General features: G+C 42.8%; 5 protein-coding genes and 1 pseudogene across 6 annotated transcripts; 3 read left to right on the forward strand and 3 right to left on the reverse strand.

Moving 5' to 3' along the window:
- The first annotated feature begins 477 nt into the window (after nt 1-477).
- CLUL1 (clusterin like 1) lies at nt 478-18,486 on the forward strand. The gene is made up of 7 exons (XM_066626410.1): nt 478-580; nt 4,797-4,945; nt 8,030-8,197; nt 9,623-10,067; nt 11,326-11,463; nt 17,084-17,298; nt 18,255-18,486. The coding sequence occupies exons 1-7, from the start codon at nt 478-480 to the stop codon at nt 18,432-18,434; spliced, it is 1,398 nt and encodes a 465-aa protein (XP_066482507.1). The 3' UTR covers nt 18,435-18,486.
- A 5,057-nt stretch (nt 18,487-23,543) lies between these two features.
- Nucleotides 23,544-31,669, forward strand: TYMS (thymidylate synthetase). The gene is made up of 7 exons (XM_066625640.1): nt 23,544-23,736; nt 25,592-25,665; nt 26,991-27,165; nt 28,268-28,369; nt 28,856-29,031; nt 30,148-30,219; nt 31,363-31,669. Exons 1-7 carry the CDS (start codon nt 23,544-23,546, stop codon nt 31,498-31,500), a joined length of 930 nt encoding a protein of 309 aa, XP_066481737.1. The 3' UTR covers nt 31,501-31,669.
- A 5,230-nt stretch (nt 31,670-36,899) lies between these two features.
- ENOSF1 (enolase superfamily member 1) lies at nt 36,900-72,819 on the reverse strand. Of its 2 annotated transcripts, XM_066625064.1 has the most exons (16): nt 72,669-72,819; nt 70,701-70,809; nt 67,600-67,715; nt 65,753-65,839; nt 64,036-64,062; nt 62,113-62,185; nt 61,175-61,213; nt 60,100-60,182; nt 59,518-59,552; nt 57,819-57,906; nt 47,131-47,265; nt 46,391-46,432; nt 40,460-40,589; nt 39,406-39,505; nt 38,673-38,754; nt 36,900-37,361 (listed from the first exon to the last, which is right to left on the reverse strand). In XM_066625064.1, the coding sequence occupies exons 1-16, from the start codon at nt 72,750-72,752 to the stop codon at nt 37,251-37,253; spliced, it is 1,341 nt and encodes a 446-aa protein (XP_066481161.1). In that variant the 5' UTR covers nt 72,753-72,819; the 3' UTR covers nt 36,900-37,250. The 2 variants fall into 2 exon arrangements, with proteins under 2 accessions (XP_066481161.1, XP_066481162.1); XM_066625065.1 differs by lacking the exons at nt 36,900-37,361; nt 40,460-40,589 and having other exon boundaries at nt 38,674-38,754.
- A 2,337-nt stretch (nt 72,820-75,156) lies between these two features.
- YES1 (YES proto-oncogene 1, Src family tyrosine kinase) lies at nt 75,157-121,976 on the reverse strand. The gene is made up of 12 exons (XM_066626693.1): nt 121,592-121,976; nt 99,916-100,188; nt 91,797-91,896; nt 90,969-91,067; nt 88,548-88,651; nt 88,303-88,452; nt 87,885-88,040; nt 87,089-87,268; nt 85,384-85,460; nt 83,921-84,074; nt 82,349-82,480; nt 75,157-79,048 (listed from the first exon to the last, which is right to left on the reverse strand). The coding sequence occupies exons 2-12, from the start codon at nt 100,178-100,180 to the stop codon at nt 78,840-78,842; spliced, it is 1,626 nt and encodes a 541-aa protein (XP_066482790.1). The 5' UTR covers nt 100,181-100,188; nt 121,592-121,976; the 3' UTR covers nt 75,157-78,839.
- A 39,992-nt stretch (nt 121,977-161,968) lies between these two features.
- Nucleotides 161,969-169,712, forward strand: ADCYAP1 (adenylate cyclase activating polypeptide 1). Its single transcript, XM_066625683.1, has 4 exons — nt 161,969-162,069; nt 166,366-166,500; nt 167,104-167,199; nt 169,529-169,712. The coding sequence occupies exons 1-4, from the start codon at nt 161,969-161,971 to the stop codon at nt 169,710-169,712; spliced, it is 516 nt and encodes a 171-aa protein (XP_066481780.1).
- Nucleotides 169,713-217,108: 47,396 nt separating this feature from the next.
- LOC136650222 (5S ribosomal RNA) lies at nt 217,109-217,228 on the reverse strand (annotated as a pseudogene).
- Nucleotides 217,229-288,358: the final 71,130 nt, after the last annotated feature.

Below are 288,358 nucleotides of genomic sequence, written 5' to 3' on the forward strand. Positions count from 1 at the left end.
ATGGTTTTAATATGGTTTCAATTTTTACACTTATTAACTAGACATCGGAAAAGATCTTTATTCAAATTTAATATACATTATGGAAAAAAACTGATATGGCATTCTACATTGAGAATTGTTTGTAAATCCTGAATATTTCACACCAGAATATCAGCCTATAACACTTGCAACACTCCTGTAATACTGTTGAGGTCATGTTTTTTTGCGTGTGGTACTGTACTGTTACTGATGTTGTTACAAATTGTCTAAAGTATTTTATGTATTGACACAACAAGTCTTGAAGTTGGGTGAGTGCTCTTTTAAAGAGAAAAACAGATTGGGAAAACTGTGTATTAATCTGGGAGAAAAGGTATAGCCTTAGTAAGATAATATAAAATGCTTGCTATTTCCTTATTAACTATGCATAGTATGTATCTAAAATACTACATGTAGCTCAGAAGTAACTCAGAACTTATTGTAATTCTTAATACAGCAAACATGAATCCTTTACTGCTCTTCATAACATCCTTATTATGGCTAAGGGGACATCAATGTGCACCTACTAAAGAGGATGACACACATTTTGTGGACAACCTGAAAGGTACGTACTACTAAATCACTGATGTTTTGTTAAAATTTGCATGAGTGATCGTCACTTTCTTGCCAGATATACAATGAAGTGAATGAGGGAGGCTCACATTTAAATGAGAATTGCTGCACAAACTATGGACACAAACTCAATGTCACTTAACAGAGGTCAGTTATCCCTTAATTGATTTTACTGTTTCACTCACTTTATTCACTCTTTCAATAAGCTTAGGATGTGAGGATTCTAATCCACTTTAGTGCTTTCAAGTATGAAATTGGTATGCTAGTTGTTGTCAATTAATTATTTTGGAATGCAAAGATGTGATCTTTTGTACATCTTCTGATTATAAAACAGTCAATAGAAACCCCATATCAAGCACAGAAAATAAGTTTATTCTGAAGTCATCAGAGATGATGGACCACCATGGCTAGATCATAGTTTTGGTATCCTAGCATTATCAAATGACAGTGCATGGCTTCTATAACTGTTCTTTATTATTATTATTATACTTTATTTTTTACCCCGCCTTTCTCCCCGAAGGGACTCAAGGCGGGTTATTACCAACCCTGATATAAAAAAATCTAAAACAGCAGAAGAGAAATCTGTGCAGGATCTGTAGTGAAACTACTACATATATGGCCCATCCTATCTCCCACCATCTTCTACCATGCAGCTGCTCTGTCAGAGTGCATGCTGTGGTGGGGGCGGTTCCGGAAGGTGATGGTGGTAGAGGAATCAGACAGCCATAAGAAGCAAGTAAAAATCTTTTCATTTTTAAAAAAATATTTTTTACTTACCTCCCAGTAGGCTGCTTGACCTGCTATGGGTCTCCTTGGACCCACACCAGCTATTTTACTGGCATACGTCTGAGGAGAGGAAGGGGACGGGGCATGTTGAAAAATTGGGGTAGGAGCCACCCACTCCAGCCTACTCCCTGCACTTCCCCTCCTTGCCCCCCTTCCCCCAAATTGCCTACAAACCAACCTCTCCACTTACCTTAATTAGGCCAGTGAAGTGTCCAGGCAAGTCTGGTGTGTGCATGGAGCTCCTGGCCATATTTGCAACATTTCCTTCATGTGTGATGGGGGCACAGCTTTCGTGCTGCCATAGGCCCTTGATAGGATTGGACCGACAGAATTGTTACATGAGATTATCAATGATACGGCATGCTATTACCTATAAATGAATGCTTTTCACGTAGAAAACTTATTTCATGGAAATCACTTCCATGTAAGACAGTTAAGTTTGCAGTACATACACTACAACTTGAGATAAACACAGATGATTCTATTTTGTGGTGCAAACTTGCTGCAGGAAGCTGTACTTGGTGGCAAAATTGTCTTGTGCCATAGAGTATGAATTTATGTGATTAGATTGCCAGCCTATCACCCACACCTTAGAGCAGTGGTTCTCAAACTTTTAGTACCTGGATCCACTTTTTAGAATGAGAATCTGTCAGGACCCAGTGGAAGTGATGTCATGACCAGAAGTGACATCATCAAGCAGGGAAAATTTTTAATAATCCTAGGCTGCAGTCCTACCAATACTTACCAAGGAGTAAGTCCCTTTACTATCATTGTTATAAGCATATACATAGTGGCCTGTTAAAAGTACAGGTTTGTAACATTTCCCCAAATGCAGTCACATACCAAGTCTAATATATTAAAATAAAATATTGAAATCAATCGGGACCCACCTGAAATGGGCTCGTGGCCTACCTAGTGGGTCCTGACCCACAGTTTGAGAAACACTGCAGAGTTTTTCCTTGGATCTGTCCCCCCACTCCTTGGAATACATGGTCTATCCTACTGGTCAAAAAGAGTTCTTACAGATTCATCCTGTATGAGATGAGGTTATTTTTTATGTTATATTTTTAACTGTTGGATTTGAATCCAAAGTCAGTACTTAAAATGACAGAAATAAAATATAGGTGTATGAAAGAAAAAATGAAAATACATTTCTGCAGGTAAACAAGTGAAATGGCAGTTTGCATTTTCATATGTTTGCAATCCTACACACCATTTGCAATCCTACACACCATTGCCTGGAAGTAAGTCCCACTGAACACAATGAGAATTACTTCTGAGTAAATATGCATGGAATCGCTCTATTAAAATAGGTCCCTTTGATGCTGATGACATCCCATTAAAAGGCAATAAATGGATGCTATGTTTGAGTTTTATATCTTAATATAGCTATTGTTTGGCCAAAATAGTCAGTGGGCAGCCCAATCCTGAGCTGCCCAGGGTGCCCAGGCTTGGCAGCACCGAGAAGGGTTGCCGCCAGATCCTGCATCTCCCAGGCTACCGTGGGAGGGACCTTGGGAGAAGGGGACGTTTGTCCCCTTCCCCCGAGTAAGGTAAGCAGCCCCGCAGTGGGCAACTCACTTTACCCGTGAGTAAAGTGTACTCCCCTTTAGGTAAACTTTAGGTACTTTAGGTAAAGGCACTCGTGTAGGGCGCGCAGCCCTACACAAGTGCCTTGGATCCTGTGGAGCGGAGATCGGTGGACCCGCCTCCCTCCCTCCCCCCGACATGCCTCCTGCCCACCCCCCTCCCCACATCACACCTCCCCAGCACACCTTCTCCCTGCACTCTCTCCGTCCCCCGCCGGCCTCCCCCCTCCCTGGAACACCTCCTCCCTGTCTCCGCCCCCGCCCCCGCCTACCATTCCACAGCTCGGCAGTCTGGGAGACCACCGAGCCGCAGAAGCTGGGTGACCATCCCGCGCTAGCCCAGCAACAGCCGGAGCTGGGCTAGCATTGGCGGCAGCCCGGCGGTGAGGCTGGCAAACGTGCCTTACACACGAGCTCAGGATTGGGCTCTGAATTGCTACTGAAGTCTATTGGTATTTTGCTACTGGGAACAATACCACGGTGGCTAAATTCTCACAACAGTTTTGTGGGCATGCATAAAATATATTTTACAAGATGATGATTTTGTTGCTTTATTTAAGAATAAACATATCAGTAAGTTAAAACATATGTCCATTGAGCTGCATTAACTGCATATGGGCAATAGCGGAGTTTAATCTAGAATCTCAGTCTGTAAGTTGTTAAGAACATAAGAACAGCCCCACTGGATCAGGCCATAGGCCCATCTAGTCCAGCTTCCTGTATCTCACAGCGGCCCACCAAATGCCCAGGGAGCACACCAGATAACAAGAAACCTCATCTTGGTGCCCTCCCTTGCATCTGGCATTCTGACATAACCCATTTCTAAAATCAGGAGGTTGCACATACACATCATGGCTTGTACCCCATAATGGATTTTTCCTCCAGAAACTTGTCCAATCCCCTTTTAAAGGCGTCTAGGCTAGACGCCAGCACCACATCCTGTGGCAAGGAGTTCCACAGACTGACCACACGCTGAGTAAAGAAATATTTCTTTTGTCTGTCCTAACCCGCCCAACACTCAATTTTAGTGGATGTCCCCTGGTTCTGGTATTATGTGAGAGTGTAAAGAGCATCTCCCTATCCACTCAGTCCATCCCCTGCATAATTTTGTTATGTTGTTGGGGATTTGGGGCCCAATCCAGAACAGTGCATGCCGGTTTATCACTTGCACGTGCTGTTGCAACATTCCATAAGGCATGTTTGCAGGCCCTACCTCCAGGCGAGCGCCAGTGGTAGCCCAGTGCTGGCCAGGCAGCCACCAGAGTTCTGCCACTCGGTGGTTGCCAAGCAGTGGAGAGGTAAGTGGAGGTGTGGCGGGAGGGGGGAGGTGGGCGGAGGGCAGGGAGATGGTGGGGGCATTACGAGGAGGCGGGGAGGAGGTGTGCCAGGTAAGGGATCAGGAAAGGATGTAAGCGGGACCGGTGGAGCTTTGCTCCACTGGATCCAGAGCCTCCGCATCGGGCTCACTGCCCAGCATGAACGCTCTTGATTCACCGCTGACCCTTTTGTTAGCGGTGAATTGAGTAGCCCCATTGTGGGGCTACTTCATTTTCCCAGGGGAAGGGAATGAAAGTCCCCTTCTCCCAAGGAGCTGCCTGCAACTGCCTGGATTGTGCAGAATGCACAGCAGCCATTTTTGGCACCACTGCAGCCCCGTGTCTGGGGCAGCTCAGGATTGGGCTGTCGGTCTTGTTATCTAGGCACCATTATTACAGTATTTCTTTTTCCTAACCAGAGTATGTTAATTATCATTCAACATTTATGCCTCTGCTTAAAAGGCCTATCGCTTAATAAAAAAGAAATCTAATGGCATTTTTCCCTGTCTCCCCCCAGTTTTATCTGAAGTTGGGGAGAAATATGTAGATGAAGAGGTAAAGAAAGCCCTACTCGGCATTAAGCAGATGAAAATTCTGATGGGAAGAAATGAAGTTAAACACACAAATCTGATGAGAACCTTAAAGAAGAGCAGTGAAGAAAAAGAGGTAATTTGTAAATAGTAGTTATATCCTTAGAATTGGTGTTGCTGAGGTATCTGATGATTCTATTGCTGGGTTAAAGGTGTTTGCACAAATGTGTGTCACATATGCATGTTCTTCATATGACAAAGAAAGCAGAATAGAGGCATTTTGAAGTTGCAGTTTGTTTATGGAAGTAAGCCCTGTGAACGCAGTGTAGCTTATTTCTAACAATACAGTAGTCAGATGCTACTGTTAGAGAAGATTATTTTAGTAATAGGCAGAAGACAGCTGAGAATCCTCAGTATCCCATCACAGTTCCCACCATTCTTGGAGGAAGCCATGATAGTTAAGGGATACAAAGAGGCTGAGACAAGCATGTAATGCAGATTTTTCCCTTGACCTTTGTCAAGTTCCCTTAAGCAAAAGTGTTATTCCAGTTAAGTATGTAGGTCTTTGCAGTCCTAACTTGCCATATACGTAGACATTGAACATATAGAGAGCACTCCTGCTTTTAAAAGATATGGTGAAAAATAGAAATACAGGTATACTTGGCTTCTCAAGTACTGTATATTAAGGACCCAATCCTACCTCCCTGCCCACTGCTGATGCAAGAGTGCCAAAAAGACCCCTGCTGAATAGAGCTGGGGGGGATATCGGTAGGCTTCAGAAGAGATAGACGAATTATTCCTGCTCCTCAATGGGTCTCTTCGCACCTGCTCCAGCTCTGTAGCTGGCGCAAGTCTGAGGAGAAGAAAGGTGTGGGAAGGCAGGGAGACTTGGAAAAGAGGGGATAGCATCTACCCCCTCCCACCACCTCCCAGTCCAGTTTCACCCTCTCCCACTACTACCTAACCTGCTCTAGCAGGTGCTGTGGGAAACGATGGCAGTGTTGCAGTGCTACTGCCTTTTGAAGCAGCACATGCAAAATGACTGCCAACAGAGTGCTCTGTGCACTGTCTGTGGCCATTTTGCAATAGCGGAAGTGCCTTCTGCTGTTGAAATGTGCTCCAGCTGGCAGCCCAATCCTGCACTGGATTGGGCTGTAAATCTAGGTCACTAGGTTTCATTGGTCATGACCAGTATGTTGGTTGGAAACAAGTAAGCCCCAAACTCAGTCGGAGTCGGAGTCTGCCCCAGGCAATCTCTCCAATACAGAAGCAGATGTTTGTTTTTGTGCAGGTCGGATGTCGATGTCATGAAAGACAAACTAGCCGAAGCAATCATATGCAAATCTTGCCCAATCCAAACACCTGCTAAATATTTACTAGTTAAATCAGGAGGTTCAAATTAAGAACAGAAATGCCAAGCATTTACCACTGTAACAAGCAGCACGCAGTAACCTTCACTTGATGGACACTGGCAGCTTCTTCAGTCCATCTTAACTCATAATTTGCAAGTATTCACTATTATAGAAATGGTAGTTGATGGTATTTCAATGCCACATTTCTACTTTTATATCATACTTCAATCTTTTTTTGTGGATTAGCAAAAAGTGGGTTGGGATTAGCAAAAGCAGTTTTTGTTTTCTCACACCACCTTAGGTAATGTAAAGGCAGAATTCCACACTTTTGCTTACCATTGAGGCTACTGGCAAGTTGGACACTGTCCTTTGGGGGTGTGATGAGCAAGCCCCAGCCTTGACGATGCAGGGGAGTAAGGACAGTCCTGCACAGTAATTCCTGCCTTCTCCTTTGTTGGGAGAAAGTCTGGGGAATGACTATTGTGTTGCCAAGGCATTGGGAGCACCCGGCAGTGCAAGATGAAACCAAAGGAAGCCCACTGAATTAAATCAGTAATGTATTCTTAGAAGCAGTACTGTTTAAAACACTTAATGCTTTTTAAGCCCTTTACAAAAGTTTACATGAACCCATACATCATTTTTTAGGAAACCACTATCCCACTGCAATAAACCACCCTGGATTGTCTGGTATCTATGTTGGAAAATGGGTCACAGGAAAACAACAGATGGGTACCATATGGTATGAGGCATGCCATACCTGCATGCATCTGATGCAATTTTCATATGGCTGCTATAAAGAAGCAATCACTGACTTTAACATTAAAGCCGCTGGTCTGTCTGTGGACTGGGAAGGTACCCAAATGGGACTAGGAAGCAGGCAGGAGGGTGTTTCTGCATCCCCTGGAGATCCCAGAGCATGCAGGAAAATCATAGCTTTAAAAAAAAATTCCCCAACCTCAGAATCACCCAGAGACTAAGAGCTATGGAAGTGCAATGCCTTCCAGCTGTCATGAAATCCTAGCAGCAGAGAGCAATGTGTAGGAGTAAGCCCTTAGTTGCAGAGGGGTAACTAGGGTGGAGCCTGAGGGAAACCTGCCCTGGGCACTACCTCCCAAGAAAAGGGTGCTTGCTGCTGTGGCTTAATGCCCCTTCGCCTGTGGAGGCTCCCCTTTGAAGGGGGTGCACCTTCGAAGGGGAGCCTCCAGAGGAGAAGGAACAGGAGTGCAAAGCCACTAGCACCTTGTCCTCTGGGGAGAACCTGGAAGTGATGTCACAATAAGAACATAAGAACAGCCTGGCTGAATCAGGCCATAGGCCCATCTTGTCCACCTTCCTGTATCTCACAGTGGCCCACCAAATGCCTCTGAGGGGACAAGAGAGAATGCCTCCTAAAGTGATATTCTTTGTCGTTCTGAGTAGGAACTCAAATCTGTAAAAAGAACAGCATTTGAGTAATTAAGTACAGAAATCACATCAGCAGTTGTTGCACATTTCATGTGACCAGGCCATAGAGTAGATCAGTAAGTAAGTATAGAACATAGTAATAGATTTTTTCACAAACAAAACAACAGAAAGACAAACATGCAAATACAGGAAAAAGGTAATATGAACAGACTCTCTGCCTAAAAAGTCAGATTGTTAAGGGAAATGGCAGAACTGATTCTGCATCTTGTTAAAATATCAAACAAAAAATTTGCCATTTGGATTATAGCCAATGTATCAGATAGTAATAGATAAATACTTTAGGATTGAGCTGTGGCAGATGTTTAAAGCCCTGGATTTTTCAAAGTTATTTTATTAATATATGTACTCTGAAATAATTCTGATGTCAGTGATGATTCAGAAATTATAAATAATTCGTTAATCAGGAAGCTCTAAGACTTATGAATGAAGTAAAAGAAAGATTGGAAGAAGAAGAGGAGATATGCCAGGGGTCTTTGAAGAGTTTGTGGGATGAATGCAAATCTTGCCTAGAAAGTAACTGCATGAGATTTTATACAACCTGTCGGCATGGTCTATCTACATTTACAAGCAAGGTAAGGGGGGGGGAGTACCATGATTGCCAGGCCTGGCCTGCTCAAAGTGCCATCCAAATACTTCTTTCTTTCTTTCTTTCTTTCTTTCTTTCTTTCAAGCCTACTGCCGCTGTTTCTTAAAAGCTGCTTGGGCCAGGAGGATCTTGGGAAAACTCCTCCCAAAATTCTCCCCATCTGGCCAATGGAAATGTGCAGGAAGAGGAGAGGAGGTGGTAATCTTCTTTCCGATCACCAGGGAGAAACTGAAATGAGTTTAGGGCTGAACGAGAAGTGATGTTCGAGATGTATAAATATATCTCCTAATGTTTTAATCTAAAATAGGTGAAATTTGGATTAGGGCTGTGGGGCAGGGAAAGAGTGGGGAGAGTTTAACACTTTTCCTATACACTGATTCTTTGATCCAAACAGCCCCTGCCTCAGAGTTGTCATTTGGTATAGAGAGCAATACAGGAACTGAATTGAAGCTAATAGGAGGTCTTGGATGGTAGTGACAGAGAGCTGCTATTATTATTATTATTATTATTATTATTATTATTATTATTATTATTATTAACAACAGTATTTATATACTGCTTTTCAACAAAAAGTTCACAAAGCAGTTAACAGAAAAAATCAAATAACTAATGGCTTCCTGTCCCAAAAGGGCTCACAATCTAAAAAGATGCATCTAAAAAGATGCAACACTTTTCTAGACAGCCACTAGAAAAGAAACTGCTGGGGTGAGGTGGGCTAGTTACTCTCCCCCTGCTAAAAAGAGGAGCACCTACTTGAAAGACTGCCTCTTACCCAGTTAGTAGGGGTTGCATTCAGGAATCAGCATGGGGGGAAGGATTAACCTCTCCCTCCACAAAAAAAGCCCAAGACAGGCAATGTGTTTGCACATCTCTAATGCCATGTCTGATTTGACTCTGATAATCTGTTTTAACTTCTTACATTTTTAGAAAGAATTTTCTAGCTTTTGAAAATATATTTGGAAGTGTGCAGCAATGCCTAGTAACATCTCCAAGGCAACTGGGGGCACAGAACTTCTGGTAGTCAAGGCTGTGGATTCAGTGTCCTGAATTAACTCTTTTGTTTACAAAGAACACAAGTTGGACCAGACCAGAATTGTTAGTGGTGATTCTAATCACTACTCATGGTCTAAACAGCACACTTGATTGTCTGGTCCTTATTAATTTGCAATAGTACACCAGGGTTTGCATTTTTTGTTTTTGGTAAAATTAACACAGTGCAGAATGTGATGAAACCTAAAATACAGAGTGTGATGAAAGCACAGTATTATTTAGCAAACAGGGTAAGATTTGACTTCAAGGAGTTAAGGGTGTGTTTTTGTATGTGTTCATTTGCATCTGTTCTTTATGGAAATTTCCAATGGATGGCAATCTAATGACTCGCTGACAGCTCATATTTTTTCACCACCCACAGGTTGAAGATTTTTTCAGGAAAATGACTCCATTATCATTTCCTCATTTTGAGGCTCCCGAGCAAGATCTCCAGTTTAATCAAAAGCCTGAGGAAGAGGATACCCAGCTAGTCCAGATGGAAAATGTGTTCAACCAGCTGTTATTAGATACGGGAACAGTGTTTGAAAAAACCCTGGTTTTTTTCAAACAAATGCAAAAGGAATTTGATCAGTCTTTTCAAGCCTATTTTATGTCTGATCCAGACTTAACAGAGCCCTATTTTTTGCCAGCTTCACTCGAGGAGTCTGCGAAGAGCATAGATTCTGCAAAAGATGAAGGGACATCAGATTTCTTCCAGCTAGTTTTTGATTTCAGCAAAACTGTCGTGGAAGGTGTGGCTGAAGTAATAGCTGAGGCATTTGAAGGATACACAGAGAATTTGAGGGAGATTGCAGATCAAATTAAAGGCAAGTTTAAAAACAGTTTCACACAGAATTTGATACTAGTGACATAGAGCCTTAACTCTATTCTTAAAACCTTTTCAGTAGCATATCTGCTTCTTATAGTACCGGTGCAACATTGCTGCAATGCCAGAGTTGTCTCATTCTTTGCAACTTTGTACTGGGCCAGTCACAAGTGGACCCCTATATACTCATATGGCATGTTTTTTGATTAGGGGTATTAGAAAATTACCTAACTGGGTTCTGGCTTGCATGGATCTAAAATACCATATTTATTTTAATAGAAGAAATTGCTTTCTTAGATAGATTGGGGGCAAACAAGGCATATAGGCAGTGCTTCCATGTTTTTCAATATGAAACTTCCTGAAACTGCAGAGAACAAGGAGTGGGAGTCCAGTTTTAAAGACAAAAGGGGCACATGGGTGAAGAGGAAAGAACTTGCACCCACAGCTTACCTCTTCATAGCCCATCTCTCCTGACAGTCTTCTTTCAGCTCCAATTCCAGAAATGAACCTGGCTAAGGTTCACTACACATTACAAGAAGCATGCAATTAGCACTTCTTGGTTTTCTTTAGGGCAAAAAACAGTCACAGGAGCCCTGTTTGTATTGGAATCATGTCATGGGGGGGAGCTATCTCTAAGCCCTCACCATGGTCCTGATCTAGTTCAACTTCCCCATGGCTATTTCCCCACTGGGGGGACGACGTCTATTGGCAACAATGGGAGCTTTTATCTCCGATTCAATTGCAGCCAGTTGGGACCCAATCTTGTTTGAAACTGTGGTTTTTGATCCTGACTGGAGAGCCCCCAACTGCTATTTACACACACACAAGCACAGAAGTATTAATCCTGCACTTCTTACACATCATTCAACCCCGAGAGAAAAGTGCTTGGTGAGAGGAACTGCAGGAAGATAAGCCTCCTTGAGGCATCCCTTCTGCTTTTAACATCATATATCCTCTGCTCCTTCTAAGTGATTGGGGAGTTTTGGTATTTAATCTGCTGCTATCATCTAGTTTGGTCCCTAGAAATATATCTTTTGATTTGAATGAGGTTGTTGTTGTTGTTGTTGTTGTTGTTGTTATTTTATTAATTTGTACCCCGCCTTTTTGCCCAACGGACAAAATTAATTTGTCCACTTTGAGGTTTGTTCCATGTCCACTTTGAGGTTTATACGATCAATACCATAATTTGATTAATATTGTTGAAGCAGTACATTCTGTGTCTCTTAATGACCTCTGTATACATACTGTATTCACTCTAGAGTCAGACAAAAGTGGAATGTTCTCTAAGATGATACCGGGCCGCGAGAGAACTCCGTGCAACAAACTGCGTCAGAATACATCAGGATGTCCCTACTTTCATGTGAGATGCCAGAAGTGTCAGGATAATCTTGTGCGAGGTGAATAATATTCCATTTAGACGCTTCATGGCTGACCATAGCAGACCTCATTTCCATGGTCCCAGTCATTATTTATCATGACTTAGATTTAATTTCAAATGTACGTATGTTTGAGAATTGTAATGATTCTCAATGAATCCAAATGATTCAATAGACCTTTCCTAAGTGCTGTGCTTCAGTGGCATAGCTATGGCATCTGACACCCGGGGGCCCAAAAATCTTTAACACCTCCTCATATGACATCTTAGAGACCTCTGAAAGGCACTTCTGGTTTTCCCTGAAATGACCTTCTGGATGACTCTGAGACACCTCCTCAAATCATGGTACCTGGGGCAATGTAATAATAATAATAAACTTTATTTTTATCCCATTGTTCTCCCCAAAGGGACCCAGGGTGGCTTACAACATAGTAAAAAAACAAGTTAAAACATAATTTAACAGATAAAAACATATTAAAAACAACATTAAGAGAAACCATTAAAACAGTAATCAGATAAAAGTCAGAATAAAAAGAGCATAAAACAGCAGTTCAAGGAGGAATCACGCCTGTAAAAAACTAAAAGATGTATAAAGATGTTAAAAAGGCCATAGAGTCAGAAGGCTTGTGTAAACAACAAGGTCTTCAGGCCTCGTCGAAAGGTCTCGAGGGAGGGAGCCATTCTCAAGTCAAGGGGAAGGGAGTTCCATAACATTGGTGCCACTACTGAGAAGGCCCTATTTCTTGCCGCCGCCCCACGTACCTCTTTAGGCGGCGGCACATGTAAAAAGGCCTTCTCTGATGACTTGAGAGGACGAGCCGGATTGTACAGGAGTAGGCGATCTCTAAGATAGCCTGGCCCAGAGCAGTATAGGGCTTTAAAGGTCAAGACCAGCACCTTGAATTGGGCCCGGAAACAAATGGGCAGCCAATGTAGCCCCTGGAGAAGCGGACTGACAGAGTCAAACCGCCTAGCTCCAGTGACCACACGGGCCACCGCATTCTGCACTAATTGCAGTTTCCGAACCGTCTTCAGGGGCAGCCCCACATAAAGCGCGTTACAATAATCTAACCTCAATGTCACCGTAGCATGGATCACTGTGGCCAGGTCTGCACAATCCAAGTATGGCCGCAGCTGGCGCACCAGCCGAAGCTGCGCAAAGGCCCCTCTAGCCACAGCCGCCACCTGGGAATCCAGGAGCAGCTGCGAATCCAGGTGAACCCCCAAGCTGCGGACCTGCTCCTTCAGAGGGAGTGCAACCCCATTCAGAGCAAGCCGATAATCCAGCACCTGCATCGAGGATTTCCGAACCAGGAGAGCCTCTGTCTTATCCGGATTTAATTTCAGCTTGTTAGCCCTCATCCAGATCCTCACTGCCTCCAGACAGCGCTCCAGGTCCTCAACCGCCACCCTGGAGTCTGGAGGAAAGGAGAGATAGAGCTGGGTGTCATCAGCATATTGATGACACTCCACTCCAAACCCCCGGATGACCTCTCCCAGCGGTTTCATGTAGATATTAAATAGCATGGGGGACAGAATTGAACCCTGTGGCACCCCGCACTTCAAGGGCCAGGGTGTCGAACAGGCATCCCCCAGCACCACCATCTGGGACCGACCCTCCAAGTAGGAGCGGAACCACCGCAAAACAGTGCCTCCAACTCCCAACTCGGCCAATCGGCCCAGAAGGATACCATGGTCGATGGTATCGAAAGCCGCCGAGAGGTCCAGCAGGACCAACAGGGACGCACTCCCCCTGTCCAGTCCCCGGCGTAGGTCATCCACCAAGGCGACCAAGGCAGTTTCCGTCCCAAAGCCCGGCCTGAAACCAGATTGAAAAGGGTCCAGATAATCCGCTTCATCCAAGACCCTCTGGAGTTGGGCCGCCACCACCCGCTTGATTACCTTGCCCAGAAACGGGATTTTGGAGACTGGCCGGTAGTTATTCAGCACCGTAGAATCCAGGGAGGCCTTCTTCAGGAGGGGGCGAACCACCGCTCGCTTCAAAGCGAGCGGCAATGTCCCCTCCACCAAGGAAGAGTTGACCACCCTCCCCGTCCACTCAGCCAGTCCACCCCGGGCCGCTCTTATCAGCCAAGCCGGGCAAGGATCAAACAGGCAGGCAGACGGCCTCACACTCCAAAGGAGTCTGTCCACATCCTCAGGCTGCACAAGCTGAAAAGAATCCCACAACACTGGACAAGCAGTTGCCAAGGGGACATCGTCAGACATTGTCAAAGTGGCATCCAAGTTGTGACGAATACGATCGATTTTATCTGCGAAATGTCGCGCAAACACGTCACAGCGGCTGCCCATGTATTCCTCCTGATCTACTGGAGGGGCCTGATGGAGGAGGCCCCGCACCACACGGAACAGCTCTGCCAGACGGCTATCAGCAGACACAATGGTAGCAGAGAAGAATGACCTCTTCGCTGCTACCACCACCACAGAGTAGGCTCTGTATTGAGCTCTACTCCGTGCCCGATCGGATTCATCACGAGTTTTCTGCCACCGTCGCTCTAGACGTCTGCCCTGCCGCTTCCTCTTTTGCAGCTCCTCAGTAAACCAAGGAGCCGCTCCGAGTTTGCGACATGGCAGAGGTCGATCCGGAGCAATCTCATCCACTGCCCTGGCCATTTCCCCGTTCCAGAGATCAACCAGGGCCTCAGATGAGGCACCAGATGAGGCAGTGGGAAAATCTCTCAGAGCCCTCAGGAAACCTTCAGGATCCATTAGCCTCCGGGGGCGTACCATAGAAAACGGTCCCCCACCTCTGCGGAGGTAGGAAGTTGCAGCCAGCCTAAACCTTACCAGGAAGTGATCTGTCCATGACAACGGAGTGATCTCTACATCCAGATCACCACCCCCATGCCCAGCTGTGAACACCAGGTCCAACACGTGTCCTGCAGTATGTGTCGGGGCCAAGATCTTCTGGGACAGGCCCATGGTTGTCATGGCAGCCATGAAATCCTGAGCTGCACCTGCCACAGGGGCCTCGGCATGAACATTCAAGTCCCCCAGCACTAACAGTTGGGGGCCTTCAATGCCACCCCCGAGATCACCCCGGTCAGCTCAGGCAGGGAGACTGTTGGGCAGCAGGGCGGGCAGTACACCAACAGAATCCCAATCCTGTCCGGCCCTCTCAACACAACATGCAGGCACTCGAACCCAGCAGACTGCTGGACAGGGCACCTGGCAAGGGAGATGGACTCACGATAGACCATTGCAACTGCCCTTCCCCGTCCCTGCAATCTTGGCTGCTGCAACACCTGGAAGCCTGGTGGACAAAGTTCAGAGAGACTAACGCCTCCCTCCATGTCCAGCCAGGTCCGTAATGCATGCCAGGTTGGCTTTCTCATCCAGGATCAAATCCCGGATGATACAGGTCTTATTATTCACCGACCTGGCATTCAAAAGCAGAAGCTTCAGATCCAGGGACTCACCGCCAAGACCACCAGGCATCTGAGAACTAGGGGAGGGACCAGAAGGGGAGATGATCTGCCTACGATAAACTCTCCTTCTCCTGTAACGGCCTGTCCGACCCCCACCACCATATCTCCCCTGGCCCGTCACTCTCTTGATAGTGGCACCCTTCCCTTCCCCTGAGCTCCCTCCCAAGAAAACCAACATGTGGCGAGGCCCACCTTCTGAGATTGGCCTGCAGGCGGATCCTCTGCTGTAAGACATTGTTGCTCCTCTCTCCCCTGCCTCAACAGAAGGGGAGGATATCTGACTGCTGTTGATTGGTTCACGAGGGCACCAGCTCTTCCGGGCACGAGCCCCAGGCTAAGAGCCACGAGCCCTTTGGCTCTTGCCCTTCAGCTCGCGCCTCTGGCAAGCCCAGCAAGATGTAAATTACCTGGGGGAGAGAGGAGAGCAATTAGGCAGGCAGGCTTGCAGACTCCCCCTATCCCTTTGTTATGCCACTGCTGTGCTTGGTTTCTTGTTTTGTTCTAGTATGTGATCAAGCTGCAACTCTCTAAATTCAAAACAAAACAAACCTTTTTCCTTGCATGCCCATTGGAAATGGTGAAAACCTTTTTTCCTGCCTAAGGGTTACAGTCTGATGAAGCCCTGCTTCCTACCACTTCCTATCAGAATACATGTGTGCAGTTGTTTATATGGCATTTTATCCATTTAAGGCTTTCTGAGTGAGAAAAACATAAGGTGTGAAAAGCCCCTAAATGATATTTGACTTACGCCTGCTCTACTCAGCACAACTTCCTGATGCTGCTAGTGTACTAAGAAAAATGTATGAGAAGGCTTACTGAGCTTGCTTTGACCTGTATCTGCTTCTGTTAGCTCAGTGTAACTCACCTTATCTCACCTACAGTTTTTGCAAAGGTCACTTCAGTGCACAAACTGTTGGGCTTTAAGAGACTGAGGGCCCAATCCTATCCAATTTTACAGTGCTGGTGCAGCTGTGCCAATGGGGCATGCACTTCATCTTGTGGTGGGGCAGCAATCACAGAGGCCTCCTTAAGGTATGGGAACATTTGTTCCTTTACCTTAGGGCTGCATTGCGACTGCACCGGTGCTGGAAAATTGGATAGGACTGGGCCCTGAGGCTGCAATCCTAACCACACTTTCCTGAGAGTAAGCTCCATTAAACAAAACAGGACTTACTTCTGAGTAGACCTGGTTAGGATTGTGCCCTTAAAATTTGAATCATGGAAAATCATGTCACAAATCAATTCTGTGCTGTAACTTGGGAATAATGATGACATGTCTCACTGTCTGTTATGATAAGCTCACAATAAAATCCAATTACAGGCACAGTTCTATCACTACCAAACACAAGACTCTGTATAAAGTTTTGGCAACTCCCTCTCTCTGTATGTGCATGTACAAGTACACATACAAGTACACACACACACACACACACACAAGCTTTACCTTGATCCCCTTCTCATTAAAAGATTGTATCTAAAGCAAGTTAATCTTGACTAAGCGTAATTGAAAGCAATGAAAAAAGTCAATCATAAGCTAATGTAAGTCTCAATTTCAATGGAATAAAGTCACATGATATCAAGTATGATAACTTGATTTGGATACAACCCAATGTACTTCCAAATATGTTAAAGATTGTTGCATGTAAAGCTCTTGAATAACTAACCTAACTAGCTGTGACAAATGTGCACCATTGTCAAAAGTATCAGCTACACATGGAGTTCTCATTTTCCCTATGTGTGATTAAGGGCACAGTCCTAATCCTTTATGTCAGTGCTTTCCAGCACTGGCATAATGGGACGTGTGCTGCATCCTGCAGTTGGGTGTCACTCACAGGGGCCTCCTCAAAGTAAGGGGATGCTTGTTTCCTTATCTCAGGCCTGCATTGCCCTTAAGTCAGTGCTGGAAAGCACTGACATAAGGGGTTCGGATTGTGCCCTAATGGTCCAGTCATTATAGTGTATGCATGGGGCTGCTAGTGGTTTGCGCTGGTGGCCCTAGCTCATGTGCCATTGCAGCAGCTGCTGTACTGCACTGATGGAACGCAAGTTCTCTCAGAGCAGGGCCCAGGAAGGATTGGGCTATAAGCCAAATTCCAAAGAAAAGCTACAATGAAACATTCTTTTGAAAGTACATTAGAACATGTGGAAAACTTAAGTACGACATTTTAGACATTTGGTTTGCTTCCTTTTCAGTCTGTCCCAATGTCCCTGAACTACATATAAAGTTTGATGATGCCTTTAAGCTGGTTAACATCTCCAGTGAGCAGTATCAACAGATTCTCCAGATGGTGCAGCATCACACAGAAGACACGTCTTACATGTTGAATAAAATGAAAGAAAGATTCGGATGGGTGTCTGAACTATCCAATATGACCATTGGACCAGAAAACATTTTCAATATAGTAAAGGTAAATGTCACACATTAAAAATGGAAGTAACCATTGCGCAATGATCTCTATGTTTTCTATGTATCGCTGACATTTACTGCCGCAGTGCTACCTGAGGGAATGAGTGTGTGTTATTTTTGTGCTTGAAAATACTAAGCCCTTATTGAGGTGGATTTTAAGTATACTTGATAATCCCTTGATGATCTAAAACTCCAGACCTAAGACACTCTAAATCCTTTTAGTGTGATGAGTAACTGACCTGTATCACCATCTGACAAGAATGAAATGGCACAAACAAGTTTGAATAACTGTAGATTACTTTCCCAGATGAATAGCATTTTGCTAGTGGCTGACATTTAACTCATACATCTTCTTTAGATCAATATAACAAAATCAGAGCTTAAGGTAGAAAAAAAAGTTATGAATCTTATTGCTATATACCTGCATGTCATACTATGTCCTCAACAACTTTCTAGCTAGTGTTTGCAAAAAGTATCTGAGTTCACACTTATACATGAAGTTATAAAGAAAGGACCAGAAGTACCCAGTATGTTTACAATGGTTGAGGGCCCAATCCTATCTAATTTTCCAGTGCTAGTGCAGCTGTGTCAATGGGGCATGCACTGCATCTTGTGGTGGGGGCAGCAGTCACAGAGACCTCCTTAAGGTATGGGAACATTTGTTCCCTTACCTTGGGTCTGCACTGTGGCTGCACCAGTGCTGGAAAATTGGATAGGATTGGGCCCTGAGACTGTTGTTTTGCATGTATGGGGGTTCTTAGTTCTGTGTGGAGAGATTGGTCATTATTTATAAATCAGTATCTTCAGTCAGTCCAATTCACACTCTATAATCATGTAAAAACATATTAATCTAATTAAATAAAGGTGTCCATTACCCCTCATCTTAAAAAGTGAGGAATTGTTTTTAAAAGTTTAAAAATGATACCATATCCTAAACGTCAATCTGTTTTCTTTCAGTTGTCATCCAGTGCTAATGGAGTTGAAGCTTCCAATCTGAATGAAACAGTGGTAGACGTGAATATTTTGACTTCACCTACTTTCACAATTAAGGTTCCTCAAGATCTAGACACTGAAAGTTCTGAATTCATTGAATATATAGTTAGGGAAGCTTTACAGCTTTACAAGAAGAATTTCTAAGTATGGCAAGGTGATTCTTTTTACATAAGAAGTGTAATAGCTAGATAGCAGAGATGGGCACTCAACTTGTGGTGACTTGAGTTGCACCAAAAATGGGTTTTTGGATGACTCATGTCGACACAAGTTGTGGATGTCACTGACCCCAACCCTTGAGACTCATGTCCAGTACCTCTAAAAATGTGTCAGGACTCGAAATTACTCAAGTCCCTATCTTGTGTGTCTGTATTCTTGCTTACATGTTTTTTGCCACTTCCGCATTGCATCAAAAGACTTCATAGGTGATCCAGAAGCCACCATTCAGAAGGATGGCAGTAGCAGGGTAGGTTGGTTCCAGGAGGCAGGAGCTGGGGGGTGGGGGTTGAGGGGAGAAGGAAGGCTTAAGTTTGTTTGGGGTTTTTTTTAGCTGCATGAGATTCATTTCTTGAAATGACTCAAAATTTTCACAAATTGAGTTAAAACGGCTACGTGTTATGACTTGCAAGACATGAGGTTGCTGACTTGGGACTCAACTTGTGACTTGGACTTGAGGATATACATGCTTGCTAGATGGGTTTAATTTTTTCCCCTATACATGTTTACCTGGAGTCAATTTACCACATATTTTACCACACATCTCCACTTAATAGGACAAAATTCTCATCACTCAGTAGCAAGATATTGATGACCAAGCTACTTCCAAAGTTGAGAGCGCATTGGTAATTTGGTTGTCTGTATAGTTTCTATGCCAGGGTTTCTCATAAGCTCAAGCCCAATGCCCACTATATTGCAGCCTGTGCTAGGCTTTGTCAGATTTAGGTGTTCATTCCTCTGCTGAGGTGGGGGATGATTTCAAACTTGCAAAGATAGAGCATAAGTATATCCAGGCTCTAGGAAACTATATTTGTTCTGGCAGAGACAATCTCAAATTTAGTGAAATGTACATGAATATGATAGTGATTAACCAACTGGCAAGAAAGACTGAATGAATTCTGCCTGTGTGACAGGAGATTTGAATGGTTCACATCAAGCCTGAGACTCTCACAGGAAAGAATGACACACAAAGCCAAACATTTGTTATTCTCTAATCCAACATTTTAAAAATGAACATGTTACACAAATCTGATTAGATTTGTGTAAGGCTTAACATGTTTTGCTAAAGGTTCTACATTAACGCTGGGGGTGGGCAAGTTGCATCCTTGTAACATGCTGGAGTTCTGGTTTGTTCTTTTAAACATTTAAAACTTTTAACATTTGATTTTATAACTGTTCTGCAACTTTATTCACCTGGTAAATATATTTTTCTCCTAGATGAAAGGTTTGAAAATACAATTGGCTTTTAATCCAGCATATTCTCTTTTAGCAAAGTATGCCAAAGTTCAACCTACAGGAGAAAACTGCAGACAAGAAAACACTTGATAAATGTTGTATTCAATATTAATAAGAATGTAACTCCTTGACCTCTATTTTATTCTGTTGAAAAGAACAAGTCAAAAGACATATATCTAATTGTACAACTCTTAAATACTTGGCATTTGGGTCTGAAAGGTGGAATAAGAAATGAATGTATAAATAATTTCATTTGTATTCTTCAGATTACTGTAATGTAGAGTTATCACTAATGTTATTCCCAATCATAAACCCTTAGTGGGTTTAGCAGCACTGGCTATGCAGTGTCTAATAATAATTCAGGCTAGTTTTGCATACATGCTCAGATTGTGGGACCTGCTTCATTTTGCATCCTCAGCCCAAGATGGCATATGACATCATGACTTCCTGTTTCCCCATGGCAATAGCAGTGAAAGAAGAGTAGACTGTGGCCTTTATTTTGTTTTATGATGGGCATCACCATGCAATGAGAAAAATTGCAGGTACCAACCCTGGAGCACACGTGTAAAGCCATTCTCAGCTAAGCCAGAAAACACATGCTACTGTCCAAGCCAGAACGCATATTTCTTTGTTAACTTTATTTTATATTTATTTACTTGATTTATATCCTGCCTTTCTTCCGGAAGAGCACCTAACACAACTATTTTATATTATTATTTACACTTTATTCCTCTTGTTAACAAGTTCTTCAAACCTCTTACAAAGTTTGTATAGCTGGAATGACGTTATAGCTAGAATAAATATACTTGTTGGAGAAAAAAGTTCACTTTGTTCAAAATTTTGTTTTCTTGGCCAAGTCTGAGCAATTTCTCACTGTAGGATGGCTTATAAGTGCTGTACATAATACATTAACAGGACAGAAGAAAAATATTTAATGTATAACAGTCTTATATGAGCCTGAGTGTGCAGGGGGGAAAAAAATCCTGAGCTCAGTAGTGTGTCTCATCTGATTATTCACATGTTGCACAATGCAGGTCTGAAGCCAATTTAGGGCCCAATCCTATCCAATTTTCCAGTGCTGGTGCAGCTGTGCCAATGGGGCATGCACTGCATCATGTGGTGGCACAGCAGTCACAGAGGCCTCCTTAAGGTATGGGAACATTTGTTCCCTTACTTTGGGGCTGCATTGCAGCTGCACCGGTGATGGAAAATTGGATAGGATTGGGCCCTACCATTTCCCTACAATTCTTAAGTGGAAAACAGCCACAGTCAGCATTATTCAATGTAATCTAAAAGCACATTCCCAAAATGAGCTAGTTTCAGAATATTCTCTTGACTGAATTCAGTTATAAAACTGATTTAAAGAATCATCCATCACTGTGCGTCTTCACGTGCACTGAAAGAGTGAAATGCATACATATTTTAAAAACTTTTTATTATAGTAATTATTCTGGATTAATGTCAAAAGGGAGTAATTGCTTTTGTAGAGGATGATTTGCCTGTTTGCAAAAAGCTCAGGGTTTGTTGCTCCTTGGGCCAAGTGGCCAGAAAGTCCTTTGAAATTAATAAGAACATAAGAAAAGTCATGTTGGATTGGGCCCAAGGTCCATCTAGTCCAGAATATTTTCTCACAGTGGTCAACCTAATGCCTTGGAGAAGCCCACAAACTAGAAATATCTTCAAATACAATATTGCTCCTCCCTGACTGGTATTCATAGGGTCACTGCCTCCAACTGGGAATATAAACTTATAATCATCATGACTAGCAACTGGAAACAATTTATTCTCCATTAATTTGTGTAATCCATTTTAAAGTAATCTCAACTAGCAGCCAAACCAGATGCTGTAGGCTTATACCATAGTCTTTCAAGACTGAAGGTTGCCAACCATTAGCAGCCAAACCATATTTCATGGTCAAACTCTGTATATTAATTATGCATTGGTTGAAGAAGAGCTTCCTTACATCTGCCCTAAGCCAATCTGATTCTAGTATTGATAGAAAGTTTTGTCCTCTCCATCTACTTTCTTCATGCCAACCATAATTTCACAAATCTTAGTTATATTTTCCCCCCCTTTCCTTTTTCTAAACTGAAAATCCCCAACAGCTTCTGAGACTTTTAGGTAAACAGGTTTAGGACTTGGGGAATACAGCTATTTCTTACCCTCTTACATTTCCTGGGATAATAGCACTGCTAGTCTAGCCATGAGGTCACCCAGTGTGGACTGCATCAGTGGCAGAATGCAAGAGAGCCAAGGGGGCAGTAAACTTGGGATACTAGTTTCCACCCCTGCGGCCACCTCTGTCCAACTTACTGCAGATGCAAGCCACAACAATGTGTTTCTGGCTCGCTCTGATGAGAAGCAAACCACTTCCCTCCTTACTGTGTTCATCACATGTTGTTGTCAACCCCAGAAGTGCTGGACTTCCAGTTTTATTTATAAGGAACATGGTCAGGGTTTTGGGAGTACAGAGGCTGGCAGACCCAAGGCAGCATCAGGTAGACTTCTGGGTCGCATCACACCTGGATAACAGGCACATTTCCTTCTTCACTTCCTTTAACAGTCAAAACTTCAAGGAAAGATTATTCAAAATACTTTGGTGCTTTGGTCAGGAAACCCAAAAGAACATTTCCCCATTGGGTTTCCCCCCCCAATCAATCAATCAATGCCAATCTGCTGTGTTTTCATGCTACCCCAAATTTGCTGTCCCGTCTTTCCTAATGGTAGCACAGACACATAACAGCCTTTAAGAAAAACACGTTGAGAGCCAGTCCTATGCATGTCTATTCAGAAGTAAGTCCCATTAGAGTCAATGGGGCTTACTCCCAGAAAAGTGTGGCTAGGATTGTAGCCTCAGAGCCCAGTCCTAGGCATGTCTACCCAGAAGTAAGTCTCACTGTAGTCAATGGGGCTTACTCCCATGTAAGTGTGGATGGGATGGCAGCCTGAGTAGCCCCAGTTGTCCCCAGGTAAACCAGAAGCACCCATTAATGTCATTGCTGCAACCTCTGGGTTGGCAGGTGCCAGTCTACAGCCCAGCATCCCTCCAGCATACTTGTTGGCATCCTTCAGTCTCAGAAGACTATGGTATCATGTTCTGAATGGTGGTTCTGGAACAGAGTGTCCTCTCCAGTGCGCGAAGCCTGGGTGAAGTAGATATGGAGGATAGGCTGTTACCCATGCAGCAAATCCCCCCTCTCCACGTCGCTGAAATGGTCCAATGGAAAGGCAGAGGCCAATACGGTTGGTTCCAGCGGCGTCACAGGAGTTGCCAGAGTGTAACTGTGTTCAGCCATGAACTGCCTCAGGGACTCCGGCTCCTGATTTTGCCTCGAGGTTGACTCCTGAAGCCTTTTCCATAACTGGATGTATCCACAAGGCAGTGGAGGTTTGGGATCAGAGTTTTCCTTCTCTCAGATGAGCTGCCTTCCCAGGCTGATGAGTTCCATCTACCCGGTGGCTGTTTAGTTGCCTCTTATGACAAGTACAGCCAAACTGAGGGCCTATTCTTATCCCCAGCCCCCAGGGGACCCTCCAGCAATGATTGACACAAGCACCATAAGCACTAAAGGCGCATGCGCATTGAACCACCTGCAGGGGCGCCCAGACGATTAACCGCCCAGTAGAAAGCTGGACCAATAATGCTCCACAGCAGCGTAGGGCGAGACTGTTGCCCTTTCCAGCCAATAGCAGCCCAGAATCGCCCGCAGTGCCCGCCCCCCTGCCTGTCCTATTGGCTGAGCGAAACGGCGCCAATTTCGAGCCTGGGAAGGCGCCCATTTTGTCTCCCTTTCAGTCCTCGCCATGCCCGTACTGCAGAGCCCCGCGCCTGCCGGGGAGGAGTCCCTCGGGGCTGCGCCTCCTCCTCCTCCTCATGGGGAGCTTCAGTACCTGGGGCAGGTCGAGCAGATCCTGCGGTTCGGGCACCGAAAGGAGGACCGGACCGGGACGGGGACGCTGTCGGTGTTCGGGATGCAGGCGCGCTACAGCCTGCGAGGTGCGTGGAGCCTCCCGCTTCTCCTGCGCTGCTCCTCCGCTTCTCTCGCCGGGCTTGGGCGAGCTCGGGACCGGCAGCTTGCCTCGCTCGTCGTGGCGGCTTCGGGTGGGGTGGGCGAAGTGAGGACGAGTGGGGGGCTGGGCTGCAGTCCCCACGCACGCTTTCCTGGGCGCAAGCCCGTGGAAGGCTGTGGGGCTTCTTTCTGAGTAGGCATAGGGGAGGCAGAGCCGCCCCTCCGCAGTCCTTCGAAAAGTGCTGGGTGGGGAGGCAGGTGAGGCAGAGCCTCCCCACGGGAGTCCTTCAAAAGACACCGCTGCCGCGTGAGGCACCCACGACCCGCGCACTCTGCCTGCCTGCTTCTCCGCCCTCCCTGCTCTGCGCGTGGGTTGCGGGTGCTCTGCTCGGGTTCCTCGCACAGCGGCAGCGCTTTCCAAAGGACTCCGGAGGGGAAGCTCTGCCTCACCTGCCTCCCCACCCACCACATGTCCCTGCTAGGCCTGCACTGTTGGTCATGCTCTCTGCTGCTGCTTCAAGCAACACTCTGTTGCAGCAGCAGATCTTGTGTGCTGCAGAGAAGTGCATCAAAACATGTATGTTTTACTGCCCCAGGTAACCACGGCCACCCCCTGAGGAAAATAAATAGCAGCTGTGTCCAGGCAGTCGCTCCCAAGAAACTAGAAATAAACTGAAATGGTTCAGGAGGAAAAGTCCCTCATCATACAATACAGAATTAATGTCATTGGCTCTTGCAAGGTGTGATTATGGCCACTAGCTTAGATGGTTTTTAAAGGGGGTTGGACAAATTAATGAACTGCAATCCTATATATATTTTTCTGGGAGTAAGTCCCACTGAACTTTGTGGAACTCGTTTCTGAGTAGATATGCACTGTAAGTTTTTTAGGAGTCAGTTATGACAGCTTGATGGAACCTCCAGGTTCAGACACAGCATATAGAGCAGTGGTTCCCAACCTTTAGAAGCCCTCAGACCACTAAGGCAAAAATTGGAATTGTCATGGACCATTTGTGGCTGTGGAAAGTCTGGTCTCCCAAGCACTCCCCCATGGACTATTGGAGTGGGCAGAAATGGCCTGCGCGCAGTCACAGCTGACACTTCAGTGGCTGTGGGCAGTCCGTTCTCTGCCCTCTTTGGTGGTCCATGGGAGATTGATCACTTCCAGTGTCTTGTGCAAGGTGATTTGTCCTGATTTATTGTGGACCACTTCTCAGAGTCTTGCAGACCACCTGTGGTCCCTGGACTATAGGTTGGGAACCAGTGATATAGAGAATGCAACTGAATGCCAGTTGCTAAAGAGTGCGGCAAGGAAGGGCTATCACCTTCAAGCCTTGTTTATAGGTTTCTTGGACACATACGATTATTTACTGAACTAGTTGGATCCTTTGACTGATGCAGTTCAGTTCTTATGTGTTGCTATGTAGAAGAATAAACCTTGCAGATGTGATTTCTGAGGTCAGTGTTACAATAGGTCATATAGGGTAGGGGTGACTGAGGGTAAGCAAGATCAGGTCAGGCAGTGACTGAAGGCTTACTCATAAACCCTCAGCACTGGTGGCAGTAGTTCTTCCCAATGCACCATTAGTGGGTGGGAATGCCTTTTAAAAATGGAAACTCTTGAGAAAAATCTGTTTGTCTTGCTGTAAGGAAAAGGTTTTAACAGCAGAAACCAAACCCTGTAGACTGATAAAAGTGCAAATGTATGGCAATTCCTATTGTATATGAATAACAAATTGAATATGTAGCTTGTAGATATTTAATGTTTCATTTTCCTAATTGTTTACTGATGCACTATAGGAGATGTTTTCTTACCTGTTCACAGACACTTATTTTTATTTTCAGATAGCTTTCCATTGTTAACAACAAAAAGGGTATTCTGGAAAGGAGTACTTGAAGAACTACTTTGGTTTATCAAGGTATGATTTATAAAATGAGTGAGATTTTCAATACAAGTTCTTATTAGCCATGTTCCAATATAGTGTAACACAGGATTAGAGAATCCAGATTATTAGAATTTTGCTCTGTGTACTAAGATGGCCTTGTATTCCAACTTTGGCTTCACTAGTCCAAACAAATTTGCTTCCCCTCATTGTTATGTTTTATAATTGTAAAATGTATTTTTGGATTGATTTCCCACATTTCTACACAGCCTTTTAACACAACTGAACTAAATCTGGGGCTTGACAAATTTGCTTTGGTTCTAAGAGTCAGATAAATTCTTCAGCTTTCTGGATTTTATGTTCTAACATTGGCCAAAAAAAAATTGCACATGCTGCCACTGAATATTAATTAGATTTTACATACAAAGAAGCACTTAAATGCACATTTCCAACTCCTGTGGTGGTAGGAAAATATGCCAATGCAACATCAAAAGATCTAAAGGCTTTTATCCAAAATATATAAAGAAGTTGCTTGATGTAGTTAAAACACTACATCACAGTTACACTAGTGATGCAATTCCATACAATACCTGGGAATGTCCCATTGAACTTAATGGGCTTACTTCTGAGTAGGCATCTGAGTAAAATATTATCTCCCTCATCTGTACCCTTTCTTTCTGGTCTGGTGTGGGGGTTGCTGGAGTAAAGATGCAGTTGCACACCTGCATACACAAGACTAGAGAGCCAGCTGAAAAGAGGGGAAGGTTTGTATTCTGTGTGAGACCCTCCTGCATCAAGTGCAAGACAAACCCCTTCTCCGTTCCCCTTGGTATGCTGCTGCTATCTGTGGTGATAGCTCCCTCTGCACTTCTCCCCAACCTAGCAGCTTCTCATTGCTGCTCCCTCCCCACTCCAGGCTACCTGACACCACTGCATGCCCAGCAGCTTTGCAGTCATTTCATAGGCATCATGAAGAATTGTTGAGTTGCTATGGAGACTTGATGCCTGGAATTTGTGGAGCCCTGACTCAAGATCGTAAAACAATTCAAAAGCAAGGCCAGCAGTAAAAGCATGCTAGCAGCTAAATCCCAAATTACTGGTGGAATAAGAATATTTTTGCTTGTGTCTGAAATGAAACCAAGGAAGAATATAGGTGGGCCTCTCAAAGGAGGGTATTCCAAAGAGATGTTTATTTCCTGGGCACCATACTTCCATTATGTTAGAAGGTAGAGCCAGTAATCCTTGTTTCCAAGGAATTCAGGGACTATTTTAGATTGTTAAAGCATATGTTTTGCTCACTAGCACCAAAATCTCCCTTGATGGATCTTGATAGGTATTTTCTCTTTCTTTATCCTACACAGGGTTCTACAAACGCAAAGGAGCTTTCTGCTAAAGGTGTCAAGATCTGGGATGCTAATGGTTCTCGTGAATTCTTAGACAAACAGGGATTCTTTTCTAGAGAGGAAGGAGACTTGGGTCCCGTTTATGGCTTTCAGTGGAGACATTTTGGAGCAGACTACAAAGATATGAATACTGGTGAGAACACAGGATAAATCTTAGTTCATTCTGTCTGGGTATCTTTAGTCCTAAGAATGAATTGTTGCTTAATTAAAAATTCAGTACTCTAGGACAGTGTCTTTAAACTTTTTTCCCCATAACCCAGTGCTATAATATCACATTCTTGTGCTTAGTTTGAAAATGTCTGGACTTGTAATGTAAAACCAGATAACAGATAACCTTATTTAAAGCTTTTAATTTAAAAACTTTAATTTGTATTTAAGGAGATTTGTTGTAACCAAATATATAACAGATAAATAGACTTAAAATTCTCTTTGAGATGCATTTATTGTTAACGATACTTAATACTTTTTCTATAACTACCTAATAAAAATATATATAAATGGCACTAAGTATAGGTATACAGATTAAAAATAATTGTAACTAATGTTCTTGAAGAATGTATTTCTGTCAACTTGACCATTATCTGTATATAAGATAGTAATAACTAACCTTACTTAAAGTAAACAAAATTGCCACTGTGAGGATACTTTGTTCAATATGGAGTGAACCAAATATTCTGTAACTACTAAATGTCAAACTTTTTTCTCCTGACCTGCGATGGATTCACAGAAGTCATCACATCAAAGTGCCTGTCAGCCCTTCCACCTGACTTACAAGCCCTGTTTCTGTCTACAGCTCTCAGTCTTTAATCTCATCCCTTTGAAGGGCCCTGAGTTTCTGTGTCTATCTGTGATGCAGCCTATATGATGGCTCAATCATATGTGCAACTTGAAGTTTCAGTTGTCAAGAAAAATCACACACATGAGATCCAGTCCTTGGCCTCATCAGTCAAAGCTGCAATTTAAAGCATATTTACTTGGGAGTATTGTTCTGAATTTTAGAAAAAATGAATTTGTATTCTCATTTTACAGTTAGCATTTACTGAAGTATCTCAACAATTTGCTCATTTGAACCTTATTTGAAAGAGGAAAATTCTTCTCTTAAGCATTCCTGTTGATTTTAGTGAGATACTACCAGAGCAAGTTATGTGAATTTCCTCAAGAGTTATTCATTGAGGCTGGTATATCAATTTTTTTATATTGTTGCAAGTAAATCTGCACTCTTTGTTTTTATTCAGATTACACAGGACAAGGAGTAGATCAATTGCAGCAGGTAATTGAGACCATCAAAAACAATCCAGATAATAGAAGAATTATCATGTGTGCATGGAATCCCAAAGGTATAGTATTGCATTAATAATGTGATGTTATTTTACTTTATGATTGTGTACATTAAGCCAGCGGTTTCCAAACTCTTGAGTGCCTTATGCTCTGTGGTGGGTCATGACTCAGTGCTCAAATCTGGTCTTTGGAGGCTGTTTCTGGGTCGTGCTGGCCTGCTGAGGGCCTCTAATGGCCTCTGGACCACAGAATGCCTTCTGCATGGAACAGGAAGTTGCAGAAGCAACCCAGAAGTAAACCAGCATAAGTACTCTGCTCAAAATACCAATTCATGAATGTATACTAGCCACTTTCTTTCATTTAACACATTTGTTTGCATATTTACCTATAACTGAGAATGGCACACTGTCATTACATTTGGGAACAGCTAGCTTGGTTATCAATGGAAAGACAAACAAGATTATGCTGTGAATGGAATTTTATTGTTGGATATGTTTAACTTTAGGAGAATATTTACCAAGGTTATGTCTGTTCTTGCTTGTCAGATGTCTCTTCCATGGCACTACCTCCATGTCATGCTCTCTGCCAGTTCTATGTTTTAAATGGGGAACTGTCTTGTCAGTTGTATCAGCGTTCTGGAGACATGGGATTGGGAGTCCCTTTCAACATTGCCAGTTACTCACTTCTAACTTCAATGATTGCCCATGTTACTGGCTTAAAGGTACAAAAGCTCTTAACTATAATTTTCCTTTATGGATTGCAAAAGAAACAGACCACTAGTTACATGGAAAACTGAAACCCAAGCATTGCATAGTCAAAACATGGACTTGCATCTTCTACCAACAGTCATAATTTTAAAATCAGAAATCTTGTTTTGGCAACATAATGAAAGTCTTGGAAGCTAAGGCTGCTAATCAATACTTAAAAAAATTAATCAAGAAGCACTGAGGAAATGTTCTTACCTAATGGTACATATCAAACAGCTGCCATGAGGGAAAAGATTTGAAGCTCCAGTTTTCTGTATCTGCTATGAGAACCTTGTGAAACTTTTCTGTGGGTGCTATGCTCATGGAAGAGCTCCCGGGTTCTGACATTGCTCTGTTCCCCCAACAGCTGCTGCAAAAGCCTGGTGGGACCATTGAATTGGTGACAGCTTTCCTACTAGGACCAGCATCTTACTGGTAGCATCCTGTTGCTGGCACTTTCTCAAGCCCAGCTTGGCTCCTGTTTGAGCTGAGAAGGGCTTATGCACTATGAACCTGTACAGTGGTGCCAAGATGCAAAAGGACTTTGGTGCCATTGATCAACACTGCTGGTTCAAACTTTGCTCAGAAGAGTATGTACAGAACTGGTTCTTGGAGGTGAGAGGTGATTAGAGTCTTATAAGACTTGCTAAGCACCCTTTTCTCTTTCAGTGCAGAGTTGAGCTTCATGTGTTTTGCTTCTGGAGCTAATAAAATAGATTCACCCAAAGAAATCACTGCCACAAAGCTAATATTAACAGGCTTAAATTTTTGTATCTAGCAAATTTCACCAGAAAACTATTTATGGATCATGCATAGACTGGAATAGCTGCAGTGATCACAGTTTCAGGCATGGCTTGTGCCAGTGGTTTTTGCTTATTACCTGCATTCAGACTTGGTTCAGAGTAAGCTATATTTAACTTTAAACTAGTTGGTTTGTGTGTAGACATGCAGATGAAGATGCATGTTTAAGTTTCTTGCTGAGGAATATTCATACAGCAGCCAGCTTCAGGAACCATGAACTTGATGGTAAGAAACAGGCACATTGCTTGCTGTTTTGTCAAGACACCAATGTTGTATTCTCTCTTTTCTAGCCTGGTGAATTCATACATACATTAGGAGATGCTCATATATACTTAAACCATATTGAACCTTTGAAAATCCAGGTAAGTATTTGGACTGACTGCACACTTCCATTTTAATAGAACTAGTAATGCTCCCAGTTCTTTCCGTAGCTGTTGAAAAAGCTGCAAGTTAATGTTTTGATTTTAGAGGATATATTCTCACTAATCTTTCTGCAGGATGCAGTGTAGATCAAATAGACGCTTAAATAGTGAACTGTCTTTTCAAGTTGTGTCAGCATTTTGGAGCTGTGTAATTGGGAGGGAATACTGCTCAGCACCACCAGTAACTTATTTTGATGGCTTATTTTCATGTTGCATCTATTTTCCTACAAAGTATCCTCCACTCAGTAGGGTCAAGAGTTGTGTTTCTTTTTCCCTTAGAAGGCTAACTGGTGTGAAAACTTCCTCTTCATATATGATGGAGAAGATTGCTAGGGTTTTTGCCACTTGTTAAAGGAACATAAGTGTCTGTTTGGTGCCCAGAATACCATAGATCCCACCTCCATGGGTTTTTGGCTAGATTAAATCCCTACAGTTGACAGGAAGGAGGTGTATGTATTTTACTGTGCAGTGAGCATATTATTCAACTTCAGACACGAAATCTGATACATCACCAGCTGTTCTCTAGTGTTGACTACATCAAACTGTAAGACTTATGCATAGATAAGCTTGCAGTTAGGCAATTACTGTAGGAGAGCATGTGGTTTGATTTTTATAGAAAACATGTGCATACAAGTATAACTTTTGGCTGACTGCATGCAGATATTAATGTTTTGTTTTGACATTTCAATCTTTTGCAAGGGCCACTAGAGATTGCAATTTGCTGTGCACAAAAGTGGGCAGCTTGCCTCACAATTGAAGATTTGTTTTGCATCCTCCTTGCCCAAACTGCCTCTTTTGAAGAACCAGGCTCCTTCACAGCTACATCTTGCCTATCATCACCCCAGCAATCTTTCCTTAATGACAGGGTGGGCCTTCCAGAACAGTGACATGTGGGGCATGAACCACCTCCCATACTGTGAAATGCCACTTGTGTGACCAATGGGTGAACTGCCCTGGCTTAGATGAATTGTGTAAAATGAATTACTTAAAGAAGAATCCTTTAAATCAGCAGAGCTATAATAAGTTGACTGCATGTACTTCATCAGCATGGATTAATCCTAATTCATCTGTTCTAAATTTTAGCTTCAGAGGGAACCAAGACCTTTCCCCAAACTCAAAATTCTTCGCAAAATTGAAGACATCAATGATTTCAAAGCAGAAGACTTTGAGATAGAAGGCTATAATCCTCATCCAGCTATTAAAATGGAAATGGCTGTTTAGGTGTCTTGTCTCAAGAGTATTTTGTGCCTAAACATCCATATTGTGTTTAAATATTGCTCTTCAAATCATTTAGATAAAAAATATGGCCCACTTTTAATGCTTGGCTTTCATATGACATTTGAATTTTAGATATTCACTGTGATGTACATTTCCTGAAAGCACTTTTTTTGTGTAGAAGACTAATTCTAAACCATGTATTTCTATTTGTAAATAAAGTATTTCAAATTCTCAACTGTATTGCAAGTACTATCAAATACATTGCACACAATTTTATAATATAGATGTGCTTTAAGAAGGGGAATGCACTGTCAAGATGCATTCTAAGGCATTTAAGAGTTCCTTAATAAGAAATAGTTATTATTTAAAAGATTTTTATCCTACCTTTTCTATACCAGGGCAGATGCCCAATATGAGGAGCAGTTTCTTAATATGATGGGATGGTCAGAGGTTTGCCATATATATTCCCATGTACACATCCAGCCTATTTATACACGGATTTGACTTAACATGAATGGCCCCTGCAAATGAGAAGGAATGTGTTGATCCCTGGAGAAGGGGAAAAATGCATCCCTTTATAATCAGTTTAATAAATAATAATAATAATAAGGTATTTGTATACTGCCTTTCTGGTCATCGGATTACTCCTCTGACTTTATTCAAGACGGTTTACACAGGCAGGCGTTTCTAAATCCCTCAAGGGAATTTTTACAATCATAGAGGTTTTCTCTTTCAAGAACCAACAACATTTCAGAATGGATCTTCCTGGTTTTGGTCTCACTTCTGGCCTCCAGTTCTCCAATGTAGGCTGACAGCAGCTCCATCTCTCACATGGCGGCAGCCAAGAGGCTTCTTGCTCACACCAAGAGCAGGTGGAATCACTCAGCTGGGCTTGTCAGCTGCTTCAAGTTCTGGCCATTCTCAGCTGTTCAGGGGGCTGCTGGTGTCCTCAAACCGGTGACCTTCTGATGTTATCTTCAGGCTAACGAAGGCTCTACCCTCTAGATCAGACCTCCTGCAAAAACCTGACAATAGCCTCCTTAATATGAGAGAGAGAGAGGGCAGCTGGCTGACAATCCATCAGTCCTCTCTCCAGGTGATCCCTCCCCCTGAGCAAGTGAAAGGTGATAACTTTGCATTGGTGAAGGGAAAGGCACTTGGAGAACTACTGGTTGATGGATTGTCTTCTTAATGACTCTTACATCACAAAGATCAGCAAGGCTGTTTTTAAATCACTGTAGCAAAGATACCATAGTCTTCAGCGACTGAAGGATGCCAATGAAGGATGGAGCAAAGAAACTTTTTTTAAAAATTGATTTGCTATAGTGTTTTTTTTTTTTTTTGCCATCCAGGAGTGCTTGGAACCGAACCCACAGGAATGAGTCTCAACCTGTACTTTTAAGTGCTGCATTGTAGGACATTTAGGTGTCTTTTCCCATGGGATTGTCATTATCTAAACATAATAGCACTTTCTCAGGTTTGGAGTTAGCAAACCAGCAATGGGTTATGTGTTTTATTCTAAGGAAGAATATAATCTCCACTTATTGTTTCCTCAGTAGGAAGATACAGCAGATACTTGCCTATAAGCTGACCCCACAGATAAGTCAAGGACAGGTTTTGAGCCAGCAATCATGGAATTTTCTATGACCCTCAGATAAGTCAGGGGTTAAACTTAGAGGGGTGTCTGACTATAGTTTTGTCTGATTTTACCCAAGGCCTGATTTTACCCTGAAAAATAACCTACCACTAATTGTTACCTAAGAACTGTAGTCTAATTTATTAAAAACATAGTAAAAGTTCATAAGATACATTTTTATTCTTTTTAAAATTCTGGTCTTCACCACCTTCTTGTAAACACTTCAGAGTAAGTGCACTGTAAACTACATACCAGTAAAAGAGTGGTTCCCAACCTGGTATTCACATACTCCCAGGGACACTCAACAGGACCTTTAGGGGTAATTGAAAAAGAATGAAATAATGGCAGAAAAAGGCAGGCTGTGCTCCAGACTGCCTTGCAAGGAGCAGGAAGGCAGGAAGGGAGGTAGCTAGTTGGCTGTGAAAGCCCCACCAATAGCCAGTTTTTGGTCATCAATTCATCAATGAACCAGTGATTGAAAACCAGCACAGTAAAAAAGCTGAAACATAATATGAAAAATGATCAATCACCCAGAATTTCTCAGGACACATCTGGTGCAAAACAGTGCAAAGGCAGAGTCTTCTGTTCTTCAAGCAGACGAAAAGGAAATATGTGATGAATACATGAAGTCTGGGCTTTCATATGGAGGAGATGAAGGCTTTTATTATTAATTACAAACATTTTGCTAATATTGTATTGTAACCTTCAGTCTCGAAAGACTATGGTATCGCGCTCTGAAAGGTGGTTCTGGCACAGCGTCTAGTGTGGCTGAAAAGGCCAATCCGGGAGTGACAATCCCTTCCCCACCGGGAGCAAGTGCAGTCTGTCCCTGGTCTGTCTCCCTGGCTATGGGCCTTCCTTCTTTGCCTCAGACTGCTGGCAAAGTGTTTCTTCAAACTGGGAAAGGCCATGCTGCACAGCCTGCCTCCAAGCGGGCCGCTCAGAGGCCAGGGTTTCCCACTTGTTGAGGTCCATCCCTAAGGCCTTCAGATCCCTCTTGCAGATGTCCTTGTATCGCAGCTGTGGTCTACCTGTAGGGCGCTTTCCCTGCACAAGTTCTCCATAGAGGAGATCCTTTGGGATCCGGCCATCATCCATTCTCACAACATGACTGAGCCAACGCAGGTGTCTCTGTTTCAGCAGTGCACACATGCTAGGGATTCCAGCACGTTCCAGGACTGTGTTGTTTGGAACTTTGTCCTGCCAGGTGATGCCTAGAATGTGCCAGAGGCAGCGCATGTGGAAAGCGTTCAGTTTCCTCTCCTGTTGTGAGTGGAGAGTCCATGATTCGCTGCAGTACAGAAGTGTACTCAGGACACAAGCTCTGTAGACCTGGATCTTGGTATGTTCCGTCAGCTTCTTGTTGGACCAGACTCTCTTTGTGAGTCTGGAAAAACGTGGTAGCTGCTTTACCAATGCGTTTGTTTAGCTCAGTATCGAGAGAAAGAGTGTCGGAGAGCGTTGAGCCAAGGTACACAAAGTCATGGACAACCTCCAGTTCATGCGCAGAGATTGTAATGCAGGGAGGTGAGTCCACATCCTGAACCATGACCTGTGTTTTCTTCAGGCTGATTGTCAGTCCAAAATCTTGGCAGGCCTTGCTAAAACGATCCATGAGCTGCTGGAGATCTTTGGCAGAGTGGGTAGTGACAGCTGCATCGTCGGCAAAGAGGAAGTTCTGAACACACACATAAAAACAGCCCAATCCTACAAAAATCACCATGTGGCAATGCAGCGGCACCAGCACAGGATACTTTGCATCCTGTGGGGAATTTTTGGCTCTGGGGGTCTTCTCGGGGTAAGGGCACATTTGTCCCCATGCCCCAGGGTAAACCCAAACAGGTGCAATGGGTCAATCCAGACCTGCATCAGTGATATTGCTGGTGCAAGTCTACATTGATCTGTAAGTCATGGACAACCTCCAGTTCATGCGCAGAGATTGTAATGCAGGGAGGTGAGTCCACATCCTGAACCATGACCTGTGTTTTCTTTAGGCTGATCGTCAGATCAAAATCTTGGCAGGCCTTGCTAAAACGATCCATGAGCTGCTGGAGATCTTTGGCAGAGTGGGTAGTGATAGCTGCATTGTCAGCAAAGAGAAAGTCACGAAGACATTTCAGCTGGACTTTGGACTTTGCTCTCAGTCTGGAGAGGTTGAAGAGCTTTCCATCTGATCTGGTCCGGAGATAGATGCCTTCTGTTGCAGTTCCAAAGGCCTGCTTCAGCAGGACAGCGAAGAAAATCCCAAACAAGGTTGGTGCAAGAACACAGCCCTGCTTCACGCCGCTTCGGATGTCAAAGGGGTCTGATGTGGAGCCATCGAAGACAACAGTGCCCTTCATGTCCTTGTGGAAGGATCTGATGATGCTGAGGAGCCTGGGTGGACATCCGATCTTGGGGAGAATCTTGAAGAGGTCGTCCCTGCTGACCAGGTCGAAAGCCTTTGTGAGATCTATGAAGGCTATAAAGAGTGGCTGTCGTTCCCTGCATTTCTCCTGCAGTTGTCTAAGGGAGAATACCATATCAGTGGTGGACTTGCTGGCTCAGAATCTGCGCTGTGATTCTGGATAAACGCTTTCTGCAAGTACCTGGACCCTCTTTAGTGCAACTCGGGCAAACAACTTTCCTACAACGCTAAGGAGAGAATATGAATTTGCTAATATGAAGGGTACAATTTATGGAAATGGGCTGCCAAGGGATATGCAAGTGAGAAAGGTTGGGAACCACTGCAGGAGATCCATGAATCAAGTCCACCTTTAAGGTGGACATGAGGAGAACCATGAATCAAAGATACCTTTAAGGTGTCTGGTGCATTAAGCCAGAAGCTCTACATACATACAACCCATAACACATAACTGAGTGTGCAATTCAATTCACAGCAGAGATATGAGATATTTGCAACCCTTTTTACTCAGAAGTAGACCCACTGCTTTCCATGGGTGTTATTCTTAAGTGATGGTGCACTGAACTGTAGCCTGGGAAGGAGGGTCCCATCCTGGTGTTTCCAAAAACAGACCTGCTTTGCAAGACTGCAGCAGAAGGAAGGAGAATAAAAGGTTAACTTTGGCTGGAATGTCCCTGGAAAGTAACTATAGCAACTAAGGAAGTGCCTGCCTGAGCTGAGGAACAGCTCAGCTGAGAAAGGAAACTGTTCAGAGTTGAAAGGCTCTGCCCTCTGATTGACCCAGAGATAAGGCCTGCTTGATTACTTGGCAAAAATTTCACTTACTATGAGTATCTACATAGTGATCATATCCATACACTACAAAAGGGGCCTTTTGGAGGTTTATGGGTCTGTAATCAGGGCCTTTATCACCATTGATTAGCATAGTTCGAAAATTCAATCTCTACCCATTCTCAACTTCCCAGTTACTCTTGTGATGAGGCAGTTTCCTTTGCTTGGTCTAACCTTCTTTCTTCAAAGGGCTTCATTATACATAGATAAATAAAGACAGATCAGTACTATGCTTAAAAGTAGTCTAGTTAAAAGTAAGAAAAAAAACAAGTAGATTCCATTGACCAATATATACACAGGTCTCCAGCTGAGTCTCCTTACTTTCCTCTATCTGCTTCCTTGCAGCCAGATAACATCTTAGTCATAGTGATGGACCCATGTAAATTCTAGTCTTAAGTTTCCACAGTAGTAAGTATATTTCTGATTTGATTCCAGAATTTTGAAATCCTAGACAAACCTGAGAATAAACCCCAGCAAAAACAATGGGATTTCTGAGTCACAGCAGGAATACAATGCTCCAGCAGACAGATGTGTAAAACACAGCACGTCTAATATAGCTACTTTATTTAGTTTCTAAATCCAGCAGGTTAAAATAATCAAGAAAGAGATCTTTCATTATATAATCCTGTTTCTGGACTAGCTCCAGGAAAAGTGAATCATGTACTCTTTAAGTTGAAGTATTAAAAGGCTTCTATTTTTCCTCAAACTGATCAAAAGTTCTATAATTGGGACTGAATCTATTTTGGTTTCAGAAAGCTTCCCTTTGCTTACATAAAGTACTCATTTGAATCTGAAATCCTCATGTTGGTCCAGCAAAAACAACTACTTCCAGTTGCAAAAATAGCTTTGGGGAGTTTAATCTTCAGCCTGAGAACTCAAAGCTTATTTCAGCAGTATTTTATGTTCAGATAAGAGCTTCTGCCACACTTCTCCTTGTGGAAACTGGTATCTCCTTGCAGAATCTTCTTTCATTTCAGTGGAATATCCAGCTGCCTTTATGAATGAAGAAACATTTTTCATTTAAATATATTGGTTTGTTGTTGGTTTTTTACCTAAAATGATATAGCAAATCTTGGCTCTTTAGGCAGACCATTTTACTACACAGACTTTTTGAAGAGCTTATAAGTGTGTCCTAATGGCACAGAAATCTAAACAATTACAGAAGTTTACTAAAGGTAGTTTTGCCACGTATTTCTGAAATGTAGAGGTCTGGTATTTTGTAGATGCCTGAACCATCAGACACAGAGAAGCTAAAATCCAAATTGGCAGCTATTGTGTCATGTTCTTTTTTTTGTGGTCTCTACTGGAAAGCAAAGCACAAGCCCCAGGTGTATCAGATGGCATGGAAAAAGTTACTGATTTATAATGCTTTAAAATATGTTTTACCAATCTGCTTTTTTAAAAAATAATGCTAAACAGTACAACATTCTCTCTTGAGAACCATCCTTATGCAATCTAATCCTATCAGTATTTACTCAGGCAGATCTCAGTGTTTTCAACAGGACTTTCAGTTAAGAGCATGGGAGTGCAGCCTCTGTCAAAGGCTTTGACATTCTTTATGACTTCTTGGTCACCATTCTAACATATGTCTGCCTAAAACTACAAGCCAGCTAAGGTGAAAAAAGAAATCCAGTCAAAGGATTCTATTAACTTCTAAAACTGGTTGCAATACTTGTTGCTAAATGCTAAATTTTTTTGCCTAAAATGTGTATTGGTTTAAGCTGCAGGACCCAGAATTTAACACTAAGACAAAAGATAACTAAGGCTGCTATCCACACTTACATGGGAGTAAGCCCCATTGACAATAATGGAACTTATTTCTGAATAGACATGCTTAGGATTGGGTTCTAAAAGAGAACCTCCATTTCAGTACTCAAACCATAAAGACTAAAAGGTCAAACCAAATTTTACAGCCCGATCCTATGCATGTCTACTTAGAAGTAAGTCCTATTATAGCCAATAGCTCTTACTCCCAGGTAGTGTGGATAGGATTGCAGCCTTAGTTGTGTAAAATCAGCAGGATGTGAGCAAAAAAAAGTGAAAGAAGCTATCCTGAATGTTCTTGATGCATGGGCAGAAGTATAATTTTATTTTAAAATGCATATGGAAGACTTGAACATTCTCTGGGTCAGATATATCTTGTCTTTCTTGCACCTCTTAGTGGCTCATTGGTACAAGAGCATCAGAGATATGGTATTTTAGTTAATGATTGTAAGATACCTTGGGTGCCCCATTGCTTAGGGCAAAGGGCGGGCCATAAATCTAAATAAAAATAAATATTCTGACTGTTGGTTCAGCCAGTACCTTGGGTGGCATGTAGGATGCATTCATGATTACTGCAGGATACTTGAAATGCTCATGTAGATGGTCTACATATTCACACATCCTGAAATGAAAACAAAGTAGCACATTCAAGATTCATATGACCTCCCAGGTATTTAAGATTGCCTACACCCCACAAAGTGTACAATCTTTCATGATGGATCTCTTGTCAAAACTGAGCTTCATTGCCATAGGAAGTTGCCTTACATGAAATTAGAGCATTGGTCCACTTAGGTCAGTATTATCAACACAGAGTGGCAGCAGCTCTTCTGAATTTCAGATAAGAATTCTTCTCTGCCCTATCAAGATGCCAGGGATTGAAGCCAGGACCTTGAGCCATAGCACTTTTCCACCGGGAACTGGAAAAAGCCCATCATACAGAGAAAGAAGAGCAAGGCTTTGTCCTAAATGCACAGAACAGCAATTTTAAACCAGTGTGTCGCTGTACATTGGTGTGCCGCTAAAGATCTGCAAGTGCGCCATGGGAGTTTGGAGCACAGCGGTTGAAAATAGCTGAAAAACTCTTACAGGTTCTATAGCTCTGTTTCTAAACTAGGGCAACAATCAATGGTAACTAATTGTTCCTTTCCCTAACTAATAAAAGATAGTTTATTACTACAGACCTGTGCCCTAGAAACAGCCGAGGAACCCGAAAGAGTCTCCCAGAAACCGAAGTGATGCCAAACAGAGGAATTAGAGATATTATATTACTAACCTGTTTTCAAGGCTACCAGACACTGAAATGTAGTCAAATATTATCAAGTGCTGGACCAACTCACAGAGCCCAACCCCTCCAGCATGAGGACAGACAGGAACTGAAAGAAAAGTGATTCCAAGGTTATTGGCACTGATCACGTAAAGCACACAGTATCATCCGCTAGAACAGGGATGTCCAAACTTTTAGGCAGGAGGGCCTAAAACTCATCTCTCTGACACTGTGCTGGCAGCTGGGGGTGGGGGTGGGGAATTAATTTACATTTAAAATTTGAATAAATGTACATAAATGTACATAAATGATAGAGATGGAACATATGAATGAATGATGGTCTTGCAATAGCTCAGGGCCTAAAAAAGGCCTTGTACAAAGCAAGGCTGAGCTTTCCTTTGCTGTCACTGCTGGATCACAAATGTGAAACAGCAAGCAGCGAAGGGAGCCCTTGGCCCGCAGCTCATGTGAGAGGTTGAACAGTCACCCTGATGCTAAGAGTAGTTGCATCAGGCCAGCATGGACTCCAGCAAGTCACTGGAAGGCCAGAAGCTCACTGGAGACTGGGGGCTTCCCGCGGGCCAGATTAGGAATCCCCGTGAATGGCCCTCAGGCCAGGGTTGGGGCACCCCTGCTCTAGAACAGTGGTTCTCCAAGATTTTAGAGGCCCTAAAGGCTGTGGCCTGATTTATAAATGCCAAGGGGTCTGTCAATAATGGTGATTGGACAGCAGTGCTATCCCCTCCCCCAAGTAGCAGCCTGTTTAACCCTTGATGCACATAGCCTAATTTTCCCTGTCAATTTCTCGAACCACTGCAAATTGGTCCCAGACCCACAGTTTGAGAACTGCTGCTCGAATATATAATTACTTGCATGTGCTGATTCATGCCTTCAGCCGCCTTTCTTATTTTAAGCAAGATCCCTGAAAAACGTAAACTCCCAAAATGCTATCTGCTTCAGCTATAAATGGATCACATAAAAATAGGGTAATGTACAGTATGCCACAAATTAACATGACTGCTTTTGAAATGAGCTGTTACAGCAGCATTTTCAAGGGCCTTACTTTGAAATTTCTTGGCCATCAGCAACACAGACAAGTTCTCGTTGACACTTCCAAGCCTGCAGCTATCCACCTGGACATAGCTCAAGGCCTGAGCTTGCAGGAGCTGCTTAAATATCACTCTGTTATGGCACTGTAGACAAAAAAAAAAAAAAAAAACCCACTCAGCCCTGTATCCTATAAGATTGCCATGTTCTTATAAACACAGGAAGAAATTCAAAGCAACTCTGCAGCACTTTATTCTGGAGAATCTATGCTTTTGTAGATGGGGAGGAAAACATTTATTTTATTTACTTAAAAGTGAGAAACAAGGTTGTCTTTCTTGAAGTACATTGCAAGCTTCATGGTGAAGGAGCAGTCTCTTTCTGGTACTTGGGTCTCCTGGAAGATACCAATCACTGTCAATTGCCTGCCTGCTCACTCCAGCAAGGTGACTCAGGTCACGGTCACTGGAATCAAAACCCACCAATAGACCCAGGAGAACCAAAAGGGACATGCTCAGTAAAGGACATCTACTAGGGCAGCATTCTGCACAAAAACCAGGTCAAAGGCAAAACTGAAATGGATCTAGATAAATCACTATCAGCCAAGAATCCCTGAGGATGGTTTTCCAGAACACACACTAACATCATCCTCAAACACAGTTCAAAAGTTATTTAAATCAACAGAGGGCTTCTTTAGTAGCAGTCACACCTTCAGTGTCTTGGGGACCAGCTGTTTCTTCAAGGAGGCATTTACCATCTCCATGTCCAAGCAAACCAGTCTTCCTATTACAAATTTAACTAGTCAGGTTGGACATAAATCAGGAATGCTAGTTGAGGGTCTCACTGTCCAAAGATCTTGAGGTAGTCCAAAATCAAAAGTACATTAAAAAGGACAAAAAGAAACTCTCAATCAACTACAGACCTATATCTGTATCTCCTTAAGGCAGTGGTTCTCGAACTTTTCTGGCTTTTGGCTCCCCTGATCCTTGTAGCCATTGGTCACGGCTCCCCATTACAACATCTCACCTCAGTTACCCCCATAATGGGGATGAAGGTGTTATAATTATGCACTAGAAAAAAGGCTGCCTGCACCCTGAGGCTGCAATCCTAACCACACTTAAGAACATAAGAACAGCCCCACTGGATCAGGCCATAGACCCATCTAGTCCAGCTTCCTGTATCTCACAGCGGCCCACCAAATGCCCCAGGGAGCACACCTGATAACAAGAGACCTCATCCTGGTGCCCTCCCCTACATCTGGCATTCTGACTTAACCCATTTCTAAAATCAGGAGGTTGCGCATACACATCATGGCTTGTACCCCATAATGGATTTTTCCTCCAGAAACTTGTCCAATCCCCTTTTAAAGGCGTCCAGGCCAGATGCCAGCACCACATCCTGTGGCTAGGAGTTCCACAGACCGACCACACGCTGAGTAAAGAAATATTTTCTTTTGTCTGTCCTAACCCGCCCAACACTCAATTTTAGTGGATGTCCCCTGGTTCTGGTGTTATGTGAGAGTGTAAAGAGCATCTCCCTATCCACTCTGTCCATCCCCTGCATAATTTTGTATGTCTCAATCATGTCCCCCCTCAGGCGTCTCTTTTCTAGGCTGAAGAGGCCCAAACGCCGTAGCCTTTCCCCATAAGGAAGGTGCCCCAGCCCCGAAATCATCTTAGTTGCTCTCTTTTGCACCTTTTCCATTTCCACTATGTCTTTTTTGAGATGCGGCGACCAGAACTGGACACAATACTCCAGGTGTGGCCTTACCATAGATTTGTACAATGACATTATAATACTAGTCGTTTTGTTCTCAATACCCTTCCTAATGATCCCAAGCATAGAATTGGCCTTCTTCACTGCCGCCGCACATTGGATCGACACTTTCATCGACCTGTCCACCACCACCCCAAGATCTCTCTCCTGATCTGTCACAGACAGCTCAGAACCTATCAGCCTATGTGTGAAGTTTTGATTTTTTGCCCCAATGTGCATGACCTTACACTTACTGACATTGAAGCGCATCTGCCATTTTGCTGCCCATTCTGCCAGTCTGGAGAGATCCTTCTGGAGCTCCTCACAATCACTTCTGGTCTTCACCACTCGGAAAAGTTTGGCTGCAATCCTAACCTCACTTTCCTGGGAGTAAGTCCCACTGAACACAATAGGACTTACTTCTGAGTAGACCTAGCTAGGATTGTGCCTTTTGTCTTACAATAGCATCCAACATAGTACCCCCCCCCCCAAAAGGAGGATGGCTGAAAAGGAATGGGTATTTTCATTTTTAATCAATTTTTGGAGACAAAGCCATCAAGTGTGGCTTTTTTTTTTTCTTTTTTGAAGGGGGATGAAAAAGAGAAAGGCGAAGATCCTTGGTTAAGCTGACACAGACCTCAAGCCTATGTAGGTCTACTCAGAAGTAAGTCCCATTTGAGTCAAATGGGCTTACTCCCAGGAAAGTGTGGAAAGGATTACAAGATTACAACTTACCCCAAAGTAGATGGGGGCTGCTCACACACATACATCCCAACATGCAGATGCCATCCCTATTCCCCCCAGGCAAGATGAAGCAATGCAGGCTGGGGCATTTGGATACCCCCCCCCACTAAGAGCCGACTGGTTCCTTCCTTCCCAAGCAGAGGAAAGTGCTGAGCTTCTTGTACTTACTCTTCCCTCCCAGTTTGAAGCCTGCCAGGAGGGCGCCCTGAGCTGATGAGATGCAGCAGCCAGCCTTCTCTCCACCCTGCTTCACAGGCCCTCCCCATTGCCCCACCCACCTCATTCACAGCAAGGCAGCACTTGCAGCTGAGCAGAGCAGCTATGGCCACCTGTCCCCCCAGATGCCTCAGGACACCCCTGGAGGCTAGCCACGCTTCACTAGATTGAATACCTCAGCCTTAAGGTTTTATGGGATTAGCACAGCTTGTTTTCTCTCTAGTGGACTGATCAGAACAAAGCCTTTCTGTGTTGTCAAAGAGGGAAATAAAAAGAGAAATAAAAAGAGATTTAACAAAATGGAAAGAATTGCAACTTTCATTGATGGGAAGAGTTGCTGCAGTGAAAATGAATGTTTTGCCTAAGATAAACTTTCTTTTCCAAACAATCCCTGTAATTTTGAAGCAAGATATATTTAAAGAAACTAATCAAATTATCTTGAAATTCATCTGGCAGGGAAAGAAACCAAGAATTAAAATGAAGGCCTTGCAAGATGCGAAACTAAGAGGAGGCATGGGGCTTCCTGATTGGTTTTTATATTATAAGGCTGCAGCGCTACTAAGGATTAAAGAGTGGATTATATTAGAAGATCAAAGAATAAACTGGAGGGACATGATCTTGAATGGGGATGGCATGCATTTGTTTGGTATGGAAAAGCAAACAAATATAAGTGTTTCAATAATCATATATTAAGGAAATCTTTATTATGGATCTGGGATAAAATTCAAAGACAGATGTATACCAAAATCCCCTGATGGGTGGCACCACTAGAAGCATGTACCCGGGCAAATTTACTAGAGAAAACAAAAATGCTTAGATATGAAAGTTTATTGAAGAAAGATGGGCAATTAAAGACAAAAGAAGAACTGTTAAGACAGGGTGTGGAGATGGATTGGTGGATTCGCTTGCAACTTGATTCAAGATTTAGGAAAAATAAACAAGAAAGATTCTATTCAGAACCGGCGCCATTTGATAGAATACTCTTAGAAACAAAAGAAAAATATATCAAAAGAATGTATAAGTTCCTATTGGATTTTGAGATACATGAAGAAACAATAAAAGAATGTATGATAAAATGGGCGCAAAATATAGGCCATAATATTACATCAGAACAATGGGAACAGATTTGGAAATATAAAATTCACTACAGCAACAAATTGAGTCCCTTTAGGGAGAAAGTCGGGGTAAAAATAAAGTTATTATTATTATTATAAATAATATTGAGAGGTTAAACTAGAAGAGGAACAAAATTAGAAGATATGTATTGATTGATTAGATCAGGGGTGCCCAAACCGCGGCCCGCAGGCCACTTGTGGCCCACTGCGGGTCCCCATCTGGCCCCCAGGGGGTCCCCCCACCTCCAACGGGCACCCGGCCCTCATCCCAGCCTGTGCTGGCCTGCTGCACAAGCTCCGCACCTTGCTCTCCCTCGCTGCCACTGAGCTCAGTGGCAGCGAAGGAAAGACGAGCCCAGACGGCGTGCAGGGCCTTTTATAGTGGGAAGGTAACGTGAGACTTGCAGGTCTCGTGTTACTTCCCACTATAAAAAACCCTGCGTGCTTGCCTGCTAGTCTCTTCTTCCTTGCCCGTGGGCTGGGCTGGGCTGGGCGGGGCTGGGAGCAGCTCCGTTTGGCTCTGCTCTGCTCGGCTCTCCTCCCCTCCTGCAGCCTTGGGGGGGGGAGAGAGAGATCATGAGGGAGGGGAGCCAGCCCAGCTCGCAGCAAGTCTCCCTCAGGAGGGAGGGAGGGCTGGTTGGCTGGCAGTACCAGCACATGGGCAGGCAGGTAGGCAGGCAGCTGGGCAAGCAGGCAGGCAACCCAAGTGAGGGAAGGAGGGAGGGCGAGGGGGCAGGTGAGCAGGTGGGTATGTGAAAGTGTGAAAGATCTCCCCCTCCATTTGTGTGTGTGTGTGTGTGAACGGGATCATAAACTGGCATGAAGATCCCCCCTTCTTAGGGTGAATGTGATCATAAACTGGCATGAAGATCCCCCCCCTTCTTAGGGTAAATGTGAGCATAAACTGGCATGAAGATCCCCCCTTCTTAGGGTGAATGTGAGCATAAACTGGCATGAAGATCCCCCCTTCTTAGGGTGAATGTGAGCATAAACTGGCATGAAGATCCCCCCTTCTTAGGGTGAATGTGAGCATAAACTGGCATGAAGATCCCCCCTTCTTAGGGTGAATGTGAGCATAAACTGGCATGAAGATCCCCCCCCTTCTTAGGGTGAATGTGATCATAAACTGGCATGAAGATCCCCCCTTCTTAGGGTGAATGTGAGCATAAACTGGCATGAAGATCCCCCCCCTTCTTAGGGTGAATGTGAGCATAAACTGGCATGAAGATCCCCCCCCCTTCTTAGGGTGAATGTGATCATAAACTGGCATGAAGATCCCCCCCCTTCTTAGGGTGAATGTGAGCATAAACTGGCATGAAGATCCCCCCTTCTTAGGGTGAATGTGAGCATAAACTGGCATGAAGATCCCCCCCCTTCTTAGGGTGAATGTGAGCATAAACTGGCATGAAGATCCCCCCCCCTTCTTAGGGTGAATGTGATCATAAACTGGCATGAAGATCCCCCCCCTTCTTAGGGTGAATGTGAGCATAAACTGGCATGAAGATCCCCCCTTCTTAGGGTGAATGTGAGCATAAACTGGCATGAAGATCCCCCCTTCTTAGGGTGAATGTGAGCATAAACTGGCATGAAGATCCCCCCTTCTTAGGGTGAATGTGAGCATAAACTGGCATGAAGATCCCCCCTTCTTAGGGTGAATGTGAGCATAAACTGGCATGAAGATCCCCCCCCTTCTTAGGGTGAATGTGAGCATAAACTGGCATGAAAATCCCCCCCTTTCTTAGGGTGAATGTGAGCATAAACTGGCATGAAGATCCCCCCCTTCTTAGGGTGAACGTGATCATAAACTGGATTGAATTCATTCATTCATTTTCCATCTCTAATATATTCATTTATGTAAATTTATTCAAATTTGAAATGTAAATTAATTGTTGCTTTTTCTGGCCCCCGCCCTCCTGCCAAAAACTTTGAGCACCCCTGGATTAGATATATTGATATACGATTGCCTGCACCCTTCAACAGTATGTTTTTGTGTTTTTTATGTGTTGTGTACTGAGTTTGTGTTTCTTATGTGTTTGTTTATATTTGTTGTTTTTATTTTGGAAAATAATTAAAAAAATTAATTAATAAAAAGAAAATAAAACATTGGTAAACCTACTTACCTGTTCTCCTGTTGCAACACCAATCCCTAGTGGTGCTAAAGCCTGAAAAAAGAGCAGTTCATGACATATCGTAGGTTTCTTAGTTGTTCCAAAAGCAGTTATTCACATGGGAAAGAAAAAGCTATGGTTCAGTGGTCATTTCTCATTCTACAGTCAGAAGAAAGCTGAAGGAAATTGTCTAGCACACTTAATGCTTTTTTTCCTCTTGCTTAATCAATTAGGTGTGAAGAATTACATAAGAGGGTGTGTGTGACCATAAGGAATATTCTTGGACCATGACTTACTGCAGTTAGGCATGTTGAAATCAGTGGGGCTGAAACATGCTGTGTTGGATTTTGGCCATGGTGTACATGTGAGACCACTGGTGTGCTAATAAGTTTTGATCACACAGCCTAGGCTAGTATAAAATTTCTAATATAATTTGAACTTCAATCAACACATTAAAAAGTGGATGAATCACATGCATTTCAGGACCTTTGCTGGTTGCCTTGTTTAAGCAAGGATATAGCTGTCAGCATTTTATTACAGCCTTCAGAAATATGTTTTTCATTAAAGTTTACTGGAATACATGCCATATGCATGACAGGATCTTGTAGCAAGCACATTTTAATGACTTTTGACAACTGCTGCAGTCTGCATTTTGTGCATGCTAAAGAAATCCCCTTGTCAGTCAATAAATTGCCACGGTTGTGCACTGTCAACTCTGACATCTGACTGAAATAAAAAACAACCTCTCTGACCTTAGCAATGGTCGCGTGCCCAAGAATATCATCAGGGGAAGTTGGTTCCTCAATCCATAGAGGTCTGAATTCAGCCAGCCTAGAGACCCACTCTATGGCTTCTTCCACGTCCCATCGCTGGTTAGCATCCAGCATCTGAGAATAGTTACAGACCAATATGATGCCATTGAAGTCATTGCTATAACAACTGTAATATTGATTTTAGAAAGATGGAGCCAAGCTTTTCTTATGACACAATCTAGTTTTCTCCTGTTGAGATTTTAAACAATCTGGTGATATAGTATATGCTGGCTAGTATGTCTTTAAATTCATTACACAAGGAAAACAATAATGAAACAAATATCAGGAATGAAGCATATAGTTACAGTAAAACTAAGGTTGCAATCATATGCACACTTTCCTGGGTGAAAGTCCATTGAACCCAATGGGACTTTTACTTCAGAGTAAGCATGCACAGGATTGTAATCCAAGTTCCAGTTATCTGTGACCAAAGGATTCTTGTTAGATTATAAAAGCTGGCAAAATACTAACTTCGATTGTGTACTCTTTTTTTTTGGTCTTGTATGTTTTTTTCCCCTTTACAGCTTTTCAGCTACTATTATAAGAACCCAACCCAAAGGTCCAAAATGGCTTCTGTTGTATCTTGTGGGGCATGGACCAGGTGCTGGAACTAGTTGTGGACCTAACATTAGGTCCGGGGCAAAAACCTCTGGCGTGAGGCACCAGGACCCTGCGGAAGCCTCTCTGATGGGGGCATAAACTGTGCTTCCGGTTTTCCAGAAGCACAGTTTAAAGTGCCAGGGAACCCCACAGAGGTTTCTTCAATGCAGGTGGATGTCGCATGAGGCTCTGTGAGCCTCAAGTGAGTGGTAGGGGCAGATTTCTGTGCAGGGGGTGGTGGTAGCCCGCGGGGGGGGGGGGTGCTATCGTGGACCTTTGCCTTGTGTGCAGGGCTGGGGAGGTCTGCTGCTGGCTGGAACCTCCTTGGGATAAGGGAACAAATATTTCTTTGCCCTGTGTTGAGATCTGCTGGCGGCAATGGGTCTCCTCAGATCTGCACCTGCTATTTAGCCTGTATTGTTAGAGCAGCTGTATTGCGGAGCAGCTTGGGAAGGGACATAGGATTCAGCAACAGACTCTGCCACCATCCCTGTCCCCCTCCTGGGTCCAATCCTTCCCTTAGTCCGCCCTCCCTCTGCCTTCCCCATCCCAAAAAGTCTCATCAGTGGCCGGTGGAAGCACTTAACGCTGGCTGCTCCAGCAACATGTCTTCCCAGCACTGAGGCTCAGTGCAGACTGGTGCTGACCTCTCCACCAGCACAGAGTGTCTCCTGCTGGCAGGAAAGTACCTTACAGCATTTCTATGACACCCAGGGCAGGTGGAGCAGAGTTGTATACTGGTATCACCAAGTGTTGAGCTCAATAGGAGTGAGCCTTTAATCTCCAATAAATAATGAGCAAATAAGAGGGTACTATTGAGAGGGTTTGAAGTCCTATATCAGTGTCCCTCAATTAAAATGCTGGGCAGAGCAATCTCCCCTAGTCTGCTGTTCCCTTAGATTAGAACATGGGTCTTGGGAACAGACATGTTTCTCGAGCTCTTGAAAGGCACTCTGATCTTCCCCAAAAACTGCGGATCTGAGGAGAACCGAGGATTGTTTGTCAGGAGAGACGAACTCCTCCATGTGATGGCATGATTCCTGAGGAGATAAAGCCTGGCCAGGGGGCTTTCCCAGGGATTTCGCCGTCTTGGCAGCAATGGTGAAGAATTCATTTTAAACCAAGCTGAAGGCCCCAGCAGGGAAAAGCCTTGAAAGACTTAAGTAAGTGTTATTCCATTTGCGTATGCCTGGCATGGACTGAGTAATTGATTGCCTGATTTGTTTTCTTGATTTGAGATTTGAGAAGGGGGGGGGAAGGTTCCCCCCCAGCTGTATATCGGTGTGAGGTGAAATCGTAGAAGAGATTTAACAAGCTTATTATGGATATATGAAAATATAACTATATTTCATGAACTATAGTTCATAGAAAATATGAACTATAGTTCATATGAAAATTGTTGTTCATATAACTCATATAACAACATAAACAAATCTTGTTCATATAACAACTTTGAATTTCAGTGGATTACAAATTAACTGTCCTTGGAAAGTTTGTGTATTGGAGCGTTATTGCCCTGGTTTGATGCTGTGGTTTGAGACTGCTTGAAAGAGCAGCTGGATTGCCTGAAAGAGCTGGCTGAAAAAGCTGACATTCCTTTGGATTGGGGAATGGTGGTGCCAAGGCTACAACTATAAACAAGATAAGAGAAATGTAAACAAAACTAGAACAGTGCACCAGATCTAGTGACATCTAGTGGATTTAAAAAGACATTGCAAGAATTGGATTTGTGTTTATAATTGAAGCAAGGAAGATAATACACTGAGGACATCTAGTGGTCTTAAAGAACATTGCAAGCAGGTTTTACTTGACTTTATAATTTTTTTCTGTTATTGTTGATGAGTAACTAGAGGACTGATTTGTTGATGTGATGTGATGTATAGATAATTGAAAGAGAAAGTGAAAGTGATTTGTTTCATAACAGATATTTGAGCTTTACAGGAAGGAAGAACGAAGATGGCAGGCAAAACAGTGAAAGTTCGAGGTTCACCAGTGTCTGAGACGAAACTTGGAAAATTAGCACAAGAGGAACCGAAAGGAAAGATTGGAAACAGACTGTGCAAGACAACATAGAAAAACTGTTGGCAATGGTGCAGCAACTAACAAACCAATCTGTACAAATGCAAGTTAGTGTGGATGCTTTAACCAAACAATTAGATGAACTTAGTGGACAACTGATAGAGGTGAAAATTACATCAGAAGAAAATAAACAAAAGATTGAGAGATTGGGAAAAAAGATAAGAAAAGATCAAGCTAAAATATCGGAGATAGAAGAAAATCAGCTTGATGCAGATACATTAATGGAAATTCAGATGGATAGTGCAGCTCGAGTGGTGAGGATACAAAATATATCAGAAGAGAAAGGAGAAGACACAATGCGACAGATTGTCAGTTTAATATCAGAATGAATTGATAAACCGATGGAGGAGATATCTAAAGAATTGGACTCAGTGAGAAGAGTGAGCACTTTTTATCTGAGAAAACATGAATTACCAAGAGAAATCCATGTGAAATTCATCAGAACCTTTTACAGAGATAAATTACTGAAGGCCTCACAAGAAAAGGAATGGACAATGGATGATAACAAAGTCAACATTTTGAGACACGTTCCATGGAGAGTGAGGAAGAAGAGAAAAGAATATGAAAACCTGACAAAAAATTTTAAGAGAAAAGCAAATACAGATGGCTTTCTCCGGAAGGTATGTTTTTTCAGTTTCAGTCACAGAGATATACATTCAATAATGAAAGCAGAAAAATTCTTGTGTACAGTGATGAAAGACGAAATAAGAAAGGAAGAAAAGGAGGAAGAGAAATCGAGAAGAAAAGAATTAGAAGAATATAGACCAGAAATGGAGTTGGATGAAAAGAAATCAGATGACTTAGAAGCAACAGATGAAACAGAGAGGGAAGAGCCTAGAGAAGCGAGTAAGAGGCGCTCACCAATATCAACAAGAAAAAGACAAAAAGAGAGGAAGACGAGTAAAAAGAAACATGATATCTAATGAATAGGGCATTGTTGGTGAATAAAAAATTAGGAGAAGTTTTTGTGGCTTCAGATGAAAAAAAGGAGCTGTTGCCATTTATGTTAAAGAAAGATTGAGATCAAAAGAAATATATGCATTATAAGATGGATTATTGGATTTTGAGATAAGAAATAGTAAAATAATGCATGATAAAATGGGCGCAAAATACAGACCATAATATCACAATAGATCAATGGGAACAGATCTGGAAGCATAATAAGAAATTTACTAGAGTAGCAAATTTTATATTACTTTAGATATTATAAAGAAAACAATGTATATGTAGTTATGATTTTAATTGTAGCGAGAAAACCATATGGAGAACTATGGTATCGCAGGGAGCAGCGGCAGTATCTCCTGCTCAAGGTCAGGATAAATCGAACAGTAAATATGACCAACAAGACCCGAACACCTGGCAAAGGGAGGAAAAGACTGAGGAAAAGCCCGTGCACAGAATGCCTCAACCGCCCAGAAGGGGGAAATTTGAAGAAGAAGAGAAAACAGAAACAACTGAGAATAGAAAACTTCTTCCCCTCCTCCACCCCCACTGGATCCGAGTGTGCTGTGAGTATAAACAACAGTCTCACTGCCCTGGCAACTGAACCTGTGGAATCTATAGATGACTCAGTAATAGGGGTTCCTAATATCAATTTGTGTCCAACTGAAGTGAGGGGGAAAACTGGAAGAGCTGGAAAACAATCTTCCCCCAGACAGAAGCATAAGTCTAATGGCGTCCAGATAAGGCAGCCTGCCTCTGGTTGTACTTTTCAACAATTGGGAGAAATCTGCTTTATATCTGCAGAGACACTGCTAGTGATATTAGGTCGCCTAAACAAAATAGAAGGGCAATTAGAAGCCTTAATTCAGAATCCAGCTCAGCTAACTCTGAATGCTGCCAGGTTCCAATCCCCGGTAATTAACGCTGCCAGGGACGCCATTAAATCATCCTCCCCCATATCAGAGACTACAGGCTGTAGTAGAGCACGACATGAAGAACAAAGAAAAGTGCAGCAAATATTCCAAAATAATCAGATATTAATCCACTTCCCCAGAAGAGATGCCCATCTTTGGAAATCTAAAGAAACAATACTTTTGTCCCTCTCCCAACTTTTGAACCACCAGGTTGTCCCTTCGGACATAAAGCATTTTCATTTTTTACCCTCCCAGTTAACATACAAAAGACTTTTTCTTGTTTTCGGTTCAGCAAGAGTGCCTCTGCGGATATTTCATTCAGCACAGTGGCTCAGAAGATTTGATATCTTCCCTCAGCGTGTCTTTAAAGAGCTAGGCACCAGATCATTAATTAGGAAAAAAGCTAAAAGCGCTGGTGTTAACTTCATATCTGGGAAGTCAGATATGCCAACAACATGTAACCCAGATCTCCATGGTATTTCACCTGCAAGACAAGTTATTGAGAAGATCAGATATCAAGCACATGGGCTTGATGAATTGATGGATCTGAAGATAAGACTTGATAGTCTCTTGGAACAAAGCAGACAACCTAATCGCAGGCATGAAGGAAAAGATCTGGTATCTGAGATAATAAGTGAGGTGAGTGAGCTGATGGAGTCTGATATTACTATAGATCTGAGTCCACCCTCCAAAAAGCTGTCAAACTCTGTTATAGAAGCTGCTAATATGGTCCAAGATCCTATGGCAAATATGCTTTGGAGAGCTGCAGGGGAGCCCCAGTCTCCCTTTAATATCCAAAGTGGGAGAAACAGAGATAACAACTAATCGTCCAGGTCTGCTGATGGCACCAGATCCTCACTTTGATAATATAACAGCTCTCCTTGCCCCAGACTTGCTTCTCTCACCATATAAGCCACAGTCTGCGACTGAGGGGGCAGACAAAGAATACCCTAAGGAACACTCTTTAAGGTCTTTGCCCAGCTCCGAAGAGCCTTCAATCTTTGATAAAGCCTCCCAAGATCTGTCCTATGTCTCCTTACAAACAATGAGGCCATCTGTAAAATCTGGTTCTTGCAGCTGTGATTCAAGCGCTCAGCTTATGGACCTGTTGCCTCAACTGGATGTGGATGAGGACAAGCTGACTAGGGAGGCACTGGAGGCTTTCAGAGCTCTACCTCATCAGGAACAACAAAACACAGTGCAGAAAGTGGGAATGCTCTGGAAGGAGCTATTGATAAATAGTAAGAAGCAAGATTCTAAGCTTACTGAAATAAGTTTGGCTTCTCATATATGTGAGGCTACAGAAAGGAATGATCAGCATTGACTGTCTTCCCCTCCATATTCTTATAGATCCTCCATTAGAGTCATTTCATGGAATATTGCTGGTTGGTGCTCTAAATTGTCAGAGAAAGATTTTAAAGACTTTTGTTCTCACTTTGAAATTATTTTTCTCCAAGAAACCTGGGTTTCCTCATCCGCCTTCCCTTCTCTCCCTGGTTTTGCAGTATGTTTCCACCCTGCTGCAAAATCGGAATCAAGAGGACGACCAAGGGGGGGGGGCTTGGCTACTTTAATTTCAGTTGATGGAAATCCAACTTTTGTAGAGTTGAATATGGGCACTAGTGCCAACATTGTAACTTTACAGGTTTCTTGGCCTGTAGGTTTTAATCTTTTCCTGTTGAATATGTATTGCCCTCCAGAGATCTTAAGGTGCGATGGTAATTTATTATTTTCTGAATTAGATTTGGTCCTCTCCAATTTGTTTGACCAGCATAATGATCCTTTAATTTTGTTGGCAGGAGACTTGAACTCCAGAATAGGGGAAAACAATTATGTTATGGGTGCAAAATTGGGCCTTTCAGCTGAAGATCTAACTTATCTTCCCACTAGGATTTCAAGGGATTCAGGGATAAATAGAGCTGGACACCTTCTTTTTAGTCTTATTTACAAATATCAGCTTTATATTTGTAATGGAACAGATTTAGATCCAGATTTGGGCTTGTATACGTTTTTTGGGCCAAGGGGTAAAAGTGTGATAGATTATATGATAGTTTCTCATTCGATGTTATCCTATTTTAAAAGTTTTAAGGTACTTATTAGACCTGAAAGTGATCATATGCCAATACAGTTATTTCTCTCCCTGTCTATTAGTAAAGTCTCGGAAAAGAAACTACTTGAAGAAAACTTCGTAGCACAGGGAGAGAGAAGGCTGCGTTGGACTGGAAATTTACAAGAAAAAATAACTTCTGTTTTATTGTCCCCTAGATTATTATCTTTAAGAGGTCAGGTTCTTTTTTCTCCAGAGCCCTTGGAAGCTTTTGGAAAAATTGTTCAAGAAATTAAACCTTTTGTAGTCACTTCTAAGCCCGTCCATACAGAAATTCAGTCTTATGGTGGATGGTTTGATGCTCAATGTGCTGCCCAAAAACGTATCTTGGCTGGGGCAATAAGGAGAATGAGACAAGAGGATTCACGGGAAAATTTTTCTTCTTTTGTCCAACTGCGTAGAGAGTATAAAAATTTGATACGGATGAAAAAGGAAGAGTATATAAGGAAAACTTGGCTAGAGCTTGGTTTGGCAGCTCTGGAAAGAGATTCAGCCAGGTTCTGGACAATAGTGTCAAGGGGAATGAAGAGATATTCTGGAGCCCTAGATAATCAAATAACTTCTACACAATAGCGTACCCATTTTACATCGCTCTTCAGTTCCTCTTCCTATGGGAATAGCCCACGTTTGTCTTTGGGTTTAAATTATCACCTTTTTTCATCCTTCCCAGAGTGGGCTCCAGTCACCTTGGACGAAGTAAAAAATCTGATCATTTCCCTGCCAAATAACAAAGCGCCAGGGGAGGATATGCTTCCCGGTGAATTGTTTAAGTCTAACATTAATTGGTGGAGCGCAGTTCTTGCTAAGTTGTTTTCTTATATAAATCAGTCTGGGAAAATACCACAGGGTGGCAAGTTAGTGTTATTGTCCCTATCCATAAAAAAGGCTCTAAGGCTGATCCAAAGAATTTTAGGCCTATTAGTCTTCTTAGTATAATTTCTAAATTGTATTCTAAATATTTATTGAGTAAACTAGAGCATTGGGCCGCTGAGAATTCAATAATTGCAGAAGAACAGGCTGGGTTTCAAAAGGGGAAATCCACTATAGACCAATGCTTTGTACTCCATCATTTGATTCAAAAGTACTCCCAGTTGGGTAAAAAGAAGATTTATGTCACTTTTGTGGATTTTAGCATGGCCTTTGATCTTATTAATAGAGACCATTTGTGGCAAAAATTGGCTGTGACTAATATTGATAGAAGATTGTTGTTTTTAATCCAGATGCTTCATTCAAACACCAGTCTTAGAGTCAGATTAGGGGCGAATGGGTTGCTTTCTGAGGCAATTCCTGTAGACAGAGGAGTTCGGCAGGGATGCCTGTTGGCTCCCTTTCTTTTTAATTTTTATATTAATGATATTGTGAAGGAATTGAGTGGCCCAGATTTTTTTCCACCTTCAATTTGGGATGTTAAGCTATCAACTCTTTTATATGCTGATGATATTGCAATGATTTCTACCACTCTTGTGGGTATGCGGAGGCTTTTGCTCAAATTGAGTCAGTTTTGCACAAGAGAATATTTGGCTATTAATTATGCCAAAACTAAAGTTGTAGTTTTTGGGAGGAACAGAAAAACTCATAGATGGAACCTTGATGGAAAACCTATAGAACAGCTTGGTGTTTTTAGTTATCTTGGTCTCCATTTTAGTGCTCAACTCTCATGGAAGTACCATTTTAATGCAGCTAATTTGAAAGCAACTCATTCTACTCAATCTTTACTTCAATTTACTAGAGTTCATGGGGGAAGTTTAGTTGCTCCAGCTGTTGAGGTGTTTGCCAAAAAAATAATTCCTCAAATAACCTATGGGGCTGAGGTCTGGGGATACACAAAGTCCCCTATTTTGGAATTGGCCCAGAATTTTTTTATACGATCTCTTTTATCTGTTCCCCGTGCAACGCCAATTGTATATTTAAGAGCTGAGGTGGGATTGATTTCAATTGAAGCTAGCTGTCATATTGCACTCATTAGGTACTGGTTAAAATTGAACTCCATGAATGATTCCCGCCTTCCAAAGAAATGTTTTTTAGAACAACTTCAAAATCCTGCACAAGAGTCTTGGGCAAATTTGGTTAGACCTATAATGGATGAATATGGACTTAATGTAGAGTCCCTTCCTTCTCTTATTACTAATGAAATCAAGAAGTTGCTCAAAGAAAAAATTAGCCTTTATTCTAAGAGGATGGATTTATGTATTATTCCCCAAATGTCATCTGCATTTTGGTTTCATGTTTATAAAACATCTTTTGGTTTGGAAAATTATTTTATAAATTTAACTGCTGCTCCGTTACGAAAAGCATTTACGGCTCTTCGCTTTCAATGTATGCCATCGGCCTGGTTGGAGGGGAAATATAATAATACCCCTTTTTATCAAAGAGTTTGTCTATGTGGACTAGGGGTTATTGATGATATCTTTCACTATTTATTTAATTGTCCCTTGTATGAACATCCTAGGAATCAATTTCTTGCTGGTATACTTAGATTATTGCATGATAGACCCTTGCCTGCTCAGCTATGTAGTTTGCTTGCGGGTACAGATGTTACTATCACTCATCAAGTAGCAAAGTTTGCCAAAGCCGCAAAAAAGATCCGTGCGAAACTCCATAAATCTTAAGGATGAGTGTTTTTATTGGTCATTGTTATATATTTTGTGGTTGTTCTTCTTTTAATGTATTGCGACGACCTATGGTTTTAAGCAAATTGAAACTGAAATTGTAGCGAGGATTTTATGTGTTAGATATTGGAAGTATTTTAAAATACCAATGAAAAATGAATTAATAGAGAGTGATGAATGTGGTTGGGATGGACAGACTTTTGGAAATTTTGGATCAATAACGAAGGCTGATACAAATTGAGTAATGGAAAAAAACCCTTTTATGCTTGGTTGAAAATGAAGTTTTAGAAATATATGATAGGGCATTTAGATGATTGTATTACATATAAATTATATTTGATATGATATGATATATGAATTATGGATGAAAAAAGAGGTAAATTTAGAAGGGGAAATTGATTAAGATATGTAATGATTTATTAGTTTTAGTGATACATGATGGTGATGTATGATTCCTTCAACCTTTTTTTTGTGTAGTGATGGTTTTTGTGTTGTGGGTTTTAGTTTGTAGTTGTTTTTGGAAAATAAAAAAAAAGAACATATGTCTCCAAACCCCAGCTTGGGGGCCAGATGTGGCCTTCAGCCAGCCTCTTGACCCCTGAAAGCCTTTGGCCCACTTGGCTGAACATGACTGGAACTGTGCTCTGGTTGCATCTGGAAGGTGTTCTAAGGGCCAGAGAGTTTGAATGAATGAGCCCATTTATTCACTCATCTAAGTTCCATCTCTAATTTATTTATATAAATATTATATTTAAATTTTTTTCCCCGGCTCTCACCACTGTGCCAGATATTTGATGCAGCCCTCTGGCCAAAATGTTTGTAGACCCCTGCCTTAGAACAGTATGCACACACATTCTGGGTAAAAAAAAAGGTGATTGCAATATGTAAGCTTGTGATTTAGAGTACACGTGATGCTCCTGGTCACATTTGAGTCTGCCAAACCCTTCTGACCATTCCATGAAATGTCTGTCTCCTTCTCTTTGACATATTTGTTTCCTCTGTTCTTTTCAGTGACCAGCTCAAATACAATGACTGCATGTCCTTATGATGCATTGCAAATACAATACAGGGTGAGCATCCCTTACTCGGAACTCTGAAATACAGAGTATTCCGAAATACAGAACTTTTTTGAGAGCCAAAATGACTTTTTACTGCTTTTTGCCTAAAGCTACTATTTAAGCTGGGGGGCAGCTCCAAAATGGCCACTGTATGACCATTTGCAACAGCAGAACCTCTGCTAGTCAGGATTGGGCTGTAAGAATAGCATTTCCAATTGTATACAGGTAACGTTCTAATCATCCACATGACCGGCAAAGAGAGACAACATCAGTTTAAGTTAAAATGGCTCTTTAATGTAATTTAAATATGGATACTTACCAGCGTATTTTCAGGACCAATCATTTCTCTAACAAGCCTGCATCTCCGAATGTCATCCTGGAGATCTGCTCCAACTTTTACTTTGAACCTAGAGACATATTTGCAATAAAAGGTCATTTCTCAAAGACTGAGAGAACTGTGACAACATGATATGCTCAGCTTTGTGAGTAAGAAGAGGGAGCTGTAAGACCTTAAGTTTATTTTATCATTAGACCCAGTGGTGTTACGGGGGGGGGGAGAAAGTGTGGCCGCACTGGGTGATGCACTCAGGGGTATATGTGATACCACTAGTGACCAAAATTGTTGGTTTTTCAAATAATACCATCATATTATATATCATTTGATGTGGAATTTCATGCAGAATGAAATATCTCTATTTGCATTTAAAAATATCTATTCTATCAAAAGGTATAGCAAAAAAACAAACAAACCAGAAAAGGAAAACACAACTGCCTTATGCATGAAAAAGTGGATTTTCCTTAACTAAAAACTGGCCAATGAGACTGATTGTTCCAAGAGCCAATGAGATGTTATTATGACACAACAGGGAACCAATAAGGCATTACTATGAGTCATTTCCATGTCTCAGAGCCAATAGCAGAACTCTTATTCAGTGGTGTGAATGTCATCAAGTTGGCCACTGGTTTTTTTGTTGGTTACTGATTTGTTGGGTGGCCTGTACTGTTATATTTTAAAATAAATAAATAGAGACACCCAATCTAGTGATGCCACTGCATTTAGTCTGTGCATATGGTATTGTAATTTATTCTGAATGGACTGGAACAGGAGGAGGTACGATTTTAATGATGTGGGACAAAGTAATGATGTGGTGGTGAGATCATGATGCATGGGGCATTGCCCCACCCACTGCATGGGAGGAGGTAATCATGGAGGTGACATGCTGGTCTCCCTCATTGGGTGATGCAAACCCTAGTGACACCACTGATTACACCCTATTCTCTATTAGCAACAGAAAAAAAGTAACAATTATGATGGGTTTACTCCCTGAGCTCAATTCTGAATGGGCATGCCAAAAACAAGCTGATAATTGGCTTTACATTCTGTTCACATTCTTATGCATGGAGGTCAGAGCATACAGATAAAGTCACATACAGTCAAAACTCCCTTAAAGAAACATATAGGTACTGTCACTTTAAGAACTAAAAGCACAGAACAAAAGACAGGCAGGAACTGAGAAAATAGCAGTTTCACTCTTGCTCCAGAGCACACAAAAGTAAGTGGAATTGAGTCACCTGCACTATTTTTACTGTTGTTTTCCTATATCTTTTTTTGGAAGGGGGAAGGCGGTGAGCACAAATACTTGAATATGTGCTAGTCTATCACATGTAAGATGTGGGCCAACCATATTTGAACTGAACCTGTGACAAATATCCCCGCCTTTCCCCCCTTCCCCCATCCCCAGATGAGCTAGTATACACTAGGAGGACTGATCTCAGCCACTTGTTTGATTTCAAAAAGCCATCACGGCTGTCAACGTCAACAGTGACATCTGTTTAAGTACATTTGCACAACCCACTGAAAAAATAGGTCAGTGGCCTTCAACAAGACAGAGAAGGTCAAATTTTTCCTGATTCTTCTGTTGATTTCTTATTTTAAAAAATACACACCACAGGAATGTGTGTTCAATGCCCCAACAAGGGAAAAAAGGAGTGAAGTATTCAGAATAAAGTTACTATACCTGGTCCAGCCAGCCTTCAAAGCTTCAGTGCATAGCTGCCAAGAAAGCTGAAGCTGTTACATGGTATGCAGACTTCAACAGCTTAACAGATACAGTATAATCTGCTAGATTCATTGTGATCTCTAACAGTAGTGTACTTCATATGTGAATTATATGCTTATGCAGTTTTAAAAAGTATTGTATTTAAAGTTTATTATTAATAATATAGCACCACCTATGTACACCCACAACTCTTGCATGATTCTCTGGATGGATTCTAGAAGAGCCATCCATTGCAAAAAGGGGGCAAATGGATCATGTGAGCCATGTCAAAAGGCACACGTGCTTAGATGCAGAGGCCCTGGTTCACAATGAAGGTTTTGCACCCAGCAGGAGATGGTACAACACTTTTAGGTTTGCTTCTATGTCCCACTGCCAGAGCTAAGGGCAACACTGACCCATATGAACATCAATTCAAACCATACCTGGTGCTATAATTTAACATGAAATTTGTCTTCTCCCTGAAATACTTAAGCTGGATATTTTGGCTAAATAATTTGAGCATCTGAACTCACGGCATAACCTAAATGGAAAGAGCCAAACCTGTTTCAGTTGCTGGTCCGGATAGCCCAGCCAGGCACATGACGTGGTATAAGCTGGGTAGCCAGATTTTAACATTTGTTCTTCTACAAAGATACAGAATGTCACCACCGGTCAAATGAAAGTTTCTTGCAACAGAAGCACTACTTGAGGAACATATGGATTCCCTGCAACAACTGTGCATCAAAGTAACAATCCAGAAAGGCCCTTTGAGCCAATGAAAACGCTTGAATCCAGTGGGAGAACTGAATGCTGATCTACCAGGAGTAGCCTTGAAAGAAAAGAATGTTCCCTAATGCATCCAGTGTCACATGTGCAAAGTCATCAGCCATTTTCCAGTCCTTGGACAACCAAGACTCTTCTGACATCTTAAAGACAAAAACATGTAACATTGCAAAAGTTGTTCATGCCCACAGTCTACATCAGGGGTGCCTAAACCCTGGCCCTGGGGCCACTTGCAGCCCTCGAGGACTCCCAATGTGGCCCTCAGGGAGCCCCCAGTCCCCAATGAGCCTCTGGCCCTCTGAAGATTTGTTGGAGCCTGCACTGGCCTGACACAACTGCTTTCAGTGTGAGGGCGACTGTTTCACCTCTTGCGTGAGCTGTGGGATGAGGGCTCCCTCCACTGCTTGGTGTTTCACATCTGTGATGCAACAGTGGCAGCGAAGGAAAGGCTGGCCTTGCTTCGTGCCAGGCCTTTTATGGGCCTTGAGCTATTGCAAGACCTTCATTCATTCATATAAGTTCATCTTTAATATATTCATTTATGTAAACTTATGTAAATTTATTCAAATTTTAAAAGGAAATTAATTCTTTTTTTCACCGGCCCCTGACACAGTGTCAGGAAAATGATGTGGCCCTCCTGCCAAAAACTTTGGACACCCCTGGTCTACATCATCACATGCAATGCATGTGTTAGTCTTTATGATGTCACAAGACTTAGAGATTCTTGCTGCCACAGACTAACACAGTCTGTCAGTCTCCCCTGGCATGTGGCTTCCAATTTCAGCTTGTGAAAAACCTCTTAGGATACAAACAAATCATTCTGTACTTCAGAAGGAAACGTTCTGTTGCTTACCTCTTTCTTTTTTTCCTATCAGGCCATTCTGAAGTATAGCTAGTGGGATGAAAATAGACAGGAAACCAATTTCATTTCTACCTCTAGTACTAAAGTGCTACTTTTAGAAAGCAGTTGTATAGATCATTTTCTAGGTGAAAGGGGCTGCACTCACCACACAAATAATCATTAAGTCTATAGTCTGGCGCTATCGCAGCACTGAGGTACTATGAACTGCAGTTTCCAGTTCAAGCTTCAGCTGAGGCATTAAATCATTGGGAAGTTGTCGTATTTGAGACCCCTAACCATGAGTAAGTACAGTGATGCCTCGCAAGACGAATGCCTCGCACAATGAAAAACTCGCAAGACGAAAGCGTTTTGTGATTTTTTTGGTGACTCGCAAGACGAATTTTTCTATGGCCGTGCTTCGCAAGATGAATTTTTTTGCATATTTTGTTTGTTTGTCTTGGTTTGTTTTAAATCACACAACCGTTAATACCCAGGATGCATTGTGCATGTTTAAAAACTTGACGTTTTGTGCTTGAAATTTTTGAAATCCTCTGTACAGTATGTATGCCTTTAAAGAGCACTTAATAAACACTTTGCAAACCAAATTTGACTTTGTTCTGACTTTTTTTGCCCATAGGAACGCATTAATTAAATTTCAATGCATTCCTATGGGAAACCGCGCTTCGCAAGATGAAATTTTCGCAATACGAAACGACTCATGGAACGAATTAATTTCATCTTGCGAGGCATCACTGTAACTGCCTGCCCTACAGAGCTGTTGCAAAAATGACTGACCTGATATCGGCACAGCATGCTGTGTGCTTGGTAAAACCACTACTTAAACACAGATTATTCCACTTCCAAAACTGTTTACTCTGGAGAAGCCAACTGGATTAATCTGAAGTGCAGCAAGTAAAAGCAGACTTTGTGGTGTATAAAAAACAACTTACTATAAGCCTCCTCTTCCGTCAGTGCATCGGTAATATATCTGAAATCTATGCAAGATAACAACTGCTGGGGATCCTGGAAACAGAACAGTTTAAAAAAAGAAGGTGAGGTTGTTGTATAACCTATAGCCCACTAAGCTTGACAACACTGGAACACAGTCATAAATGGTCACATGGTGACATACACAGCATGCCACTGGTGGCCATTTCAGAACTGCCTCCGCAGAGGGTGGCAGTGCCAGAGGCCCAGTGCCACAGCTGGTTACACACAGGCCCACAAGTCAGGGGGAGGAGGAACAGAGAGTGTCTGGGCAAGGAGGGTGGGCTGGAGATGGAACAGGGGAGGGACGGGATGGATACCAGCTGCAGTCACTTGAGCTGGTTTCCTAGCCCATTCTATTCCCTCTTCCTTGGACCCACTCGCAAAATGGCTGGTGGAGATCTTAGGAGATCCATTGGGGGAGTGGAAGCTTGCCCCAGGATAAGGGAAATGTTGCCTTATCTTGAGGAGACCTCTGCAACTGCCTCCCCCCACCCCCCGCAGGATGCAGCACATGTCCCACTGTGTGTTTAGTTAGTGGGGTGTGTGTTTAGTTAGGATTGGACTGCAACTCATTACACTTACCTGGGAGTAAGCCCAACTGAACACAGTGGGATTTACTTTTGAGTAAACATGCATAGGAGCTTCTCTTTGTCATCTGGCATTCCATTAACCAAGTCCATAAATTATACATGGCAAATTATTTCATTCTAATACAGGAAGCAAGATCCACGTGTGGGCCCCTTGTTAGACTGGGAACATCATGTGTGGCCAATATGGATGCAGACCACACTGCAATGCTGATCCAGGGTGGCATTATAGAGGCCACTATATTCTGCAGTACCACATATATACATGTATCTTTAATAAGACTGGTGCGATTAGCCTGATGGTATCTTGCTCTAGATGGATTTTCAAATGAGTAACATGACATATCAAATACAAAACACACAAGCTGTATAGTCTGAGCAGTCACAACTGGCAAACGTTGTCATTTGTATACACCATTTTTTTGGAAGGCCAAAACATCTGCACCAAAACCGGATGGTCATTTGCTTACTTTTTCTCCCTACTTGATCACATGACTTTTAAATGCTTAGCAATTCCAAATTACATGCTGATCCAAGAACAGCAGCAATCACTTCTGCATAAACATGGCTTCCCACTTTCATTCTGAAGATGGTGGCATCTCTTACAACTAAATAAATAGTTCAGCATCACTATGAAGATCAACTCACATCTGGTGTTGCATTTGTACACAGACAAATGTTTACAACACAAACAGTTCTGCATTGCCCAGGAAACAGTGAGACTATAAGAATAGGACACTCTGCAGCCCACAAAACCTTGAAGATCTTCTGGCTCTGGGAACATTGTTCAACCACATAACCAAAGATAGCACCTCATTCTCAATCAGTGGTTCCCAAACTTTTTAGCACTGGGACCCACTTTTTAAAATGGCACTGTACTGCAACCCACCTAGGTTTATAAAACTTTTAAAAAAAGATCTATAAATATTTTTATTTACAAGTAATATTAAGCAAAAAAGATACTCAAATGCTTATCTCCTTATATTTACACAGGCTTGCAAACTTCAGGAAGTGAGCTGCTTGCAAGGCAATTAGCAGCTATCTGATTTTTGAATAGCCTCAGGGCTTGAGGCAGTTAGTTATCTATACTTTCTATCACCCATGTTTGCATTGGAAACTCTGCTCCATGACCCACCAAAAATTGGGTTGCAAACCACCAGTGGGTCCCAACCCACAGTTTGGGAACCACTGTTATAAAACATAGAATGATTTAGAATCATTTAGAATATCTAGCTAGGATCATTACTTTTAGCACAGCAAGGACACAAGTATATAATCAATGACACAGCTTCTTACCATGTCGACCAGCAGCTTCCAGAGAGGCTTTAAAGAAGGAAGGGAAAAAAAAAGAGGAATATTCTGAAACCTTTATGCCAATGTGTTTGAAATAATACAGCAGTTGCTAGGGTAGTTTAACAGATTACGGTCAGGGTGCAATCCTAACGCCTTATGTCAGCGCTTTCCAGCACTGCGAGACCAGGAACTTGTTCAAATTGGCTCAAAGGTTGCCTTTTGTACAACAATTTGGCAATTAAGATGATCTTTGCCATAAGAATAAGCTCTGCACAATAGGCTCTGTACAAAGGTCCAGGCTAAAGAATGCCCAGACTGGAGGCTTGTTCTTCTGGGCACAATGGTGGGAGACTCTACACTGACACCACTCCTGGGAGTTGAACCAGGACCAGCAAAAGAGGCTGGATGTCAAGAGTTTCTGTTGACACTTTGGGTCTTTGTATCACAGCATCTGTGTGCACCTGGTGAGTGCAAGACTGTTCCCAGTACTTGGAAATTGTTCTATTTCTACAAAACAGATTTAGGATTGAACCGAAACACTATTATTTTATTTACTTAAAACTGGAGTCCTCAATTTACCTTAAAGGCTAATGCCAGCATTCCAACCAGATAAACCTAATGTGGGAGGGGGAAGTGATGAAAATAAAGCCTTAGCAGGTCACTGCCTCCAGCAGCATAGAGTCCCAGTGCCACCACCTCCTCCTGGGTAAGAGTGCTATCTGTCAATATACAATGGCCTTGGGATAGCAGGCCAGATAAGTTTGGTTGACAGGCCGGATCTGGCTCATGGGCCGTAGGTTGCCAACTTCTGGTGAAAAGGATTGTGGCCTACACACTATATTAAGTAGATTGAAACATTCATACTGTGGAACAAAAGTAGAAATGTTTATTGACAGTGCTAAGCAATATGATCAAGGTGCAGATGGTTTACAGCACAATCCTAAGCATATCTACGCAGATGTAAGTCCCACTGCGTGCAGTGCGGCTTACTCCCAGAAAAGTATGTATAGCATTGCAACCTGATTCATCTTGGTTGGACAGTAATTGTTCAACCTCAGCCTTGTTACAGATAGAACAGACAGATTTAGTATCAGTTCAACAGCCAAGAGGTATGTTGATGCTCATGCTGCAAACCAGTGGTTCTCAAATTTCTACTCAGAAGTGGAGAACCCTGTAAGTATTTGCAGGGGTGGTAGTGATGGCTCTGCAGCAGTCATGCTGCTGCAACCAACAAGGGGCTACTAAACATACCTGGGGGTAGTGTCTGCCATCTGGAAGGTGCAGGGGAGGGTCCGTGTTTGAAATCACAAACCAGAAGTGGGTCGCAATTGGAGCTAGGAGCCTTTCAGAGCAGCAGGAAGGCCCGCAGAGGGGGCTGTGAGCCCCGCACACCCTCTGGATGGCCGGTACTACCCCCCCCATATGTTTAAAAGCCCTTTGTCCATGGTGGCAGCACATTTGCTGAGGTGCTGTCACTTCAGCCATTTCTTAGCCACTCCCCTTAAGGGGGAATGGCCTGCTTCTAGTTCCCTTGGTGGGTAGTGACCACCAGTTTGAGAACCACTGCTGTAAACTATATAGATAGCAGGAACCTTTTGTCATGTGCAGTTTTAACAACTGTATCATAAGTATTGTGATAGCCATGTTGGCAGAAACAAGAACAAGAACATACAGAGTCACAAACTGTGACATTCTGGACCACTTTTTCCAAAACCATTACCTTTCCTTCCTGTTTAGCCCACAAGTCCCAGACAGCATTCAGAATAGCAGCTGTGGCCAAATGTACAGCTCCTTTCTCTGGACCAATCTGTTAACAGAATAAACCACGCCACCAACTCATTATGCCAGTTACAGGGATGGTGAAAGTTGCTTTACCCAGGGGTCTGTAACAGCGGCTCCCAAGCTATACCCTTCAGGTCATAGCAGCCCATCAATGCATCTTGACAGCCTCATTGAGAACAGTGGTTCAGGTCACCCCCTATGGTTGTGCAGGTTGTGCACCGCACAAGGGTGCCACATCTAAGGATGTGCCATTCAGATAGGAAGGAGGAGGAATGCCAGCAGAATGGCACTTCCAGCAGGAAGGGGTGCCTTTTTCTACTGTGCACAAAGGTGCCATATGGGCTAGGGCAGCCCTATCAGTGGCATCATAATGCAAGGCCCTCCCATTCCTTCCTCTTCTTTGCCCTCAACTGTCTGCCACCAAGCACCTTCTTTCTCCTCCTGAATGAAGTGAGAGTGCTGGACTTGGTTGCCTTCACTTCAGAGCCCACCTGAGAGACAGAGATGGCCAGCAGCCCTACAGCTGCAATTATTGCAAATGTTTTCCTCCTATTGTGAAAATGCTAAGAGCAGTGTTTTTCAACTAGTGGGTCATGACCCCATTGGGCTTGTAGCAACCTTTCAAAGTCTGTGCAAGACAGTAATTGGATCCAATCCAATAATGGTGCCGCCTTATCAAAACTGAGTTCTTGATGTAATGCTGCACGCACATGGGGCAGGCAGGGAGCAATGGGGGGTGGGACTGGGCCAGTTGGGTCCTGGGAAGGAGCAGGATCAGCAGTGAATCCCCAGTCTCATACTTGCTTATTTAATTTATTGGTGTTGTGGCACAAAAAAAGGTTGAAGATCACTGTTTTAGAGCTACCTCCTTTTCAAATTCTCAGGCTCCAGAAGAAGTCAGTTCCATCAATCAGTGAAGCTCCTGTTCACTCTATAACAGAACTCCACACAAGTATGTCCATTTCTGTGATCCTATTTCTATCCCACTTCTATCCAGTCAAAAAGGAATGCCAGCAACCTCGCAGATTTATGTCAGAAATTGGGAATTACTAGTGAAAGGAATCCCTGGTCAATGATATTGTGGAGATGAACAATCTGCATACATTCAGACATTCACCAGATGCCTGAGGGATTGTCAGCTGTTTCTCTACAATTTTTGACACAACAGATTTCGGACCTTCACTGCAACATATGGAGATAAGGGAAAAATCAACACTAAAAATGTTAAAGGCAAATGAATACAATTATATGGCACAAAATTAAACAACTTAGATTTTCATAGAAATTATAAAACGCCCAAATTCTCTTGTAGCAGTAAACCTCTGGTAGCAGAACTTTGTGATACTACCATGACAATTTCATCCTCTTTGCTGATATGACAACATAGCAATTTTCAAAGTGGGACAGTCATAACTGAAGGTTTAAAATAATGTTTATATTGTATGCTACAATGGACTCTATTCATCCAAGAATGTTCCTGCATTCTCTGGAAACTGAACAGGAGTAGCATTCAGAGTGTATTTATTGCATATTGTAAGGCAATAAACAGGAGCCCATGGGAGAACATTTAATTGTACGAATACAAGAACCTCAAGCAATGTTAAACCCCAGATTGCACCAAACATATCTGTTATTTGTTTGGATTCTTGCCTAACTGAATGGATATGATTCCTGCCAGTAACTAAACAGAATTTCAGTAATTTTCCTTATTGTACTTTTAAAAATACAAACAACTTTGCATTCATCCAGTAGTTTTTATTTCCACAATACTTTAAAATAACTTACCCATCGGAGCTGCCCATCACTGGTCAGCTGCCTGTAGAATCCTCGAAAATCGCCAATTATTTCATCCAAGTCTTTATTGACTACATGAGTGGAGAGTACATTGACTGCACAGACAACTGCAAAATACAAGGATATGTTGTTTAGAGGTTTGCTACAGCATTTCTGGAGTTGTGCAAACATTTTGTGACTTCTGAAAAAATATTTTGGTTCAAAAGACAGAAGTTCACTGGAACAACAGAGACTTCTTTTAGAGGAATTTTTGTCTTAAACATCCAAGCAAGCCTAATCCTGAACTGTGATATAACTAATTTAAGTTACGTATACTTCAATACCTGAACCCAAGAATTGGTGTACAACTTATTCCAAACCTACCTTTGGAAGGAGCAGGGATGTGGACTTTCTGTCATCAAGTATCAGAAAGCAATCCCGAATTTTGGGTATGTAAATAGAAAACTTCAAAAGGACTGAATGTCACAGATACCTTTCTAGCAGAAGTGGAACTAGAGAGAGTTTCAATATATTTAGAACTTATTTGGGAAGATATGAGCCAAACCTCTCTAATGTCAGCTGAAGGGAACATAAATGGTAAAGGATTTCAAAAGGGAAGCACAAGGCATATAATCCGATTAGGTATGTTGCAGCTATTGAAGTGACATCATGGCTTTTAACGGCTTGTAGCATTTATTGATGCAGAGGTGAGACACCGCAGTGAAGTGGCAAAGCTTTAACGGATTAGGATGCTGCCATTGTTACCCTGTGATCAGAAGAGACTGCAGGGGGCCCGAAGGGTTATGGTAACAAGCAGAAAGCAAAACTGATGTGAAAATCATTCTGTGATTTTCATGTGACTAGCAAATGATATGAGATAACAGAGAAGCCAAAAAATGATTTGGAGGGAGGGAGAGTTGCTGATGGTCTCTCTCTCTGTGTGTGTGTGTGTGTGTGTGTGTGTGTGTGTGTGTGTGTGTGTGTGTGTGTGTGTGTGTGAAGTCACCTTTTACCCAAAACTTGTTCACATTTTGTTTATTAGAACTTTTCCATGCTGCCTTTCAATACAAGATTTGCAAGGCTGCTTCCAGTATACATTTAACACACTAAAGGCACAATCCTAACTCCTTATGTCAGTGCTCTCCAGCACTGACATAAGGGCAATGCAACTCTGAGGTAAGGGAACAAACATTCCCTTACTTTGAGGAGGCCTCTGTGATTGACACCCAACTGCAGGATGCAGCAATATCCCATTGGCACTGCTATGCCAGTGCTGGAAAGCACTGACATAAGAGGTTAGGATTGCGCCCTAAGGGCGCCTAAGGGCACAATCCTAACCCTGTGTTAGGCTGGCACAAGTCCCTTTTGCCAGCTCAGGAGGGTTGCAAATGTGCCATAAAGTACATTTGTGCCTCCTCCTCCTGTGTCGGCTGGGCCAGTGCAGGGACGCGCACTGGCCCATGGCGGCTGCATCCAGCCTGCATGCTGACCTGGGGAGGGGGCGGAGAGGAGGCAGGAGGCAGGCCGGGGCAGGCCGAGGCCGGGTCGCAGATCCCAACCCTGTTCCCTGAGCAGCACAGAGTGGCTCCAAGCCACTCTGTTCTCCTCGAACTTGTGTCACCTCCTGAGGTGGTGCAGGTCTGAAGAGACCCATTGGATAGAGCAGTGGTTTTCAAACTGCAGCGGCACAACGGCCCAGCCTGAAGGCCCTGGCCCCTGCCCCCTTAAGGGGCGGGGACAGCAAGGAGGCAGCTATGTGATCCCCAGGATTGCGTCGCTAAGGGGGCTGCAGGGGCTTGGCTGGACTTACCAGAGCCTCCTGCAGCCTCCTGGGGGTTGCGGGGAGCCCTGCACAAGCGTCTGCAGGGCTTCCCAGGCTTCTAAAAGTGAAAATGGAGGGATCACGCTCCACTTCTGGTTTTGCGGAGGCGGGGCACGATTGCTCCGCTTTCACTTTTGAAGACCTGGGGAGCCTTGCCACCCTCACGCAGGGCTCCCTGTACCCCCGGGAGGCTGCAGGAAGCTCTGGTAGGAGGCTGCAGGAAGCTCTGGTAAGTCCAGCCAAGCCCCTGCAGCCCCCTTAGTGACGCAATCCTGGGGATCGCGTGGCTGCCTCCCCCCTGCAAGAACTTACAGGCTCTCAAACTCTCCCTGAGAGTTTGAGAACCAGTGGTATAGAGGGATAGAATGGATCTTCTCCCTGGGTATCTCCCTGGGTATCTTCTCCCTGGATATCTGGTGTGCTCCCTGAGGCATTTGGTGGGCCGCTGTGAGATACAGGAAGCTGGACTAGATGGGCCTATGGCCTGATCCAGTGGGGCTGTTCTTATGTTCTTATGTTCCCTCTCACAAAGTAACAAAACCAGAGCACATCCACTAAAATAGAGTGTTGGGAGAGTTAGGACAGACAAAAGAAAATATTCCCTTACTCAGCGTGTAGTTCGTCTGTGGAACTCCTTGCCACAAGATGTAGCAATGGCATCTGGCTGAGATGCCTTTAAAAGGGGATTGGACAGTTTTCTAGAAGAAAAGTCCACCACAGGTTACAAACTCTGTTGGGTATATGCAACCTCCTGGTTTCAGAGGTAGGCTACCTCAGAATGCCAGATGCAAAGAGGTGGCAACAGAATGCAGGTATCAGTATCCTGTTGTTGTTTTGTGCACTCCTGGAGGCATCTGGTGGGTCACTGTGACATACAGGAAGCTGGACTAGATGGGCCTTTGGCCTGATCCAGCAGGGCTCTTATGTTCTTATGCAGCTGACAGTTACTCTTAGAAATGAAAAGTTGGCCAATGGCTCTTGAGTGCCCCACAACAAAAGCAACCACTATTTTGTGAGGGTTTCCACTGTTGGACTAGTATTAACAGGAGTATCCAAGGTCAAAAAGATGTCCTTCCCAACTCTCTCCAGGCCTTGGCATGATGAAGCACAGCTCCCAATACGTGACTTATTAGAACAAAGATGAAAGAAAAACTCCTGGAAAACTGACCTTTGCCCAGTCATGCCACTACAATAACTGGCTCCCCTTAGAGAGATTATTTTAAACGAGAGAAGCAATATATTCATGGTGATCTGTGTGACTAGTTTAAATTATAGACAGTATACAACTTACCCACTTCTGTGCCTTTGCCCAATGTAAACGTTAAGCCATAGCCTTTGAGACCATCAGAAGCATCTGTCTCAATTACAACATAGGCTGCAGAATAATCTGGGTCAGGGTGCTAAACAGAAGAGCAAAACACTAATCACGGTCCTGGTAACACATACAGCTGATACTGGGGGCAGCAAACTTGTGGTAGTGGCAGGCCTGCATCCATAGATGGTGCCAGGGACAGGCAAGCACTCGCCCTGAAAAATGGCTCACCCCACTGCTGGGGATAGTGCCGAATAATAAACTGAAAATGAAAATAAGGGCTCAATCCTCTGCAAGTCTACTTAGAAGTAAATCCTCTGGTGTTCAGTGGGGCTTACTCCCAGGAAAGTGCATACAGAACTGCAGGGTGACCAGATGTCATAACAGTAAAAGAGGACAAGGCACCCCAAAATGTAGGACATCCAAGAAAAATGTAGGACGTGACAAAATAAAAGCTAAGAACACTTGTACATTGATTTCATATGGTTAATTTAAACACTATATTACTTATTATTAAATTTAAAATGATATTACATATAATTTATTAATTACAAGAAGGCGATGCACTACCTGCTCACAGAAAAAAGGAGGACTTATAAGTTCTTTTCCAGGACTCAAGGCTAAAAAAGTGGACATGTCCTGGAAAAAGAGGCCAGCTGGTCACCCTGCCTAAGACCCAACACCTTGGCAGTTTAGGGCCCAATCTTATCCAATTTTCCAGTACCGGTACAGGTGTGCTAGTGGGGTGTGCACTGCATCCTGTGGTGGAGGAGCAGTCACTGGGGCTACTCAAGATATGGGAACAGGTGTTCCCTTATCATGGGGCTGCCTTGTGGCTACACCGGAGCTGGAAAGTTGGGTAGGATTGGGCTGTTAGTCCATCAAAATCAAGAGGACTGAGAAAATAAGTTTTAGGTAGGAACATTAAACTGTTAATATTATACTGTTTTATTTCTGTTCCAGAAATCTGGTATGCAGGCCTCAACTCCTGGTTTCTCCGAGAGAGAAAGAGTCCTATCTGAAACTGTGGAGAGAGCTGCCCATCAATGCTGACAATACTGACCTGGATAGACCACTAGATTAAGTCACAGACTGCTTCAAGCTATCTCTTTCTGTATCCCATTTCTCCCAAGGAAAGCACTCTAGCCATCCAAAGAAGACTCAGGGGAAGCCAGTGTTTTCTCTTTCTAGTGTCAAAACCAAGATAGAACGAACAACCGAGCAGGTGCTGTTGAACATCCCTCAAAGTACTAACTAGCAGAGTCTTGGAGATTTTATTTATTTTTCACATTTTTATACCAGCCTTCCTCCAAAGAGCTCAGGGCAGTGTACACAGCTGCTCCCCTCCTGCTGTCCTCACAACAACCCTGTGAGGTAGGTGAGGTTGAGAGAAAGTGACTGACCCAAGGTGACCCAGGAAGCTTTGTGGCTGAGGGGGGATTCTAAGTCCACCTCTCAAACCACTACACCATCCTGGCTCTCTTGTTTAGCTTGGGAAAAATGGATGGAGATGAGCAACCTTTACAGCCAACGGAGCCCCCACTTTGTCATACACAACTTGTGTTGCACAGCGTTTGCATCCAATCAGATCTACAGCTGCAATCCTGTCCACACTTTCCTGGGAGTAAGCTCCATCCACTATAATGGGACTTACTGAGTAAACAGGCGTAGGACTGGGCTCAGCGGCTGCAATCCAGTCCACACTTTCTGGGAGTAAGCCCCATCGGCTATTAAGGGATTTACTTCTAAGTAAACAGGCATAGGACTGGGCTCAGGGGCTGCAATCTGGTCCACACTTTCCTGGGAGTAAGCGCCACTGACTCTAACGGGACTTGGTTCTGAGTAGGCTCGGCGCTGACCCAGCAGCGAAGAAGGCAAGGAAGGCATTGCCCTCTGCCCGCCTGTGCCGCTGCTCCGGAGGACGCGCGGGGCTGCAGCGCTCCTTACCATCGCGTCGGAGCCCTGCTGGGCCAGGGAGGTGGGGAAGCGGACGTCGCGGACGGCCACCGCCGTGATCCTTCCTCTGCCCATCCCGGCTGCGAGGAGACTGCAGCAGCCTCTCCCCCCGAGGATTGGTGCGCAGACCTTCCTGGATGGTCGCAGCAGAGCCGACGAGTGGCTGGAAGGAGGAGGAGACCGAGCCCGGAGAGGCGGCTGGAGGAGAGGCTGGCGAATAAGAAGGCACGCTCGGGACGGAGGGCGGGCCGGCTGGCAGCTCGCCCCCTTCCCAGCCACTGCCTCGAGGGCGACGCTGTCCGTGCGCAGCAGCCGCCACCGAAGACCCCTGCAGCGGAGTGCGTGCAGGCAGCTCTCAGCAGACGCACGGGGGAACACTGGGAAACGCAGGAGGCTGGACGAGATGGACTCCTTTGGCCTGATCCAGTGGGGTTGTTCTCACGTTCTTAAGGAGTGTGATCCTTAGTGGCACGTGTGGACGTTTCTAGGTGGGCCCTGTTAAGTGAGCAGAGGCACCCTTGATTGTGGTGCCCTCTTATTTAGCAGGGGAAGGTGAATTGTGCCCCTTGCACAGGGAAAGCAAAGTCCTGTTTGTCCAGGACAAGTCCTCTTTTTTAGCCTCCTGTTCTGGAAAAGAACTTCAATGTCTCCTTTTGCTGGGAGCAGGCAGCGCATCCATCACCTTCTTGGAATTAAATTACATGTAACGAGTTTTATGTCACATAGGGTGCAATCCTAACCAACTTTCCAGCACTGACCTAGCTATGTTAATGTGGCATACACTGCATCCTGCAGTGGAGAGGCAATCAAGGGGGCGTCCTCAAAGTAAGGGCATGTTTGTTACCTTACCTTGGGGCTGGACTGTGGTGAGGACAGTGATGGAAAGTTGGTTAGGATCGCCTCCATAGTTTTAAATGTAATAAGTAATATAGTGTTTGAATTAACCACACAAAATCAATATTTTTAGCTTTTATTTTGTCATGACCTACATTTTTCTTGGATGCCCTACATTTTGGAGTGCCTTGTCCTTTTTTGTGGTTATGACATCTGGTTACCCTGCCCTTGCACGAGCCCACACACACACCCAGTGATTGTTCGGTGGTTTATCTTCTGCTTCCTTTTTAGATGGTGAGCCTATTCGGGACAGGGAATTATTATTAATTTACACATACTGCTTGGTGAACTCTTTTAGTTGAAAAGTGCTATATAAATCATATTCTCAATAAGTATCACACACTCTCACACATAGAGGGGAGTATAAATAAAAGGGGAAAGTTGTAAACAGTGAGGGGAGATAACTGTGAAATTCAAGAAGTACATTGGGGGGGTACTAGTGTAAAAACTGGAATGGTCCATTAATAAATGAAACAGATGCAAACAACACATGATGTGTAGATACTTGAGAACAGTATTTTAAACCTGAAACTGTTCCAATAGCATGCTTTTATTAACACCTTCCCAGCCAAAACCCATCTAGAACAGGATGGAACAAGTCCCAGTGGACATTTTCTAACTCAGTATCATGCAAAACATATTAGAGCCACGAGATCAATATTTTGGAAATAATCCGTGCACAATTCAAATTCTATTAGCACCCTTTCTGCCACAACCTAATTTTAACAAGCCACAGTTTTTGATTCTCTGGTCTTCAGACACCAAACAAGGAACGACTCATTACAGAAAACATTAAGTGAGAATAATAAAATGAAACTCCTAAATGACTCCAAATTCTATGTTTGGAATCCAATTTGGGTGATAAACAGCTTTGAGGAAGAAGGGTAGTATCACCAGCTTCCAAGGTAGGTGCAGTAACCAAAATCACAGGGCCCATTGGAATAACTGTGACAGATATAGCAAATAACCACCTCCCCCCCCCCCCCAATCAAGACTCCAGTACTCATTCTGGGCTATAAGCAGTTTTCTGGAAGAAGTGGCCAATACACCTACTGTATTTCCATTGGACTAAATGAGGACTTTTATAGAAAGCAACCAAATTCTCCCAAATTCCATGTTCTAGCACCCATTCCAGCTACAAATGGAAAAATACATGTGCCATTGGACAAATTGGGAATGATATAGAAACCACTGAATTCTCCAAATTCTGTATTCCAGTATCCATTCTGGGTTATAAACTGTCTTCCAGAAAAGGAGGCCAGAACACTCACTTGTGAGCAAAGAAAGGCAACCAAAGCACAAGCAACCCTAAGAGATAACCAATATCACCACCAATTAAATATCAATAATTAAGAAAATTTCTGTAATACTCATCATAGAAGGCAATTGATTGAATGGGGAATCAAAAGCATTTGGCAAACATATTTGACATGCCTGGTCTATAATGAGGATTGGAATTAGTATATCACAAATATACTGCTAAATGAGTAAATATCCTGAATTGAGAAATACAGGATTTTGTTGAAATTACCATGGAAGTCCAGTCACTTTTTGTTTTTCACAACAGTATCCACATACACAATCATCATACTTTGGGAACTTTAATTATGCAAAAGTAATAAAATATTAAAAAATACGTAAGCTTGTCAACACAGCATGATAGGAAAATCGAACAAAAAAGTGAAAGGTTACCACACAACATAGCTTCAAGAGAACTGATGGGCAAGGCTTGCAGTACAGTTTTGATCAGAAATGTTACATAATTGTTTCTATTCAAATATAAAAATTATTCTTAAATGATAAACATTGATTACAGTACAGGAAGTGCTGAAAATATAAACAGTGAAAACATGTAAAAAAAGTTTGCATTATCATTGCTGATGTTTAGAAAATAGTTATCTAGCAGTACTACAATCCTAATATACAGTGGCACTTCTATACATTGGAGATACCGAGACGGGCTTTACAATATTGACTGACAAAGTTGTGGCAGAAAATATTGAACCCAATCCCCCAAACAAAGCTATTGGGTGAATAACACAAACATGAAAGAAAGTAGTGGTGAACATTGTGCCGTTGGATACAATCCATCAGGAAGTTTTTTGTCCTGTAGCTTTGAAATGAATGGGCAGCACACAGAAACATGCTGGCATTCATACTTTTCAAATGGTATTGTATAGATAATTCCAGGTTAATTGTGCTTCTTGTTCCTAGTCCCAGTGAGGGGCAATCTGCATACAGAGATCTCTACACACATGTAAGCAGTTGCTCTGGAGTGCAAAATCTTCCACATCAACATCTTACATATGTGGAAGGAAGAATGCGTGGAGGAAACCCTGAGATCCACACATACAAGCTCTGTTGTCATTTTACCCATGGAGTTTCCCAACCCTGCACACATATTCCCCTTTGGGAAGGGGAATACAGTGCAGGCACCACTGGCCTCTGATCTGTCTGATGAGAATGGAGAAGGTAGAATTCAGAGCACTACTGGACTTTTGAACCTATAGATGGGGCAACTGTGATTAAGGTTACCTCAGATACTCAAAGAATCAATGAGGCATATACAAATTAAAAACAAATACTGTATTGTATAAAATATCTTCAAATGCAGCAAAATGATCATTAGTATTCTAAATAATTATGGGGTGGGCAATAGAATACAGTACTTTGGAATTTGTCTTATGGGGTTGTAGTTGCTTAAAGTTGCAGAAACAGGATTGACGAAATTCTGCGTAAAATAAAAAACCCTAAACATTTTAAAAACACTCCTTAAAAAATAAACCATGACTTCCCCAAGATGTACCCTGAAGACTACTCAAGTCTATTAAAAATTGTCCAGAATGAATCATCAACATAACTGAATGCACAGTTCTTTAGATTTCTAAAGATATGTTCCCAGTAACGTTTAACAAGCAAAGCAGTTTGGAAACCACTCAGGTTTTTTTTAAAATAAGCTTCTGTAATTAGGGTGAACTTTATTTTAAATCAATCCTGCAAAATAAATGTAACATCATGCTTTATAAAAATAATTACACTTTTAAAATGTATTACTATTTATAGAAAAGTTTGTATTTCTTTCAATGTTGAATTCTTATTTGTCAAGATAAGCTCACATCAAAGTCTTGAGGTAACACACTATTACGAAGGAAAAAAAACATAGATATGGAAGCTAATCTTGAAGGCCTTTTAAAAATACATAATCATTTTTCATGAACAAGCTCATTAAGTTAGTTTTTTTAAAGATTTCCTTACTATACAATGAATTGTGTGTTACAATGAATTGTTCCATTTATTAATTAAAATCCAATCAATACCAGAACAATTTTCTGGTGTGTTTTACCTGCATTATTACATAAACATAGTTGTATTACCCATTCTAACATATATTTAGAAAAATTACAATTTCATAATTTTTTCACATAAAGCCCTTAAAAATTTGATAGGAATGAATAAATGATATGGGGAAAATAACATGATTGCACAATTTTACATAATTCATTTTGGGAACAGAATTCAAAGTATCTATGACTGGTATTTGTTGTTCCAAAATTAAACCTATCTGATTTGTCCTATAGCTGATGTTAATTTTCACAGAGGAGTTTGCAGTGTGAAATAATAATAAACTTTAGACGATAATGGGCAACTCCTAATGTCAATAGGAGTTTATTGCTTGATATGTATCAAGTCATAGCAAAAAAAATTTTTTCCCAATATATCTAATGGCAATGACGTGATTCAGATGTCATGTGGAGCCAAAACTGAATCCCAACTTCATATCCTGTTTATTTGCAAACTGTGGTTAAAACAAGCCAAGATCACCTGGTTCATATGTCATGCTAGATCCTGAGTTTTTCTAAGAAAGGTTCAGGTGTGTGTGTATCCATTGCTGGAAGATGGTATGCCAGACCAGGATTCAATCCTGGCTCCGTGAGATGTTTCAAATGAGTCAATATGCATGCTGAAGAATGTGTCTGCATCCATATTATTAGTTGAATGGGAAATTACACACAATGTCTGATCCAATAGTTGGGGTGTACATATACAGACCTTTTTAAAAAGTCAAAATTCACCAAGTCTGCCCCACCATTGTTCCTCACATAACAGCTTGTTATGTGGGATCCTAGCTCTTCAGAATGAACTACGGATGTACAGCCACTGAACTTCATTTGGGCTGAAGCCTAATATTTAGTGTTTGAGTACCTGATTTGACTGTTTCCCAATAACTTGATATTGGCAACTCAATATTAAATATATTGAGTCCGAACATTTTCAAACTTTAATTTTTTAAATAAATACATTGTAGATACATACAAGTGTCTTTTTAAGATAGGCTAAAGAAGTGCAATCATGTGAATCCCTGAACAAGTGATATTTGACCTTGGAAGCACTCATAAGTTATGATCATCTTTTTCCTTTTCCCAGATGTCTCTTCCAAGAAGAATTCCAAACACACAAAACTAGGGACTAGAATTTTTTTCCACTGAAAGGGTATTAAACGATCAAGGAAATCTTCTCTTTCCCTCTGATTGCATTTTGTGGTTTCAAGTTTGTATACTATACTCCACTGAAATAACCATATAAAACATTGCCTCACTTTATGGTTACCATCATCATTCTTAATTAAGCTATGCAGGAAAAAAATTAACTCCCATATGCTATTTTCCAGTTACATTAACATAAAGTATTAACACAGTGCATTATGCTCTTCAGTTCCACTACTGAGGTCAAGCATTTAATCAAGTTCATCATAAATCATCTGCCTTTGTAGAGAACACTTTTCCTACTCTAATTAAATCCATGTAAAACAAAATCAGGATTGTATGTTATCTCTCAACTTCTTTCCTTTAAATTCTATTTTACTTGTGAACATAGGACTTCTTATAGAACTAGAATTGTTTGGTCCCATACTTTGTTATTCTGTGAACACTTCCACTCAGAAGCCTATGCAATTGCTGGTGTTGCTTTTAGAAGTATGGATGAAATGTTAGAAGAGGAAAAGATACAGATTAGCAGCTCTGTTTTTATAAATTGTTATGGTAATGCTCATTATACCACCTATCTGGGATGCTTCCTTTGGACCCGGATACAATAAGGGAGAAAAATATCACATAATTGGTACATTTGGGCATAGCAATTTCAAAAGTGGTTTTGTGCAACTGTTATGTGGTGATGATTTGTTTTCCTCTGAATCCTTCAAATAAACAAGAAATTTTTTTGAATGTATTTTACATTTGGCAGATTTTGCACGGTATGTAGAGCAGGGACTTATAAATTGTCTCCAGGCTGGTACTGTGGTTCTGTAGCAGTAAAATAGTCTTCTAAGAAAGACTGAATATATTCAAATGTTGGTCTTTCATCAGGATCTTTCTTCCAACACAGTTTCATTAACTCATGGAGAGATTCTGGACACCCTTGAGGGCAAGGCATTCTATAGCCACGTTCCACTTGTTCCAACACTTCCCGGTTCACCATGCCTATAAATGATAAAGAGATTGTGTGAAATGTTTATTCCACAATATGGAAGACTTTTTCTGAACTATGAATACTTATGAGTAACAGATCTATCTGAATCAAGATATATTTATGTAACTATTAAATGCAACTCATTCTGCAACACTATAATAAAATGGATAGGATAATCTACTAACATTGTTTGTCACACATTTGCCTGTAATGTAGTTCCTGGATAGATCAGTCTCACTTTTATTTTATAAGTCTACTTTTGTGGGCAAAAAGAGAATTTATCAATTTATTTTAAATATCTCTAGTCAGACTTTTCAAATAAATCCTGGCAGTTAATAAAATAAAATAAAAACATAAGAACACATTCAAACAATAAAACTTAGCAGCTACTAGGATGACAGCACTGGACAAATTTGTCTCAGGATAGCATTCCAAATTTTAGGAGCACCATCACACCTCTGACAGTGGACTATCGAAGATTACATCAACTACAGGGTAGATACTGGGGGGGGGGTTTGAGGTTAATGGCATGAAGTAATCTTGCCTCCTGAGTTTTTTCACTCTTTATTTAAGCATATTTTAAGAGCTCTGTCATCATAATTACAAGAGCAACTTACCTTACTCATATAATGGTATAGTAAAAACAGTATTTCATTTTTTATTCATAGTACCTGTGGGAACTCCTAACATACAAACTTATTTGAAAAATTATGAGAGCTGGGATAACATCCTCCACCACCAAAATTATTATTTTGGCAATACAGGGTTTTTCAAACTGGGGAGTTGTGACACCCTAGCCTGTGGGCCCTGGCCTCTGCCTCCTTAAGGGGCGGGGGAAAGAAAGCGGCACAATGCCCAGGATCGCGCCACTCAGGGGGCTGCAGGGGCTTGGCTGGACTTTCCAGAGACTCCTGCAGCCTCCTGGGGGTGATAGCTCCACTTTCACTTTTGCAGCTTCGGGGAGACCTGCAGACGGTTGCGCAGGGCTCCCCGCACCCCCAGGAGGCTGCAGGAGGCTCTGGTAAGTGCACCCAAGCCCCTGTAGTCCCCTGAGCAGTGCAATCCTTGGGATCATGCCACTACCTTTCCCCTGTCCCCACTGCCTCCCCCCGCCTCCGCAAGGACTTACAGTAGTTTTCAAGCTCCCGGAGAGTTTGAAAACTGCTGTAGTAATAGTTTAAGAAACTAACACACAACAAAGGTACTGCTGTTGAAGACTGATATATTGGTCTTTCTGATCCTGTGAATGTCCAACCTTATTAGGGACTTAGTTCTGTGAAGATGAATGAAGTCTTGACCATGAATTACAGTAGGAGTAGGTGTTCTCTGTGACACTGCTCCTTCACCTCAGTCTGTGGCCACCTACAACTTCCACATATTGTATTAGTTTGGTTTCACTCTGCTTTTTGAGCGGACCCTAGCTTAAGTCTCATGCGCTGTATCAGGCAGACTTGTGGCTTCTAACAGCCCGATCCAATCCTTCAGCAGTGCCCAGAGGAGCAGAGGCACCAAAAAGGCTGTCATTGCATCCAATGGGGGAAGGGAAGCCCCCAGTGTCTCCAAGGGGTCAGGGAACATTTGTTCCCTTCTTCTTTTACCACTTCATGTGTCAAGGAAGATACAAAGTTCTGGTTCTTGCATTTCTAGAGGCCTCATCTGATGTTATTTGATGCTGTTGCAATATATCTTTGATGTTGTCTCTCCAGCGTTCTCTGGGTCTGCCTTGTGCTCTTTGCCCTTCTCTCTTAATATATGCCTTTGTTCCCTTATCCTGGGTAAAGCTGTTGTGACCCCAATGGTTCTCTCAGAGCTGCTAGCTGTTTTGCTGGCAAAGAACTGAGGAGGCACATGTAGGGCTTTGCAAGCCAGAAGGGGGCATAGAATTTGGTGGCAGAGTCTGCTGCCATCTCCACCACCCTCCTGGGCCTGATATTCCCCTCCCCAAAGAGCTGTTCTGCCAAGTGGCAGATAAATGTACCGCTGGTAGTTCTGTGGAGATGTCGGCTTGGCATTGAAGCCCAGCACTGACTGGCACAGGTCTTAGTGCTGGTGCCACATCCTTTCCACTAGCACAGAAATGTCTTACAGCACTTTTGCAATGGCAGTTGCCTGGGCAGCACAGCATAAAAGCTTGGTTCTTAACAATAGAAGTAACAGTCCTTTCCTTTCCAGTCTCAGCAACAACTTGCTACTTAGGATTGCTCCATATATTCCAACCAAGCTGAATTTGAGAGCTGGGTTTCATACTTGGAAGTGTGAAAAAGAAGTAAAACATGCTCCCCGTCAATGGTTCTGTACCCAAGATTTTTAACATTGCCATAGCTTTGTCTATGCCATATTTTTGCTATTTATGCTATATTTTTGCTATTGCCATAGCGTTGGCTTGGTCATATTTTTGCATATTTTTGCTATTTATGCTATATTTTTGCTATTGCCATAGCGTTGGCTTGGTCATGTCGTGAGAATGGATGATGGCCGGATCCCAAAGGATCTCCTCTATGGAGAACTCGTGCAAGGAAAGTGCCCTACAGGTAGACCACAGCTGCGATACAAGGACATCTGCAAGAGGGATCTGAAGGCCTTAGGGATGGACCTCAACAAGTGGGAAACCCTGGCCTCTGAACGGCCCGCTTGGAGGCAGGCTGTGCAGCATGGCCTTTCCCAGTTTGAAGAGACACTTTGCCAACAGTCTGAGGCTAAGAGGCAAAGAAGGAAGGCCCATAGCCAGGGAGACAGACCAGGGACAGACTGCACTTGCTCCCGGTGTGGAAGGGATTGTCACTCCCGGATTGGCCTTTTCAGCCACACTAGACGCTGTGCCAGAACCACCTTTCAGAGCGCGATACCATAGTCTTTCGAGACTGAAGGTTGCCAATACATAGCTTTTATAACATAATTCTCTTTGCCTCTTTAGAGATTTCTAAATATACACTCTTCTTGGATTTTCAATTTTTCTATTCCTTCTCCCCACATCACACAATCTTAAAAAGGGATGTTTCAAATACAAAACCATCAACAAAATGTCAGTTTGTAGGTTTTATTCTTCACATATTACAGGACAACCTGTCACTAGCCAAAATAATATTTTGTATTTAGTTCAGTAGTAAACACACATTGTCACATGTGACTATAGGACCCAGTATTTGTTTTGAAAACAGCTATGTTAAAAAAAGATTGCTTGACACTACAGGAACTGTATATATACAAAATTCACAATATTCAACAAAAACAGGCCCTGTTAACATGCATGTTGATTAAGCCATACAGAAACAATATTCAAGTGAAGGCTTGTTAACATCCCCCCTTTTTACCTGGATATGGCACACGACCTTTCGTTACAAGCTCTGTCAACAAAATTCCAAAAGACCAAACATCTGATTTAATTGTAAACCGACCATATAATGCAGCCTCAGGTGCTGTCCATTTAATTGGAAATTTGGCCCCTAAAAGAGTAAAGAGAGCAACACAGCATAAGCCTTCCTTTTAATACTGTTTATTTACAATTAACTTCTAACAATGTTGTATGGAAGGATACAACTCATAGAATATTTATAAATCTCATATAAGAATGAATGTGTTGAATATTTCTTCTTCAGCTACTATAATATACTCTTTATATTAAGGTAAGGAATGATCTGCTGTCTCTGATACAAGGTAAGAGTAAAGGTTTTTCCTTTCTGCACAGAAAACAGAATTTACAGTGGTAAGATATGAATATTATCTTCTGTTTGGCTGCTTCTAAAATGAAGACTGAAATAAATGTTAGTATAGTTTGCTGTGAATGACTGAATTTATTTTGCAAAAATATTTTGTGAAGTTTATCAATACTGCCATTTATATTTACTGGTCAGTGAAAAACTATATTTTTCTATCTTTAACCGATTAATGTATACAATAAATAAAACATTTTATTTGGTATTTTATTTGAATATTTGGTATTGCAATGTCTTTGGTTAGTTTTATTAATAAACTACTACTTGCACATGTGGGAGAGGACTAGCCTAGAAAGTTCTGACTCTTTAAGCATCCCTTGTTCTGTTGCTCCATTTTACCTCCTGGATGGCTTAAGCCATCAGCACAGTGACCAGCTTCTATATATGACTAACCAGCACATAGGCTGAACCCTATTCCTCATTAACAGCCTTGTATGCTGCTCACTGTGGAGGTGTCAAGAACCTGTAACTGTATATGAGCCCAGAAGCAGTCAGGCTCTTCCTTCAAAAGATATGCCCTATCCTACATGCCTTTCAAGTGGGTCAGTGGGTGTGTACAAGTCTTAAAGAACTTACTATGGAACAATCTCACTCGTGAAAATCTAAAGGTCTGTCCTAGCAACTTCTACTACTAGTCAACATGTTCAACTGGAAAAAAAATCCAACCAACACGTTCTGAAGCAATGAACGATTTAGGACCTAAATCATTTAAGGACCTAAATTTTAGGCAATTCAATCCATAGATTCATTATTTATGTAAGCCTGAAACAACTTGTGCAAGAACAACCTTGAGCTCTAACACCAAAGGTATTCACTTGAAAATACTAAGTTAGTGAAGGGCTCGCTGGATAGTCAAACTCTTAGAAATCTGATTTTCAGAACTGTATTGGCTCTCTAAATATCAGATCCTTCAAAGATGTGCTACATATGCCATATTAAGTTCTGATGTCTACTGAAATAAAATGATTTTTACATAATGTTTCTGTTGCTGAGTACCACAGTAAATGAAACAGTGAAGACAAATGAACATATATACATACCTGTAATGGAATTAAATAGAAATAACAATTCAGTTACCACTAGATTATGCTGATGAAAACCTCACATATACGAAATATTAATCCACTAATTCATAGTAACTCTGTTGGTTTGTGGGGTAAATAGATTTACCTTGTCTGGCAGTATACTCATTGTCCTCTATTAACCTTGCTAAACCAAAGTCTGCAATTTTGCACACCAAATTATCCCCCACAAGGATATTAGCTGCCCGAAGATCTCTATGAATGTAGTTCATTCTTTCAATGTAGGCCATACCATCTGCAATCTTAACAAAAGAAGAAAGCAAATTAACAATAGTGCTCAGTTCACAAAACACTTGACATGACATTTTAGCTTAAGTATTTCAAGAAAAACTGACTAAAACATACACTGGGCAGCCCAATCCTAACCTGCCCTGGAGCAGACAGGCTGGCCGGCCTGCTCTGCATCCAGAGAAGTGTTGGGGCTGCCTGCAGTTCAGCCTGGAGCAAGGGGAATTAATTCCCCTTACCCCGGGTACTGCCGTAGCAGCCCCCATGGGGCTACTTGGATCTGCACTACTTAAAGAGGTTAGGATCTGGCACAAGTGCCAGATCCTGACCCCACACCCTGCTCAACCACAGCCCACCCACGGGCCTGCCTGCCTGCCCCTGTCCTGGAATGCCTCCTTCCCACCTTTCCCCTTCTTCCACACTGGTCTGACTTGGCACTTGACAATATGGGGCTTGGGCCTTTTGTGCTGGCACTGCAGGGCTTGGGCCTGCCTCCCTCCTCACTTGGTGGCACCTCTGGGTGGGTGCAAAGAATTTGTGCCAGCCCATCTTTTTTTTTTGGATTGTGTCCTAAGTTGTTTAGTTATATATGTTACCGGTTGCAAACATAAAAGACCAACAGTACATGCTTATTTTTAGATTTAACAATGTATATTCTAGTCAAACATACAGTATTCAGTAATTATTTACAGCAGTTTTCAAGGATTATAACATTGTTAAATATACCTATACCAGTGGTTCTCAAACCGGGGCATCATGAAGGCCCAGCTAAATAGCCCTGGCCTCTGCTCCCTTAAGGGGTTGGGAGAGGGGGAGGCAGCAATGTGATCGCCAGAATCATGTCGCTTTGAAGGGGCACAGGGGCCTGGCTAGACTTACCACAGCCTGCTGCAACCTCCTGGGGGTGCAGGGAGCCCTGCTCCAACCTCCGCAGGGCTCCCCAACATGCAGAGAATGTAAAAGTAACGATTGCAACCCACTTCAGGTTTGCAATCGCGAAACTAGAAGTGGGTACCGATAGTTATTTTCACAGTCTCCACATGTTCGGGAGCCCTGTGGAGGCTAACACAGGGCTCCCTCCACCCCAGGGAAGCTGCAGCAGGCTGTGGTAAGTCCAGCCAAACCCCTTCAAAACGACGTGATCCTGGTGATCGTGCCACTGCCTCCCCCTTCCCCTCCAAGGACTTACTGCAGAGCTCAAACTCCCTGCAAGTTTGAGAATCGATGACTTATACACGTTAGAACAGATAATTATTTTCAGGCTATTCTACATGTTACCCGATTGCGCAATGCTACTTCTCTTAATTAAAAAAAAAAAAGTACCTGAGCTGCCATATCCACCAACTGCGGAAGCTTTAAATATTTCCCTTCTCCTTCCTTGAGAAAGTCTAGTAAACTACCTGCAAAAAGATATTAATGCAATAATATAGGGTAGCTAGAAATTTCTAAGAGTTATTATTAAAGGACCATGTAAGATACACTGTACTTCCTGCTTTTCGACTGTGCAGTCACTCAAATACTATTTTCTATACATGATGGTGTTTATTCAAACATAGCAATTATTTCACAAAATTGTGCATCAGACTCATCTTAAAAAATATTTTTTGCCTGTAGCCTGTCAGAAAACTTGCAACCCCATCTCCAATTGGCCCAGGCCAGGAGAAATAGCAGCAGCCCCCTGGAGGCAGGAACACCTGATAGCAGAAGGACATTGAGCAGAATGCTCAATATTGTGCTGATTGGATCAACACAACTCCTGTTGCTGAAGCAACCAGAAAGCTACATCCAAGCCATTTTGCCCAAGAAAAGGTAAAGCATGTTCAGATTGTTCTGAGGCCTTTAAAAGCCCAAGTCAAGCATGATAAAGAGGCAGCGCAGGAGCTTAAGGTTGATGGTTCTTGCTGGCTGCTATCTGCCTGCCAGTGGGACCTAGGAAAGCTGCTCCAAGGGAGGGGGCTTGGGTGCACTTCAGTCCTCTCCCCTCCAGGCGGTGGCACTGCTGGGGGGGGGGGCTGCACCAGGTGATGCACACAGATAGGGTGCCAAAAATTTTTAAATCATGGTATTTTCGAATACCATACATGTTATATCAATTGGTGTGTAATTTTATGCAGAATGCAATGAAACAAACTACATTGATATATCTCCATTCTGTCAAAAATTGTAGCCAATAAACAAGTGTGGGTGTGGCAATGGTACAGCACCATGCCCGGGGCATTGCCCTACCCACTGCATGGGAGGAGGTCCATCATAGGGGTGATGCACTGGCCTCCCACACCAGGTGATGCAGACTCTAGTGACGCCACTGCCTCCAGATGCACTTGGCCCCTTTCCTCTACCTCCTTTGCACAGCCCAGATTCAAGGGAAGGACCAGGATGCAGGTCTTGTTTGCTCCATGAGGCATCTGGTGAGCCACTGTGTGATACATGACGATATGGACAAGATTGGCCTATAGCCCGATCCAGGGGGGCTCTTCTTATGTTCTAGCCTGAATTACCAGAATCTGTTCAGAAGTAGTTAGTGCATCCTTAGGAAGCAGCAAGGAAAATAAAGGGATTGAAGGCAATCCTAGTCCCATTTGCCACTAACATGTGCATTAAGAATGTATATACTTTCACTCTGTCACACGTGCACGCAAATATGGAACTGACATTATCCACCCCCATGCTTGCAATGTAAAATCTTATTTCTGTTTTAGATGTAAAAGACTCTATAATATCAGAACATACATCTGGCATATAGTTTAGAAATCTAGTTATTCCAAGAGAAAAGAGAGCCTGATTGGGTTAGGCTCTAAACATATTACTGGCAATGAAGACCCAGGGAGGCGAGGCTATAGAGTGCATTGGTGGTAGGGTGATGCTTGCTGGGCAGTATGAAATTGGGGAATCTCCAAAGTTACACAGTGTATGAACAAGGCTTCTGATTTACTATAATGGTGTACATCCACACAGGACTACAGCCTAACCACTACAACTCACATTACACTTTTTCCATATTTGTATTCCCACCTAATAAGAAACATACCTTTTGTCATGAATTCAGTGACTATGAAAATTGGCTCCTCAGACACAACAGCATAAAGTGGAACAAGTTTATCATGCCTTAATTTTTTCATGATTTGAGCTTCTTGTAGGAAAGCCTCTGGCATCATTGTACCAGGTTTTAGTGTTTTGATTGCTACCTTTGTGGTTCCATTCCATGTTCCTATGGAAGCAGTGCATTTCACTATTAGTTACAATAAAGATACTTTCAGCATCACATAAATAGTATTATAACAGTGTGCATAGTCTATAAACTACTCCAATGCCCCTCCTTTAACATCATTAAAATTAATATTCCATGTCATGAGTCTTGAGGCTAATTTACAGCCCAATTCTATGTACGTGTACTCAGAAGTAAGTTCTAGTGAGTTCAGTAGGACCTACTAAGAACATAAGAACATACACGCTGAGTAAAGAACATAAGAACATACGAACATAAGAAAGTAAAGAACTGAGTTCATAAGTTGAGAACATAAGAACTGAGTAAGTTCTGAGTAAACTTCTGAGTAAACATAAGTTCTGAGTAAAGAACATAAGAACATACTCCCAGGGAAGTGTGCATAGTATATGACTGAAGCCTTAATCTATTGGTCTATCCTGTCCAGTAATATCTGCCATGCCTGGAAGCACCTCTCAAAGCCTACAGAATAGATCTTTCCTACCCTGGCTACTTGAATCCTTTTCATGGGTGGAGATGCTAGGGATTGCACTTTTGATCTTATGCATGTAAAGCATATGGTCTAACCCTAAGCAAAAACCTTTCCCCATGCGATACTTACCCATCCATACTTCACCAAAACAGCCTTGGCCCAGCTTAACTTCTAACCGCAAAGATTCTCTAGGAATTTCCCAGGCATCTTTTGCTAAGCCCTGTGTCTGAGGTTTCACAGTTGGACACACAGTTGTTAACTTATGACACAGACCATCAGCGTGCTCTGGAAATCAGAAATGTTTTCATTTATTTTCATAGTCACATACTTATTTAAAACATTTGTACCTCACCCTTCATAAGGCCTACCAGGACAGCTAATATATTCTAAAAACAAGCAATTGTCATTTTGACTAGATTAATCTAGTCAATGTCTCTAATCAAACCAACAGAGATTTTTATAATCTTTCACACACATTATCTGTGATCAGATAATCTCAAATTTCATTCATAAAGTAATATATAAAACTATGGAATTTAAGACTTGCCTGTATAGTGTTTGACCAGCTTTTGTAAAGATTCAAATTGTGCTCGAGTAGTTATGTAATATCCACCATTGTCAAGTTTCCTAATTTTGTAGTGTTTCACGTTGTCACCTCTGACCTCATCCCAGTCACGTATAGAGAGGGAATAAGCACCTAGGAAAAAATTCGTAGTTTAAAATGTTGCTTCTGCAAATATATTTATAAACATGTCTTTTAGCTTATAAAGTAACAATTTTATATATAGATACCTTTTGTGGTTTCACTTTCTCGGACTAAGAAAATACCACGTTGGTTCCCAGGATTTAAAAGCAATCTCTCTGCATCTTTCCTGCCCATCTTACCAAAATACCATCTAGAGAATTGAAAGAAAAATATATGCTGAAGGAATGAGCCTGTTGCAATATTCTGATGACATTAGCAGTGTAATAATCCATTACAAGATAGGCCCAAATGCGTAATTCTGACTGAAGTAAAGGCTATGGTAGGAGCATTTCACAGAGAAATCACTCCATCTAGATCTTCAATAAAATGAACTTTAAAAAAGAAAAGGTTTCAACAGGAGCCATGACATAGTGATGACGTAACAGAATCATGAGATTTGCTTCATGGGCCTGGCATTCTAGGCACAATTTTACAGTAGCCACTATACGGCATTGATGAATTTAATATTTATAACTATATTAATCAATAAAATATTTTATTGTGCACTATCCTGTTCTATCTCAAACTTCCATAATGAACAAATACAACTTAAAGTTATGTAACCAAATATTTAAAGACATAATTCCAGCTAAATATATGCTGGGTCCTTTTCTCATTTGTGGAGAACTTAAGAAATAGTACAAATCTCTCCTGCTGTTTCTTACTTTCTCCATACTTCCGGTGCAAATGAGAGAAGACTCTGCCTCTTCCTAAACCTAAGGACTCAGCAAAAAGAAGTGGATGAATGGCTACCATAATTAAACAAGCCAACCTTTGTGGAATACCATAACATTTCAAAACGGCAATAAAAGAGAGAGGACACTACTTTTATCCAAGATTCAGATGACATAAACCAAGACTCAGGACAACAAATGTTGCATGATAAATTAATGCTTGGAGCATCCATGTCAAGCTATTGTGTGAGTCATCGGCCATTGCTATTCAATTCCACCCACTGAAAGTTAATGGAAGGTTGGTTTCATAATTTACAAGTACTACTTCAACACTATCCAAATGGATGTGCTATTAACTGTGTACCACGGAGCCTGTTGCCCTTAGTAACTAGGATAAAAAGGTAAAAAGTACTGGTTAAAGGCATTAAAAAAAACTGCCAAGTTATGTACTCTTATTTTCTGTCAAACTTCCACACAGCACTAGGTTACGTACCTTCCTCACAGTACTAGGTTACTGATCTACAGCAGAATTTTGCTATTGTAATCATGCATATAAGTATGGATGCTATGGAGCCACCTTTAGCACTTCGGATATTTAATTCAACATCAGATTATCTCGGTAGATTTAAATATATTTCATTATAAAATTTGGTGCAAAATACAAACAAGTGTGTTGGAAGGCAGTCTATTCTGTGACTTCCTTAGCAGGAAAAACAAACCCAGCCTTTTGGCTAAAGCACAAGACATTTCGTACTGTTGTAGGTGCTCCTTTCCTGACTTCAAGGACTTGATTTATAATTTCAGAGTCTCTACGAAACATTTTAAAGCACAGATGGAAGCAAAAATGGTGTGCATTTTAGGTCTGGTTCACACAATAATCTTTATTTACTTTATCTTTACTCTTAATCCAGAAGTCTCTGATAGCCTGCAAAATCTCTATTTAAGACAGTTATACTCTGCCTTTTCATTCACAATGGGGTACCCAGTTTCAACTATTTCTATAAGCTTCAGGCAACTGGAGAGGCTCTTAGCCCTCTCCTGGGCACCATGCATAAGGATGTAGATATTAAAGTTAATAACACAGGTACAAATGTTCAGGCAGCAAAAGCAGTTGTTCCAAATAGTCGCTGAACACGGTGCCTGTTTGGATTATCTATTACTGTATACCTAGACAACTTCAACTATTTTGTTGCAAGTGCTAAAGTACTGTTAGCTCTGACAAGATACTAGTGAAGCTGTATTGCATTCCAATATATTGGAATCTGACGGGTAACACTGCGGTCAGCATAGCCATTTATTCAGAAGGTGTATGAGATTCTTATTTGAGTAACACAGCATTACAATCACCCTTATTCATGTAGTTGAACTTTTAGATCTAAATACAGTTCAACCAGGACAGCTGACACCAATGAAGTACTGAAGCAGATAAAAACAGAGGTTTGTATTTTTCTTACCACAAAATTCTTCCTTCCAAAAAATTAAAGAACTACTCTAAAATGACATCAATTAAGGGTTTAGCTCCAGCTACTTTCCTAGTATATGCAGGCTGTGATGGGCTAATAGGGGTAGCAGCTGCTACAATTATAAATATCAGATTTGGAACTGAACACACTTGACAAAATTTCTGTTTATGAAAACCCACATAATTCCATTATTTAAAATACAACCAACATTAGCTTAATCCTATCCTTATAGGCACTTAGACTGGTCATCTTTTGTCTATAATTTTTCTGCCTACATTTCTGTTAAAAGTTACAGGTAAAGTGACTGACAAAGGATGAAATAAAGCCTTACTCTTCTGCTTGAATAGAGTCTGCAGGAGCTACATAGTTGCTAGGGATGTAGCCACTCTTTCCAGTTGCAATGGATCTTGCTTCCCACCAGTCTCCTTCCCTGAAAAAACAAGAATAGTTACACTGGATATACATGAGCAATAGTTTACTTTGTAGCAAATGAAATGACATCTATAGATGAACATCAGTTCTCTCTTCATCCAATTAGAAGTTTATGTAGCATTACAGTGGTTTTCCAAGTATGTTGTGTCAAACAGAAGAATATTTTTCATAAAAGAGCCTTAAATAAGCAGTAAAAAGCAAAATTAGGATCTGGAAGGTGGCCCTTAAGTGCTCTAGTATCTCAAGTTAGAAAGCCCTGAAAGAAGCAGAATGTCCTCCTACCCTCCAAACAAAATGGAAACAGAGCCTAGATCGTGGACACACACAATTACTTCTCTCAGTTCAGGGAAAGTGAAAAAGTAGTTCTATTTTAAGAAGATTCTGGATCTTCTATGATACTACACTGAACTTTTGGAAGCATCTTGTTGAAGGTAACACCATGGCAAACACAGTGATACCCAATTTAATACGAGATTGTGTAGCTAATTGCAATGCTTTGGAGATATTCTTCTTTACAATAAAAATAGAGGGTCCAATCTAATTTCCTTTTTGAACAGGTTTCACTTCTTCTTGCATGTGCTATTCTGCAGGCCAGAATTTTCTGTCTCTGACCCTCTCTCCTCACAACTGTGAACACACAACTGTGCTGATGGTACAGCTATGTTTGCCTAACAGTACACCAAAAGATTCAATAAAAGCAGATTTATAGTTGAGCAACGATACTTACGTGTTATTTATTATCTGGAATCGTTCACCCTTCTTGAATGAAAGGTCATCTGTAGTTCTAGCTTCATAGTCATATAAGGCCACAAAAACAGTAACACCACCTTAGGAAAAACAAAGATACAGAAAATATGTTATCTTGCTAAAACACAGCAAAAGTACAAACCAAATACATGATTGCATTAAATTAAATTTTGAAAGTAACTAATTAGTATTAAAGTAGTACATGGAAAGAATGTCTGCAAATGTTTTCAAACTACAAGAATTGACTGTCATATTAAATATGATACCCTGTTTCTAACTTGTGTTGACCAAATCAGATTATTTATAAACATGAGGCAAACATGTCCTACTGTGTCTTCTTGGGGCAACTGTCCTACTGGTGCTTTCCAGATGCTCACATGCCTTTCAAACATTACAGGAAAAAAGCTGATATCCAGGAACTACTTGGACTCATTTTTTATGTAATATGCTACAATGATTGAACTGTCTTTTCCAACTGATAAAATACAGACACAAGGGGGACAATGGGAAGCAAGTCTGAGACATGTACAATAGATGAGTACTTAAGTAAGAAAGGTGCTGTCGCCTGACAACTAAAATGAGGACCGAGTCAGTCAACCTATCTATTGGAGATTCCATGTTAATTCCCATGTTCCTCCTCTTTCCTCACAGGCAACCAAGCAGCCATTAACAGAAGTTCTGTGCCTTTTTAGAGTAAATGACGGACAGTAGTATAACAGATGCAGCATAGCCAGCATGAAGATGCAGTGCTGGGGAAAGCTGCTTTTCTTTCATGTAACTTCCAAGGGCACAGGGGCCCAACAAGACAAAAGATTGGCAACCCTATAATACTTAGTCATGCTATCTGAACTCACTTAGCAACTGATGCTGTTCAGAATAAACTGTGACTGTTTAAGCAGCCTTCCTGATGATCAGCAAATAGAACTACCACTCTCTATGGTTGGGTGCTCAAGCAGGAAAGACTGTGTGACAGACTTCTTCACATGCCACTAAGATGAATGCCCTCAGTTTGCTCATACTTTGGCACTTTGAGCAGCTTGGACCACCCCCTCACCCTTGCTCATGCTCCTTGTTCAACTGACTGCCCTCTACACACACACCCCTTATTACTAATACCCAACTGAGCCCAGCAGTTGGGCTGCTTTAAGTGGAAGACTGACTGTAAGCAAATCCAGGCAACCATTCTAATGAATGCTGCTGGGGGGGGGGGGAGGAGATGGCTAGATGAAGGGAGGTGGAGAAAATGAGATAACCTAAGGCAGAGAAAGGGAGGCAGTTACCTGAGCAAAAATACTGGGACAAGAGCTAGTCATTCTAATTTGCTATCATACTGGATTCCAAGGTATATGCATGTGTCTCTACCCAGTCCTTCCCCCCCCCCCCAGATATCCTAGTCTGAGATGGAATCAAAGACCTCTTCTGAGTTAAGCTTCTGCTTTTCTACTGAGGTGCTGTATGGAACCAAGATACAATCTTTTGCCTCATACAGAAGGCAAAAAAGGAGAAATGGAAAGAGTAGGCCATGGTTTCAAATCTCATCACGGGTCTTATCTTTGCTTTTATGACTATATGGTTATTCTTTGTGGAAAATGAGGCCTGGGTTCTGGTTCTGCTGTCTCTCACTTTTTCCATCTATTACTGACACCTGCAAATCTCTAAAAAAAACATAGGCTGCACACTGGGCAGGTCACAAAACATCTCCCATTTTCCCTTGGATAGACTTTTCCAATTGTACTGCATGGTGCTGCCAGTTATGGACTTGCTATTCTAGATTGTTCCTTCTTTATGCATATAACCCCAAAATATCCCAAAAAATTCCAGGTTGTGGAACTCCTTCTAAGAGGTAAGGTTGGTGCCATACTGGTTTCAGTTTTGGCACTGGCTAAAAACTTTTCTGTTTGGCCTTTTCTGTTTGGCCTGTTTATGATTACAGGTTGAGACTAATTGTTTGCTTGGATGGCAAAAAAAAGGAACTCTAGCAAATCAATTTTAAAAAACAAGGGTTTCTTTGCTCCAGTGATTTTAAAACAGCCTTGCTGACCTTTGTGCTGTTAAGACAGAGTCATTAAGAAGACAATCCAAAAATCAGTCTCTCTCAAAGTGCTTAGAAAGGCTTCACTCTGACCCCTCCCTTCACCAATGCAAATTATCTTTCTTTCAATGCTCAGGGGGAAGGGAGAGAGAAGGATTGATGGATTGTCAGCCAGCTGCCCTCTCTCTCTCATTAAGGCAGCTATTGAAAAGCACTGCTCAGTTTTTTAAACTGATTTTATAGGGGTGCATTTTTCCCCTTCTCCAGGGATCAGCACATTCCTTCTCATTTGCAGGGGCCATTCGTGTTGAGTCAAATCAGTGTATAAAAAAATCTGTGTATAAATAGGCTGGACCTGTACTAATATGTTGTTGGTTTGTTAGGGAGTTCTCGTTGTTTCTGCTGTTATCGCTCTATATTCTTTGGTTTTAGCTTGTTTTTAATGTATTTTCTCTTGTAAGCTGCCTTGAGTATCTCCCTGATGGGATATAGGAAAATGCAGGATAGACCTTTTATACTGTGTCTCTGAGGGAAATGTGTTGTATACATTGTTGACAACCTTCAGTCTCGAAAGACTATGGTATTGTGTTCTGAAAGGTGGTTCTGGAACAGCGTCTAGTGTGGCTGAAAAGGCCAATCCGGGAGTGACAAACCCTTCCACACTGGAAGCAAGTGCAGTCTGTCCCTGGTCTGTCTCCCTGACTATGGGCCTTTCTTCTTTGCCTCTTTGCCTCAGACTGTTGGCCAAGTGTCTCTTCAAACTGGGAAAGGCCATGCTGCACAGCCTGCCTCCAAGCAGGCCGCTCAGAGGCCAGGGTTTCCCACTTGTTGAGGTCCACTCCTAAGGCCTTCAGATCCCTCTTGCAGATGTCCTTGCATCGCAGCTGTGGTCTACCTGTAGGGCACTTTCCTTGCACGAGTTCTCCATAGAGGAGATCCTTTGGGATCTGGCCATCATCCATTCTCACGACATGACCGAGCCAACGCAGGCGTCTGTTTCAGCAGTGCATACATGCTAGGGATTCCAGCACGTTCCAGGACTGTGTTGTTTGGAACTTTGTCCTGCCAGGTGATGCCGAGAATGCGTTGGAGGCAGCGCATGTAGAAAGCGTTGTTTCCTCTCCTGTTGTCAGCGAAGAGTCCATGACTCGCTGCAGTACAGAAGTGTACTCAGGACGCAAGCTCTGTAGACCTGGATCTTGGTATGTTCCGTCAACTTCTTGTTGGACCAGACTCTCTTTGTGAGTCTGGAAAATGTGGTAGCTGCTTTACCGATGCGCTTGTTTAGCTCGGTATCGAGAGAAAGAGTGTCGGAGATCGTTGAGCCAAGGTACACAAAGTCATGGACAACCTCCAGTTCATGGGAAGAGATTGTAATGCAGGGAGGTGAGTCCACATCCTGAACCATGACCTGTGTTTTCTTAAGGCTGATCGTCAGTCCAAAATCTTGGCAGTCCTTGCTAAAACGATCCATGAGCTGCTGGAGATCTTTGGCAGAGTGGGTAGTGACAGGGGCACTCTTCCACAAAAAGAATCAGACCTTTCCTTTGACAAACCTCTGGGTTCTCCATGCAGGCCTCTGCTGCAGTATATGCAGTGGTACTGCAGTCTCCCTTTGAGTTGTACATTGAATGTGGTATGTGTTGGGTTGCATGATGTCATGAGTGCTATCACTGTGGGTTGACTGCTGCCTTCCATGCATTGCTAAAGAGGTGGTACTGGTATTCAACACTGTGAGTTGCAGACAATGCGAGAGTTTCTAGGAATACTGTGTGATGTTATGTAGGCTTTGTTTCTACAGTTATTTTTGTATTTCATCTGCAAATCTATTTGCTGCACTCATCACATGTTCAGGATGAAAACACTGTATTGCAAACTCCTAGAAATTATGTAAGTTCCTTTGCTGTTAGGTTCCAATTTTTTTTCAATTTTTGAGAACTATTAACTTCAATTTAGGATTCAGCATCTAAAATCTCATTTATTAGTATACTCAAGCTCACCAATTTAGTCACAGCACCTATTTTATATGGAGAATGATAGCATCTTTTAAAATTAATGTAAATCTAGAAATAAAAGAGTGATGTGTTTGTTAAAATGGACAATAATGTATGACAATTCATTTCTCTACAGATGGTAGCTATATAGTCAGACATTTAATGTGCTATTTCAGCACAGTCTGCAAATATACATATTATTGTGTGGATATTGCAGAAAGCCTATGTTGTGTTTTAAAAATTCTACTGCAGTTCTTTTCAGGAAAAGACTCAAACTGGCATTTATGGGTATCACATTTCAAAAAGAAGCAAGTATCAGCTCAACAAACAATGCAGTGCATAAACTGTGCCAAACAAGCAAGCAACCTTCTAGATACCTCCCAGATAAGGTATCTGGGGTTGAACACATGAGCTCTGGTGAAACCTCCTTAGGGAAACCTCCTAAGTTTCCCCCTTCCCATGACAACCCTCATGAATTTTCTCCCATTTACTGATGGGTATTGTGGGAAGAGCCTTCACTAGTTGCCACTACTCATCACTGCCTACAAACAGTAGCCTGGGAGATCAGTGCAGGACTTGCCTCAGGACTTCCAGCAACCTGGAACCAGCATTGCCACCTCTTTTCAATGTTAATGTACTTTAGGAATATTCTGAAGTTCAGCATATACTGCATATAGTCTTATTAGAGAATATACAAATATTTATTGCTACAGTTATAAAAAAGCACACAAAGTCCTTTAACACCTTGTCTTAAGTTTCTAGCCCTCTGGGTTGGAGAGAAACACATTGAACACGTGTATGTTCTCAACACTTACACTGCATTCAGATGAGTATTCCTAAAGAATAATGAAGAATATTCCTTTACTGGTGTCATAGTACCACTGAGATTCAGAAGCAAGAGCATAATTGGTCACATATAATGTACATGTGGGGAGGCAGGAGAGCGGTGGCTTACTACAGAGGAAAAAGCTTTCGTAGCTTTTTAATTTAGGAAAGGGGCGACTAAAGTGGGGACATGATGGAATTTTATAATGCTACTAGTATGAATGAAACCTTACCTAGATGCTTTTAAAGAGGGATTGGACAGATGTATGGAAGAGGATTTACTGAGCTCTCAATATTCTTTTCCATACTTAGACTGGCAAAATTCTCCAATATTATCACCCCAAAATAAAGGTGCAGTTTTTACATATTTTGAGAACTCCTTAAGTATGCAGATGCATGTTTATAATTTAGAAAAGAAATGCTTTTCCCGACCTATAGTTTAAAACATAATGGCCCTGTCAGCATCCAGCATCCTCACAGAATGTCAAGGGCACAGAGGTAATATATAACTCATCTCATTGTTTAGAGAGGGAATTCTCTTTCCTCCTATACTACACAGCACAGACCAGGAGAAGGTCTCAAGTACTTTTCCCCCCCTTCTCCCAGTCGAAACAGTACTACATAGCTCCTGTTACAGCCCTCAGCAGATCTCCCCAATAGGAGTTGGGGATACATTGCAATATTGGGTTGCAGGTTCTACCCATCTTGTCTAAGAACAAACTTGCTGACCCCATACCAGCCTGCAGGAAAGTGAAACAGTCACCTACAGACACACAAGTGGTTTGGTACTCACTGTAAGTATACGGGGAAAAAAAGTACTTTGAATATATATAAAAAAAGGAAGACCACATCCCTGGCTCTCCCAAAGCAACAGAAACAGTAGGGGGAGACCCCATCCCATTCTTGTACTATTCAGGTTGTGAGCTGTTAACCCAGTTCCAAATCGCCTCCTCCCCCAACAATGTTACAGTGTTCAGGGAGAACTTTGTGTACACAAAGTCAGGAGAAAGGGGCATACTACTGAATGTGGGCTGGCTGAGCAGCTTTTTGTGCAATTAAGGTTAATAATTTTTACATAATATAAGAACAGCCCCACTGGACCAGGCCATAGGCCCATCTAGTCCAGCTTCCTGTATCTCACAGCAGCCCACCAAATGCCCCAGGGAACACACCAGATAACAAGAGACCTGCATCCTGGTGCCCTCCCTTGCATCTGACATAGCCCATTTCTAAAATCAGGAGGTTGCACATACACATCATGGCTTGTAACCTGTAACGGATTTTTCCTCCAGAAACTTGTCCAATCCCCTTTTAAAGGCATCCAGGCCAGATGCTGTCACCACATCCTGTGGCAGGAGTTCCACAGACCAACCGCACGCTGAGTAAAGAAATATTTTGTCTGTCCTAACTCTCCCAACACTCAATTTTAGTGAATGTCCCGTTTCTGGTGTTATGTGAGAGTGTAAAGAGCATCTCTCTATCCACTTTATCCTTCCCATGCATAATTTTGTATGTCTCAATCATGTCCCCCCTCAGGCATCTCTTTTCTAGGCTGAAGAGGCCCAAACGCCATAGCCTTTCCTCATAAGGAAGGTGCCCCAGCCCAGTAATCATTTTAGTTGCCCTCTTTTGCATCTTTTTCATTTCCACTATAGCCTTTTTGAGATGCAGTGACCAGAACTGGACACAATACTCCAGGTGTGGCCTTACCATCGATTTGTACAATGGCATTATAATATTAGCTCTTTTGTTCTCAATACCTTTTCTAATGATCCCAAGCATAGAATTGGCCTTCTTTACTGCCGCCACACATTGGGTCGACATTTTCATCGACTTGTTCACCACCATCCCAAGATATCTCTCCTGATCTGTCACAGACAGCTCAGAACCCATTAGCCTATATGTGAAGTTTTGATTTTTTGCCCCAAAGTGCATGACTTTATACTTACTGACACTGAAGCGCATCTGCCATTTTGCTGCCCATTCTGCCAGTTTGGAGAGATCCTTCTGGAGCTCCTCACAATCACTTCTGGTCTTCACCACTTGGAAAAGTTTGGTGTCATCTGCAAACTTAGCCACCTCACTGCTCACCCTGTCTCCAGGTCATTTATGAAGAGGTTGAAGAGCACCGGTCCCAGGACAGATCCTTGGGGCACACTGCTTTTCACCTCTCTCCATTGTGAAAATTGCCCATTGACACCCACTCTCTGTTTCCTGGTCTTCAACCAGTTCTCAATTCAGGAGAGACCTGCCCTCTAATTCCCTGTGGAGTTTTCTCAGCAGCCTTTGGTGAGGGACCATGTCGAACGCCTTCTGAAAGTCCAGATATATAATGTCCATGGGTTCTCCCGCATCCACATGCCTGTGGACCTTTTCAAAGAATTCTAAAAGGTTTGTGAGGCAAGACTTACCCTTACAAAAGCCATGCTGATTCTCCCTCAGCAAGGCTTGTTCGTCTATGTGTTTTGAGAGTCTATCTTTGATGAGGCATTCCACCATCTTACCCGGTATGGATGTTAGGCTGACTGGCCTATAGTTTCCTGGGTCCCCCCTCTTTCCCTTTTTAAAGATCGGTGTGACATTTGCTATCCTCCAATCCTCTGGTACTGTGGCCGTTTTGAGGGACAAGTTGTTTTCCTCTATAACTAATGCTGAAGGTTTGAGGTTGGTGATGCAGGGAATGGGGTTCAGAGAGGGCCACCCTTTCATTCTTCCATACACCCACACCAACATCTGCTTTACATGCAGAAGGTCCCAGGTTCAAGCCAGCATAAAAATATCCTGTCTGAAACTTTGGGAGAGCAGTTGCCAGTCAGTGTTGATAACAATGGGCTTAATGGATCAAGAATCTGGCTTGCTGTAAGGTCGCTTCCTACTTTCCAAAAGTTCTCAAGGCCCCCAAATTCACGTTTACCCAAGTAACATTGTGCATATCAGAAACATGTTACAAGCTTTTCAGTTTGGAGTTTTCTTACACAAGAGATACAAGTGTATTTTATAAGTCACATTTTTGCTGACAAAGTTACCTGAAATCATGATTATCTTCCTCTACTTCCCCCCCCCCTTTATTTTTTTGGTTTCCATCAGTGAAATATTTTGTAGTACTTCCTAAGTTTTAACAGAGAATAGGAATATGTGATACTTATTTGAAAGGTACCATTAGATGTTCTACTTCCATAATAAAGTTTTTCTTCCTGTCAAAACAATATTTCACTAAAAGGCAAGTTTTTTTTTAAAAGTATACTCACCTGTTAAGCCAGTAGGATATGGACATGGCACAGAAGAAAATGAAGATGATGCTCCTCCAAAAGGTGTCATACCAGATGGCCCACCAAAAGGCGTCACAGAATGGCTGTTAAAATTAACTGATGATCCCTTTATTGCAGGTGACTGGTTTGCCTGGGTTGAATCTGAACCATAATGACTGGCATGGGACGTAATGGGTTCTGGACTATTCTCAGTTCTGTATTTCATGGTTGGACCTTTATCTTCCTTACTTTTAATGCACCCCATGGTGTTTTCTGTGGAAAAAGAAGAGATGGGCATTGCTTTAACACAGGGGTCTCCAAACTTGTTGGCCAGGGGGTCGCATCAAATATCTGGCGTGGTGTTGAGGGCCAGGAAAAAAGTTTAAATATAAAATGTAAATAAATTAGAGATGGAACTTAGATGAGTGAATAAATGAATGAATAGGTTCAGTCATTCAACCTCTATGGCCCTCAGAACACCCTCCAGACACAATCTGAGCACAGTTCTGGTCATGTTCAGTTGAATGGACCACAGGCTTTCAGGAGACAAGAGGTTGGCCGCAGGCCGGAACGAAGCTTGCTGTGGGCCGCATCTGGCCCCCGGGCCGGGGTTTGGAGACCCCTGCTTTAACATGTTAATAGCTAAATCATGCCCTTAATCACTAAAATGCATTGGAACAAACTGAGGATCCACTGTGAAATCAGATGAATCAAAAATCATACAGATTATTCATTTTAATTTATAGCCTTCAGTTAACAACTACGCTGCTTACAAAATAAAAAATACATACATTATTTTTTTAAAAGATTTTCATTCCGCCTTTCCTACGCTGGAGAAAATGCCCAAAGTGGCTTACAATTTAGTATAAAATATACCAGTGGTTCCCAAACATTTTAGCATCAGGACCCACTTAAAAAAGGAGTTTCACTTTACCACTCAAGTCTCTGTGGTTATAATCAGTGGCGTTACTAGGTGCGGGAGGCCTGCGCGTCACCCCATGCAGTGGGCGGGGCAATGCCCCAGGTGGTGGGCATGGTGATGTACAATTGCCCCGCCCCACTGGTTTTTTGGCTGTACCTTTTGTTAGAACACAGATATTTCAATGTGGTTTGTTTCATTGCATTCTGCATGAATTGATATATAACATGATGGTATTATTCCTCCAAATTCTGATTTTAGTGATTTTGAAAATCTTGTAGAGTCTCTCACTCTCTCACACACACGCCCCATGTCAACTTACTAACACCTTATTGCAGCAGTTCTCAAACTTTTAGCACTGGGACCCACTTTTTAGAATGACAATCTGTCCAGGACCCATTGGAAGTGATATCATGGCCAGAACTGACATCATCAAGCAAATTAAAATAAATAATGATAAATAATTAAATTAAAATAAAAGAAATAATTAAATAAGGGGGGGGCCAGTCCTGTTCCACCAAGTGAATCTACTCTGAAGTAGGTCCCATAGTGGTCAATGGGGCTTACTCTCAGGAAAGTGTGGGTAGGATTGCAGCTTGTGCGCACAAGCCTATGCGTGTCTACTCTGAAGTAAGTCCCATAGTGGTCAATGGAGCTTACTCTGTAGTCTGCCTGCAATAACCTCCCCCCCCCCCCCCAAAAAAAGAATCAGTGAGATTTCCAGCACTCCCCAGTGCACAGTTTAAAGTTCTTCTATTTCAGGCAAATCAATACAAAGACCCACCTGGCTTTGCAAGTGCAAAATAGAAAACTTCCCCTTACCAGCTGAAGCCTCTTTTTAGTCCTTTTTAGTGGGGGAGGGGGGAGGCTGCCTTCTGGAGCAGCTCTTTCTGATCAGGACTATTCTGGTGTCCTCACATTCCCCTTTGCCTGGCCTGACCACCAGCCAAGGCTCTTCTGCCTACTAGTGAGTAAACGCAACCGTAAGGCTGCTTTGCTTTCCTTGGGGCTCAATAGGGCAGTTGGGAGGCAGGGATCTCCTTCTCAGGTGTTTTTGGAGGTGGCATTCATTGGATCAGGACCATTCTGACATCCTTGGACTCCTCTCAGCCTGCCCTTTCCGACGGCTAAGGCAAGTTCGCCTACTCACAAGTAAATGTGGCCACGTGGCTTCGTTTCAATAGACTCGCAGCTGAGAGGGAGGCAGGGACCTCCTTCTCCTGTTTCTGGGGGCTGCATTCATTGGATCGGGACCATTCTGGTATAGTTGTATTCCTCTCAGTCTACCCTTTCCGACGGACTATGGCAAGTACACCTACTCGCGAGAAAACGCGCAATACGGCTCACTTTCACTTTCCATAGGGCTCCATGCAGTTTTTCTTTCCGGTTTTTTGCCATAGCTTTTGAAGGAAAGGAGCTATTTCACTTCCGTTTTTTGCATTGCACTCCGCTGGACATTCTGCATCCAACGGTGTATGACACAACGGGGTAGCTCTGAAAGCCGCAAAGTTAGCGCGTCCTCCCCCCAGGGTGCATCACACACACCCCCGGCGTGTCGCCTGGTGCAGCCTGCACCCCCGCGTGACGCCACTGGTTATAATGGTGATTGGGCAGTAGTGGTCCCTGTAAGTAGCAGTTTGTTTAACTCTTGATGCACATAGACTAATCTGCTTTGTCAGGCCATGGACCCACAGTTTGGGAACCACTGATTACAATATATAAAAACAATAAATAAAATCATAATAAGGGAACACAACCAATTGGTGGAGAGCAACTATTTATAACCAAAGAACTGCTACAGAGGCACAGAGGACTGACAAATGACACATCACACAAACACAAGAGAGAACAAAAATGTTTTGAGCCAAAAAAGGCCTTGTGGGCAGTATGTGGTCTGTGTGTTGGACCACCCTGGCTTAGAGGACCTCAGAATTATTGTTAAATACAGCAATACCTTGCACTTTCATCTGTTTAGGGACCAGAAATTGGATGAAAGTAAAAAATGGATGAATGTCAAAGCATAGCCTTACTCAGCTTGCAAATTTATTTTAGGCTGCGAAAAACTTAAATGACTATATAACCCATATGAATGCATGCAAAATCTAAATAAAAGGAAATGAAAGAAAAATATAAAGAACATTGATGAAGGTTGTGGAAGGTTGTATGAAATTGGACAAAAGAAGAAAGTACATGGACAAAATTTGAAGTGAGGTTAAAACTGAAAACAGCTGCAAGAGCAAAGTGATGAAAATCAAGTGGATGAAAGTTAAGGTACAGAGGCACCCCCATATCCACAGATTGGGTCCACGGGCCCCTCCAGTGTGCAACCCCTGGGGTTTGCCTCTAGAGGGTCTTCTAAGCCCAGCAGAGTATGTGCATGTCTGACTGCGATCTCTGTCGGACTCAAAAACATGACTTTTTTTTTTTTAAGCAGAAGTCTCATGTTTTTGCCTCTAAGGCTCAGTCTGAGCCCAGTAGAGGCTGCATACGGATGTGCAGCGTCTGCTGGGCTCTGAGGGGGCATTTGCCCGTATCCATGGTTTCACTTAACAGTAGGGGATTCTGGAACCGAAGTCCCTCAGATACAGGGGCATGCCTGTACTGCTGTATTAAATTATGCCATTCAATGACTTTTTGTTAGACATGCAAGTCTGGTTATGCATCAACCTGGGTCCAAAGGTGAAATGAAATAAATGAAAGTTTTAAAGATATATATTAAAAGCTTTGATCTCTACACTTGACAAAGTATATTCAATCTTTTGTCTGTGCAAAGCTACATCACTGAGGATTGTCTGCATATTACAAAACAGCAGGAACCCGTCACATCTCTCCTGATTTTACTATGACTAACCCATGAAATTGAAGAACTTTGATTCAGGCACAGGGGGAAGGAATCTCCTTTATAATGAGCCATAATGATGATAGCATACTAAAACTTATGTAACTATTTTGGTCTGAAGACAATATATTGTAATGCAACTTATGTGCAACTAGCATCACTCATGCCAGGAAAAAGGAGAGATAGTAACAAAACAAGTGTATGTTTGTATGTAAGCCAGAAAAAAAACCAACAAAGCAATTCTGCAAAACTAATTCATAATCTGATATGAAGAGATGATTTTCACAGTAGCACAGACATAGTCTTATTTTAAAGATGAAAAGATAAAGATATTCTGTGATTTGTTCAAAGTCACCCAGTGAACTTGTGGCAGAAAATATATTTTAAACTCAGGTCCAATGATAGCACTCCTCAGAATTCAACTTGCAAGTAGACAGCTAGCAAATAATATTTCTGGAGCTTCATGCAGTTTCAGCTAGTCCTACAGAAAATTCTTTTTATTCTTTGAGTTTCTGAATTCTTAAGAGAACAAATCTTCAGGCGTGGACATGAGAAAATGTAATTCTGAATAGTTATGAAGATGGTGCCAGGCTACTTTTAAACCAATTGTGGGTGTTTGTTTTTGGTGGAGCATCCAGTCAGGTTTATGTTTTTAGCTCTACCTCAATGCTATCAACAGGTAGATTAACACTGTCCATAAATTTCAATACGTCAGGTAACAATAGCCTTTTTCTTTCACTGGAAGAAATGATTATATGCAAAGTTATGCAGCATTCGACAACAGGTGCAATAAAAAGACATCAAGCTGCATGTTGCCAAACATCTGACTTGGATACATGAGCAAATGCCATGCAAAAGAATTCTAATTTTAAACTTTATTCTAAAAATATATGTTAAAAACCCATCCCTAAAACATGTTATTTTACTAGAAAAATGGAAATAGAAAGTCAATTCTTAAATATTTTTGAAGTTCTGTAAATGGATTCAAAGACCCTGCCCTCATCCTTCCTGCAGTATTTCCTTACAGCAGAGGTTCCCAAACTGGGGTGTCATTATGTCAGGGTAGGGCAACAGTGATGGTAGTGACATAATCACTATGATCACATTGCCACAAAGAACAAAACAAGTTTTTAAAACTTACATGGGGGTCACTATGGCTCTCTGGAGGATCATCTGCAATCCTCCATACACCTCCCAACTCCTGTAAATAGAAAAAGCCCCTTCCAGCTTTTGTTGTGATGCCAGAATTGGTTTTCTAAAGCTATTTTCAGGAGTTTGGAGATGCTGACTAATGGGAGTACAGGGAGTCCGTCAATGCCAGACTGTCAAATCTGAACTCATTTATGTCAATGGAAATGCACATGCACAAAACATACTTGATTAGTTCTTAATGAACCAGAAAAGATCCACTGCTTCCAAAACCTGCAAAGATGGGGTTTCCCCATATATACATTTGGTTAAACAGAACATCTCAAAACTGGAATTTCAGAAAACTGGAACTTCATACCAATGTTAACATTGTCTTTTTACAAGTGTGTTAAACTTATACAAAGTTAAATCAATTTGGCACTCTCTCTTCTAACCAATTGTCTCCTTAAAGCACGAGTCCTATTCACTGAGTTGAACTGCTCCATTTAGGGACAGTTTGCTGGCACAGACAAGGCTCAGTTGACTGACAATGAGCTTCACTCACAAAGAAGTTGCAGCAAGATTTTCAATAACTCACAGTGGGTTTCTCACTAGATTAAGCTAGCTGAAGAGGACACAAATAAAGAATGTTTCCAGGAGGGGTTGAAGGTTCCAAGCCCTTCTGACTTCAGCTACGTTCAAAACACCACATTTTTTATTCACTTGAATGTAATTCATAATGAATTATATTCATTTTCAATGACTCCCTTTATTAAGGCAAGTTACATTATCCATTTAGAGCCAGTTCTCAAAAGTATGGTTTATTTGTAAGGAGTTTTGATACTTAAAGAAGGAAATTGTGCAACTATTTTAAAAAGTTGTTTCTGGATGTAGACCTTGGAATTGTCAACTTGCATTCAATATTTCAAAGGGCAGCTGTGAGTTACACAAACTTGGATGAAACCAATTATCTAGACTGGAGTCCCCAAATTCAATTGCCAGGGTCACACCACTCAGTCTTGACCTTATGTTGGACTACAGTGAATGAATTCTAGAAAATAATGTATGCAACTTGTACACATGAATTTTCATAACAGGAATTTTCATAATATTTGCAGCTGCAGGGCTGCATATTCTTTCTGTTTAACAAAAGTGACCCAAAACAACAGCTGCTTTATCCAGCAGGAAAAAAGTGCAAGGTGGCAGGAAGAGTGGAGGGAGCAGAGTAAGGAGTGAACATGTAATTATAAATGCCATTTGGTGGGCAGCCCAATTCTGGCTGCCGCCGCATCCTACATACTTCAGGCAGCTGCTGCCAGCTCCTTGGGAGAAAGGGACTTTAGTCCCCTTCCCCCGGGTAAATGGAGTAGCCCCGCAGTGGCTTACAGTACATTTGCTACAGTGCACGCCGGTGTTGAGTCAGCACACAGAGCCCAGGATTGGGCTCTCAATGGGCCAGTCCAGACATGATGGTAAGCTGGATGAGGCCTGCAAATTGCAGTTAAACCTCCCCAGTAGTCTCTGTAGTTTTTGATACCATTAACCATGCAGTCCTACTCAACTGTCTTTGGGGAGGGGGGAGAACTGGAGGTCTTGTGTATCAGTGGTTCAATTCCTATCCAACTGATCAGATTCAGAAGTGATGGTAGAGTGGAAGAGATGCTCTGCCACAAGGCAATTATGCAGTGGAGTCTTGCAAGATTCCATTTTCTCAGCTACTCTGTTTAATAGTTACATGAAACCAGTAGGAGACGCATGTCTTCTACTTTTCCTTCTTGTCAAATTCAAGTGAGACAGTAGACATTCTGATCCAGGTGACTAGAGTTAATACTGGCTAGGTTTGGGCCAATAAACTGAAAATTAATTGATGTAAAACCAAAATACTGCTAAGTGGTAATAAGATGGAACAGGAAATGGTAAAAAAATTCAAGACAAACATGAACTGTGGAAGTTACAATATATTACAGATTCACCCAAGCTCAGGAACTAAATGTAATTAAAAGCCAGTGAAACTGCAAAGACTTCTGTCAACATAAAGGAATTCAGTTCAGAGTTCTCATGTTACCTTTTGCATGCTGCTCCCACATGGGCTTTGGACTTAGTACCACTTATAAAAATTAGAATATAACTGCTGTAGGATGATCAATGTTCCACAAACAACCGCTGGAACTCTTCAGGAGCTGTCCCAGGGCCCAATTCTATCCAACTTTCCAGCGCTGGTGAGCTGTGCCAATAGGGTTTGCACAGCATTCTGTGATGGGAGGATAATTATGGAGGCCTCCACAAAGTAAGGGAACATTCCTTCCCTTGCCTAGGGGCTGCAATGCAGCTGCACCGGGGTTGGAAAGTTGGATTGGATTGGTCCCCTAACCTGCAGAATCTTGGTAAGTAAATAGCAGGTCTAAACAGAACTCATGATTGAAGGTGGTGGAGGTGATATTATTGAAGAGTTATTGCAATATTCTGCAACAATGAGTTGCTGTTGGAAAAACAAGTCTAAGTGCAAAAATGAGAATAAAAGAACCAACGGAATTCCATTTGAATTCAATTTGAATACAACCAAAAAACTTTTCTAATAGTTCGGTAGGGATTGCAATTCAGTAGTATATTGCAGAGACCTGTGAATAACGCAGGCTTAATGAAAGTTCAAATGTGTCTGTATGGAGGTTATGTATAGGAGAGGTGCAATATGCTTCAATGCATAATGGGGATGGGTGATGGACAGGGCTCAATTTCCTCAGAACTGATGGCCTTGAGGAATTGTACAGTATGAAGTAATAATCCAGTTTAGAGCAGATCAAGTACTGTTGCTTCCCAGCAGATGTACCATCTGCTCCCTATGACTTACATTGTTAGAACAATGGTTCTCACACATTTAGCACCAGGACCCACTTTATAGAATGAGAATCTGTCAGGATCCACTGGAAGTGATGTCCTCACTGGAAGTGACATCATCAGGCAGGAACATTTTTAACAATCCTACCCACACTTTCCCAGGAGTAAGTTCCATTTACTAACATTGTTAAAAGCTTATACATAGTAGCTTGTTAAAAGTACAGCTCTGTAACATTTCCCCAAATGCAGTCATACACCATGGTAGCATCAAGTCTAATATACTAAAAATAAAATATGGAAATGAATGGGGCCCCACCTAGTGGGTCCCAACCCACAGTTTGAGCAACACTGAGTTAGAAGAAAACACTTGCAGAATATAACATTTTTTTTGGCAGGTTTATTTGTGGTAAAAATGTAAATTTCTTGTTCCACTGCAAGAGTTTAATCTAATCAAGCACTGAGTTGTCCACTTGGCCCAATTTCAGTTCCAGATTAGGATGCAAGTCATGTGTCCAGCAAAAATGAGTCAATCCTAGTTTGAGAAAATGTACAGCCATTTAGTACTGCCATCAATATATACAATCAAGAGCTTATTGCAACTGTTGTTCTATAAACCACATACTCCAGAACCCACTAAATACACTGAAGTCACACACTCCTGAGCACTTCCAAAGCCTTGTGTAATGTCTCATATAACACTTTGCCTCTCCTTTCCAGGATGGACAAAGGTTACTGGTAAGTGCAACTTCTGACTAGCTACCAAGCCCAGTCAAATTTTCTGAATCACTGTTCAAGATGAAAGAAGTTTTATATTTGCGACTAACCATTCAATTGTATGCCTATTTATGTTGTCATCAGTATAAGTTATTTCTATTCACACGAATGTGCATACACACAATCACAGAAGATTACTGCTTGAGCCTACAGATACTCAATTCAGATACAAATTCAGTATCTGCTTGACCCTACTGAATTTCTCAATAGAAATAAGCAGAAAATGCAGCAGTTTCAGAATTCTGGGTTTCCCAGGTGTATTTTGGAAATAATATTCTTGCAGGTATTAAGTCTCTTCCAAGAAAAGCATGTTTATTTTCTACACAGTGTAGAAATTTGAAGTTGGATGGTAAAAGTGGAACAAGACATTGCCCAGAGTACCTTGCTGAGGAAACAGTTCTCCTCAGTGTGATTCAGGGAATGACGGTTTGAGGGAAAACCGCAAAAATTGAAAACATAAAAAAGCAAAGCTTATTTCTGAAGTTATTCGTATTGTTAACTTATTGTTATTTGTTTAACAAATTATTTGAAAAATTCTTTCTGGCCCAGGGAAGTTCTTAGTACCTTTCATGGGGGTCACAGTAATTTCCATACACGAGTTTTCTATTGCTAAGGTATCCACCAACTCAGCCTACATTAAAATGCTCTGTTGTCAAATTTCAGTCAAAGAATCCACAATTAACCTAAGCTTAGCATTTCTTCACTAGGGCATTCTTCTTAAAATAATTTTATATGACATGAACTGGACCTAACTCAAGTCTCAATATGATCCACAAGGAGGTGAAAGTTTCTGGATACTTACTGAACTCCAAAGATCTACAGATGTATAAAAACAAAGCCTCATCAAAAGGGCAACCTCCCCAGTGCTCAACTATATGAAGAGTGAAAGGGAAGGGAGAGCGTCAACAATTAGTAATGTCTGTGGAGTGAGAGGTTGAATTCAGTAGTGTCTGACAGTTTGGGGATTGCTGATGTGGACAGTGGTGAGAGTAACCTCAACATGCCTCTAAATTAGGCTACCAGTAACCACAAAACTTTTTGAAAGTTTTTGAAACTTTCAAAACTTTTGAAACTTTCAAGACTTTTGAAAGTAACTTTGCTTGAGGAATCAGCTCCATTTTGAACAGGTAGGAGACAAACAAAAAAAAGGAAATGAGTAAAAGTGAAAATCAGGCTGAGAGTGACAGGGCTCAAGTGTTTGGGTCGGTAGACAGAGTGCAGGTACAGGCTGTGGATAGGTCACCCCTGCCATTCTGCTTAGTCCAGGCTGCCAACTGACAGCCCAATCCTATCCACACTTTCCTGGGAGTAAGCCCCATTGACTCTGATGAGACTTACTTCTGAGTAGACATGCATAGGAGTGGGCTGTGGGGTCACCACTTCACCTGGACTCATAGGCAAACTGAACAATTACAGAGCCTGTGAGTAAACCAGAAAAAACCAGGAAAAAAAGAGAGATGTCACAGAATATTCAAAATGAGGTGGGTCAATACAAACTAGAAACAGAGAATGAAAAAAAAATTAAAGAACAGAGCTGGGAAGATTTGAAATAGAGAAAAAGACAGACTGAAAGAAACATAAGGTAGCCCCAAGTCTAACCCATTTTTCTCACCTGTATTTGTAATAAATAAAAAAACTTTGAAAAAAAATGAAAGAAACATAAGGCTGACTGTTCAATACCGAAGACTCCAACCCAAATACTGTGATCCACAGTATGCTGACTCTGAAGTAAACCCCACAGAGTATCAAAGGACTTACAGGAAGAAGTGCTCACTGCAATATTTTGTTGCAGGACTCCTCTTGTATATTTTAACTTGCCAACACACATGGTTCAAAGAAACTTTAGTATACTTTAGTACTGTGTAACTAACTAGATTTCATTTTGAATTTTATTAGTGTACACACAGTACATTTAACTTAACCAGTTTATTACACTCTGTTTTAATAATTTGAGCAAAGACATGCAGTGTGATCCATATAAATTTACTCAGAAGAAAATCCTAACATGGAGCTTACTCTTAAGTAAACATGCACAGGTCTGTATCCTGAGTGCAGTCACACATGTGCTTATGGATAAGTTTCCATGTCCAACAGGCCTTACACCCAGGAAAGTATGCATAGGACTAAAGCTTTAAGCAGACAGTTCTGATGAACCAAGCAAAAACGATTCTGCAAAGATGAATGTAAATTACGATTGTAATTTATTGTGAATTTTTATGTGTTTGAATTGAGAGCCACATTGGTCAGTTTACATCCCTATTCACCCCAGTATAGCATATTTGACAGTGACAATCTCTTTTGCATTTTTTTTAGATTATAAATCCTCTTGGACATTGAATCAACTTTTCATTTATTTTACTACGTAAAGCCGTTTGGAAACTTTTTTTGTTGAAAAGTGGTATATAAACGTTTAATACCAATAATACCACCATGCTTATTGCTTTAGTACTAAGGACACATAAATGATACAGGCATTCCCCCTACAGTGAAAGTTTTCATAAAGCAAACTGGATACAACAGGATTGGTAAAATAGGCGATTTGTCTAACATAATTCACTATCAGTTATGATGTGATCATGAACATGAGCACAGCTATTGCATGTGCAGCATAGAAACAGGAACATATAGCTGCTATGCTGGCTTAGTTACAGTGACATGTTCTTTGTAACCTTTGGCATTGTGAACTGCAATTCGATATTGCACTTTCTACTATCTGAACAACGGACGATAAAGGTGGTAAGAATGTGTGAGAAGCTCTGTGCTACTGATAGAGCTGTTGGAGACAGGAAATGCAAGCCTGAAACATGAGCCCTTGAACCCCCCTTTTTCCATTGAAACAATTGTTTCTATAACACAATTTCTAATAATGCAAGGTTTCTTGGGAAAGCAACTATAGCGTTATAGCAGAAGAGACTGTATTTTAAAATTCTTGATATTAGAAAATGATAACACAAAATGATCTGTTGCTTAATTCAGAAAATGTACAATTTTGTCTACAGAATGTTTTTTTCAGAAGAGCCAACTTCCATTAACTTGAAAGGTTTTATGTTTCATAACAAAAAGTTTAGATGGTAGATAAATGTGCTTAATTGTTTGCTGAAATAAAAATGCCTGTATATGTGGCTTTTGAAACACAAAAAAGCAGCAGCATGTTATAGCAGCATCAAAACAGAATCCCAGCAAAATGACTTCACCCCTAGGGAACATCAAAAGTATGCCAGGAAAAATAATGTTCTCTAGTTTCCTTTGTCACTTACTATAGAAACAAGAACAGAAAACCAGATACTATTCTGAGGTTTTTGTGGTTACTGCAACTTCCCCAATCATATCCTATAACACTATGTTTCGCTACATTTAAAAGAACTTTTGCACTGCGTTTTTTTTATTTGATAATCTGGCATTTGAAAAACCCAAATGTTTGAGGAAAGAATTACTAAGGGGTCTTTAATCATGATTATTTATATACCGCTTTTTAACAAAAATATTGCTTTTTCAACAAAGTGGTTTACACAGCAAAATAAATCAATAAATCATTGCCTGTCCCCCAAAGGCTCACAATCTAAAAAAAGAATGCAGCAGAGAACTCTGTGGACCTTCTAGATGTGCTCTAAGATTCACATGTCACTCAATGTCACTCATTTCCATTAACATTTGAAGAATATTGTTGATGGAAAATCCTTATTATTTTACTGCTCCTAAACACTTTTTAAAAATTGAGAAGTCATATGTTTTTTATTGTTGCAGTTTGCTGCTGGTTGGCTTTTAATATGGTGTTTTTAATGTATTTTTAGTGTATACGTATTTTTAATCTGTTAAATCTATTTTAATCTATGTAATCTTGGCTGCTTTTCAGGGAGAAAAGCAAGATAAAAATTTAATATTGAGCCATACTTTAATCTGTAATACGAAATAGATCCATACAAACCTACTTTTGCTCAGGATGAACAAAATCATTCCACATACAGGCAAAATGGTTGTCCCATGAATATGCTGGGCACCTAAGTGTTTTGGGAAGGGAAGGATAAGAGTTGATCCCATCAACAGGTTGACACCCTATATGTAAAGAACTGTCCTGATCATTTGATACCCTCTCAGCCAGCAAATGGTCTGGATTTGGGGTGACACCCTCTGGCTGTTTCCAAACACTGGCAGCAGCATGCAGATGCAGCAAGTCTTCAACCCCTAGAGTTGGCAGCTGGGTGGAATGGAAGCATGTGGTTTGTCACTGCTTCATTTTAGCTTAGGGCCTAAAGGAGGGAATTGCTTGGAGAATGCTTAGCGTCAGCCATGCATGCTCTGAGCCCAAATTTCACCCTTCCAAAATATGGTTTTTGGGGATTTATCCTTCCAAGTTTTGAGGATCACAACAGGGGAGATCCAATCTCTTGACCAAAACCTCCAACTCCCTAATGAGGGCATGTAGTGTTTATGTGCACAGGCGCTGAGCTTAGCCTTGGTAACATGGCAACCGGCAGGCAGGCAAACCTGCCGCCCCCCCACTCAGGCACACCAGAGTGGGCCAGTTGCGATGGCTGACGCCCAGAGCCTGTAAACAGAGGATGTTATGAAGAAGTGCATATCTCAGGAATGTGTATTGCGGTCAAGCCAAAGCCAGCAGGTTTCTTAGCAGTGCAGATTTCAGCAACCTTCAGTAATTTCCCCTATTGTCATCATGTGTTTTGAGAATGAATAAAAGTCTGAGGAAGCTAGCCGGGACGACGGACTTCTCTCTCAATCTCATACCATCCTACTTCCGGCTCAGCTCTCCCTGCATCAACCCTCTGAATGTCTGCTGTGTCTCCTTCATTGCTCTGACTCTTTGCTGCTCGAGTTCTAACTTTCAAACCCTCAGAGTGCTTCCGCTTTTAGCACTCTCCCTCAGGCACCAAAGTTCTAAACCCTGGGTGCTTCCCAAGTAGCAGTGCACTGCTACAAGGGCAGAAATACTTAAGCCTTTATTTAACTAATATTTAACTATTTTTAATACCCTCAGAATACTACCTAAAATGAGGTACCTTCTATGATTGTGAAGAAGTTTCCATCTAGTACAAACTACTAAATAATGCAGATACTGTATTTCAGGAGATGATGCAACCATTATTATCTTGAAGAATGGAAAATGGGTTGAATGGAGCCCATCTTACCACAACCTGGAGAACAAATCCCCACAGACACTCGCCTATAAGTTGATCTCACAGATAAGTCGAGGACAGATTTTGAGCCCCAAATCATGGAATTTTCTATGACCCGCGGATAAGTCAAGGGTTAAACTTGGGGGGGGGGGGTCTGACTATAATTTTGTCTGATTTTACCTGAGGCCAGATTCTGAAAAATAACCTTCCAGTAATTGTTACCTAAAAACTGTACAGTTTCTAGTTTATTAAAAATACAATAAGAGATCATAAGATGTATTTTTGTTCATTAACTTTTAAAATTCTAGTCTTCACAACATTTGTGTAAACACTGTCAGAGTAAGTGCTGTGCCTGTAAACAACATACCAGTAGAACCATTAGTCAAATCCTTCTTTAAGGTGCCTGGTGTGTGAAGCCAGAGGCTCTACATATAGCATGCAACATAAAACATGCAACTGGGAGTGTGAAGTTCAGTTCACAGCAGGGAGACAAGCAACAAGGACTGAGCTGCGCACAGTTGCAACCCTCTTTACTCAGAAGCAGACCCAGTGCTTTCCATAGGTGTTACTCTTAAGTAATGGTGCATTGCAGCCTGGGACCTTGTTTCAGATGGAAATGAGGATCACATCCTGGGGTTTCAAAAACCAGACCCCTAAACTTGGGGAGGGGTGAAATTCTTTGCAAATGACTTGCCAGGAATGTTCTGAGCAGCAGCAAAAGAAGGAGGCATTTCCCTTCTTCTCCAAACTGGAAGGGAGACCAAGGGGCTTCTGGGAATTGTGGGGAGGCTTTGTGGGAGTATGTGCTGCATTCCATAGCAGCAGCCCATACAGACTACAGTTCCCAGAAGGCGCCTTCACTTCTCTTCCTGTCTGGAGAAGAGCTAAAATGGCTGCCTCTGAATACCGTAATTACTGGTTAAAATTCTCCTTTTTCTCCACCTGCTTCCTGCTTCTCAGCCCATTTCCACGCTGCCACTCCCCCCACTTCACCAGACAGCTGCTGAGCTTCCATAAGCTTCCCAGAAGTTCCCAAAGGACTCTGCTCCATTCACTGCATTGACTCGGGAATAAATCGACCCAGGATCTCAGGCTCCATTTTACACATAAATTTTTCAACCTATAGGCGAGTATATGTAGTGGTCTGTCCCCATTTTGTCCTACTGTGATTCTCTGAATTGCAAAGAAAATGCTCCTGTGGTAAGAAGGAAGTGTTCAGTAGGGTATGATGTTGGGACTATAAAGATGCACTCAACCATGAGAAAGTATATCCTGCAGATATGTTGTCTTTTAAAGAATGAGGAGTTCTGCAGAATTCTTTAACAGCTCCACTGCCCTAGTGCTGGCACTGCGACTGCAGCGCCAGCACTGGGTGTCGCAAATGTGCCATAAGGCAAGTTTGTGTCACCCAGGGAGTAAACAGCACCAGCAGGGAGGCATGTGCTGACCCAGTAATGCTGCAGTTGGAGCCCTGGCTCTCACTGGAGACCAGATAAGCACTGAGCAGTGCAAGGGTGTGGAGAGGCTGGCGGAAAGAGTTCCTGGGTGGGGAAGGGTGGAACGGGGGATGGGAAAGTACTGGGAGGCGGGTGGGACCGACACAGGCCACTGAATCGTATCTCCCTTCCCAACATGGGGCTTCCTGAGTCAGCACCAGCTAAATAGCTGGTACAGATCCGAGAAGCCCTGGGGTTTCACTGAGCAGGCTGGGGTTTCACTAGGGGTAAAGAGATGAATGAATGGCTGGAGACTTCCAGCCAGCTCAAATCCACAGAAAATAATAGTAGCCATTAGGCACAGCTGCTCCTATGCTGGATAGGATTGGGATGCAAGGCACCTCCAACAGAGATGGCGACTTCCAATGACTGAATCCATGAGAACACCAAAAGGAAGATAAGACATGATAAAAGAAATATCCAACAATTTTTTGAGGGTGGGGTGGGGTTTTTATTCCTTGATTTCAAAGTGAGAAGACTTCATATAAAGAAAAAAATGTAAGGCATTTTTTAAAATGCCAGAACACTATAAGCACAGTAACTATTTCAAAGTGAAATACAAAGGAATATAACTAGAGGTGTTTGTTTTGGGTTAGTAAGATAGGACTACAGCCTAAGTCTTACTGAACACAATGGGCTTACTTCTGAGTAAAAAAACACCCATTTTCAAATACAACTCGTCACTATGCCTCCAAAAACATCACCATCAATAACGTATTGTCTGTATTCTCAGGGACAATGAGTAGGAGACAGAGGCAGTGTTTTCAAGACAGCAACATATTAACAAAGAATTGTTAAGCTGGAATAACTTCTGTCAGTGCTAAATGAGTTCCACAAACTCATTAAACAAAAAACTGGAGCCACATTTCCATTAGATCTAAGAAATTATGAAACAGGTAAATGTAACTATATTGTGGATATGATGTGGAAGCAGGGGCATGTCTTTCTTTTAGAAAAAAAAAAATCATGGTATTTCAACTCTTTACCTCTTCAGTAAATAGGCTCTAGCTTGCTGTTAATTATCACTTATCAAGCATAATAAACATAATACAGGAGCAGGTCAGAGAAAAGGTCCATCCCGTTTTCCACAGTGGCCAGCCAGATGTTTCTAGGAAGCCAGCCCACAAACTGGCCTTTTAGGCAAAAGCCCTTTTCTCATTGTTTGCCCAGCAGCAATAGGTTTTCAATGACATATTGCCTCTAAGTCTGGCAGTGCCAGATTTTAGCCTTCATGGCTAGTCCCCCACAGACCCAAACACCATGAATTTATTCAGTTTGCTTTTAAATGCATTATGTTGATTATAAGACATATTTTCTGAATGTATTGATTCAGATTTCTTGGGTTTAGAACAGGATATAGGTCAACACAGATAGCCAGCAGCCACTGCATTGTGCGGCTGCAAATTCTGTAAGTTAATTATGCATTGTATGAAGCAGTACTTTCTTATGTCTGTTGCCAGTTGGGCCACAGCTCAATGGCAGAGCACCTGCTTTGCATGCAGACCATCCTAAACCTAATCCTCAGCATGTCCAGGTAGATTTGTGTCTGAAACCAGAGAGAGACACTGCCATCAGTGCAGGCAATACTAAGCTAGAAGAATCAATAATCTGATTCAGTGTTAGACAGCTTCCTATGTTTTGTCACTAAGAAGGATGGGGATGCTTCTATGAAATTTTTTGCATCCCTAACATCCCTTTCAAGTTTCTTCATGCCATGCATAAATTTATTTACACTTCTGATTAATATTCTTTTCTAAATGGTTGTCCTCATAGGAAAGGCACTCCAATCCTAACTGCAGCTGCACCACAGATTTATAAACAGACATTACAGTACTGGCCATTTTACTTAAAATCCCTTTCTTAAGTTATTTCCTTTCTTCTAGCACAGAATGCATCCTTTTCATTGCTACCATATTCAGAATTCATATTTCCCTTGGGCTATCTACCACATCCCCAAACATCTTTTTCCTAGTTAGTCTCTGCCAATTCAAATCCATCACATCTACATGGTTAGGAATTTTTTTGCCCACTTTACCTTAACAATAAACCTCATTTGTCATTTTGCTGGTGAGATCCTTTTGAAACTTTTAGCATTTTCCTGGTTTTCACTTTCCTGAATAATTCAGTATCACCGGCAAACTTGGCTGCCTCACCGCTGTCTTCATTGCTCTGTCCTAAGATCCTCTGGGAGATCCCACTGCTAACTAGGACCATGTGTTCTCCAATGAATCTTTTCCAACTTGAACGAGGGTTCTAGGGAGAGCAAAGGATTTCAAAAAAGCCCTCTCCTTTGCTTTCTCAGCCCTTCTATACAGGCTGTTTATGATTCTAGGGGCAACAGCAACAATATTCCTCACTGTTGCTCAGAACCATTTTTTTCTTGTTTGACACAAAACTAGAACAATGCAAAAGCATTGTCCTCCATATGATCTGCATTGAGATGTCATCACATAGCCAAATCTGGATATATGTCATTACGTATAATGAAGTCAAATCAAACCACAGTATAGTGCTTCCTACAGTGAGGGCCGTGTGGCATGGGAAAAAGGGCAAGGGAGTAGTGCTGAATAATAGCAGGCCATACAATGCTACCTGTAAGTTGGATGAACATTTGACTTCTGTTTGCAGGACCCACTGAAAACAATTACCAAAAGGAGGATCCCCTTTTCACAGCCTAAGTACATGGTGGGAATCTGAAATTGCTGGGGCCATTTCAGCTCAGCCTTGTTACTTACTTCTCTCCATTGTAAGAATCTTTGCTTTCTGTTCTTTAACTAGTTACTAATCCATAGAAGGACCTGTTCTTTTATCCATTGACAATTAAGTTGCTCAGGAACCTTTGGTTACTATTTGAATCTATGTGCCTCTACCTATGTGCTTGCTAACAAAGAACTTTGTTGATGAGGCAGGATTTAGCTTTGTGGAATCCATGGCAATCCTTCTTGCCATTAACCCATTTTTGCCCAGCCCACAGATGTATACATTTGGTCCCTGTTGCGTATTTGCAATGCTGGGCAGAAATAGCTTAAATTAAAAACTAATTTTTAAAGTTTACATTAATCTGTCCATGCTCCAAAGTATATTCAGGTTGTTTGTTGTTCTACATGTATGTTCTACAAGGTTTGTTGTTCTACATGTTCCTTAATTCTAGCTTCAATTTTTTTTTAAGATGGTGCTTTAAAAATAATAATTTAGCTGTAACAGATGCCAGATGAATGAGCAGGTAATCTGGCTACCTCAGTTCTGTTTTGCATTATCTTGGGTACTTTCTCATCCTCCAGATCAGAGGAGGCCAATATTAGTGAAAAGCGACACATTTTTGTTAGAGCAACAATTTCACATTTCAATTCTTTAAAAACTCTCAGGTATATGCTGCCTGGGTCTAGCAGCTTTTGTAATGCAAGAGGCTTTCATAACCCAAATGCAGTACTGTATTTATTTTGCTAAATGGTAATTCCTTAAATATTGAAAGAGTTCTTAATGGATATGCAGATGTTCCCTTTTATCATAGAAAATACCCTCATATTAGCTTAAAACCATATTTTAACTGGAAACATGGGCTTAACAAAATTGTGAACACTACAACAGCTGAGATCCAAAATGACCTTTGGCTCACATAAACTCTGATAAACTTACTCCAGCATTTGGCTAGAGTGCAGCTCCAACCACTGCACTGGTGGCTGCTTCCAAAGCTGCAGTTCCCAGTTCAGAGAAAGAACACAGGAACTTACCAGGGAAAACTCTGCCCAGGTTTTAGGAGGAGGAGCCTTGGAAGCTGCACTGGGCACACCCTTTTGGATCTCAGTTTGCAGTGTTAGCATGGAACACTCAAAGCAATTGTGAACTACAGTACTATACTGCATGGTAATTCAGATCATGTAATACTACATATACTGCAGAGCAAGTCCCATTAAAAGGAGTGGAATTTCTCAGTAAAGAAAAGGGTCCAAGCTTTTCATTCTCTAGGGTTAAAATGTAACTTATTTTATAAGTACAGGTATTAAATTATGAAACCAAGGCATCTTTTAACAGAAACAATTTCTGAGAGATTTCAGTTTGATTTTAAAGAAAAAGGAACATTCATTATCAAAAACATTTGTGTGTACAACAGCAAAGCTACACCTGTTTTTTGGAAGACCAAGCAGATGAACTTTGATCAATGAAACTACTTAGACATAACATATCCTAACCTCTAAAACTCTGGGATTGGTCCAACATCATGACTATCACCTCAAGGGATTGGTTTTGTGGTAGGGGTTTACTGGTACACAAATGTTTAACTGAGGTTCAAAGACATTAAATGATTTCTTTATTCCATAAAAGATTCTCTATTAATGGAGTGTTAAAAAAATAAGTGATGGCAAGGCATTAGTGGCGAATAAATTTTCTTCACTAATTTTTAAAGAAATTTTTAAAGTTTATGATAATCTTTAAAATGTCCATGCTCCAAAGCATATTCAGACTATTTTACTCTGAGACAACTTTAACTCAATTTTCTATTGAAACTTGTCATTCTTTTATTTGAATAATACCATTGTATTTAATATGACTGAATACTGACTGTAATATGATTGTGTTTTTAAGTAGATTTATTTATCTGCATTACTTCAAAATACTGTGTGTACAGAGCACAATTGTATAATAAAGTGTTTTGGGTGTATTCACAGTAAATATATTCACTTTGCAGAGTGTCAGACCAACATCAATTTAAGACCTGACAACAAAACCATTACAAATTTCTCCTCTGCTCAATATAAACAATTGGACAAGTTTCTGGAGGAAAAATCCATTATGGGGTACAAGCCATGATGTGTATGCGCAACCTCCTGATTTTAGAAATGGGTTATGTCAGAATGCCAGATGCAGGGGAGGGCACCAGGATGAGGTCTCTTGTTATCTGGTGTGCTCCCTGGGGCATTTGGTGGGCGGCTGTGAGATACAGGAAGCTGGACTAGATGGGCCTATGGCCTGATCCAGTGGGGCTGTTCTTATGTTCTTATTTTCTTTTAAAATATGACAAGTTTTCAAACTGTGTTGACTGAAGAACTTCAGTGTGCATTGAGATAATGCAATCATTCCAATATTTTGCATACTTCCTTGCTGTGATTTTATGTGTCTATTTTTTATCTTTTCCTTAAAATCCAGAATTCACAATTCAGGCAACATGAACTTAATTTACCAAAGAAAGTTACCTCAACTTGGGAAAATAAAAGCAAAAGCAAAACACACTGAAAAGAAATCACAACTGTATTCTGTTTTGTAAGAAAATCTTATGATTCTTGGAATCAAGTTCCTGGTCGATAGCATTGTGGGTTAAACAAATAATGTACATATGTATTAGGGCCAAAGTACAGATTAGAAACCAACTTCCAGTTTCCTCATCAACACTGCAGTCACAATTTTATTGCAGATGTTCAAGTCTTATATAAAAACCACACATTTTGCTAAATCCTATAAACCAAATTAATATTTAAGTTACTAACTACACAAAGCATATTAACAACACAGAGAAAAAGAAATTCTATCCTTGTAAACTTATCCTGGGTGCATTGAGAGCCTTAGAGCCCAATCCTATGCCTGTCTACTCAGAAGTAAGTTAATGGGGCTTACTCCCAGAAAAGCGTGGATATGATTGTAGCCTTAGAAAGTTGAAAATGCAGGAATGGGAACTAGATACTTGAAATCACCACCTTTCCCCTCTTACTTCCCAGCCTCCCCTTCACAAAACAAACAAAAGTCCAACAATGAAACTTGTTGGGGTAGTCAATCAAACCAAGGGAGGGCAGGGAGGACCCCTTCTGTTCAGAACAGTTGTTATCAGGCTTCAAGCAGCTAGCAAGGAAGCAGATGATCTGCCAGGCTGCCACCTCTGCATATGGGATGGGAAGAGAAGGGGGGGACGATGCACACAACCCCCCATAAACGTCCCAAGGAAATCCTTTGAAGCATTCCCACACTGCAGGAGACTGACAGTGCAATCCATGTTTACTCAGAAGTAAGTCTCACTGAATTCAACAGGACTTACTCCCCCATAAAGACTTACTCCCACGTTTCCTGGGAGTAAGCGCCACTGAGTCTAATGGGACTTACTTCTGAGTAGACAGGCATAGGAGAGGGCTGTGAAGCTGCCATCCTAACCACACTTTCCTGGGAGTAAACTCCATTGACTATCATGCGGCTTACTTCTGAGTAGACATGTAGAGGCTTGGGCTCCGAGGCTGAACTCCTAGCCACACTTTCCTGGGAGTGAGCCCCACTGACTCTAATGGGGCTTACTTCTGAGTAGACAGACACAGGCTTAGCTCTCGCCAAATTCTCACGAGTGGGAGGGAGGGAGAGTTGCGGCTAAACTTTCTGTAGCGAGATGGGGGGAGGGAAGGAAGGCCCGCGGACGACCGTGACACGCCAGGCGCTCTCTCCCCCACAGCCGGGCCGAGCGGGGGTCAGCCTCGCCCAGAGCCGGGGAGCGAGGACAGGGAGAGGAGCGTGCAGCGCCGGGCCCAGCGCCCTCCTGGCAGGCGGGGGGAGGAGGGGAAGCGCTCGGGACGCTCACCTGCTTTCCGCGGGCCGCTCCGGGCAGGCGCCGAGCCCCCTCGCAGCCGCTGCCGCCGCTCCTTCTCCGGGGCTGCGGGCTCGAGGGCGTCCTCGCTTCCGCCCGGGCGAGGAGGGGGGGCGGGGGCCGCGACTCCCCAGGCAGGTCCCGTCCGGCGGCGCGCTCAGCCGCTTCGCGTCGGCCCCATGAGCCCGGGCCAGGCTTCCCCGGCGAAGAGTGCGCGCCGCCGCCGGCAGAGCCTCCGTCGCGAGCCCAGGCCGAGGGGAGGGAGGGAGGAGCCGGGAGCAGCTGCGGCCGGCCCCTCCACGCGCGCCAGGAGGAGGCGGCGACGGCGGCCCCTCAGCCGAGCCCGAGTTCCCCGTCCCGACCTAACATGGCGGCCGCGGAGACCCGGAAAGGAGCGCGCGGGGGAGGGGGCTGCGGGCGGCAGCTGCTGCTGAGGGGAGTCGCGCGCGCTGTGGTGGCGCCCGACGGACCCCGAGCGTCGCTCCGGGAGCGCAGGCGAGGAGAGGACGGCGCCGGCCAGCGCCTCTGACTGGGAGAAGGGCTCGTGCGAAGGGGCTGCTGGCTCGGCGCCGAGGACCTGGAGGGCTTCCTCCGCCTGTTAACCACCTGGGAGTAAGAGCAGCGTTGATTGCTGTCAGACTCCCAGTGGGCAGCTCCGGCCCTGCGAGGAGCAAAGGCTGAGGAAATAAGACTTGCCTACTCAGAGCCCAAGCCTGGGCGTGTCTACTCAGAAGTAAGTCCCATTAGAGTCAGTGGGGCTTACTCCCAGGGAAGTGTGCAGAGGATTCCTGCCTGCATCTGGCAGGCTGATCCCCTCTCCTAAAGACCATTAAAAGCCCAATCCTGTGCATGTGTACTGAAAAGTAAGTCCCACTATAGTGAAGGGGTCTTTCTCCCAGGTAAGTATGGACAGGATTGCAGCCAGAGGCCACAGTCCTGTGCACACTTTCCTGGGAGTAAGCCCCGTTGACTATAATGGGACTTAGAGCCCAATCCTATGCACGCCTACTGAGAAGTGAGTCCCATTATAGTGAAGACCCATTCACTGAAGAGGGCTTACTCCCAGGAAAGTGGATAGGATTGCAGCCAGAGGTTACAATCCTATGCACACTTTCCTGGGAGTGAACTCCATTGACTAGATAGAATGTGACTTACTTCCGAGTAAACACGCATAGGATTGGGATGTATTCTTTCAGTATTTCTTCACTTTGGAATTCTCTCTTTATCACCTTTATGCAATGCAAAAATTTCTGGAAGTTGATCAGTAATGGTCCACAAAAATTGCACTCCCCCTCACAAATAAACCCTCTAAGGGCCCAATCCTATCCAATTTTCTATTGTCGGTGCAGCCATGCCAATGGGGTGTGCGCTGCATCCTTTGATGGGGAGGCAGTCACAGAAGTCTCCTCAAGATAAGGTAACATTTGTTCCCTTACCTTTGGAGCTGCATTGTGGCTGCACCGCTGCTGGAAAGTTGGATAAGATTGGGCCCTAAAGTAGCCATTTTCAACCACTGTGCTGCAGATGGTCTGCAGGTGTGCAGGGTTTGGAGGAGGATCATTTGTTAGCAGGGCCACAGGAGGATGCCAGCCCCTGCTGTCAGTGCAGTGTGCCTTGTCAATTGTCAAAAAACTGATGGTGTGCTTTGACAATTTTAGTGCCTTGTCAGTGGGCTGTGACATGAAAAAGGTTGAAAATTGCTGCTCTAAAAGCTAAAATTGGACAAATCCAAAATTGGATTTGTATTAAATGCTGTTCAACAAGCAACTTTCATAAGCCGCCTTGGGCATTTGCTCTGGCATGGGAAAGGCAGGATATAAATTTCTCAAAATAAAATAATAAAAGACTGATTATCAATATTATGCATACATACAAAAACCAACAATATCACATTTTTAAAAGTCCAATTTGTCTTGATTGGTATAATGCTATTGCAAAGAATTGTATTAAAGTCCTGAATGAAGCATTCCCCAAGTTGCCTGAAGTTGTAGGCTCAAGTTCCAAAGATTAGTACTTGACTTCCTCTTGAGTTGGTGTTGCTCTGAGATGTAGCATTTATTCTTCAGACATTAGAAATTAACCTTCTTGCATCAAGTTTAAAGTCTCTAAAAGTGCGATTTCAATCTGAAATATTATTTTAAGTGCATAAGCTGCTGTATTAATTTCCTTTACAGCAGTGGTTCTCAAACATTTAGGATCAGGACCCACTTTTTAGAATGAGAATCTGTCAGGAGTCAGGACCCACTGGAGGTGATGTCATGACTGGAAGTGACATCATCAAGCAAGAAAATTTGTAACAATTTAGAGCCCAGTCCTGAACAGTGCATGCCACCTTACTGCCAGCATGCGCTGTTGTAAACCAGCCATAAGGCACGTTTGCGGACCCTAGTGCCAGTGGTAGCCCAGCGCTGGCAGGTGCTGGGCTACTGCCGGGTGGCCTCCCAACCTCTGCTGCTCAGCGGTTGCACAGACCACCAAGCAGCGGAGAAGTAAGTGGAGGCTTGGGGGAGCCAGGGAGGAAGATATTCCAGTGAGGAGGAAGGGAGGCAGGCGGAGGATAGGGAGAGGGCAGGGAAGAAGCATTCTAGAGGCGGAAGCGTGGAGGGAGGGAGGCGGGACTGATGGAGCAAAGCTCCACCAGACCCAGAGCCTCTGTGTTGGGCTCACCACCCAACATAGAGGTCCTTGACTTGCCGCCAACCTTTTGGTTGGCGGTGAATCAAGTAGCCCCATTTCGGGGCTACTCTCTTTGCCTGGGGGAAGGGGACAAAAGTCCCCTTCTCCCGAGCTGGCAGCTGCAGTCATTTTTGGCGCCATTGCAGCCCTGCACCCCAGGCAGGGGGTGGGCTGCCAAGCTGCAATCCTACCCACACTTACCCTGGAGTAAGCCCATTTACTATGATTGTTAAAAGCATATACATAGTAACCTGTTAAAAGTACAGATGTGCAACATTTTCCCAAATGCAGTAACATACCATGGTAACATCAAGTCTAATATACCCACCTGAAATTGGCTCGAAACCCACCTTGTTGGTCCCAACCCACAGTTTGAGAAATACTGCACATTATTTGTAATCTACCTTTTAAGTTACAAATCTCTAAGGATAGCTTATAAGTGCTAAGAAAAAAGAAAAAAAAATAGTTGCCTTCACCATGTGCCAGAAGAAAAACCGCTCTGCACAGGCCAAACCTCTCTAGAAGATTATTTCATATAGGCAGGGTGCCACTGTAGAGAAGGCTCTCTCTGGTTCATGTTCAGTTCATCTTTGATGAAACTGCAACCTGGAGCAGGGCCTCTTGAAATAAAGCTAACATGGACTGCAATCCTGTGCACAGTTTTTTGAGAACAACTCCCTTTGAACATGCACCTCATTCCCTTATGCAAAGTTGTGCACCTAAGGCCCAAATCCTAATCAACTTTCCAGCACTGACATAGCTATGCCAATGGGGCATGTGTTGCATGCTGTAGTTGGGTGGCAGTCACGGAGGCCTCCTCAAGGTATGGGGATATTTGTTTCTTTACCTCAGAGCTGCATTGCCCTTACCTTGGTGCTGGAAAGTTGGTTAAGATTCTGCCCTAAGCCAAAACTGTAATTCTGCATAGGAATGCAATGATGCTTAGTTTAGAGTTAAGAACTCAAACAAACAGTAGGATCATGCTGCACATTGGTAATCAACTGTTGCTTTTTTCTCCCAAATAAAGTATGAAATTAAATGTAGCATAATTTTACCTAATATGTTAGGTAAACATATGTGTACTGAGGATTCTGTGTGCTGAGGATTCCATAGTTTCAGCCCAATCCTATTCTCCCCATTCCACTTCCAATGCAGTAGCACCAAAATGGATACCGCTGCATCGTGGGGGGGGGGGGGCTGCTGCAGAAGTCTCCTCCAGTTCAGGGAACAATCATTCCATTACCTGGGGATAAGTCTCCATGGCATGGAGGGGGGGGGGTATCTACTTAGAACTGCGCTAGCTAAATAGCTGGCACAAGTGTGTGGAAACCTGTACCATGGGATCAGGTCCAGAAAGGGGATTAGGATTCTGTGGCCTCAGCTGCTGCTGAACCCACTCCAGACCTGATCCACCCATCTTCCACCCCATTCGCCCAGTTTTGCCTTCTTCATTCTGCCCTGCCACCTTATCTCTGTCAGTGGTGGTTGCACTGGAGCATGTGAGAAGTCTCTTTGCCTTCCCTCTGGTGGTCCAGCAGCTGACAGCTTCAGGTGCTGCCGGTTTGGGACTACTGAACTTACCTGTAGAAATTTAGTTCAATGATGGGTGTTATGCATTGCCTTACTAATATTCCTATAACTTTCTACAATCCACATTTATTATGTTAAACAACACAAAGTTTGCAGTCCTACATACTTACTCAGTCCTATGCTTTCTGGTGCCCAGAGGAACAACAGTGCCAGTATGGCAACTGCTGTATCTTGCAGGCACCAGGAAGCTGCCGGAGGTCTCGCCGGGAAAGGGGACTTTCCAGGCCCCATAGCAGGGCTTCTTACAACACAGAGGATAAGATTTGGCAGGACCCACCCCAGTTCCAGACCAATTCTTCCCATTTCCTAATAAAATTCTAAGATATAGCAGTTCTTGTCATCTGCACTGAAAGACAAGGAATTAATAACAAGAGCATATGCATCTTTTAAAGAATACTTGTATTTACCTACTCTAATCACATGAAGTAAACAAATCCTACATGCAGGCTTGTTAAATGTTCCTTTCATTTTTTTTCCTGCAAAACTTGTTTTTTTAAAAGAATATTTTCCACCAGATGACACATGTTCACTACTGAAAAGTATTTGTAAACAACATATTGACAATTCTAGACCTATTGTTGCTCATAACTGCGTCACTGTTACTGCAGACAAACCAGATTACATTATATAAAACAAACCGTATTGCTGTTCTGGAATCTTTATCTCTTTACATCCTGTCTCCGTTTGTTGACACATGAGTGTTGCTTATGGTTACTTAAAATAACCATTTCTTTGTTCTTTTTGTTTCAAGGGCAGTGGTATTCATAATAAGTGCTTCACACTCTGATTCTTAAAGTAGTAATGCATCTGTTGACAGTCTGGCATGTTGAAATATGTCTCAAACTATTTAAATTTCAGAAATTAGATACCTAAAATTATACACATATTCACACAGTCCCACAACATTTTTGTAAAGTTACATAGCTAAGAAAACCAAGTGGAATTTTCTAATTTTTGCAAACCCAATATATTGGAGAATAAAAGTATAACATAAAATGTGTATAAAAATGTCATATTACCCATGACATTTTTGTATGATATTAAAATGTCATACTTTATGTCATACAAAAGTATGACATTTAAAGTGTGTGATAATGCAGGGTTTCTAATATTTAATGTATATGAGCAGTTCCCGTTAATGAGAGGTATTTGTAAAACCAGTTTAATTTGGAGTAGGGTTATTGGGTTATTCTGAGTTTAAGCTGAGAATAGTATCTCTTCTAACACAACCTATGCATGTCTACTAAGAAGTAAGTCCTATTGTGTTCAAGAAGGCTTCCTCCCAGGAAAGTGTGTATAGTATTGCAGTCTTAGTTTTTCAAAATCAAAATAATAGCGCAATCCTATGCCTATCTACTTCTGAGTCACTCCCACTATACACAAAGGGGCTTTCTCCCAGGAAAGAGCTTATAGGATTGTAGCATAAGACACATGCACAGAATTTAAATCTTCTACTGCAATGTTTCTCAAACTGTGGGTCAGGACCCACTAGGTGGGTCGCGAGCCAATATCAGGTGGGTCCCCATTCATTTCAATATTTTATTTTTAACATATTAGACTTGATGCTACCATGGTATGTGACTGCATTTGGGGAAATGTTACAGGCCTGTGCTTTTAACAAACTACTCTGTATATTCTTTTAATAATGATAGTAAATGGGGCTTACTCCTGGGTAAGTGTGGCCTCCTGGGTAAGATTGTAGCCTAGAATTGTTAAAAATGTTCCTGCTTGATGATGTCACTTCCGGTCATGACATCACTTCCAGTGGGTCCTGACAGATTCTCATTCTAAAAAGTGGGTCCTGGTGCTAAATGTGTAAGAACCACTGTTCTACTGAATTTATCATAGGTAAATTAAAAAGTTTTCTATTTGATTGGGATACATGTTCACTTTTACATTTTGCAGAATGTGGTATTAAACATCTTCCATGTTAACCTTAATGACGTGACTACAATGCTTTCTCTAATATCAGCATGTATAAGTTGTTTGGTACATGAATGTAAGCTGGAAGTTGGAATTGATCACAGTTTTCCAGCATTTGTACATCATTTATACATGAGGCCAAAAATCTGCATGTGAAATCATCACATACTGCAATCTACAAATGAGTTTTGTGTTCATTTATGGAAATGACTTACATGTAGGAATTTTGTAATGAGGGTGTGTGCTCAAACTGGAGGCTTCCATTGTTTTTCTGTTTGGGTCTTTTTGGGCCCTGCACTGATTATTCTGAGATCCATTCAGAGGGTCCCAAATTGTTTTGGAATCCTCTCTTCATTTTTAATTAGTAATTTTTTAAAACTTGTATTGTTGTTTTCACCACTGCCTGTGTTGTAAGTAGGTACGAAGTACAATGTTTAGCTGCCTTCTGGCAAGCACTATCTTGAATATCTAAATTACATTTATACAATGTCAGTCTGGAACAGTGTGATTTTAAAAAATGGCTACTATCATGAAAAACAATTAGGTAGTTTTGTCCCAGGGCAGTTTGTATATTCAGGATGATGCCTGCCAGACACCACAGATGGCAATGAAAGCAACAGTAAAAGTAAAAATTGTTTTAATTTTTTTTTAACCCTGAAAACGTCGGGTTCTGAAACAGAGCCCCACTTGTATCCATTTATTCAATGTTATTGTCATTGCAGAATGAATGGAAACGGAACTGAATTGTCTGAAATGGAAAAAAAAAGAGAAAGACAAAAAGGTGGAGAAGGCAATGCAAAGGAAGCGAACTCTCAGTGGTTGCTGACATGTCCATACATGTGATTCATAACTTCACTGCAGAACATGCAGTTTTGTGGGAAAAATTAAAGCACTGTAGGTATGGATATTGTCTTGTCTTGGCTCACTCTGGAAAAACAAGTGTTGGGTTGGGGGATAAGTTTTGAAGCACCAAACCAGTGTTTTAATTTCTCTTGTAGAATGGCCTGAAGCCATAAAACTGCTCTTATTGACACCTCCATGAGTAGTGTCCTGCCATTTGACATTGTCACTTGATCCTAGAAGTTGCCTATAACAGGACTTACTTCTGAGTAGACATGTATAGGATTGGACTGTTAGAGTCCCACATGGTTAGGATGAAACCTGTCCTCACCAGACAGTAGTAACTCCTAAAATACTGTTGATATTGATGGAAAAAATTAAAGGATGCAACTGGAAATGCTTCTGTTGGCAAAGACTGCCCACAAGCTTTGACACTTGGTGATTAAAGCCTTCGTGTGTATGCATGTTATGCAGCCATGGTTTCCTTCATGTGAATGCATGTTATGCATGTGTATACTACCCTGTCCTTAGGAGGTGTCTCTGCAATCCACTGCCCACTGTCCTTTTGTTTCTGCTTCACACAAATACAGCTTGGCTGCAAAGGACCTGCAAGGAAATCTATGACACAAGATTCAGAGTAAATATTTTTAGAATCAGAGGAATTCTAAATATGATTGTGTTAAACTTTAGCAAAAGCCAGTGAATGGACAGTGCCAGGATTAGTCAGAACATGTGGTAGCTTTGAGTTGTTGTCCTAGTTATTGTTCTGTATATTCTAGTAATGCAGCCATGGCTTTATCAAAAGTCTGAAGTCTGCTGCGGATGCTTTGTGGGTGGAATTTGAGGCCATCTGTCATTATATGGAGTCCTAGATACTACAGCTAACAGAATGGAACTGTCACCTAGGAAGAATTAAACTCGAACAGCAATGCTTCTTCATGGAGCATAAGCTATTGCTTGTTTCCTATAGGCTGCTATCCTAAACACTGTTACCTGGGAGTAAGTCCCATTGAACTCAAAGGGACTAATGTTTGAGTAGGCATGCATAGGTTTGTGCTACAGTGAAAAGGGTTGTTGCCCTACATTATACTTTCCCTCCCAATCAGATGGCTTTTAGTCTACTATCAGAAGGCTTTGAATGATCATTATAATGCTGACAGCTTAGGAAAATTGGCTCCTGCTTCTTTAAGACCCTGCTTTTCCACTATTATTAAAGGTTCTAAAGTGAATTGGGAGCTCCTGAATGTGTCCTTTAACAAACAGAGCCAGATTTGAACTGTTTTTTTTTTTTTCCAAGGGGACACATCCCCATAAACCCTGCTGGTTTGAGGGTAATCCAGGTTTCCATCCCCACATGTCTTGTATCTTGTAAAGTTTTAGTGGGAAAATCTGCCCTTTTCAGAACTGTTACATTTAGTACGATATCTTCTGGTATTACCCAAAGAAGTAAAAAGGGAATCCAACCTTTAAAAGAATCACTTTTTAACAATGAAACATCATTTAAGAATGCAATAATAAAATACATTATACTGGATTTCTATATATTTTGTCAGGGTACTAGTGTAGAATTTTCCAAGTTTTCAGTATTTTATTTAGTGTTCTTGTTCCTATCTTTCCAAGGAACTCAGAGCAGCATATTGGCCTAATTTTCAAAATAAATTAAAAATAAATAAATAAATCATGTCAGGTTAGTTGAGGAGGAGTACTTACTCAAGGCCACCAAGTGAGTTTCATAGCGCAGCAAGTATTTGAACGTGTTTCTCATCCAAGTGAAACACTCTTGCTATTGCTGCACCCTGGCTCAGGATAGCACTATATTGTCAGTGTCTGCATAGGTTATGCCAATTTCACTGCATTCAAAAGGCAACCCCCCAGATTGTGTGTTCTAATCAGTGCACCACACCTTTAGTGGCTTCTGGCTTTTCAAGAAGGTGGCAAGCAAGAATGCCCTGATCAGTGCATCTTTCAGAAGCCTGGAGGCACTAGTGGAAAAAATGCCAAGGAGTATACCAAATTCATTCTGAATCTCTAAGATCAAGAAGCATGAAAACAAGAAGCAAAACTATCATTTCTACAAGAGATGATCCTGATAAGTCTTATCTCAGGTAGCAGCCAAACAGAGCCTTTTCACTAGACTGAACTCTGCTGGGATATAGCTGTCACATTTACTTCCTAAAGTATAGTTTTTGTCCCTTTTGCAATAGAAATCAGGTAGATTGCTCTTGTAATTTAAATGTTAAAGAATTAAAATACATATTGACATGCAATCATTTCAGACTGGTGAGGACTCTGTCACACCATTTCACACAATGTGTGTACAGATTCACTTTATAAACATGTACAGTGATTTGATGAGGTATATTGTTATATATCCCAAACAGAAGCAGAGCTCAAGGGGGGTGGTGTGGTAAATATGGCGCACTCTGCCACGTGCCTTGTAAGCTGCCCTTCTCCTTCGGTGTTGGAACCATTCAGGGCAGTGATGGCAATGTACCATCACTGCCCAGAATGGCTCCAACGCCAAGGGGGAGGGGCTGCTTACACAATGGGTTGTGGGGCATGCCATACTATGCCATGTAGACATGCCATGTCTAGAAAGTGAACATGTCCTCCCAGCTCTGCTTCTGGTTCCAAACTTCTTATCTTAATTCAGAGTGTGTGTACCTTACAACATAACACTGAGAAAGGAAAGAAACGAAGTCTTCCTTGTCTATGCAAACATGTCCTCTGTTTAGCTGTTTTTAAAATGTTTTAATTTTTTTTTAGTTAGCAAATAAACATTTAAAGAGATGGGCGGCCTTTAAACCAACAAGAGCATAGCACCATCTACTGATTGAAAGCAGAAATTAAATTTAAGGATGACCTAATTCTTAATAATGAGGTTAATTAAGAGACCGTCTAGAAGACAGCTGCCTCCACTCTCAGTTGAATAAAGTATTGCACAACCAGGAATAATTAATTAATTTATTTAAAAGCATTTTACCTCCTTCCAAACCAGGAAGGAAAGCTCAAGATGGCTTAAAAGAGGCAATCAATAAAGCAGCCAAACTCCAATTTAAAAAAGAAGCAAAGCAGAAATTCAACAATTATGGTCAACCAGAGTCAACAGGATGACCAAAAGATAAAATTTTTTAAAAAGAACCAAACACTTAGCAGAACAATACAGCTTTAACTCCCCTTCAAAATGCCAACAAAGGGGTCAGTCCTGATCTCAGTTGAAAGTAAGTGCCACAGTTCATCACCAACCATAGCTCTAATGGTGATGTCACTCACAACAGTCATCCATGATGGTCTCACAGGACAGATAGACTCATATAGGGAGAGACAGTCTAGCATCTTTCTCTAGTATCTAGGAACATCTTCTGGGAAAAGTTACTTAGGCTGCATCTTATGCACGCTTTCCTGGAACTAAGCCTCAATGAACACAGTGGGAGCTACTTCTGAAAATACTTGCACAGGCTTGCACATCTACCTCTTTAAAATATGGTGCACTCACAGGGTCAAGCTACACATTATATTTAGCATGTCACTAGAGCTGATTGAATTAACTTTTAGTTACTACATAGGAACTTTTGGAGAGATCTATCCTGATTGGGATCATGGCATGGGAGGAGGACAGCTTTAACTTTTACCAATCCATGGTCCCAATCTAGATCAACTCCTATCCCTGAAAATCCTATTTAGTAAAGAAAAGCCAGCTCTAAAAATGTGCTTAATGTGGTATGTAGTTTGGCATACAGTGGGACTCTAGCTGCTGGACAGCCTTGTCCCACCTTTTGGCTGTCTGATCTGATAAGGTACCTAAGCAATAGGAAGTACTGTGCCCACTGCATACACCTGTATCACTATGCCAACCCCCTTCCTCCACTGTATCTGTAAAAGCTGTTTGCTGATGTCCTTTAACTAATGATTTCAGTTTGTCTTGCTATGTCAGGGTGTAGGTATGACAGGGTGCAGCTTCCCAATACCAAAGACTTACATTCTGATGTATAAGCCATTCCCCAAGGGATTATCTCATATAGGAAGGCAGGTGCTGGCTGGTGGAACAGTATAAACAAGGTGGATGTTTCTGTGTACTGATTATTTAAAAATTCCTGATAAAATACAGATTACTTAAAGCTCCCCCCCCCCCCGGCTGGCTCTTCCCCTTAATAGACAATCTCCTCTTTGTCTGTATCATGGTGCTGACAAGGATTAGCATGTTTATGTATCTCTGCCATGGTGACATTTGTAATCTACATGTCCATGGGAGCAGCTTTGCTAGGATGCATACTGGGCACACTAGAAAGACAGGTCATGGCCAAATGAAACCAGGGAGGAAATGATTAGCACCCTTTTTCACATCTGTCTTGATTATCAATTGACCATGGCTAAAAAGGAGATTCAAGAGACTGATTTTTTCATCTTTTATTTAGCGAGTCAAACCCAGATAATCTGAATCCAGAAGATGTCCATATTAGTTTGAAATCAGAGATTTTGTTCCAACACTTTCAGGAGTAACTTGAGCATTGCTGAAGCCACCTCTTCTGGGCTGGAATGTCAACCATGAAACACTGGAGAATCATCTAAGCACCCTAGGTAAGTCAGGTTAGACAGGGAAGCAGTTTAAATAGTTGCATTGGGATTTATTTTCAATTTGCTTCTAAGGTTGCAACCCTAACCACACTTTCCTGAGAACAAAATAGGACTTACTTCTGAGTAGACCTGGTTAGGATTGTGCCCCAAGACCTATGTTGTCTAATTGCATGTGCCTGTTTTTGTCCTTTTCCCATTTCCCTTTATATGTTTGCCTGCTTTAGTGAACTCCAGCTATTGTTAGAAAACTTGCCCATTTCTTTCTGCCTGTAGCAAAGAACTCATTCCCCTCGATGGCTGCTCAGAGCTTGTGCTATCTAGGGCATGTGTGGATGTGCAGGAGTTGGGGTAGCTTGCTCACCCGACTCCCGGCTCTCTAGTCATTGTCTTCTGTGCTGAGCAATCCCCATCTTTTGGGCTTCCCCAGATGGGATGTGAGGTGAGAAAGGGCACCATGTTTTTACCCCAGTTAAAGTCCCCTCAGGCAAAGTCCCTCTCCAATACAGCAAAAATGACCCAGTTTTGTTTAAAGGGGGAGGCCCAAGGTTGCATGAGAACACCCAAGTTGTGTGGCTTGCTCTTCCCAGTACTACCACCAGGAAGTCTGTGAATCTTCTTTTGGATCAGGGATCTCCAATCTTTTTGCCACAGGGCTGCATCAAATGTCTGGCACGGTTTTGAGGGCCGGAATAAAATTTAAATATAAAATTTATATAAATAAATTAGATATGGAACTTAGATGTGTTAATAAATGAATGAATAGGCTCATTCATTCAACCTCTCTGGCCCTTAGAACACCCTCCAGATGCAAGCAGAGCACAGTTCCAGTCATGTTCAGCAAAGTGGGCAGGGGCTTTCAGGGGACAAGAGGCTGGTCACGGATCGGATAGAGGCTTGCTGCGGGCCGCATCTAGCCCCCGGGCCGGAGTTTGGAGACCCCTGTTCTGGATCATCACATTTAAAGCCTCATGTTATTAGGAAGTCTGCACCTCTGTGCTGTCCTCTGGATGCCATGGAACTCTGGGAGCACAAGGGCTGAGCACAGGCACAAGCCTTCAATCTGCCTGTTGGCTGGTAAAGCTTAATAAAAGGAAGAAAACTGGGGATGGACACACATCCCCTGGCTCCCATTTCCCCCAACAGGATCATGTTTAAGCAGTTAGAGCCTCTCTCTTCTTCTGCAACTCAGAAGGGTCCTTTGGCGTAACTAACTGGCACATTCTGCCATACTGATTTTCCCATACAAAAGCTGTAAGCTTGTAAAGTGTCCACCCTTCTCAAATCTGAAAAAGTCAGTGAAGGTGGAATTAATTAGGATTGGAAGAAAAGTGTATCCTTCAGTCATAATTAATCCACCCCCTTCCCAGGAGTCATTGAAATACAAAGCGGGCAGAGCTCTTAAAGTACTCAAGAATGAGGAAAATGTTGTTAGAGTCAAAGAATACACCCCATCGGGTGCACATCACTCAACTCCTATATTCCCTTAAATTCTTCCATAGGATACTGTGAGAGTCACTCTGCACTATTTAGGTTTGGGCCACCTGCACAAGGATGCTGTAGGGCCCGTCACAGAGTTATACAGTGCTCACATTGAGGGCTGACTGGACAGTGAGTCCCAAACCTGTTCAGCACTGCCACTAGCATTGCAATGCTCTGATTGGAGCTTCCAGTTCAGAGCAAGGGAACCCTGTTCAGCACTAGGTGGAAACCCAGCTGTAACACTGCAGTGCTAGTGGAGACCAGCAACTAGCATACATTAATTGCCCTCTGGTGCTGCCATGCTTGGTTGAAGACAGGCTGAATACGGGGTTGTGAACAAGAGCATTGTATGGCAACAGGGCTCAGGTTGGAGATGCACAGTCACATTTGGTCATGGATCTCCACTTGCACTTTCTATGTAGGCAGTAGTTCTCAGCTGGTTAATGAAAACAGCAAGGATCGAAAAAGAACATGTTGAAGAACAACTTTATAAGCCTATTTTACCAGCTTAATTGGAAAACCACAGCAACAACATATGACTATTAGCATTCCTGTCCTGTGAACTGGGGTCACTTGGAGCATTAATTCTGTCACTGTTTTAAAACATAACACATTGTTATTTTTGATAATATATGTGATACACTGAGGCCCTGAACTAAAGACCTTTGGGTACTCATAATGGCTGTCTGCTCATCGCAGGAGAGCTTTTATTCCTTATTTATGCAATTTCTGGTAGAATTACTTAGAAAAGAGATCTCTTTCTTAGGTTCTATTCCAGATGTACAAAGCTCTTCTTGATCAAAAGTGACAGCATTTTGTTCCACTGCCTTACGGGTAGCTTGGTTTCAAATGCTAACACAGGTAGCTAACACATAGGTGTTCGGAATATGGAAGCACAGTCATGTTAGATCTTTCCCTCTATTGCCAAAATTACTTCTTACCTCATACAAAATTACTTCTTACCTTACTTCCCAGAATACATGGGAAGGTGTATTCCCAGACCAGCCTAAGGTCTGGGAATAGAAGTTCATATCACTGTCTCAGTTAAGCCTATTTACTCAGTCATGCAGCACAGGGCCATCTGTGATGTTCAGAATAACTGCAAGATCTTGCTGCATTAACAAATGCTGTTAGAAGAACTTGGCTATTTCTGGAAAATAACTTCTCCACCCAAAATAATTGCACTACAGCTGGCCCAAGACCACCCAACATCAGAGGCATCATGCCAGATGCTGTCCCCTTTGTCTGGTCATGTGCCTGTCTCTCTTTCTTCCACATAAAGGTACCCCATAAAAATGTGACAATATTCATTATTCTGATTCATGGATTCATTGGGGGACAGCCTAGCAACAGCATAGTGGAGGACCAACGTAAGCCCCTCTGCATCACTGTGCCTGAGCCTGAGTGAGCCGAGGCCTTCACACAAATGGCTGATTGTGCAGAGCTCTTATTCACACCCTGTATCAACCGCAAAATTAAAAAAAAATGGAAGGAGGGAAAAATAATACAAATGAGTCTCAGCATGTTTTGCCTATTCACATGGATCCCCTAGCTCAGGTGCAGAGACAGGGGCTGTCAATTCTGACAGTAGCGATTTCTGGAGATGTCTTTTCCAATATGGTCTAAAATGGAAATTCCAGGAGCCCTATTAAAATATCTGGTACTGCTTTCCATAGTCACCTGGAGACTGATTTGGATTCCTGGCGATTCCAGGTCAGTCCTGGAGGGTTGGCAACCCCATGAGGAAAGGCTCATTCCTATCTTTCATCATGCTGTGGTAGTGCTGGTCCCTGGGGAATCTATGATCAAGGTTCTAGTATCTGTTTTTCAAGATATCCAACCACACAACTTTTTGTAGCATCACTTTTGACATTGCTATATGAAAAAGTAAGTATAGTATTGTATTGCCCATAAAGTCCTCATTCCTTAATTAGTGTACTAAATTTGATGGTATTTCTTATTATTCAGCATTTCTAGGTCACTGGGTGCCCCAATGGCAAGGCACTGGTGCCTTACTTTATATTCCATTGGGGCATGTTTTTGCCACAAGCCTTGCAGACCAAATGGTGTTTCTCAAGAGTGTCATAGACTGACCTAGAAGTCAGTCAACTGAATTTGATCCAGCTCCATAGTCTAGAGTTTGTTCTTTAGTCTGAAAAATGGTTCTTGCAGTGAAAGAACCTTCTTGCTTTGGGTCTTGACCCGCTACTTGCTTCTGACCTTCTGGTCTTCAGTTGTCAATTTTGAAACTTGACTACTTCCTGGTCTGGACTACATTAGTCACCTCTGACCCTACCAGATAGACAGCTCACAGCTGATACCTTTCCAGGGCTGAAGACCCCCCCCCCCCCCATTCAACCCAACAATGTTTAATACATTCATGAATAGTCTAATAAACTCTAATAAAATACAGTATACACATGTGTGCAGATCCTAACCTATATGTCTATAATCTTTTAATGAAATATGTTTCTCAGCATAAATGATACACTTCAGAATATTGGAGACTGACTCAACCCATTTTTTGTAAACTCTCCCTAATATTCTTCTTCGATGATCTTATAAGGGAACTGAGGTTTTTCTGAGAAAACAAAGATGGCAAGCTCATATTTGAACTGTAAATACACTGATCATCTTACCCTTCTTTTCAATTATGTGGGCATTCGATATTTCATTATTAATTTACAGGAGCTATTAAGACTCATTAATCACTTCTGAAAGGAAGCTTGTGACTCAGAGCACGCTTTCAGACAGAATAACAGCCGAGTCTGTTTTAAGTCTAATTATGAGGTGTCAATAGCTGACATGCTCTTGACTCAGTTGGCTAGTAAAAACTAGTTGAGACCAGCTGATGCCATGGCTGGAGAAATTTAAAACAATGTTCTTTCAAAATTTTTCAGGAGGCTCAGGTGCCACCTCTGTAGAAGGATGTAATCGAGCAGTGTTTGTCAACCAGTGGTAGTTGTACCACTGGTGGTATTTGAATTGGTGTCCAGTGGTACATACGGGACCCCCAGACCCCGGCGACCTGGTAGTGAGACCAGCAACACAAGCAACACAATGTGACAAGCAGCCATAGGAAGTTCGACTCGGTGGGCAGAGCTCCAGTGTGCACTTTTTGCATGTTGAAAAAAGTACCCCTAGTCTGCCCTGAGCCTCTTTCTGGTGTTTGTTGCATCACGTCTGGCCTCCAAATCTGGATGCAATTGGTGATGACATCATCACCAGATTTCTGGTGGTACTTCCAATAGGTAGACCGTGAGTAGTGGTACAGCAAGGGACAAATGTTGAGAAAGGATGCAATAGAGGTATGAGTTCAGTTTCAAAGAACCCAGGCTACTGTGGCAGACAACCAAGATATAATTATTCTAGATCTGATAATTGCATCAATTTGAAAAGGCGAGAGAGGGTGATATAAGTTATTTATAGCCCAATCCTATCTAACTCCTCTCCCGGTGGTGCGGTTGCACCACCAGAGCTTGCACTATATCCTGTGTGTGTGTGGGCGGGGGGTCCCAGAGGTCTCTTCCAGGTACAGAAACATTTGCTGCCTTGCCCAGTGGTAAGCTTCTGTTGCCTGAATGGGTCTATTTTGCTGACACGAGTTTGAATGGACCTGGGAAGGTGGATCAAGGTCAGGGATAGGAGGTCAGTGGCACTGCTGTTGCTAATACTGCCCCCTTTGGGGTCTTGGCACCTCCCACCCCTTCCTATTCTCTTCCCCATTCCCCACGCTATTTTGACCACCCCCTACCTGCCCACCCCCACTGACTTACTGATTCCAGCACTCCATTGCAGGCCACTGACACATGGCTGTGGCCACTCCCTGCTCATGGCAGCATCTGCTGTATTAAATGGTGCAATGTGTTTTGTGATGGCTGTAAAGCATGCAGCACAGCTGGAATGTGAAATCCAAAATAGGTTTAGACTGTGGTTAACAAGAGTGGAATTAGTGCAGAATCAGTGGTGACTGGGTGTCCATCCAGACTTCAGTACCTTGTGACTTGGCTGCTAAAGGTACCATTCTCAAAAGACAAGGGAAAGAAAATATTCTTGGCATGATTTTTTTGCATTGTGAATAAAGGTAGTATATTTGATTGGTCTGCTTTTTAAAATTCATTCTTTGTTCTGCCTCCCTCTCCCTATAACCCTCCATTCTTCTTTATTTAGAGTCTCATTTACAGTCCTCAGTGGCTACATCTCCGCTTGCCAGCTGGCATCCTCTTACTTCCAGCCAGCCACTCTTGAATTCCAAATATTGCTGGTGCTGGCCAGTGTTCTTTACATCAGATGATTTTTATTTATGGTACCAGGATTCTAAATTAGGTCTTTTAATAGACTTGGTGCTGCTTAAAATAGAGCACAAAATGGAAGCCAAAAGAAGTCCTTTGTGGTTTATAAGGAAAGACAGATGGCGAAATACTTCTAGAAAGAATGTGATTGACTGCATATATTGCCAAATAGCCCTGAAGAGGTAAGGTGGTCCAGTGTTAAGAGCTCACATCCTAAGCAAGGCCTTGTACATTGTGAGTGAGGTCTGAAAACTGGCAATGTTACACATATATGCTCTATTATGTATTCTGTATATGCCAGCTGCATTTTAAGGTAATAAGACTTAGTAATAGCTGCTACCACTGTTCAGCCAGCCTTATTACTGCCTTATTACTGCCTTATAGTTGAGATGTTATGCCGGATAAGTTCTACACCACCTTTTTTATGCTGATGTGCAGATGCTTTGAAAAACACAATGCTGAACACATTGGATACTCAAAATGGACCACAAAACAGCAGGTGCAGGGCCCAATCCTACCCAATTTTCCAATGGTGGTGCAGCCATGCTAGTGGGGCATACACTGAATCCTGTGGTGGGGAGGCAGTCACGGAGGCCTCCTCAAGGTCAGGGAGCATTTGTTCCCTCACCTTGGGACTGCATTGTGACTGCACCAGGGCTGGAAAGTTGATTAGGATTGGGCCCTCAGCTGGTAGGATTCTAAAAGGGTAGAGTGAATGGTCCCAACTGCAGATTGTAGGAATATGTGCCTTGGATGTTCCTGCACATAAAAAACCCATTTCTAAGTGAAAAATGAAACATCAAGAAGAAGAGTTCAGATTGAGTCCACTTCCTGCTCTGCTGGTTTCTATTTGCAAAGATTTTGTTTGATTGTTTGTTTACATGGGGAGTATTGAAAACTGTAGTGCCCACCTGAAATCTGGAATGCTGCAGTCCATTCACTCCATAGAATGAGAACTCCAGAACCAGACTTCTGTCATCTCATTCCCACTGTTGCATATATAGACCAGGCTCTGTAGGAGATCCCACTTAAAATGCATGACCTTGGCAAATACTCTGCAATGAACATTAAGCATACTTCATGAGCACTGGGGAAGGATCAGTTTTTTTTATGGATAATAATACCTGTGTATCATATACCCATCTTTCACAGTGTGAAGGCTTGGCAGTCCAAACCTACCCACTATCTCGAACTACCAACATCCTAGTTAGGGCACAGAAGGAAAATCAAAGATTCTTGCAGAAGGAGAATGGTAAGCCAACATAGTCCAACCTGCACACACTTTTCCACCTTTACCCAGATCCTTTTATCTGTTCTTATTCTTCAGTTAGTGGTCTCACTGAGTGATTCTCCTCATCTAGTGTGTGCAGCTGTCCGCACAGTGAGTAATGTGGGCTCCCTTTTGGGACAGGGAGCCATTAGTTATTTGATTTTTCTCTGTAAACCGCTTTATGAACTTTTAGTTGAAAAGCGGTAGATAAATACTGTTAATAATAATAATTAATAATAATGCCATATTTGCTGACAAAGATGCAAAGGCCACTTACCATATTGCCCACATTGCCCAATCCTATGGCCTAAGAATCAATGTGGATAAGATGAAAGTTATGACCGCAGATGGCTCACAGACCAATGTTCACCTTGATCGAACCCAAGTTGAGTAAATTTAAACACCTGAGATCACTAGTATAGGAGAAAAAAGTGGCATCCATCACCAAAGTCCATAGCAGGATCAGCCAAGCAATAGCAGCATTTGCCTCACTGAAGAAGGCCAGTATCTCCATCAAGACCAAAATTTGCCTCTTCTAAACACTAACCTTGCCAATTCTCCTATATGGATTGGAAATATGGACTCTGCTCAAATCCGACATGAACAAGCTTGAGGTCTTCCAAATGCGATGCTTGAGACAGATCCTGGGTGTCTCTCTTAGTGATTGCCATCACAACGAGACAATTTGGATACAGTGCAATCCTCAGCCATAAGTCGAAGAACAAATCTAAAAAAGCAGACTGCAATGGTTTGGCCACATCTGCAGAATGAACACCAGTCGGCTGCCACACCAGCTCTTCTGGCATGACCTTCCTACTGGAGATTTCAATGGGCAACACCAAAACGTTGATCAAACACATTGAGGAAGACCTAAGGAACCAGTGATTGACCACTGATGAGGCTAGAAACATCACTAACAATTACAAAGAGTGGAAGTGTGTCACAAATGACACACAGATCCCAACAGCACCTACAGCAGCATATAGGTTGAGAGGACAACCTGCTTCCCAGTTCCAGCTAAGAAATAAAGAAGAAAAGAACTGTCTGCAACAATTTCCTCCACAACAGACATATCTTAAAGAAACGACTGCATCATTTTGTTTCAAAAAGCACAAAGGGGTGCTTGGGAAGCTTCCAACCTTCAACTGGGCCTGATAATACTGCCACAGTAATGTCCAAGGTGTTAGGAAACATGGGAAAATAAATTTCTCATGTCTCTTGGCATCCGAATCACTATAGCCCAGTGTTTCTAAAACTGCGTTGGGACCCACCAGGTGGGTTATGAGCCATTTTCAGGTGGGTCCCCATTCATTTCAATATTTTATTTTTAATATAGTAGACTTGATGCTACCATGATATGTGACTGCATTTGGGGAAATGATACACACCTATACTTTTAATAGGCTACTATGTATATGCTTTTAACAATGATAGTAAATGGGACTTAGTCCTGGGTAAGTGTGGGTAGGATTGCAGCCTAGGATTGTTAAAAATGTTCCTGCTTGATGACGTCACTTTCAGTGGGTCCTGACAGATTCTCATTCTAAAAAGTGGGTCCTAGTACTAAAAGTTTGAGAACCACTGCTATAGCCTTTCAGATGAGAAGAGAAAGCAACATGAAGAGAATGATTTCCTTCTGTCCTGCTGCTGCTGAAGTAGCAGCCAAGTAAGTGGGTTGATAGATAGAAAGAATTTTCTTCTAGCTTGGATTAAAACTGAGCCATTGCTATCTATTCCTGTAAATGACTTTTCAAATTCTCAAGGTCATGGCTAAAGAATGTTAATTTTTCTTAATGCCTATGAATGGCCTTCTGAATGGGCAAAGTGTGCAGAGTGTGTGTATGTGTGTGTTGAGAGAGAGAGAGAGAGGAAGATGAGGAAGGGAGAGAAAGAGGTCAACTTGGAATTGGATGAAAAAAATTCCTTATTTAAAAACATTTTAGCCCTGCCTTTTCCTCCTAAAAAGAGGCACCCAAGGTGGCATACAGTTCAAAGAAGAAGCACATAGGATCAGTGGGGGCTATGGAGGTGGGGCAGAGCATCCAGGTTGGGAGGGGCTGTGCAAATTGGGGGCTTACTGCTGACAGCTGCGAGTGGAGCCCTCATGAGGTTCAAATGGAGTCATCATGTTGAGATAAAAGGAAGGTCAGCCAGTGCTGGTGATTGGCTGGTAACACCCCCCCCCCTTTCTTGGGGGAATTCATCAGAAAGCATTGCAAGTGCTGCTGACTTGATCACTTCTCAGAGGCCATAATCGCTTCCTGTCCTCTGCCCCACCTCACTAGCTGCTGCTATAATGCACAAGCAGTGCTTCTAATAGGCTGCCTTCATTACTATCCACATTTGGCTTACATCTGCCCTGTAGGGAAGACTGGCCAAACCTATTTTCCTCCTTTTCAAAAGTTTGTGCAATGATTTTATAACATGTATCAATAGTTAAAATAAGTGAAACTATGCTACAAATTTAGATGGCTATGATTGATGCTTTTGTATTGTTTTGACAGTGTGTGTGTGTGTGTGTGTGTGTGTGTGTGTGTGTGTGTGTGTGAGAGAGAGAGAGAGGGGGGGGGAGGGGGGAGGGAGGAATGCAGGCAGGCACTTTCTTTGAAGGGTGGTGATTTCATTCCTAAAGGTCCAAGGACATCTCAGGTTCTGTTACCATAGTTTCCAAGTGCCATCTTGTGGTCAGAGTGATAATTCCAGTTCTTCTGGGGGCCCTAACATAATTCATAATGACTCAGTGAAGTCAAATGTGAAACTGTAGACATTTGCTGCTTCTCAAATAAGAATATGACTCTGGCTGCCTGAAAATAAATGAAATGAGATGTCTCCCATCATTTTGAGAAGTAGTACAGAGATAAGGCTGCTGCATTAAGGATGTAGTCGTGGGCTATCCAATCCCATGATTTGGCTTAAGCTGTTGCAGTGAAAACAGATATTTGTACAATGATAGATAAAGCAGTGTCTTGTAGATGGCTATGGGTGGAGACAACCTGTTCCATCCAACTCAGTCAAAATGCACACTCAATAGAAATTCTAAATCTGGTCAGGACTGGAGTCAGGAATTGGCATCAGTGGGTAGCTCTTGAGGTCACAGGGACTTCTGTTGATCTTTGAAACTATCTTTGTGCCAATAGTCTTTGGTAATGGTGGACTCTCTTTGGACCCACACATAGGACAGGGTCCATGGAGGGTAGTTTGCTGAGAGACTCTGAAACCTGGAGCTGGTTCAAGCAGAGCAAGGAGACCAGGAACTATGTCACCCTGTATTTGACTTTAAGTGCTGTGTACAAAATGAGAGTGACAGCAGTGTTCGGGCACTTTTGTCAGCCTTGGGGCCCCTGGAAGTAGCCAATCTCACCATCCTCTATAACTAGCAGCTGCTCTCAATTTATACCATTCTCTCTGTTCTCACGCATTCTTTTCTGGTGCTTTCCTTTCCTGTATTTCTCTCTGAAGCAAAGCCCCTCCACTATTGAAGCCTTCCCACCAGATATATGGAAATTACTAATTAGGCAGAATAGATCACAATACCGTTTGCAAGCATCTAGCTTGTAAAGACTCAGTACGCCCTGTTCCTGCCTTAATGCAATTCTAAAAATCTTACACACACACACACCCACAAATAAATAAATAAATAAATAAGTAAAAGAAAGGTGATGAAATGTCAGATCCTGAGTTCTGCAGAGGGGGAGCAATATTATATTAAGCATATATTGAAATGTCACTTGGCTATTGCCATTTAACCTGAAAAAGATGCTGCTGCAGGACTAATTTCTGGTAGGATCAAACAAGGTTTCAATAGGTTTGACCTCCACAAATCAATTGCTGTTTCCCCAAAACTGAGTACCTCATCTGAGGGAGAAACCTTCCCATAGGAAATCCATTCTTTTCCACCCAAATGTCATTACCTTAAAGTAGATGAGGATTATTTGCATAGACAGCTGGAGGAACAGTGAAATTGTGCTGATATTACATTGCCCCTGGGAATAATGGGTTCCCCACACAATTCTTTTTAAAAGGAAAAATCAAAACAAAAACTAGACTTAACCCTGCCCCTTTCAACCCACTGAAAGTTGATCTGTTTCAGGAAAGTAAATGTAAAGCTTACCATTTCCTTTTCTTGAGTCATTCGTAAATTAGAAGGGAATAACAATAGAAGATTTCATTGATGAAAGAGGACATCTCAGTCTGGCAGTTTTTGCCAAGAACTCTTGCCAGTTTGATTCATACACATGAAGGAAGGGCATATAACATCAATTAACCTTGAATATGCTAATTTCCTGATCCATGATATTACATTGCAGAAATGCCTGTCAGGTGGGTATAATTATCTCTCCTATTATTTGGGTGAAAAGAGGCATGTTTCAGGACTGGTTTACAAACTGGTGAATCTGGCATTTCTCTATACATGGAAGGGCACATGTGCACTCATTACTGCACCTAGGAAGCAATATGTGATACAGGATGTATATTTGAATATTGTATGCCGGTACTCTTAATTGCCATGAACCATCTATCTTTTTACATGTGTTTTGGGGGGTGGGGGAGTGGAATCATGACATATATGTATGCTACATGAATGTACTGCCTGTCACGCATCACTTTCAGTGTAAGATGGAGAACATGTGCACCCTCCTGCCCACTTTACAGGTAATTGGTGCTGACAGGTTTACAGTGCTGATAATCTGTTCAGTGACAGAAGAGGTAGGAATATGTGAGTGAAATAACAACCTGCAGCAGGTCCAACATTTTTGAAAAGCAGGCAAACTGATTTTAGAAAATATTATTAAGCACAGCAACCTTTGTCTAAGAGAGCGAGTTGTCTTAGGGCCCAATCCTATCCAACTTTCCAACTCTGTTAGCCACAATAAAACCTCATGGTAATGGAACACATGTTCCCATACCTTGAGAAGGTCCCAGTGACTGTCCTCCACCACAGGATGCAGTGCACACCCCACTGACACAACTACACCAGCACTGGAAAATTGGATAGGATTGGGCCCTAGTAAGTACATAGTCTCTTTCTTAAAAAAAAAAAAAAAAAAAAAGTTACCGAACAAAAGTGAGTCTATCTTTAGAAGTCATGATTTATGTGGTCTGGACTATGTTAATTCATCTCTCTCTCTCTCTCTCTCTCTCTCTCTCTCTCTCTCTCTCTCTCTCTGTGTGTGTGTGTGTGTGTGTGTGTGTGTGTGTGAGAGAGAGAGAGAGAGAGAGAGAGAGAACACAATAGGACTTACTTCTGGGTAGAACTGCTCAGGATTGTGCCCACAGTGTGTTATTCCTATGCAAGTACTGTTCTTGGAGTCAATGTATTTGCTTTGCAGACTTTTGTATCACAGCAGCACAGACATACATGATGGTACTTCAAAGTAACTTACCAGCAGAGCATTTTTTTTTTAAACCGGAAGCTTGATACTTAATCACTGTGAAACAAATGTTGGAAATACATTCTGTGTTTAAGCATTAGGCATGCTGTGCTATGCACCACGGCTTCCTTTGTCAACACTTGCAGTTACTTCATGAAATAATTATTAAAAACAGGAAGAAAATCATTCACCTCTTTTATCATCATGAGAAAGGAAGACAAGTAGCTCTTTCAACATGAAAAATAAGGAGTGATTTTCAGTTAGACAGTAATGAATACAAGATTTTGCTGAGCACTTCTTCATCCGATAAATGTAACTTCTGTTCTGTCTCTGAGATTTCCTTGAAGCTATTTTCAGGTTTACTTTTCCCCGAAGGCCTCATTTAGGAATCTGATGGATTCAGATGGGCTTATCGATAACATCTACCATGCTGCCATGCCATAGCTTTCAAAGGTTTTTCTAACCAATTTATATCCTGGGTTCCCCCCCTTTACTATGTGGAATGGGTAGGTGGCTAATTTTCCATCATATTTTTTTTCCCTGGGGAAAGAAAATAATATTCATATGATATAGGCTGGACCTAATACTTAGAGACTTATGATTTCCCTGGGTATTACAGTGAGCCATATTTGTTCCAGTGCTGGTGCTTTATAGATAGATGAATGGTGCTTTATAGATAGATGAACTCCATAATAGCAGTGATGTACAGGCTGTGGTGAAGCTCGAGTACTGACTAAGGAGACCCAGTTTTGCTGTCCCCCCTTTTTTGTAGGTGCAAAAATGTGCATGCATTAACAGGTAACCTCCTGTTACCTTCCCTTCCATCACCACATCTTCAAAACTGACCAGCACAGGGGATGATGGGAAAGATGTTCCCTGCATTGGCCTGTTTTGAACAAGTATTGGCAGGTGAAGATAAAAGGAGGGGGCAATATTCCCAGTAGCGCTTCTTCCAAGACAGCCACCAAGAAGAGGATTGCTATGGTTGGGCAGGAGGTGAACTAAGGGCACAATCCTAATCCACTGTCCAACATCGACATAAGGGCCATGCAGCTCCTAGATAAGGAAACAAACATTCCCTTACTTTGAGGAGGCTTTTGTGAGTGCCCCCCAACTGCAGGATGCAGCACACATCTCATTGGCACAGCTATGTCAGCGCTGGAAAGTGGGTTAGGATTTGGGCCTTACCCAGGTGGCAGCAGATGGGTGTGGGGTACATAGCACCCCTGCCAGTTTGCTACTTTCCCCAACCTGCCACCTGAAGTGAATGCTTTGGTCACTTTCATGGCTGAACTGTCCCTGGTGATGCATGTGCAACCACTTTAAGTTGGTAATATCTGTAATGATTGTTTTGTGCCCCTCTCAGGCTCCTCCCCTTCAATTCAGGAAAATCTGCATCATGATCACAACTCTACTGTCTCTGGGTTGAGAGTATTTGGGGATCCATCTTAGCTATTTATGTGATGTTGATAGTGATACCTGAATTAATGCAGTACCAGAATTAGTGCAGTGCCAAAATGCCTGTTTTTAATTTCAAGCTGTCTATGTCAGTGCCCAGAGGTGATGTCAGGGTATCAGAGATACCCAGGGTATCTGGCAAGACTAGAATGCTGTCTTTTCTGCAGAATGTTTCAGGAACAGAGCAGGATGGAGAGGATGGTGTTCAAGGCATATATGTGGTTGCATCTCTGTGTGCCTTTTTCTGTGACATCAACTTATTATCAGATGACAATGCCACTGCATGCATGTATACATGTTCTGGCTGATCATACATGCAGCATAAATGGTGAGTCCAAGAAGAGGCTGCCATCAGCAGACCATACAGAAGGACCAAGACAAAGAGATGTCAGACAAGGGCCAAAGATATAAGATCCCCATGTCCTTTAATTTGGTTCTGCTTTTCTGCTTTAAAAACAGACCTGAAATAAAGAAAACAGCATCTTGACATTTTAAGATACCCATTTATTAACTATGATTAACTATGAACCTTCTTTAACATACTGAGTACAAACATTGCAAATAGGCCATGCATCTGCCTCGATGGCACATAAATCAAACCTTTTTTGTACCTCTCTATTAGATTATAAAAGACAGGTTCAAAAGATAAGGAGATGAATCTCAAAGCCAGATCCAACTTCAGATGGTGAGGTCAGCCTTTGTTTTTGGCCAAAGCTAAACAAATTTGTGGCAGAAGAGTGACAAGGCATTTTGTATCTTCTCTGTATCTTTTCAATTGAAGTTTTCATCATTTGGGGGGAAAACGGAACTGTTTGCTATATGACACAGTGCCAACACTCTGTAGTGACAACTGCAACACGAAAACTTAGGTTTTTCTTTTTTGCCTAAATCCTCCATTCATCACTGTATTTTCAGGCATGCTTCACCTGAACACAGCTGTGTGGCTTCCTAATTAACAAATTACCCGGATGGGATTGACCCACACAGAACTCATCTATCTCTTTCGGAAATGACTCAGCCTTGTCCCACATTAAAGATGTAAAAGGCCACAAATTACTTTCATGGTCTTTGTAGCCAGGAAAAGAAAAGAGAAAGTAGGAAAACAGCATCACTGTCTGGTGAATAACAATGTCTGTTTTTGGGATCCAGGTTATTGCATCAGTTCTAGACGCTTTCAGCCTGACAAAGAAAAATGCTCTGTGTAAAAGGTTATTTAAGTCTTAAATTCTTGTCCCACTGAAAGATCTTACTGGAACATTTGTTCATTCATTCATGCATGCATGCATGCATTTGCTTGCAATGGTAGCTTTTCACACACTGAGCACTCAGATCAGGTGAGGAGTTGCTCCTTGTTTTGAAACCTCAACGCTCATATTACTGAATGTCAAATATAGCCCCATCGCCCTTTCAACAGATTGCTACCAAATCAGAGAAGGAAATGCCCATTCTCAGTTATCCCAGTGGGCTGAAAAAATTCTTCTGACTGAGCCTTAAGAATGGGCAGCCTAATCTGGTACTCCTGGCACCCAGGGCTTCAGCAGCGCTGAAAATGACTGCCTCTGCGTCCTGCATGCTCCACAGGCAGCGCTGGTGGCTCCTCAGGAGAAGGGGACTTTTGTTCCCTTCCCCTGGGTAAGCTGAGTAGCTCCACAATGGGGCTACTCAATTCTACACCGACCCAAGGGTCGGTGTAGAATTTTGAGTCTCCATGTCAGTCCAGTGGCCCGAAACAGAGGCTCAGAATTGTCCTGCCTCCCTCCCAGCCTGCACCCTCCTCTGTGGCGCACTTCTTCCCCGCCACCTCCCTGCCCTCCGTGCACCTCTGCCTGCCCTGCAACAGCTCCTCCCTGCCTCCCCCCGCACCTCCACCTACCTCTCTGCTGCCCAGTAGTCTGCGCAACCATCAAGCAACAGAGCTCTGATGCTTGACCGGCGCTAGCCCAGCATTAGCCCAGTGCTAGCTAGCGCTGGGTTAGCACCGATGCTCCACAAGTGCTAGGGCCTGCCTTATGGTATGTTTGTGACAGTGTGTGCTGGCAGTGAGCCGATGCGCACTGTATAGAATTGGGCCGTGAATGATCAGAGGAAAATCCATTCATTCCAAGGCAACTTATACAAGACATTTTCTTGGTGAATTGTGTCTGTTAAGAATACAGCAAGGATTATACAGCCTTGTTTGAGTTGGGTTTTTTTAGGTGCTTCAGAGTACTGCATCATGCACTACATTTTTCTTACAGAAGTGTTGTGCAACAGACATATCTCTGTGTTACTTGTGAATGTCACTCACAGGTGTGTTTTGCCATGTGTATGCATGTTTAGTAGTAACCATTGATTCGCCATTGGCTTCAAGTGACTTCTGCTCCCTGCAAAAAATGCTGCAAAATATATCTTTGGCCTTCTGAGAGCAAGAGCTACAGGAAGTGTGAACTGATGAAAAACAGAGGTTAAATAAAAGAAATAGCTGCAGTCCCTCTCAATAGGCACTGTAATGAGAAAAAATATTTGCACTATCTGTATTCCATAATGGGTGAGTAATCAGGCGCTGAATTTATGTAACCTATGCTGCTTATGAGCATTTCACCTATGAAGTGTTGGATTGCTAGTTCCAGGCAGAACCATATTCTCTTAGAGCAGCTTTCCAGTTTTGGTATGCTCCTGGACCCGGCCTTGCTTTTTGTTACTTAGGTGCATGGACTCACTAAGGACATTTGACCTGATGCCCTTTGTCCTTCAGGCTGATTTAACCAAAGTCAAACAGTTTTCAAATCCTTTGGCTTCAGTGGGAGAAATGTAAGTGGTTACTTCACTCTTCCATTGTACTTAAGATGCCTGTAATATCAGAACTGCTAGGGCTAGAGTTAGGAAGTCACAGCTCTGACTGAGGTCTGTTATGTGCAGCCAGCTACATAATGATGTGCAGCCAGCCCCACATGATGAGCCATCAGGGCTATAAGCTGGAATACTTCTCTATGCAGTAAAAGAGTCCCATGTACTAGAATGATTCTGCCCTCTACCAGAAAGAGCTGAGAAGGCTTCCTGTTGTAGTCAGGCTGGGATTTTACCTTGGTCACTGTAATGTCTCTCTTGTGGCTTATTTACTTGTTCCCTAGCTCCAACTCTTGGATTGACCCTCTTTGGCTCCTACTCAGCTCTGATTTTTACCTTTGGCTTGCGCCCTCTGTTTTTAAAATCAGTATTCCACAATATGTGTTTATGTATATGTGGAAACAGAAATCATTGTCAGTGAAATAAAACATGCCAAAGTATGATCTACATGGAAACATGGCTGCAATAAAATATATTGATCAACAATAATGTATGGAGTGGAATGAGACAGTAACATCAATGTATTCATTAACATTCATACTTCTTTGTATGACCTTTTACACACTGAATGTGGAGCCCACATAATGAGAATACCAGTTATGTGTTTGCATGAAAGACTGCTGACTGATAGACCAATTCTAACCAGCTTTCCTTCACTGATGCAGCCTCAGTGCAGCCCCAAGGTGAGGGAACAAACATTACCTTGTGGAGGCCTCCATGAACAGTCTCTCCATCACAAATTACGGCATTGGTACAGCTGCGTCAGTACTGGAATGATTCGGATGAGGCTGAGTCAGATTTTGGGAACTGTGATCTACAGGTGGGACCTTGGTATCTACTGATTTGGCATTCACTGATTTGACTCACTACTGATACTGGTGTCCACCTTTTAAATGCCTTGTAACAAGGGGAAAAAAGCAGAAAAATCCTATTTCCTACCTTTTAAATAATTATAATTTCATTCCATTAGATTCCATTATTCACCCCATCTAGTGGCTGAATGCTGTATAGTGTCTATACTAATGCATTCTGAGGCAACAATGGGGGCTCAAGAAACCTGGAAGTGGGCGTTTAAAGCTATTTTTCCACTGATTTGGTATCCACTGATTTTTTTTTTTTTTAATCCTTTGGGGGTTTTGGAACAGAACCTCAGTGGATAACAAGGCACAATCTGTATTCTTATTCAAGACAGCACTTTTGTTTAATGTGGAGCTGCCCTTATTGTGGTTTCCCTTTCACACTGATTGTGAAACAGAATGACCCACTAAAATGAGAAATATTGTATAAGTTCAAAGAAATGTTTCTCAGGGCTCAAAAATTCTGAATTACTTGAAAATGGGTCCTCTCAAACTGGTCTTCTTGATAACAAGGTTTATTTGAAAGACATTGTGGTGTGAAAAGATCCTTTTAGTGGCTTTCAAAAGCAATTACATGGAGGAACAAGGAAACATTTTTATCACTACCTGCCACTGAGCTTTTCTAGACTTTCAAATAACCAAACTAAAAATGGATCTTAGTGAAAGGCTGTGGATATAGGAGGATCTGTGTTTCTGTATATTCTGCACATCACAACCTCTGTCAGCCTAAGCAGTCTAGGAGAAAATGCTTGCATTGAATACATGAAGGTCCTTGACAAACTGTGTTTCCAGATCACTGAAAAAAGTAAGGATTAGAAACCCAATTTACCATGATCAAGTACTTGGATGCTTGGTTAATTTCTCTGGTACAATACAAAAAACTCTGGTACGGTACCAGTACAAAGTCTTGGAATACACTGTAAGCATTGTAGCTGATCTAGAACAGAGAGATTCCTTTAATCCTTGTGGTGTGTTCTCCATCACTTGTTTCCAGAAAGGGAGTGATAGGATGATTCATATATTTAAGTGGCAGAGCCCTAGCCTTCTTGCTTTTGGAGTTGCATTGGTGGATTGTCAGTAGCCCTTTTGAGATAAGTAGCCCTTTTGTGTTGCTATAGCCTCATACCAACAATGTTTTGTAAGACTACTCATGGAGGTCTTTGGCCTATAGCCTGGAAAACGTTGCCGTATGACATCAATTCCAGGAGAATGTTCCAGTGAGGCAAAATTATGACTTTGACAGATATGAAGTGTGTCCTTGAATGGAAATGAATGCTTTTGTTCAGTAAGAAACAAATATATTTATAGGACTTGTTGATTCATATCCCCTTTCCCCCAATATGCTAGCAAGATATCAGGATACCAGTTGAGTGGAATGACAAACACTGCTACTGAATCAACACACACACACACACACACACACACACACACACACAGAGAGAGAGAGAGAGAGAGAGAGAGAGAGAGAGAGAGAACATTCTGGTGAATGTCATCTTATACAACTGAGAAACTTTCTTCAATTATTTTATCCTCTATGGATGAGTAAAGTGTTTTAAGAGATCACTTTGATAGAACGCCCCAGGACGTGTGCCTCAATTCCATTGAATATCTCAGCTGAAGGTTCCATTATGTCCTTAAATGGAAAGGAGAAATTAGATGCTGCTTTGCTGGTAGACAATGGGCCCATTTCCAGGGGCTTACCTACTGACTCTGTTTGTTGTTGGAATTCTTACAAAAACATTGAACTAGGTGGACCACAGTCTGATCTTACAGTCCTTCTTATGTACTTAAGTTAGAGTGCATACACAGGATGACTTAACCTAATTACAGGCATTAACAGTGTAATCCTATGCATGTTTACTCCAAAGTAAGTCCTACTGCATTCAGTAGGTCTGCTCTCAAGGTATGTGTCTATAGGATTTCCACTTGAGTGTCAAGTGATCTTGAGTATGCACTTGTGCTTTATAATTTTAAGAAACAATGGAAGAGCATGAGGATTGTAGCTTAAAAAATAGAATATGAGATTCTAAATGTTGTTATAACTGTCTCATAAAGTTTCTTGTCACCAAAAGCAATGGCTTTCAGTTCTGAAATTTCATCAATCCCATTTGGAAGAAATGCCAAGTTACAAAGTATCTCTTTGTAAGGCAAGGACATGTTGATCCTTCAGCATCTTTTTAAGTAATACCACAAGAAAAACAGAGCAAATGGCTACCCTGCTAATGATACATAATGCATTTTTGAGCAAGAATCCAGGGATATCTTTTATTCACTTTTCTTCGCTTCTTTGGTGAGATGAAATGTTCTTTTGATTAATTATTAAGAATTTCCCTCATTTGTTTCTCGGTGCGTCTGCTTGACAAGAAATAAATTTTCAGCATCCCATTAAATTATGCCTCAGAAGTAGAATACCTCTTTTAAAGAGGTGTATAAAAGCTTCACAATCACATAAATGTCACTTAATTATAAATCTAATGCTTAGTTGGCACTGTTATTGGCAGATTAGATTCCCATTAGTTTGTATATAGAGTCTTGGATGAAAAGAACATGCTGGCCAAGCCTTTTTACAGAGAAGCTAGAAACATCTAATGTCTTTCATAAAAAAAAAATACCGTTCCTCAAATGATATTTGCAATGAAAGTGTAGACTAGACAGACACACACATCTGCTGCTATTATAAAATTGACGACTGAACAAAAGAATAAAGGCATCAACCTTAGGACATCAGCTAGCAGAAACAGAGCCTTTTCAATAGTGGTATCAACATTCAATTTCTGAAGGAAAACTTTTAGAGTTGCAAAAGTTCTTGCACTTCTTAGGTGTTTCTTAAGAAGCATGTCAAAACATATCTTACATGGGCAATGCATACCACTGGCATTCCTGGAACGGGATCAAAACATTGTTTCTTTAAGCACCTGGCCACTGGTGTAAAGCGACCCCTCTTCCTCATCTTTAGAGCAAGTCACAAGTTTTTGCAACCATGACTGACTCTGAAGGCAAGGAAGAGGGGTCGCTTTACACTGTCAGCCAGTTGCTGAAATAAACTTAGCATTTTACCCCCCTTCCAGGAACCCCTGTGATGCACACCATAACCAAAGTTCAGATATCAGCATTTAGAAATGGCACACACAAGTCCAGGGCAATACCAGAATGTTTAAACAGATAAATTACAAATGAACAAGTTACCAGGATCAGGTGAAATTGACTGAAGAGTTCTTGAAGAACTTAAATGTTAACTGTACCTTTCACAAACAGACACATGTGATCATTAAAATCAACGCCCTTAGCAGAGGATTAGAACAGTGATTTTCAACCTTTTTCATCTCATGGCACACTGACAAGGTACTAAAATTGTCAAGGCACACCGTCAGTTTTTTGACAATTGACAAGGCACACCACACTGACAGCAGGGGCTCACATTACCACAGTAGCCCTACTAACAAATGATCCTCCCCCAAATTCCCATGGCACACCTGTAGACCATCCATGGCACACCAGTGTGCCATGGCACAGTGGTTGAAAATGGCTGGATTAGAAGGTAGTCAGTTTAACATTAATTTTTAAAAAAGGTATCCAGCTGCAATCTAGGAAATTATTAAAGCCTTTGGGATTTGGAAAAAAAGATCAAAAATGTCAAGGGAAAAAATAACTAAGGAGAAATGTGTTATTTGGAAATTGTGGCTGCAATCCTATACACACTTTCCTGGGAGTAAACCCCATTGAACCCAGTGGAACTTGCTTCTAAGTAGACACACTTAGGATTGTGCTGTGTGACTGGTACAGAGAGAATAGATATCAAGACGTTTTTTGCCCTCTGTCATAATACTAACATCTCGGTAACACTATGACATTGATCAACAGTGGATTCAAAATGGATAAAAAGAAATATTTCATACACTGTGTGGTTAACACAGGATTCACTGCTACAGGATGGACACTAGTTTGGATGGCTCTAAAGAAGTTGTCAACTAATAGTTATTAACCTTGATAAATGAAACCACCAAACATGCTGGACACATTCAACTGGAAAGGGCTGTTGCCTTCATGCCCTGCTTGTAGGCATCAAGCATCTTGCTGGTCACTATTTGAAACAGGAAGCTAGACATGTGATGATCCTGAGGTCTGGGCCAGCAGGGCTTTTATGTTTTTGTGTGGTTACATTGCTAGGCCTTTCAAGTTTCTTAGGAGATACAGAGTAGTTCTCTTCATGCTGCTGAATTTCATTTTTATAAACTGATTTTATGAACTAGTTTCACAGACTGGTTTGGTAGACTCGTTTTATAATTGCATTATTCCTATAATGATATAGTTTGGTTTACACACTAGAAGCTGTACTGTGGGGAGACAGAGGAGACATAGGAAGCATAAATAAAATAAATAAGCGATGCATTATAAACTCTGTTGTGGGAAGTTGCAGTATAGCCAGGGATTTAATTTGAGTTAGACTATATCAGGGTTTGTCCCCAGAATGTATGAAGTCATTGCTATATATATTTGCTCATGAGTGTATTTATTTATAGATTTTACCCAAATGGATAACTAATTATTAGACATTGAAAGAAGTACTAATAAAGAAAAAAGAGTCCTTGTGTATGTACAGAGTGCATTTAGTAATCACAGTGTGGCATCATACAATTGGAACTGAATGACAGAAGCCTTGACTTCTAGGTGGGTTTGAGTTCAGCAATAACATTTTCTTCTCTCAGAACTCGTGCAAAGACAGTCATCATGAGACAGACACACAGAATAATAATAATAACAACAACAACAACAACAACAACAACAACTTTATTTTTATCCCGCCTTTCTCCCCAAAGGGACTCAAGGTGGCTTACAACATATTAAAAACATAATTTAAAAACAAATAAAAACATATTAACACATCATAAAAAACAGCAGGGTCCAACTTGTACTGTTAAACCCATATCTGAAATCTGCTAGGGCTGGAACTAGCTCGAACAACTTTTTTATATGGGGAATATTTGTTTGCAGGCCTGTGTGCCTACTTATCCCCTATCTGCTCAACCTACATGTTTGCTAATGAACAGTACAAAAACACCCCAACTCCTTAATGCTCTTTCTCTGCAAGGAAACTCTGACCCCATATATGTTTAACAGAGCAAAATGCAAACTGGAAATATGCTAAGGTATATTCTTGAGGGAGAAGACTAATAAGTTACAGAACAGACTGAGGTTCCATATAAGTCTTATCTTATAAGAAGGGATTAAAAGAGGATGTGAAGATACTGCTATGCAGGGCCCATGAGAGAGGGGTACAGGGGGTAATTCATACCTGGATCCAGGGTCAAAAAGATGACCCAGATGCCAAAGGAAGGGGCCCAGAAATTTTCTGGGACATTTCCTGATCTCATAGGGATTTGCTGCCCATGTGGAATGCTGGGGTTGCTACCAGGGGCACACAGCAGCACATATGCAATGGGCCAAGGAATGCACATATGACACATCTTAACACAGTGTCAAATCTGGGAGGAAACTGGCCTGCTGCAGTAGCTCTTTGGCTTGTGGATCTGCTTGCCATGAAGGAGTGAATAGGGGCTCAGGAACACAGCTGTGGGACTACAGCTGCTGCAGAAGTAAGTTTTGGTGCACACAAGATGCTTTCCATTCTAGTGTGATCCTCAATACAATGCTGCTAATTTTCTGCAAAATTTTCTATATTTAAAAGAACAGTGGGCCCACTAACTATGCTAATGATGAGTTAACTTTCTCACTTTGTTCCATACGTGGATGCTGCAGTGGAAAATAGCTCTCTGAGAGTGGCTCAGTCTTTGTGTGTTTGAGTCATCTTGTTCAGTCCTTTAATAAAGGATTTGTATGGAAGTGGTCAAGTGTTTTGCATCACGCCAGATATTTGCATGTAGATGTTAGTTTGACATATCTAAAGTCAAGGATGAATGGGAAATAAACTTCTGTTGTGAGATTAGGCTGAGGTCCTTGACCAGCATCCTAAAAAGATGCAGTACAACTGGTTCTGCATGCTCAAGAAAACTTAGGACTTGTGCTCCTTAAAATGGAGCCCATCATATATGAGGTATACCAGTGATTTTTAATCTTTTTTGTCTAATGGCACACTGATAAGGTACTAGAATTGTCAAGGCACACTATCAGTTTTTTGACATTTGATAAGGCACCCCATGGTGGGGGGGGGCTCACATCCCCCAATGGCCCTACTAATAAATGACCCTTCCCCCAAACTCCCACAACACACCTGCAGACTTTGCGGAACACCAGTGTGCCACGGCACAGTGGTTGAAAATGGCTGAGGAAAACCATGACCAAAGTCTCAAAAACAGCTGGAAACAAATGGCTTGGGGAGAGTGGGGCTTTTCAAGGAAAAAATTCTACAGGATCAGGATGTACAGGAATTCTACAAGATTCTACTGATCTTTTGCCTTGCTTAAAAGCTCTTTCCATCTTATCCTGACTATATTACTTTCAGCTGGAGTGCTTTATACAATATTTTTCAAACTGAACTTGACTTTGCCTTTATATCTGATAAATATGTAGATGGATAGGTATGGGTAGCCATGTCTGCATGATGGGATGTTGAATTATAGCACTGTTTATTATAGATTGTAGAATAGTAAAATTAGACTACAGTCCCATACTTCCTTTCCTGACAGAAAGCCCCACTGAACACAACAGGACTTAAAGCAGAATGCTATGCTTGTCTACTCAGAAGTCCCACTGACTTCAATGAGACTTACTCTCCGGAAAGTGTGCATAGCATTGCAGCTTTACTTTGAATAGGCATGTCAAAGATTGCACTGTTAGGCTGCAATCCTATGCACACTTTCCTGAGAGTAAGCCCAATTGAAAATAATTAGATTTACTTTTGAGTAGACAAGCATAGGCTTGTGCTTTAGCAGTGCATCTGGGCAGAGTTATTCAGGAGCAAGTCCCACCATGTTGAATGGGGCGTATTCCCAAGGAAGTGTGCATAGGACTGCACTGTTAGAGATGTAGAATTAGTTCTGAATAATGCAGGTCAGAAATAATGCATTTGACTGGCATTGATTCCACAAACTGAAGACCTCTGGCACAGCAGGGGAAAAAAGTCCCCTATTTTAGGAGTGTTTGGGAATGCCAGTATTCTCTTTGGAGGAGCCTCTTTCGCCCTTCCAACAATAAAATCCTATATCTGGTTGCAGTTTTAAAGGTTTTTATTTTTCCAAGTGGTCAATACTTCTATATAAGAAACAGAGTACACAATTTGATACAAACTATCAATTGCCATCTCTAATAATCTTGCAGTTCTGTGTGCCTATTTTGCTTTCTGCACATGTAGAAAATGTGTATTTGGGGAGGTTGTGGCCAATGAATGCCTGTGCAATCACTTATTACTTCTCTGAGTTAGTTGCTTTTTCCTGCAGGGAAAATATTGTTAGAATGTTTAAACTGCACTGTACTTTGTATGTCTTATCTTGAATCCCCCTGTGCAATTACAGAGAGGAGGAAAGAAAGTTAATAAACCTAATGCCAGAAAATTTTTGCAACCAGATCCTATGCATCTGAGAGTAGAAAGAAGGGCTCCCAGGTCAGAGGAGGTGCCTTATAGGGAGCCTTGAGTCACTGTACCTCTTTGGAAATTTAACACAGCATACAGAATGCACTGCCAGGGTGCTTCACAGCTTCACATGAGTTACATTAACCACCTCTGCAGGAATTGTGGACTCTGTAGTTTGTACCGATGAATTATTTCATGGAAAGTGGTTTACCTTTACCCAGTGAGACTTCCCTTTTCCTCACCTGTGTGCTATTTCACTAGAAGTATAGGAAGTCCATGTATACTGAGTTGCTGGAGACCTAGGGGCACTAATCCTGTAGGATATGAGACTGTGACCCTGAACACATTTTTGGAGATCAATCTTATTACTTTCAGTAGGGCTTTCACACAGAACCACCTTTCAGAGCGCGATACCATAGTCTTTCGAGACTGAAGGTTGCCAATACAAGGGCTTTCAGTAGGGCTTATTACTTTTCAGTAGGCCTTTCAGTAGGGCTGACACCCAAATAATATATTGGGTATCACTGGAATTATTTAACTCTTTGATGTTGTAAAATTTTTAGCCTGGCTTTCAATTAAGAAAAACAACAATTCCTTAAAAAAAAAAAAAGGGGGGGGGGACATATTTGAGAATAGAAGAAAACTTATTAGAATTTTTTTTTGATAGGTAGATTTAATACCATCATGACTTCAAATTGCAGAAGAAGCATCTGGAAATGCACAAAGGTGAAGTGTTTGTTAGGCGATTATTCAACCTGAAGATCAGAACAAGTTTCAAGATTGAGTCATGCACCTTTAAAACTTCCCACAAGGTGGCGAACACTGCTTGCAACAGGTTTTCTGTAGTGGAATATCTCAGAAGGGTTCCAGTGTAATTCTGAAAATCCTTAAATTACAGTTCTTTGGGTACAGAAGAAAGGAAACTTTAATGGAGACAGCTCACACAAATTCCAATAGTGGGGCTAATCATATTAATTAATAACAATTCCTACTTTTTAAAATAATGTTTATTTACTTAATAGTTGGGTGAAGATTTTTATTAATTTGCTAATATGCTTGACATGAGTATAGTATTTTCACCACACACACACACACACACATACAGAATGAAACAATTCATTTTCATTAGATTTTGTTAGAATTAATTGTAATTAACACCCGAATTGCCTTCAGCTATGGAAATCAGTAAAACGTAACATTACCATTAAAATTGCCATTACCATTAAAAGCATTCTGATTCTTAAGATCTTGATGTGTGTTTAAATAACCCATTTACACTAGTTAAACCAAAACAATTGAAGGGCAAAGTAAAAGCATCATACTTTTAAATCCTTCTGATTCTTTTGCTCATCAGTTTAATACTTAAAATGCACAGCAGTTGCTCCAGCAGCCTGTATTTCTTGAGACATTTTCTGAAATGCATCTAGATTTCTATTTTTTTCGCCCACTGAGAGGAAAGCAGGAAGCTCTCGGCAAAATATCAAGTTAGTTGAAATGAAGATGATGCGCTTTCTCCAATGCTCCCTTCCCTCATTTTCAGGAAGATAATACTTTAATTCTAAATTCCCAAGGAGGGATTCCCTTAAGAATTCCCCTGTATCTGAAGATTTAATGGAAATCCCCCCTTTCCAACCTGTATGTGCTTCCCAGAGAACTCCCCAGATCACTGAGCTGTTTTTGTTGTTGTTCTAGAAAAGGATCACTGAAAAAAAAAATCTCCCAAGAATTTCCACAGAACCCCCATTTTCTAGTTATTTTCTTGCATTTCCATATCTGGAAATGGTGGTTCCAGCCATCTGAGGTGGTCATGGTGATTATGCAATGTAACCAGATGGACTGTGAGATCTTTGTCGGTCCCCGTGGCATCTTTTACCAGAGCAGAAGAATGTAGCCTGTCTCTGCATTAGGGAAACAAAAATGTTCATAACACTTCCAAAATGGGAAAATAAATAACAGCGATCGCACTATTGCAGCAAGCCGTTCTGGCTGGTACTGCCTAAATGGGGCAATTCCAGTGTTTCACTGCCAATATGGGAGCTCTGTAAATAAGGTGGCAACGTTCTTCCAAGTTCCTGGTTTGGCTGCCAAAGCCAATTCAGCACCACAGTGTTTGGACAGCTCCACTGGGAAAGCAACTGTTCGCCTGACGGGTATCAATCCACCCACTGGCCACAAACCATCTCTGGCCAACTCTAATTAGGAAATGACAGAGAACCCTCTGAGACTTCAAACGGCCTTTGGAAAACGAAGATCGTGACAGTCATTTAAAAAAATTAATCGTGCCAGTTCGGGGAACTCATGTCCAAGTTTGGCTTCCTTGGATTACTCAAGAATATCTCTATGAGTTGCTCCAGCATAACCTTCCTTTAAAAACAGGATCTCGCTAATTTGGAAATAAACCCCACTCAAATCAATGGGGCTTATTGCCAAGCAAGATGATTAGGAGCAGAACAGCAACGTAGTCTTCAAGGACAGACTTTTCCACAAGCACCCCTCACTCTAAAGACCCCTGGCAGAAATGTGGGGAAAAGGTGAACCTTGACAATGAGCCACATCATGGAGACCTTCGACTTGGAAGGGGCGGGGGGGGGGAGTGTAAGTTAAAGTGCTTATGAGAAGCGTATGACTCCTTCTCGCATCATCCAGGAGTTGGAATGGTTCAGTTCCTTGAGGAATTGGGATGGTGACGTCTTTTCAGATACCGATTATTACGTGACTGCAACAACAACAATAAAAAGTCATGGGCAAATAAAAATCCGATCGCCACATCAACAGAGAAACAAAACCGTCTCGACACCCGGCAAGGCAACAAGGCTGGCAGAGAGAGAGAGAGAGAGAGAGAGAGAGAGAGACCCATGTTGACAAAAGCGAGCTGGCAATCAGACAGCTAAGAGGATGCAGAAGATGTGGTAGCTAAGGAGGGGTCTAGGACATCAGCACCAAGCCGCGGAGGGTTGGTCAACTTGGAAGGCACAGAAGGGAAAAAGAAGAAGAGGAGGAGGCAGTGGTGGAGAAGGAGAAAGCAGCCTCTGAAGCCAGACGCAGCTCGGAGAGGAGGAAGAGAAGAGCAGCCCTTAGCCTCGGCTAGAACGCAGCCAGTTCCCACCTTCCTCCCTGGCCCCTTTCTGCTCTCCCCTTCCCATCAATACGAACCTCCTCTCCTGCTTCTCTCTCCCTCCTGCCCCTTTCTTGCCTGTCAGACTCCACTCCAGACCCGCAAACTTTTGGGGTGGGAGCTGACCCTGCCCCCCCTCCTGAGGCAGGCAGCGAACAAGTCGATCTGTCCCACGCCCCCTCCCTTCCTGCGGCTCTCCCTTTGCCCATCAGCGGAAGAGAGGCAGGGAGACAGGCGCTCTCAGGCACGCGATGCTGCCGGCGTGTTAAGGATCCCCGCCGAAACTTGCGGAGGGCAAAGGAGAGGCGAGACACCGCTCTGATCGCCGATCCCTTTGGGGGCAGCCCACATCTCATCGAGCCGGGAGACCGCAGAGTTGAATGGTAAGGCGAGGGAGCGGAGTGGGAAGCACCTGGGGCAGGCGGGAGGGAAACGCGGAGGGGCAGGCGGGAGGGGGAAGGAAGAAGAGACCGTGCCCAAGGCAGTTCCCCAGCAGGTGGGGAGCCAGGAAATCGAGGGCTGGGGGTCAGAGAGCGCCCGCTGACCGCTCTTTCTCCCCCCAGAGTGGCGATGTGTAGCAAAGCGCTCCTAGTCCTGCTGGTCTATGGGATCCTCATGCACTGCAGCGTCTACTGCTCACCTGCTGCTGGACTCCAGTACCCGACGCTGGGGTAAGTGCCCTGCCTGCTTGCCCCCTCTCCCCACCCGGCTGGCAGCCCAGCCTGGCTGCCCTTCTCTCCGATCCTCCACTCGGGTCCCTCCCAGAAGCTGTTTTGCCCTTCAGAAGGGGGATTTCCTCCTTCACTAACCTTGGGGAACTGGGAGCAGAGATTCCACTGCACAGAGTTCCACATCCGGGCTACTTTCCTGGCTTAGAGCCCCCTGGTTTCTGCTCCACGGAAGCTGCAGATGGGCAACATCACCCACGGGGGTCCCAAGCACAGCCACACACTCGCCTCCCAGGGAAATGTGTAGGTTCGGATGGTGGCGCGTGAGGGAGAGTGCGCCTGCGCGTCATTCTTTTCTGATCCCGGGCTCTTTAACTGGTAGGGAGTCACAAGATGTGTAGAATGGACCCTTTCTGTCCTCTGCTTTCTCCTTTAATTTTATTGGAGACTGGTGGGGTGGATGGGGGGAGGTTTCCTATTTGATTTCTATTCTGTGGTACGAATTTCATCCCATAATTCCATGATATGGAACTGGAGCGTAAATCCAAACTAGAAAACCAGTTTGGGGCATCTGTAGGTTGGTCAGACATCCCGTAGAACCTGAGTTCCTCCAAGACCTGCGTTGATAGGATCAGGGAATATGTGTAGCGGCATATCATTGAAATCTAAGGAGCTTCTTTATCTATGGTACCAAGAAGAGTCCAATACGGGCAGGTTGTTTTGTACGAGTCAGTAAGAATGTGTTAACTCGGAAGATAATGTCACGAATTTCAATGGACCTTCTTGTACGTGTGTATAGAGCCCAGTCCTAGGCACGTATATTTGGAAGCAAGTTCTACTAGCTTAATGAAAGTGACTGACAAATAAAGACTGTGTCGTATAGGAAGTATGGGCCCCTAGGGTGACCAGATCCAATGGAGAACAGAGTGCCCATTGTCTAGAAGAGGGAATTTGGGCAGGTGCAGCTCAACATGGGCTGAAGGGCTGAAAAAGGTGCACCTGCCCAAATTCCCTCTTCCAGACAGTGGTTAAAGGTACAGGCACTCTGTCCTCAGTTGGATCTGGTCACCCTGGTGTGGGCTCATGACGAAAATGAACCTGCTACGTTTGCCTGGCAGGAAAACTTTGATCCGGGGCAAGTTCCTAGAGGAAGGCAACGTTATGAAAACGCTGCTACGTCCTATCACATTTCTGGCAGTGCAAACCCCAGGTAGAAAAGGATCGCTAGTACAGAAGAAGACCAAGCCTGTGTATGTAACGTAATGTAATAGACGCTGGGCTATCGGATCCACTTACGATGAACTAATGCGGTTTCAGCCTTTGGGGAGACACTGAATTCAATAGAATCAATATTCACGTTCACCTGGAGGCAGCTTCCTGCAACCAGCGCTGCCTGCTGCTGATGAACTGCGTTTCAGAAGCCAGGTTCTCAGCAAGGAACTCTCCAGTTGAATTCAGTTCTGGCCCAGATCAAAAAGCATGCCGAATTGTCCCCTTGTGAAGAACGGTGTAAGGCTATAGGCTGTCCCAAATGGTGGGATCCGCTTGACTGATCTGATTTGCCACCAGGTTTTCCTTGCAAAACTTTCGGCTTGGTTGGTGGGATCCTGGACATGGAAATATGATGGTCTACCAGGCTTTTCAGGTTAGGAGGGACAGATCCGCCCATGTAAGTTTCAGGGAAAGGAAATACACTTGGTTCACTAGGCTGCTGCTCTAAATGCTGTTAAATTGGAATCCTTAACCAAAACGTTTGTTTCTGGACTGGCCACACAGGGTCTACGCGAGGTGGCCGCTATCCTAAACGCATTTTCTTGGAAGTAATGAAATGAAATCTTCTAGGCGGTTTAAGATTTAACATCCAAACCACTTTCTCAGACTCAAATCCCAGGGGCGTTTCTTTGGCCATCAGCTCCACTGGAACAGATTAACCTGGTTCTCAGTGTGTTCAGGATGGAAGGACTGTCTGCTCTACCCTCTGAAGACAGTGGCGTTCAGGAGAGCCTTGCCAAGCCTGCAACCCACAAGCCTCTAAGCGTTGCAGTTCTGTGGTTGGTCCCAAAGGGATAAAGAAGGGAAATGTATGCAAGATTTAAACATCACCAGCATTTCACTCCATAATCTAAGCTGATTCAAAACGAGATATAAATGTATCAACTTCTCCTCAGTCCAAGACATCCTATGATCTGGTGGTGTTCCTATACATCTGGTAAGGAGGACCAGTAGTTTGAATTTTTTTTTTTAAAGGATTCAAACCAATTTAAGGAAAATATGTACTGGCCAGGATAAATCGGCATTAGCCCTAATCCCTAAATAGAACCCCCTTGTCCAGGAGAAGTATATATCGGATTATCAACTGCGGGAGTGGTGGCAAACCATGACAGACTGCCTGTGGACTTCCCAAATCTCTGGGGCTGGCCCAGACATTTGGATTATTTTTTGGTCTGGGGTCGCAAAGCCAATCTTGGGTTGCAGACCAGTCGATGGAGTTACTTCAGTAGGCTTGGCTTGTGGAAAGGAACTGGGGCATTCCCTAGCTCTGGTGGGGGAAGGGGTGGGACGCAAGGGGGAGGGCACTGTAAACAGCGTCACATCCTTGGGGGGGGGCGCTACTACACCCTGTCTAAAGGGGTTGTCAATGAGGAAGGACTCCGCAAGCCAAGGCAGCTGCTCACTCCTATTGGTTTCTAGACCAGGCATATTGGGAGGCGGGGACACTGGTGGTCCTCCACCCATTTTGGGCAAGGAAGCAACTCTCTCCTGGCCTGAGCGGCTGCTGAGGATGCAATTCAGTCCCAGCAACGGTGGGCAGAGGACACCCAATGCCCTCTTGTCCTTAAACCAGCCGGCCTCTCCCCTCCTGCCTGATTCTCGGAGGACGATGCCTGGCCTGGCCTGCCCTCTCCTCTACTTTCCTTCCCCCCCCATCCTTTACGGGAGAGCAGCTGCCCCTTGCTGCTGAGGAAGGCCTTCCCCTGGGCGGACGGGGCGGGGGCGGCTCTCCTCCCGTCGTTCAAGAGCCTGAATGAGCAGCCGAGAAATACTTGAGGAGCATCTATTATTGATGGCTCCTGCCAGAACTCCACCGACTAAAATAGCAGCCGGAGACGCAGAGTGACCTAAATCGAGCGGTGGGGAGACCGAGGGAGGGCGTGGAGCTGGAGAAGCAGAAAAGAGTGGTGAAGGAGATGTGTTTGTGTCTGTGTGTGAAGTCACAAAACCAGAAACAAGAAGAGCTTCTGTAAGGGAGCTTCAAGGAGAGATTACGATGACAAACTATAGCAGATTTACAGCCCAATCCTATGCATGTCAATTCAGAAGTAAGTCTCAGAGTCAATTGGGCTTGCTCCCAGGAAGGTGTGGATAGGACTGGGTTGTTAGGCTAAAACACTATCCACACTTTCCTGGGAGTAAGTCCCATTGACTTTAATAGGGCTTCTGAGTAGACATGCATGGGATTGGGCTCCCAGCTCGTCCCAGCCAAAATCGCCCTAGGGAGGCTCGATAGTTGGATGTAGACGAGGGAGATTCCGGTTCTGAACTTGGCAGGGCTGTAAAGCTCATTGGCTGGCTCCAAGCCAGTTCTCTCCCCCCCCCCCCATCTTTCGACTCCATCTGCATGGCCGGTGGGTGTCCGGAAGCTAAACATGACCCAATCGAGCCAGGGAGCAGACAATGTGATAAGACGACCAGAGGAGTTCCATCTGGGGTTCATTTGGGCCAGATGTTCCCCGAATTCCAGAAGCTGAGAGACGAATTCTGTCGAGGGTAGGGGTTCAGTGGGACTGACCTGGGGATCCGAGAGTTCAGGGCCCCTGCTGTGGAGGTTGGGCCCCTTCACACCTCGTCTTACTCTTTCAAATGGGAATGCTAATGCGTTGGAAAACAAAGGAGATGGAGGACTAGGGATTTAAAGGAAACGCTGGTTTCCTCCTGGAGCCAGGCTGGAGGTCTTACAGGCTGCAATCCTATGCATACTTTCCTGAGAGTAAGCCCCATTGAAGACCATGGAACTTACTTCTGAGTAGACAAGCCTAGGCTTGTGCTCGTAGCCGGCTCCTGCAGGCTCTAGAGCTCTAGACCGGAAAGCAGCGAGCAGCGGTGGAGTTTCAGAACCTCGGACAGCTCCCCCTTCCTATGGTGGCGTCCTGTTGGCTTTTTATTGCTCCGGACGGAGCGAAGGGGAGAAAGTGGAGGGCCGAGCCTGGAGAGCCTTTGTGGGTTTCCCAGAAAAAGGTTGGGTCCCCCCCTTGAAACCCAGGCCGCATCGCCTCCTGACGGCCTCCCCTTCTCCAGCAGGCTGGAAGAGGAAGTCTACGACGAAGACGGCAACACCCTCTCCGACTACGCCTTCGACAGCGACCCCATGAGCATTGCCGACCCTTCCTCCCTGCTGGACGACATGTACACTTTGTACTACCCGCCGGAAAAGAGGTGAGGACGCCGCTGGCAGGGGTCCTGGGAACGCTGCCCTGAGAGCAGGTCTCCCTGAATGAACTCAGGGACCCTGGCGTGGGAGGAGGGCGCAGGAGGTTGGACAGCGCTGGAGGAGGGCTGGGAAGGGGTGTGGTGGCTGGCGGACGGGCGGGGTTTCCTAATGATCGCAGCTTTGTCTGGGGGGACGGGACGGGACGGGAAGGAAGGCACTCAAACCCCAAGTTGGGGGATTCCCCCCCCCCAGCTGGGAAATGGACGGCGTTTGGGGGTGTGGAGAAAGAAGAGTGTAAGCAGAAAGCAGGCTTACCTCTGAAGCAGCGGCAGGGAAGGGCTGCCGGAAAGAGCCTGTTAGCAGCAGGGTCAGATGCATCCTTGAAATTGACCAGGACTCCCCGGCAACCTCAGAGGAGGGGGCGGCTGCTCAAACAGACGTGATCTCCCCGGGGGACCCCAAGAGAGGCGACTTCCCTGCCCGCAGACTCTTTATGACAGGCAGCTTGAGGTTCCTCGTCCGGGGCGCTGTCAATTCTCCTGCCACTGCCAGCGGTTGTAATTTGATCTATTCCTCTCTCCCCACCCCCTCCCCATTTCTTCCTCTAGGCACGCGGATGGGATCTTTAATAAGGCTTACAGGAAAGTGCTGGGCCAATTATCGGCGAGAAAGTACCTGCATTCTCTGATGGCCAAGCGGGTGGGGTAAGACGTTCTTCCTTGTTTGGCGGTGGGCGTGGAGGGGGGAAGGGGTTAAACGGTATTGAAAATATTGAGAGGATTAAACAGTGCTGAATGATTATCTATCTATCTATCTATCTATCTATCTATCTATCTATCTATCTATCTATCTATCTATCTAAAGAACCCACACATCTTTCGTGTGGTCTTGAGTAAACTATATCTGGATAGCAAACTACATCTAGTCTCAGGATGCCAACTGGCCACCTTCAGTGCAGCTGGCTCAAAATAGGTTGTAGGGTGGGGCTGCCAGCTTCCCCACACTGATCCATTTGTAGTTCGGCCCCAATCGATTCCGATCCATGAACGTTTTGCTGTTTTTCTCCAGCGATGCTTGCCTATTGAACGTCAGGATTGCGATGCTAAATGAGTTTGCATGGATACAAATTCTCCCCTTCCAAGCGGTGGGTCTGACTTTCTAGGCAATTCCAGGGGCATTATTAGTCTGTGGTGGAAGGTGTTAGGCTGCAATCCGATCCACTCTTACTTGGGAGTAAGCCCCTTTACTAGGATGGGACTTACTTCTGAGTAGACATGCATAGGTCTGGGCTCTGAGGTGACAATCCTATCCACACTTTTCTGGAAGTAAGCCCCATTGATTATAATGGGTCTTACTTCTAAGTAGACATGCATAGGATTGGGCTCTGAGTCTGCAAAACCAGGGCACAATAAGTCTTTGCAGTGTCACAGCCAGGGCCCTTCAATGTTTGCTTTCCCGAAGAGCTATTCGTTTAGGGATGCAATCCTAAACATGCCAGCTTGGAAGTCAGTCCTAGTGCAATCAGTGGGAATTGGAGCAAGCCTGGGTCAAATGGGGTTGCAAATGCTAGATGGAAGGACTTTCTTGGGACGGTGGCGATTGTGTTGCGGGCTGACTAATCGCAAGCAGTGCCGCGATCCCTAAGCGCTCCGTTTAATAATGTAAAGGCAACCGACCTCGCTCGCTCTCTCCCCCCTCCTCCCTCTTCCCCAGCCCAGCCTGACAGAATGAAAAGGTGCCCTGCCAAGCTCCATTGATAAAGACCTTGTCAGCGTACAAAGCCCCCCCTCTCCCGATTTTGCCTTCCAGCCTAGTGCGGATGATTAAATACTTAGGGCAAGTGCACGAAGGAGGATAGGATTTCCAGAGATCCAGTCAGAGATCCACCTACAGTTCGGTGGCACGAAAATAAAATGGAACACCCCCCCCCACACACACACACACACACGACTCCCCGCCCCCAGTTCGCTGGTGGCAAAGCCAACCTCTTCGCCGCATGCCAGCCCGCGAGTGTATCGGCAGAAGGCCACATTTTAATAAAGCCCAGGGGAGAATGGATTACACCATTTCTCCATGAATAATTCATGCCATGAAGAGATTGTCTCCCGACTGTCGACCTGGATTATGATCAGACTCCCAACTTCCGCGGCGTGTGCAGAGAGAGAGAGCGAGACAGCGAGCGAGCGCCTTTGTTTCTCTGCCAGGAGAACCTGCCATGTCCTCTCAGGTCTCCTCCTAGTCTACGTGTTGCTTTAGTGATCACTGTGGGGGGGGGGATTCCAAATCGAGTCAAACACTTTTGGAAGGCTCAAAGACAAGGTTATTTAATAATAATAATAATAATAATAATAAATAATAAATAATTAATGATTCCCCCAGGGTCCCCCCGTCAAAGCTATGCAAGGGTAATGGGCCCATCCTCTCTAAATAATGCCCAAATAATGCTCTATCCTGATTAACTTCGCTTGTTTGATATCCCAAAGCTTTGCGTCATCACCATCAGTATTATGAGATTTTCATTCAGGCACGGGAAGGACTCGATGTCTGGATGAAACAAGCCAGTCAATCACGTCTACCTGACTGTGTGTCAGTCTCGTGATGATAATGATGGAAAGCTTCGGGTTATCAAAGAAGCGAAGCTAATCAAGATAGAGCCCGCCCGGGCATTGTTTTGAGAGGATGGGCCCATTGGCCTTGCATAGATTTGATTAGTAAAGAAATGGGGGGGGGGTGACCCTGGGGGATCTCCCTGCACTGCAGGCAGAACCGAGAGCCACTGGATGAAAAGTGGGACAGTAACCTGTTTGTTCTAGAGATGGCACAAGGCGTGGCAAGTGACTAGGTTGTGATCAGGCCACTGGGAGCCAGGAGGCTCCAGCCCGCACTGAAACTGACCAGGGCACTGGAAGGGGAGTGGTGCCTGGCTGGCTTCCTTGCCCCGCCTGCTTCTGGAAGAGAAAGCCCGGGCTGTCCTGAGGAGGTCCCCGAGGTGGCATCCACTGCATCTTGTTCTTCTCCCTTCTCTCCTTGCAGCGGAGCCAGCGGCCTGGAGGATGACTCGGAACCGCTCTCCAAACGGCACTCGGACGGCATCTTCACAGACAGCTACAGCCGCTACCGAAAGCAAATGGCTGTTAAGAAATACTTGGCCGCCGTCTTGGGGAAAAGGTATAAACAAAGGGTTAAAAACAAAGGACGCCGAGTAGCCTATTTGTAGCGATGAGTTTCCAACCGCTCCTGTGTACACAAAAGCCCCCCCAAAAAACAATATATATCCGAGAGAGGACCCCCCACCCACCCCCACCCCCCAAAAAGTCATTTCCAAACTGACTGATAAATCACCGCTCCTGTGTTATCTAAACATGTATTTATGTATGAAGTAAAGCCATTAAATGAATATTTTGATAATAATATTGTTTTTCTTTTGTACAAAAAAACCCAAACCAAACCAATTTAAGAATAAGCACTAGAGAAACGCACAGATCTACTTTGTGGACCAACCTTTAATTTAAACCACCAAAATTAATTTCCGAAGATTAGACTCTATAAATCCTATATATAGCTATATTATTGATAGACTAAGGAAACAGAGAGGACCAATTGCCCTTCAGTGGTTAGCATTGCACAAGGGACTGAGGACATGAGCCTGAGCTGTTTTATGTTTTTATATAAAATAGAAGAAGAAGAAAAAAAATAATAATAAGAGACAATCATTGTTTTGAATATGACTCCTATTTTTGTAATGGAAATTAAAAGGACAGTATTTTTATCCACGACAGGGTTGAAGAAATTACTATTCTCCATTTGCTACTGTACATAGACACAGATGCCCTACTACAAGGGGATTATGATGCTATTGATTTGGGAGAATTGCTGACGCAGTTTCTTGCCCTGGTGAGTCTCCTGTCAGGCCCCCCCTTGTCTCCTAAAGGGCACTTTTCCTTTCCTTCCCACCCTCCCTTCTTCCCTCTCTGTTACTAGAGGTGGCATTTCCCCCCTTCCTTTGCCCTTCTCTGTGTATCTATGTCTGCTCCGGTACTAAGCGCAGAAGGGAGCTTACTCAACACCGTCTTAAAGTGGATCGGTCAGCCCCCCCCCCCATGCCTCCTCTAACCATCCTCTCGCAGGAGGGCATTTCCGTCCACGTTAATGATCGTGAGTAGGGGAACCAGGGCAGCAGAGTAGTTAATCCCGTTCAGTTAAACACACGAATGAGATCTCCTATATATGGAGGAATTCTCAAGCGCTCTTTCACTAGAGGGTAATCGAAGGGTAGTTTCTGGGGTTTTTTGTTTAAAAATAAAGAAGCTGACCATGGAGGCGATGGAACAAACCAGAAAAAAGGAGCTTGTCCCCATCCACAATATTCTCATATATATATGAGAAAATATATCTAATTTTTTTTTTTTTTCCTGATTGGAGGTAGCCACAGAACTAAGAACTTAGATCCAGGAGGAAGAGTTGGACATTCAGAGCTAGGAAGAAAGAGAGAAGAAAGTAGAGCCCTCCCTACCCTTTCGGGTTTGGACCGGCACAGTATAGGTTCTATGAGCTGAATATAATCCCACTTTAGGCTGGATCTACCCATGCAGCAGCAGGTTGAGATGGTGGTGGTCAAATGGACATCAAGTATAAACCTCCCTGCAAGTAGAAAATTAGCAGATAAGGAACAAAAGCTTCTTTTCCTTATGCAGTAGTTTTCTATTGGCAGAGAGGTCCTTTAACAACCACGCCCTAGGACATTCCCAGATATGGTCTGATGGTCACTCACTCCTTCTGCTGCACGGGTCAATTCAGCCCAGAGAGATCCATGACCCTGGAGCAACTCGGCATGGGATCTCGATGCAAAGGATCACGTGTACCTCTCCAGTGCTGTCCATCCTTCTTCTCATCTTGTGATATTGGCTAGTTTTGTTTCCTTAGGACCCCTTCCCCCCCCCCCAGCCGTGGGAGTCACTTTCTCGCTTTGGTTGTTGCTCCCCGTAGAAGACTTTCCTCGCCCCCCTCCCCCACTTCTTGGCCTCTCTCGCAATGTTGTGTTTTCCATCCGGGTCACTTGACTTTCTTTTCCCCTCGAAAGCAACAACAGCCAATTATCTTGTGAACGCCTCAGGCACTTTTTGGTTTTGTGATGACGCAGCAAGCTCTGTTGTAAGACCGTCTTAGGCCCCTCCCCCTGTTGTAGCGACTATATCTATATATCTCTCTATATATACCACTAAATAATTATGCACTACTACGAAAAAGGTTCTCTTTTTCTTTTTTCCTTTTGGTTCCTTGTTGATTTCTTGAGTTTGGAGGTTTAAAATGTATTTTTCTACATTATGGCTTTAACCGCTTAGTAAAATTTATTTCATACAATCAACTTTTGTCATGCTAGAATGTGTAGTGTCCACCGCGCTTCAGTTTCCAATCCTTGATCACCTACCTTTCTGTACGGATGAGCACTTTGAAGTGTGTGTGTGGGGCGGGGCCCGGGGGGGTGGGGCAAGAATGGCGGGGGTGCAGTAGACCAGGTGGAGGGCAGGTAGTCCTCCTCTTTCCTCCAGGGTGCTCACAACCAAATGCACCTCTCAGTTCAGCTGATGTTCTTGGATCTGAGCCGATCTAGTTCTGGTGGTGTTGACATCAAGGGGGCTTCGTGATGGTTGAGATTCCAAACTCTCTTGGAAGCAAGTTCCCCTCCTCCCATCCATTCATATTGGTTTGTGGTGCACCTGCGCAAAACGCAAAGCATAAGTATGAATGAACCGAGGCCATTCACAGAACGGGTCGGGAAGCTCTATTTCCATTGGGATCGCGTGAACTTGGCTCTTCAAGGAACCAGGCGATGGTGGCACGTGCTACTCATTTCAATGGAAACGACTCGCGCCACACAGGCGAGTCGAGGAGCTGGGTGTTCTCTGGTGGGGCTTCTTCTCAGATCTTATGTGCACTCGAGGTATCGATCAGCTTTCCTACTCCTGCTTCTCAATAACTGCCTGGTGGATCGGAGTTGACAGAACGCCAAAGAAACCTGATTCTTTCCCGCTTCTGTAACCCAATCCCAGGCTCAAGAACCTGGGTTGCACGTCAATGAAAATGTCAGTCTCTTAGCCTTGATTGAAAGATGGATGGAAGCAAGAGGATTTTACTTCCAAGTCTGTGGCTACAATCCTATCCACACTTTTCTGGGAGTAAGACCCATTGACTATAATGGGACTTACGTCTGTGTAGGCATATATAGGATTGGGCTTTATATAGGATTGGGCTTTATATGATTATATTGGATTATATAATCCTATATAATCATATATAGGATTAGATAGGATTAGAGTTTAGGAAGGGCACGCCTATTGGAGGGGCTAACCACAGTTCCCAGTTTGGGGTACCTGGGTTTCCAACCTCATGGGGATATTCTAGAGACAGTGCTGGGTAGTAAACAATTAAATAGTCCTCCCGACTAATGGATAGTGTAGCTTAGCGATAGAACACGTGCTTTGCATGAAGAAAGTCCCAGGTAGGGCAGAGGAGCAATTTTTCTGCTGCTGCGGGTCAGTGTCGGTAGTGGTCCCATTCAGTCAACGGCAGTTGTCTATGTTGCGAAGTAAGGGCTATGTGTATCTTACTCGGGAATAAGCCCCATTATAGTTATAGTTAATGGGGCTTACTCCCAGGTAAGTGAGGATAGGATTGCAGCCTAATAGCCCAATCCCAACAGCCCAATTCCACTAGAGTCAATGAGGCTTACTCCCAGGAAAGTGTGGATAGGATTGTAGCCACAGACTTGGAAGTAAAATCCTCTTGCTTCCATCCATCTCAGGTAAGACACCTGAGAAGAGTAAAACAGTGCACGCCTACGCGTGTTTACGCAGAAGTAAACTCAATTTTGATCAATGGGGCTTACTCCCCCCTATGGGTAAATGTCCATAGGGTTGTGCCTCCAGAGTGACCTAGAACACAGTCGGTCTTGACTGATCAGCGGGAGGGGGAGGGGGTGGTTGGCTTGCAACCTCGCTGCCCACCCCCAGTGAAATCCTAAGCGACCCCCCCCCCATTGCTCGGTTCTCCTGAAAAAGCCCCGGCACTTGCTTCCAAGAAAGGCGGACGCTGAGGGTACGGGGAGGGAGGAGGAAGAGGGGAGTCCATCGGCTGGCCTCCAAGTCCCTCCGTTGAAGTGGATGGTGGATTTGGGGCTTCCCAAGTGAGAGAGAGCAAGCCTGGCACCCTGATGCTCACAGGTGGGAGGGGACGCGAGGAGACCCTGCCTGCCAAGAGGCGGCCGGGGAGGGGCTGCGAGGCCCCCGGCCCGCCGCGCGGCCTTCCCCGCGGACAAGAGACCCCTCCCTTCCCTCGCCCAGTGGAGGCAGGGCTGCCGGCCGTGCCCCACGCGCGCCCCAGTGGAGCTTGCGGGTCCCAGGCGGGCTGCAGCCGCTGCCGCTGCCCGGGCGTGTGCAGACCCCTCTTACTTGCCTTTTGCCTTCTCCTCAGGCCATGTGACGCAGGATGCCGCGGGCAGCTTTCCGTGCCTTCCCTTCGCCTTTTAAATCGCCACGAGTTCCGAGATGGCTATTTTAGTGGCCCTACAATGCTGCAACCCCTCCGCTTGCGTGGCTTGCTTCCTTTCTTGTGCGCCCCTCGGTCCCCTCCGCTCCTGGAGAGCCTCCCGTGGCGGAGGAGGACCAGGGGCGGGACCGCGCGGCCTGGCCGGGTCCCGCGTGGGGGGCGAGGACGGCGATCGCTCGCCAGGGCTCCGTCTTGACGTGCTCGTTGCTCCGCTTTCTCCTGGCGAGTCCAGCGTGGGCTGGTCCGTCAGCCGCCCTTTGTGCGCACGGCCCGTTGGTTGGATCGCCCGTCTAGGATCTAGCTCGCCTCTGTCGCCAAGAGCCTTAAATCCAATGGATCCAATTGGAAATCCAGTGATCACTGAGGTTAGCTGTCAGTCTTTTTGGAGATATCTATATATCTATCTATATCTATCTATATATCTATATCTATATACCTATTTTTTCCTTCTGTGTAGCAACTTGAGTATTTAAAAAAAAAAAGCACTTCAGCAAAAACTCTGAGGACACGTTCCGTGGTCTCGATCATGAGGACTTTGAGAACTGTTATTTCCAAGTGTGTAAAGTTTGTATCAATAAATTTTTGTATACAATGCCATTTCGTCTAATGTTTGCAAAAGTATCTCCTTTGGAAAAGGATCTCTTAAAGTTCCCTTCAAAATCTATTCCAAAACGAGCATCCCCATAGAATTTCTTCTTCTCCAACTTCCCTTTGATTCGTTTCTTCTACTATCCCCCCAATAGAAAATAATATAATGGTGGCACTAGTTGCGTACCTAGAGGGGTTGCAAAGCACTAAGTTTTGCAGGGAGCCTCACTGCTCCCTGGTACAAGGGTACAAGCTGCCCTTCCCCTTAGGAGCCATTCCGGCTTGCACACTGAGGTGAGGCGTCCTGCAAAACTTACTGCTTTGCACCCCCTCTAGCTACGCCACTGGGTGGCAGGCCACTGCAGATGCAAGCTAGATAAAGAACATCACACAGGCAGCCATCCACCCACTGCAGAGAATCTGTTCGGGTTGTTCTAGATTTGCTGACCCCCCCGCATCGCTGCGATCCTCAAGACACTTAAGCCACAGTCACCATGTTAGATGCTTCCAGAGTATGCCCCCCCCTCCGACTTTATTGCAGCTACTCTTGAGAAAGTGGTTTGAGAACTGACGGACGCGCGGGCTCCTATCCTGAGAAAGCCAGGGGCGTATAAACGTCCCTGAGATGGATCGGATTTGCAACAGGACGGACCCTCACCTAGTTGACTCCGAGAGGGAACCACCCACCTCTGGGTTCAACGGGAGATTCGTTGGAGCAAAACCTGTTCTGGATCAGGCTGGTAGCAGCTATCCACTTCTCCAATGCGTCCTCCTGTTCCACAGATTTCAATTCGGATTGCTTTCCTGAGCTTTGATCCTGCTTTCAGACTCCATGTAAATTCACTTAGTCTGGTCCACTGGTGGAATTTATTTCAGAGCAAACCTCTGAAGGTGTCTCTATGACCAGACCAAGCGCCTGCTTGACGCAGAAGTAAATTCCATCCAGTTCAGCAGGACTTCCTCCTTAGCACGTGTCTCTGCGATGGCGATGTTTACATCTGGTCTGGTCTGGTCTGTGTTTACGTCTGGTCTGGCACTGAAAGGAACTGAAGAATCCCCAGTCGGAAAGATGATCTAATGGTGACTTTTGGGAAGCCACCTCTGATTTTGATAAACCACAACACATTGTGTTGCACTCTGGCTGTGGGGCAGAAGTGGCAAACTTTTAAGATCCAACCACATCACCCTGCCTGGCACGATTCTGGAGCCAAAGGCCTGTTTCCATTCACTGCGTGGCTTCAAAATGGCATCAGCCCCCCAGCACATGAAGTGTTAAGAGGCTCCTTGGAGAAATGTGTCTGCGAGCGAGGAATGAGCTTGATTTGACAGCATCAGGATTCATAGCAGGGTATTCTAAGGGGAAATCTCCTTTTAAATGTATCATGAATAATTTGAGACATTTCCCAGCCCTGTTTTGCCTGTGATGGCTGCTGCAGCAGGATTAGAGACTGTATTTAACTAGTTTTTGCAAAAGAGTCTCCAAATATACTGTCATAATTTTTTAAAAGGCTGCCATTTTTCTTGGTAGAAAAAAAAGCAAACCTCACTGTTCAAAGCCAGGAATTATACCAAGCCACCCAAGAGCTTCGCATTAGGAAATCAGACCAGCAACCCCCTCCCCATTATGTACTGCTTTGGTATAAAATGTGTGCTTATGAGAAAAACTAATGACACCATAGTCCCATTCAAGGCTAATGGGAGGCTGGGCTGTTAGGAAACCAGGAATGGCTGACTTCATGAGTTTGGGCAGTCTGGGGTGTGTGAGATGGTCTGGGACAGGGGAGAAAAGGCTGATGTGTGTTTAATCCAGAATTTGGGTGATTCCACCTGCAAGATCTTATAACTAGGCTTTTAAAAATTTAATTACATTCTAAAAGTATGTTCCTAATACACTGATCTTCCAACACACAAAATAAATACACTGGTATCTCAAAACACCAGTACTGTTAAACATCCTCTCTGTCTTTTTTTTCAACTCTTTCTGCAAGCATATTCACATAATATTCTCCAAGCTGTCTGTATAGAGCTGTGCTCTTTATGCTCAATATAGATAGCTGAATGTTGGTGGGACTGCACTGCTTTAGGGCTGCAATCCTATACACACTTACATGGGAGTAAGTCCTACTACTTTTGAGTAGTCATGCATAGGATTGCACTGTAAGTGTATAACCTCACTGCTGCAGGCTGTACAGATGCTTCTTACCTTCTTGGTCCGCAGCAACTCATTTTTCCAGAGGGCCAGTTGGAGAGGTGGGTATCCAGGGTGGAGAGGTGCGGGGTCAAGGCCTGCTGCAGATACAGTTCACCCCTCTTTAGCTTTGGGGTTGCCACTGTGGACTTCAGATGGACTCCTCTGGAGACAGATGACATCTATGAGCTGCAGGTTGCTGACTTTTATCTTATGCCTTGACTATAGTCCACTTTAAACTTAGATTTTTCAATCTCAGCAGTTCTTATCCCATAGTCTTCAACAGGACTAGACTGGGCAACCTTAATTAGGTAGAAGATCCGGCTATTGGTGCCAGAGAGGAGCATGCTGCATACGCCATTTTGTTTTAAAGGGTAGGATAGTACAAAAGTGTATGGGAAAGATCAATCAAGATCCATGGATGACAGTGATGGCAGGAGCAGATTTGCAAAGGTATCCTGTGCGTAACATTTAGCAGTCATATATGTGACCATCTGGAATGCCTGTCAGAGTAAAACCATGCTCCTGAGATGAAGACTAAAGAATATCTTGGTGGAAAACTTGAAAACCAGGTGTTACTCAGAGAGTAAGGAGCCAGGTAGGGCTAACAGCTAACAACAATGTTCCCTAATTCAATGGGCAATCCGTTACAACTTGTATAGGAACAGCACCATTCCACTGCCTGAGGAAAACTGTGGCCTCTGAGGAAGCTCACCAAAGCTGTGGTAAAACATCAGATTTCAGTTTTTAGCTTCTTGTTCCAGTCTTTTTAGTTCTAGTTTATATTTGATGTTTAGTTTTCAGTTTTAATCCCTAGTTATTTTAGCTTCAAGTGTGGTTTTGGTTTTTAGTTTTTAGCGTTTTAGGTTGAGTTTTAGTTCTTGTTTTTAGTTTTAAACTTAGTTTTAGTGTGGTGATAGTTAGCCCCCCCCCCCTTTCAGGATTGGTTTAGGCTCATTAGGTAAAAAATGGCACCCAGCCTGAAAAACTGTTTATAGTTCAATATAGGTGCAATTTAATTGATTAAAAACTGATAGTGTACAATTATTTGCCTAGCACTTTTAATTTGCAAAGTGCTTTACACATTCTGTTGCACTTGTCATCACAGCAATCCTGTGAGGTAGGCCACAGTTACTTCCACATAATGACTAGAACACTGAGAGCCCAAGCCTAGGTATGTCTACTCAGAGGCAAATACCATTATAGTCAATGCAGCTCACTCCCAGGTAAGTGTGGATAGAATTGCTGCCAGACTCTTTGAGAGGAGAAGCTGCACAGGTTCATACAGTAAGCACATGTCTGAAGCTCAGGCCAGACTTGACCCAAGTCTTCCAAATATAAGTACCCACTCTGCTCTATCTACCAGACCTCACTGACTGTACTGCAGTTTGAAAGACATCAAACCATTTTGTGATGCACAACGAAAAATAAGACTGTGTGAATAGCTCCATGTAGTTCTCAAATACTTGCATGGTACAAATACATAATAATTTCATAAAAATTACAGTGAGAAACTACGCATGTCTATGGAAGGGTTCGTGCAGGGCCAGCTCAAGGCCTCCTGGTGCCTAAGGGGGTATGTCAAGTGCTGGCCTCTTTTATCTGTTGATGTGCTAACCTCTGTTCTACCCACTCCCTGGATTGAAGGAACAGGATCTCTGATACTCCAGACCAGCAGTTTTCTAACAGTGTGCCATGGCACATTGGTGTGCTGCAAAAGACCTGCAGGTGTGCTATGGGAGTGTGGAATGGTTGAAAATGGTTGAAAAACTCTTCTGGGTTCTGTGGCTCTGTTTCTCAGCAGGGCAGTTGTGTGTCATAATGAATTAAGTGAGTGGAAAAAGAGGGACAATTTGTTATTATAGGCACTAACAGAGCCACAGAACCTGGAAGTTGTAAGTGACATCACAGGAGGTGAATACCATAGAGAAAACCATAGAGGTCAGTGTGGCTAAGAAGAAAAATGTTGAAAATCTCTGCTGTATCCCAAGGCTCCTCTCTTTCACACTTCCTGTTCTACTTTGTCCTTTCCTTTCCCAATCCAGTGAATGGAAGGAGGAGGACCAACAATGGTAGCAAGTGGGTCGATGGAGGTGAGCACCTTCCTGGCAATCTGATACCTGAGTCAGTTGCCTCAATTGGACTCATGGACAAGCCAATCCTGTGTCTGTATTCAGACCACCACACTTAACATGTCTAATTTCATGGGGCACTCATATACCCACATTACATTTGATAAGATATGCTGAGATGGAATGGGAAATCACCATTTCTGAGATCATGAAGTAGCCAAATTTTATTTTAGTGGAAAACAATTATTCCCTGCCCCCTCCCCCCAAAGTTAACAATATCTTCTGGGAACTGGTTGTTCAAAAAATAAAAGAGGCTACATTCATGAAGGAGGAAAGGCAGGTAAATTGCCAGGAATCAAAATGGGATAGTATTTGTGCACAAGCCAAGCATGCAATAGCCGGTTACGGCTACACTATTTCCTAGTGCATTTTTCTTTGGTGGTTAGCATGAAGAACTGCTGGCCTTGGATGTATTGTATGGCCTTGTTCTTTGGTGATGATTCCATGAAACTTCAGATCCAAATTTCTAGATGCAACTGCTATGTGCTGTGTACCTACCCTTTTCGTGGAGCATGTTTTTGCCAGACAACAGCCTTGGAATGAAACACTGTGAAAATGAGAACAGCTGATGATCTCTCCAGGATGGTCAAAGCCACCAGCTTATATCTGAGAGAAAACTGAATTTATTCAAGAAGAAGGTGAATGGCATGTTCCCCTCTGGTGCTTTGGTGAAGGGCCAGCGGCATCAGGAAGAACGTACGTATGGAAACTCTTCTAATAGGATCATTAGAAAAGGTATTGAGAACAAAATGGCTAATATTATAATGCCGTTGTACAAATTGATGGTAAGGCCACACCTGGAGTATTGTGTCCAGTTCTGGTCACCGCATCTCAAAAAAGACATAGTGGAAATGGAAAAGGTGAAAAAGAGAGTGACTAAGATGATTACGGGGCTGGGGCACCTTCCTTATGAGGAAAGGCTACGGCGTTTGGGCCTCTTCAGCCTAGAAAAGAGATGCCTGAGGGGGGACATGATTGAGACGCACAAAATTATGCAGGGGATAGACAGAGTGGATAGAGAGATGCTCTTTACACTCTCACATAACACCAGAGCCAGGGGACATCCACTAAAATTGAGTGTTGGGAGAGTTAGGACAGACAAAAGAAAATATTTCTTTACTCAGCGTGTGGTCAGTCTGTGGAACTCCTTGCCACAGGATGTGGTGATGGCATCTGGCCTGGATGCCTTTAAAAGGGGATTGGACAAGTTTCTGGGGGAAAAATCCATTATGGGTTACAAGCCATGATGTGTATGTGCAACCTCCTGATTTTAAAAATGGGCTGTGTCAGAATGCCAGATGCAAGGGAGGGCACCAGGATGAGGTTTCTTGTTATTGGAATAACCTGTTTGAGAGGAATGAAATGGTTCTCAGTAAAAGTGCAGCTCTTTGCTTTATCCACATCTCCTTCTCTAGGATATAGTGCAGCTTTATTTTTTAAGTTAGCTGGGTGCATAATGCAATTTATCCTTTGCCATAAAAGTCCATTTACTGCTAGGATATGGGAGCACAGAGGAGCAGAGCTGTTTCCTGGTCCAGCACCAATGAACAACCCATAGTACACAGTACAAGAGACCCACATGTAACCTATTCCCCATCTCCAAACATTATACTCCCTGTCTCTGTTGCAATCAGTCTCTGCACAGTGTTGCACAGGCTACGTGGATCACTAATGGCATAGCAGGGCACTGTGCAAGCTCTTGGGTTGGGACTAAGCTGCTGTACGGATGTGAGGAAATTAGATACCTCTTACAGTGGCGCTAGTAGTCAAATTTCTGGTGTGCTGAAGGAACTCATAGGAGCAAAACGGCAAGGTGGCCACATAAAGCATACCCAACATACCTTGGTTAAAAAAAACAAACTTGAAAGTAACTGAGCATATCAATAACAACATTATGGGGTGAAATGACATACTGATTCCCATTGCTTCATTCATATATTGCTAGTATCTATGCTCCTTTAGTTATAGATGCACACACAGAAGGATTCTAGTTTCCAGAACAAGTTTTATGATAAAATAAAGTTTCAAGCTAGGTTGAAAATATTCCCTTTGTGAGTGACTTACAAGTATCCAAGGAATTCTGGTCCCCTACACTTCCTGGAGAGTAAGTGGGTGAGCTTCCACGTACTAGCATTCGGTCTCCATGACAGAACTGGGTTGAACACCATGACATCCAGTATGCTTGGGCTTTAAAAGCCTTGATTTGATGAGTTCATCAAGATACCTGATTGGAGAAATGGAAACCACCTGGCTTCTCCATTCCTTTACCTAGACTAATAGATTGCTACCTAGTTTGCAAGTCTAGTTTATTGCCAAGCAGAAGAGTATATAATCAAGAATTTTCTCTGTCCACATCTGCATGTGACTGAGGGATAAAGGAGTTCCAAACAAGGAACCAAAGGCTGCTTGCTGGCAGTGTTTTAGGGCCCAATCCTATGGAGCCCTAGAGCTGGCACTGAGCTCCAGTGCTGGTACTGGGTGTTGTAAACATGCCGTTAAGCACATTTATGGCACACTCAGAATAGGGAGCGCTGGCACTGCGTCCAGTGCCAACTGGAAGGATGCAATGACAGCACCCAAAGGCATTGCTGGGCAGGGGTGTGGGTTTTCAGGGTGGAGGAGGGGGGAACTAGCCAATGCAGACTTGAGAAGCCCCATTATGGGGTCTTGGGCTTTCCTCTGGGGATAAGGACAAAACTTAAACTAGTTAAAAGCCAGTCATTTTTGGAAGAATAAGTGCTCCAGGAGTAGGACATTTTTCATGTAACAAGGTGAAGTTTAAAGAGTTGTGGGCTGTCATGTCAAAAATATAAGAATAAGTGACGAAAATTGCACATGAAAATGATCTAGCACTAATCTCTTTTTTATTTTTATAAAGAGGCATATCAGACACAAACAGTGATAGGAAATCACAGTTAAAATATTTATGCACTGGGCATAGCTAAACGTGGAGACAGTGTTTAATTTACAGTGACATCTTCCTTTAACAAGTTTTCTTAGAGGGATGATTTAAATCCAAGAAATGGAGTGAGTCATTGGTATGGGTGGGCCAGTTACAGAGCTAAGTTTAGAGCCAAGAAGAAATCTTCTGGCTTTAAGGGCTTATGATTGTGCCTCATTTCACTCATAGAATATTATTTTGGGGTTTTTACAAAGACAACATCTTGTCACAGGATGTTTCATGGTTAATCACTATCCTTAGCATTTCCTGGATTTTCATCAGATATGCTAAATCAGGGGATTTGGTGTTCAACTGAATCACTCTGTTTTCAAGGGTTTTGTTCCTGCATGCATTCCTCAGGTATATTTTATACATTGGCTTTTAACTAGTTGTCTGGGATACATGCATAAAATTTATTAAATAACTATTCATATACGTATAAATAAAAGGGGACAAGGGAGTTAGAGTTGGAAAAATAAGAGAAGATTAGAAAGATGGCATAAACACTTAAAAGTGCCCCCCCCATTTTGAAGATATAGTCCTGTTTCAGGATGTAGTCCTGAAATGTTTGAAAACTACACTTCTTTTTATTTATTTATTAATTTTTAAATTATTTTCCAAAATAAAAACAAACAACAAATATAAACGAACACATAACAAACACAAACTCAATACACAACACAAAAAAACCACAAAAACATACCATTGAAGGGTGCAGGCAATCATATCAATATATCTAATCAATCAATACATATCTTCTAATCTTGATCCTCTTCTAGTTAACCTCTTAATATCATTTGTCTATCATATCATATCCTGTGTAATATATCATGTATATATTCATCTAAATTCCCTATCTTATACATCTACAACTTCATTTTCAACCAAGCATAGAATGGTCTCCCTTGCTCTATCTGTGTCAGTTTATGCTGTTGATCCAAAATCTCTGTAAGCCTATCCATTTCCGTCACATTCATGAAACTCTGGTTTCAGCGGTATCGTAAATCCAACAATCTCTTGTATTAGATTCCTTACCATTTTCCAGTATACTTGCATTTTTTTACATGTCCACCACATGATAAAACGTCCACCATGTCCACCATATGATAAAATGTCCCTTCTTCACATTTACACTTCTGACAATTTTTTGATATGTTCTGATTCATTTTTACCAGTTTTACTGGTGTCATGTACCATCTATAAAACATTTTATATTCATTTTCTTAAAATTTGTTGCTCTAGTAAATTTTATATTATATTTCCAAATCTGTTCCCATTGTTCTAATGTAATATTATGGCCTATATTTTGCACCCATTTTATCATACATTCTTTTATTGTTTCTTCATGCATCTCAGAATCCAATAGGAACATATACATTCTTTTGATATATTTTTCTTTTGTTTCTAAGACTATTCTATCAAATGGTGTCTGTTCTGAATAGAATCCTTCTTGTTTAACTTTCCCAAATTTTGAATCAAGTTGCAAGCGAGTCCACCAATCCATCTCCACACCCTGTCTTAACAGTTCTTTTGTCTTTAATTGCCCATCTTTCTTCAATAAACTTTCATATCTAAGCATTTTTGTTGTCTCTAGTAAATTTGGCCAGGTACATGCTTCTAGTGGTGCCACTCATCAGGGGATTTTGGTATACATCTGTCTTTGAATTTTATCCCAGATCCATAATAAATTTTCCTTAATATATGATTATCGAATCGCTTATATTTGTTTGCTTTTCCATACCAAACAAATGCATGCCATCCCCATTCAAGATCATGTCCCTCCAGTTTATTCTTTGATCTTCTAATATAATCCACTCTTTAATCCATAGTAGCGCTGCGGCCTTATAAAAACCAATCAGGAAGCCCCATGCTTCCTCTTAGTTTCACATCTTGCAAGGCTTTCATTTTAATTCTTGGTTTCTTTCCCTGCCAGATGAATTTCGAGATAATTTGATTAATTTCTTTAAATATATCTTGCTTCAAAATTACAGGGATTGTTTGGAAAAGAAAGTTTCTTTTAGGCAAAACATTCATTTTCACTGCAGCAACTCTTCCCATCAACGAAAGTTGCAATTCTTTCCATTTTGTTAAATCTCTTTTTATTTCTTCAATCAATTTCAAATAATTATCTTTCACTAATGTGCTTGTTTTCTTCATTAATTGAATCCCTAAATATTTAATTTTTTTCTTCTTTGAAATTTGTTAATTCCACCAATTCCTGTATTTTCTTTATTTGCATATTCTTTGTTAAGATTTTCATTTTCTTGACATTTATTTTCAGTCCTGTCACTTCAGTATATTCTCGCAACACATCTAACAAATTTTTGGCAGATTCTAATGGTTCTTCTATAATTGCCATAAGGTTATCCGCAAATGCCTGGATTTTAAATTCTTCACCTCTTATTTTTAATCCTTTAATCTCTTCTGTCTTTCGCATTTGATTCAAAAGTATTTCCATAATCATTATAAATAATAATGGAGAAAGTGGACATCCCTGTCTCGTTCCTTTTTCAATTTTTATCTCCTCTGAAAGTTCTCCATTTATTCTAATTCTAGCAGTTTGATTCTTATATATAGCTTTAATCATAGCAATAAACGGAGTTCCTACATCCATCATTTCAAATTGTAAAAACATCAAATTCCAGTTCACATTATCAAATGCTTTTGAAAATCTATAAAAAACATTGCCATTTGCTTATCAGGGTGCATTTCATAATATTCTAAAAAGTTCAATATCTTTCTCACATTATTTCTAATTTGTCTTCTTGATAAGAACCCTGCTTGGTCTTGATAAATAATGTTTATCAAAACTCTTTTTAATCTTGAAGCTAATATAGTTCCAAAAATTTTATAATCCACATTAAGTAGTGAAATTGGTCTATAATTTTGAATCTCTTCTTGGTTAAGCCCTTCTTTATGTATAACGGTAATAACTGCTTCCTTCCAAGTATCAGGAATTTTATCCTTTTGCTGTATTTCTTCTATCAATTTTTTAAATGGTAACATCAACTCTTCTTCAAAACTTTTATAAAATTCAGCTGGTAATCCATTGCTACCCAGCGATTTCTGATTTTTTTGTTTAGCTATTGCTTCTGAAATCTCACTAACTGATATCGGTTGATTTAAACTTTCTTTTTGTTGCTACGACATCTTTAATTCATTATTTTAGCAACTGTTACCCTGCACATGCCTGATCTTGTCTGATCTTGGAAGCTAAGCAGGGTCAGGCCTGGTTAGTACTTGGATGGGAGACCGCCTGGGAATACCGGGTGCTGTAGGCTTATACCATAGTCTTTCGAGACTGAAGGTTGCCAACCAACCATTTGTAAATAATTCCTTTGAATAATGCTTGAGATTCCTTCTTCCATATATAATTTTTCATAATTTTTTTTAGCAATATCATATCTTGTACATTCATAGTCTTTTTTTCATCTTCGTTCTTTAATGTGTCTATATAGGATTTCATTTTCTCTCTCTTTAATTTGTAAGCCAACCATTTTCCAGTTTTATTGGCATTTTCAAAAAAGTTTTGTCTAGCAAAAGTAAGTTTCGTTGCTAGTTCTTCTGTCAATAAAATGTTCAATTTATGTCGTACCTCTCTCATTCTCTGTTTTATCTCCGGTGCTGTAGGATTTTACTTTGCCAATAATTCTTGTTGTTTCAATTCTTTCTCTAATTCTACGTATCTTTTCTCTCTTTCTTTCTTTTTCTTGCACCTTCTGTTATTGCCAATCTTCTAAAAACAGCTTTACTAGCATCCCAGACCATGGTCATTGGTATATCAGGTGTAATATTAGCTCTAAAAGAGTGTTCTATTTCTTCTTTCAAACTCTTTTTAAATTTTTCATTTTTTAAACTATTAATATTCAATCTCCATTGAGATGGCTTTTGAAGAGTTTCAAATTTGCGCATTACTGTGTTGTGATCTGATAGTATCTTTGGTAATATTTCCACTTCTACCAGATTTTTAGTCCATGCTTGTGGTATCCAAAGAGCATCTATCCTTGACCATGTCTGGTGTCTATTTTAATAAAAAGTATAGTCTTTAGTTTCTGGATATCTTGTTCTCCATACATCTATCAGATACATCTCTTCCGCTAACTGTAACAATGCTTTAGGAATTTGTGGTCTCCTTTTTTCCTCCTCTTTTACTTGCGTCGATGTAGAATCCATTCGTCTATCAAAAACTGAATTAAAGTCTCCGACAATACAGCACTGTTCGTATTCTCTATTTCTTGTGCCTTTGTATAGCTTTACAAAAAATTCTTGCTGATTTTCATTTGGTGCATAAATATTCACAATTAGGACTCTTGCATTTCCTTTTTGTACTTCCACCATCAATATTCTTCCATCCTGTGATGCATGTATTAGTTTTGGTCTCGGTCTTTCTCTTATGAATGTGGCCACACCCCTTTTTGTTTTTTTAAATCTGAGGCTATAAATACTTCTCCTAATTTTTTGTTCACAAGCAGTGCTTTGTTCAAATTTTTGAAGTGCGTTTCTTGTATACAAGTTATATCCATATATCCATAAACTACTCTTCTAACAGCCCAATCCTATCTGGACCTTCTGCTGACAGAACTCGTGTTCCGTTGCTGGAAGGCCTGGGCAGCTGACATGGCAGCTCCAGTAATGGTCTGTTGAATGGGGCTGCTGGCATGAATGGCTGGTGCCTCTGTGTGCACCACTGGAGCATTCAGTCACACTGATAGCAATAAGTTGATGGCATGGGTGGGGTGGGGTGGGGAGGGGGGAGGTTCAGGGCAGGGATTGGGATCATCCAGGGGAGGGCAGGGGGCAGATTGCATAGTGGAGTATGTAAGTAAAACACTTTTACTTACCACTGTGTCACATCATTGTCCCCAACTGGCCCATAGCATACAGCAGACTGGAACATACTTAGACCTAGCTAGGTGGTGGTGCATACTGAAGAAGGCTGTGTGCTGGCACTCTTTCAAAAATCTTAGAGGAAGCATGTGCACAGGAATTGTTTGGTTGCAGAGGATTTAAAAAAAGGCCTTCCAAAAAACCCCTTTGACAAAACAGGGCCTGTTATACCTCTCTGGTGGCCTGTTAATCCAGAAGGAGGTCTCTATACCATTTTCTCAGTGCACAGTTTCAGCTCTACATTTTCTGCTGCCTATGACTGGTAGTAGTTCATATACTGAATTCTCCTTCAGTTGGCACTTATAACTTTGCTGGTGATTTAGTGAGGGCCATGGGAACTAGATCAGAGTGCCGCTATTATGAGTTTTGTCAATTGTGGGCACTGGGCAGCCATTGGAAGTGCAGATGGACTGTACTAATATGCACAGACAGACATAAGCTGGAGAGTAAATCAGTTTGTAACATGCTCCTACATGGGGCTAGTTTTGGAGACTGTTCAGAACCTTCAGCTAGTACAGAACACAACTACAAAAGTCTCAGCAGCAGGAAATCTAATTTTATGTGGAAACTCCAAAGTTGTTATTGTATTTATTCTTGCCAGCACTAGATCTCTATAATATTTCCTTGTTACATAATGGCACTGAACTGGATAAAAAAGACATTCCCCCATATCCTAGGGGATACATGCCCCCTGCAGAAACAGCGGATAAGGAGGGGCCCTATCTCTGCACTATCTCCATGCCTCTCCTTCCTGTTACTCTTGCTTAGTCTTCTCTAGCTTTCATGCTGCCTGCCAGCTTATCTTCTTATAGGCTTGCACGCTTATGGCATTTGGTAAACAGAAAAGACATTCTTGCTTATCATGACTGTAAAGAAGGTAAACAAAGCTAATGGGTGTGGGGGCATGGGGAGGGGTTGTGGACAACCTTGGATAATCAGATCCATGGATACTGGATTCACAGATACAGGGATGCCTGTATTTGTGGTACAAAGGACAAAACATTATTGAGTTTGCTCTTTGGTACATTCTTGAAGCCCTTGATTTTATTTTGTTCTTTCCACAAATAAGAACATAAAAACATAAGAACAGCCCCACTGGATCAGGCCATAGGCCCATCTAGTCCAGTTTCCTGTATCTCACAGCAGCTCACCAAATGCTCCAGGGAGCACACCAGATAACAAGAGACCTGCATCCTGGTGCCCTCCCTTGCATCTGGCATTCTGACATAGCCCATTTCTAAAATCAGGAGGTTGCACATACACATCATAGCTTGTAACCTATGGATTTTTCCTCCAGAAACTTGTCCAATCCCCTTTTAAAGGCATCCAGGCCAGATGCCATCACCACATCCTGTGGCAAGGAGTTCCACAGACTGACCACACGCTGAATAAAGAAATATTTTCTTTTGTCTGTCCTAACCCTCCCAACACTCAATTTTAGTGGATGTCCCCGGTTCTGGTGTTATGTGAGAGTGTAAAGAGCATCTCTCTATCCACTTTATCCTTCCCATGCATAATTTTGTATGTCTCAATCATGTCCCCCTCAGGCGCCTCTTTTCTAGGCTGAAGAGGCCCAAACGCCGTAGCCTTTCCTCATAAGGAAGGTGCCCCAGCCCAGTAATCATCTTAGTCGCTCTCTTTTTCACCTTTTCCATTTCCATTTCCACCTTTTTGAGATGTGGCGACCAGAACTGGACACAGTACTCCAGGTGTGGCCTTACCATCGAAAATCTGAAAGAGTAGAAGAATAAGGAGACTGCATTGTTATCAGTTTTTCTTCAGATGCAATTCTATGGCAGGTGGGGTTACTTGAACAATGAGAGTGGAACCTTTTGACTATCCTTGGACCAATAGTTCCCAAACTTACCGAGATCATGGCGCACTTCTTTCTTGCCGTGGTGGTGGCTCACTGTGAGATCTCACACGTTTAGCATTACATACAATATGTGCCCTACATTTGAAGGGTCTAGTCCTCAGTTTCACTTTTGAAATGAACACGTGTACTATCATTCACACATGTACATGTGTACAGACGCCTGTAAGCAAATGCAACATATTGTATGAATTGGTTGGTCTATATGTGTTGAACTACTCTTGGGATTTCTTTGTAGTTCAAGTATCTTATTTTCACTTCCGGCCATTTTGACATTGCTCCTCTTTTGCCTTTTCCTGTTTTCTTCTTTCCTGTACTTTAAATATGAGTAGAAAAATATAATATTTAATAGCCTAACTTATTCAACTGAACAAACATTTAAATATTATTATACAAGTTTAGCATTTGCATTAATAAATAACTAGTTATTTAGGTTCATTTTCCACTGAGAATTTAGGTACATTTCTACTATGTTTTATGAAGAAATCCTAGTAATTAACTACCTACATTCATTATTCCAAGAACAGAATCATCTCCAGATTTATATCTCTGATTTTCTGAGTCAGCTCAGAGTAGCCACATTGAATCTCCAAACTCTGAACATATATATCCTTGATTTACCCCATAAGGAAGGATGTTTAAGATTGAAGTTTCAGGATTTTATTTTGACTTGCAGAGGAAGCAAATACATAGACTCCAGAAGGGTTTCATATTCTTGTGATACCCTGTCACTAAGTAAAACACGGAGAGTGGTATAAAAACAATGGATAATAACAGATGGGGAACAATGTGATGTGTTGAACTGTGCAGTATAGTTACTGAAGTTGAATTGACATGGGGTGGAGGTGGAATGTCAGGAGACAGGAGAACAACACAAAGGTTAGAGCATTCAATCCAACACCAGTTTTTTATTAAAAAAAAACTGAAGAAAAAACAATAATCTTGAACAATTTGTTAGTTCTTAGACAGCTGCATTTGGGACTGGTTGTGGCCAAATCACCAATTAGCTGTGTTTTCTGCAACATTCCTGCTTAGAGTCCAAGACCTATATATGCCAATCACAGTATGTGGTACACTTAATACAACACACCAGGTACTGTGTGGTCAATTTGTGAATAAAAATCAATGATGTTCAAGAGTTTGTATGAATTCATAGAGGATAACGATAGGGGGCAAGAATAGCTAAGATATGGGCTATCAAGGGACTGGAGACTGTCTTGTAAGAGGCACAGTTAGAGTCCTCTTAATTGTTTCACTGTCTTTGAGAGGCTCTTCATGATTCAATTCTATCTTCCCTGCATGTAGAAAAGTAGGAAGAATAGAATAGTCTTCATTCTGACAAACTGCATTTCTGCCTGCTGGAGACATTTTAATATAGGATAGTGCTGATCACGCATGAAGGCTTGTGTAATAAAATTAGGAATGAATGGCTTAATGGCAGGAGGTCTCTCTGCTGACCCATGTGCATGGCTGGCACCCATGTGCACTGGTGGTCTTATTGTGCACGCCAGAGATGCATCACTTATGTTTTGAGTTCTTTGGATAAAGGACACAACTTATTGTGGACACAATTGAAGGAGAAACACAATTGAAGGCCTTGAGCTGGCATAGGGATTTGACTTCCATAGTACAGTGGGAGCTACTGATGCTGGAGAGATGCTGTTGTCACCTGCCCTTGACATGATACAGCCGTGACATGCAAAGTCGATTATCAAACAGTGATATGGCAGGGTGGTGGTAGAGCTCTTATCCTCAAATCTGTCCACTTCTTTTAATTCTTAGCCTCACCAACTTCAGACCATTGCTGTGATGAGAAAATGGCAGCCCAATCCTAATTGCCTTACAGTGCTTTGTTGGGATGCACAAATTAGCAGGCATGTTTTCTTAGTAAGATTGCAACTTGTGTGATACATTAGTTTGTAGTGAGCCAAACTTTCAAGTGTTTAGTAACAGTGGATGATATTATGTTAGGCTAATGTTATTGACTAATATCACATATTTCTCTCCATAATTCAAACTATCCTTCCATAATGCATGAAAGCATTTCCCTGTGAACTCATTTTAACAGCTTTCTTATAATGGAGTCTTCTTAATGTAATGAGTTCCCTATACTTGGTTATATTTATAAGCTCCTTTAAAACATTGAATTTACTGGAACATGTACTAATTTAGGTCATTAGTGTATGACTAGGGAGTTATGGAAGATGTTAAGAAAATCAATACATCCTGGCCACAATCCAGTATTGAGGTCTGACTAATTCTATGTTGGATTGTGGCCATTTTTGTGTGGCATCAAAATCTCCACTTTCTTCCTTATGAGAATTCTTGCATCCATCCTTGCAAATGCCATAACAGTGAGGAGGAATTTTACATGAGAGATTTGCTTGATGTTTTTATGGTTATTGTTTTCATTAGCTTCTTATTATCAGAGAAGCGCATGCCAAAGAACACAAATCACTTACAAGATTTACGTAGAAGGCACTTTGCTGGAACGCCTTCTGGCACTTTGCTGGAAGTACAGTTGTTTGACAATTCTCACATTATAAAATACAGGCTTCTTCATACATGTGTGTGCAGGCCTGTATGGGTCTTATGCCACATACTTTTGTGACAAAGTGTGAGTACAAGTAAGACTCTTGGCACACAGACAATTGCTGTGGCCAATTGCTACAAAAAACATTGTGACAGTTCCTTTAATGACTATCAGCCTAGGGTTTGGTAGTCTTGTTTGAAACACCTCCATATTTCACTCTAAGGGCTTAATCCTACCCAGTTTTCCAGTGCCGGTACAGCCATACCAATGGGTCATGCACTGCATCCTGTGGTGAGAAGACAGTCACAGAGGCCTCCTCAAGGTATGGGAACATTTATTCCCTTGCCTTGGGACTGCATTGTGGCTGCACTAGTGCTGGAAAGTTGGATAGGATTGGGCCCTAAGTCTGTGCATAGGTGTTCCCACCTGTTTGAAGCAATGGGAGCACACAGGGTGACCAGATACAATGGAGGACAGAGTGCCTACACCTTGAACCACTATATAGAAAGGAGATTTTGGCAGGTGCAGCTCAGCATGGAAGGGTTTAAAAAGCTCCACCTGCCAAAATTCCCTCTTTTATTCAGTGGTTAAGGTACTCTGTCCTCCATTGTATCTGGTCATCCTGCTTAGAGTACATCCCTCCTGTGGACCTGGACCTCCTGCAGTCCTGTGGACTAAACTGTGATGGGTGCTGCAGACTTGAGGTAAAGGGAAAGCTTTGCTCTGTGAGGAAAAGCAATTTTTTTGCCATTATGGGAAAAAAATAAGCATGGAAGATGTGGATGCCATGTGTGCGTGGATGCCCACAGATGAAGAAAACAAAAGGTAGAAGAGAAATGAGTCTTAATGGGTGAGGTTTACTGCAGCAGATTGAAAGAATCTGCCTTGTACTTGCTGCTTGGTTAAGTTTTATTCTTCAAGTGCTAAATGAGTATTCATGCAATATAGTGGGACATGTTCATTCTTAATGCAGCTTCCCTTCTACCTCAGATTCAATGTTACAGTGTGAAACCAGCTGTGGGGGATGCTGCCATCTGGACAAGTCCTAATTGCTCTGTTTAAAGGCTGAAGCATGCCAAATCAAAGAAGAGGGTCAGGTATTCTTCATAAAGCCTTGGCATATAATTTATCCCATTAACATTGATCAGTACAAATTTACTATAAACTTCCTTGTTGGAGTCCCTCTGTAACAGGGTGCTGGGATAATCTCTGATAATCTGTTGTTTTACTGGTTCCTTTGTTACCAAAAAGGGCTGTTATGTTTTAAGGGGAATTATTACAGTGCCCTCATTGGAAACCTCAGGATCGCAGGCTAGATAACAAGACAGTGTAATGCAAAGAAATTCCTTTTTAGCTTGAAAAGAGACTGGGAGAAAGATAACTTTCAATAGGATTAAATTTTTATTGCAAAAACACACAGGTAAACATAATGCACATGGAAAATGGTAAGTATATGTTTCTTGGTTCCTAGTACTTTCATCTAGGGGACCTAGCTTTATGGTGGTTGCATGTGAAAAGTATTTGGTGCATCCTAGGAAATCAGAAAAGGATAGGTTGTAGGGGAAGGATTTTAGGGTTCCCTGATCTGGCAACCCAGTTGCTGACTAAAGATGGGGAGAGAAGGGGAGAAAAAAGGGGGGAAGCAGGGAAAAGGTTCCAGACGCAGATATAGTTACGTGTCCTGAGGAGCAGATGTTGTGCCAGCCTTCTCTTAAAAGGGTTTTTGCTGACCTGGATGCTGACCTGAATGACCCAGATGTGGCCTAGAGCTGATCTGGATGCGCTTGCTCACTACACACAGTGGGACACGTGGAGCATGCAAAGATCAGGAAGTCAGCTACCAGCCATGGCTGACCTCCTGGGGAGGGGGGGGGCAAGGCAGTTTGCATACGGTACTTAAAAGTAATTAAGCTACAATAGGAAACATTTAAACAATGATTAGCTATGCCAGACTCCTTGTCGTCACCGTCACTGTGAGCTTGTGACTTTACCTGAATTTGGCCTGTGTGAGAAGTTTAAATGGGTTTGCATAAACAGTGATTGGATTAGGCTTAAAACAATAGGAACCACTTAAGCAACGATTTACAGTGATTGAGACAACAATTTACTCTTTAGACTTTGCTGCTAAAGTCTTTGTTGCTGTGTGCATGGAGAGCTGGAGTTTGTGTAAACCTGTGACTTTTACCAGGGTTTTTGGAAATTGGGCCTGTTTGCTTGGCCCGTATGGTATTTTAGTCCATAATAACATAACCAGATATAAAATCACAACTTAAAAGGAAAACAGGGATTTTCACGTAACACTTTCTCCCCAAACTATGCAAAATGTTCCTTATACAAGGAACAAAAGAATGAAGATCTGTTCTATGCTCAAGATATGCCAGGGTACCACCACCACACCACAATGATGACATGGCTGCTATAGAAGTCTTCCCACCACTGAACGCACCACGGATGCCAGTGTAACCTCAGATAAACCTGGCACTAGTGGAACTTTGACATAGCTCAGACGTTGTCACAACTTCACTGGTGGAGAATTCAAATGGAGAAAGATGAGGGCATGATATGGGAGAGATGAGCTGCTGCATGCCAGATTCTACCTCCCCCCCCCCCCAATGATAGACATGCTCCTGACATCAGAAAACTGGTATGTCAGTGACAGAGCTGGTGTAGGTAGGGAAAAACCCCATAGAGAACAAAGGCAAAGGGGAAAACTGCAGAAAAGTGCAACTCCAGTTACCCCCCTGCCCTGCCCACTTCCCCACAAAGGGGCATAGGCTACATTTGTAGCCAATCACATCACAGCTACTCCAGGATAAAGCCCCTGCTGGGGAGATACGTCAACATGTCAGACAAGAAGCTATGCAGCATGGGGCTGTACCTCCCAGATCTCTCAAAGGGGAACTTTGATGATGGGGGCCATGGTGAAAGAACACTTTTCACCGACAGCCTGCAGCCTCACAACAGTGAGGGCAAGACATTTTGTTAACACTTTGTCGATTTCATTAACACTGGACATCTGAGAACTCTTGATTAAGCAGCAACTGTGACCCTGCAGATGCCTGATCTTGGAAGCTAAGCAGGGTCAGGCCTGGTTAGTACTTGGATGGGAGACCACCTGGGAATACTGGGTGCTGTAGGCTTATACCATAGTCTTTCGAGACTGAAGGTTGCCAACCATCTGAGAACTCTCCTTGCAGGGGACTCTACCCAGGACAACTCCACCCACAAGTCCCTTGCTGGAACGTCCACCCCACCACCCATAGCAAAGAGAGGAATGACACTCCAACACATGTAAGCAAGGGGGAGGGGGAAGGAATGCAGCCCACAATGCAGTGGGGCCAGATGCCCATCTGTGGCCCCCTGGTATAGAGTCCTCAGCATCACCCTGCCACAAAAATAATGGCCCAGCCACGCCTCCCTACCCCCATGGCCAAGAGCAGGGATTATCTGCTTCCTGTCAGGGAATGACTAGGACTCTAACCATTGCACATGCTGGCCAAACGTTCACTTGAATTCCTCCTGTTATGCAGGACCACAGCATTGCCACAGAGGGCTGATCCTTGTTAGAGGGTGACTACAGCCCCTTGGGAGGGAATGTTATTATTCCAAGCCACCATTCTCATGTCCCCAAGAGGGCATCACTGTATATACACTTTGGTGGCACCAGTCTCTCTCGCAAATACTAAGTGTGCATGCCAAGCCAGAGGACATTACTGATGCTGTTCTCTATTCCTTGCTGCTCTTTTTGTGTTTCTCCTTGCTCTCCACAGGCAGCTATCCCACTGGTGAGGACATTGTGTAGATCCCAAGGGAGGCTGAGAGCCCACTACTGCATTCTCTGGGCTGGCCCAAGGGAGATTGGGCTGTTAAATTACAAGCCAGATCAGTTATTTATATAGGAAAGAACTCATTAAAAAAAAGAACCATCTTAATAGTGCCATTCAAGTCCATGGTGGTTTATGAGACTGGAAACAGGTGCCTGATGAAAGCTTATTGTTATTTTTCCAAATGCCGCTTTTGTACCAAATGCCAGATTTTGTACTGCACACGTCTATTAACTGAGTGCAAACAGCTGCATTGATTAAGGACATTTTCATGAAAGTTCAAGGAAAATTTACAGGTGTACTTTGTTTGCATGGGAAAAGTAGGAAATAAACCAGAAGTCAGCCCTTTCTACATGGAATCTACATTCCACCCTCTGCAGGATATATGCCTTTCCAGTCTTCAAACAAAAAATAACGGGAAGCAAAGAAGAGGAGCAGATTTATTCTCTCTCTGTGTGTATAACAGCAAACATTCTATCTTTTTACCACACAGAGTTATCACACCAGGGATCTACCAGAATGATGGGGACAGGCAAAGATTGAAGACTGGGGCCTGGCTTGGCAAGAGGAGGGTAACTAGGGTTGATGCATTTCTAAAACATCACTTGAGAACTCAAGGTTCGGCTTTGGTAGTGGAAGGAAGGCATTCTATTAAGAGAAAATGGCAAAAGAATGAGAGTGAGCTTTATCCCCCACTCATTACACCACCTCACCCCACCCCACCTCCCCTGAGTAATTTCATGAACCTCTGACAAGTGACCTTCTAATATTGCTCCAACCCTTGTACAAATCCCCTTGAGGACTGGTTCACATACTCAGAACTGTAGGGATCAGCTGGTTATGAAGAAGTCCTGAATATCTCAAGAGACCTTACAACATATAATGATAAAGCACCTTGATCAGGGCAGTTTCCTAATCACAGGCCACAGACCTAGGGTGGACCTGTTCTAATGCTAAAAGCTTGGATCTGGATGGCACTGAAAAACTTGCTACTGCAGACCTAATAGATAACTCCACTGGCTCTGGGGTAGGTTACGTAACCTGTTTATTCAGTGCAGATCCTTTGCAAAATGAATGCATTAGTGGCCTTAATTCCACTGAAGTGACTTGGCCTTGACTGCTGCATCTAGGAGCAATGCCCAGACATATTCTAAACCATGGTAGTCTTCAGCTAGCAAAGAGCATACTCAGCTCTAGACATGTACTGTACATTAACTGAAATGATTACTTCATTTTGACTGCCTGGCACTGTTAAGCATAGAATGTATACCCGAGAAAGGATGAGCTAGACATTGTGCTAAGACAAAACCACACAAATGCATCACCACTCCAAGCAAGCCTCCATTTCCAAACATAAATTTCATGCTAATTGAGGTTTCAAGCTACTTGGGGGAGGGAAGGCAAAGTCTCCAAGTGGCTGGTGAAGTCAATCATTCTAAAGCTTGTTAGTACTACAGCCCTCTGGGTATTGTTTAACTGAAATCAAAACACAAATGTACAAAACCCCAGCAGTGCCTGTCTCAGGATGCATAAATTGAGCCTGCATTCTGTTATCTGGTATTTGATGGCAGCCAACCAAACAGCAGAGAAAAGGCTCAGCACACCACACTCAGAAGGTTCACCTGAAGCAAGAAAAAGTGAAAAATGTGAACAAATGGTGACTTGTAGAAAAAGACATTAACATAGTACTAGATGTAAAAAGACAATTACGAAAGGATATAACTAGGATTAACAGATGGAGTCAGGATAAATTGTGTGCCCAGCTAAAGGGTTTATTGAATCTATAAATGGTTATTGTTATTTGTTTTAAAACAACAACTTCATAACATGGTTATATGACCTAAGGCAAATCTGGAACATATGAACAGCCCGCTGCCCATCAGATAAGCATCTGCATATGGATAAGTGGAAATCAACGGGACTGTCCTTTATTTTGGATTATATATGCTAATAAGCCTAAAATGTAGGTTTTCTTGTAAAATAGTTATCTGTTTTTGAATTTACTTTGGCTGTCAATATTTGCTTCAACACTGCAAGTTGTGTACTAAAAAGTTGATGGATCCAGGTGCAATATCGACTTGAAATTACAAAACCTCCCACAGAGTTGGCGCATGATGGCGCATGACTCTGAAGGGTAATTTAAGATGAACACTATAGCAAAAAAGATGCTCCAGTAATCGGTGTATGAAAAGCTTGGATTTTGTTACACCTGTGTATATTATTCCCTGTCATATTATTCCATTGTTATTTCTTTTCTAATTTTACAAACATCTGTTTATGCCATTCTGTTTAATCCAAGGGACCCTCATTGCTGTATCTAAATTTGTAAAACAGCCTTCAAAGCAAGCTTTTTAGAATTCCAGTGCACAACAAATGAAAGCAGACAAAGGGCTACATAGATTTTTCTGCTGTCATCTGTTCATGAGCCCTTTTGCAAAACTAGACAAGTATCATATAGTAAATCAAAGCAAAACCAGAAACAATGAAATATTTAAATACTGCACCATCTGTGTGAAACCAGCAGGGAATATCATGAAATGGCATAGGCTCAAAAAAACAGCATTATCCTACAAATAGCTCCTAGACTTGCTGTGCATGTAGGCTGCAGTTGGCTAAAGACATTATCGAACAATCCAATCCTTGAGTTACACCCACTGAGTGTGATAAAACTCTTCTCAACCCACTTGTACTGGCAGAGCATGATGATACACTGGCTGAGCATGAATTATCCTGGCATGGACATTCCGTTGTGTGAGTGAGAGGCAATCACCATGTGTTATCGTAATAGTGCTCTGCTGGGACAACTCAGGGGGAGAAAGTGGGCAGAGTTGCAGGTGTGATGTGGAAAGGGTGGTGCTTCGTTGAAATCCTATGCTTGCAACAGGGTTGGGGCTGCCCCAGGTAATGACGCTACACCTGCAAACAAAGTTGCGTTAAGCCAACTTGTCAAGAGCTGGGACCCATCTCAACTCCCAGTCCACAACATGGGCCTGCCCTGCCGGAGATGAAGATGTGAGAGGGATGGGGGAAGTGAGCAGCCATGGTTCGACTCATTTCCCACCCAGGGACTGCCAATTAGTGTGCTCTGCTGCAGTTCTGTTCTGCACCTTATTCCCTTCCAGGCTAACTGGAAGGAGAGGAGGGACAGAGAGTGACCATGGTAACAGCATGTACTTGATTTGGAAAGACAGAGGGAGAAAAAGAGGAATCGAGATCAGGTAAGGCAGAGAGCAGAGGAAGCACCTGTGTAGAAAACAGAAGATAGTTGGGTGAGTTCCACTGAGATTGGTGGCTTGGCCAAAGCAACCCCTTCAAAGCCACAGTCTAAAGCAGGATTTACCATGTCTTCAACCCCTCCAGCCCCAGTAACCATTCAACTATGGAGGTCTAAGTCCAAACAAACTGTTAACACCAGCACTGCTACTTGAGATCAGATTGTAACCACTTCTGTGTTCAGCCTACGTATGGAAGATCTCTGAAGCATGCAGGTACTGCCCTTGGAGTCAATGGACTTGGCCCCTTGTTGAACCTACAGTTGTGGTGAAGGAAAGCATTCTGATACATTCTGTAGTGTAGCCAGTTATGGGACACCATGATATATCACCTCAGCCAGGAAACACACCTCTCAGCTTGCCCGTGATGCAGCAAAGGACATGGGGTGTGTGTTGTCTGACTGGCTGGGAGACATGCTAGCCCAATGATTGGGATAGCATGCAGTGCTCCCCCTGATAAGTCCATGTGCTACAGCCTCCTGGCCAGGTGTGCCTGATCGCGAGGGTGCAAAACATCCCATACCAAATGAAGCATTCTTTGCCTGTCTCCTGCTGTGACTGGGAGGGTTGGAGAGCAGCTTTGTGGGGAAGCTGGTGTGGGTTTGAGATGTCACTCCCTCTTCTTTTGTTCCTGTTTCTGGGCAGCTGAGGGCATTGCTGCTTAGGGCAAGTCCCTTGGTGGGCTCACTCCTTTCTGCCATGGCTCCCAGCCTTGTGCAGTGAGCTACCAGCATCCTGCTTTGCCTGAGTGCTGTTGAGGCTTCCCTTGGGGCATACTGCAGTCCCTCTCCTGGCAAAAGGGCTCCTTCCAGCTGGCGAATGCTTCCGTGGAGACTCAGGGCCCAATTCTATACTTACCTTGCACAAGCACCGAGCCCTAGCGTTTGTGCATACTGGGCACCCTAAACAGGCTATAAAGCATGTTTATGGTACCTGGAGAGTAGAGAGCACTGGCACTGGATCAGTACCAGTCAGAGCACCAACAGGAGGAGATGCGGAGCCAGTGAAACCACCGGGTGGTGGTGCTGCCTCTGGGGGGAGGGTGTAATGAGGGTAGGGCAGGGGAGGAACCAGGGTGGGAGGGGATGGGACTGGTGGAGCCCTGGTCTGCTAGATCCTGAACTCCGTGTCAGGGTGAAAAGCCAGACACAGAGCTCCTCCAGTCTGCACCTTCAAAATAGCTGGTGCAGTCTGGAGGAGACCCATTGTGGCCCCTGACCCTTACTCAGAGGAAGAGGATGAAAGATTCCAGCAGGTTCCCAGTGCCTGCAGGATGCAGTGGTAGCCATTTTGGCGCCTCTGCACCCAACAGAGCCACCAGCTTCAGGGTTGTGCTGCTCAACCCTTGCCATGGAGAGACATTTGTGTTTGTTTCACATAGCTTTGGTCTAGCCTTGGTCTGCTTTGCTCAAAAAGGTATTCACTGGATGTGTGTGTGTATGTGTTTGCATTAGCAAGATATGGGGACTTGAACCCTGGGTGCAGGGGCTCAGAGCAGTTCTTTGTTTCTTCCCATTTGCTGCTGATTCCACTGTAGGTCCTGTAGTGAGTGGGGGTGCTGGTAGCATCCATGTGTCTTGTTGTGTGTGTGTGTGTGTGTGTGTGTGTGTGTGTGTGTGTGTGTGTGTGAGATATCCTTTGGACTATCCATTATAGTTGGTGGTAGTGCTTGCTGCTTTGGGGGTTAATGGCTTGTGGGGGGTGTCCCTAGCAATGACCTTGCTCCTGCCCCAGCTCCGTGCTTAGTTTACTGTGATGGTACTTCTCTGACTGCCAGTGTTAGGACTGGGTGGATGTGGTGTTTGGAATGTTGCACTGTCAGGATGCCATTCCATGGATGCCAGGCTGTACTGGGGTTTCCACAGAAGCTGTTGGCATTACTGGGAAGGGCTGTGCCAGCATTACTGGGAGAACTGTGCTAGTGTGGGGGTTGCCTGGATGGCCTTAGGATACAGTGGTCACTGAGCCAGTATCAGTGTCAGCTGGCAGCATAGTTTCTGAATAGGATTGGGCTGTTTAAAGCTTCACACAGACGCTGAAATCTTCAACTGCAATCAGACTCCAGCACCTAAAAAACTAATTGATGTTTGAATTAACCTAATTTAATATGTAATTATTTTGGTGGTGTTTATGTGGTTAAATTGTAGTCATGTACTTTGACCTATAAAGTGTGAAGGTCTCTTGTGGTTTTCATGAAAGGTATTAGTGATTTGGTTATAAAAGACAATTCAGCACAAGTAGAGATTGAGATATTGCTAGAAGGAATAAGTCTGGCTCTTCCTTATATGCAGAAGATTCAAAAAGTGCAGGTTTGGCAAGAATCTTGCTATGTTGGCCTGATCAGCTGAATGAAAAGGGGTTCCCTTTTTTCTTAGCTGAAAAATTATGCTAATTGTTATTTCTTGTACTTCATCTTATACCATGTCTTCTAAATTCATGTATTAGTAAGTTTCTATATATAAATTATATATATACATTCTATGTATACATTCTATATATTCTATATTTTTATATGATTTTTCTATGTGTCTGTCTATTCCAGCAAAAATCTGTTGTCATTGTTTTTTGAAACTGAAAGGCCCTATATAAGGGATCGCCATACATTTACAGACTATATAACAAGGAATGAAGCCCCACTTTGATGGAGTCTCAACAACAGGACAAGATTTGCTCTGCCAGACAATAGTGGAGCCAGAGGGGGGCGTGGAGCTGTAAGTGCTGCACAGCTCCAAAACTCACCATGTAAGCTCCTCTCTCGGAGCCTGTCTGGGGGAGAAAGCAACATGGAGGAGATGCCTCTTGGATTGCCCCCAAGAGTGAGGGGGAGGGGCAACTAACATGGTGAGTTTCAGAGCTGTGCAGCACTTACAGCTCCATCCCCCCTGGCTTCGCTATTGCTGCCAGATCTCTGGCCTCAACTTTCCAGCTACCTATTGGCTTGACAACAGAATATGCTTGAGTGAGTATGAGTGATTAGGAATGCTGAAATTTTTCTAGTTTTGAATTCTGTTGGTTGATAAAATACTGTAAAAAGGTTTACATTGTTGCATTACAACAATGTTGTATGGTTGCATACATTGCAATGCAATGCAAATGAGAATGTTGCATTCTCACCACTCTTTAAGAGCCTATGAGGTGGTCTTGTCAACCATCCTGAAGAAATGTTATTAGTTTGCTGAAGGCCCTGGGACAATATCTTGTGTGGGGCTCTCCCATGCATACAGGCAAGGGTGACAGCAGTGGGTGGCAACTTCTCCCATCCTCCACATTGTCACATGGCAGGGGAGGGAAAGATCTGCAGGGGTTACTTGAGACAGGAGGTCTGATCTAGAGGGTAGAGCCTCTGTTTGCCTGAAGATAACATCCAAAGGTTGCCAGTTTGAGGCCACCGGCACCATGAATGGCGAGACCTTGAAGCAGCTGACAAGCCGAGCGGAGTTATTCCACCTGTAAGTGTCTTGGCCACCCTTCAAGTGAGAGATGAAGGAGCGGCTTATCAGCCTTCGTGGGAGGAAATTGGAGGCCAGAGTGTGATACCAGATCAGCAAAGATCCATCTGAAATGTTGTGGTTCTTGAAAGATAGAACCTTTCTTCAATTGTAAAAATCCTTACGGGGATTTAAAACAGCCTGTGTAAACCACCTTGAATTAAAGTCTGAGGAGAAATCTGATGACCAAGAAAGGCATTATATAAATAACTGTATTATTATTATTACTTTTACTGGTGGATTCAGGAGGTCTGCCTGAAACGAGTGGGCCCTCTGATCAATTTGGGCCTTCAGACATCATGTCTGATGTCACCACTGGGAGAAGTTCTTAGGTTTCCTTGGTATGTGAAATAACTTGACAAGCCAGTGTTGAACTGGCCAGTCTGTATGCTTGCAATTCCAGTTGTCAAGTCAAGGTTCACCTTGCAGGTGAAGAATCCACGTTAGACTGTTACAAGGACTTCACTTTCTGTTTACTTATGAAGTCATCCCAGATTTGAAAACTGCAAAATAAATCCAGCAGGAAATGAAAATCCTGAGTAGTCAGGGCAGAGAAAATTCTTTTGCTTTTCACACATTTCAAGCATTCCAATTTATATCACACTGTGAGAATGTTTTTTTCCTCTTTCTTTTTTGCCACCTTAAATAGAAATGAAGATGGTTGTGAGTCTTGCTCATCTATCATCCTTGTCAGGTCACTGGACTTGGCTGAAGTTGACTGATTTCCCTGGCCTAACCCCTAATTGTTCACTGAATACACATCACCAAAATGTTTAAGTCTCTTCAATAATTCAGCATTGCTCCAAATATAATTGTCATGCCAACTAGAGAAGGCCATATGACTACTAGGCCCACAGATGGTGTAATCTGGCAGGGAGCCATTGACTTAGCAGATCTGCATAAGTTGACCTCGTTCCTAATTACAACTTGTCACAGGCAAGTCTCAGAAGATTAGAGGTTCGTGTGGCAGACTGGTATATGATTGAACTTTGTCATAGATTACATTGGTACCATATGCTGCTCAGTGATGGAACATTGGCTCTGAAGTCTCCTTGTTTAAATGGGCTCAAAAGGAGTCTATCGTGCTTCTGCTACAGAAGGATGCCCATCTTGCTGAGAAATGGATGCAGCAGAAATGAAAGCATTTTAGAGAGAGTCACCTTCATTCCTATCTGTTGCAGATCATATGGGATGATTCTACATCTATATTAATGGCTCACTTAGTGGATCTGCAAGTAACTATAAAGAAACAATGAAATGGGTCCACCTGGTTAGTATTTGCACTGATGGCACAAATTCCTTATCTTAGTAAAGGTGATTTTGACCTGTGTCTGTAACATTGCTATAGTTATTACATACACAGTTCTGCTTGTGTTAAGTCATGATCATCTGTAGTTTTTACTGTTGGTGAGATTCTGAATACTTGAATGAAATTCTTGCTGTAATAAGCTGTAGTTGCAACTAACAGAGGTGTTGGCCTGGCACATCTATTCAGATGGACTTCACATGTTTTACAGCACCATCCTATGCACATCTCATTACACATCCTATGCAAGGATGTGAATCTTATTGATTCCAATGGGACTTGTAGCATGCATGAAATATGCATTTCAGTGCAATCAGGCACTGCTTATTTGTGACAATTTGTGGATCACTCTTGCTAACAATATAGGTCAGCAAACAAGTTGCTATGTTTGACTAGGGGTGTCCATACTTTTTGGCAGGAGGGCAACATCATCTCTCTGACACTGTGGCAGGGGCCAGGAATAAAATTTGAATAAATTTATATAAATGAATATATTAGAGATGGAACTTATTGTTATGTGAAAATCTCCTTTTTTCCCCTTAGTTGTGATTTTATATCTGGTTATGTTACTATGGACTAAAAATATGCAGACGACACTTCTCCCAGCACACCTTTCCAAAAACCCTGGTAAAGTCACAAGCTCATGTTGACAACATCCACCTCGAGGGTCAAGAAGTCTGGCATAGTAATTCATTGTAACCCAATCACTGTTGATGTAAAAGTGTCTCCTAATCCAATCACTGTTTATGCAAACACATTAAATTTCTCACACACAGGTCACAATCAGGTCAAGTCACCCCCACTTCCCTTCGGTTATATGCATCTTAAATTCACCTCCCTGATCATACATTATAGGAAGACGTCTGGCATAGTAAATCATTGCTTAAGTGTCTCCTATTGTTTTACATTACTGTATTCATTGTATTGTTGTAACTCAATCACTGCTTAAGTACTCTATGCAAATTTGAATTGCCTTCCTGGGTTGCTGTATTATTATTATTGTGTGGGTTCCCCCACTAGGAAGACAGTCATTTGACCCTATTGAATTTTGCTGATAATCCTTTCAATGTTTTACATATTCCGAGTACCCCACTGTGTGTAGTAAGCAAGCACATCCAGGTCAGCTCTAGGTCACATCCAGTCACATCCAGGTCAGCAAAAACTCTTTTTAAGAGAGAGGCTGGCACATGCTCTCTCTCTCTCTCTCTCTCTGACTCTCCCCCCCAAGGCAGAAGGTCCTTCTCCCAGGACTCCCCCCCTTCCATCCAACTGCTCTACAAGAAAGGTACCAACTATCTGCATCTGGAACCTTTTTCCTTCCTCCCCCCCTTTTTTTCTCCCCTTCTCTCCCCATCTTTAGTCAGCAACTGGGTTTGGCAGACCAGGGACCCCTAAAATCCTTCCCTACAACCAGTCCCTTTTTCTAATTTCCTCGGATGCACCAAATACTTTTCACATGCAACCACCATAAAGCTAGGTACACTAGATGCAAGTACGAGGACCAAGACTCATCATTTTCCCATGTGCATTATGTTTACCTGTGTGCTTTGTAATAAAAATCTAATCTTTTATTAAAAGTTATCTTTCTCTCAGTCTCCTCCTTAAACTAAAAGGGAATTTCTCTGCATTACGCCGTTTTGTTATCCAGCCTATGGTCCTGAAGTTTCCAATAAGGGCAGTGTAATTATTCCCCTATACAAAACAGCCCTTTTGGTAACATTGTATGAATGAATTGAAGGTCTTGCAATAGCTCAAGGCCTATAAAAGGCCTTGCAAAAAGCAAGGCTGGTGTTTCCTTCACTGCTGCTACTGTATCACAGATGTCAAACATCAAGCAACCCTCATCCCACAGCTCACATGAGAGGTCAAACAGTCACACTCATGCTGAGAGCAGTTGCATTGGGCTAGCATGGTCTCCAGCAAGTCTTCAGAGGGCCAGAGGTTCATTGGAGACTGGAGGCTCCCCACAGGCCGGATTAGGAGTTCCTGAGGGCAGCAAGTGGCCGCCAAGCCGGGGTTTGGGCACCCCTGTGTTTGAGTAATGACAAACAGAACAATTAAGTTATACTCTCGCAAGAAGTGTTGTTCTTAAAACGCTAAGCCATTGAAGGTTGTACAATTCCTCTACCAAAAGTCCACAGTTACCATCAAACTTTCTTACAGCAGAATCCTATGCATGTCTACTCAGGAGTAAGTCCCATTGTTATCAATGGAGCTTACTCTCAGGAAAGTGTGTAGAGACTTGCAGCCTTAGGAGAGGGATCAGAAACAGTCTACTGTAAACCTCACATATCACAGCACTCCAAAGGGATTTCCAGTGCTAAGATACCATAATGGCACATTTTTGCTATGTCTTAGTTAAATTGCTTGGGGCCTCTGGAAACCCCTGGATAGTTTTGCTTATCATTACCTTGGAAAACAACAACAGGAACTCTGCAGCCTGTGCTTGAATTACAGCATTCAGCTCACTTAGTTTTTGGGATGCCTCCCTTAGGTATAGTCTTTAGGAGATTCAGGAGCATGATTGGTTGATCCCATGGTTGTGTGGCACTGAGTGGGTAGGGAGGAACAGCATGCCCCAATTTTCATCATGCAGTGGGGTGCTACTTGGACAATATTGTTCAAACTGGTCCTATATGTAACGGGGTCAATTAACATATGAAGTTGCCTTCTGCTGAGTTCAGCTACTCTTACTAGCAGTGGTTCTTTGGGGTTTCAACCAGGGGTCCTTTTCCCAATTCTGCTCCATGAGGTCCTTTAACTGGAGGTGCCAATGATCAGTCCTGGGATATCTGCCTATGGAGCTGTTGGACCAGTATGAGTTCAGGTAATAATGCTTTTTCATTTAATGTTTGACAAAGATTTGCCACAGTAATTACTTTAAAATCTTTTCATATTGAACATTATTTGACCTGCAGCTACAAAGCACAAAATCTTATTTATAGTTATTATTATTAAGAGTATATGTTGTCTTTCGACAAAAAATTCAAAAAGTGGTTTACAAAAACTACAATCCTGTGAGCAGTTTCTTGATAGTAAGTCCCACTGAAGACAATGGAACTTACTTCTGAGTAGACAAGCATAGAATTGTGCTCAAAACTAAATAATTAAATGGCTCCCTGTCCCAAATGGGCTTGCCAGCCGCCACCAGAAAAGACTCTGTGGTGGGGTGAAGAGGGACAGTTACTGCTAAATAGAGGAGCACAACCTGAAAAAAGTGCCTCTTTGCCCAGTTACCAAGGCAAATGCAATGCTTCCCTGAAAAAAATCTACGCTATTATCTTGCATGAAGTTAGCTGAGATTAATACACATATAGAGAAAAAGGTTTCTAAGTTTTAAAGAAGGTATTTGTCATCGTTGATTGACTTAATATTCACAGTATGGGACAATAGAAGTGCAAGCAGCACAAAACAAACCCTTCTATGTATGAAAAATCATGTTGACTTCAATCTGTCCAAGTTAATGGAAGAAAGAAGTTATCAGCACCTTTTTTTCTCAAAGCAATCAGTGATAATTTGCAGCCAAGGAGTAATCAATACTCAGGAGCAGTCCTTGTTGACACAACTAATATCTTCGATTTTCCAATCTTTCTTAACTTGGCTCAATTTCCAGTGCAATGGTTTTTAATTTGACATGTGTCTAACATACAACGTAATGCTTTTTGACCATGCTCTTGTGTGACCAAGAGACCAAAATTTGCTGTAGGCAATTCCTATAGGCAAGCTCTGATTTTTCCCAAGCAGAGATGGCAGCAGCAATGCCTAAGTGATACTGCAAAAGTGATTATTTTTCCTCAGGGTTGACACAGTCTGTACTGGGGAAATCTATTCTAGTGTTCTCTCACGAATACATTTGTTCTTCCCCCTTGTAGTTTTTTGCTTTATTAAAGAAAGGCAATAAAGCCAAGCTGAAAGTAGCAGCTTGCTGTTTCTCAGTCTGTGATAGTACGTTGTTGAGCTCCTTATTGGATGCGAGATGATGCATGTTCCTGGGGTTGGACCTCTCTTTTTTTTATATTGTTACAATTATTTTAATACACTGTGATTCTAGCATGCGGTATGGAGTAGTCGTACATTAAAAGGACCTATTGAAATCAAAAGGACACCTGTGCTGTAGACAATGTGAAAGTTTGGAATTGCGCTTTCTTTTCTTGTTAGAGAGAAGTTGGAAGGTGAGTTCCAGAAGAGTAAATTGCATTGTATATAGAGACAATTCCTGACTAAAAAGTCACCATAGGTTTGTTTGCTGCAGTTGACATATTGCTTGGTAAGTGGGTAGAACTGCTGGAATCTGCCCTATGACAGACTAGACAAATGCTAGAGTAATTTGAGAAGCAGTGGGGTGGCCACTTGGTGAAAGCAGGGAGAGCTGAATGGGGGTGTGTGTGTGATGCTTTTTCTGCCCTTGGCATTGACTGCATCAAGGGAGAGACAAGTACTTTTGACATTTATAATGAATGCTTTGGAAAGTGGGGAACACAGAGCAGGTGAAGCTAGAGGAGTGATATCTTTCAATAATTTTTGGCACTGACTGCAATAAAGACCTGACATGTTCAGAACTATTGCAAATCAATACTTCAATAGTGGGGGGGGGGGGGCTGGGCGGGAATGACATAAAGCAGTTGTGAACTGGAGGATGGATGTTTTTCCTGGATCACTGTTTTCATGGTTAAAAGATGAAACTTAAAAGTGGGGGGGGGGAGGAAGTTTCCCTGTGAAAGCTAGGAGTGGTGAATCAGTACTGTGTCTGAACCTAGAAGTTTTCTTCCCTTTTCGTGGGCAAGTGCTGCTGGGATACCTGCAGACACAGAAAGTCTTCCAAAGGCTGATTGGTAGCATGGCAGAAGGAACCAGTGCAGCTTTTGTCACAAAGAAACCCCCAGATTATGGTGGATGCATGGTCACAAATCCTGCATGGGGTGATTCTCACAGATGTCACTCATAGATGCAGGGCACCTGAGAACAGGGCACAGAGGGTAATTTGTACCTGGACCCAAGGGCAAAGAGGAGGCCCAGAAATTTCCTTGGATCTTACATTTTTCAATCTCACCTGGTCTCACTGCCCATGCGGGATGCTGGGTGCACTACTATGGCCAGTGGACCCAGGCAGTAAACCTGGGCTCCAAAGACATTTCTGCTGTCACCACCCTTCCCTTTCCCTGTTTTGCCCCCTCCTCATCCCTATTCTTCCCACCCCCTTTCTTCCCACCCCTGTTGCATTCCTGGGCGGGGGGAGGGTGGGCAGTGGGCAGTCCCAGGGGCAAGTGGGGAGTGGGATGCAGGGCTGGGATCTGACAGTTATGGCTGCTCCCAACCCCCTTCCCTGGGAGAGCAGAGCAACTCAGCTCAAGAAGTGGCGCAAGTCCGAGGAGACCCATAGGGGAAAGGGCACCTTTCCCAGAGGAAGGGGAAGAGTTTCCCTTTGCCTGTGGCTGAGCTGCTTTTGGCTTCTATCCTGTGCTGGATACAGCGTAAGTCTCCTGGCTTGCCTGTTGCAGTGCAGGGTAGGATTGCGCTCTTAATGTAGCATGAGTAAAATTGAAAGTAAATGAAAACATTTATCAGAATGGGATAATTTCCTTACTTTGAGTAGTGCTACATTTCTTTTCTTCCACCTCAGTAAAGTCCTCTTTTGCTTCTTCTTCTAATAATGCATGGGCATGCAAGGACTGGCTTTCACTATCTCCCTCATTACTATGTGATGATTTTGAGACAAAGCCCAGGTGGAATAAAATTGCCTGTTCTTTAATCTCTCTCTCTCTCTCTCTCTCTCTCCTTCTGTGTTCCAGGCTTACATTTTTCTCTCTATACTTTTAATTTCACCTTCAAACAATGCCAAAACACATGTAGACTTGATCCAATGCCATGTGTTCTAGATTATGAAAGAATTCTGAAGTTGAGCCAATTGAGTGGAAGTCTAGGAACCCTGCCTGCAAGTTCACACCTGGCCACCTGTTTTTGCATACTCTTCTTTCGCCATTGACACATTAGAAGCTCTGGGGCAGTGATAGATAGGCTGGAGCTACAGTGCTGTTCTGGATAAGGTATCAGGGCTGTTTGACTAGGTATAATTTTCCCTGAAATGCCTATGATCCCAGTTGCTATAGTCAAATGAATCACCTCTGCTGGTTTTCAGGTACTGGACCTTCTATGAGCAAGAGCAAAAGATAATGGTCTTTCTCTAATGGTCAGTAATTATTTCACTCTAGAAAGACTGTATTTTACTGAGGTAAATAAGATACCACACAAATGGATGTGGATTAGAAAGTTGGCCACAACTTTATTAACAATAGCATTCTTAAGGACCAGTGTTGAGGGTGAAGTTAAATCTCTGATTATAGATTTAAAATGTAGGGAAGGGGGGCATTGGCCTGGTATCCCAGCCACAATTGCGCCCTCCTCCCTCTTTTCTGAAGACCTATAAGAGGTTGTGGGATTTCCTGGAGGAACCATGTGTCTAGACTGGGTTTATTTGCCCCAGAGCCTCTTTACTCATCTGCTGTCGGGGTCTACTACTCCCTTCCAGTTATGTACTCACTGATCTCCCAGAGTCATTCCAGCCTCAAATTCAGGCGCTCAAGGGGCCAAAAACTGTGGATTTGCTTACCGCAGTTCTTGGTATCCATGGGAGTCTGAAAACGGACCCCCACGGATACTGAGTCCTACCTTCAGGTGCTTAAGAGGCCAAAAACTGTGGATTTGCTTATCCACAGTTTTTGGTAGCCACAGGAGTTTGAGAACGAATCCCCTGCGGATACCAAGGCCCCACCTGTAGTTTGTTTTGTCATGGCCAGGACCCTTGGAATTTTGCCCCCCTCTCCTCAGGCCTGGATGGGTGGGAGGCATGTTGGAGGAGGGAGGGGTGCAGTTTTGTGCACTGGCAGAATCCCATTTGCGACAGCCATAAAGCAGCTACCATTGCCAGAATTGCGATAGAAAGCAATAGGGTTGAGCTGTTAATAACTTTTGCAACAGATACAGCCTTTTACAGACCCCATTGTTAACAGGGAATTGTTACAATTTGGACAGGGGATTGTTACACTGAACAATTTGAAATTGTTTAGTGTTTGAACTAATTTTATTCACTTTGATGTTCTTCAGACACACACACGCACGTGCCACACAGGACATTATATCTCCATTTTAAACATTTCCACTGCTAATTAAGCAATGGAGTATTTAAAGTGTATCTTTTGTACGTATCCTGCTTGACATGAAGATATTATATATACAAAACCCATTGCTCTTGTATCTTTTGAAGGGCATTTTCTCTATTTATCTAGTCCAAATTTAATCTGCAGGTAATTTATAAAAGAGTTATTCAACTGAATGTTTACATTTAAAATTGCTGACCCATTAACACAATGTTTTGTATAAGTTTTTTTTTATAATAAAGCAGTGCTGTAATTAAAAATGCTGACCCCAAAAGCCTGCAAACAAGAACTATGTCGATTAATCATTGTTCCATGTATGTATAATACATCACTGTTGTAGGCACTTGATTAATGTTCATCGGATAATACAACAGAGAGGGGTCAAGTAACAATGACTTGATTCCCATGCTGCTCAGTCTCAGGTAACATGAGGGCCAAATAATCATTGTTCTTGATTGTTCTCCACAGAAGAGTAGGAGAACAGAAGTAGTAAAGTCAGGTGTCACTTAAATCCCAAACGTATGTTGGGCTCAGAGGGTGGAGAAGCATTTGTGAACAACGGACCATTGCTCGAGCCTGTACAGCTTTCCAGTAGCACTGGTTTGTGTGTGCATGCGTGTCTGTGTCCCCCCCCCCCCCCACAGATGTCTACAGAAGACTCAGAAAGCATAGGGCTTCCTGTTTGTACCTTTCTAAGGTCTACTGTAAGACATGTGTAGACATCAGATAGTTAACACTGTTACAAACATTACGTGGGTGCAGCATGTCACCCTCTATGCATGCTGGATTTTTTCCCCTCAACCTGGTCAGGACTGGATGCTCTTGCTCCCTGTTGCATAAGATGGAGTGTCTGACAAGGAACTTGGGTATGGTGACTGTCTCTGGGAAGCTAACTGGCATGTGATTTTTCCTTTTTTATGGTTTCCTAATTGACTGAAAAAAGGAAAGTGAACTTCTTTACAGTGGGTTTCTTTTGCTGCACTAATTGCCATAAGGTAGGCTGTTAATAGACTCCCTAGAATAACTGTTGTGTGAACTCCAGTAAACTATGTGAATAGCTAGAGCAGAACTGGTGCTGAATAGGGATTGGGGTTCCAATCTGATCCCCAGTTACTTGGGAGTAGGGCCCATTGACTGCAATGAGGCTTACTTCCAAGTTGACATGCATAAGATTGGGCTGTCACTCAATATATAGGATGCAAATAATATCTGTCAACGTTACAAATGCAAATGGGCCAGATTTGGATTTCAGAAACAAACAAATGTTTTGTGTGATTCAGACACTAGCACAAGCATATTCTCTTCTGCAATATAGAAGAATTTTAACAGTCCATTCCTATCACCTGCCAGCGTACAGCACCCCCAATGGAGAACATGCTGCATATTATGGGAAGGGGGCAACTTCACTTACTTTCCTGTAGTTTATGGGATCTTTCCAGCATCAAGACTATCTCTGCTTTTTAAAGAAAAATATTTCTAGACCTTTTGGATACAAAATGAAGACAAAGCTTGCAGTGGTATATTCCATCAGATCAGTTACACAAACGTAAAATGGTAGATAATCCCACATTTAGTATACTGCCAATCACATTGATTTGAAGACAAGCTTAAAGACAAGATTTTCAGTTTGTTTCAGTTAAATCCAATAATCTGTACTATATTTAACTATACTCCACAGATCCCAAAGGCCAGGAAACATTTTATACTCTGATTTAAAAAAAAAAGTTAAATAATTTTAGGCAGGAGGTCTGGTCTAGAGGGTAGAGCTTCCGTCTGCCTGAAGATAACATCCACAAGGTCGCCAGTTCGAGGCCACCGGCACCATGCGACCTTGGAGCAGCTGACAAGCTGAAGCCGAGCAATTCCATCTGCTCTGAGCGTGGGAGGATGGAGGCCAGAATGTGAAGCCAGATCGGAATGAAACACCTTGAATGTAGTGGTTCTTGAAAGAAAGAACCTTCTCTGAAATTGTAAAAATCCCTATTTAATAAGGGATTTAATAAAGCCTGCCTATGTAAACCGCCTTGAATAAAGTCTTGAATAAAGACCAAGAAAGGCGGTATATAAATACCTGTTGTTGTTGTTGTTGTTGTTGTTATTATTATTATTAATTTTTTCCCATTTCCCCCAATTTACAGAATTGGGAACATGTTAATAATTGCCTTGCTGAGGTAATAGGTGAAGGGAATGCTGGGCTAGGGGGCATCAAAGTGTAGTTTTGTGTGTGAAGCCTAATATTAGCTTGGATGTAGGGAATCCTGCTCCCTGCGTGGAATCTTCTTGCTGTTTGAGGATAGCTGTTGTTGCAGCAAAGAAATTTGGCTTAGGACTAAGGTGTCAAGTCTCATCCTTGAACAAGTATTACATCACTGCCTGAATATTGCTGGAGAAGATAGACAATGCATCCTCAGGCCGCACATTTATACAACTAGCACTATGGGAGGAACCTAATGTAAATGAGTTATGGTCCTTGACCTCATGTTTCCATGGTCACTATTTATGCTGAAAAAGATATACAATCTTATTGCATCCAAATTACCACCAGACCACAGATGTCAATTGTTCTCAATTTTCTGTGTAAATATTTCATGGTACCATATTAACTGAATGCAGTATTTGATCCAAGAAATAATTATCCTGGCTGGCACTGTAATATTAATTATAAAGATATCTGACTTTTTTTTTGGGGGGGGGGAGGTGGCTTTACACATAGTTTCCAGGCATAGCTATTTTTTAAATTCTTTAAATCATTAATGAAGTTTTTAAAATTACACTTATGAATTATGGCAATTACTGCACCATATTTGTTCTCCTTGCTTGTATATGAAATTTGAACTGAGGTTCAAGTCACGCATTGCTGAGGACAAATGTGCCTTTTGCTATTTAGATTCAGATTCACTTTCAGTTTCATATTTTCAGTTATGAATCTCACACCGCGTCTAAGTGCTTGGAATGTGAGAGAAAAACTTGGCACCGCTCAAAAGGGGTGCAATGTCCATGGTTATTTTTAAGAGGCAGTCTTATATTTTCTTTCCTCAGTTGCAATACAAGTAGCCTTGGCTGTTTACTCTGGAAGAAAGTCAATTGCTAATTAAAATGTCCAAGGAGATGGCTTGAACATCAAACAAATTAAATCTGCCAGATTTAAGAGACAGTCCTTTGACTTATCCTGGAGGTTTGTTTGCTTGTTACCACTGCCTATCGTGAAGTAGCAGTTGAGAGGAGCAGAAGCAATAGCTAAAAACCTATCCTTTTTTAGAATTGGTTCCCACTATTTGGTTGTGACTACTGGAGCAGAAGAATTAATCCGTTTTTTGGCAGGAGGGGAAATTCTCAGAAATTGAGCAACTTTTTATTCCTTATTCACTTCAGAAAGGAATATTGCCTGGGAGACCCAGGAAGGCACCATGAAAAGTATATATTTGTCTCAAAGGAAAAATAATTGCCAATCTGTTCAAAGCCAGCAAGCTTGCAATCCAAAAGCCAGCAAGTTTGTATGCCATCCAAAAGTGTACCCACTGCAAGTCCAACTACACATTCTCTCCCTCCATGATTGAGTCTAAATTCTTGATCCTAAGTTTAGATGCCTCTTCCATTCATCCACCCAACTGTTCATTTTAAATAGGTTATAGAACCTACCACTTTCCCTAGATCACTACATTGTTCTATTTTTTTCTGTCTGTTGTTTCCCTATATATAAAAGTTACTGGGGTATACTGAATTTATATTTCATACTCTTATGTACTATGCAACTATAATTATTTAGCTAGTACAATATCAATTCTCTTGCTTTCAAAAGGGATTGGAAATGAAACAGAATTTCAATGACATGTCCTGAAGTGCAAATAGCAAATGAGAGGGGGAGAAAAATCATGGAACATCCTTTTCATGGATCTCCTGTATTACATCTAGTTTGACCCTAAATGGATCTGTATATTATTAACAGAGAGTGGTAGTGAGAGAGTTTTGGCTCTGTTCAAACTGTGTGGAGACTGGAATCAGAAAGACTGACAGCCGTTAGGCTGGTCTGTCACTGAATAGAAGTGCAGGCTAGGAGAGGATGATTTAGGAAAAGAAAATCACATCTGGTATACACGGTCTATGAAGGCAATACACTGTGAGGGGCAGAGCAAGGTCTTTCCAGGTCTATACTCCCACAATTGTTATACAACTTAACGAATACTGATAATTCAGTGTAACAGGGAGCCCTCAGTAATGAACAAAAGATCAGAAGTACAAAGTTTGAATTGTTAGCTTTCTTTGACTCACTCCCACAGTCAAGTTGTAACCTCTTCTGCCAAAGTTATCTGTGCCCAGAAGGAAGCTGTGAAAAGTCATGTTAAGTTGAAAGAAACGGTAACCAAATCTGCCTGCTTTTTAGAGAGAGAGTAAACTTTGCATTTCATTCCTATGTACCTTTGGAGAAAGGTTTCTGTCTAGACACAGTTCTTTACCAGCCTACGAGCTTACAGAGTAGAACCCTCAAAGCCACATTCTACATTTTTAAAAAAATGTTCTGCTGACATAACACAAATGTTTTGTGTTCACATGTGTTTTGTCCTCATTTGAAGGTCACTTGATGACAGGTATTTAAACTGAATGTTGAAACATGGAAAATATCTTTGGAATGGATTGTATATGAAAAAAAAATCACAGCTGCTCTAATGCTGGTGTAACAAGAATTCCATCAGTGTTAACTGCCTTCTGGCAGTCGCAAAAAACACCCTGACTGCGTGCAGAGGCATGCACTACTGGAGTGCCAGTGGGAAGGCCGAAGTTTTGCCTTTGCATGGCAGCAGCTCCATTCAGATCCACTGCTGAAGGTAAGTTGGGGTGGGAAGGTGGTGGATCCAGTGGCAATTGCACACATTGGATCCTCTTTATAAACCTTGCTGCCCCTTTCTTGTCCCCGAACTTGCACCAACTAAAGAGCTGGAACAGGTCTGAGGAGACCCATTGTGGAGTGAGAGGCTAAGGGAGGGTCGGTCTTCTTTGCTCTCTTGACCTGCCTGCTGGATACAGCAATGTCTTTTTAGCACAGCTGCATCACATAGGGGAGAGGGGAATGGGCTCTTAAACAACTAAGCACCATTGAAATCAATGTGATAAGTTAGTTCTGATTTAAAGTACTTCTATTAAGTGAATTTCTGTGGGTTGTGTCCTAAGGTTTCTTTCTTCCTGTGGAATAAGCTTGCTCCTGCAGAAAGACTCCTGCCACAGGACTCCTCTCACCGAGGAAAGCTCCTTCTGCAGGTAGAAAGAAACAACTCAATGGGGCTTTGTCATGGCTAACTTTCTTAGACTACAACCCAATAGCATAAAGATGCATTTGATATCTTTATGACTTCAGTGCTGTTTGCTTGATATTCTCTAGGAAAGTAATATGATTAAAGCAACAGTGTTTGTTCATTTGAAAGAACAACAAATTTTTTTTTTGCAAAAACCATCTGTGTAACTTTATTTTATTTTATGGAATTCACACATTTAAAATGTGCTTTTGTAGATGTGAAGACAATTATAGGTCAGTTCTCCAACGTTAGTATCTTTTCAGGCTAACTCTTTAGAAGTGAGTCAAAAAAGAATGTCAACCTTCATAGCTGAATGGGAAATAACTGTCTTTACATTTGCTGCCAGCTGGCAAATGTTTTCATGAGAAAACATCTATAAATATATACATATTCCCTCTCTGAAACTCAAAATTCTGTTTCACTCTTGTCTTTTTTTCATGCTTATTAACCTCTTGGCCCCTTTTCAGTTAGAGATATTGATTGTATGGTTGCAAGGGAAGCCAAATAATTGTAGTAGCTCTTTATTCCCTTTGTATAAACCGTGTCACACATGAACAAACTGCAAATGGCTTTACTCCTCTGCAGATACAAAGCGGGAGAGATTCCAGGACTTTTTGACACAAAAGTACCATTTTTGTAAAGTCTCCCAAGCTAGGCCAAGTCAGGGTATGTTGGCCCTAGAATGATCATTTTAAATCCCAAGTGGAGATAAGCAAACAGAATAATTAACACCTCAACAACCTGTTAACTCCAGTGAAATCTGAAGGGACAAATGTATCCTGTGCTGCTAGCCAGCTGTGAAAGAAAGCCATCCCTCCTGAGCTGATACACAGAGTATTCTGGAGTGTCACTGAACCTGTGGAGCTCACTCTCAATTCAAATGAGGGCTGCCCCCTCTCTGCAGATATGGGAGGGGACTTGACTTTTTTCATCTAGTCTGCTAGATTTTTTTTTTTTAAATGCCCACACTGACTTGTTTTGGATATGTTTTGTCACCAATTATTTCAGGATTTCTGTTACTGGCATAACTTTTGTTATTTTTACTATTGTGTTCATTATGTTCTTATATTGTTTATTGCCATTAATTTTTGTAAGCCACCTTGAGCTGCTCATCTGGGCTTGGAGAGGTGGGATGGAAATGCTTCTAACAATAAAAAAAAATCATTTTAGAATTTCCCTCTTCACTCCCAAAATGACTCACGGTTCTCCCCCCCCCCTTTGTTATACAATTGGGCAGTGAAATACCTTTCCAATGATTTCCAAACACTCCTCAAGTGTTTTTTTATCATGGTAAAAATACTTCATCAGTTCTCTAAAATATGTCTTTTGCCCTCCAGTAGTTGCCCCGTACTTGTGGATTCAGTTTCCATGGTTTCAGTTATCTGTGGTTTCCTGCGGTCCAAAAATATGAAATAGAAAACAAACTATTCATAAGTTTCAAATTGTGTGCCATTCTGAGTAAACTTCTGGTGAAAACTTCTCACTCCCTTGCATTCAGTATGACTCATCTCTCTTTGTCCTCTGCACCCATGCTGGCTCACTTTATTTGCATCTAGCTGGTTGGCAACCTTCAGTCTCGAAAGACTATGGTATAAGCCTATAGCACCCAGTATTCCCAAGCAGTCTCCCATCCAAGTACTAACCAGGCCTGACCCTGCTTAGCTTCTGAGATCAGATGAGATCAGGCATGTGCAGGGTAACAGTTGCATCTAGCTAGCCTGTAGCATTTCACTGTCCACATTTGTTGCCATGTTATTGCAGTATTGTGATTAAATAACATTATTGTAGATATGTAGGTAAACAAAAAACAGCTTATAGGTAGGGTTCTCTACTATCCAAAGTTTTGGGTATCCGTTGTAGGTTTTGAAACGTATTGCCTGCAGATACAGGCAGACTGCTCTACTATGAAACTTGGAGAGGGAAGGCAGTGGGGACTTCCTCATTCACTCAGCAGCAGGGTCATACTTGGAGAGTTCCCATGAACCTCTCACAGTCAAAGTAGCACTGATGGATAGGAAAAAAGAGGGGATTAGAAGTGAGAGAAAAGAAGGCATGAAGCTCTGTACATAAATGAAAGTATGAATGAAAGTGCATGTGGGTCTGGTATGTCCCACTGGCAAAGTTCAAATTGCCATTAAGCTCTTAAGAACATAAGAACAGCCCCACTGGATCAGGCCATAGGCCCATCTAGTCCAGCTTCCTGTATCTCACAGCGGCCCACCAAATGCCCAGGGAGCACACCAGACAACAAGAGACCTCATCCTGGTGCCCTCCCTTGCATCTGGCATTCTGACATAACCCATTTCTAAAATCAGGAGGTTGCGCATACACATCATGGCTTGTACCCCATAATGGACTTTTCCTCCAGAAACCCGTCCAATCCCCTTTTAAAGGCGTCTAGGCTAGACGCCAGCACCACATCCTGTGGCAAGGAGTTCCACAGACCGACCACACGCTGAGTAAAGAAATATTTTCTTTTGTCTGTCCTAACCCACCCAACACTCAATTTTAGTGGATGTCCCCTGGTTCTGGTATTATGTGAGAGTGTAAAGAGCATCTCCCTATCCACTCTTTCCATCCCCTGCATAATTTTGTATGTCTCAATCATGTCCCCCCTCAGGCGTCTCTTTTCTAGGGGACGTCTCTTAGACTTAGGCGTCTCTTAGACTAGGAAGGCTTCCTTGTCATAGCAACAATATCCTTGCAGAATTGTGTAAATTTACTGAGGGGTTTTAAATATATATTTATTGAAATTATTGCTGAAAAAAATGATCAAATTATAGCTAGAAAATAATACGCGAGAGGAGCAAATACAATTAAATGACGCACCAACATTTAGTACAATGAAAAACATATTGAGATTTCCTGGAGGCATTTTGGTGTCAGGATGTCATCACCCAGTTGTAGAGACTTGTACAAATTAAGGTACAGTCGCTTGTTTTCTGTGGTGGAGCAAGACGTCAAAAGTCTAGACTTTAAAATTGGTTTTATCGTAACACACCATATCTTGAGAATTGCTTGAAATAACTTAACCTTTGTTAAGGTACTCCCACACAGAGTGTTGTTTTGGATGACAAAACCATTCCTTCAAAGTCACAAACCATATGATACTTAGACCCTGCTAGGTCTACACAGCAGGTGTGCAGGTCACAAGGAAAATAAAGTGGAAATGTATTGAGGGAAGCAAACTGAAAATGTAGAGTTCCTCCATGAGGGTATGCTCAAAGACAGTTGTCAGTAACCTGAAATGTATGCTGAACCACATTCAGGGCGCAATCCTAACCCCTTATGTCAGTGCTTTCCAGCACTGATATAAGGGCAATGTAGCTCTGAGGTAAGGGAACAAACATTCCCTTACTTTGAGGAGGCCTCTGTGAGTGACACTCAACTGCAGGATGCAGCACATGTCCCATTGTCACCACTATGCCAGTGCTGGAAAGCACTGACATAAGGGGTTAGGATGCGCCCTCAGACATCTTGAGGCTGCAAACCAAAACACATTTACTAGGGAGTAAACCCCACTGAATACAATAAGACTTATTTCTGAGTAAACATGGTTAGGAGTGAGCTATTACAGCCAATCCAAACCAACTTTCTGGTGCTGTTACAGTCCCAATGCAACCTGAATGTAACAAATATTCCCTTACCTTGAGGAGACCTGCGTGACTGCCCTGCACCACAGGATGCAGCATATGTCCCATTGCATCAGTGTTGGAAAATTAGTTAGGATTGAGCTGTTAATCATGTAAATAAGTTCCCTAAGCAGTTATTGTTCTTTGCAGGTAAGATAATTTCTTACCTGTTAAAGAGTTAATTTGATTTTAATGGTACAAGGCTGTTACCTGGGTGATATTTTTTGACCCACACTGTCACAGTGTGCTGTGCTATGCATTGTTGAACAGCTGTTGAATTTCATTTCAGATGACACTATGGTAAGTCTCAGTTAGCAATGAAATCCCTATCTCATAGGAGAAAGCGAATCCCGAACCTATTCTAAGATGGGAGTAGAAATTTACTAGTTTATTCCTTACACAATCTGCTGTTTGTTCTGCATGTTTCTACAGGCAGTCAATTTACTATAGAAATGTTCAAGGAGGTCATGGAAATGTACTCCAGTTCTGATTCCTACCGGCACACCAAGTATCCATACACGTGGGAGGCTAGTGAAGCAGGGCAGATGTAGGAGCCCACGCACAGCTGTCATGGATTGATAGCAAGGACAAGAGCAAACATTGTTGAGATATTTTTGTGGGAGGCTCTTGGTGAGTGGGATTTTCCCTCTGCCCCAATAGCTGCCTGACAGTTCTGGTTTTGACTGGACCAGTACCAAAAGCTGCATGGAGTTTTCAGGGACCTTGAAAGGTTTTGAGGCCCCTCAAAGATAAATGTTCAAAACCAACTGAAAACATACGATACGCACTTGGGAATAAACTTCTGTGAACAAAGCCATTGCCTTCTCTATCAAACACAGGAAAAGCATTCATTTTGAAAAGAATGTTTCAGTTTTCTTTCTAATCTTGACACTTGTGTGCACTCGATGTCACAGTTGTGGTTCCTAGTTTCAGCTGAGAGGAAGAGTGACAACAGATTCTCTAAATTGGAAGCTATGTACAAAGTCCAGGAAGGAGAAGGGTAGGAGAAGCAAATCAGCATTTTGAATTAGTGGAACCAGGGTATGCTCCAGAAGTCTTGCCAGCCACTAACCTACAATGGATTGGCTCTGGAAGCACAGCAGTAAGCCAAGAAGGAGGTGTGGCAGGAAATCTAGGACTCATCACAGCTGGTTGAAAGTTATCTGACAAATTAAAATTTTGTTCCAAGAATAAAATTCAGCATGTTCTGATTTTAGAATTGCACATATTTATTCTTTGTTGGCAACCTTCGGTCTCGAAAGACTATGGTATTGCGCTCTGAATGGTGGTTCTGGAACAGCGTCTAGTGTGGCTGAAAAGGCCGATTCGGGAGTGACAATCCCTTCCACACTGGGAGTAAGTGCAGTCTGTCCCTGGTCTGTCTCCCTGGCTATGAGCCTTCCTTCTTTGCCTCTTTGCCTCAGTCTGTTGGCCAAGTGTCTCTTCAAACTGGAAGAGGCCATGCTGCACAGCCTGCCTCCAAGTGGGCCGCTCAGAGGTCAGGGTTTCCCACCTGTTGAGGTCCATTCCTAATGCCTTCAGATCCCTCTTGCAGATGTCCTTGTATCACAGCTGTGGTCTACCTGTAGGGCGCTTTCCCTGCACGAGTTCTCCATAGAAGAGATCCTTTGGGATCCGGCCGTCATCCATTCTCACGACATGACTGAGCCAACGCAGGCGCCTCTGTTTCAGCAGTGCATATATTTATTATGCTTTCCTATATTGGCAAATTTAATAGTACAGGAGGTCATTGCAATTATCGCCCCATACCCACAGACATTCAGCCTTGTCCCATTAAGACAATAATAAGAAATCAGCTATAAATTACTTTATTAAAGTGTTTTCATCTCCTGCTTCATTTCATTTCATTGGCAACTTTTGGAGGAGTTGCATTAGTTTTAAACAAATGTATAAAATTGGGGGGGGGGGAAATGTAATTTAAAAATGATCCTAATACATGTAAAAAGGTATTAAGAGTGCTACCCTACATGCTTACTCAGAAGTAAGTTTCTTTCTTTCTTTGCTAATTCAGATAAATTAGCATAGGCATGTGGCCTTAATGTAACATGACCCACATACTGTCTCTCAGATAGCTTTTCAGAAAGAGATGGCCTAGATCAGGGGTCTCCAAACTTTTCAGTATGAGGGTCACATTGTGTATTTTGCACATTTGTGCAGGTTGAAAGAAATCAGTTTTAAAATGAATGAATGAAATTTAAATAAATGAATATGTTTTACTTGGATCTTTTTTTGTAATCAGCATGATCTGATTCAGAACAAAAGAGAAAAGTGATGATTGACAGAAATGTGACAATGTGACAAAAAAAAGAGTAATGATATATAATGAGTAAAAAAGTCAAACATTAGCAAATGCTATGACAAAAAAACCAAGTTGCTGCAGGCTGGATAAAATCTTGTGGCAGTCTGGATGTGGCTCCCAGGCCGTAGTTTGGACACCACTGACCTAGATATCAACTTAAGCCCCTAGGCAAATTTCTTAATTTGCCTTTTGCTGAGACTGTGACTTTTTCTTTGCTAAAGTTCTTTAAAGTTTTTTTCCCCCCAACTGCAGCACCTGGGTGCTCCTGCTGTAGAAGTGCCAGAGGTCCACTATACCCCTGCTGTTCTGTCCTGTTCAAAACTAGGGCCCTCTAACTACATAAGTATAATTTTGGGTTAGAATTCATTAAATACAAATGAATAAAGCTTTGGCATTAGAATTATAAAGATAAATGACTCTGGTCTAGTGATAACATGCTCTCACTACAAACATTGGCTTACAGTACTCCGGGACTGGCTCAGTCATGATGCAAGTGATGTGGCTTGCATCTGTGTGAATGGTGGGATGAGCAGCAGATTCCAGGTACCCTTAACCCTGAGTCTGCTGCCGTATCCCTTCAGCTCACCACAGACATGAACCTCATTGATTCCACTTGCTAAAAGTGAGTGGGAAGCAGATAATCAGCTTACTTACTGTCTCCCTTTGGGTGACTCTTTTTGTATCCTGCCTCTGGTTTATTTAAAAGGACTCCTTCTTTGTGAGGGCCCTTAAAAAACTAGGAGGTCCTGCAGTTCCTGATCTGGAAAAAGAACCATGCAATGGAGGAAAGCAAGGGTGTAAGGGTTTTTTTTCCCTTTCAGAGCATGGTGAATGTTATATAGTGGGTCCATGCGAATAAAGGAAGGCATAGTGATAACAGCTCATTCCATCTTCAGAACAGAACCTAGCAAAATACAAGGCAAACCCCTGGCTTTTTATAGCCTTTAACTCCGCCCAGACTTCCCTTGATTGGTGCAATTGAAACCTTAACTAGAGGGCCAATCAGATGGTAGGATTTTGATCCATCACCTGATTGGCCAGCTATAAGTCTGGGCCAATCAGTTATGCAGGATTTTGACCCTGCATAACTTACATACATAACAGTGAAGGTACAGAAGGTGGAGCCAGTGGGTGTCAGAATTATGTGCACCAACCATGCTGTAGTTCCATAAGTTTAATGATGAACGTGGCCTTAACTGAACCTTTCTGTTACTTTAGATGTCATGTATAATTGACATATGATACAACCAATCTCTGTTCGACTTGAACTTCAGAAATTCATCCTTTGATTTATAGTGGAAAACACATTTTTAAAACTCAAAAGTGCTTCCTGATTTAACTAGAGCTATGTAGCTAGGAATACCCCAAGCACTTGCTTGAAAAGAACATTGGAATGCTAAATATATTATTTTGAGATTATTGCTTGAGTCCTTTGAGAAGACATCAGCCCCTTGGAAGCTCTTCCGGAATTAATGAGAAATGTCATTAATTTGCTTGCATATCTCAATAAAGAAAGTGCAGGAATGTAAGGGAAATAAAATTACTATAGAAAGACATGTTTTCTTGCTAAACTAAGAAAGTAAGTAGTTGTGAAACAACAGAAAGGAAACTCCAAGTGTACATGAAATTTATGGTGAGAATTTCTGGTATTCATAAGCGTTGATTAGACTATGAAGATGCAATGCATTGTGCAACCTTCATTCATTTCAACAGGGCTTGCACAAATCTGCATTGCTGATGTCACAGAGTGACTCATTCTGCTTATTTTAGTTTCTTCCAGAATGTACAAACATGGCAGAAATATTTGCTCTGGGCTAATGACTCAGGGAAAGGTGAATCTCGAATGCGCCAAAGTTCTTAGTTGAAGAGACTTTAACAGAGCTACAAAACATTTGGTGAAGCCAAAGTCAGTATTTTGATCACTTTGACAACACGTCTGGGTCTAACATATTGTTCCACAAATATTTCAAAGTCTAGGAGTAGTACATTCAAATTTATTTTGGTTCCCTGGGTTCTGATTATCCTAAAAGACAACCCAATAATATGCAATCAGGTGGATTCACTGAGATTTCATACCTAATAATACGTTAAAAACAAGGGGTTTTCCGCTCACAGAAGGGCTGCTTTACCCATGTACTATAGTGTTGTGTGAGTAAAGTGAAATTAAATCTGAAGATGGTCTTGCACTGGCTTAGGGGTTGTGCAGAAACCTGGGAAACCTTTTGCACAGGCAGAATCATAAAAGTGCTGTACATATTACCCTTGCAAGACATGACTTGATGATCTTATGTAAGGGGGAGTGAATTTGGGTTATGTACTGCCCAAAAGGCAAAAGTTTTTTATTGAAATGAAGAAAAGGAACAGACCATTGGGTAAATGAAGACAGAAACTGGGATGTATTCTCTTTGCACAAGCAAAATCCTGAAACAGATTTATGCAGTTCATATGTCTCCCAAAACATACCACCTTTTGGTACCACCTTTTGGTGAGAAGTGGCACCACCTTGTACAGATGTGTTCTTCTCATTTGCTGTGTGTGTGGCACATTGCAGCCATTCATGCTAATGCCAGATGAAGGTCTAACGGGCATTCCCAGACCCCTTTAATACAGAAGGATCCTAATTTCAGAGGAAAAAAAAAGGGGATGAGACAACTCCCTGAAATGTGGCCTTATCCAGGCATGTGACCATGGACTGACCCCCAGAGCATCTCAAGATATTATAACAGCAAGGGAGATGTAATAAGTGATTACTAACTAATGCCAGACAGCTAAGCATGACTCAGAACAGGGCCTAGGAGAGGGGGGTAAAGGGGGTAATTTGTACCCGGAGCTGGGGTCTGAAAGGGGGCCCAGGAGCTGCAGGAGAGGGCCCGGAGCGATACAGTCTCCTGAGAGCTCAGCAGACTGCTGCATGGGAGACAGGACGCTGATGCTAGCTCCGGCCCACTGGACTGCAAGTCCCCGAAGGCAAAGCAGCAGGCTACAGCCTACTGGGCCTTCACCCCTCCCTCAGAGCTTAGAGAATATTGTTAACAATATTCTTATTGTTATTGTTAACAAATTCAGCAACCGTAGCTTCTGCAGAGCCCTCATTTAGCAAACTAAAGCTAATTAAGAATTATTTAAGATCTACAATGTCTCAGGGATGTCTTGTGGATTTGGCCAGGTTAAGTAACAACTCAAGCGTTGCCAGAACAATTAATTTCCATATTGTGATTCAAAACTTTTCACAGAAAAAGGACAGGAAAGCTCTTTTTGCATAGTAAATACGTACTAAAGCTACAATTCTATACACATGTTCCTGGGAGTAAGCCTTATTGAACACAATGAGGCTTACTTACGAGTAGACATGAATAGGATTGCACTGTAAGTTTCTTAATAATAGGTTTGTCTTCTGATGATCATATCTGCATATTAATATAAAATGATGTTTCAATGTGAATTCTGTCTCATATGTATTGTTCTTTCTCATCTGCATTATAGCGTAAACAAATACGTATGTTCAAATCAAATGTGCTTTGTTATAATCTTTTATTTAGATTTATTATACTCATTGACCCCCGTCGCTGCCCTCCCCCCTCGTTGACCCCTCCCCCTTTGGGAAGGGGCCCAAAAGACACTTTGTACCCCCTGCCAAAATTCCTCTCAGAGGCCCTGCTCAGCAATTTCACTTAGATATTAGCCCAATCTTGAAAGAAACAGACTAATCATTGGGAAGAACTTGTGCAGCCCACTAATTCCTCGAAATACAAAGCTCTTCTGCAGTCTGCCAATACAGGGTTCCCTTGACCCCAAGTATCCCTCAGCCTCCATCCATCCCGCCATGGATGAGCTGCATCAATCCAATTCATACTTGCTAAAAACAAGTGGGAAGTGGATACAGTAATTTGCTTCCTTACCGTGCACAGTTGTATGGATTTTGCAAACCTGGAAGTGCAGTTCTTCCAGTTTTAGTAATGGGAACCATGCAGTTGACGGAGTTCCTTTGTTCACATGCTCCCTTTAAATAAAACTAGAAGTTTTGTACTTTAGGGTTTATGAAAACTGCTTGATGGAGCACAGTAAAGAGTATCTTTCTTTTCTTTTTCATTGTGCTGCAGCCAAAGTGAACTCAGAGGCAGTGTCAGGTGGTAGACCCAGTTGCACTGCCCCTGGTGCTGTCGAACCTGTCCAGGATTGTATTAACTCTTGTGCCTCCTCCTGAACAAGCATTTGTGGAGAAGGACATCAGCAGTGGTTTTGTTTCCACTCATGGTTCTTTTGATCCAAAACTCCATAACTTTGCCAAGCTTACTATTAATTAAGGGGACTTTCAAAAGCATTTGTAGTATAACATGGGAATCAGATTTTTAATGGGAAACAGCAGTTCCACTGTCAAACCCAAGCCTGGTGTAAGGCTAAGAGCACAAGCCTATTCATGTCTACTCAGATGCAAGTTCCATTGTATACAGTGGGGCTTACTCCCAGGAAAGTGTGTATTGGATTGACACCTGAGTGCCCAATCCTAACCAACTTTCCAGTGTCAGCACAGCCGCAATGCAGTCCCCTGGCAAGGGAACAAACATACCCATACCTTGAGGAGGCCTCCATGACTGCCCTCCCATTGCAGGATGCAGCAGGATTCCATCGGCATAACTGCATTAGTGCTGGAAAGTTGGGTAGGATTGGGCCCTAAGGCCACAATCAATTTTCCAGCACTGACATAAGGGCAATGCAACTTTGAGGTAAGGGAACAAACATTGCCTTACCTTGAGGAGGTCTCTGTGATTGCCCCCCAACTGCATGATGCAGCACATGCCCCGCTGGCACAGCTACGCCAGTGCTGGAAAGTTGGTTAGGATTGCGCCCTAAGTCTTGTATATCTTGAACTTGTGGAAGAACAAGCTGCAGTGTTCATGAATCTTCAAAAATAAACTTTTCTGAAAAAGCTTGGCTTGTTATCATTAAACTGTAACTTCAAAGCAACCCATTAAACTGTAACTTCAAAGCAACAACAGCAATAACTGTGCAAAAGATTTGATTATCTAAAAATCACCTGGTAGATCTGTTCGCTTACCTTGAAATGATAATGAATGGATGGATATAAGCCCAATCTTATGCAGGTTGATTTAGATGAGAAATCCATGGAATACACCAGGGGTCTCCAAACCATGGCCTGGGGGCCAGATGCGACCCTTGGCAAGCCTCTTTCCGGCCTGCGGCCAGCCTCTTGTCCCCTGAAAGCCTCTGGCCCACTTGGCCGAACGTCACAGGAACTATTCTATGGTTGTGTCTGGAGGGTGTTCAAGGGCCAGAGAGGTTAAATGAATGAGCCCATTTATTCATTTATTCACTCATCTAAGTTCTATCTCTAATTTATTTATATAAACTTTAAACTTATTTAAAATTTTTTCTGGCCCTCAACACTGTGCCAGGTAAGTTTGGAGACCCCTGGAATACACTATAGTTTACTCCCAAGTAATAGCCCAATCCTATGCATGTCTACTCAGAAGTAAGTCTCATTAGATTCAATGGGGCTTACTCCCAGGAAAGCGTGGATAGGATTGGGCTGTGAGTTGCTTAGTAGTACAAGCTTAAAGACAACCACAGAAATGATGGTTGTCCCAAGGACATTTTGATTGACTGAAAGAAAGAAAAGAGATGAAAGAAAGCAATAAATGAAAGGAATATACTGAAATAATCTAGATGAGAGCCAATATTGACATGGATTAGAACAAGTGTTTCAGCACTAGACACAGAAAGAAAATGACATACCTTGAGTAGATTGATGAGGGGGGAAAAAACAGTGTAGTTATCCAATTTGTACAGGAAGTCTTGCACAAAATAATAAGCAATAACTGCTCATTTTACCATGATCTTCCAGACACTAATAGAGCTAGCTTATTTTCCCCAAATCAATAGAACTCTTCAGAAAGCTCCTAGCACGTGATCACTACATGGAACAATAATCAGAATGAATTTTCATTAAGTGGCTCCACATAAGCAGAATGGACAAAGATGCAGTCCTCTTGGATTATTTTATCACGTGTCAACAGTGGTTAATGAAAGCAAACTAGTAAAGAAAACGGATAATGTATCCACTCTGCTTAAGTGCTTGCAATTATTTTCAAAAGAACCAAATTTTTGCAGTAAACGTGGGAGGCATGCAATGTTTCTAACAGCACTATCCTATGAATATCTATTCAAAAGTAAGCCCTGTTGCATTCAGTGGGCTTGCTCCCAGGAAAGTGTGTACTATATAGGATTGCAGCCTTAAAATATGAGCAGATTTTGGGCCCAATCCTATCTAACTTTCCAGTGCTAATATAGCCACAATACAGTCCCAAAGTAAGAGAACAAACATTCACTTACCTTGAGGAGGCCTCCATGACTGCCCCTTCCCACTGTGGGATGTAGTGCTAACCCAGTTGGCATGGCTGCACCAGTGCTGGAAAGTTGGATAGGAGTGAGCTGTTACTCAGAAATCAGATCCACTGAATTCAGTGGGACTTATTTCCAGATGAATTAGTTGAAGAATGTACCCTCAAGAAAACAGTTGGGAATAAGGGGTTCAGCCAATGCTGAGTCTCATTAAATCTTGCAAGCTGCTGTGCCAGAGCAACCTCACACAAAAAGCCTCATTTGTCAAGCTGCAAGAAACAGAGGGAGAGCAGACTGCATACACTAGCAAATGTGACTGAATGTTAATAAAATCTTAATGAATTAACAAGTTCTCTGACAAACTTTGCATGATGCTTCCAGTAAGAGTGTATTGAGTGATATAGTAGAATCCTCTTAAAAATTAATTCAGATGGTAGTTAAAATATCGTAAAACAGAAGCATAGCTACAGGGGCCAGCGCGGTAAGTAATGCAGGTGCAGCAACAAACCGTGTAACTGGCCCCTCCCACTCACTGTCGGAGACATTCTTGGCAGCAAAGGCAATTCAAACGGTATTGTTTTATATAATGTTCTGTTTTCTAATCTCAAATCATTGAGAGATTTTTTTCCAGTCCTAAAAATGTCACTGTTATTTATTATAGATGGCTGTCTTCTGGTTTTGGTGATATTCTGCTAAGACTCTGATACGCTAATGTCCAAATTTAACATGGCTGCAGCTTTCTGATATGGCTTTGAGGACATGTTTGTGTAGGGATTCTTGAGAATAGCTATGTTGATTGACTGCCCAATCCTGAACAGTGTGTGTCAGCTTACCACTGGTGCGCACTGTCGCAAACGTGCTGTAAGGCACATTTGCAGGCCCTACCACCAGGTGAGCTCCCATGGACTGCCAAGCAGCGGAGAGGTAAATGGGAGCGTGGGAGGAGGCAGGGAGGAGGCATTCCAGGGAGGGGGGAGGTGTGTAGAGGGTGGGGAGAGGGCAGGAAGGAGACCTTCTGGGGGAAGGAGCAGGGAGGGACGGAGATGGGACCAGTGGAGTGAACCTCCACCGGATCCAGAGCCTACATGTTGGACTCACCGCCCGACATGGAGGCTCTTGATTCTCTGTTGACCTTTGGGTCGGCAGAGAATTGAGTAGCACCATTGCAGGGCTACTCAGTTTACCCTGGAAAGGGGACGAAAGACCCCTTCTCCCGAGGAGCCGGTGGCGGCTTCCCAGAACATATAGGATGTGGCGGCAGCCATTTTCAGCACCACTGCAACTCCGCGCCCTAGGCAACTAGGATTGGGCTGTTAGGCTGCAATCTTATATAGATTCACCTGACAGTGAGTCCATGAAACTCAGTGGAGCTTACTTTTGAGGAGAAATGCATAGAGTTGCACTGTCAGCCATTGGGTTGGGTTGCTGAACTGGCAGGAAGGGCCGCTTCTGTGGGATTGCCACCATAAAAGGGTACAATACACATAGAGTTGACATGGTTTAAATCTTGAAACACCAGTTTGACTGTTGATGGAGCATACCACAGAAACAGAAGAGAAAAACTTAAAAATATATTGATTTAGGTTGCACATTGACCAACTGAAAATAGATATTTCTATACATTAAAAAAAAAGATGTATCCACAGTGTCTACATTACTTCCAGTTCTAGCTGGAGAAAGAAAAGCAGTTAACATTTTATTTACTCCCGTGCCGTGGTGATATCCTTTTAATATTACACTTTTTAAGCAGGTGTTTTGTAATTTTAAAAAAGCAAACAGAAATAGAATAGCATGCTCACAGTGCATAAATTTTTTGAGAAACAAGAGCAGTTTGAAAAGTACATTTCTCACCAGCTTTGGGATTAGTGTCAAGGTGTTGCTCATTTGCTCTAGTTCATGAAAGGCATTTATAGCCTAAATTGTAAATAATCTGATGTTAGCACGTTCCATTAATAAATCAGGACTAGAATGTTATTTTTCCATTGGGACTGGAAATAGACATGCTGTAAGGCAGCCTGATATATCACGTTTCTTTCACCTGATTTTCTTTCCTAGTTCTCGTTCCATTATTCTCCAGCTTCCCTTATTTGTCAGTCTTAAAACTGGGTGCAATGCTGTCACTCTACCCCTGTAGAGTGTCCTGAGTGGTCAAGTATCCTGAGCACGAGGATCTTTCCTCCTCTTGTAAGTTCGTGCCTGTTGAGGTCCAGATTTTTAAAATATATGAGTAAGTGGGAAATACCTTGAGAAACATGAGTTCCCATCAGGGACTGCCCAAGGTGATTTGCCTCCCATAGCTCACACTGCTGCGTACCTTCCCCCACACAGCATGGAAGGCAGCAATTTAGCTCAGAACCTCTCCATGTTGGTCCTTCCATAGGCAGTCCCTTTAAACAAGTAAGGAAGTGCAAGATATTTGAGAGATCATCTTCTTCCATATAATCTGGCTCATCCTCTCCGGTTATTGGAGAGGGCCCTTTAATGGGTGCTGCCACATATGGAGGTGGGTAGGGTGGCGGCAAGGAGTAGGGCCTTCTCCATAGTGGCACCAACTCTATGGAATTCCCTCCCTCTTAGTCTACAAACTGCTCCCTCCATAGAGGCTTTCCAGCAGGGCTTAAAGACATTTCTTTTTACTCTTGCCTTCTGAGGTTTTGTCTTTTTAATATGGATATTTAAAGCTTTTAAGCATTAGTTTTATGGGTTCATGTTCTTTTTAGTGTTAGCTGGTTCTTTTGTTTTTGGCTTTTAATTAGATTTTTGATTATATGCTATTTAAGGGATTGTTAATATTTGTATATTTTATATTGTATTTTATGTTTTTAGTGACCTTTTTTAAGCTGCTTTAAATGCCCACTTGGGAGGGAGGGAGATAAATGTATGTATGTATGTATGTATGTATGTATGTATGTATGTATGTATGTATGTATGTATGTGCTGGGAATGCATTCTGTACTTCATAGTTTAACAGGACCACATTTGAAAAAAGCAACATTAGGAGGTAGGGGGCTGGATTCTCACCTTCCAATTTGCTTTGCTCTTTGCATTTAGAGAACAGAAAATGAATTAGAGCAGCTTTGTCCACAACAGGGTTGTGGCAGATGTGGTGTGAAAGGCACATGTGTTGTGCGCATCTTACATGTGTCTTGCATTATGGCTGGTAACAGCTTCATTCTTCCAGTAGAGTTTATGGAGAAATGATGAGGAAGAGAGTTGGCAATAATGTAATGTGGCTGATTTTCACCCTCTATCAGGGAACTTTTGGGTCACATAAAGCGTCAACCATTATCTCATTAAATATATTTTGAAATGTACTTCTCCTCACCATTCTTATTAAGTAAGCCCAAGATAGATAAAAGGTAGCAGGTGACAAATGCGTAATGCTTCATTCATCATGGCTGTGTCATACCACAGATCAAGGCCAGCTGAGAAGGAAAACTTTTATTTAGCTTGATACTGAAAGGCTATTGAAATACAGTGGTTGTACCGAGGACACGCTTCCTGTTCTTTCTGATTCCAATGTGAAAAGTAATTGTGTAGTTGGCAGAATTAAGATGACACAATGTTCTGAAAAGAATGATGAATGGTAGAAAAAAAATAAGTGCAACATAATAATAAGTGTGAAGATACATTTACAACATTGCCAACTTTGAATACAAGTTCTAACTTTTCAGAGTGATTGAAACACCAAGTATAAAATTAAACAATGTGGTGGTGTAGAGCAGGGGTCTCCAAACCCTGGCCCAGGGGCCAGATGTGGCCCGCAGCAGCCTCTTTCTGGCCCACGGCCAACCTCTTGTCCCCTCAAAGCCTCTGGCCTACTCAACTGAACAGGACCAGAACTGTGCTCTGATTGTGTCTGGAGGGTGTTCTGAGGGCCAGAGAGGTTGAATGAATGAGCCCATTCATTTATTCACTCATCTAAGTTCTGGCTCTAATTATTTAGTTAAATTTTATATTTAATTTTTTTTTTCCAGCCCTCCACACCACACCAGATATTTGATGCGGCCCTCTGGCCAAAAAGTTTGGAGGCCCTTGGTGTAGAGGATGTTACTGAAATTTTCATCTCCCATTTTCTAGGCTGATAGTCTTGTATCACAACCAAGTCCCACCTCAGAAGCCTCAGTTTCTGGATACATCCAGCCAGGTAACCCTAACAGGAACATCCAGGTCAGTTAAGAATGAGGCCTACTATACCTATCTTGTGAGGTACCACCCACCACAATGGAAGGAATGGAAAAGGGCCACCACAGAGGAACTGGTGGTATAACTGGCTTGGCTCTCCTGCCCAGTGAGTATCTGGGTCTGAAAAGGATGGATTGGGGAGGAGAAGGGTGGAAACCTGGGCACAGGGGCCTCAGAAGATCCACAGGGAGGGGCTTAGGGTGCTACCCGGGCCCTTCTCCATGGGTTGGTCAGCTGAGCTGGCACCATGGAGCTTGGGTGTACTCCATTTGCTTCTAGGGAGAGGCAGGGGCTTCCTGCTTGCCCTACATCACTCTCTCAGACCACCAAGACTCATCCCTGATCAGTGGTGAGGCCTTTATGCCATGCCACCTGGCCTCTTCCTCCTTTCATGTTTCCAGGCCTATCTACTCAGGATCCCACTCACAATGGGGGTGCTGCATCCCTGTTGCCATGGCAACAGAGCCATTAGGTACTCCCCAGGAGTCCTGCCAGAGAGGCCAACCTGCATCTTTCCTGTACATGGCAGCAGGTCACAGTGGGCTGCTGTTGACAGAGCTCTGGCACTCAGCATATCTCTAATGGCAGTAGAGAAGGAAGGAAAGAGCCTCACATAAAGACTTCCCCACTTCTCTGAGACTTGCACCATCAGGTGGGGCAGGGTGTCAGGGGCTCAACAGGGTACACAAGGCATTCAGTACCTGTTGTGTTCCTGATGGTGTAACTGAGATTCAACACGGTCTGAAACTGGAATTGGGCTTAGAAAAGTGGAGGAATTTTCACCTACATAAATAGTTCTGTTTGCTCAGACCGGTTCTGAATCTAACCATTACTTTCATCATGTTATTTTAAACTCCCTTCTCACTGCTGACCCTTGCTGTCATTCCTTTGATGCCCCAAATGAAAGTTGAACAACAGAACTACAGCTTAGATTTTTATTATACTGACCTATTGTCAAATTTCAGCTTAGATAAATGTGCTTTGAAGTAGAATTAAGGCCCAAGGATGAAAGGTTGTCATAGCCTGCCTTGCATTGTCAACTGACCCAAAGTTAACAGGCCTGAAGAAATCGTCAGCTTTAGTGCCAGTGGTTGCTCTGTGAAAAGGTTCTTCACAGACGATACAAAAGAAATATAACTTTGCTTCTAATAAAATGCTTTACTTTTTATTAGAAGGACTTCTTTTCTTACAGTATGCCTCAAAGGAAAGCATTTCATGCAAAACAAACTGTATAAAACTCCATTCTCTCTCTCTGTAACTGAATATGTGGGAAAATATTGAGGAAAGATAAACACTAATGATATGATAGCATTATCAATGGGGCACAGAAGTGGGCTGTAGGAAAATGTTCCTTCTGGATTTGTTATGCACTGTCTGTGTGATTCCGAGCCCAATCATATCTCCCCCCCCCCACCTGCTGATACAGGCAGAAGTGGCATGGAGGCCATCAAAACAGGGGATAGGCTCTGGCACACACCATCATTGCCAGATCACCCCCTCCCGCAGCCTCCCTGCCCTGTTCTTGCTCAGTTTCAATCTCTCCCTGCCTAGCCCTACCTGCACCATGCCTTGCCTTCTCTGGTGCCTTGCCTTCTCAAGGTTCTGATGGGGTCTTGTGGCAGAGGTGGAGTGCCACTTCCTATGGCAGTAGCAGTCAAAAAATGCCCTCTGATGGAGAGATTTTTGCACTGTCAGTGGGCATTTTGCAACAGCAGAAGCGCCTTCTGCTGCCACAATGTGCTCCACAGTATATCCCACTCTGGAATAGGATTGACTATCAGATTTCAGTAGGACCTGAGCTATCACAGTAGCAATTTTCAACCTTTTTCATCTCAAGGTACACTGATAAGGTGTAAAAATTGTCAAGGTGCACCATCAGTTTTTTGACAATTGACAGGGCACACTGTGTTGCTGGTACAGGAATCACTTTCCCCAATGGCCCTATTAATAAATGACATTCCCCCAAACTCCTGTGGCACACTTGCGGATCATTCATGGCACACCAATGTGCCACAGCACACTGGTTAAAAACTGCTGTATCAGAATATTAGAAAGATCACCACATGTAAAACTGTGGTGATATTTCCATGTCCCTCCCTGCCCCAGATTTTGATTCATGAGGTAGATTGTTGCATGCGTAATTGCATGCAGGAGTGCAAAGTAGATGTCATATAACACCAGTGGTACAAATGCACATTGTCTTTACAAAAAAATTGAAATTCAGAAATAAAATAGATTTCAGATCCATACGCTTCAAAAAGTTTTGCAATCTGAATATTTTGACCCTGGGCCTGCAAGGAATTAACTGTGTGCAAGCCTTGGATTTCTATGTCGTGTGGAGCTGCAAGGGTAGAAATCAGCACCCACAGCTTACCATGCTTTGCTGCCTCTGCTGTGTTTCCTTGAGAAATGCTTTGCCTGGCAGCAGTCATTTGTTTTGCCATTTTGAAGGCCTGGAGCAAAAGGCTGCATTCTAAGCATATTGACTTGTCATTTAAAGGAAAAGAGGTTTCTTTATTTCTCTCTCTGAAAATTCTTAGCAAAGAACCAAATCAGTTTTGGGGACCTACAACCACTTTTTGGATTCCAACTTTCTAAGTACATTTGTTCTACCTACTCTTACCCCCCCCCCGACTCTAGTGGAGGTACCACTGAATGGCATAGGTGTGAGAGGGTGTCCTGGAGCAATCACACCAAAAACTGCAGAAGTCACCTGCATTGGGTCTGAGCACTGATGAAATGGAATGAGCTGGACCCTTAGAACAATGCTGAAAATCCTAACACTAAATCTTGTGAGTTGTTATCTTCAGCAGTTCAGCTCATGTGCTCAGACTCTAAGAAGAGAACTCTTCTCGCAAACTTGAGATATAATTCTAAAAGGACTAGGGTTCATGCGAGGAAGCATTTGAAAAGGAACTGGATGGGATGTGATGTGGAGCCTGTAATGGCTTTGGAGAAACTCCATTAATTAGTCTGACGGCATTACACAGACAATTAGCCTGGGACATCAGATTGGACAGCCAATTTAAATGGCCTTCGTATAAAACACGATATAGAGGATAAAATGAACGGAGACTCTGTACAGGAAAAAAAAGAGAGAACAAGAATGACTCATGGTCACTGTACTTAATTTTCCATGATTTTTAATTCTTTAAAAACTTGACTCAAAAGCATGCACAATAATATGGAAGTTGACACAAGTAGATATCATGAGTTTATACTGGTCCACAATGTCTTGGTTAAGTAGAGCTATGATGATTCTTTCTGTCCCAGTTACGTAGCAGTAAGTGTCATTCACTGTTAAGGAAGATGGACTCCATTTTAGGGATTGCACAAAATGTTTCTAACTTGATTACTCATGTTGTAGTGTTGCCAACTATTTAATATTTTTAATGGTGTTCTGTATGTAATTTTACTGAGCTGAGAAAAAATATTAAGGCCACACCATATTGCTACAAACACTGCTCATGCACATGCACAGGTGTCTTCCTACGTATATCATGCACACAGACACACACAATTACTCAAATTGACCCAAACTGGGGGACTTAGCAATATTTCTAGAGCGAGAAGTCAAATTCAGCAGTGTCTCACAGTTTGGGGATTGTTGACATCGGGCAAGCAGTGCAAACAACCTCAAAGTGCCTCAAAATTAGGCTACCACTATCCATGGGACTGAGCTTTTCAAAAGAAGATAGAATTTAATTAAAAATATGGGTATACAAGGAAAAGGCATGTTTGCTTTCAGCCCAGTCCTAACTAAATCCCCATACAGCAATGCAGCAGTGCCAGTGTGGGCTATACTGCATCCTGCAGGGGATTTTTGGCTACCTGTGGTCTCCATTTATCCCCTTGCCCAGAGGTAAGACCCAGCAGACACTATGGGTTAAGCTGGACCTGCGCCAGTGTTATTGTTGATCCCACCCACCTCCTGGGCCCTGTCTATCCACCCTCGCCCCCATCTCTTTCTGTGGTCAGTCCAGACCAGTGTTTCTCCAAAATCTTGCTAATGAACTGAGATAGAGGCTGATCTGATCATCTCAGTTACTAGGTCACATAGCCCAGGAGTGTCAGACATAAGGCCCATGGGCTGAATGTGGCCCCCAGAAACAATTTCTCTGGCCCCCCACTATAATTGGTCTCTCGCCACATGATAATTGGGGTTTCCCATATCTTGAAATTATGAACAAGGTTTGCATATTTTCTCTTCTGTCGTTTGCAGGTTCTATGTGAGAACGAAGTGCTTATTTCTGGCTGCCATCTGGCCATCATCTGATGATGTCACTTCCTGCATGATGATGTCACTTCTGGCCTCAGCAGGCACCAGGAATGCTATTCAGCCCATGGCCTTATGTCTGACACTGAATGAGTTGAAATGAGTTTGACACCCCAACATAGCCTCTTTTCCCCTCATAGCTGAGCACCTCTCCTAGCACCTAAGATGGTGGGTCAAATGGCACTCATTAACTCGGCAGTGTGTCCGCAGTCATCAATTGGACTTGGGAGTTGGAGAACTCCCTGGATTTGAAAAGAAGAAAGGGAATGTAAAGGACGTGGAAGAGACGAGAGTGGTGGATGTCTCTGCCATGTCTGTTCTGTTCCCCTCTTTTTTTTGAATCCAGAGAGCAGGACAAGAAAGAGAAATAGAAGTGGGCAGGCAGAGGCAGGTTACCAGTTTCTAATGTGCACAAAAGTCTTTCTCAGTGATTGAATACTTCCACTTTTTATTGGCAAAACTGAACGACTGAGATTCTCATCCTCCATCTTTTCAGCTGCAGCAAATTGCACTTGCTTTCAGTACAACCTGAGTCTGCACAGCCCTCTGAGGAGCAGGCTCTCTGTTTATAGAACAGAAGGAACACGTTCACCCTTGCAATTTGCCAATATGCTAATATCACATTCGCAAATGCAGCTTTTCTGTGCGCATTACAATGTTTTTGCATCTACTACCTATGGAATTGATGGGCCTGACAGAATTTCATGCACGACTAATACTTGCTCAGGAAGATTCATATTGCCAGAGCAAAGGCCGGTTTATTCGATTCTTTTAATTGATATTTTAGCACAGAAAGAGTTCACCTCTCCTGTGCAAGGAACAAGGGTTTGTTTGATAGGGGCCATTAAATCAAGGGACTCTTGTAGAGCATAATGATGAGACAGCCAATTACTGTGGATATTTTTTGTGTGCGTGTGTATGATGTGGACATGTGTTCTCTGGGAACTAAGCTAAGACCACCAAATTAATTTCAGTTAACACCACATTCTCTCTCTCTCTTTGTGTGTGTGTGTGTGTGTGTGTGTGTGTGTGTGTGTGTGTGTGTGTGTGAAGAATGCTTTGAAGAGAGCAGAAAAGGAAGTATGCAGCAATCTGCTCTTGAAGTAACAGTATTTACAGCAAGTTCAATTGCAGTTCAGTTGTACGATCTTATGGCTTTTCTTCTCTTAATGCTATACAGATGGGACCTCTTTATTTACGGATTTGGCATTGGGTGGCTTTCTGAGCCGTGGAGAGACTGAGCAAGGTGCCGCATGGCCTCTGAGGCTCAGAACAGCTTTGGGCATGTTTGGAGGAAAGGTGGGCTTGAAAAACCACAGATTTCGTTATCCGCAGTTTTCACTATCTGCAGTGGGTCTGGGAACGGAACCCCCAAGGATAAAGAGGCTCCACCTGAATTTGTGAAACATGCAATTTAGGCCACAGATCCAACTTTGGATATGTCAAAATATTTACTAAAATTGCATTAATCAACTGGAAGCTTTCCTCAGAGGTTTGTTGTGATAACAAGAGAAGAGAAGGAACTATGTACACCACCCTGAGCTCCTTGGAGGAAGGGTGGTATATATATGTGAAAAATAAATAAAAATAATTGCTAGCCTGATTCTAAATCACATTGGAGCAGGAGTTGCTCATCACTCATTAACATTTTGACAGTTCATTGGCTAACCAGATTCTGCATCTCATCCCTCCCTTGAGCCTGCATGAGCACCCCCCCCCCACTCCTGAAGGAGAATACCCCTGGCATGGATTGTCTCCGTATGAAGCAGGAGCAGATCAATAAGGCTTTTATGGCTGCAACAAGGCTGCCACTTCCAGCAGTCTCCACTCAATGCCTGAAGAGTATCAACTGGCTGCTAGTCCCTCACAGGTTTTGTCAAGAGCAGTTGAGAAGGGTACTTGGAAACACAGTTGCGTGAGTGCACTTTGGTTAAATCCAATTCATTTAGTTTAAGAACTTCCAGAATTGGAAAGAAATTTTTACAATAAAGTGCAGCTTTTAGTGAAGATGAGGGTGGTGGTCATGCCCTACCCCGTGTTTCAGACCACATGTGATGGCTCTTCAGGCCCTGATCACTTTGCTAGCGCTTGTAGCTACACCCTTGGCATTTAGTCATTTCCCCCTTAGCAATAGCAATGGTAAGATGCAGACTGCCAAAGGAGGGCCATCCATAAAAATGTAATTCTTGCAGCCCAGTCCTACCCCCGCCAGTCCACATAGTGCTGCTGACAGAGTATGCACTGTATGGGGGGGGGGGTGTATTACTAGATGGCTGAAGAGAGATAATTTTTTTTACTTATCTCCCTGTAGGCCATCTGGCCTCCGATGGGTCTTCTCAGACTCACACCAGCTATTTAGTTTGTGTAAATCTGAGGAGAGTCAGGGGTGTGTTGGCCAGGAAAAGTGGGTTAGGATCTCAGCAGCTGTCGCTGCCACCAAGATCTTCCCCCTCCCATCCAGGCTATGTCAGAATGCCAGATCCAAGGGAGGGCACCAGGATGAGGACTCTTGTTATCTGGTGTGCTCCCTGGGGCATTTGGTGGGCCGCTGTGAGATACAGGAAGCTGGACTAGATGGGCCTATGGCCTGATCCAGTGGGGCTGTTCTGATGTTCTTAGCCCTGAACTGCCCTGCCTGCCCTGTCCCCAAACTGCCCATGATGCTTTCCTGAACTGCCCTTGCTACTGACCTACCTGCTCTGGTGTGAGTTAGCAGCCTGCCACTGCCAGCACAGGGTTTCTCTGCTCCTGCACCATCCTTAGCTAGCCTCTCCCTATCAGAGCAGCTTGTGTGATGGTAGCTGAGGCCTTAAGCTGATGGTTGCTAGATCTGTCAGCATAAGGCCACCATAGGATTGGGTTGTTATCAATCAATCAATCACATCTTTATATTGCCCTTCCTCCACGGAGCTCAGGATGGTGTATATAGTTCCTCCCCTCCTTTTTGTCCTCACAACAAATTTGTGAGGTAGGTTAGAATGCATGATAGTGACTGGTCAAAGGTCACCAGGTAGCTTCATGACTGAGCTGGGATTTGTACCTGGATCTTCCAGGTCTAAGTTCAACTTCTGAACCACTACATCACTCTGGCTCAGAGGCCTCATAACAAAACTTTAAACTCATAATCAAATTGATTCTTCACACGTACTTAAGCCCAGAGTAAAACATTTCAGCAGCAAAGCATACAGCAGCAACAGCAGTTTCTTCAAGAAACTGAAGACTGCTCATCGTGGATATGTGCTGTCATGGATCAACCTCGCTCTTCTGCTGTCTGTGAAAGACAGTCCCTGTTTAGAATAAGAGAACAAAGAGACCCACATCTGACATCAGAAATGGCAACATTCAGGAACCAGGGGGAAGCATTGCAGTTCCCGAGGACCCTTTGCAGCAAATTGGCACATTGCTATTCTTCAAGAAAGAAACTTAAAAAAAATTCAGGTGTGAAGTCGCTAAAGAAAGGGCACAAGATAGGGCCCCAAAGTGGCTGAGCCAGCGGTAAGGGGAAACATCCTCTAGATGTTATGCAAAGCATGGATACTGTGCCCTGTCCAGGATAGTGAGCTGACAAGCCCAGTTCCAGTGCTGGAATACTCCATAACTATGCCCCCCACCCCCTGGTTACAGTATTTGTCTTCAGTGACAAATGTACCTTCCTGCAGTTCAGCACACTGGCTGCACAGCATTCCCTGTCACAGGGAGGATCTCTTCCAAAGTACCACATCTGTCACTGCGGAGAAACGCTGTAATCTTTGTGTGAGGAGGGAGGGGTGTGGGAGAGGAATGAACTAATTGCAGGGGCAGGGCTTGCCAGTGTATTCCCAATGCCACCTCCCCATGTTCTTCCTGTGCTTATGGGCAAAATCTGTATTGGGCTATAATCTAGATCCCATATTTGAAAGGCCCACTATTTTAAAATGAATGTACATATAGTCATCAAGCTAAGCAGGGTCAGGCCTGGTTAGTACTTGGATGGGAGACCACCTGGGAATACTGGGTGCTGTAGGCTTATACCATAGTCTTTCGAGACTGAAGGTTGCCAACCAACCAACCATTCAAACAAAAAACCTGTGTCAAACAACGACCGTCAACTTCTTTCATCCCATGGCATACTGGCAAGGTGCTAAAATTTTCAGGGCACACCACACTGCTGGTGGGGAGCTCACATCACCAAAGGCCCTACTAATAAATTACTATCCAACAAATTCCTGTGGCACACCTGTAGACCCTTTGCAGTGCACCAATTTGCTGTGGCACATTGGCTGAAAATGGTGGAACCCATTGTGGAACAAAATTGTATGCACATTCCATGTACTATGTGAAAATGCATTTCATGGTCATTTGGTCTACACTTGTTTGACAACTGAGACTAATACTGCATGCATTTGATGAAGTGGACTCTGGTCCTGAAAGCTCATGCCATTAATTAAAAAAACCTGTTTATCTTTAAGGTGCTGTACAAGTTGTTCTCATCGTGATTTGCCACAAAGAATCCCATATTCTCATGACTCATGCTACTGTAGTCACTGCAGATCAGCGGATCCGCCATGTTAGCAATGCTTCTTGAACCAGCCTCTAAATGAAAACAAATCACACACTTGTGAATCCTTAATTAGGGAAAGGACTCTATGGTTTCATTTCTAATTGCATTTCATCCACTTTAAAAGACATTTCTTCTAGTTCTGACCGCATTAAGTCGCACAGGGAAAGACTTGGTAGCATTTTGTATCAAGGAACAGGCGCCCAGCGTAGCTACCACAGAAACCGCTTAAAAACAAGGTAAACACCATTAAGATATACTCAGGAAAATGACAACAGCTGTAAGACTCCATTCCAAAATGTGCTCTAATTATTCACAGCATCTCAGCTTTTGGACTGGGCTTCCTGGAATATTGGGATTTACTGCAACATGATGAAGAGCACAAAATGCTACAATTTAGTTACAATAATTATGACCCAATCCTTCCTCTGTTTATAGCAGGGTCTTGTGATCCACTGCTGTAAATCCAGTTACAGCTGTGTGAAGGGTGTGCCACCATAAGGCGCTCTGGAGCTGCTGGCATGAATGGTCTGAGGCTCTGTGTGGGCTGAACCCAGGTATGTCAACAGAAGGGGCAGGATGTGGGTGGGGAGAGAGGGAAGGGGTGGCTGGAGGGAGAGAGGTGTCCCATCCCTGGCAGGGATGGGAAGGTCTAGCATGGCTCGAGTCAAGTCCAGAGTCTCTGCACCCCACAACTCAACTCAAAAAAGAGTCATAACTGTGGCACATTCCATGTCTCTGGGTAGCCCCTCTATCGCTCTAAAGGACTTGAGTCAAGTTGCCTCCCTTTAAAAAGCCCACAGTGGAAAAAACAGATCTGCCCACAGTGGAAAAAACAAGGTGTGTGTGTGTGAGAGTTCTCCTTTAATACTCCCCTGCTGTCCCTGCCTATCTGTAAACAGGACAGGAGAGGTAGGACCATGTGGGAGTGAGAACAGAAGCAGCAGCAAGAGAGAGGAGGGTCATGTGCAGCAGCTGTGAGGCTTACTAGGATGACCCAAATCCTTGGCAGCTCTACTCAGAAGTAGTCCCATTTACACTGGTCATTCAGTGCTGGTTCCAAGTAACTTTGGAGCTCAGAGCAGCTATGCGGTGGAAAGCATGATCACTATGATCTGCCTCCCCTCTGGCTTCCCTGTCTCCTCCCCCTCCCTGAGCTGCTGCAACAAATCGTAAGGCAAGAACCCCCTCAGGCTCCTCCTCCTGCCCTCTCTCAATCCAAACTTCTCATCCTGCATGCAATGATCATCCATTTTTTCTTTCCTATCAGAGATGAGCAAAAGAGCTTTCTCCCCCCTCCTGCTCAGATGCATTAACCCTTATGCACCTTGTGGCTGGAATCTCCTTGCTGCTCTGAATGATGATTCCACAAGGTTTTTCACAGGTCACAGGTTTTTCACAGGAAGAAAACACAGGTCATGGTTCAGGATGTGGACTGACCTCCCTGCATTACAATCTCTGCGCATGAACTGGAGGTTGTCCATGACTTTGTGTACCTTGGCTCAACGATCTCCGACACTCTTTCTCTCGATACCGAGCTAAACAAACGCATCGGTAAAGCAGCTACCACATTTTCCAGACTCACAAAGAGAGTCTGGTCCAACAAGAAGCTGACGGAACATACCAAGATCCAGGTCTACAGAGCTTGCGTCCTGAGTACACTTCTGTACTGCAGCGAGTCATGGACTCTTCGCTCACAACAGGAGAGGAAACTGAATGCTTTCCACATGCGCTGCCTCCGACGTATTCTCGGCATCACCTGGCAGGACAAAGTTCCAAACAACACAGTCCTGGAACGTGCTGGAATCCCTAGCATGTATGCACTACTGAAACAGAGACGCCTGCGTTGGCTCGGTCATGTCGTGAGAATGGATGATGGCCGGATCCCAAAGGATCTCCTCTATGGAGAACTCGTGCAAGGAAAGCGCCCTACAGGTAGACCACAGCTGCGATACAAGGACATCTGCAAGAGGGATCTGAAGGCCTTAGGAGTGGGCCTCAACAGGTGGGAAACCCTGGCCTCTGAGCAGCCTTCTTGGAGGCCGGCTGTGCAGCATGGCCTTTCCCAGTTTGAAGAGACACTTGGCCAACAATCTGAGGCTAAGAGGCAAAGAAGGAAGGCCCATAGCCAGGGAGACAGGCCAGGGACAGACTGCACTTGCTCCCAGTGTGGAAGGGATTGTCACTCCCGAATCGGCCTTTTCAGCCACACTAGACGCTGTTCCAGAACTACCTTTCAGAGCGCAATACCATAGTCTTTCGAGACTGAAGGTTGCCAACTAACAACTAAGGTTTTTCACACCATGAAACAGTAAGCAAGTACACCCAGACAGACAAAGTCTGGATGTGTGGGGATGAGTGCTGAGAAAGGGAGGCCCTGACTTGGATGACTTGGAAAAACACTCATGCAAGTGACTCACAAGTCATTAAAAAAAAAAAACACATTTTTGCAACTGAGTTATCCGAGTTGAGTTCACAACCCTGAATCCTGGTATCAGCAACTTCCACCAGCATCCTATCCTTGATTTTTCAGCCTGCACCACCCCTTCCTCTCCTTAGACCCTACAGATGGTATAGTTCTGAGGAGACCCATAGGTGGCCAGAAGACCTATTGACATTCCTTGCCAGAAACTAGCTGCATGTGCAGGCTACTGGAGGTAGATTGCTTCTTCTTTGCATTAAGAGCCTCTTTGTTGTGTTAACAGACACTTTGCTGCAGGCTATGGAAGTCCTGACTGCCTCATTAAGATCCTCTTTGTTGTGCTTTGAGCCCTGTTGTATATGTGGTCCATCTTTAATTGGAAGGTGGTTAAGCGACTTACTCTTGTGTAGTTTTTTCCTTCAGTCACCAAGCTAATCTCAGCATAGAGAAAACACATTAAATTCCTTTTTCAAAGTGTAGTATGTGTTCATACAACTGATACAGGCTAGTGAAAGCCACAAGCCATTATGCCATGTTATGAGTATATGTAGCCAATATGCTAAAACTAATCATTTATGTTTACTTATGTTCAGATGTTAATGTTTATGGATGTTTATAGTTAAATTAGTTTGAAACAAAATGTTATTCATTTCACAAACAAATATGCTTAGCATTTCACAAAGACTCACAAAGAATCCATTTTGCTGTCTCTCAGTCTGAAGAGGCCTGAAATAGCAATTGCAAGCAGGCTGTAAATCATTTGTCATACTAGAAAGGACATTAGATAAGAGTTTGAGCTTCAAAGCACTGTTTCCAGCTGTCTAATTTAATTGGGAAAATGATAAATGAAGACTAAATTGAACAGAGGGAAACACATAGGGAGAAATATTTTGTATTTTAAAAATTCAGGCTTCCTTAAACAGAGAGAAAAGTTTTTAGAACTTAATTCAGACAGGCTTTCCAAAATATGCACTGGGAGAGCTGTTTAAGGCTAATTACACAAAGGCAACACACCAGAGCATCATGGAAGTGTCAAAGGATCACACAGTCAGCCTGCAAGCCAAATATTTTAATGCTTAATCGTTATTGCTTAGAATTATAATCAAAATATATGTATAAAGGCATAGTAAAGAGTTTAACTGTTAATAATAGTATAGAAATACACAAAATAGTAAAAAGCCATTAAATTAGACCATTAAGGCTGCTTAAGTCTCAGATGTAATTCAAATTGCAATCTCAACAAAAATTAATCAAAGGTCTCACAGACAGCTCATAGACCTGGAATGTAGTACAAAGAGAGATTAGAGACTCAAGGTCCAATTTGTTAATTTTAATTGGAACTAGGGAGGTACAAAGAGAGATTAGACATAACGCAGAAACAGATTACAACATATAGGAAAGACAGATAAGGAGTAGGCAGGATGCCTGCACCGTTAATTGGGAAGAGTTATAGCAGATAACTACCGTATTTTTCGCTCCATAAGATACACTTTTTCCCCCCCCAAAAAGTGGGGGGAAAAGTGTGTGCGTCTTATGGAGCGAATACTGCAAAAAAAAAAAATCCGCCCCTGCCCCTGCCCACTCTGCTCGCCTTCCCAGGAAAGTGTGGGTAGGATGGCAGTCTTGCTGAGCAAGCCCTCCTGTCTACTCAGAAGTAAGTCTCAGAGTCACTGGGGCTCACTCCCAGGAAAGCGTGGGTGGGGTGGCAGTCTTGCTGAGCAAGCCCCTAGAGCAGGGGTGCTCATTATGTCGATTGAGAACTACCAATCGATCTCCAGGCGAAATGAGTCAATGGCAGCCTTCTCTCCCGTCCAAGCATCCCTAGGAGTGAGCCCCTGGCAGGCTTGTGAGCCCAGGGAGGGAGCCTAGGGAGTGAGTCCAGGGAGCCCAGGGAGTGAGCACCTGACGGTTCTGTGTGCAAGGGGTTTTGCACTGGTCTTGCTGTGATGTCTATACAGAGATCTTCCCTCCCCCACACCTTTCCCCTGCTTTTGCACTGGTATGTATGGAGATCTGCGCCCCCCCCACTTCCATCTGTTGGTTCTGTGTGCAAGGGGTTTTGCACTGGTCTTGCTGTGTTGTCTATACAGAGATCTTCCCTTCCCCACACCTTTCCCCTGCTTTTGCACTGGTATGTATGGAGATCTGCGCCCCCCCCCCCAACTTCCATCTGTTGGTTCTGTGTGCAAGGGGTTTTGCACTGGTCTTGCTGTGTTGTCTATACAGAGATCTTCCCTTCCCCACACCTTTCCCCTGCTTTTGCACTGGTATGTATGGAGATCTGCACCCCCCCCCACTTCCATCTGTTGGTTCTGTGTGCAAGGGTTTTGCACTGGTCTTGCTGTGATGTCTATACAGAGATCTTCCCTTCCCCACACCTTTCCCCTGTTTTTGCACTGGTCTGTATAGAGATCTGCTTCCCCCCCCCCTTGTATTGGAATCCAGGAAGATCTGGTGAGGAGGTAGATGTGGTGTCAGCAGTGGCCCCTTTAAGGGTAAGGCCTGGGCATCCAGCAGAGTGTGCTGCACAGCTGCAGCCACTGGAAGGCAATAGGGCCCTCAGGGATATAAGGAGTACCAGAGGCAGAAAGGGTTTGTGGGTTTTGAAGGAGTGCAGGTTGGAGAGGAGACTGACTGGGTTTATTGAATTTGGAATCTGACTGTGGATTGTGACTGGACTTGGATACCCTGATGGATTTGACTAACCTACCTGGAACCTGACCTTGAACTGTAATTTGGCTTATTGGCTCTGGACTCTGATTTGGCAACTCTGATTGATGGGACTGATTTACTTGGCATCTGTGGACTGGAACTGGACTCACTTTTGCTTGCTGCACTGGTGAGTTGCACAAGAGGGACTGATCAGCCTTAAGCGGGCACGAGGCCCAGTGGTTTGGAATTTGGCAGAACATCATTGTAGCAGAAAGATAATGGGATCCTCTATTTGTGTGCACCTGCTTTTGTGAGCTTTGTAAATTCTGACTCTAGCGATGATGAGTTCTTGGGGTTTCCAGAAAACTAGAGTACTCAAACCTTTAAGTCTCTGTTAATGACAGTGATAATGGTTCTTAATGCCACTGTTGACTGCTGTTCACTTTACATGGTTCAAATGTTATTCTGTTATAGTTTATTAAATATTTTATTACACTATTTGGTTCAGAATATTTTTTTCCTTGTTTTCCTCCTCTAAAAACTAGGTGCGTCTTATGGTCAGGTGCGTCTTATGGAGCGAAAAATATGGTAAGAGTTTATACACAGGTCAGAAGCAGTTTTAATGAGAAGACAGTTTATCTTGTTTGACAGACAGTGATGGAGTCACCAGCTGGACAGGAACAAGATAATAAAGTCCCTAATTGGCAGAACATTCCAGAGGAACTCTGTCAGAGCCTCTAAGCTGACAGAAAGAACTGAATATAGTTAAAATAAATAAGAAAAGAGTTTTTAAAATCTTTATTTACAATAAGAAGTTGGTTTGTTCATACATATAGAGAATTACAACATGGGATAGAGGCAAGTCAGAGGACTTGGTTTAAATAATGTTGGCACACAGCTCCAGTGTCTGGTACAAAGAATGTAAGAGGTAAGATAACTGTAAAAGACATATCAAACCTAGTTCAATAATTGAGTAAAGAGTGCCATCTAGTGGTTGTTGGAATCCATAGGATATATATGCCTCAATGTAAATTTTGACCATATATGGAATCTGTAGCTTGAAACTGACCAATCAGATGCTTGTAAATCTGTGACCAATCCTGAGAAAGTCTCCATTTCTGATGTCATAATCCCAGCCAATGACAGTGTGAGATTTTCACTCAAAGAAGCCAAAACATTATATAAACAGACACATACACTGAAACATTGCTTTTCTCTGAGAGTTCCCACATAGCTCCCATTGCTCTCTCCTTTTGGACAGGAGTCCCTGAGAGGCCCGTTGCTGGCAACAAATAAAGCTTGCAGACGATCACCACTCTTGCCTACTGAGTTTGCTTTTGAACTTTGCTGCTGATCTTGCAACACAACCACTTTTCAGGTGAAATATCACAGCAAGGTGTCTTTTTCCCTGTTGTACCTTACAGTTTTCAGCAGTGCTTTTTTTTTTTTTTTTTTTTTTGGAGAAATGTCCTTTTCTAGCATGGAACTGTGGCAGCTTTGCCACCATTTTGCTGCACTTTCAGGCGAAGTGAGTTGCTGCATTGGTCTCAGCTAGTTGGGGCTTCCTCCCCTGTCAGGCCTATTCTTGCCTGTTCCATCCCCAGGAGCTCTCAGGCCTAGTTCCCTATGGCCGGGGCCTCAAGGACCTCTTTTAGGTCAGGTACGGGCAAGGTAGCCACCTCATGCAGTCCCCCTCCCTGTACTGCAGACACGAGGAGTGACCTCTCCCTCTGGCTGCTGGGCTCCTTATGAGCCCATCCGCCAGTCCAGCCTGCCTCACCCCTTCTGGCCATGTGACTGGCTTGACCTAGGGCCCTATTCCCAAGGAGGCCCTCAGCATAAGAGCCTGGTCCAGGTGGGACTTGCTTCTTGCTCCCAGGAAGGCTCCTACTCCTGAGGAGGCCTCTGCTCTCAAGGAGGCTGGGCACGGGTGACAGTACTGTATTGGAGATAATCATTAGGAGTTGCCAAAATTCATCTTCTGCGCCAATACATTATAAATTTTTGAAACACTACAACTTATCAGGTGCTTCCCCCTATTTGCCAAATGCCCTTTTCACCCTCTCTTCAGATACACATTTTTCATATTACAAAATGGATGTTTGATACTGTTGCAGGTTGAGCAAGGATAAAGGCTGACACCAGGAGGTTAAGGAAAACAAGCTCTTACAGAGGAATAGCTTCCAAAGTCTGTGACACCTGATTTCTCGGGGCTTTGGGTTGATATACAGAACAAACTTTCATTGTAAAGCATTGGTCAGTCTTCTGATTGGCAAAATGCAAATTGCAAAGTAAATTTGCAATTGCAAATTGGATACATTCTTGATTGGCAAACAGCATATCATGTCAAGCTTTGTCCTTGCCTACATCTTCCACTATTCACCATGCTCTGCCTTATATGCCATTTAAAATATATGAAATATTTCTAAACTGCAAAGGTTCCATCTCTCCGTCCCTGCATTGGCTAATAGGCTGCTTGCAAAAGTCTCTTTTCTCTTCCAACCACCTGTCTGCTGCGGTTAAGCTAGTAGTTTCCTGTTTTCTTTTCCACCGCAAAAATTCTACAGAACAACTTCTTACAGTCAAAGCTTGGTCAGCAACACCCTTTCCCCTTTACTTAGGCACAAAAGGCATTCAAGGGGCATCTTCTAAATTATCTTGCTGACCCAAACAGCTACATATTGGGCCTACTTCGGTCAAGCACCCTGCTTATGCTCACAGCAAGGCCCAAATGGGGCTCTGAATGGATTCAAACGCTCTAAATTCTAGGGATTCCCTCACAATACTTACCACATTTCTGACTTTAGAGCAGGAGCCAGCCATAATGTGCCATCAGAGTAGCAAGGCAGAGTTGCTTCACCATACCAGTTTGATATTCAACCCCCTCCTGGCCCTGACTATCCCTTCTGGCTTGACTATAAGCCAGTTTCCAGCTCTGGCCTGTCCTCAACTGCTCTCCCGCCTTTGGTCATCTGCTTTGTGACCATGCTTGAACTGGACCTCCTTACCATGGCCAGTCCTGGCCCCTAACCAAGGCGTGACATCAATGGGAATGCTCTTTAGCTGGTTGACAGTCCCCTTTAAAATAATGCTTCAACCTAATGAACAAAATAGGACCCAAATGAAGCACTTTGCCACTTAAATGTAATCAGTGACTCTCGTTATATCCTCATTTGCTGTGTGAATTGTACTCAGCATTCATTCTCTTTTTAATATAAAATTACATTAATTTTGATTTCTTCCATTCTTTTGTGGTATTATTATACAATGACATATGTGCAGCAAAATGTAAGTATTTTTACTTTTTGTGTATAGTGAATCTTTTATTTTGGTCCTTTTTCATTATGTTGATTTTTTTTTCTTTCATTCTTAAACCTATGGTTTGGTTAATTATAGTCAAATATGGACATAAAGCCACTGTCCATGATTCAGTTGTGGCAAAAAATCAACAACAAGAAAGAAGTGTTACTTGATTGCAGCTATTGACTCTTCAAGTTCTCCTCCTTCAATGAACCTGCTCCCTACTTGTGATCCCAAGGTAGGCTGACCTGTGTGTACAGGTGCAGTATTTGTGAATGGGAGGGATATTGTTGTCTTCCATTTCTCTCTGTCTATATATAGTTCTCAGTTTATTTACTACATTTACGTCCCATCTTTCTTACATGCGATTCCCAGGTAGTCATCCATCAAGGCCCTGACCAGACCAGAATCTGCTTAGCTTCAACAAAGTCAGTGCATCATTTGGCCTCAGATCATGTCCTGGGTCCACCCTGGGACTTTACACCTTTACCCTAAAACAGCAGTTCCCCCCTTTTAAAAATACCATCTTTTACAGGTACCATTTTTGATGTGTACCACCACTGCCACTAGAGATAGCAGCTGTTTACAGTAGTGGCAGTATGTTCCATAGCTGGAACTTCACGCTGCACCCACCTTCCCTGAACTGTGCCTCCTTTGAAGGGCCAGGCAGCTGCATAGTCAGATCTTGCCCCAGACACACTGCAACCCCAGTCACCCTCACTTCCGGAGGGGTTGGGCTAGGTGTGGCAGTGACACATGGTCACCACGGCAGTGGGGCCAAGTATCACCTGTCATGTGAAGTACATTTCGTTGAAAAGCCCTATATAAATATTCTTACTACTACTACTACTTGTTGTTGTTGTTGTGCATCTACCACTGACTGAAAAGCACTGCTCTCAAATAAGTCCTTCTGCTACTGGTAGTGGAGCAATTGACATTCAGTTTGTCTAGATTCGCTTTCTGCATAACATCACCAGGAAGGAAGCAAACTAAATAGTAAATTGCAGTTATTTATAATGGGTGCAAAGGAGGGGGCTGTGAAAATGAGCAGCACAAATTTTGTGAATCATCCTTGTTATCATCTGGAAAACCTATTTTAAAGAGGAAACTAGAAAGGTTACTTCTCTCCAGTGAATCACTTTAACACTGTTGCACCAGCAAGATACTTTATTGAAGTAGTGGCATGTAGCTTCCTAACAACGAGAAATGTGAGGAATACTAATTCCTTCCTCGCTTCCTGAATAAGCGCAGTTCTCCCTGCTGCCATCAAATGCTTGCAGGCTCTGAAAGCCAAGGTTATATTCAGAATACTAACTAGTGGCTGTACTAAAGTTAGAATAAATTTTTTTATCTATAAAGATACGTCAAAACATGACACTTTATATTGACAAAATTCTTCCTCTGATGGCAACTTAAAGCAGGATCATGGAAGTTTATTTCTGGAAGCCTAGTCTGAAGAGGATCCTCCTTCCATCCAAACACCTTGAAGTAAAATCTTGCATTGCCCTTTGCATCAAATTCCTAACAGACTTACTCAGAGAGTGATTTGAAGTCCCCAGATTCAATACTGAAAATTTGCAAGCTTGCCACATAAATGCCTGGATGGGACCCAGAGTATATGTAACTCACTCTGATCTATAGAAAGGATGAGCATGGTATAAATGTACAATAATGAATAATATACTTAAAATCACAGTATGCATAAAAAGCCAGGGAGGAATTTATAGAAATGAAGGAAGTACCTGACCTAAGAAATCATAACCATTTTGGCTGGGACTCAAAAGGAGCAGAAGGGTGAGCTTTCAGACTTGCTCTTCCTGTTGAAGTCCTTTATACCTTCGAAAAGCTATCCCTGAAAACCAGAAATCCCTTAGGTGCAGCATGACATGAAACACAAGATACTGCCACTAGAAGGAAATATTAGCAATCTCCTGAGTGTGCACAGAAGTGCTGTGGCTAGAACAGATGAGGAAAAAAAGATGCAGTCACAAAGTCCAAAGTGGAACTAAGGATTTCCTTCTTTATTCATTTCTCTGCATCTTTTCAAAATGTGTTTTATTGATTGTCAACCAAATCCTAACCAACTTTCCAGCACCGGCATAGCTGTGCCGGCAGGGCATGTGCTGCATCCTGCAGTTAGCTTTACACTTTTACCTCTGTGTTTGAAAGGGATGATGTCTTTATTCTGGGTTTGTTTCTGAATACACTTTTGCTTTCAGCTGTCACAGTTAATATCAGAAGCCATGTATCAAATGCTGTTGTCTGTGCTTATTCACAGGGCAGCACTGTCATGTTCAAATGGCAAATCTGCTATATGAGGAAATCATGTTGCTAATGAAATATAGACCTGCACAGATATCAGGTGTATTTATTTAGAAAGCAAGGCATTCCTGGCCAACTTCTTAAACAGTTCCTTTATTTCAGTTTATAATCCTCCATAGTCAAAAGGATTCAGGATTCAGGGACCTTAGAAAGTAGAATATAATGACTGCATCTATGTTATAACTTTTGAAAGGAAATTGGGAATATGTCTGAAAACAAACCAACAAATACAAATATCAGTTCAGCACTCAGGCACAATTTAGTGTACTGCTAAAGGCCAGGTTGGGCACAGCTGTTGCTCTACCAACTTTTTTTGATACATTTTCTGCAACTGTTCCTTTACAACAGAGAATAAAAATGTTGACAAGATTTTACCTTTATCCATGCCCATGGAAAATCCTTCTAGGTCAGCCATTTTCAATCACTGTGCTGTGGCACGTTGGTGTGCCACGAAAGGTTCCCAGGTGTGCTGCGGGAATTTGGGGGAGTGTCATTTATTAGTAGGACCATTGGGGGATGTGAGCCTCCCGTTGGCAGCACAGTGTGTCTTGTCAATTGTCAAAAAACTGATGGTATGCCTTGATCATTCTAGTGCCTTGCCAGTGTGCTGTGAGATGAAAAAGGCTGAAACTCTGTTCTAGATGATGCTTTCCACCCCCGCCTCTCTCTTACCCTTACTATTATTAAGAAATATTTACATACCGCTTTTCAACAAAAAGTAATTCATAAAGCAGTTTATATAACATAACTGTTGTGTCACAGCTCCTCCCCACTGGGTATCGTGCCTGCTTAAGGCTGGCTAGTTTCCCTTTGTTAACTCACCAGAGCAGTAAGCACACATCAGAGTCGGGTCCTAGTCCAATAAATGCAGATTGCCAAATCACAGTCCAAAGTCAATATGCCAGGTCAAAGTCCAGCTAAGCCAGTTAGTCAATGCAAGGTGCCAAATCAGAGTCCAGAAATGATATGCCAGGTCACAGTCCAAGGTCAGATGCCTGCCTGCCAGTCTTGTCTCCTCCAAACATTCACTCCTCCTACAACCCACAATCCTTTCTATCTCAGGTGATCCTTATATCCTGAGGGATCTCCTTGCCTCTAGTGGCTGCAGCTGTGCAGCACATCTCTTGCAGAAAGGCCAGGCCTTAACCTTTAAAGGGGCCACGGCAGACACCACACTCTATCTCCTCGCCAGATCTTCCCATACAATAACAAAACATAAATGGCTCCCTGTCCCCAAAAGGCTCACAGTCTGAAAAGAGATGTAGAAGAGGCAACAGCCACTGGAAAAGACACCACACTGCGGTGAAGAGCCATCTTATATGGGCCACCTTACCTGATCCAGCAGGCGTCCAGTGTCTCCTGGAGTGCAGCGCCAGCCGCTTGGTGCTTGCAGTGGTCAGCTTGTGTGCTCTGGTGTATTGCCTTTTGCAACAGCAGTTGAAGCAGCACCATGGGAGCACATGGTTAATCCAACACTACACAGCCCCATCAATGGAATTACCATCCTCTAACATCTCTAGATCATACTGTTATTATTATTACAGGAGCATAAATTTTCATGATGCTTTACACAGAATCAGAGGATAGGATCCTGTCCACAGGACTGAGTGACAATCTAGATACTGTAGACCCAAGGGAAACAAAAAAAGGAAGGGGAGGGGAGTGGAGGCAGGTTAAACCAGGGAAGAATAGAAGATTGTTTCCCTAAACAAGGTTAGGCTACTTGGTTAAGCTGTTTTCCTAATCTCAGAGTTGAACATTAAAGGATCCTTTTGTTGCAAGTAAAAAGATGTAAGTGTTCTTATGACAGCAACAGTGTGCTTGATGAATCATATATCAAGGACTTCTTAATTTTCATGATGTGGGCAGACATTAAACCCCAGTGGATATCAAGTAAAAATATCGAGATTTGCCTTTAGCTAATTTCAAAAGCAACTGAGATTTCCTAGGAAACCTTTCATACATTTTTTTTTAAACCTTCAAGCAAGTCTTTCTTTTTTAAAATGCCTAGGCTGAATAGATCACTGACTCCTCTATCGTGAACAATATTTTATACCTAATATAGACCCATCATGTTCAATGTCTAAATGAAACCTAGTATTTGCAAGACATTTACCATACTAAGAGCCCAATCCTATCCAGTTTTCCAGTGCCGGTGCAGCTGCGCCAATGGGCTATGCACTGCTTCCTGTGGTGTGGAAGCAGTCACAGAGGCCTCTCCAAGGTATGGGAACATTTGTTCCCTTACCTTAAGGCTGCATTGCAGCTGCATCGGTGCTGGAAAATTGGATTGGATCGGGCCCTTAGACTGCAATTCTAGCTACCTGGGAAGAAGTCCCATGGAACTCAGTGTGGCCGACTTCTGAGTAGACATGCATAGGCTTTACTTCTGTATAAAGTACCTGTGAGTAAGACTGTATTCCTTTAACACATTCCTGTGAGTAAGACCCATTAAACTCTGTTGGGCTTACTTCTGAGTAGACATGCATAAGACTACACTGCTCATCAGATAGGTTCCCATGCCCCTTTTGACACTTGGTTAACTCAGTGCCTGAGCCTCTGGCTGCCAAGTCTTTTTATGACTTCAATAAACTAAAATGAATGGAATTGGTACTACTGAATTGCAAGCAGCTAGGAATGGAACACTGGGCCTCTGTCTCACCACAGGAAATCATATTTTCCTGTGCATTTAGGACCATAAGCAAGGCAATTTCAGCTACAAAGTATCTACCTTTGAGGGAGTGTTGGTGTATTTCAGCCACTGCTGCTGTGATCAGCCGTGATCTAAAAGTTTCATGAACCTGCTTCTTTCAGAAAAAAGTAATACTGAGACAGATGTTCTTAAACTCTTTGTTCAGAGTCAAAGTAGAGGATTGGCAGGAGGTACCTGCTTCACTTCCCAAACTTTGAAATTCCTCTTTCTCCTCCCAACCCTCTCCTCTACGCTTGCTCTTCACTCTCCTCTGTCTTGAATCTAGGGAGTGGAAGTAGTAATACAGGTGCAGCCTATTTATCAACGGATTTTTTATCTGCGGATTTGTCTCAACTCGAATGGGGTGGGGGGAACTGATAGTCACACACACCTTTGCCCTTCACTGGCTTCTGCTCCATTTCCAGGCAGCCCAAAACACTGCAGAAAGGCTCAGCCTTGACCAGGCAGGGAAATAGCCCTGGAGCCATGGAAGAGGCTCCCCTTGCAAAGGAACAATAACACTCTTAGAGCCCCTGAGGCAGCAGAGGCTGAAGAGGGGAAGGGGGGGTCAGAAAACCTCTATAGCCAGAACACATGCAGCAAGGTGGAGCTCGCTCACTCACTCACTCACTCACTCACTCACTCACTCACTCACTCACTCACTCACTCACTCACTCACTCTCTCTCTCTCTCTCTCTCTCTCTCTCTCTCTCTCTCACACACAGGCAGGTGCAGTAGCAACAGAGGGAATTGCTTTAAAAAGCCCTGGGAGTGTTTGCCGAATTCCCCCCCCCCATGGTGCAGGCAATCACCGACACAAGCAAGCCTTCCCAGCAAGCAAAGCATGAGATTTAGACTACAATCCTCTCCACACATTCCTGGGAGTAAGCCCATTGACTACAATGGGACTTACTTCTGAGTAGAAACGCATAGGCAGTGAAGTAGCTAAAGGGGTGCAGGGGGTAGCAGTTGCACAGGGCAACAAGCTTTAGGGGGCAACAAGCTGAGCTCAAGGCTAGTGACAAATTGAGAAAAAAAATTTTTTGAGAAAAAATTGAGAAAACGAATAATACCATCATGTTATATATCATTGGAATGGTAATTTAATGCAGAATGCAATGAAACAAAGCACATTAGAATATCTGTATTCTATCAAAAGTTATGGCCAATTAACCAGAAAACTAATACACAACTGCCTTAAGGAACAAAAAGCAGATTTCCTTAATTCAAAATTGACCTATGACACTGGTAGTTCTGAGAGCCAATGACATGTTATTATGATACAGCATGGAACCAATAAGGTGCTAATATGATTCTGCTCTCATTTCCATGTATCATAATACAGCTACTCCTGCTAACTTATATTTAGCAGGAAAAGAATTACCATCCCTCTTCATCCCATCATAGTGTCTCTAACCAAGAAGGGGCACACTTTTTATTTATTAACTTAATTAAATTTGATTTTGTCGTGAGGGGGGTTACAGAATTTTCTTTGATCCCAGGTAACAGATAGATGCCTTAGCTATGCCATTGGCTGGGGAGAGGTAGCAGATTAAGTGGGTGGTGAGCTGCTCAGGGGAGGAAGTAGGTTCCCCCCCCCCATTTGCACTTTTTAAAAAGCCCGGACATATCACTTCTGGTTGTGACATCACTTCTGGGACATCATTTTGAGATCCGCACCGGGCTACATGTTCATTATCTACGCCACTGTGCATAGGACTGGACTCTTAAAAGCTCAGTATCCCACCTGTGAAAGGGGAAGGAGGGGGAGGGGAGAGGAGGAGAGGGGATTAATAACAGCTGCCTTAGTTGCCATCCAGCCCCAAGTGTCAGGCTGCAGCGTATTTGCATAATTCTATGGAATCTAGCACAACTCGTATTTTGTGAATTGTGCCGAGTTACCAGAACTAACGCAGATAAATAGGCTCCACCTGTAGTTATGGTGCTGGAGTAAGCAGGTAAAGGGGTGTGAAATTTGACAAGTCACCTTAGGTCGCAATCCTAACCCCTAATGTCAGTGCTTCCCAGCACTGACATAAGGGCAATGCAGCTCTGAGGTAGGGGAACAAACATTCCCTTACTTTGAGGAGGCCTCCAGGAGTGCCACCCAACTGCAGGATGCAATACACGTCCCATTGGCACAGCTATGCCAGTTCTGGAAACCACTGACAAAGGGGGTTAGGATTGCACCCTCAAGCGCTTAAAGGTGCTGACCTGGCCCTGGTGTGTTGCAATCTTCCCATGCACATTGATGAAACACTGGAAAAGAAACATTGAGATTCAACATTTAAAAACTGAATTGAGAATCAATGTGTTGGAAATTGCAACTCAATCTAGGGGTATAGGCTGTTGATTCAATGCTGGAACCGATAGTATGGAAGGAAAGAAACTGTGAAACAGAAAGTGAAAACAAGTACAAAAAACATATTCTGTAAGAGTGTGACCAGCAGGTGCACCTAAGTCTCATGCAAATAAATGGAGCTTAAGAACCAGTAGTATAGTGGTACATTTTGAAGTGCAGGAGCTCATCATGACCCTCAAATCCTCACTTTCCCATAGCCACGTCTCACTTTGAACAAAAATATCTACATTTCTTCATTAAAGTGTTTACATCTCCTGCCACTTATTTCTATTTGAAACGTATACTTCATTGAAAGAGCTAGTTCATTTCACTCCAAATACTTTCAAAGAAATGTTGAACAACTAAACAATTGAATTAAAAAAAATATTCCCAATAGATATAAAAGACATATTAGAGTGCTAATCATTAGCATAACCCCTGGACAACTTTCTCAGTTTGCCTGTTCCTGCACTGGTTTCTTTTTGGCTATCATCTTTTGAAAAAAGTTTCAAAGGCAGCGTCTGAACATCCTACTGAAGACATTACTGCTCCAACTCTAGGAGGTCTCGGAGCTCCACTACTCTTTGACTATTCTGCTGTTCTGACTTGTCCAAACTTAGGACTCTCTACCCCCTGCTAAGAACATATAAATCACATCTGTCCTCTTGTTTCAAAGGGGCACATACAGTGGCGTCGCTAGGGGGATGCGGGGGGTGTGGGCTGCACCAGGTGACACGCACTGGGGGGGTGACACGCTAAAATCGCAGTGGTTAGGAGTAATCCCATCATATTATAAACCGTTGGATGTGGAATTTTGAGCAAATGCAATGCAAAACACCTGAGTGAAATCTCTCCTTTCTATCAAAAGTTATGGCTAAAAAACTAGAGAACAAAAAAGGCATGGATCCCTATGGAAAGTGAAAGTGAGCCATACTTACTCTTGAGCCATACTTACTCTTGAGAAAGTGAATATGCTTTAGTCCTTCGGAAAGGGCAGGCTGAGAGGAATCCAACGACGCCAGAATGGTCCTGATCCAATGAATGCAGCCCCCAAAAACACCTGAGAAAGAAGTCCTTCCCTCCAAGCAGATGAATGTATCTAGCCCTATGGAAAGCGAAACTAAGCCTCATGGTTGTGTTTACTCATGAGTAAGCAAACGTGCCTTGGCTGGTGTAGAAGAAAAGGTGAAGGAGAGTGCAAGGCTACCAGAATGGTCCTGATCCTATACATCTGGAGCTAAACAAGTGCTGCAGAAGACAGCCCCCCCCCCACTAAAAAGGATCAAAACAGAGGCTTCAGTTGATAAGGTGAACTTTTTTGAGACTTGCAAAGCCAAGTGGATCCTGACAGTGATCTGGTTTAAACAGAAGTTCTTAAATTGGACACTGGGTAGGGCTGAAAACCTTACTGGTTTTGGAAGGGGATGTTATTGCAGGCAGGCTACAGAGGAAATTCACTTGGTGGACCAGGGTTGGCTTATTTAATTATTTGTTTTACTTATTTATTTTAATTTGCCTGATGATTTCACTTCCACCAAGGCATCACTTCTAGTGAGTCTTGGACAGATTGTCATTCTAAAAAGTGGGTCCCAGTACTAAAAGTTTGAGAACTGCTGCAATAAGGTGTTATTAAGGGGTGTGTGTGACACCACTAGTGACCAAAATCACTAAAAATCACAGTTTGGAGGAATAATACCATCATGTTATATATCAATCAATGCGTAATTTCATGCAGAATGTGTTCTTTCTTTGTTCTATCAAAAGGGACAGCCAACAAACCAGTGGGGGCGGAGTGATGGTACATCACCTTGCCCACCACCTGGGTGTTGCCCCGCCCACTGCATGGGGGGTGACACAAACTCTAGTGATGCCACTGGGCACATAATCACTTCTAGATTATGCCCAATATATTTGTATATTTAGCTGATTAGGATCCGACAGCTTAAATTAAAAATTATGCTGTAGATTGCAAACATTTGCAATCATTGATTGCTTGACACTAGAACACATCTTGTTTCTGTTAAATCAGTGTTTCTCAAACTGTGGGTTGGGACCCACCAGGTGGATCACAAGCCATTTTCAGGTGGGTCCCCATTCATTTCAATATTTTATTTTTAATGTAGTAGACTTGATGCTACCATGATATGTGACTGCATTTGGGGAAATGTTACACATCTGTACTTTTAACAGGCTACTATGTATATGCTTTTAACAATGATAGTAAATGGAACTTACTCCTGGGTATGTTTGCAGCCTAGGATTGTTAAAAATTTTCCTGCTTGATGATGTCACTTCCGATGGGTTCTCACAGATTCTCATTCTAAAAAGTGGGACCTGGTGCTAAAAGTTTGAGAACCACCATGTTAAATAGTATATAAGGTTGTATAATGAAACATAGAAGAGACTTTGCTAATAATTATTGTTGATTCCTTCCCCTCCCCATGAGCTATTATTGCAAAGATACCGGTGACTCATCCTGAAGCAGGGCAGTACTATAAAAGATACTAATTGGCTTTCATGACAGTTAAGGATAATGTAAGGTGCCTTAGAGGAAATATAGAGGCTTTGTATTTGTAGAGGTTTTGTGAGACATGTTAGAAAATTTGGGACCATAACAAGCACCCAGGACATCTTTAAATTTATACAGCTTTGACCAATCCCAAAAGGATGCTGCTGCTTCTCTCTTATGAAAGGTTTTCTCCTTGTCAAACAGCGTGTTCCTAGTGTAAATGCAAGAACAATGTTGCTTGTCTTTATATAGATCTGTCATATGAGTGGTGGAAGCGATCATAATACATCTCAAAATACCAATGGGGTTGAATCTAAGATCTAGTTTAAAATAACTGTCCACAAAAATCGATCTTTCAAAAAGTACTATTACTTCCCATTTTGGTGTAGGAATGGAAAATGGTTATGTGGCTCTAGAGAGTCACAAGCTTGTTAACTGAAAGATTTGGGGGGGGGCATGGAACTCTGGAATGATTGCGAGGTCGGTCATTCAGCTGTAAAGAGCAAGAGCTGCTGCTAAGGTTCAGTGACCTTGTCATTTGGTATTTAAAGGGACAAACATGACAAACCCTGAAGTTGCTAAATTTCCAGATGGTTTAGGCAACATTCAGGATGGTTCTTGCCTGACCCGGATCCGAGTCTCTTACAGCCCAATCCTAACCAGCACAAGAGCAGTGGGCACTGCTGTATCAGCCCATGCTGTATCCAGCATTGAGGTGGAGGCCTTCTTGATGTAAGGAGACATTCATCCCCTTACCCCAGGTAAAGCCCTTGTCTGCTCATGGGGCTACTTGGATCCGCACCAGCATTCTACACTCCCCCTGTCCCTACACTGCCCAGTGGGAGCTTACCTGCTCCATCGGGCACTCGATTTGAATCCAGCCTGAGTGGGGTGGCGCAGGCCCTCCTGCTGGTGCTCCTTACTCACAGGGTGTTGTGGAGCACTTTATGGCACTTTTGTGACACCCTAGGCTGGAGCAGCAGTTGCTGTGCAGGCATCAGCACTGGTTAGGACTGCGCCATTAAACCGGTTCTTTACATTTAGCTGTTTTTCAGCTAACAGTTATCTTCACTTGCTATTTTCAAAGATTCCTTTTTCAGTTTGCTATAACCGGATGAATGCAGAACTTGCTAGACTGCTTCTTAATTCCTCAAAATAAGTTCAGCTTGATAAAATATTAACTCTTTCAAGTAACAACTTGGCCAGTGTTCTGATGTCCTTCATTCCTCATAGGACTCTTTAATATGGTGCTGGAAGCATTTTTCATTCTCTCCCCCCCTCCCCCCCAAATGTAAGGTCCCAGCATTTGCCAATTAGTTGGCAGGCATGAGTAGCCGAGAAAAGCAGCAGATGGCATAATGGTACTTCACCCTTAGGTGAATATTTTCACGCTCCTCTTACTTGTTTTCGGAAATGCAGGGAAATGCTCTCTCATGGACTCTAGCCAGGGATACTTGTCATCATATGACCCCTGCTAATAGGGCATAGAGACCCTTTCAAGTGGTAGTCCTCTTCTTGAGCAGGAGAGGATTAATTGTCCTTATTCATCCCTGTCTTTTCCAACAGCTGTTACTGGTGTCCTCTCTTGGGTCCTTTTGCTTTGGAAGCAGTTTGTGATTTTTCTGCTGTTGAAAAGAGGTATATAAATATTAAAAATTATATTAAGAATAATAATCTCAGGCAGATCTTTAGCAGAGAGTATTTTATAAAAAGTTTTTATAGTCACCCTGATAGTTATGCTTTAGGATTATGCCATCCGGTGGCTTCGCTAGGATTCACATCACCCGGTGCAGGAGGCCTGTGCGTCACCCCATGCAGTGGGCGGGGCAACAGTCCAGGTGGTGGGTGTGGTGATGTATCATTGCCCCACCCCCACTGGTTTTTTGGCAGTACCTTTTCATAGAACACAGATATTTCAATGTGGTTTGTTTCATTGCATTCTACATGAAATTATGCATAGATTGATATAACATGATGGTCTTCTTCCTCCAAATTCTGATTTTAGTGATTTTGAAAACTTGTGGTCTGTCTCTCTCTCTCACACATACACACACACACACACACAAACCCCTCCTTGTCAACTTACTAACACCTTATTGCAGCAGTTCTCATATTTTTAGCACTGGGACCCACTTTTTAGAATGACAGTCTATTCCAGACCCATTGGAAGTGATGTCATGGCCAGAAGTGACATCATCAAGCAAATTAAAATAAATAATTATAAATAGTTAAATTAAAATAAAAGAAATAATTAAATAAGGGGGAGCCAGTCCTGTTCCACCAAGTGAATTTTCCCTGTCGTTTGCCTGCAATAACCCCCCCCAAAAGAATCAGTGAGATCTTCAGTCCTCCCCAGTGCCTAGTTGAAAGTCCTTCTATTTCAAGCACATCAATACAAAGACCCACCTGGCTTTACAAGCCTGAGAGCCCAATCCTATGCCTGTCTACTCAGAAGTAATTCCCATTAGAGTCAATGGGGCTTACTCCCAGGAAAGTGTGGGTAGGATTGGGCTGTGAGGGAAACTTTGCAGGTGCAAAATAGAAGACTTTCCCCTTACCAGTTCAAGCCTCTTTGTTAGCCCTTTCTAGTGAGGGGGGGTTGCCTTCTGGGGCTTTTGTTGCACTCCAGTCCCATCGGATCCGGACCATTCTGGTGTCCTCACATTCTTTGCCTGGCCTGACCACCAAACAAGGCACATCTGCCTACTCATGAGTAAATGCTACTGAGGCTGCTTCGCTTCCCATAGGACTCCATACACTTGCAGCTGGGGGGGGGAGGGACCTCCTTCTAAGGTGTTTTTTTTGGGCTGCATTCATTGGATCAGGACCATTCTGATGTTTTTGGACTCCTCTCAGCCTACCCTTTTTGGCAGACTAAGGCAAGTGTGCCTACTTGTGAGTAAACACAGCCACATGCTTTAGCTTGCTTTCCATAGGGCTGAATAGGGACCTACTTCTTGGGTGTTTTTTGGGGGGGCTGCTTTTACTGGATTGGGACCATTCTGGTGCCGTTGTATTCCTCTCAGCCTGCCCTTACCTATGCGCTAAGGCACGTTTGCCTACTCACAAGTAAACACATGCTACAGCTCACTTTCACTTTCCATAGGGCTCCATGCATTTTTCCTTCCGGTTTTTTGGCCATAACTTTGGAGGGAAAGGAGCTATCTCCATGTTGTTTTTTGCAAAGTATTCTGCTGGTCATTCCACATCCAACGGTGTATGGCATGACATGGTAGCTCCTAAAGGTGCTATTTTAGCACATCACCCCTCCAGGGTGTGTCACCCAGTGTGGCCTGCACCCCTTGCACCCCCCTAGCGACGCCACTGATGCCATCAGACTCTTGCTTTGTTATTTAATGGAAATGTCAGGTCTTTATTAGCAGGTGGCAAAACTAAACTCTAATGCAAAAATAAGCTGCTTCTTACTACCCAGGCTTAAGAACTTGAGGCTGACCTTCCAGTCTGGCTAGAAGGATCTTCCTCCTTCTCTTTCATGGAGGATGAGGTAATTGTATTGGATCTTCTGGTCACTTTTAACTTCAGGGTCACAGATAGAGAGACAGACACGAAAACAGATCCTTTCTGCAGCCAACTGCTACCTCCTCCAAATGTTGATCTTTAATTAAAATGCAGCTCAAGGATACAGCACAATGCAGGCTAAGGAGCCAGTTCTTTCCAATCTCCAGTTTTTTGCACCACAGCACGAAATGGTTGAAATGGAAGATGCAGCAAAGGCTACATGGAAAGGGAATAGCAGAGACTAGAATGTGACTTGAACAGATAAGGGAGCTCTGTGTACATTCCCCTGAAAGGAACCAGACAAAATTTCCAGTCTAAGAGACAAAGAGTGAGTGACTTATGAGGCTATTCCAGGAGGAACCACCCCAAGGGAATAAAGGGGTGAACCCAAGGGAGCAAAGGCAGAAGATCTGGCATCCTACTGCTCCCTAAGCAGGACTGGGCAGCAATAATCATGAATTTCTGGCCAGCTCTGAAGTGTGACTGCCTGAGAATATGCAGATCGTATGAACTTCAGGCACTGTGATCTCTCAGAGGCCACTTTGTCATGTTTTTATTCAGCCAGCAGTGAAAGAATGAATGGCCTTCACAGACTTTTATTTCTTTACTGTCATTGACACTTCCCTTCAGGAAAGACTTCTGCCAACTCAATCCAGTGATGCTGATTTCATTTGTCCTTCTGCTCCTTTCCTCCCCTCCTTTTATCTAATATATTTTTTATAGCCTTTGTGTATAGCCTCTCAACAAACACTGAGAAGGGAAGGTTGAGAGAGGCTGAGAGGGAAGGAAGCACACTGTGCGCCTATTTGATGGAGGGGCAAGTAAAAGAAAAAGCTGTCATTTAAGGCTTAAACATGCAGCACAATCCTATGCCCACCCCCCACTGCATCCATGTTTTGCAGGTCATAGTGTGCAGTCATTCTAATGCAGCAGGTGCTGTGGGGGAGGGGGGCGACCAGATGGCCAGTGAGAGGTAAGTAAAAATAACTTTTACTTTTACTAAAATAACTTTTACTTACTTCCTGGCAGGCCACCTGGTTGCCTGTGAATCTCCTCAGAATCACACCAGCTATTTTGCTGGCATATGTTTGAGGAGAGAAAGGGGAAGGTCCAGGCTAGGATAGGGAGATAGGATGAGTGAGATCATCCCACTCTCACCCATGATCCATCTGAAGATGTGAAATTATTATTATTATTTTTTTACAAATCCAACTATAATTACATTTTTGATTTCAATATTAAATAAAATTTGAACTAGGCACAGTGTAATCTCCATATTTTAAAGTAAATGCTGGGTAAAAGTCAGGTGTTTTTTTTAAAATCAAGCACTGCTTCATGTTTCAAAATACTCAGCTATTTCTTTATCAGGGAAAAAAAGGAGAGGAGGCAGAAAATGAAAAGTGATGGGAGCTAATTTAGCAACCTGGAGAGCATCAGGTGACACAGCTGGGACACTGTAGATAAGATATTGGTTCCTTGCACCACAGAGGATGGTCAGAAAGGAAACTACAGGCAATTCTACCAGGCATTTGCAGGACAGTCATAGGAGGTGTCTTGCCACAACTCCTCCCCACTGGGTATCGTGCCCGCTTAAGGCTGGTTAGTTTCCCTTGTTTAACTCACCAGGGCAGCCAGCACACATAAGAGTCAGGTCCCAGTTCAATAAATGAAGGTTGCCAAATCAGAGTCCAGAAACAATATGCCAGGTCACAGTCCCAGGTCAGAGTCCAGGTAAGCCAGCAAGGTGCCAAATCAGAGTCCAGAAATGATATGCCAGGTCAGAGTCCAGGTTAGTCTCCTCTCCTTCAAACATTCACTTCTCCTACAACCCACACCACTGTTTCCTCCAGGTGCTGTTTATATGCTCCCAGGTTCACTTTAGCCTCTAGTGGCTGCAGCTGTGCAGCACACCTCCAGTTACCACCTGGGCTTAAACCCTGCATTTACTTAGAGCAAGGGGCACTGTGGACACCACACCCTATCTCCTCAGTAATATCTTCTGCGATGTCACTACAGGGGGTCAGATGATGACACTAGAGAGCCAGTCTAGTGCCACTGGCTGATAAAATACATTTACCACCTTCTGTAGCAGCGCAAGATGCTGCTCTGGGGAGCACCCAAGGCTTTTGAGGGCCTTGATGCTTGGTGGGAGTCACACAAGACTATATCTTGTGGCCTGATGGGAGAGTGCTAAAAGCAGAAGCACTCTGAGGGTTTGAAAATTAGATCTCGAGGCAGCAAAGCGTTAGAACAATGAATACAACAGACAAGTATAGTAGCAAGATGCAGAAGGAAGGCCAGATGCAGAAGAAGAAGTTCTGGAATTCAGCTTTCTCTGCCTTTTATTCCTTCCCATACAATTCACAACAGGCTGGGGTTTTCCATTCTCTTATCTTGTTTACAATACTAAACCATGAGTCAATAGTCTGCGTAATAAGGAAATTTCCAAGAGGATGTTGAGACTCACACTGGCTGTAACCTTCTAGCTTAACCACAAACACATTCCTAGACATGATTCTTTATAACATCGCCTAGCATGTTCAGCCTAGCATGTCACCAAGGCTGCACCGAGTTTGCTCTTGCGCATGTGCAAAGTGTGCTTTGCATCATTGCCAACATACCAAGGCTAAGGCTAGCGCCTGTGTAGATGACCACTACAACCTTCCCTTGGTCGTGACTGTTGTTGAGAACACCCATCAGGTCCTTCCTCTATGTTGCTGGCCTTTAGCCAAACTGTTGCCTACAGTACTGACCTGTCCTTGGGCCTGCGTTGTCTGATGTAGAGTTCATTACTCAAAAATGGCTATGTGCAGGGAAATGCAATCATTCTAATGAAATTCCAGGATCCATACACTTGTATGGATAGAACAATGATAACCATGCAGATCCATGGTCCCACTCAGCCTTTCTGCTGGTGCATTAGTGGTGGTGCAATAGGGATGGCATGGAGTCCATCTGGCATCAGGTCCTCGGTAATACCATGGTCAGGAATTTGTAAACTGGCAAAGAGCTGGACAAAAGTCAGTGATTCTTTGGCAGAAATTCATCAAGAGAATGCGTTCCTTGGGGTCTCCTAAACTATAATGTTTATATATGGATTTCATCCAAATGAAAAGCATAAATCTAGCCAGTGAGAAAGTTATCTTCCTTCCCCAAAATGCACTTCCTTTTTGTCCTTTCCTTCTTGTTTAACAATTAAATTACGCTGCAACCCCTAAGGCTAAGGGACTCAGATTCTGGGTTGCATACAAACTGGGTGCTATTATTCAATCTGATATTGAGTCACATTCCCTGCCATAGGTGAATACACTGTGCACCATAAGCAGGGATGCTAAGATGGTTGTACTAGCGGCTAGCCGATGATCAAAATAGATCTCTGTGATCCCCAAGAGATGGGAGCCCTTGTTAAACAATTGCAGAAATCTTGTATAATGGCATTTTTTTTGAAAATCAAACTATCAACCCTTCCTTATGCTGTTTTATAGTAGATAAAATAATGTGTTTATACTTTCAGTTAACAGAAATGAAACAAATTAGAAATTAAAGGGGATAGACTGGGAAAATCCCACAGGATCAAATTCTCTTTAAGAGCAGGAAGTCACTTCCACTGGGATGAGTGTAGGTAGCAAAACCCCTCCCTTGAAAAGAGATCATTTTGATCTGGTATTTTGTCATATCATTTGCAGAGGCTCTTGTCCTGCTTTTCAAATAGGATGTAGATTCATGGGCAAGCAGCAACTAAATCTTAATTCCTTGTGAAGGAAATATACCAAAAAAAATATTTAAAGAGGAATGGGGAGGGGGATGAACTATGGAACACAGATGAATTTGCATGAGTCAGATGATGGTCTCTCTGTACTCACCACAGACATGTTTGTTCTTCTGATTCAGTTAATACTAAGATTATTGAAGTGTGTTTTTTTGGGGGGGGGGTCTAAGAGTGGAGTGCAGTAGACGTGGAAAAGGTTGCTACATTGTACATTTGGCAACCAATGGGAAGCCATTTTAAACCTCATCTAGTCTGAGAATATGGGCACAGTGCCGGAAATTTTGATTGTATTGCACAATGCAGTAGCTCTCAAAGGGGTGATACACCTGCTCCATCACTGGTTTAATCATCCTTCTAACAATGTCGTACAGTTCATACAGTCCCCTCTGTGGCTTTTCCTGCTTAAAATTACACATATTTGGAGTATGTTAGTAATACTTCCAGAAACATATTTTCCCCAAGACCTCTCTTTCAAATATCTAGAAAATATAAAATACAAATTGTCCTGAGATTGCCTTCTTGAAGTTTCCAGCCACTTTTCCAGGGCAGATTAATGAGGGACCATGTGCAATCAAGCCCTGTCTGGAAGAAAGGAGAAAGCTGCCTTCCCTGGTGGTGGTAGCTGGCAAGGAGTCCCAATCGCTTTTGGCAAAGACAGCTTCCAAGTCTTACAGCTGCAGCCCATTTCTGGCGCAATAGTCCCAGTCGCTTCCCATTTGCTACGACAGAGGCTGCTTTCCTTGGAGTAAATGGGCATACTCTCCTCTTCCTGATTGCTTGTGAGAAGTTGTTAACTGGTGATGGCAAAGACTCCAGTAACTTGCTCAGGGGAAAGCAGTGAGATTATGACCTGTCAGGACACTCATAAAAGTGAGGCTTTGTTGGTGCCTTTATTCTGCTCCAGTAAGGTTTTTCTTAGGTTCTTAACACTGCAAGCTATTAAATACAAAGGAAAACAGGATTGATCATATGGTCCATAAAAGACAGGGAAAGTGCCATGTTAATCTATGGAGGAACTTTCTCTGGATGCCACCAGTGAAAAGATCTCTCTCTCTCAGTCACCCATCTAACCTCAGAAGGTGAGGGCACCCAGAGAAGGGCTTCTGAGTCAAACCTTAATTGATGAGCAGATTCATAGAAGAGAAGGCAGTGTAGGTACCCATGTCTCAAGCCATTTAGGGTTTTAAAGGTTTGAACGTTAACCCTTTGAACTGAACCTGGAAACAAAGCACTGGTAGCCACTGGTATAATACAGTGGCATAGCTAGTAGATTTGACACCTGGGGCAGATAATTTTTTAACACCCCTCTTCTATTTTTAACATCCCCCCCATGTTTGAAGAAGGGGGGAAAGAGGAACCAAACAGTTAAGTGAAATCATTGATTTCTATGTTTCTATGAAGAAAGTACCGACAGGCAAGTGACGCAGGCAGCCCTGTATATTTTACTGTGTATAGAATAGATCCTAGTACTCAGCAAGAAAGGAGAGAGGCTGCCTACGTTAGCACCCCATTATGGCCTGCACCCTAGGTGGACTGCTTCCCCCACTGCTACACTGCTGTTGTAATATGCTCTTTCTAGTCAATCAGAGTTAGTAATCTGCCACCTTACTCTGTACCAGATGACATTTCCAAATGTTCTTCCAAGGCAGTCCATCGTATATTACAGTAATCCACCTGAATATCACTGATATCACTGGCAGAATATTGGCTAAAATGCTTTCACAAACAAATGTGGATAGTGGGAAAATAGGAGCTGTTTGTGAAACATGTGTTGGGCCAATACAGCCTATTGGTTTACATAATGTTTTAATACTTATTGTATTAATGTATATTTTTAGTTCTTTGGCACAGTCCAAACACATCCAGAATTGATTGATCAACTCAATATCCATGTGGCAAGTACATTCAAAACACCAAGTGAGTGATGCATGGGTTACTGTTGTATACACAATTCAAAAACTTTACTTGTTAATGTTGAAATGTTTCGACAATTATGAGACACACACTGGAAAACACCCAAAATGCTGTGCATATTTTTAAAAAACATTTTGATATTTTATGATATAAAGTTACAACTAATCCATTCCAAAACAGTAGTTAATTGAGCAGTGGATAATGAAACCAAATATGTCTCAAGAGAAGAAAAAAATATTGATAATTAACTCTTGGCTGTAAATCTCCATCACATGCTCAAAAAAGCATACATAAGATAAATGCAGCTATTTTGACATAGCTAAACTTGAAAAATCTTCTTGATGCAAATGGTTTTTGCCACACAGCCTTCATTTCCCTTGAGCTTTGATGTATTTGCATTCTTGGTTTTGGAAAATTCACCTGCTAGTTCTTTGCAGTACCATACGTTTATAAAGTCATAATTGTCCACAATGACAATAATGTTTCCATAAAACTGCAGCTGGTGGTATAGATGCTTCATTATCAATTCAGTGGAAGATAAGTGGCATACACTGTTCTTGGAACAAAATCTGTTTTCTTTGCAAATTATTGTAGTAATAAGGGAGAGAGATGTTCAAAACTATGATAAGACAGAATGCTCTCCTTCTAAAGTGACTCCCAAATTAGTGTTATTTAATACTCATGTTTATCTGTCCTTAAAAAAGCTTTGGGCTAAGTATGTCAAAATCAAAAGAACAGCAGCATAGTCCTGGGACACTAGAATGGAACACATGCTGACTTTCATGGCCCTTCTTATCTAAAAGGTATGCCAGTCTTAAAATCTATGGGCAGAATCCTACCTTTAGTTGCTGGGAAAGAGGCACTGTTACCAGTTACTTAGTGGGGCAGAAGAAAAGGCTTGGAAGCCACAGGCTGACTAACTGAATGGGCAAGCCAGTACCGTGAGACTCAAGGAGCGTGATGCAATCCAGTCTATGTGACTATCTTGGTTGCTTTTGCACTATCAGGGTGGCCTTCAACACTTTTTGTGCCATACCCTAATAAAGAAAGCATGAGGCTGGGACCCACTACCGATGCTGCCCAGCCCCCACACACCCCATTTCCTCCTACGTCTTGTGTCTTCGCACTAACCTTATGAGGTAACAGCCTGAGCAGGGCCGACCTTAGGAGTCGTGCAGCAAGGCTGTGCAGGATTGTATCAGTTTTGATGAGGTAGTTATCATTACTGGATTGGATCCAAGCCCTCTCTTGCACAGGCTTTGGCAGGTTGCCGCAACCCCCCAATTGAGACTTGGCGATCTCATTGCAGTTATGACCCACAGCGTGAAGAACACTGTATTATGGCAAGGAGGATCATATTATGTGATTCAGAGTTTGACCTGAAGGATGAAAAGTTTGATAAGAAGGACTTTCACTAAATCCGCATAGTACATTTTAGGGCATAGCTGCACAGCATTTACAGTACTTCTCACACCCATCTTAAGAACATAAGAACAGCCCCACTGGATCAGGCCATAGGCCCATCTAGTCCAGCTTCCTGTATCTCACAGTGGCCCACCAAATGCCCCAGGGAGCACACCAGATAACAAGAGACCTCATCCTGGTGCCCTCCCCTACATCTGGCATTCTGACTTAACCCATTCCTAAAATCAGGAGGTTGCGCATACACATCATGGCTTGTACCCCATAATGGATTTTTCCTCCAGAAACTCGTCCAATCCCCTTTTAAAGGCGTCTAGGCTAGACGCCAGCACCACATCCTGTGGCAAGGAGTTCCACAGACCGACCACGCGCTGAGTAAAGAAATATTTTCTTTTGTCTGTCCTAACCCGCCCAACACTCAATTTTAGTGGATGTCCCCTGGTTCTGGTATTATGTGAGAGTGTAAAGAGCATCTCCCTATCCACTCTGTCCATTCCCTGCATAATTTTGTATGTCTCAATCATGTCCCCCCTCAAGCGTCTCTTTTCTAGGCTGAAGAGGCCCAAACGCCGTAACCTTTCCTCATAAGGAAGGTGCCCCAGCCCCGTAATCATCTTAGTCGCTCTCTTTTCAACCTTTTCCATTTCCACTATGTCTTTTTTGAGATGCGGCGACCAGAACTGGACACAATACTCCAGGTGTGGCCTTACCATCGATTTGTACAACGGCATTATAATACTAACTGTTTTGTTCTCAATACCCTTCCTAATGATCCCAAGCATAGAATTGGCCTTCTTCACTGCCACCGCACATTGGGTCGACACTTTCATCGACCTGTCCACCACCACCCCAAGATCTCTCTCCTGATCTGTCACAGACAGCTCAGAACCCATCAGCCTATATCGAAAGTTTTGATTTTTTGCCCCAATGTGCATGACTTTACACTTACTGACATTGAAGCGCATCTGCCATTTTGCTGCCCATTCTGCCAGTCTGGAGAGATCCTTCTGGAGCTCCTCACAATCACTTCTGGTCTTTACCACTCGGAAAAGTTTGGTGTCATCTGCAAACTTAGCCACTTCACTGCTCAACCCTGTCTCCAGGTCATTTATGAAGAGGTTGAAAAGCACCGGTCCCAGGACAGATCCTTGGGGCACACCGCTTTTCACCTCTCTCCATTGTGAAAATTGCCCATTGACACCCACTCTCTGCTTCCTGGCCTCCAACCAGTTCTCAATCCACGAGAGGACCTGTCCTCTAATTCCCTGACTGTGGAGTTTTTTCAGTAGCCTTTGGTGAGGGACCATGTCAAACGCCTTCTGAAAGTCCAGATATATAATGTCCACGGGTTCTCCCGCATCCACATGCCTGTTGACCTTTGCAAAGAATTCTATAAGGTTTGTGAGGCAAGACTTACCCTTACAGAAGCCATGCTGACTCTCCCTCAGCAAGGCCTGTTCGTCTATGTGTTTTGAGATCCTATCTTTGATGAGGCATTCCACCATCTTACCCGGTATGGATGTTAGGCTGACCGGCCTATAGTTTCCCGGGTCCCCCCTCTTTCCCTTTTTAAAAACAGGCGTGACATTTGCTATCCTCCAATCTTCTGGCACTGTGGCCGTTTTGAGGGACAAGTTGCATACCTTAGTCAAGAGATCTGCAACTTCATTCTTCAATTCCTTAATAACCCTTGGGTGTATGCCATCAGGGCCCGGTGACTTATTGATCTTTAATTTATCAATGAGGTCTAAAACATCTTCTCTTTTAACCTCTATCTGACTTAACTCCTCGGTTAGGAGGGGCCGTTCAGGCAGCGGTATCTGCCCGAGGTCTTCTGCCGTGAAGACAGATGCAAAGAACTCATTTAATTTCTCTGCCATCTCTAAGTCTCCTTTTATCTCCCCTTTCCCTCCCTCACCATCCAGAGGGCCAACCGCTTCTCTGGCGGGTTTCCTGCTTCTAACATATTTGAAGAAGCTTTTATTATTCCCCTTAATGTTGCTGGCCATGCGTTCCTCATAGTCTCGCTTGGCCTCCCCTATCACCTTCTTACATTTCTTTTGCCACAGTTTATGTTCCTTTTTATTCTCTTCATTAGGGCAAGACTTCCGTTTACGGAAGGAAGCTTCCTTGCCCTTCACAGCCTCTCTAACTTGGCTGGTTAGCCATGCGGGCACTCTCCTGGATTTAGTGGAACCCTTCTTTCTTTGCGGTATACACCTCTGCTGGGCCTCTATTACTGTTGTTTTAAGCAGCCTCCATGCACTCTGGAGAGACTGGACTCTTTTTACCCTCCCTTTCAACCTCCTTCTAACCAGCCTCCTCATTTGAGGGAAGTCCGCCCGTCGGAAGTCAAGGGTTTTTGTTAGAGATTTGCCTGGTATTCTTCCCCCAACGTGCACGTCAAAACGGATCGCAGCATGATCACTGTTCCCCAATGGCTCAGTAACGTTTACATCTCTAACCAGGTCCTGCGTACCGCACAAAATTAAATCCAGAGTCACCTGTCCTCTGGTGGGCTCCGTGACTAGCTGATCTAAGCCACACAGCTGACTTGCCTACACAGTCATTTAGCACGTCAAGAAATCCGGTTTCCTTATCGTGACCAGAACACAAATTGACCCAGTCAATATGAGGATAATTGAAGTCCCCCATGATTACAACCCTGTCCCTCCTTGTCACCTCCCTGATCTGTTTCCTCATTTCAAGGTCCCCATCAGATTTCTGGTCTGGAGGACGATAGCACGCCCCCAGTATTACATCGCTGCACAAGCCTGGTAATTTAACCCACAGAGATTCTACGGTGGAGTCGGACCCACCTTCAATCTCTACTTTGCTGGATTCTATCCCTTCCTTAACATAAAGGGCCACCCCACCTCCAACACGCCCCTGCCTGTCCCTCCTGTAGAGTTTATAGCCCGGGATTGCGGTATCCCACTGATTCTCCGCATTCCACCAGGTTTCCGTTATGCCCACTATGTCAATATTTTCCCTTGTCACCAGACATTCCAGTTCTCCCACCTTTGCTCGTAGACTTCGGGCATTCGCATAAAAGCATTTATACACGGAATGCCCCAGGATGGGCTGCTTATTAGCTCCTTTGTCCCCGCATCCTCTCATTGTGCCAAACCGTCTATCACATCCCATCACCCTACCTTTCCCAATTTCTTCTCCTACCCTGCCTTTGTCTTGTTGTTCTCTAACCTCCCCATCCTCATCCCATAGGGATGAGGAGTCCCGAACCGGATGCCCCTCGGCTCCTGTCGGCCTTCCCCCAGGGATCAGTTTAAAAGCTGCTCTGCCACCTTTTTAATGTTATGCGCCAGCAGTCTGGTTCCATTCTGGTTCAAATGGAGCCCGTCCCTCTTGTACAGGCCCCGCTTGTCCCAAATCTTCTTCAGTGCATCCAATCACTCACATTATACATTTCCAGTAATTATCCATGTTAACCTCCATTTGTGCTCAGGACTGGAGTGAGGGAAACTCCAGGGCCACCTCAGGCTGACTTGCCTACACATTCTTTGTAGAGTTTCTCCACAGGAACAGTACTTGAATCTTAAAGATTTGCATAAAGGGATGTGAGAAGAATGTGGGATGCTGTCCATGTAGACATTCCCATGAGATCTCAAGATGCCATGTCCAGTCACTAAAATAAACACACTGCTAGACACATACAGGCCTTCAATCTGCATTCAGTAATCAATTCTACAAGAATTATATTGAATAATTCTTCAGACTGCCAGAATGTTGATGCACAATCTGTCTTAACTTCTGAGTCATTTTGCCAGATGGTTAGGAACAGCAACACAATTCCCTTCAGAATCTGCAATGAGATAGGTATATACTAATCCTATCTCCAGAAACTATTTTCTCCCATCCCAGAAAGCCTCTCCTCAGTAACTTCTGCAAGAGTAAGAAAAGCCATGCCAACTCTCTCCAAAACAAACTATCTGACATAGTTGTAACTTTTATGATAGCAAAGTTTTCACCTGAATGCAACATGACAATTTAACCAATAGGTTAGCGAAAGATTGAACCCCTACTTCAACTGGATGCATTAAAAAAATCTGTGAAACCCGTCATGCGGTAGAACAGCTAGAGGGAATACAAAACACTAAGTTTTGCACAGTTCCTCACCATGGCTTGTATGTGGCACCTCCCCCGCTCGAACCCATTCCTGGTCTCCTCTGTATTGTTCTAGTGACCTGAAATAGCTCTGAATGGGAGGGGGTGAAGCTGCTTGCATGCTGTGGTGAGACATTGTGCAAACTTAGTGTTTTGCACCCCCTCTAGCTATGCTACTGGATCAATGAGAACCAGTCCAAACTTGAAAGCCCTTGTAGACTGAACATAAGAAAATAAGAACATTAGATTGAATACCCATCTGGGTCAGACATGAAGGCCCATCTAGTCCAGCATTTTGCTTTACACAGTGGCCAACCAGATGCCTTTAGGAATCTCACATACAGGAGATGAAGGCAGTAGCTCTCTGTGGTGTTGTCTCCCAGCAATCAGTATTCAACCACATATATACACCTAAGAGATAACCAAATCTCCTTAGCACTGAGCACTGGTACACTTTGTTCCACTGAAATGTGGCTGGGGTCACAGAACATTTTGTGTAGGCAAATTAGAATTACATATTTTTATTATAAAGTTGGAAAAAATAACATTTCAGTTAAAGATTTGACAACAACCTATCTTATAGCCTTAGTATTTGGGGATTTCCCCTTGTTTTACTGATTTGTAAAGTAAAACATAATTCCAGCAGGCGAGGATTCAGACTGCAAAGTTGTCTACACAGGCCATTGTATGCTTTTTCTATGCATGGGACAATTCTTATATCCCTTCTGCCCTGCAAACCTTTAATGCCAAGGTTAAAGCCCAAATTTTGTATGGAATACCTATTTGGATGTCTGCATTTGGTGCCAGTGTTGAGAGGATCCAGTCATGGTTTTTATATAAAATATTTGCTGTACCACACTGCGTTCCATACACAGTATTATGTTTAGAAGTGGGCCAACACAAATTGGAAACTATGGCCTGGGTTAGTTTCAGCAAATTCTGGTTAAGGGTTTGCTATGTGTCCGAGCAGGACATTCTGCTCAGAGGCTTTTTAACTGACCCAACATTCTTCCCGGGCCAGTCATTGTTTCTAAAAAAGGTTCAGGCCATAGGTCTCTCAGCAGATCTGTTGGGAGCCCTCTCTCCAGAGCTGGCATTTAAAACTTTGAAAACCCGTTTTGAGGATATAGAGCGGCAAGAGCTGTTTGCAGCCACATCTACCACCTGTTTACCCCTCCGGTTTTCGCTTTTTCCAATCCTGGATAAACGGCCCACTTACTTATAGTTCCTACTTAACTCACAGGAATGGAGAGCCTTTTCCCTGGCCCGTTGCAATGTTATGCCATCTAATTTTACATGGGCCTGAGTGTGCAAGCAAGGGTGTGTAGTTGCAACTCTCTGGACATTGAATCTCTTCCACATATGATCCTAACTTACAAATGGTTTGATGATCTGCGTTCGCGGTTGCTCAAGCCGCTTTTGTCCTCCATACATGGGTTAGAGGACCTTGTGCTACATCATTTGCTCTTAGGAAAGAATGAAGAATGTACACGCCAAGTGGCAAAAATTTCTTTAATTTTGAGGAGGTGAGTAAGGTATAAGTGAGTAAGGGTGATGTATTGGTTTGATTTATGGGGCTGTTTTAGTTATGGTTTATGTGCATTGTTTTGTTATGTTGATTTTTATGCCAATAAAAGGTTCCTGAATCTGATCTGTAAAACATAATTTGAAGGACAGTTTGGACATCTTGGTAGATATTAAATATACAGAACTGTAAATGCACTTAATTTTTCCTGGAAATGAAGTGATTATTTCTGCAATGAACTGGTTTTTTTATTTAAATGCTATTCTTGCTTATACCAATTTATTTTCATTTTCTTTTAATATCAAAGCTCAATAAAATAACAGGATAAAGTACACTATTGTTGTGCCACAGAGAATCTGGTGATTCCCTACTCATTGCTAAGAACCAAATAGTATTATTGATATAGTTGGCCTGCAACTTACATGAGGGTTACATTCTGAGGTTGGGACATAAAGCCAAAATTGTACATAGTCAAAACTCCCTTAAATCCAACAAATATGTACTGTCTCTTTCAGAACAAAAAGCACAATACAAGAGACACGTGGGAACTGAAGGAACAGCAGCTTTGTTCACCTGTTTCAGGCTTGCTCTGGGACATAAAGTAAGGGCGCAATCCTAAATTGCCCTTGGGCTGGTGCAAGTCCCTTGCCTGGGACTCTCACAAATCTGTCACAAGGCTTTTCGGGCTGGAGGAGAGTGGGGGAAGGGTGGGCAATGGGTGGTCCCGTGGGTGGGTGGGGAGCAGAGGGCAGAGCCAAGATCCTGCACTTATGCTGGATCCTAGCCCTATTCCAGGGCAGCTCCGGGCTGCTGGATTTTGTACTACTGATTTAGGTGGTGCAGATCTGAGTAGGCCCATTGGGGCTGCTGTGGTTCTACCTTGGGTAAGGGGAATTATTTTGCCTTTGCTCGGGCTGAGCCACAGTCAGCCCCAAACTTGTAGTGGATAAAGCGCAGGCTGATCGGCCTGCCTGTTCCAGCGCAAGTTAGGAAGTGACACCATCAATTTAGGCTTCAAACCTAAGCTGCCATCAGCCAAACACCCCATTTCACAGTGTGCTCATGCTGTTATTTTGCATAGCTCAAAATCCAAACATTCAGCTAAGAAGTCACCTGGCAGCTAATCAAAAAACAGAATGCAGATTTGGATTCTCCTCCAACCACAAACTCTCCCCACTTTCCATCAACCCACCTTCCCACCTCTTCAGGGTAAAGCACCATGCATCTCTCCCACTGGTAGCCTGCCCTGCCCAGCAGCTCTGTACCCTGTATTTTCAGCTCTGATTTTTTGAATGGTGGCTGACCTAGGTGCTATGCAACCCACCTGAAACTGGCTTGCAACCCACCTAGTAGGTCCTGACCCACAGTTTGAGAAACTCTGCATACAGTATTTTTGTTTATTAATATGTTAATATTATCATCGTATATTATTAATATCTGACTTTTATCCATTTTTATACTTTTATCCATGCTCTGGTCCCTAACCAAAGTGCAAGGAGTTATTGTGCTTGAATTTGTGCAAGTCTGTCACACGCAAGACGTGGACTAACTGTACTAATAACTAGAACAAAATAAGATATTCAGTGTGAGCCAATCACCAAGGAAGGCGAAAATCCCTGAAACACATCTTTCAAATACAGGAACTGTCAATCAGAAGGCAATTTGAAGAGCCAACGTTCTGAGTCAAAAATATCAACAGCAAAATAATAGAGAGGCTTAGGAATACAATTTATCCTCTCAGGCTAAACTATTGATTGCATTAACTATGGAGAAAAACAATGGCAAGGCACTACAGTATATCAATAAACCTAACTGAAAGGTAAATGAAAGCCTCTTTGGATCTAACAAATTGGCAGTAGACTGTGTTAGAACAGACACTTTGTTTTGAAACTCACACAAAAGTCATACAAATCTTTTAAATAAATAAAAACCAACCATTAATTCAAGTTACATCATGTTCACTAACAACAAGATTCCCAGTAATGGAGACCCTTCCATCCCTTAGCTTGATTTATTAACTTTAGTACATTTTCAAAATAAATCTAAGTAAACAAAAGATTCATGTATCTTCTTGTGACTCAGTATAAGACAGGCTGGAAGAAAACAAAATCATCTCTCTCTGTAGGCATGAACAATGTCAAAAATATGGATTGACGATCTTCAGTTTGTCAAGATGCAGACTCCTGGCTCCAGGATTCATAAACTCAACACGTTGCATGCATTGAACAGGAAGAAATAATACATGAATTGGGAAAATGACCAGTTTATTTTCTGAGATAAACACCATTTTTTGGCGTTTTTGGACACCATTTGGTGGTTATAAAATTAAAAGATACCAGATTAAAATGTAATATCTAGAACCATGGTTCTCAAACATTTTAGCTCCAGGACCCACTTTTTAAAATGACATTCTATCAGGACCCACCTAACTTTACAAGACTTATTTAAAAAGGTGATCTAGAAAGGAATAATATTTTTATTTATATCCAAGTAGTATTTTTATTTATTTATTTCTGAAAAAAGAAAAATGTGACTCATTTCTCATAATGTAATAGCCTTAAGGCTTGAGGGGCTTGGTTATGGGACCCAGCCTTCACCTGCCCCCACTACTTATCATTGACAGAAGAAAACACACCAGAAAAAAGACAGTCAAGCACTAATCACCTTTTATTTACACAGGCTTGTGAACTGCAGGAGTTCCACTCCTTGCAAAGTACAGGAGCTCTGCTGTTTGGAAGACAGTTAGCAGCTACCTTTCAAACTGCACGAGCTCAGCTGGCCAGTTAGCATCTATCTGATTTTTGAATTACCACAAAGTTTGAGGCAGTTATCTGATCTTTCCATCAGCCATGTTTGTCGGTACAGGTAAATGCTGACAGCTTACTCCCACTGCCCAAGGTCTCACAGCTTGGCACAGTTCCCGGGGAGTGTGTGCAGCAGCCGTGCTGGAAAGCTTGCTTCAAGGACAGAAACACAGCACAGACACTAGGGTCCTTCACCAAACGTGTACTTACATCAGATACAGTGCAGTTCAGTACAGGCATTCAGCAGTGGTCCCACACAGGGAACCCAGAGCTACTCACTGACACAATGTTTAGAGCACAGCAACAACATGCTCCAATGCAATCCATTTAACAACCCTACTGGTCCAGTAGTGGCTGCCTTGGCTTTATACAAAGGCTGGCCAATGGGTGCCTGTTTCAGGGCAGGCTTGGGCTCATCAGCCCCACCCCTTTCCACCTGTGTCTGTAGTCACTCTGCAGGCAATCAACTAGCACCTGCTGAGTGACTCGGCACTTCTTGCCTGTAGCAGGCCTCTGTTGGGGCCAAACTTTCCACAGGCCTTCTGTGTCAAACCCGGGGGCATCCTCCAGCAACTGCCAGCCAGGGGATTAGGCACAAACCTTGACAATGTTTTCATTGAAGGCTCTGCAGGACCCACCAGAAATTGGGTCACCAAGTGGGTCCCAACCCACAGTCTGAGAAACTGTGAACTAGTAGGTATTAAATAACATCAACACTGCATAAACACTCATAGATGGCCTGTGCATGAAGTATGTGGCTTTCATTGACAGTGAGTTGTGGGGCTCACACTGAGTTGCAGAGAGCTGTGACCAGCATGTTCACAGTGTGCTCAACAACATGTTTGGCACTCTTGTTTTGCTTAAAGTGACAATGTGAGGAATGAGTGAGATAAGGGGGCAGATGCTCAGATCAACACCTTTGGCATAGCTTTTGGGGGAGTGGATCACCTTTGGCCACCCCTGCAAACACTACACCTCAACTAAGTTCTCTGGCAAGGATGAGCCAAGATTTGTACCATCCCTGCATTACTGGTGTAATATGCAGCCCAGCCATGAGGAAGATACTTGTTTTGACAGTTACAGTACAATGATAGAAAGTAATAGGTGAGCTACCTTGGCTCAATTCAGAATCTGTTCTGTATTGACAAGCTTTCTCCCTAAGGGTTGAAGAAAAGTTGGTGGTGCATATGCCAAGTTGTATAACCAACTTCCTGGCAACTACAGTTCACCTAGCCTGCCCTATAGCAGAAAACCTCTTGGAAATTCAATCATCTCTCTCCAGACATACTTGGGCAGGAGAGAAGGGATTAGACCTGGATGTTGGTCAGCAACCACATTAGATTAGTTGCAAAATAGTGAAGATACTTATCAGATAATAGCCTATTTGGTTAAGGAGTGTGGTTTCATAGAGAGCAAAACATTCACATTAAAGAATAGCACCATATGTGCAGACAAAACAGTTGGCTTTAGGTCCCTCATTTGCTGAATGATAAACATAATCTTGTTTAACATTTGAGCCATAAATGATCTTCTGGGGAAACAAACTGAATTCATTGCAAAGCTGAACATTATGAGCTGGGCAATTTCATATCCGAAAAGGGTAATTAAAAACTTCCTCACATCTGAGAACCTGGCCTCAAGAGGTATAAACTGGTTGGTTTCTTTATTTTACCACTATATCAGTTTGTAAAGTGGAAGGCAATCTTTTGACCCAATCCTAATGGGGATGGGGGTAGAGGAATAGGTGTTCCATTGGCACTGACAGCTGTAAAGCAGTCAGTGCCAGCTGTGAAAGGTGTTCAGGCAACACACGAACCTGCATGTTGCTAGAGTGTCAGTGGGAAGGCCGGAGCCTGTCCACACAATTTGGAGCAGTAGGAAGAAGCTGCTGAGGGAGGTAAGGTGGTGGTGGAGGCGGGATGGAGTGGGGGAGGGCATGGGGAGGGTTGAATGGGGTGGTAATGGGGGCAAGGGATGGCTGGAACGCAGTGGTGATGGGGTAGGGATTGGCAGCAGTGATGGCCCTGAATCCTAACCCCCTTCTGGGACCAGTATTTACTCTAGCACAGATCCAAGTAGATCTGGGCCACAGAGGCGTACCCATGGATAAGAGAATGATTGTTCCCTTACCCAGAGAAGACCCATAACTGCTCCCCTGCAGGATGCAACAGTAGCCATTTTGGTGCTGCTGCATAGGTGGTGGAGGGGAGAAGAATGGCATTGGGCTATAGGTATACCAGTTTAAGATGGTCTTGTGAAGCTACTTGAGACTGTACTTTAAAATTAAAGGAGTTATTGGAGCTAGATATACAAAGTAATCAGATTTTCCTTTGGTTTTCTTTCTATTTTTTAAAGAGATTTGTGAAAAGCAATGTGGTGAATCCAATGAAATTAAACAAATACATGCAAAATAGCTGTTTGTGAAACCAAAGTCCTACTTCAAGTAGGACTGTCCACACTTTCATCCCCTTCCCCTGGAGAAAGCCCTGCAATGGGGCTTCTCAAGTCTGCACTAGCTATTTTGCCAGTGCAGACTTGAGAGACTCCATGTCAGGCCTTCTGGCAGGGCTCAACCTGTTCCACCCCCCTCCCCTCCTGGTTCCTTCTCTGGCCCTGCCCTCCTCCCTATCTCCACCCCAGAATCTGCTCCCAAGGCCTCCCCCTGCCCCCAAGGCCTTCACTGCTCTTACCTAGCTCTGGGAGGCATCTGGCTGATGCTTAGCTCAGCGCCAGGGCTGACTCCTCTCAGGATGTCACAGATGTGCCTTATAGCACATTTGCGACACCCAGCACTAAGCGCTGCTTAGGATTGGGCCCAAAGTCAGCTGTCCATCTTCATCTAATACTCTGTCCAATACTCTATATTGATACTTCATATATTTCTGGACTGTGCACAGTGAAATTGACTTCAGAACCCACAGCAGTTGTTAAGAAAACAGATGTTGAGAAAAAACGAGAACATACGTAGAAAGGGAAGTGAATCATCAGTGTGCTTTCTTTTAAAAAGAATCAAATCAAATCATAGCCTTGGATCCAACAAACTGCAACTGGAACTCTGCTCATGAGATGAGAATTTTCTGAAATGAGACTTCTCCTGTTGCAGCCTCCTGTGCCCCTAAAACTAATCCTGAGGCTTGAGAAACCCTTGGGAACAGCATGCATGTGACAGACTGAAGATGGAGGAGGGAGATGTTTTATAGCCATTTTAAATGGTGCTCTAGGAACATGTGGAGCTGTGTGCCTCTGTCCTGCTGCCTGAGAGGCCAGAGCAGCCCCGCACACGATGGGAGGAAAGGAGCACCCAGGAGGGAGGGAGGCAGGCAGGCATGTTGGAGGCGGGAAGAAATGGCACCAGAGCAGGTCACTAGCACTCATTTTGGCACTGCAGCATGCTATAGCAGGGAAAACCATTGGATTGGGGTCTGAAAAATGGTGTAGATCATGATCAAAGAGAAATGTGTTGAAAGGCGGTTCTGGAACAAATACTGTACAATGTTTTTTCTGAGATTCAGTTTGTGAAACATTGGGCAGAGGTGTGCACTTCAAAATGCTTGCACTGTTGCTTCCATCCTAGATCTTGCAGCATATTGCAGCACATCACAAACAAATCCCGTTCTTGCTTCTTCTATTTCTCTGCTCTTTCTTTCCGAAACAGTAGCGCAAGCAAATACAACTTGTATGTTAAATTGTGCTGTTTTGTGCTGCCCATTTTCCTGAGCAGGAGGAAGCTACAGGAAGAAGCCGTTGTTATCCTGCTACATGGGGTCGGTTCCCTTGTGAAGACAGAGTCCTGGAGACTTATTGTGATTCTGCAATGCCTGTGCATTTTTTAAAAGACAGTTTGAGCAGAAGAGAGCAGGCACATAGACTGAGATGTCACAAGTATCCAAAACAGCACCAGTCCCTAAAGGAAGCTGCAGATTCCCAAGGCCGTTTCTTGCCAGCCAGATGCAAAATCACCAATTTCTTTTTCCTTCTCTGGCCACAAGAAGGAGGAATTATTATTATTTTCTCTCCTGCCTTATGCAGACCTGGCAGAAATCTAGACTTCGCAACTGTACTGGCAGTTAAATGTATGAAATACAGTTCCAGCTACCATTCCTATCAAGGAGCATTTAATTGTTACTGCAATGTACAAATTGTGGCTCATAAGTGTATAATAGTTGAGTATAAGAAAGTGAATAACTTTTACTCCGGATCCAGAACCCTTTACTAAGAAGTAAGTCTCATGGAGTTCAATGGGACTTACTTTCAGGGAATTATTCTTAAGAAGACAGTTTTAGTACTCTGGCCAAAATGATTGTGTAACATGAGTTTTACAAAGCTGGTAAATACAATTCCTAGAAGAAAACAGAGAAGATAAATATCTAATTTAAGCTCGGTAGACATTTATCAATATCTTTGAGCCACAGCAGTTAATGACTGAATCCAAACCCAAGCAGCAGCTAGGCAAAAAGTATAGCACAAATGATATGGAGTCCTTGTGATGAAGAGAGTTTTTTAAAAACGTTTTTTAAAACCTGGTGGATATAAGAATAGAAGATAATTACTAACAGATCACAAGCTGTACAGAAGGAAGCTTGGCGGGCTGCTTCCCACAGAAATTGGACAGTAAGATTTACCATAGTAATGGGATAGTTTGACCTCCACCATGCAGTGTCACCCCGGTAATGCTCCCATCTCCCTTCACCTTTTAAATGAGCACAAAGATTGATCTGTGCATTTGTCATAAAAGCAATTCATTGCTGCTACCCCATATGTGGTTTAAGACTCTACCAAACAAGCGGATCTTTCGAAAACAACTCAAACTTATGTTCATAGAGACAGACTAGAGACAGGCAATTGTTTGAATGTGGCACAAAAGAGCCATGGGAAACCAGGGGGTACATACTCATCCCACTATAATCTCAGGTCAGATGGATTTGTTAGGTTTTTGAAACACTATAAAAGCCTGCAAATTTGACCAAATACAGAAGTTAGAATGCTGTGTGTAACTTCTGGGGTGGGGAGGGGGGCAGAACTAGATCTTTCTCTAGCCTGAGTCAAATTTTTACAGAAGTGTTGGTGCAGTCTTTTAGTCCTCTTATCTTTCTTTGTAGTACATTAATGCCATGAATCAATGCAGGCCCCAACTGAGAGATCTGTGGAAATAGCAGTACATCTGCATCAATCGTACCCATTAGGAACAGCAGTTCTACAGAAGCAGAAATGGGGAATATCTGGATGTCAGAATCAGGGCTGGAATTGCCTGTGCAAGTTGTGGGAAATTTTGCATTCCTTCAACAGTCCAGGGTATACTTGGAGGGGGGTTCCCTATATAAAATCTGCTTCCTTGTATAAATTGCTCTTTTAAGGTTTTGGTTCATTTCAGTAACCCTGAATAATCCAAGGGCCTCAGTAGTTAGTTGTGCCCTCCCTGCTCTGATTTACTCAGATTCAAATTCCCTATATACTCGTAATTTGGGCAACATTTCTATGAACAAAGAGCTCATATTATTTATATCTACCTCATACATTAAAAAAAACCACCAGCAGTAACAGCAGCAACACAAGACAAGTACAGTATATTAAAATAACCACAGTGCCCACATAGAGAACTCTCCAGGTAAATAATATTCAGGAAGTTAATACTGTCTGACTATGGTCTTTCATATTCTTTAGAATTCAAACAAGGACAAAACTACGAGGTCACACATGGTTTAGTCAAAAATCATTTTCCTTTAGTATAATGAGGATTGTGGGATAAAGGGCTTAAATGTTGAATGTACCCCCCCAAATGGATCAGTATAGTAACACTGGAAAATACATTTCTTAGCTGTGAACAAGAAAACCCTATGAACAGGGAAATATTTTTTACGTTGCCATAGAGAACAGAACTTATAGCTCTATCCTACCCAAATCCCCCTTCTCGCCCACGCTGCTGTAACCACACCAACAGAGCATGTGCTGCATCCATAGGAGAGGGTCAGTCAGAAAGGTTGCCTCAGAGTTTTGATTGCTTACTCTGGGGAAAGCCTCCACTGCTGCCATGGGTCTCCTCAGATCTGTGGATCTATAGTCCGAGGCATGTGATGGCAGTGGTAAGGGAAGTGGATGGGGTTACCTTCCTTTTCTGCCACCTCTCTGCCTTCTCTGCCCCACCCAGAACAACCCCTGTTCTGCTCCTATGACAGTATGGTGGCAGGCCTCCTGAGCTGCTGTCAGTTGCTTACCACTGGTGGCCATTTTACAACAATTGAACTCTGTTCCACTGTGGTAAACACATGCACACACTGGCCCAATCCTGGATAGGATTGCGAAGTTGATCACAAAAACTCTATCTAATCCCTCATTAAAACTACTGTAATGTCAAATGTCATAATTATTTTTTCCAACACACTACATCAATAGCTCAGATAATTGCAGGTTGCCCTGAACGGTTAAATATTGATTATGGAGTGGGATATAACCAAGTGGCCAAATTTACATCTGATAAATTGATCATACAAGGAAACCAGGAAGCCTTTAAGTGGGTTCTTGCATTTATTCTCAAAAATGAAATATTCATTATACTTCAGAGAACAAATCATTACTCCAGAGATACAAACTGCAATGGGTCAGCTATTGTACTGTTTACATTTGTTATGGCCCAATCCTACGGTTGATTTATCTTAGCAGAACTCATGTCCTGCTTGGTTATGTGGCACTCATGTAAATGCAGTGGTGCCACTGTAAATAGCAAGCTGCTGCTGGTATCCTCAGAACTACCAATGTAAACAATAGCAGCACCGCACGCCTGCACGCATGTAGGGAATAAATGGCCCTACAATGGTGCAAACTTTGCACCACAGTTGCAGGCAACAGAGCTGCTGATGGAAACAGCTGGAAACTTTATGCACGTACCAAAGTCGCGGTAAACTCTTACACCACTGGAACACTCATTCTGGTGGTGGGGCAGCCCAATCCTGAGCTTCCCGGCACCCACTGGAGGCAAAGCAGCTACCACTTTATTCAGCAGGTGCCAGGAAGTCACCAGGAGTCTCCTTGGGGAAGATGGGGCTTCTCAAATCTTCACTGGCTATTTTTCTGGAACAGACCTGAGAAACTCCATGTCGGGCCTTCTGACCTGACAAGGAATTCAAGATCTAGTGGAGCAGAGCACCACCAGTCCTACCCCCTCCTGCCCCAGTTCCTCCCCCTGCCCCACCCTCCCCATTCTGTCCATTCCTTGCCTCCCCCCTCCCGATAACCACTTGCTGCTGATGCTGGAATGTCAGCCAGCCTTCCAAGCAGCACTGAGGTTCAGCTCCAACTGGTTTTGGTCCAGCACCGGCGGCCCCTCCTCTCTGGGTGCCGCAGACATGCCTTATGGCATGTTTGTGACACCCAGAGCTGGTGCTGGAGCTCAGTGCCAGCACTGTGAATGTGTAGGATTGGGCCCTAATAGAAATGAGCCAAATAACAAGTACGGGCACTTCTTGTTGTACGTGGGGGTTACATTCATGAAAATCACTGCGTATTTCAAAAATGCATACATTAAAAGTCTAAAGCACACACAAGATCAGCTGAACATGCAAGAATACTGGGAATTTTACCACATTTTTTTCAAAAATTGGTTCATGTAGATGAGGTTGGTATTAAATTTTGAAAGCATGTTATTTCAAAAATTTGTAAATAAAATTGTAAAATGAGAGGTTCCTGTACTTCTCTATGCTATGTATCTCTAATGTATGAAATTTGTTGGTCCAAGACATGAAGGCTATTGGTTAGATGGTTTTAGTGGGGGTTCACTCCCGGATTGGCCTTTTCAGCCACACTAGACGCTGTGCCAGAACCACCTTTCAGAGCGCGATACCATAGTCTTTCGAGACTGAAGGTTGCCAATACTGTTTAATGGGAGAAGACAAATTCATGAAGGATAGGTCTATCAATTATCCATAATAGTTACATGGAACCTGCTAGTTCATGGACATTATGCCTCTCAGTACATGTTGCTGGAGGGTATGCATCAGAGAATATTGCTGTCCATGTCCTTCTGTAGACTTAGCTATGGTAACATGCCTTCTGGCACTCAAGAAAGGATTCAGAACAAATTAGACATTTGGTTTAAGCTTCTTCTGGCTCACTAATATCTTTAGGAAAGCCATATAGGTATGTAGGCAATACTCCTAAAAGTGGGTCACTGGTTCCTGGTAGGGTTTGATATATCTTAAAACCCCTACAATGACTCATTATCACCTATATTATTGGTGCCATTATTAGACATGCCATATTATCCTATGCATGTCTACTCAGAAGTCCCATTATAGACAACGGGACTTACTCCCAGGTAAGTGTGGATAGGATTGTAGCCAAAATCAATGAATGGATATTGCCACATATGAATGAACATTCACAATTTGCCAGGCACATCAAAAAGTCCCTCTGTGGAGATGATATATTGCTTCTTTCCCCCAGATAAGACCTTTATTGCCTTGGGATGTGTCTTGTATGCCAACACAATCAGCATGAGTGATGATTGTGTTTTCAAATATGTACCACCTCTATAATGTCAGTGTCACTAAGCAACTAGATACAACCTGGTTAAAAGGTCAAAGGCTTAAGTAAGATGTTAGTGCAGTTTATCTCATTGTATCCGTTGACAAGATAGTGACTTTCCATAATAACTTACTCAACACAGGAGCAAAAGGAAGGACATACAATGAGTTACTGGACCAGGATAGCAGGCCTAAAAACATGATGGTTCTCTGCGTTAGTTCAATCTTTTTATTGACAATGTGCTTTGCTCTGGTCTGGATACTGTTCGATCTGGGTACTGTCCTCTCATTTTTAAGTTATTGTGCAATTTATGCTGTACAATTTATCGTTGGAGTAATTTTAGGGATATTCTAAACAACTTCACTGCCATGTTTAATACTGCTAGTGGCCTGTAATACATTGGACATCACACAATCATCACAGCCAAATGGACATTAAAAAATGTGAATCAGTTCATTTCATAATTGGCATCCTTCAGTCTTGGGAGACTATGGTATCGCGCTCTGAAAAGTGGAATGTTCATGGATCGTTTTAGATCATGGATGAGCGCTCTGAAAAGTGGTTCTGGAACAGCGTCTAGTAAGGCTGAAGAGGCCAATTCGGGAGTGACAATCCCTTCCACACTGGGAGCAAATGTAGTCTGTCCCTGGTGTGTCTCCCTGGCTGTGGGCCTTCCTTCTTTGCCTCTTTGCCTCAGTCTGTTGGGCAAGTGCCTCTTCAAACTGGGAGAGGCCATGCTGCACAGCCTGCCTCCAAGCGGGATGCTCAGAGGCCAAGGTTTCCCATCTGTTGAGGTCCATTCCTAAGGCCTTCAGATCCCTCTTGCAGATGTCCTTGTATCGCAGTTGTGGTCTACCTGTAGGGTGCTTTCTCTGCACAGGTTCTCCATAGAGGAGATCCGTTGGGATCTGGCCATCGCCCATTCTCACGACGTGACTGAGCCAACGCAGGCGTCTCTGTTTCAGCAGTGCATACATGCTAGGGATTCCAGCTCGTTCCAGGACTGTGTTGTTTGGAACTTTGTCCTGCCAGATGATACTGAGGATACATTGGAGGCAGCGCATGTGGAAAGCATTCGGTTTCCTCTCCTGTTGTGAGCGAAGAGTCCATGACTTGCTGCAGTACAGAAGTGTACTCAGGACGCAAGCTCTGTAGACCTGGATTTTGGTATGTTCCGTCAGCTTCCTGTTGGACCAGACTCTCTTTGTGAGTCTGGAAAATGTGGCAGCTGCTTTACTGATGCGTTTGTTTAGCTCGGTATCGAGAGAAAGAGTGTCGGAGATCATTGAGCCAAGGTACACAAAATCATGGACAACCTCCAGTTCATGAGCAGAGATTGTAATGCAGGGAGGTGAGTCCACATCCTGAACCATGACCTGTGTTTTCTTCAGGTTGATTGTCAGTCCAAAGTCTTGGCAGGCCTTGCTGAAACGATCCATGAGCTGCTGAAGATCTTTGGCAGAGTGGGCAGTGACAGCTGCATCGTCGGCAAAGAGGAAGTCACACAGACATTTCAGCTGGACTTTGGACTTTGCTGTCAGTCTGGAGAGGTTGAAGAGCTTTCCGTCCGATCTGGTCCGGAGATAGATGCCTTCTGTTGCAGTTCCAAAGGCCTGCTTCAGCAGGACAGCAAAGAAAATCCTAAACAAGGTTGGAGCAAGAACACAGCCCTGCTTCACTCTGCTTCTGATGTCAAAGGGG

This window comes from Tiliqua scincoides, chromosome 4 (genome assembly GCF_035046505.1).
Source record: "Tiliqua scincoides isolate rTilSci1 chromosome 4, rTilSci1.hap2, whole genome shotgun sequence".
Classification (NCBI taxonomy): domain Eukaryota; kingdom Metazoa; phylum Chordata; class Lepidosauria; order Squamata; family Scincidae; genus Tiliqua; species Tiliqua scincoides.

What these genes read in the sequence shown, in the direction of transcription:
- CLUL1 (XM_066626410.1), top strand. Translation starts at nt 478, where the DNA reads ATGAATCCTTTACTGCTCTTCATAACATCCTTATTATGGCTAAGGGGA. An exon ending in GATTGCAGATCAAATTAAAG is followed by an intron (nt 10,068 to 11,325) that starts GCAAGTTTAAAA and finishes TATTCACTCTAG; the next exon opens with AGTCAGACAAAAGTGGAATG. An exon ending in TCAGGATAATCTTGTGCGAG is followed by an intron (nt 11,464 to 17,083) that starts GTGAATAATATT and finishes CTTCCTTTTCAG; the next exon opens with TCTGTCCCAATGTCCCTGAA.
- TYMS (XM_066625640.1), top strand. Translation starts at nt 23,544, where the DNA reads ATGCCCGTACTGCAGAGCCCCGCGCCTGCCGGGGAGGAGTCCCTCGGG. An exon ending in GTGTGCATGGAATCCCAAAG is followed by an intron (nt 28,370 to 28,855) that starts GTATAGTATTGC and finishes CTTGCTTGTCAG; the next exon opens with ATGTCTCTTCCATGGCACTA. An exon ending in CCCATGTTACTGGCTTAAAG is followed by an intron (nt 29,032 to 30,147) that starts GTACAAAAGCTC and finishes TCTCTTTTCTAG; the next exon opens with CCTGGTGAATTCATACATAC.
- ENOSF1 (XM_066625064.1), bottom strand. Translation starts at nt 72,752, where the DNA reads ATGGGCAGAGGAAGGATCACGGCGGTGGCCGTCCGCGACGTCCGCTTC. An exon ending in GGGCTAAACAGGAAGGAAAG is followed by an intron (nt 64,063 to 65,752) that starts GTAATGGTTTTG and finishes CCTTCTTTAAAG; the next exon opens with CCTCTCTGGAAGCTGCTGGT. An exon ending in GGAAGCTGCTGGTCGACATG is followed by an intron (nt 62,186 to 64,035) that starts GTAAGAAGCTGT and finishes TTCTGTTTCCAG; the next exon opens with GATCCCCAGCAGTTGTTATC.
- YES1 (XM_066626693.1), bottom strand. Translation starts at nt 100,180, where the DNA reads ATGGGGTGCATTAAAAGTAAGGAAGATAAAGGTCCAACCATGAAATAC. An exon ending in ATATCCTACTGGCTTAACAG is followed by an intron (nt 91,897 to 99,915) that starts GTGAGTATACTT and finishes GTTTTTCCTAAG; the next exon opens with GTGGTGTTACTGTTTTTGTG. An exon ending in TGGTGGATATGGCAGCTCAG is followed by an intron (nt 84,075 to 85,383) that starts GTACTTTTTTTT and finishes TCTTTTGTTAAG; the next exon opens with ATTGCAGATGGTATGGCCTA.
- ADCYAP1 (XM_066625683.1), top strand. Translation starts at nt 161,969, where the DNA reads ATGTGTAGCAAAGCGCTCCTAGTCCTGCTGGTCTATGGGATCCTCATG. An exon ending in TACTACCCGCCGGAAAAGAG is followed by an intron (nt 166,501 to 167,103) that starts GTGAGGACGCCG and finishes TTCTTCCTCTAG; the next exon opens with GCACGCGGATGGGATCTTTA. An exon ending in CTGATGGCCAAGCGGGTGGG is followed by an intron (nt 167,200 to 169,528) that starts GTAAGACGTTCT and finishes CTCTCCTTGCAG; the next exon opens with CGGAGCCAGCGGCCTGGAGG.